We start from the raw sequence: 213571 nt of genomic DNA, 5'->3' as shown, positions 1-213571 counted from the left end.
CGAACCGTAGTGGGGAGCTCAGCTCACTGGTCAGGGCCGGCAAGCAATGATGCTGGCTTGCCTGTCCACGGAGCCACGGGTCGGGTGGTGACATCAGCACGTCCCTACTATGCTGCCAAAATGAGTAGCTTTTTATACATCTCTTTGTATACACCATGCTGCTATGAGGAACTGTTGTGAAGTGAAATGAAACTCCCTTCTTTTTTTTCTGTTCATCGTGAAATAAAGTGGATTCACTCGGTCTGACGTTTTCGATCACATCTTTATAAAACACCTCAGCTTCACACTACAAACCCTACTGGGGGGGGGGGGGGGGGGGGGGGGGGGGGTTTGAGAGAAGATTCCAGATTCATTCACTAGACTGGCCCTCAGTAGAACTCAACAGAGTCGTATAGGTTCATCTCTGATCCATGCAGCTTCCTTCTACCAAGTTGTGTGGTTATTGATACATAACCTCCATAGCAGAGGTAATAAAACCTCCACCCATTTATCAAGGAAATGTCACCAACATTAATAATTATTAGAAACACAACAGGAAAATTAAACGTAGAAGTTTCGAGAATATATAAAAAAGTTGACGGGTACTTTTCTATTGATCGACTTATCAATTCATTTATTAAAAGCAAATTTCCCCCTGCTACTTAGTCTATAGGGTTTTCATATTGTATTTTATTTACATTGTCTATATTGGTTTATTTTCGTCGTGCACTGATTGCTGGTTGTACATCAAATTGCCCTCGAAGGATTTAAGATATTCTTTTATGGACAACTTAAGTTAATCACAAGCTGCACAAACCAAGCTAGAGCAGCAGAGGAACCCAGCAGCCAGCAGGGGGCAGCCGCAGGACATCACAGCAGACTGATTCTTGTAAGGCGTCCGTAGACAAGGTTGAAAAGTACTGGGTTATTCTCTAACAATAGATTTTCAAAGTATCTTAAATCATCCTGTATCTAAAAGCCAAACATATCATAGTAACTTTTAAGTAAGGCTGTCAAATATATGTAGTAAAGTACAAAATATTTTGGCTGTGTGGCCTAGTTGGGAGAGCGTTCGTCCTTCGACCATCAGAACCCGGGTTCGAATCCCACTCTTTCCCATCTTCAAGCTGGCAATACACTAAACTTTAAATTGGCCGGATTTCTCCTATAAATTTGAAAATATCTTGCACTATGTAAATTTAAATTAATTAAATATAAAAATAGGAAAAAAAAATTATTTCAAATTTAAATAAAAACAAAATGCGCGCAATTCCTGCGCAGCATGTGCGCAGTAGGCTTTTGCGCAGCATGTGCGCATTGGGCTTCTGCGCACATGCTGCCCAGTAGGCTTCTGCGCAGGATGTGCGCGTTTTTTTCCAGTTTTTTTTTATTAATTAAATTAAACTAAATTAAATTAAATTTTATATAATTTATATTTAACTTTTCAACATCATCTTGATTTCTCCGCGCTGGTTTAGGGGTAAATGATGCTGGTCTTCACAGGTGACTAACCTACGCAAGCCTGTAGTAGTGATGGAAAGTTCGGATCTTTTTACTGTGTCGGTTCTTTGAATCTCGTTCAGTAAAATGAACGAATCTCTTTTTGAGTCATTCGTTCGTTTCAAGGGGGGGGGGGGGGGGGAAACGTGCGCGGGCGGCGCACGGGAAAATCGCCCGGCACCTCCATACCGCTGCACGTCCACCCGGACATGAACGGGAATCTACCTGCTGATCCGCACGCTGCCAGCACATCCAGCTGGCCCGCCGCATCCGCGGACACAGAGCTTAATCTGCTGCTGATCCACTGACTATAACAACGCCGCATTCAAATAAAAATGTGGGAAAGAATATTGTACAGTATCTAATATTGTGTTGGTCATATTTAAATCATTCATTATTTTTTGGGGGGGGAAAGAGAGGATAAAATAAAAGAATCGCATATTAAATCTTAATCGTTCAGCCCTATTCAGCCCTATTTGTTATTTTCACTTTACATTTACACTTACAGTCAGGGGTGGACTGGGACAAAAATTCAGCCCTGGCATTGTCTGTCCAGACCAGCCCACTACATTATCAGCGGACACCACATAGAAGTCCACAAATCTCACGGCATCTTCTTTCATGCATACTACTGTTACCACCTAGCTCAAAGATGGCAACAAGAAGGGAGGCCACACACAAACCTCTCAAGCCAAAAGTACATTTATTTAACTCCAAATCAAGATAGCTCTAACTACGTAGTGGGATGTGTAAAATATGTTACGCGTCAGTGGTGTTAACAGTGTTTGGATGTGTGAAAATAAGGTGTGATGTATGTTGTAAGGTGCAGAAGCAAAGAAAAACAAAGGCTGAGGGCCCCATGCCCCTGGAAGCAGCCTTTAGATCTGCAGCTGAAGCCCAGCCCAAAAGGGCAGGCCCAGGGTGACGCCCCTGCCAGCTCTACCTGTGTCTGGAAAACAACTCCTCAGGCTCTCACATGTCGAGTGGTCAACCTGAGAAGGACATGGATACATTATAATGTCTCTAATCATCACAAATTAAGTATGATTTCATAAAACATAAAAAATGATAAACTCACCAGACTATAGGAGACTCAACAGACAAACTTTGGTACAGTGAAGGCAGAGAGTGGAGGCAGACAGAGAGCAAGTCCTCGAACATGGACAGAGGGTGAACAACTCCTCAGGCTCTCACATGTCAAGTGGTCGACCTGAGAAGGACATGGATACATTATAATGTCTGAAAAATAAAGAAAATGTTTTCTTCTGTCCTGCACCTAGAGTTGAGAACTTTTTGCATGTGTGTTTCTTTTAAAACCTTTTGAAAATTATTATAATTATGAAGTATGACTTATCATTTAGTGTACATGATCACACCATTAAGGATCAACACATAAGCAAACTTCTGAAAAGAATTAGCTTGATTCTGCATCTCTATTTACAGCTCATAAAGTTTACTGTTGCTTTGGCAACAGTAAACGACGTTAGCAGCTCTTAGCTAGCTTAGCTAAATCATCTGAACAATAATAACCCATAATATCACAATTCGGCATATTAAAACAAAATCAAAAACGTTTCCTAATTTGTTTTGGACATGTCTAAAAAATGTAGCCTAGCCAGCCCCAGGCCAACGTTACTTACCATGTCTGCCTCCACTCGCTCATCATTGTCGAGTCCTCCTCGCTCGTCTCCCGGCGCACCTGCTGCTGCTGGGCTGATGAACCCGGCAGCAAACAGGTCCGTCAGTTTGGCACATGTAGCAGCCTCCTCCTCTAGAGACTTCAGCTTTTTTTCCCGATGCTTCTCAGCGCCACCCGGGCGTTTTTAACTCTTATTATCCATTTTAAGTTTCTGTCTCAGCAGCAGCCCGTCCCGCGACTCCCCCGGCCAATGCCATGAGGTCCCGCCCCACCCTGGTTTGTGTTGTGATTGACAGCACTGTCCGGGCTCTCTGAGCCTGTCAACCCATGATTGATTGACAATGACAAACAATAGACCAATAATATGTGTCGATGCTGGCAACACACTGCTAGCCCTCTGTAGCCAATTGGCCGGCCCAATTGGAGGGAATTTAGAGAGGAAGAAGAGAAAAAAAAAAAAAACATAGCGGACCAGACCGGCCCACATTGGGTCAACGGCCCACCGGGACGATGCCCGGTATGCCAGATGGCCAGTCCACCCCTGCTAACTGTTTCCTCTTCTGAGCCTATGGAGGTCACGTAGAAAATTATCCAAAGACTCGTACCCGGCAGATGAACGAATCGTTCACCTCCCGACCGTGTCTTCAGATCAGTGTTTCGTTCTTCTGCCAACAGAGTCTTCGGATCAGTGATTCGTTCATCTGCCGGATACGAGTCTTTGGATCCTTTTTCACGTGACCTGCATCAGCCTATGCAACAGTCCCGATGCGCGGCCACGAGAAAATGAACGAATCTCTCTTTGAGAGGACTCGTTACTCCCGAGTCCTTGTAAGGATTCGTTCAAAACGAACGAATCGTTCACGACCGACACATCACTAGCCTGTAGCCACCACCCCCCCACAGGAGATTATGTGCTTGTGTGTGGCCGCGGCGCTTCCAGCAGGAAAAGAGGCGGACCACTTTCCACAGCGCTTCTACCTCCGGTGCGTCCCGGGGTTAGAGGATGATGGTGTGACGTTAATGTATTTTTTTACATTGCATGTGTCACGTCATGATAAATCAGTCTCCTATGTCGCCTGTACCAGGAGCCGCCCCTGTCTCTGGTTATCTTGGCTCGCTGTCTGGCCGGTAACCAGCCGTCCGGACCGCTCCGTGAAGGAGGAGGAGGAGATGTGTCTCTACTTGGAATGCGGCCACTTTATTTCTCGGATCTACAGCAGGAGCAACACTCGCATCACCTCTAGGTGCTCCGTCACTTCTCGTTATAAACACACTTTTAGCGTCTTTTCCCACAACACCCAGGTGCACTACGTCACACACTACAAACTTTCCTTAAAGGGGCAGGCCATACCTGCAACACAACAGCTCTCGGTCTCATATACAGATGGCAAGAGAAAGCAGAGAGGGATTTTTACACACTGTCTGATAAAGATTCCGACAGTAAAGGCAAGGGTTAGTGATGGATAAGGTTTTCTTTAACAAGTTAAGTCTTTCATTCTCACTTTCCACCTTAAAACTATGAAATGAACTGAACTATGAACTAGTTCAGAATTTAAATGGTGAACTATGAACGTGACCTATTCATGTTTACGTGTATGAACTGAACTTTGAACTAGTTCATGAGAGGTGTGAACTTGCACAACACTGACTGTAGCTGCCGGGGTCAGACAAACTTGACTTAACTTGATTGTTGTCTGCCAATAACATTCAGGAGCCATTCGCTTAAAGCAGGGGAGTTGGGTTTATGAGGGCAACAGTAATAAATGTGATTTCATTCTGTGGTTATGCTTGTACTTGTGCAAGCTGTTTTTTTCTAAACCAATTTTGTGCTTTCCACACAATAGTCTAGTTTCTTACCTCTGTCCTACCGCTGGCATGACATTGTCTGGAGTGGATCCGGGTGCCAGGTGGCTGAATGTCCAACGATGAGGATTAAGATTAATCCCTTCCATGGATACATGTGTCATGCGTGTGTCTGTGTCATATAGGCAATTTAAAAGTTCCCTTTGTGCTAGAAAAAAAGTGAGAGAGAGGAATAATAACATAAAATAAGTTTCCTATCTTTATTTACAGCATATTAGATGTACAAAACCATAGAAAATATACAAACACGTATCATCTAAGACAGGTGAATAGCTCAGTTCTATTTTACAGGATGTCTCGTCTCTTTCCACGGTCTCTGACCTCAAATCACATCACTCGCAGATCTCTGACCTTCTGCAAAGTGAGCGGTTGTCTTTGGTTGCTAGTTCATAATAAAAAATGTACTGACACATACTGGTGAGGCAGCTGATGTCTCATGAATGCATAAAAGCCACTGTTATTTTAATTTTTGGGGGAAAGCCCTAAAAAAGCCACCAGCAGTTGCAGCAATGCTATACTGTCCAAATGCATGTAGTTGCTACATTACATTAGCGTTTCACCTAAAACTTTTTACATCATATACAAAAGATTCATCAGGATAATTGCTTTTGTGGTGCCACTACTTGTTTAGTGGCGCTAATTTCTCCATGAAAACATTGTGCTATATTTGTTTCTGTCATTTTGCAGGATTTCTGTCAACAACTCATCTCTACCTGTGAAAGTAGCCTAAATTCAAACTATAGATACACTGGCTGACATTCATCTGTTTAGCTACCTTTTTTTCTTTAATTCACAATGTTGTCAACAAGAGTCTCAAAATGATGGCATGTAGAATATCAAGCAATATTCAGATACAGCCTTGCAGTTGGTGAATCCTGAGATGTGACTTTAAAATCTAAAAGAAGTTATTTACCATTTTTTTTTACTTGCTTCCAAATTTCCAAACAGAGGAAAGAGAACCTGGTTTCCGTTCTGAGGATGCTCATGAAGATCTATTCTCCCTCTAAAAGCTCCCATTAGGAATTAACTTGCTTGTCATGTCTTCTTCTCTCTTGGGATAACTGTTTATCAAATGTATTGCCAGCTCATCCCACAAGGTGAAAACAGATAACTACATAATACTCTTTGTGGGGCAAGTTGGAAAAAAAGCTGATACAGTGGCCGGTATTTAATCTATAATCCAGACACATGGTGAGAACCCTTCCTAGGGGCGAAGGAATCTCAGGACTTTGGAGCGCAGGAAGCGGATGAAGGATTTAGGGAACATCTCTCGTGATTCTTGAGCTGTGTAGTTGAAGAAGTTCTGTGGGTGAGCGAGCACGTCGAACAGCGCCTTCATGAGCTTCTTGTCCTGAGGAGAAGATGTCGTTCATTAATGACATGTAATATATGAAGAGAAACTGCCATTGCAGCAGCAGCAGTCTGTATGTCTACATGTCACCAACAGAGGGGGCTGCATCTTCACTGGATCCAAATACAGGGTTTACAGATACACACATCTGGAGGAGACACCCATGTAAATAACTTTATTTTATCTTGTTATGTTCACCAAAGAAATACACTGGAGCCCAAATTTAACCAGCTCAGTCTTCTCCTGACCTGTGAAGCTTATTCACGCCATTGTCTCCTCACGTCTGCACCACTGCTATGAACCATTTACATGTAACAGTCAATTCTCAGTGTCACGACTGCAGCTGGTGCAGAAAACTGCCGCATGTAATCTTTCTTAGTTTTGTTCTGTCTCGTTTTTTTCTGTGTTGTTTTATTCTCCAGTATTGTGTAAAGCACTTTGTGACCTTGTTTAGATAAGAGCTATAGAATTAAAGTTTTATTATCATCACCAATTGACCTCAATAATAAATATCTAAATATTTGTATACTTGATCTCATGTCCAGCAGATTTGATAATATATAAATTATCATTAAAAGTTACAAAATTCCTTTCCTTCTGAGAACAATTTTAGACGCAACACAAAACATGATGCTCTTTTATAAAAAGGGGCCAACTCTGTTTACCTTGAGTATTTCCTGGTGATTCTCTGAAGCATATAATCTTCCATCTCTCACGATGTCTTCGATCAACTCCTGGTAGTCCTCTGAAACAGATAAAGTCCATAAACAGCTCTTTAGTGTGACACATCTTAACAGACTTTAGTGAGAGACAGAGGCTGGAAACTAATTCATATTTCTGTTTACCATCGTATGTCACATATGGGACCTGGAAGCCTTTCCCGCTGTTTCCCTCGTTGGACCTGAACTGTATCCAAAGCCTCTTGGAGCGGGAGGTGAAGGCGATGGGGCGTTCATACGTCTGACAGGTCTCATAGGTCGTCACAGAGTTGGACACAGCTGTGAGGTGAAGATGTCAGCACAAAGGACAGCATCTGTGATCAGCGCACTGTGGTACGTCTGCTTTAAACCCAACAGAGGGTTGAATTTCATGAAGAGTTCAAACTCACAGCTCTTTCTCATCACTAAGTAGTCTCCGCACTCATCCTCGATCGGCAGGAAGATTTCTGGGACGACAATAAGGATCCTGCGCTTGGGCGGTGGGTTGATGGTCCAAGTGCATTCGATGTTGGCCGGATAGTTCCCGGGGTAGTTGGGCGACTCGAGGTAGCCGGAAAAATCCCCCAGCTCTCCCCCGCATTGTCGGTCTGTAAAAACAACACAGTTACAGCAATTTACCCCAAAATGCTGCTGTATTTTCTCCCAGTTCGTGCTTCAGAGGAGCTACTGTACACACTTATACATACTTTTGCATTGCATGAAGTTGGTCGAGCCATCAAAGTCGGTGGTGGTGTTTCCAGGGCAGGCCATACAGTAGTTCTGACCGAACTCCGCCTGATACGTGCCCGTCGGACAGCGGATACAGCGGTGTGTGCTGGAGTTGTAGTAATGACCTGGAGAGCACTGGACTGCAGGAGACAAACACAGTGGCAGGAGGCTGTTAGTTTATATATAGCTTCTAATATTCACTGCTTGTGTCTTTGCATCTGTGCTTTTAATCATTTTAGCTTATTTTTTTACAAATGCCATTATAGAGTTATGATAATACATAAATCTATGGAAAAAAATACCTTTTCCATTGTTCTTGACAGAGTGACACCTACAAAGTGTGGTCGTTTTAAATGAACTCGATAACGTACAGACAATAAGTCAGCAGCAGAGGGCAGCAGAGTTTCTGTCAACACCCAAAACAGATCCATAAACCCAGCAACCGTATGACACTGATGTGATGTCAAGTAAAAGAAGAGTTTTTAAAAACAACTTTACGAAATAAACCTGACAGGTCTTCATAAACGTTCACAGCTAAAAACCGACCATCTTATCCCTCCCCTTATGTTAAGCCATGACACTAGAACTAGACTGGCACTCAGTAGAGCACATACCTCAGCCAAGGCCCCCGACCCAACAGGCCCCCCTACCAGACAGGCCCCCTAAATGAGCCTGATTCTTTTTCATCGAGAATCACGACTCTCTGGGAAATGGGGAAAATCTCTCAATATTAAATAAAGTGAAAAATAAATTCCAGAATCCGACCCCCTGATCCACAACCTTCCACCATGCTTGAATGGAAATCTGTTCAGTTGTTTTAGTGTCATCTCGCTTAAACGAAAACTAACCTTGAAAACCTTAAAAACAAAATTAGAACTGGCCTTGACATGTTCCATTCACAAGTGGACGGCTCAGGGTACGTCAGTTTACACATGGGGTTAAGAGTGTGTCTCCACTTGTATTTTGAGTAAACACTCGTGATCTGATTTCCCTTGATGTGCAAATAAACATGTACTGTCTATCATCTCTGTTTGCAAAGACCAAATGAGTAATTGTGTTTAGTCAGTCTGACTATGATGAGAGTGAGGGGGAGCGTCGACACTAATAAATCAATATATGGGAAACACTGACAAGAGAAACAGTATTTTCAGTTCATTGAAGCAGGTCAGGGGACGTCAGTTGAGTAGGCGTTTCCTCAATGTGGCCCTGATCGCATTTAAGTTCACACAGCAAAGCAACGTGGATACATACATTCTGGAACATCTCTGAATGTGGTCTTAAAGCTGTCCACTTATGAGACGGATGTTAATAGCAGGTCTGAATGAAATTTTTTTTACCCTTTATCAACACAAATGACTTTCCCACCTTTGGTCTCACACTCCTGAAAGGTGAGCGCACCGCTGCGCTTGGTAGCCAGATTCCCTCCACAGGGGAAGCAGGTGGTGCGGCCCACCTCCTGCTGGTACGTCCCCAGTGGACAGGGCAGGCAGGGGATGAAGCCGTCATGAGAGTACTGGCCTGGGGAACACTGACCTGAACGCACATAGACATTGGATCAATACACAGAAGACACACGCACACAACTTTCGGGAACTACGACAGATGTATGAGTTTGATTTCAAAACCTTCAGAATGCGCTACATAAACTCCCCCGATCCGTTAGGTTCAGAGCCAGTGACAAAGCTAAAGCAAAGGTTAATGGAACGATGCAATCTCCCAGTGCACCTCACACACTGTGTCTTCAGGGGGACTAATACAAACTGGGTGCCAGTGGGAGTCTGCTGATAGCTCTTCTTGTTTAGTCTGTCAGAGGAGATGGGATCGGGGGTTTAGCCTTGTAGCGATAACAGCACGGGAGGAGACCAAAACATGGTGGCTCCTCGGGCTTTGTATTCAGCAGACTTTGTGTTTTGAATTCAAATCCATCTTTCAAATCTGAGCCGGAGCGTCTTTGTCTTTACACAGAGCAGAACATCTGCCAGAGGAAGATCTGTATCACGGCACCATCGCTTCCTGTGTGGCTAACAATCACAAAGCACTGATTTACATGTTGTGCCTTTATGGCTTCTACAGTTTTATTTGTTCAAGATGTTACAACATGTTTCGCTTTGGCTCATGCATTTGTGTCATTGCCAAGTTCTTTGTTTTTCTTAAGGGTAATGCAATTTACTCTATTGTCATTAAAAACAAGAGGAAACACCATGGGCCAAAATTAAAGATATATATTTTTGGAAATATCAAATATAGCTTTTACTTTGTCCTTTAAGGGAATAGCTTGATGTTTGCTCTGCGAGTTATAAATAAATGTACTTTGTCACGTCTCACCACTGGTTTTGAAAACTGAATTTCTAATACGAGAGCTTACAGCTGTGCCTTGAGTCAACTATCAGTGAGAGCACTTCTGGGTACAATAGGCTTCAAGTATTATATTAAATAGATAAACAAGTTTTTCTATACATAAAAAAATCCTGTTAGTTACTGCTTCCGTCTGCTGAATACTGACTCACCTCCACACTCAGACATGTTTCGAGCTCCGACCACCTTCGACACTTCTCTTCCCTCGGGTCCGGGACAGACCTCGCAGGACGTCTGTCCCTCCTCACCCTGGTACGTTCCCGCATGACACAGCACACACCGTCCCTGGTCTGCGGCGTAATAAGTACCCACACTGCACCTCACTGACAGACAACACAGGAAAGACGGATTAAAGGCGATTACTTCAATCACTCAGTTGTAGCACAAGCACACAGACACAAAGCAAATTGAGCTTCGGTTTGCCATGTTTGTGGTTGTTCGTCATTTCCCGTCGTTGATGGTTGGGTCTTAGTGCTGTGGTGAGCCATGTGTCTAAATACTTAAACGCATCTTTATTCTCTCTGAAAGAATACTGTCATCGCTGAGCTAATTATTTAAGAGCGGTGAAATCAAAGATTCTTCTCAGAAACCCAAAACAAACACTTAAAGAGTCTCACAACAGAGTGGCGTGTGTGAACTTGTGCTTTACATCACTTTAGGAGGGATCAGTGTCAGCCGGCGTTCGACTCCTCACATCATAAGAGAGCGGGGGGAGATGGACGGCGTGAAAAACTGATGGGAATCAACAAATACAGCAGTGTGGCCCCTGGCTACACAAAACCAAACAGCCCTAACCACACTGCACGTCTACACTGCAAATTCAGCGGCTCAAATGCACGACAAGACCATTAAAGTAAAGTAACACAGACTTCATCAGCCGCCTCTTAAGTGTAACCAAACAGAACTGTGTACATACTTAGACTGGATAAACACAATGAAGAGCAGCCACTTCATTATTCACCGCCCATAACACATTAAAGATATTTACTGATCTGATCAGTTGACAGTTTGGAGGGATCTGTTCGCCCCTATGAATATTACACGTATTAGATGTGGTTAAACTGAGGTGCAGGAAACTGAGCACAGTGCTTTGGGAAGGAAGCAGTTCGGCTTAGTGGAGCTTTACATGCTCTCCATAGGTGGAAGAGAGAAATATTAATAAATACTCAGGAATATGAGTATAATCATAAATTAGGATTTGTAACCAGGACGACAACAACTTCTTTTTTAGGTTTAACCTCTTTCCGGTTTGCCGCAGATACAATTTGCCTATATGCAGGACAAATGGATACAGAAATTCATGTTATCCAACTGCCGTATGCCTTTTAAAGAATGTTAAGAGACCTTGTTGTTTTAACCATATTAACCACATTCTGATTTATAAGGTTTTTTCTTGGCCTCCTTCCATCTTATCTACATCCTTAAAAAAAGTATGTTTTTTTTTAATGTTTTCTGATCCTGTAACCCCGAACTCTGACTCATTCTTTGTACTCATTGTAAATTGTTACATGTCTGCCACCCTGTTCTCTTGGCACTCAATACAAATTTTTCCATATATTTAAATTAATTTTTTTATTTTTAAATACTAAAACCATACAATTCTAAAACACGCACATGAAAGCTAGAATAAATCAGAGGTATTTTCATTTAAGTAGAATAAATATCAACATTTTCAGATTCTCTGTACGGCTGTTCCAGTGACTCCGAGTTCAGGCTGAAAGCAGCATCACCAAATGTTTTGGTTCTGCCTCTGAAACAACTTAAAGAGAAGAACCAGAGGATCTGAGGGGCTTGTCTGACCAGGAGTTTGGTGTAAGTCCATGTGGTGCCTTATAAACTAATACAATCATTTAAAAACCAATGCAAAAATGTACAGGTTACCAATGTAGAATACAGCCTAATGAAACCAGACAAAATGACTGAGACAAAAGAGCAGCAGCACTTTCCAAAGCTGCCTTTGTGTCCCTACATCTGACACATCCCTATACGCCATGCCGGTGCATCGGAGAGGAACTTTTAATACCATAAGCACCGTACGCACCCTCACCTCAGACACAGAAACAAATCAAAGAGAGGATTTCCTTTTTATCTCACCAAAGTGCCAAGGCTTGATTACAGGGACTAAATCACAGTTTTGCTTTGGTTCCACCCATTCAGAGTAATGTCTGTAATTAATTTGAGAATTACTGCGTCTGTCTACGAGGGCCTTAAGAACTTGACTTGAAAACAGAAGCTGATCTCACACAACAATAAATCAATGAAGTCCCGGGTCTTTAGCAACAAAATGCGTTGTTGCCTTAAATTTAAGCTGCCTGTAAGCAGAGAATCCACCATCTCAACACACACATGCTTTATGTCGATCCAGATTAGCAAATAGTTCGATTTCCCCCTTAAGCACGAAAATGTAATTCTCTCAAGAGCGGTCCATTTTTCGGAGCCCATTGTTTACTCTAAAAAGACCACGAGGAGCCATCACTGCATTGTCCCCTAACAGCTTTTATTTGACAGAGGGAAGCAGTGAGAGAAGAGAGAGAGTGAGAGTGAAAGGGAAAAAAACCTTGAAGCCTTTCAAATGCAAAGGACGCTTCTATAGAGTCCTCGAATTGATGGCCCCAAAGAGGTTTAAAAGACCTTTCACCTCTATTCAAGGGCCCAGTCTTTGCCTACTTGATGACATAGGAAAACACTACGGTATCACAGTGGTTAGAAGCTGAACCCAATAAAAGGGGTCAGGTTTCTGAATCCCCCCATTCGGGCTTGGCCCAATCGCTGCTCGCGCCCATCAAGCGGAGGCCCAAACAGCTGATGCTAATTGATTCCCATGGTGTGGCTGAAGTCAATTCTCTTCAGCAGTTTAGTTGCCGGGGGTCATGCAAAGTGGCCCCAGCTGGGGGGCAGGGGGGACGCAGCACTCAAACTGCCAGCTTGAATCAACAGGACTTCCTAAACATCTTCAATGTTAAAACAAACACACAAACAAGTCGACTATTGCGCCCAAATGGACGTGAGCGCGCGGACGGGCGACATCCACGTCATCTCTGGATCCCGATCTCGACTGCTGCTCTCGTTTTCCTTTTCAAAATAATCTCTAATAACAAATAACTGAGCAACGAAATATTTATAGAATCAGTCGGCTTTATCGTATTTTTTATGATAAATATAAAATATATCTAAACCAAGGCAATGTCCTGGAGTACAAACTGATGCAAACAGGAGCCTGAATGCATCACAACACTGATTCAAAAGGAGAAAAACACCTAAACAGAAAAGCATATTTTCCAAATGCACAGGGAGGCTGTGTTGTCGTCCCTCGCAGGCAGTGAGAACAAACCCCAAAAGGTTTTTTTCAATGGAACGGGCACTGAAAAGGACTAAACTGCGCTCCGAGCTAAGCCAGAGCTGGAGCTGGGGGAGGAGGGGGAAAATATAGCTCCTTTAAAGAGCTGGAGGTTAAGAAGAATGCCTTTCAGCCCCCCCGCCTCCTCTCCCAAATTACATGTCTACACCCCTGCCACGGCCAATAGACTGCTTAATGTTGACCTGAAAGCGTAGCGGGGAGTTAAGGAATCAAGACACTTAAGACCTGTGTTACTGAGAGAAATAGTGCACACAGGGGCAGTTCAGGTTAAAATCACATCAGTGCAGCCAATCAGCGGCAGAGACTTTGATGTTGATGTCGAGCCCCCCCCCCCCCCCCCCCAAAAAAGAAAAGGAAAAAAAGAACCGCGGTTACGAGGAGAAGTGCTGTAAATATAAAGCTGATGATGTGTAAAGCTGATGATTTTCTTTCAACAACCTCAGATGTCTGCAGGACAGCCTCAGGCGTGTTTTGGTTTCCAATTAACCCGCAGAGAACAATAACACGTCCATCAACGGTACAAAAATTTGACTTGAAACGTGTGTGTGGAGTTTATGAAAGATCTGCGCCTACATCAGGTTCTCGAACACTGACAGTAGACGGGCATGTGTCGAACACAGCGCACGTCGACTGAGTAAATATTTAGACATCACGGTGGAAGAAAGGCACCGGTTTCCTCTCGCTGATATTGAGAGGCTGTGCGGCAGGCAGAGAACTTACTGTGAGGCCCCAAACCAGGGGCACACGCTGCCCACAGCCAGAAAAAACACATGCCAGCCCTCGGCGCTCTAATGCCGACAGTGTGTGGTCGTATTTAATGAACATTTTCTCCACCACGACTTGTATATAAAACCCAAACCCGAGAGGCAGCAACCACCGGGGAGGAGGGGGCTGCCCGCGGCCCCCACGTTACGCTCTTATCCGAGGGAGATGCTGGAAGATCTCACGGCGCAGAGGACCAACAACAGTCCCTCTGTTCTTCCACACGAGCTCGCTCTGCCCTCCAACCCGCTCTTTACGGCATGTCTGCAAACCAAATATGGCACTCATCTGGCCAACACCTGCTCCGAATCCAATCATTAAACCAGCCAGTCTAAATATATCCCGCTGGCATGGGCCATTTCAATTACTTAAAGTCGTGACTGGGAGTCGAGTGTGTGCGTCGGGCCGACCCACAGGCGTCGCTGCCTTTTTAGGTGCAACACGAGTGGTTGGTTCTATGCTTTGCAGAGATGAACAGAACGCCGGCTGAATGCGGCATGTCCCGAACTCCATCTCGTCCTTCACTGACTGACAAAGGGAACTGAAGGTAAACCGGAAAAAAAAAAACTCACCACATTTCCTGCCCATCAGCCCCTGTCCGCCCACACAGTGTCCCGTCAGTTCCACTGGCTGCTCGGGGTTCTTGGCGAGCTCATAGTCGGAGCCGGCGAAGTGGAGATGGAACTGCTCCCGGTTGATGGACTTCCTCAGGGTCCTGATGGTCTTCCTGAGCCTCTTCTCCGAGCGCCGGCGCACGCAGCTCAGGTCGCAGCTCTCTGCTGAGAGAGGAACGTGATACCACAACTGTTGCCAGCACAAAATGTCATCTCACACACACACCTTGAGTATACTTTGAGTCCATACCTGGATTACCACATGCTTGCCCAGGCATTCACTAATTAAAAACACTCAGGGAAGGGACACTCTAGGCTAACATTCATATAGAAATCAAGAGAACAAAACAAAACCCCCTTTGACCCTACGCCCCACATCCAGAGCCCACCACCACCAAGTCAAAACAGGAGATACTTTAACAGTTTGGTTTGATTAGTAACGAACAGACTGCGGCGAGAGACAGAGGTGGAGAACGAGGAGCAGAGGTCACAGAGCAGGCAAGAAGTGCAGCGCGACCAACCAACCTGTTACCTCCTCTAGGTTCACGTCCAGCTCAAACTCAGCTGTGATCGAGGAGCCGTCCTCCTCGCCGGCTCTCCTGCCGTGGCGGCTGCGCGTCCTCTGCCCGGACGAGGAGCAGCGCAGGCTCACGTAGCTGAACTGGACGTTTTCGGTGAAGGGGAACCTGCTATCTGTGGACCCAGGGAACGACCACCCCCCCGCAACCACGCCACAGCCAGCAGAGACACAAATACAACACATACACACACACACACACACACAAATGCACAACTGTTAAAGAAATTTCCAATACGAAAAACTTTTGAATTACAATATGAATTTAAAAACAGGCCTTCCAAATAATGACCTCGTCCAAGGAGGTTATGTTTTCACCTCTGTCCATTTAACTATACTTTTTGACTGTTTGTTTACTTCTTGACGGATTATTACGATACTTGGTGGAAAGTTGTGTTATGGGTCAGGAAGGAACCCATTAGATGTAAGTACCAATCTGGATAAGTGGGCAGACCCAGGAAGTTTTTCTCTCTTCCAATAAGAACTCCCTTTGATTGATAGCTGGGTCCGAGCTAGCTGAATGTCATGCTACGGCTAATTACATCCTGCCCTGTCACTGCCATTCAAAGTGCGGCGCTGAGCCACATCACTTTAGCCACAAATTTCTTTCCCATCTGCCTTTGGGTTGTTTTGGTTTACAGCCTTTCAGATCTGCTGTATCTTCCGAAAGATTTTGGCTTTAGATACTGACAGTTCTCGGTAAACCCAAAATGTTTTTCTAACCAACACCACGAAGAGGCTGAAACTTTATAGCGTGTCTATCTGCATCCTGTCTCGTGTGCGGATGTTTTGGGCTTGTTGTGTGGCAACCTCTGTACCTGAATGTGCAGCGTTTAAGCTCTCCTTCAGTTTCTCCTGACTTCGTTTCAAGTTGCACTTCCCGGTGCCCGACTTAAAGGTGGCTGTGGTCTTAATGCGAGGAACACCGGCCATTTCTGGACCTGGAACAGAAACAAATCTTGTTATTATGATCTACTTTTATATCACCCGACGGCAAGGAAAGCCTGAGTTGTTTCCTGAGTTAAGGTTTTGTGTGGCAGAGCGGAAAGATCGATGTAAATCTGGGATGTTTTGTACTTGCCCAAGCAATGCAAGCCACTGTTGTTCTTTTGTGCGTCAGCCAAGCAGGGCAAAGGCATTCCACAGGTCACCGTGTAGGAATCCTCCGTCCCTAAAAGTCAGGGCCACAAAAGACGAGTGAGAGAGCAAACAGGAAGCATGTAGGAACACGAAACCCATCTCTCTGCCGACTGATGCCGCCGACCGTTCACAGGGGTAGACCAGCTTAACTTACTCATTACCATTAGCATGATTTAACTTCACTTTGCTAGAGCCTATCTGCACCAGGAGATGCCCAACCTGTTCTGTGCTGTTTGAGTCTTATTGGGAGGGGAAATTTGATGACGCACTTGACTGAGGAGAGTCCCGTCCTATCAACTGAAGTCATTCATCTTATTATTCACCATGGAAGCTGTATAGGAGCCTCAGTGTTTGATAGACTGTGTTCGACCTCCATTGACATCGATTCATCCCTGTTCGAAGCTAACATGAGAACCAAAGACACAACCAAAAATACCCCAAGTTTTATTTAGATAGACTTTAAGGAAGTGGAGAACTACTTCTAGCAGTCGGCACTTTCAGCAGGCAATTCACATTAAGCCTGTTATTGCTATCTATGAGATGTTTTGTCCCAATTACATTTTCAAATCAGTATCCTCAACTGGGAGTGTTATGGAAACCAAACATGTTAGACATTGAGAATAAATCAAAGTTCTAATGTTGATGTTTATGTATTTAAAAAAAAATCTTAACGTATCTGTTTGAAGCATTGCATTAATGAAAATGATTATTTAAATGTTGACGAACTGCAGAAAAGTTTTACTTGATGACACAAAACTGAGAGTGATTCCTGTGCTGTGTGTGTTCAGTAATTCTGCAAATCATATGAAGTTCATGAGAAGAATGCATTCAAAAAGAAAATGGATCTCAAGGTGAAATGATTTAGTTTTGTTTTAACTGCAGTTTGTACAAACCTTGAAACCTCAGCATGAAACTCTCTCCTGTGCAGAGCTCATTTCATGGATATCAAGTTAGAAATCACACAAATCATGATGGCCTGGCTAAGTGTGTTGATCTGATTCATCCAACTCACCGCTTGTGATGTGAACTTGGGACTGGCAGGTCAGGAAGCAGCGGTCCCCCCCCGCCTGCTTACTGCAGTTCAAGGTGGGTTTAGAGGGCGGCTTGGCCGGTGGTGAACCCTCAGCCTCTAGATGGAAACCACAACAAAACTCGAGGGTAAAAAAGAAAAACTTTCATTGCAACAAACGAGGACGAGACACGGTCCAGCGTCCTGACAGCTCCGAGAGCATCGATGCACTTTGGACGTTTTACTCAAAACACAAGAAAAATAAAGTGACGGAGAATTAAAGAGGAAAAAAAGAGAGCAGAATTCAAAGTATCTCCTGTTTTTGTCCCCCATGTTTTAGTGCAGAATGTTGGATGTGGCACAGATTTGCATCACGTTTGCTCCACAGACAGAACAGCAGCACTCAGCAGATGCACCAGCTTACCAATGCAGTCCTTTCTGTTCCAGTGCAGCTTATAGCCAGGATGGCAAAAGCATTCAAATCCACCCATGGTGTTCACACAACCCTGCTCGCAGCCGCCATTGTTCACGCTGCATTCATTTATATCTGAGAGGAAAAAGAAGAAAAATCATTACTATGATTACAGGCTCCATTTCACAGCAACACATCAATGAGCGAGCACTCACATTTGTATGCTTTTTACCACTTGTGTGTTACGCTCAAGTTGTTATGTATACCTCCCTCCACCTAACAGGGTCTCACCTCCGCAGTGGGCCAGTCCATACATGGTGAAGCCTTTGTTGCACAGACACTGAAAACCACCGGGGGAGTTCACACACGTGTGATCACATGTCCGCTCAAAAAAACACTCATCTATATCTGTAATCAGAATCAGACAGATGACATAATAGCAGGGCAGCCAGTTGCAATCTTCACGAGGAGGGATTTCCCACCCACAGACACACATAAGCATTTGATCCTGCATTTTCCCACTGAGGGAAAATGTGACGTGTACAGGGTGTTTCACAAATGAAACGCCGCTGGAGGTAGTAACTCATTGAGACACCTTTATGTATTTACACATGCATCAGATAAGCCTCATTAAAGACATCAATTCGGATCTGAAGGTAAATGAAGCAGTAGCCACATTACCAAACTAGAATGGCACTCTGAGAGCATTCACCTCCACCAAGGCCCAACAGTCCCATCGTGAAACCGCATTTAAATTCACTAGGTCTGGATTTTTACTTGGATTGGACCAAATTGCACACACACTCATAAATATCAGTCTCCTAAACATGCCAGATTATTTCTGTAGGATCCATACATTAAAAAATGTCAAAAAATAATTTTAAAAGAGGAAAGTAAATTCCTGGCTCCCCCTCTGAACATGTCACATTTAAATATAATGGGTTCTTCTTTGGCTCATGCCCCACCCCTCCACAAAATGTGGAATTTGGAAATCTATCGAGTACTTTTGCTTAATCCTGCTAACTAACAAACAAAGGCAGACAAAAACATATTTTCCAAGGCTGAGATAAAAAAATATATTTGATGTTTTAAAGGTTAAGTTGCCATTTTTTAACCTTGAAGTAAAACCCGCCCACATATTCTGATAAGTTACAAAACAAAGAAAAAGTTGCCAAATCAATTTAGAAAGAAAATTTAAAAGAGATCAAGACTTAAAAATATAAAACTATCATTATATGATGATGAAATTATGAGCAATGGATGTCACAAGCACCTTAAGTCATGATGTCCCTTTCTATTCCATCTGTTTTATGCAAATACATTTACTCCCAACTGATCTTTATTGGCTTGTGCAGACTTTGAGGTAAACAGACAGGAGAGGGATTTGATTTTCTACCTTGACAGGAGCGCTCGTCTGTGAGCAGCTTGAAGCCTTTCCTGCAGTTGCACTCGAAGCTGCCGATGGTGTTCCTGCAGAAGTGATCGCAGCCGCCGTTGTGAATTTCACACTCGTCAATATCTGCGGGAAACAAAGCGATTTCTTGACACCAACACTGGAACAACATTTCCAAATGCACAAAGCTGAAGGGCGGAAGCGACAAGATACGCATGCTCTCTTATTTATTTATTTTTTTTTTTTTTTGGAGGGGGGACTGCCAGTCTGACCTTTGCATGTTTTTCCATCCGGCTGCAGGGTGAAGCCCACGGGGCAGCTGCAGCGCACGCCTGTGGTTGTGTCTTTACAGGTGCAGTCACACCCCCCATTGTTCACGCCGCAGGTTTCTGAAAGTGCAACACAAAGCATGATTGTATGTGAATGACTTTGGTTGTGCGTTATTTCCCAACGTCAAATGTTAGATCCTAAACAAAACAGAACCTCGATCTACTGAACATTATATTCTTAAAATCACCCGAGAATCCATCACAACAAATATACAGTTTCTTCTCATGCTTTTTAATACTGTTAAATGCTGTTTAACGTATTTAGAAATGATGGTGGAAACAGACGAATGAGGCTCTGATGCCTGGTTTGTATAGGAAACAGTAGAGAAAACACACACATATAGGTTAGGCACACATCACAGCTAACATGCATTATCTATAACACAGGGCAAGACTCCCAGAGCTGATGCCAAAGACATCTTGTTTTTCATGTGTGGACTCCCCCAGAATCACACCACTGATAAATACTAACGATACAAGACGAGATTCACACGCTGCCCTTCCCCAAATGGAAGGAAAATGTGAAATGTACCACACTGTCACAAATGCATGTTATTCAGGGTGGAAGCACAGTCATTTCACAGTTTGCTCCAAACGGCTGAGGAATGCCTGGGCTTTACTAGACATTGCTCCTCTCCCCTGTTCGACACCCCTCGGTGGTTCCTGGCAGCTCAACGCGCCGTCACATAAAGCAGAAAGTCAGGCCTCTGAATGGAGGAGGGTGCAATCGTTACCCATCAGCAGTCTTCGCTTGACCCGCTTGTCCACCTCAGTGATGGATGTGGCGTTGTTGTCCGAGGGCTCGGTGGTGGCCTCATCCCGTTCTGAGACACAGAAACACAACCTTTATTACTAAGATTGATAAACTATAAATCACTACATAAAAAAAATGAAAACTGGAATTGCACTCAGTGGAGCACATCCCTCCGACAAAGCTCAGTTGTCCGCTTAAATTCAATCAAATCACATCAAGTGATATGTTTTCTGATGCGTTTGTTTGTTTATCTGTTAGCCGGTTAGTAAGTAGGTTAACACAAAAACTACTGGACAGATAATCACAAAACTAGGTGGTAGAATGTCGTATGAGTCCAGTAAGCACCCATTTCATTTAGGAGCAGATTCTGATCAAGGGGCAGATCCAGGAATATTTGTCACTTAAAAAAAATTGGCGAAATGGGACTTTAGAAATATTTTCATCGATTTCTCAGAGAATACAATTTAGTAAAAATCAGGGATGTTTAGGGGACTGTTGGGCCAGGGTGGAGATATGCGCTCTCTTATATAATGTTTCACTGGGAAAGTGTTGAGGAAAGTGAAAAGAAATTCCTGAAACTGCCCCCTGATCCGGATCCACACCAAAATCTAGTTTGTTCTTCCTTATGCTCCACACTTCCACAAAGTTTAATGGAAATGGGTTTGGTACTTTTTACATAATCCAGCCGACAAACAAACAAACGAGCACAGACGAGGAAACAACACAAACACTGTGACTCCTCTGTTGACTTCCTGTTTGTGTCAGCCACCTCTCAGGAAGCAGATGCATGTTTACACTCGAGATATTCAGCTTGTAGTGGCATGGCGCGTGTCAGACAACACAACACATCAGTTGAGAGAATCTGGAGACAACGTTGCACTGATATGCCCGGACCTCACACACACTGCTGCTGCAGGGAGAGATATTACCCAATATCTGACAGTGGATCCTTGTCCCTGATAACCGCTGTGTGGGAACAGGCACAGTGCGTAACAAGGAGAGCTGACAGAGGGAGATAGTTCCAGTTACTGTGATTTCAGTCGCTCATCAAGATAGTCTCTGACTGACTGAAGAAACAAAGTGCGAGCTCCCTAAGCTCAGGTCGAGTTCAACCATATTTACTATGGAAATACATTTATCACAAACAAGAAGCCAGAACATGAATCAAACCGTTCACATCCGCTTTCTGTTTCTGTTTGATCCACTCTTTCCCCCTTTCACTGAGGAACATGGTGGGTAAGAAAATTCCGCTAAGTGGACTTTAAGTTAGGAATGTCTATCTTCACAACCGTCCAGAGTACAATATGTTTCTGTTATATCACAATAATATATCAAATTCAAACAGGGGCGTGGTCAGGGGGCACTGGTCCTAGCTGAATTTCTGATTGGCCCCTGAAGACACTTACCAACATAAATATGTTAATTTATTAAGAGTTTTGATTTCCCAAGCTTTTTTGAAGTACACAATGTGCTTTAATATATATTCAAGGACGTGTGGCTTTGAGCGAAGAGTCAACAAGGAATGAAATGTGCATCTTACTGAATCAGGAATAGTACATATCCATGCACGCCCCCTTTATGGCCCCTGATTTAGAAAAATCCAAGAGTCGCCACTGATGTGCAATATTCTAGATATTTTATGCTCTCTTAAAAAAAATTTTCCCAAAAATTCAGTCTGATCTATTTATTACGTTTGGAAACTTTAGGCTAACTTTAGGATTTTCCAAGAGGGATGTGCGACTTTAAACAACGTTAAGTTGCAAAGCAAGGATCTGAAAATGACTGAGCTCCTCGCAGGTCAGTTGGATTAAAGACAATATGGAGACACCTACCAGAGAGATTAAGATGTGATGGTTTCAAAAGGAGTGTATTAAAAATGGAAAGTGTGTTTGAACGAGCGACGCACAGCACGCTTACCTACACACGACCTCTTGTCGGGCTGCAGGGTGTACCTGATGTGGCACCTGCAGATGGGGCCGTTCTCCGTGTCCTCGCAGGTGTGCTGGCAGCCTCCGTTGCCGTGGTTACAAGTCACTGCGGGGTCAACAACATGCAAGCGTGAGCCAAAATGATCAGCGTGCCATTTGAAGCCCACTGTGCATGTGTGTGTGTGTGTGTGTGTGTGTGTGTGTGTGTCTGTGGGTGGGTGTGCAGTGTGAAGTTAGCCTCATGCCACCGAGCACGTACAGATGCAGCCCTTCTGGTTCCTGGCCAGCTCGAACCCTGGGCGGCACTCACAGGCCACGCCTCCTTTGGGCGTCTCTTTGCAGATGTGGGCACAGCCGTGCTCCTTGTTCATACAGTTGAGGCCCTCTGTGAAGAGAGCGAGGGAGAGGGCACACAATGAAACTCTCCTACAGTGACTGACCGGCTCCACACAAAGGCACACATAGTGAGAGATTAGTGCGCCGTCCTCAAAGACACTGATTGTTCTCAGGCTTTACACAATTCAAAAAACACCAACCCGGGGTTATTTATCATTATCATCACATCTAGAGAGAAAATTTTGATTCTGCAAGCCGAGAAAAAGCTGTTTGAAAATGAATCACACTCAATGAGCAGGAAAGTGAGATTATGAAAACGCCATTTATCCAGATGAGTCACAGCTGAGTGGATAGGTCCACAGGGTTTAAAAGGGCTGTCAAGACTCGATGGAGTGGAAAGTGCCTGCATTTAAGTTGACTTCAATCGAGGAGACAAAACAAAGGCCCTGCAGACAAATCTGCGACACAGACCACATAGACCCGAGTGCCGCAGTTATTAACTTATTTTGTTCTCCAGGGACTCGGAGATCCTTTTTCCCACAGCATGTTGCTGCTGCGGATAAAAGCCCAGTGACGGGAGCCAGCTTGAACCTGTCACCCCTCATTGTGCTGTCAGACTGAAGATTTGTAAGTGAGCATTAGAGAAATTGCTGGATAGTTCTCCGTCCCCCTTTCCCCCCCCCCATTGCTGAAAACAATTAGCACATACAAACATCCACAAACAATCCTTAAACCCTCTTTTAGAAAGGAGTTAGACACTGATTTCATTAATTTCTTTGCGAGTGCCAGAGAATATCTTGAAGTTGCATTTGCCCGGCTCACAGATGCTCACATAACAAGCGTGCATGTTAGTTCACTCACCCACAGAGCGGTGGATGCATGTGTGCTGGTTGTCGCTGAGGAAGAAGCCGTCCTTGCAGCGACACTCGTAGCTGCCCATGGTGTTGACACAAGTGTGCTGGCAGCCACCGTTGTTGAACTTGCACTCGTCCACATCTGCAGCACAGAGGATTGATCGCATTGATTCAACGGTGTTTGTACAAATCGTGTCCACAAACACTGCAAATGCAATCAAGGCTTTTTTCCCCCCCAACGTAAAGATTTTGGAGCATAAATATTTGTGAGTGTTTCAAATTGCTGGACGAGGCAAAACCCAAACTGTTTGGGTTAAAGCTGTGGAAGAAGGAGTCCAGGGGTTTGTGTGAGAAAACTTCCCGACCAGCAGCCTACACAGACATGAGCTCCTCAGGCCATCGCAGAGCTTATTTACTCAGTGGTCTTTGGCCGCTCTTACCTAGGCAGTTGTGTCCGTCATGTGCCAAATTGAATCCGTCGTGGCAAGTGCAACGATAATTTCCTGGGATGTTGTTGCACTCGTGTACACAGCCACCATTGTACTCCAGGTCGCACTCATCGGTGTCTGCAGAGTCACAACACACACATGAATGTTGATCAAAAGTCCAAAAGGTTTGTCTTTGGACTAACGGTAATCGCGTCAATCAGAGAATGTGTTTGACGTAAAAATTAAGAAGATTAAACTTCACAGATATCACAAAATGGAAAAAGCCTGATGACTGTGGAGACCAGATAAGATTGTTTATCAAAGAAGGGGACACGTTACCTTCGCAGTGTTTTCCATCTCCTCTGAATCCTGCTTTGCACGTGCACTTGTACGAGCCTGGAGTGGTCTGACAAATAGCATCAATGTGACAGCCATCACTTCCCTCTGCACATGGATCTGCTGGAATCCACACGAGTCTTAATTATCTCCACAAACACATTCAAACAGTGCCATCATTCAGCTGCTGGGACTTTAATCATGTGGGCACTTTAAAGTCGGGCACGTTTGTGACAGCAGACGAAAATCTGATTTAAACGAAAAACAAAACAACAATAAAACGACCTACTATTACAAATAATAGTAGTAGTAGTAGTCTACAGCAGGGAATTTAAAACGTCCTGGGTGAACTCGCCTGGAAGTTAATTAGTTACACAGAAAACAAAACCTGTCTAAAAAACGTATTTGTGTAAGGAGGACGTTAAATCCCATAGCGACACTTTACGCAGCAACACGCCGAGAAACTAAAAAGTTGAGAAACACAAGAAGAGCGCGCTGCTGAAAGCGTGCGTAAAGTAGCACGACTGCAAAAACACAACACACACACGCACTCACTACAGTCCCACCTCGAGTCTCTGTTAGCGCAGCGCTTTGGCGACTGTTTAACAAGAGCAAAAACAAACAAAAGTCCCTCGCAGCCCGAGCAGGTCCCATGGTGATATGATCCAAGTGGAGACGTCTGCTCAAGGGGACGCGGACGCACTGAAGCCGTGAGCGAGCGTCCGCCTCATTTTCATTCTAGCCTGTCAATCTGCTCACAAGGGGCTTTTGAAAAGAGAAAGGAGAGTGTGTGTGTGAGTGTGTGTGGGTGTGGGTGTGTGTGTGTGTGTTTAAAAGAGAGCGAGAATGAGAGCGTGCGCGCGCGTACACGTACAAGTAGAAAAAAAGGAGACAGCTGCGTCAAGTCAATTAAATCGCCGGTGCTGAACCGGAAGCGCCGCGATGATGTGTTAAACGTTATGCAATCGAAGCGCTGGACAGGGCTTTTATTTTGAAATCAGAAACCGGAAATTATATAATTGCGCCAACGTGATCGAGTGTGTCTTAAAACTTTGAACAACTGTGACAAACACATACACACAAAATATAAACACGGTACATACACACAAAATATATACACTGTACATACACATGGATCAGTATTTGTCCAATTCTTGTCTCCAATCTGAAAAGAGCAGCTACGGTATTTGTCTTCCATTTGAAATGGAAAAGGTTTCTTATCGGGATGAATTTTTTCCATTTTGTTTTGCACAAAGTTTCTTTTGTATTGTTGAATAATGTTTTCGAAAAAGTTCCCGTTTATTTCCCAAAACTTACATACTCAATATATACTCACACAACAGATACACACAATATGTAAACACAGTACATACACACAATATGTACTCAATACATACTCACAAAACATACACACAATAGATACACACAATATATAAACACAGTACGTACACACAATACAAAATCACAATAGGCACAGATCATACATACTCACAGTGCAAACTCAATATATACACATAATACGTACTTACAAAACATTCACACAATACAGACTAACAATACATGCACACAGTATATGCACACACACGTTACATACTTACAATGCATACAAACAACACATACTCACAATACATACACACAACAGTCGTGATCTTAGTCCATGTATCTAACTTAGCTACGAGCTACTTCGAGAATGGCACCAAACGTGGTTGCTAGACAACGCAAGTTTATCACAATGGCTCTAACGCTGCGTTTAATTACCCTCTGTAAATCGTAAATGTGACAATTCTAGCGGGAAATACGTTTACGTTAGCCTCAGAGCAAAGTGGGATAAATACAGACATGTCAATAAACTGTTAGTGAAAGTATTTACAATAAGATCACACACAAGTCAATCACATTCTGTTAGTGTGGTTTTATTTGGCATCGAACAGATAACAAGTGGCTAATTCAAACTGTTACGAGGTAGATATGAGAAAATAAAATAACTGTGACCCTGTAGACACAAAGACAGTCACAACAGTTTTTTATGAATAATTCAGGCCTTCAAAACGAGTCACCTTATCTTAAAACACTGGATTTTCAATTTTGTTTTAACCTACCAGTTATCAATGTGGTGTATATGCTGCAGCAATGTAGCAGAGTTCTTAACATGGTCATACATGTGGTTAAAAACAATTAAAAAGTGATGTGTGAAACTGAAATAACCAAAACAAACTCTACATTTGAAGGGTCTCAGGTGAATGTGCTCACTGAAAAACACGTCTGCTGTGCAGCTCTTGCCCGCCCCCTGTTGGTGAACATAAGCACAAACATCTTTTTTCTTTTTGAGTTGATTTTCCTTTTATTACAATACAGTTCTAGTTTGTGGTACAGTATACAAAAAAAGCATATAAAAAACATTTACATTGCATGTTCCAAAGAAGTGCACAAAATAAAAACAGACTTTCTAGGTTCTACAACAGTTGTCTCATAAGTTTCAGTAAAAAGAAAAAAATGTTTCGTAATAAATTAATATAAATTACATGAAAGTCAGGTAATTCATTTAAGGCACATCTTACATCCCAAAGATGTACCTCGCACAAACAATATGGCAACTCCGTAAGGACAAAATACAAGCTTATTTTCCAGCTTAAAAGGAAGCAGCATCTCTCCTTTTAATACGAATATTATAACAAGTTCAGCATTTATTTAACTACCCTGCCGCAGAAAAGTTTATATATTAAGCAACAGAGCATCGCCTGTCGATTCATGAAGTTTGGAATTGGTTACAATAATGCAAATAAAAAGAATATGATAGAAAAATCAACCGTTTTCAATGCACTATTAATTTGAGAGACAGTAAGCATACCATGGCTAAAACTGTGCAATATGAGAAACATTAAAATAGAAAATAAACAGACAATTATGAATCATGGTTAGGAAAATGTAAAGTTATTGCTGAAATACTTGATGCTTTTTACAAGTCAATTTGGTTGAATAAGGATCCATCACTTTACACTTATACAGCAAAAGTGACAGAAATCCCAGAGAAATTCTCACAATCATAATGTCTGCATAGTTTGAACTTTTTCTGAGTAAATCACAGCGCTGATAATCTCACATTTTCTTTGACAGCATTCGCGTTACAAAATGTTAAGAAGCCATAAAACACAATGTGATTCCTGTAAGTTCTGACCCTTGCATGCCGTTAGTGAACAAATATACAGAATATTAGAGGGAACATTGCAGCCCACTGATGCTGCAATTGAGAGTTTTCACACATTTTTCTGCAAAGCATAGGCTACAGCTTTGCAGGCCTTTAGTGAAATGTGCCTGAGATAACGAGACATGAAAATGTGATTAAAAGCTTCGCTAAATTAGCGTAAAAATAGGTTTCCAGCGCTGTTCAGACCCTCAAAATCTGTTTCTTTACAGAAGTAGTGGTTTGAAAAAGGGCTTAGATTTACCAAGAGCCAAAACACTGTATTTACAAAATCCATTTAAAAAATCATTTGCTTTACAAAATGCATTGTCATTTCATTGTAGGCTGTACAAAAGAAATAAATACACTGCTTTAGTCATTCCAGGAAGGCCGTGGAATGTACTGCATGCATGATCTAACCACATCACTCTGAGTCAATGTGAACCCACTGCTGAACAGATTACAAGGTGTTTCAAACTCATGGCATGCCTAAGATGTGAAAACGTCAGAAATTATTTGTTCTCATCTATACACATTAAATCCCTATTCAGAGGACAGTTGTACTAATGATCCCTGGTGTCACCAACAGCCCTCTGTGTACTAGAAATCCTACAGACTCACACACATTGAGCAAAACATAAAGGACAAAACATCGCAGCAACATGTTGAAGAGCCACTCCAACACACGCAAAACAGCTGGTATTAGAAAGAGCTGGTGTCTCCCACATGCACACTTACAATTTGACAAATTATGAAAACGGAACAGTCTTGATATGTATATAAAAAAAAGTGACCAGATATTTGATCACACAATCATAAAACAAAAAACAATACAGAATCATAAACGGAGCCTCAACAAAAGGTGTTGCATCATTCTATAAATAACACTAATGCCCATGAGAAGATTTTTTTTTTAATTTTTTGCTTTTTATATAAAAAAAGAAATTTAACTATACAAAAGTTTAAAAAAATACCCATATTAGAAAGGAATATTACGTACAAAAGAAATATCTAACAAACTGATCTAACAGGGGGAGTGGGGATTAGAGGTCTGCCACTGGAGACAATTCCAGGTGGATGCCGTGGACAACCCTATTGGAGGATTTTCAACAAAGGCAATCACCAAGTTTCATTCATGCTTCTGGGAGCTGTGGAGGAAGTGGGTCTGGAAGGTGTGGGGACACTGGTGTGGAGACCAGAGTCTTCTGTTTTGTGGAACTGCAGCAGGGCTTAAAGAGTCGGGGATCAATGATGACCTCTCCAAACCGCCCCTTGTAGACAATCCCACAGCACACTTTTTGCCTAATAGGGGGTACAAATAAAAGAAAACAATTTGAGTAATCAATCTTAAAAATCTAAATAAACATCAAATCTGTAACATTTTCCCTGATAATTCAAGCTATAGTTTACCTCTTCCAGTAGGTTCTGTCCAGGAAAGAGAAGGTGGAGGGAGTTGGGCGTCTTTGTTTGGACTCGATGTCTGAACCATCATCTGACAGGTTGCTGTAACTCGGGGACTGGGCAGGAGACGCACTGGAGGTGGTGCTGTGGGCATCAGAGTCTGCTTGGAAACAGAAGACAAACGCTTAAACATAGTCGGAAGATGGCTTTGACAAACTGATGAGACAAAAAAATTTAGTTTAAAAAAAAGTTTAAATAACAGCAGCAAATAAATACAAATACAACAATCAATATATTGTCTGTCATTTCAGAATTCACATCTTTCTTAATTTGTCATCAAATATTATGAATGTATTTTAGAATTTTTTTATTTGATAGAACCAACTATTGAAAAATTAACTTGTTCAAACTATCCAACGGCTAAAAACACAAAAAGTCTTGTTTTGTGTCATAGTAGAAAATAATCACGTCACACACACCGGAGATCAGTGTTATTTTTTCTATTAAAAAATAAACCAGTCTATTATTAAAATTCATGCAAATTACTTTTCTAAAAACTGAAATTTACTCAAACCCTGATATTATGCAGTTAGAGAGAATGTGCCCTAACTCAAAGAACTACCAGATGCACCTCTAGACACTGGGAAGAAAACAGACACTGTGACCTACATATTTTAAATCAACAATCACTTGTATCACTAGTTTTAAGTCAGTGAATAAAACACATTTCTAAACATATGTGGGGATATTAGTAAATATTTTAAAACAACTTACTTTGTCTCTTTAACTTGTGGAGCTTCTTTAGCTTGCTTTTCTTCTTCCCATCACTGTTCTTGATCTTCTTGGGTTTGGTCATCTTAAAGCCTGGCCCAGCTCTGGCATCCACCACCTGAGTCAGGTCAGGCAAAAACATCCAAGTCAACTTACAATTCAAGATCAGGGAGGGGAAAAAACCCTGACTCAGCACAGTGAGAAGAGGTCACTTACATGGTTCCAGTTCTTCTTAGAACCATGAGGCAGCTTCTTCCAGCGCTTCACCAGTAACACACAGGCATTGCAGATGTCCCCGATACGATCCTCTGAAAGCCTGGACAAGTAAATAAAACCAAACAGCTTCAGTTTGGATTCCGAAATATAAACCAAAAAAACATCATAATCACACAAACGCACGTTATGACTGAATGAGTGTCTTTACCCAAAGCAGAGCCTGAACGTCTCTTCATATCGGCTGCTGTCTGTGAAGCGGGAACTGGAGGACTTGGTCTTGCAGATGCAACAGCCGTCGTTACTCCGGTAGATCTTCGATTTGTGGAAGCCAAACATATTCTTTTTGTGGGCCTGTGTTCAGGCAAAAACCTGCAAACGAAAAAGCAAAGCTCGGTAACCGTGCCTGTGTTGGTTATAAACACCGTGTGTCGGTCTGCAGGCAGCTGGCATGTCTACTACCGAGAAGGGGGCGGTCCCTACACGAGCGCGGCCACACACACACACACACTATCACAAGTCATTTATAACGCTTAAAAACTTCAAAATGTTTTATGTAAAGCACGATTTAGCTGAGAGCAACGCATGAACAACGATCAACAACCGAACACAACGAAATTGAAGAACAAATAACGTCCAAGAATGTCAGGAATTTAAAGCCAGGCCATAGGAACATCAAAGGAATAAATAACCCACATAACATTAAAATGATAAAACTCGGTTTATGCTCGTGTTGTTCAGTCGCGTCGTCGAAGAAACAGATTCACGGGAAGCTAGGTAACAGTTAAAGTCCCAAACTTCCACAAGCTCCGTCCTGTCAACGTGCGGTGATTCACAGGCACGTTACACCCACAAAACAACGTAACGTTTTACTATCGTTCACTGTCGTCGATGTTACGGCGCTGAACGTGGATCAGTGCATTAGAAACTTTACTGATGAGTGAAGCTCAGCGGTCGTTTATGCAGCCGCCGTTATGTGTCGCGTTGGTCGTGGATGTGTCTGCGGTGGAAACTCCAAACAAAAAGCGGCGGCGGTGCTCTCAGAAGTAAAACAAAAAGCTACCGGGCTGCTCGCCGAAATACGAGTAAAACACGCGTCCACACAACGCACCGCTGTCGACTCGACACCGCGCGTGCGTGTTGTCGGTCAAACGCGAAAAGTCGCGTCGAACCCGTCGTGTCCTTTCAAGTCAAACTTTAACCCGCAAGAGCGCCAAACGCGGCTCATTGTTGTTAGCCGTTAGCATGCTAGCTAGCCGATGATGCTACCTCCGCCACGCCACGCTCTCGCTCACTTCCACGTTATCCCATTGTCGGTTATTCTACGCACGCTCGGCTCGCAGCACGCGGTAACGCACACGGCATGCTACTGCTAAAACGCAAACTCACGCATCTGTCCCGCACGGAGCAAACCGGCGGAATCTCACCGTTGTAATTTCCTTACGAGAGATATAAAAGCGCACTTACCGGACAGAAACTTTGAATCTTCGCTGTGTCCTCGACCCGCACTGCGCATGCTCTTACTACCGCTGCATACAGCTGGGCATTAGCATGTCGTTAGCATAAAGAGCCGTAATGAAAGGGCTACGCGCACTCGGACCATATAAGGAGTGCAGCCGCTCAGTTTGAACCTGGGGCCAACCAATTGCCGTCGTCCTCGCGAGCCCCTCGGCGGCAGTGGACGCCGGGAGGTGTAGTTGAACGAGCGTGAGAGCTCCGGCTATTCCCGGTGTTCCACCTCTTCCTGTTAAACTCAAAGTCCCACAAACCACCGGGCCGGACGCTTTCAAGAAAAAACAGCGCTCTGAAATGGCGCGAAAGAGTTTGTTTACATGTTCTCAGCTGAGAAAGCGCAACAGAACAGTTTGAATGGTCACAAAGAAACAATCTGCGGACTAGATCACTTGAATGCTGTGACGCGTTTCACAGTGATTATAGTTATGAGCTGGATAGATAGATAAACAGAGAACTGTACATACTCACTAAGTAAAAGATGCACAGTAAAGTAGTACCTATAATAGAACAAAGAACAAGCCTATAAACTGCAGACTGAATGCAAGAGATGACAAACTATATGAATAAGAGACAAGGGTGCATAGTTGCAGTAGACAATGTAATGAGGTAGATGGAAATATGACAAAATAAATAAAATATGAATACAAGATGTTCAAATTCAGTTATTGCAGGGCAAAGCAGAGAGTTTAGGTGTGGAGAGAAATAGGGCTCAGGGTTGAAATGAGGAATTCGTTGATATTTTTCGAAGTAATAAATACAAAGTGGAGACGAGTTATTACATTTGTGATGTAGCTAACAATTATCATATTTTTTTTTTTCTATAATTGGCCAAGAAACTCTTTAGACTAAAACCGGGAGTGCAAATAACAATTGTGAATCCTTATCTACAAATTATAAGTGGAGAAAAGTGGACAACCAGCTTAGTATGCATGTATTATCTTTATGTATTATCTTTATCATTATTTAATTGTAAGAAAATCTCTATATCACTATTACTGAAAGAAATTGAGTCTAAACATCAAAGGTTTTCAGTTTACTATTACTTAATATTAATAAAATACTCACATTTAAGAATCTGAGAATATTGAACTTTTAAAGCGATCTGAATATTTTCCGCTGAGGATTCACATTCACCAGATGATGAGCTGTAATATAATAAAAACAAGTCTTTATAACGCATTACAGATGCTTTATTCTTAATATATTTTTACACTGTACACTGTTGCTCACTTAGTAAACACTACATTACACAGCTATGTCAATAAATGTACAACCGTATTGGAAAAACAAAAATATATATCTCCCAAGATGCTCATGTGTGGGTTGTACACAGACGAGTACAACACAGTCGTTCCAGACATTGTTGGCACAGAAAAGAAGTCCTTCACATATCAAATCTCTTTTTCTGCACAGTAAAGTTCGATGGATATAACGGAGGCGGGCCCGGTTCTACCTCAACACACCAGAACATGGAGTTTGACGGGGTTGACTTTTCTCTTCTGGATATTGCATAGCAAGAAACCATGATATAACAAAATCTGAAGGGAAGCAGGAGATCCGCCTGCAGAGGCCATCACGCTGTGTGCAGGGAAGAGGGAAGATGTAGTGTAAGGGCTGGGGCGGGGGGGGGGGGACTGGAGGTACTTATACAGAGGCTGTGACTGTGATCAACTTTGCACAGAAAGCTGGGCAAAGCATCACTTGGGGGATGTGTGTCTGAAACACAAGCCAAAGACTTGGGCTATTTTCCTTTATCCAACTGAATATCAATGTCCATCACTGGAAACAGGCTTAAATCACAAAGTCTCAACATGCAAGAAGGAACATTTTCTCTGAAGGTAATTCATGTAAAAGATTTGCATACTCGTACATTTCTCACGGAAAGGCTCAAATGTAATGGGCTTGTTTTTCTTATGTAGGTGAATCATGGTCCACTCTACAAACCTCCCGGTCACGCATACTTATAAAGCATACTTCTACATCATTTGCTTTAAGCTCTGCATTTTGACGTTGGAATCTGAGTTGACGACAGAGCAAGCAACTTGACTGGTTTAACAAAATAATACTGTTTTTCTCTGAAAATATATTAACAGTTTTGATCCTCGCTTTCCCTTAAATATAGCCATTGTCAGCAGTTCACGATAACAATGAAAATATTTAGCTTTCAATGAAACGTTATAGCACAAGTCGATAATGGAGAAATCATGATTCATAATAGAAAACATATTTTTAACATCTAATGGCAACATCGTCGAGGATAAAAATAACAAGGTATCTTGAAAGGCTCATTGCACTTGATATATGGCAAATGTAACAGTAGCTTTAATATAAGCCAGAAAACGTCCTTTGTTCAAGTCAGGTTCTGCATATAAAAGGTTCTGTTATTCTTTTTCCGTGGTCCCCAGTGATCTTCCTCCTCCGGTGCATCTAGTGGGATGGTTGGTTTGGTTTAGATACCAACTCCTTTGACGAGCGAAGCCTCCAGAGTGATGTTGAACTCCTGCAGCGTCTGCAGGACTCGGATCAGAGAGTTCACCAACGAGCGATCCTTAATCAGTGCCATGTCCTCGTACATCTGAGCAGTGATGGGACAGTCTGCGAGCAGAGCGATCCAGTGATGCAGCAGATGGTCCCTACGAGAAGCAGGAAACACCATCATGGAGTCAAACGAGCAGCTCGAAAGAATGTATGTAACTCTCGCTTTTTACCCTCTTACATAAACCCAAAACCATGGCAGTGGAAATACTAGTTTTAGAGACATTATAATTTGAATAAAAATCTCTATCGATAAGTTGCCATTTCCTCTCTGCAATACTATTGTGAAAATGAGGAGACAATTCAAAAAAGCTGAAGCTGTGAAACAAAAAAGACGAGATAATTATTCACTCAATACAAAGACATAAACCTTTCTACAGACAAACTAAAGGAAAATCATTAAAACATCTGATAAAAGAAGAATCCTCTGAGGAAAGATCCTTTTCACTTGACTCTTGTCATCAGGCTGAGGGGTCGGACACAGCAGCCCCACTGTTTCAGTTATTATCCGGGTACATTCTAGCAGGGAGATTTGTGGCATCACCACAAGATCACTACAAATGTCACACAATCTACTTTGAACACTGGACTTCCTCAATTAATTTTGACAGTGTTCACCATATGTAAACATGTTGAGGATGGGGCGAGCGAGTGTGGCCGGCCTACCTTGCACCCAGACACACAAGCATCTGGAACTTCCCGTCCTTGCCGATGTTTCTGGATGTGTTGCTGATGGCGCGCATGAAGCGGCAGAAGTGACGAACTCTGGTTTGCCAGTTTTCGTCTGGAGTCACCTCGCGCTGCTCCGCACCTTCAAAGTACACTTGTGCCTTTTCTGTAAAAATAGAATATAATTGATTTTAATTATAATTTGTGAATTTTTAGGACTTCATTGTTGATGAGGGGGACAGGAAAGTGGGTTGCGAGACATGGAACGACTGGTATGTTAATGGTACGACTGGCTGGGAAACTTAATCACGGAGAAATTATATTAAGTCTTTACCCAAGAAGTCCCAGATGAAGACATTCTTAAAGAGTCGAGGTGATTTGAAACCGTGTTGGAAAACCTGCTCCAGAGCCCAGACGAGGCCGTACTCCCCGCAGAGGAGGAGGGTCAGACTGCCTCTCTGTGACGCGCAAAAAACAACAAGAAGAGAATTCATATCATTAGAGAAAGTACAGATGCTGAAGATGATAACAGAGCACTTTTCAATTAAAGTTCTTAAGGTCTTTAGGTCAAACTATTTCATTTAAACACCAAACAAACTGCTACACATGCAGGAAGAAAAGGGTGAAGGTGCACTGGAGATGGAAAAACATATGGTTAAGGCACGAGGGCGTATGAAATAACAGATATATTATTCATAATAACATTAACACACTATAAACACACAGAAACAACAGAATAAATCTTAGGGACATTTGTTATTTTCAGCGGCTATTGTTCTGTGCAGAGGTGGAGCGAGAGTGAGGGGGGGTTTCCCTGAAATAATCCCTTGTGCTGAAAATACACAGTGACTGATATTTGAAACCGGTTATTCCCAGGCACTAAAACACTTCAATAGGAATCTCCTCCTCCTGAATTCCAATTATTACTCCAACTGCTTTGATAAATAATAATTAACATGGATGGGGCTACTGGAACTGGAAACAGGCATCATACTCTATAGTGTCCATGCCTAAAAACCAGTAAGAAGTCTCCTTTAATATGTTTAACAATGTGAATGATACCAGGTAGGGCACAGCTACAGAGGGGCTTGTGGACCACCAGAGCAGAAAGCTGCTGTTCTTAATACATGATGAATAATAGAGGTACAGGCTGAGGCTTGTCTGGACTGTCGTCGCTCACCTCCTTCTCCGGCTTGTGGAAGTGCTTCACGATCCCATTGATGGCCTCTCCCACTCCCTCCTGGATCTGACCTGTGTTTAACTCTGGTTGAGAAGAAAGAGGCAAAGAAAAAAGGCTGTAGGACAATACAAGCAGACTCACAGAGAAATAAATACCATCCGGGTTCGAAGCCCTTGGGAATTGTATTTACACACATTACATTTTTTAGTAGTGAAGGTATCTAGAACAACACTTCAGGTCGCAAACCCATACTCTGTTCTGAGCCCGATCTGTTTCCAGTAATTATCTCAAAGTCAAATCCAGATCCGTTCAAATATGACCCCTGTCGTGACCATGACTAAATAAACACGCTACGTACACAGTAACTCGCGTGGGGTCACGGCACCCTTGTCCGCCCGTCTTGGAAAATCATCTGTGAATTATTACAGCACCAATTTTCCTGCAGATGTGTTTCCTCAGGGACGACGTGCCTACCATTAAGTTACCAACAACAAATTTTGGCACATTTTACAAGCATCAAAGCCACTGACATGTACTCCGACCATTCCAGTCTTTATGTGGTCGATTTTTATGTTCTAGCCTTCCTTGTCAGTTCAAAATATTTTTTACCCATGCCTGTGTTTATATAACTATATTTGTTACCCGTGCAGGACTCTACTCTACTTCAAATTGAGGCTAAAACAAGGAATATTTTTATTTCTGAGTCGGCACAGAAGACGTATGCAGTGCAGCGTGTGACTTACTTGGTTTGCTGTTCGGTGAGATGGTCACAAACCTCCTCATCATCCCCGGGGACTGCTGCATTGGGGGGGTGCGGCACATCCTCTCATCGTTCTCTGAGCTGGGGGTCATCAGCTCTCCCACCAGGATCCTCTCCAGACTGCCGTCATCCACGCCTTTCCCCAACCAACGGCCACACGGGAACCTGAGCGACAAACACCAGTTTAACAACCAGTTCAACTTTTGAGAACCGCCTCGTCAAAAAAACATCAGGTGCAGTTTCCTCAGTAGGCGTGCTTACTTGTAGGTGTGCCCCGTGATTTCATTGCGGATCACAACGCATTCCACGAGCCACTTTGCGTAGAGTCCCGAGTTATCGTGGCCCATCTGGACTGTGGTGAGCTTGCCCAGGTTTTGGCACTGAGAGAGAGAGAGAGAGAGGGAGAGAAGCATGTTGGTGTCAAATGCCAAAAGATGTAAGTAAAAACATGAGACAACATCTCATATTGTTCAAGGTGAATTCCAGTTCTATTAAAACTTGGTCTTAACCTCCACCAAGGGAGTTTGTTGATTGGTTGGTTTTATTGTTTATTTCTCAGCAGGATTAATCAAAAACCTTGAGCCCATTCAATTTTGGACATAGGGATGGATCCAGTAATTTTCTATTTCATTTTAGGGTGCTTTTTAACTTTATTACAAACTTCTCTGTGAATAATGCATGGACTCTAATGAATATTGTCAAATAGAAATTTGAATCTAGCAGATGATAAATGTGGTTTCAAAGGGGAGGTAGGAATATTTAGTCGCTGTACAAGAATAAATATGGCTACAAACCTGTAATTGCTTCCAATGTGTAGCTGAGACCATGTGGATTCAATGGAGGAGTTTAGTTCAGTAGTTTGAGAACTATGTCCAAATGAATATGACAGATGTGTTGGGGAATTTAAGGGGAGGGTTTGGTCTTGAAGGAGACACTTGAGAGCCAATTAAGTCCAGTTTCTAAGATCAACTTTGACATACAAGGGTTGACTGATAAATGTGTGCCTTGAGTTGAGAAGGAGATGAGTTCTACAGGTTTCGAACCAGTCAAAGTGCTTTTGTAAAAAGTTATAAGTTAACACATTTTGTGCTAATTCACCCAAGGAGGGAAAACAAGGACAAGGTGGAAACACAGCTGCTGATTTCGATCAACACCAACCTCAAAAGTAATCTCCTGAGTATTTCTGGGGACCTGCAGGACTCCGGTCTCTGCCAGCTCACCGGAGACGCACACCCAGGGGTTAGCGGTGAACATGGAGCCGCTCAGCTTCTTACTGGGAACCACCACCACATGGTATGGGATCACTGGGACACAGGGAGGAGAGAAATATCACATTAAATACAAAAACACATACAATAAGAGCCCAAACACTACACACAGGTTGTTTTCTGGGCGTGTTGTCAGCACTCACTGATGGTTGTGAAGACGTTGGTGAAACAGAAGTAGTCCACGGCATTAAAGGACAGCAGGTGGTAGAGAAACTGCTCCTTCTCATCATCACAGCGGAGGAAGGCGTAGCGCTTGTACAGTTTTCTAAAAAAGAAGAAAAGGTTTGTTGAAGATAGACGTTAATGCTTTTGCCCACAACGTTATCTGATCTGTACCATTTTCCATATTTCAAATCTTTGACGGCATATTCATTTTGTGGCAAATGAATAACAAAGTGTGTTTGCTTTGATGTAAAGTAGAACAATCGGCAACGTGAGGTCACAAAGGCAGACAGAAATCCTTCTGACCTAGTTCACCGCTCAGATATCAATTATGAAGAGGGGAGAGGTGTGAATTATTGATGCGACGGTGGACTGCAGTGTGATGCTTTGCAATTTCAAGAGAGTTAATGTATAATAAATGGGTCAATCACACGTCACCTTCATTTCATACGTGACACACATTCCTCCACAAACACAAAAAGAGGGCCAGGATGAGAAAAAGTAGGAAATGTGATCTTCAATATGTCCTCGTGAGACTCACTGTTGTTTTTAACTACTACAGGAATATGTCAGTGTGAGTGATAGCGGAGTCGAGGTTCAGCAGTGTGGTGTTTTGCTCACTTTGTAAGTTCGTGGTCTGACAGCAGCTGCTTCAGGTGCCTGGAGAGCAGCTTCTTCTCCATCGAGAGGCGAACCCACGCCCTGGCCTTGCCCACATCCGTTTTGATCTCACTGAGTTTCTGAATGTGTCTGAAAAAAAGTAAACAACAGCTCGAGAGGTCAGCAGAGGTTTGGAGCTCGTACACAACCACTAAAGCTTTGTTTCTATTTTCGTTAGGTGAAAGGTTCTTCAAAGACACAATACAAAATATGCTTTGATTATCGTTGTGTCACTTGAATGTTTGGCCTTCGTGATGCAGAGTGATGTTCATGCCGAGTTAAACACTTTCTCATTGCTCATCTTAAATATTGGTTTAACATGTATACCAACAAAATGTTGTTTGGGTAAATCATAACTTAGATTTGAGAACAACTTCACAATGAGTAATTTAAGCTTGAGTGGGAAAAAATAACAAATCGTCACAAATGATTATTTCAGCCATCCAGTATCTATGCTGTGTATCCTGTAAGGGTGGCTGGGGGAAGATAGAGCCGGCCGTGCATCACAAGGCCAACAACAATGCACGCTCACATTAACACCCACAGTCAATTCCGATTCTAGCATTTGACTTAACCCCACTCTCCATTTTTATAGTCATATTCATATTGTACTCTTTTATACTATATATATACATGCCCAAATACTTGTATCAGTCTATATATGCATATACAGTACATTTATATATTACTTCCCTGTCTCCTTATACATATGCACAAATCTTAATCATCCTCTGCCACTGCACTTTACAAGTGTGATTATATATCTTTAATATTCTGTAATGAAAGGTGCATTGTATGTACATATTTTCTGTATTTTCATTTAGTACTTTTTTTATGTTATTCTATTCTATACTTTCACATGTTCTCATGTTCTAAGTAATTACCCCTGCTGTGGGATCAATAAAGTTTAGTAAAGTTGAACAAATTTATAATATATTTAGTTTCCATAGTTGAAAGATGAAGATTAATACTTAAAATACCATATTTTATTTTAGGGAAAAACAGGGATAAAATTGTTTTTCAAGACATCTTGAATCATACCTCTTTGTAAGAGTTACTGTATTCATATTAGTATTTAATGAATCTTCATCATTTTACCGCGTCTGTCTCTCTCCTGCAATATTCAGCCCGAGTCTCTGGTACATGTATGTCTCTGTCGGCCTCTCAGACTCTGAGTGTGCACGTCGGTCCCATGCCATCGCTCCGAGCCACTATCATGCCTCCGATGTCCAGACACATTCCCTTCCACTCCACCTGTGTCATCGGCTCGTCTGCTAAGAGCTCTTCATGCCTCCTCCTCCTCCACCTTCCAACCCCCTCTCTGTCTCCACCCTCTACACTCAAACCACGTAACCTAGTTTCCTCTGCTTGTTATCTCCATGACAACAGAGGAAAACATCTACACTATTACCATAATCTCTTATGTAGAAAACTCTGTGTGACACAGATATGAGACCCTAACCTTTAATAAGCTAAAACCCCCAATTTTTTCCCCTACTACATATTTTCTGCCTGAATATAATTAATTATTCAAACTCATTACGTGAGGGAAGTGGTTGCTTCTGTTTACGATCATGGAGTCAGACGTGCACACAAGTGTGGAGGAGGGTCTGTCTGCCAGCGGAGCAGAGCCGTGTGTTTGTGCCCTACGTTGACCCCCTCCTCTTTTCTCAGTCAGTCTGGCGGGGGTCTGGTAATTAGGCTGGAAGTAACGCGCTGTTACACAGATTCGCTCTGAGCCATCTTCACGCACCACAAGCCTCGATTTCTCTGCTCTGGTTGGGTATGGTGGATAACACGGTGACAGAAAAGGCAGGTGAGCCACAACAGCTCTCAGGGCCTTGGAACGGAGTAGTTTTAGAGTTTTATAAACATTGTGCAACAGAGTAAAACGAAATATGGGGAATTGGGGCACCAAATTGGCCTTGGGTTCTGGGGCAGTGGTTGTGTGGTTGTGCAGTCCCTTGTTTATATCAGGCTGAGGATTTCTGTTTTCATCTACGGTCACATAGCTCAACATCTGCGATCGAATATATACAAAAAATAATAAAGGGAGTCAGAGCTGCCAAATACATGTGTGAAGTTGTATGAGTATGTTAATGTCTCTGTGCATGTATATATCTATATATATATGTATATAAATGTACAAATAAATCTTATTTTGTCCTTTATTCTAAGTATCTCACACAATCACTTATTTAGTTGAATAACTAACATGAGACTTATAGTGTTGAGTTTAACTGTGGTCTCTACTATTGTATGAAATTACCTATTAGTGTAATGAGGTTGTTTTGATTATTTGCTACTAAAATAGGGTTGAAAGAACCATGTTAATTAGGGGCTGCATTACTTTAAAAACTTCCCAGGTGGGATTTAAATAGTTAATGTTTAGCTGTAATTCATAAGATTTTGATATTTATTTCATGATTAAAGTGATTCATCAACTTAATTTACAGAAAACCAGAGAATAATATAAAGGGAAAAATAGGAAGTTAAGTTGTTTGACAGTGCAGATACACTTAAAAACAACTATTGGTGTATTCACTTAAACTGAGAGACATCCTCCATTCATTTTCTATAATGAGATGCACATTAGTTCACATCTGCTCCTCAGTGATCCTCACCTCATGTCCTGGATCAGAGAGACTTTCAGAGGTGGCATGGCGGATCCACCACCATCGGATTTGCGTCTCTCCGTGTCATGAATGAAACCTGGTTTGGGGAAAAAAGGGACGTAAAGCATTTCCTATGTGTAATGCAATGAGAGTGAGTGATTCATTTGGTTCATGAAGTGAAGTGATTTCTCTACCTGGAGGTCCCAAACCACCGGGAGTGGCATTGTTCTTCTCTTTGCTCTCCTGGTAGTGCAGGAGGTGGGACCACAGGGCTGACTTACCCTGAAAGAGAGAGAAAACATATTGTAGCATCATCACTTGTTCTGAGGGAACTTTACATCCACTAGCTGTGAGCACTGATCAGGTGCATGGCCACCCAAGAGATGCCTTTGTCCTGACCTGTTTGACCTGCAGCCCGTGGCTCCAGATTCTCTCCAGCAGGTCACAGAGGCTCGCGATCAGAGTGTTCTCCTCAACGCCGGTGATGCTGACCTCTCCGTGACCCAGCTCCACGGCCTCCCGACCCATCTTCTCCACCAGCATACGCTTGGTCTGCAGATTAATAAACATTATTAATGCTTTATTGTATTTCATGCTCAGTTTTCTAGCCTCCACCTAGTTACAATAAGATTTTTAATAAAAACACAAAGCCTTTATTTGTTTTTTGCTCTTTATTATTAGTGAACACTTAAAAGTAAGTGTTTACTAATAAACATAGGTAAACATATGAAACCTGTGCTGGTTTAGGTCTGTGTGTCTTGGTTGAAACAGTAAAGAAAGTGTGGACAGTGGTTAAAGAAGCTCCTGTCCACACAGGACTTCAACAAAACCTGGCATTTAGTTTAAACAAAAAAAAGGAAGAGCTCCCTGGAATGCTACTCAACAAACGTAAGGAAAACACAGGCTGATGACGTTGCTCTTACCATAATAAGGCACATTTTACAATTTCAGATAGTAGCAAGGCCCAAATCATATTGATTCTCTGTGAACTTGATACAGTGCTTTACACAATCTCACTGCTAAAATCTTAACAGATCAGAAGAGTGGTTCACTGTAATCAACTAAAACAATGTGATACGGCATCAACCACATCGCAGAAATAGTCAAACCTTGTTCCTGCACTCCTTCAGCAACCCTTCCACGAACTTCCAGTTGGTCTGAGCGATGACGGAAGGCGACAGGTTGGACAGTTTGGGCTGTCGGATGGTCGTGCCCAGGTTTCTGGCTTCCTGGATGTACTTCTGATAGAAGACAGATCGCAGTCAGCAATCAGGTCACAAAGAAACATATATGAAGGACTAAACAGACTATTTCATTTCTTACAGTATAAACCAGATCTATGCTTTAATAATTATGCCAGACTTAAGTTTGCCGAACCAATACAATCAAAATCAATGAGGGATGAAACTCATGAAAACGAAAATAAAAGTATTAAAATGTTGTTAATCAAAAAAGGGACATGGATAATCAGATTAAAGCTGAGATGCTGGTGGTGAAGGAAGCACAGGGAGGTAAAGGCCAAATGGGTGAACAGCACATGTGGTCCGACGACTACCAACACATACCAAGTCCACTGTCACTGACTTTAGACAGGGTCTGAAGGACTGTGAGAGCCAGTAGTAGTCAAGAAACAGCAGGAGCTGCAGCTCCGGAAACATGCACTCTACATGCTGAGAGTGTGTGAGCGGGAGTGCAAAGAGACAAAAACAAAAACAGACAGTGACCAAAAGTGTGATGGGGAGAGAGGATGGATTCAAGTTAAGGTAATTAGAGAACAGGTCATGCAAAATGAACAAAGAAAACGAAGCACGGCCAATCAATGTGTTTAATTAAGAGCTGAGACGAGAAAACACTGTGGGGACCTCTCACCTCTCTCTGGTCGTTGTCTAAATAAAGGTGCTCAGCGTGCTGCTTCTGTCGATCCCTCCGCCTCCACTGGGCTGGAGCACTCCTCTTGGTCCACCTGTGACACAAAACATGACTCGAATCACCTTTACCCACAATAATCTGAAAACAGCCGACAAAATCTAATCGAGGAAAGGCCTTGAAGGTTTATTTGAAATGAGAATTTTTTTTGCAGATTTTGATGTGATATTAGGGTGAGATAATCACTTGTTGCAAACGGGCCCAGTGGAGAGCACTGTAGACTGCAGCCGCGGGAAGAAGCCTTGCTCGTAGCGTCCCTGACCGATCTTCATGTCCAGCAGGTGGGGGTGGAGGGCAGTGTGATCGATCTTTGTCACTCTCAACTCGATGGCTTTCTCTGTGGATGAGAGATGAGAGAGAGACGAAAGTCGGCGGTGAGACTACAGAATGAAGAAACAGCTGGAACTACTCATCATGTAATACTGGTAAGAGAAACAAGTTTAAGGATGATTATCAGGGAGTCAAATTCTGTTGTTGTTCTACCCTTTAAATCTTCAATTAACTATCTCAAATTTCGTATTCAGTAACCTTTATTTAGGCAACAACCATTAATACAACTTTAAAGAGGTAAAAATGTTTACTGTCTCAAGTTAAACTATGGTGAAGCTGATCATGTTCACACTAAAACCTGCAGCTTTACTAGTGCAAACCAATCATGTAGTTTCCAGGTATTTCTCCAAAGTCAGACAACTGAGGTATACTGATAAAGGTGAGGACAGTACTTTCCAGGTCTCCTTACCTGACTCTTCAATGTTTGTGCATTTCTGGTACATCGATGTGCGCAGCGTGGGCGTGCGGACGTTCAGCATGCGGACCTTATCCACGCGGGAGTCAAACACCCTCAGCGTGTGCTCCTTGTCCTCGTCATCATGGCAGAGGATCTTACTGTCGATGAAGGAGGCAAACATCTGCGTCTCCAAGAAACGTGACAGGAAGGGCAGGTAGGGCTCCGGCTGGTCAGACAGGAAGGAGGCCTGTGCGTGGAAAGGTTGGAAATGAATGTTAGTGAATGGTAGGAAAAAAAGCGAATAACCTCAAGTGTGATAATAACACGCTTTCTCTTCCACTGTACCTTGTCAAAGTTCTGCATCTGGTCTCGGTTGGTGAACCAAGACTCTTTGTCCTGGTTGGGCTGGATGACAAACACCTCGTAGTCGGCAAACATCTGGGTGAACCGGTTGGCGAAGACCTCTCGCAGGTGGACGTTGAACTGGTGCATCTTTAGCTCCTCCTCGTCACACTGAACCCGCACGTCCTTATTGCTGCTGGCGTCTTCTTTCACCTCCAGCTTATGTGCACACGCAGAGGAGAAACATAGGTTAGATAAAAGGGGGAAAAGCATGTGAGCAGGAAGTGAGATGTAGAAAAGAAGCAGGACATTGTTTGGTTGTCATGTTGTCGAAAGGCTCATTTATTCTGCCTTTACGAACGAAAAGAGACGTGTCTGTATTATGTAATGATGTAACCATCAGTGCATCCGTACTTCAACGAGTCCTTTATGTTGGCATGTTTTTTCAAAAAATTCACTAGAGGGCAGCACAGAATCCAGAGTGTTTTACAACAACAAACATGGCGACGGATCTGGAGGATGTGATTTAGATTCTCTTGAGAAAGAGGCAAAGCAGCCACTGCTGAATTTTCTTCTTCTTGTCTCATGGACATCTTGCTTGAACTTCTGGCTACACTGCCTGCCCCCCCCCCCCCCCCGATTTTGTTACATCTCCATTTTGTCTGTTTCGTCAGTATCCATAAGCTTTCAGAAGACAGGCTCAACTAAAGGCTCTGTCCCCTTCCGCATGGGCATCTAACATCTAAAATGATCCTTTAACGGTCTGTTATCGCAGGCTGCGGATGAAGCAGCAGGGTTATGGGAAAAGAAGACGAGGAGATCTGTTCTGATTCCTGGCTCAAAGCAAAATCAAGCTCTTTTTAAAGCATTTCAGTTCATCAGCTGGACAAAGTCGGCCGCTGTACATGTGTACACATAAATGAAAAAAATGTCACAACCCAATGACACAGGGCAAGAGTCTATTAAATCCACGACTTGTTCCCTTAAAGCAAATTTTGCAGTGAGTTGAGATAAGATTAATTAAAAGTGAGGACTGACCTCATGTCTGGAAAACTACACAGACAATTAGCTCATCTGTTCATGACTATGTTCTAATTGATGCTGGCACGAGTGCACAGGCTTATTAGACTGCAACCACACAGACTTCCTGTCATTATCAGCCAATTCAATCATCTATCAGTCTTCAGAGCGAGTAATTCATCATACTGCTGAATACTGTGTGTAAGCTACTCTAATGGAAATGAGATTGCACAGCTCTCAGTGTTTATAAAGTGTTTCTGTCGTCAAGGCTCTGAGATATCGACAGGCAGCATTTCAAAGGGAACTGGAGCTGATGCTTTGAAATAATGACGTTTCTTTGATGCATAATAAAACACCGTCAATGCTCAAAACATTCACATAAAACCTGGCACACTGTACAGCAAGTACCCCCAACAGTCTCTTTAAATCCAAAAGCTGCACCACATTCACACACTCAGTGATAAGTCCCCTTGATGTGCAAGATTTTTTCATCAACATCTATGAATTATTCCTTGGGGAAAAGAACATCTAATGATCTGCACCAAAATATGTCAGACATTAAAATACTGAATAAAAACAACTTCACACGTTACTTTTCAATTTCAAGGCACTTAAAAAACATTAAATATAAAAACAACTATCATTTTCTGTCTTTACAGACAAAACGTGTCCTGCCCATTGTGAGAGAATGGCGCCCCCTTTTGTTTGCTGTGCTTTACTGCATCAGTGATAGTAGTTGGGCGGCAATGCAATAAAACTTTGCGTTCTTTTTAGTTCACACAGTATTAATATTAATCAGCGAGATTCATTTTCAAATCTTTGGCCCTCTACATCCTTTAAGGACTGTCAAAACCTAATTCCACATATATATCAATTCATTTGAGAAGAGATTGTATTTACAGCGGAATATTAACATGCCAACATAAAGACAATCATTTTTAATTAAAAACATTTCACCGCCTTAATCTAGCCTCCCAGATTAAAAAATAAGCTGGCTAAAATGGAAACTTCATTTAAAATGATCTGTCTTGGTGAAATAGAGAAGCTTTTACATTACGTAACATATTACATCACTGTCATATGGGACTTTTAGTGTGAAGGTAACATCTGGACCAATATATAAACACATGATTGTTAGTGCAACCGATTTTTTTTAAGGTTTCTCACCTTCTCCAGGCTGAGACCCGTTCTCTTGACCAGGGCCTGCAGTCTGGCGATAGTTTCGTTCTCTCTCAGCAGGTACGAGTTCAGGGGTGAGGCCAGGTTGCCGTTGCGCTTGTCTGAGACCATGTCAACAGATCTGAGGCCCCGGTATTTCACCTGGCTGTCACTGGATTGAATGTTTCCCTCTGGAGATACGCCAAAGGACATGAGCTTCTCTGAGATCTCCTGGATGAACTCCAGCTTGTTGGGAAACTGGGGCAACTCCTCGGGAAGTTCGATGAAGTGATTATCGATGTCCACGAAACACAAGTTAGCCTGGAAGAAGACAAAACAGGTATAACAGTGGTATCATCACTGTAACTAGTCCCTCATGTCCTAATAACAGTATAACAAATTAAACAAATCCTATTTTAAATCAATTTCGATCCAACAACTGAATTCATGATTTACTGGACATGTCTGACAACTCATTCTACTTAATACACATCTGCAGAACGGCAAACTAAGGAACATGCTCCTAATGAGCCAACTAATGATTGATGAATCAAACTTGCAGGTCGGCTGGACAGTAACTGATCTTCATATACACCGGACATTTGTAACTAAGTAGATGTTACAATGAGGTTTTAAAATGAAGCTAATAATGCCGAAGCATGGAAATCCTATAACAGTGAATTAAGCAGCAAACTACAGCCATTCAAAATTCAGCGAAGGAACAAACTAAGAGCTGTGTTAAAACGTATTTTAAGAAGACACCATGGTGTGTGTACCTCCTGTGGCAGCTCTAGCTTGGTGCGGTCGTCCTGCCCGTTGGAGTGGAGGCCCATGAGGTACGGCACAGGCGCGTCCAGGAAGTGGAGGAGGGAGGCGGGCAGAATGGGAACGTACACATGCTGCCACTGGAAGGGGAACATTAAGGCTGTGATGCTCTCTGCCACCGTCATCAGCCTCTGGTAATCTGTTTCAAACAGAAAGAGAAAGAAAACGGACAAGGGATGATCAAGAAAAAGTCGTAACCATGTGAAATGTAGGTCAGAGCAGGATTTAGTGTAGTACCGTGCAAATTTGAGGGTTCATCTCCTGACTTGATTATTGTCATGGGTCTGAGTGACTGCTTTTTTACCCTAATTAGTGGTTTCAAAGGCACTAAATTCCAGGTCAACTGAGTGATAAGAGATATTTTCAACGTTTATTGGACAAAACTAGGGCACTTTTAGTAGAAATTTCAAGGATATAAGCCACACTGAAGCCTGGAGGGTAAAACTCTGCTGCTGTATTACTCAACGCTGCCAGTCTTCATAACATCTGAACATAGAAGTATAAAAGTGCATTTTTAGGACAAATTCAAACATAATATGATTGCACAACTCTTTTCCCATGTGTCATTCCCCCAAGAAAGTTCTGGGCTAAAATATATTTTTCGGATAAAGTTTTACTCCTCCAGTAACGGCACTCTATCCAGTCTTTATATATTTTGACGGTGGGAGCTGACTGCACTGAGAAATCTCACACAAACACGTGGGAGAACAAGCAAACTCCAGGAAGCAAGCCCCCAGATTCAAATCATGAACCTTTTTGCTGTGCTAAGTATACAGCACCACACCACTGTCCTACCCCGCATTTAGTTGGTAGTTTGAGGACACTGTACTGGTTTTACACATCCACATTTTCTAAATTGTTGTGTGTCGGCCAACAGTTTAGTCTCTGTGAGAGCCAACTCTCTCATGGGAGGAGGAGGTCCTGTGGTGGCCTGCATCCTTTGGAGGTTCCAGACTCAGCTGTGTGAACACAGTAACAGTCAGCTGGTCTTGTGGTGAACATTAAATTCCTTTTCCGTGACTCCTTCACTTACAGAGTTTCACACTTAGGTCAACTGCACTACATGCAAATATGTGTCCGGTCCTCCTCATCTGCATTCCTGCTCTATCCTGTTCACACCTAGTGTATGTTCAGCAGAAGCAGCAGCTTGGCCTCTCCTGTTATGGTGCCAAAATAAATACCATTCCTTCATTTGGTCATGTGCTGGCCCATGAGAAGAGACTCTCACCCAAACCGGCCTGGGCCCCCTCTCAGCAGGCTTCCTCTCCCAGGATGAGGACAAGAATACTAACATCACCCGTGGGCTCTTAAACTGGGTCACCAAAACAATAAACCACTTTATCTCAGGTCTGCTGCTTTATTTCCACAGGCACTTGCCATGGACATTTTAGAAATTTCCACACTGCAAACAGGGCTGCTGCCTGAACCTCAAGTGATGCAGGTGCTGTTCAGTTTACAAGTCAAGTGCAACTGTATGCAGGACAGCAGGTTAAAAATACACTGAAAACACAGAAGTGAAACTGCGATTGATCTTAGATGTGAGCACTATTCTGATCAAGCAACGTGTTGGACAAAATCCTGCGGTTGTTTAAGCAGCTTCAGTCTCAATAAATGCGAACGGCACGTCCTGATTTTGACTATTTATAATTTTCCTTTGGTACGAAGGAAAAGGCAAAATAAAAGCACACAAATGGACATTAATGATCTGTGGTTGAGAGGCCAGTGGAGAAAGACTATAGCAGGTTTGGAAGTCATGGAGGTGCATCAGAGGCTGACAAACAGAGAAAGGCGATGCTATTTCCTAATTTACAGAAAGGGAATAAGTAAGATAAAGTGTTTATTTTATAGATTGCTATCGAAGAGCTTGATTCTGTATCCTCAGGCCAGAGAAAAACAGACTTTGCTGAGGCCCAGCTTCGATTTTGTGTTTTTAAATTTAGTTACGGTTGAAGTCTAAATCTCTGCGGTTGAAATGTATGTTTTTTTGTATTTGCAACATCCTCAAGTCAGATCACTTGATCACACCCCGCTCTCCCTATCCTCTGATCAATCCTGTGACAAATTCACAAGACAGAAAAGGGCCACGAAATAATAAAACAACACATAACAGCTAAATTGTAGGATGTCACATTTGTTGACACATGAGTGACACATGACGGGCTTCCTGTTTGCGAGGGAAGAAAGAAGCAACAGAAAAGCATTTCAGAATATTATTTATGGCTTCACGGAGGAGGTGGTGGCCAAGGTCTTTTTCTACTTCTTCTTCTTGTGAAATCAGTTTTGAATTACTGTGCTATTTAAGGCACATAACACACAGTTGCCTCCTTATTCGCAGAGCATCCCTCTCCTCAGAGTGTTTAAGTGTCCTTTCATTAACAACCCCTCATTTCTTCTCAGTGGAGGATTGCCAAGGCTCAACTCCACACAACATCCTTCACACGTTCTGCAGTGATGAGCCTCTTGGGGGGGAGGGCATGATGTCACCTCCAACCAATAATAATCACCCAGCATCCCAGCTATCCTCCCTGTCTCTGGGTTGCCTAGCAACACCATGGCTTTCCCCCTAAAGAGCTGCTCCCCCTTGTCCCCTGGCGATTTGTAAACCATTTGCCTTGTATCGCCGCTGTAAGGGATCCAAACACACACACTAACACACACTAACACACACAAACAGCAAAGAATCATGTGACTTCATTTGAATATTTACTGCTGATGAAGTACTAACAAAGATCAAGCTCTCAAAACTTTTTTTAAATCAAAACCTTTCATTAAATTGAGTGATGATTATCAGACTTGCTGTGTGTTTGGTTTAAAGGAACAATCACACTCAAGACGATTCAGAGCTGAAAAGAACTTCCTGCTCACAGAAAAACCTCTTACATGTGAGTTCTGTAATGGCTGAGAGGACTAACATTTACTCAAGCTCATCCTCACACAACTTCACGCTAATAGAGACATACAACAGGTTATGTAATCTCCTGGATAGTAGTTCTGCCAAGCATATAAAACATTTTTCGTAGCCTCGGGTTGTTGTGGTTGTTGTTTTTGTTCCTATACAAACACCATCCGGATGTTTTAAAGCTGAACATTTCTGAAGTTGGCAACAGAGCACCTTTATGGAGAGACAGTCTGGTGAAACAGACCATTAACATGATGATATTGGTTTTGTTTTGCCACTTTAAAGGGGCTCCAATGTAATAAATAAGTAAAAAATAATCAGCAGGTGTGGTTTAACAGCTTCAGAGATCCCAGCCCCTTGACATTTTATTATTCTTATGCTCTTGTATCTGACTGTTCTGTGTGCTACTGGATGCCTTAATTTCCCTTAAGATCAATACAGTATCTCTCTATCCATCTATCTATCTACTTTTCTGACTATGACTCTGCCCATTAACAACTATTAACACTTAATTTGACTGATTTCTGAAATGGTTGAAAAAAACATCATATGCCATAGTTGTAACTGAGCAGAACTTTGGCCTTATGAAAACCTATCAAAGACAATCCCAATGTTTTCCACTGTGTTTCTATAAAGTCAAACAATAGTAACATATTTAATCATGATATTTATGGCATAATAAAACTAAATATCTTAACTGTAACTGCTTTTTTGTGTAAATACTAACCTATGCCTTTCTTCCATCCATCGAAAATGTAAAACCGGAGAGGGAGCCTTAAGCTTCATCTGGTAGTAATGAACGTGTCCCCTGACAATATCTACTCTAATGTCATGACACTGATACGTCTCTTAACAGAGTCTCCGCTACCGGGATCACATGACCTCATTATGTTCAATAAACAGCTGTTATGCAAATGATTTTCCTCCTCTCTTCCAGCCATTTAGATACTAGGTTTTATGAAGTGTGTCTCTACTACTAGTAACATCTTCCTCTTTTGTTTCCTAAAATGGTTGTAATGTGAGACAGATGCCTGGATATTTGTCATCAATGCCTCCTAATGCGACTAGATGTTAAAGGTTAAGTGCAAACATCGACCAGCTACTTACGCTGTGAGTAAAGCAGAATCTGCATCTCGAGCAGGGCACAGGTGAACAGCTGAAGAACGTTCTCCACCCCCAGCAGAGTGAACATCTCACACATGGGAAAGTCAAAGAGTGGCAGCTCAGATGTGCTCGGCCTCTGACACACCAGAGGCCCGTAGACGCCTGAGAACTTGAGGGATCGCCCGGAGGGAGGCATCGGCACTTCGTAGAGGATGTTGTAGATGTAGCTCTCCAGCGGGAGGGGTGGGGGCTGAGGGGAGGACACAGCCTGGTGAAGCTGCTGCAGCACCTTCCTGCTGGCCTGTGGGAAGGCCATGGGTGCTATCAGGCAGATGCACTTTGACACGTACAGCGTGTCACGGCTGATGTCATATGAGTTGAAGCGCTGCAGGCGGGAGATGGCGGGTGCAGCGTGGAGCAGGTGACGATGGTGGGTCGGTTGGTGCCGCTGCTCCTCGAGTCCCTGTGGTGAGGTGGGTGTGTGCAGGATGTCGTACTGCTCTGCATTGTGCATGTGGTAAAGAGTCTGCATGGCACTGCAGATCTGCTTACTGGTCACCTCCTCGAAGAAGGTGAGGGCGAAGCCGTAGGTCCGCGAGCCGTCCTCTCTGGTGATGATAAAGGAGTGGAACTGAGGCTCCCGGGAATCGACCTGCGTCCTGAACGCCAAACCCTTTGGCATGCAGAGCTGTGAGCCGACAGACAGAGTGCAGAGTGAGAGGGATAAAAGACTACATCAGAACACAAATCACTGTTGAAAAGAGAAGATTTTTTACAGACTACATCAGCACATTATTGCTGTCGTATTGAAGATGCCAGATTCTTAGAGTTTGATGACAACCAACTTCCTGTCTGCACAGTAAGCACAGAGATGGAGTTTAAAGGTGATTAGCCTAGCTTATCATTAAGACTGCAGACAGGGGGAAACAGCTGGCCCTGCCAAAAGTTCAAAGTTATACTTACCAACATTACTTACTAAAAAGTATTTTGTTTGTTTATTGACAGTTTGAGATGTTAAAGAATGCTACTATTGCTATTGCTATTATTACTAATGCCCCTACTACTGTATAAGTTGTCTGGAATTCGTACAAAGTTCAAAAAAGATTTACAGCACAACTATTATTGCCTTATTCATACTACATAATTTTAAGCCCAAAATGTTTCTTATTTAGCATGTTGGTATTATATGTAAGCAGGGGAAAACATTTCAATGTCTTCAAGTTATAGATTTAGCCATGCTATCATTCTTTAAGAATGAAGTTGGTGTGTTAAAACTGTAAAGAGATCGTACCATGCCAACCGCATCCTGGTCGAATGGATTCCACTCGACATTTTCTGGAAAATGGGCAAGAACTTTGGATTTGAAGGTTCTCCGCAACGGACTCTGCTCAAAATTCTCACCTGAAAGTCAAACAGAGAGAAAGATAGAGGGGGAGAAAGGGAGATAGAGAGCAAAAGCACAAATAAGACAAGCACCCAGCGCACATGTCCAGGTGTAAAAATAAAAACATTTTGATCAGAAGCAGGTGCCAGGCACAATTCCAGGAAAAAGAGCGAGTCAGCATATTTGTCTTGGGAGGAAGATTGTATTGCATCATTTAAAGCTGTCATCTGCATTCTGTTCTAGCGAGAGATCGAGTTAATATGATGATGCAAATGGCATCTGTCCAAACAGATCATCAGAGAAAGTGAATCAACCAAACTTTATAGCTCCTAATGCTTCCTGACAGCTTTAATGGCAATACAAAATAGCACAGAAAATAATCAATCATAAAAAAGACAAACTGAGTTGATTTGAGCCCAGAGTAAAGCAGGAGTGATGCACACACCAAGGCAGCACTGAAAAGTCATTCAGAGTGGAGGGGGAGAGTAAACATTGACCAAGCAATGCCAGCACAGGCAGCGCTGGATTTGTGTGTGTGAGAGAGAAACAGAAGCAGTGATTGTCAAACATCAGCTCGTTCAGCTACTGCTGGAGGAAGTGAGAGATGGAGGGAGGGAGGGAGGGAGGGAGGGAGGGAGGGGAAACCAGGAGGACAGAAATCAGAGTGCGCAAAACAGAGAGGGCAAGTCCCCACAACCTTTGCAGAAAGTAACTGTGGAAACTCAAAACTTGAAGGAACAAAAGAGGGAGAAAACACAAATTGTGCCAGGTTAAAGGCTGAAGGGTTAAAGCTGATTTCAGGCTAAGAGGGGTAGGAGTGTGTGTGGTGGGAGGGTTACCTTCTTCTGCATTTGCCAATTTTCCTCTGGCCCCATCTCTGAATTTAGTAGCCTCTATATACTGGCATAAAGCTACACAACAAATAAAACAAAAATATAATTAAAAGTCTGGTTCTGAATTGGTAGAGCATCACTTCTCAGTTTGTGCAGACACATCCTGACAGCTGTGTCCTCAGAACAAGCTGCCCGCAGATGTGGCTTCTCTGTCAGGTGGGTATGCAAATTCAAGCCAGCAGGTGGCATTATGATAAAAGATAAACTTGTTTTGTGTCTGGTTTCTTCTCCTTCTTCTTCTGGAGATCACGCATATTCATATAATAGACTGTATATAAAGATGGACGACATGTCGCGTCCCAAAAGTGAAGCCAAAGCATCTTGATCGCCCCCCGTGCGGCTGACTGAGACTGGCTTGCAATTGGTCCAGTGCTTGTCACTTCAATACCATCCAGCACAAGATGGCAATGTGCGTATCCAGGATATTTTGGATAAATTTTGGGCTAGTCTGAGGCAGTGTCATCCATCTTCATACGCAGTCTGTGATCCATATTGTTCTGATATGGATTATCTTCGAGGCTTTGAGCTAATTGCTAATGTTAGCATGCTAATAATGCCCACACCGACGATGCTAAAATCCTCCCAATTAACATCTTTAACATAGCCTAAGAATTTCAATTATCAAACCACAGGTTCGCAGACTCATAATTTTGTATCTTATATACCATGAATATCACACTACTGTAACTAGTACTACACAAAATGTATATTCATCCGCACCTTTAAATAGTGACAGATGAATAGTTATTTTTAAACATTTGCTAAACCTCACAGTGCCTAATTGTTTAAGAAATTATTGGGTGCTTTTATTCTTGAAAACATATATTTGAGGCATTCATTATTCAAATTACAAAGTAGACGTGATAGCTGATTGCTATAGACGATCTCCAACTGAAAAAAAAAGAAATTCTTGTATATAAAGTGTGGCAGATTGATCGAATGCGTGTATCCATTAGTAGACTGTGATGGGTTAAACTCTGCAGTGAATGGCCTCTACTGTGGACTGACTATCCCTGGAGCTGGATTATCTAACATTTTACATCAAAGAAAGCCTTTATATGGAGCCTTGCAATGCATTTTGCTGTCCTCTTGATGCAGGACATTTGTCAAGCACTGATAAAACAGTCCTGCTGGCAGAAACATACAACCAGGCAGCATGTCAAAGCCAAATGTTTGCTGACACACATCGACTCTTTTCTATTTCCACCATGTCAGCTTCAAACTCAAGCTGCTCTCAGGCTAATGCAGCCTTGTGAGATGTGAAACCAGGACTTTCCTCACATAACCTTTTACAGGCCGTGTGGTCAGGGATGAGAAAAATCCATTTCATCGCTCTTATGAAACCTCTCAGTGGTCACACACACACACACACACACACACACACACACACACACACACACACACACACACACACACACACACACACACACACACACACACACACACACACACACACACACACACACACACACACACACACACACACACACACACACACACACACACACACACACACACACCTCTCCACCCCAAAGATTACAATCGTCCCCTCTGTTGCTTTTGTTTCAACAAGACAATTATGTTAAATCAAGGATTTTTTTTTACTGTGAATTCTAATTGTAACATTGCACGCTCTGTAAAACCCCAATGAGTCAATGCTAAATTCTGTATAGTAGAAATAGGTCAATGATATCATGTGGTCAAATGGACTGTGTATATATATTGTGACGATGACAAATTACTATTAATGATTGATAAATCTAAATAATTTGTAGATCATGTCTCTTATGTTATTGTTTGCAAAAGTCAATGCATTACTTCACTCTATGACATCACTTTCTGATTTCCTAGTGCATGATTTCCTACCATATCATCGTAAATTACTTTTGTGAGATATATAAGGTTTAGCTTGTGTCTATAGTCCTATAGGATAGAGATATATCTTGAAAATTCACACAAACATACACAGGGACAATAATGTTGCTGTCTTCAGTCAGGTAAGAGCCCAACAATGTCCGAACACAAAATCTATTAGCGATTCAGATATCAGGTTTATTGCCCCTGATCAAACAGTGAGAACGATGTCGAGAGTGCAGTCGACACATCCAGACAGGAGGTGCTGAGTGCAGCGGCCGACTATTTCACATTAGGTAAAGTGAAAAAGATCCTAGCGAGGGAGCAAATGTCTTGAGGATTAGGTGGTTTAATCTGTCGCCTACTTTCATATGCAAACTGCCCACAGTTTGCATATGAAAGTAGGCCAGGAATGCGACTCACGTTGATGTTGTTATGATTAGAATGAATTTTATTAGAAGGCGTTTTATTTTGCTGACATTGTGCTTTCTCCTTGTTCTTCACAGCTGGCTCAAGTGAAAAATGTTTCATCCAACAGAGATGATTGCTTCGGCAAACGTCTTGCATGCTAATTAGGAGCTAACCGTTGAGCGTGGGGAGTCGACTCAGTACCAGCAACCTCTCAAGTGTAAAAATGTTATTGATTTTTCATTTTCTTTATCAAACAGCACTGTGATGCCATCAGAGCGTGGACCGGTAGCAGTGGGAGTAGAGCGTCATCTCTGGCTACATGCTGGTTTTTCTAAGCCAGGGACCAGTGGCCACTCAGCAGCCCCCCTGTGCTAACACCCTCACACCTCCTGTAGCACGGCCCACTCTGTTCAGACAGAAACGGATGCACCACCCTAGAAGGAGAGCTGTAGTCCACTCGACAGCCTGCAGCGGAAAGAGGCGAAGACTCCGCTAACGCTTCAAAAAAGCTCAGCAGCAAAGACATCAACACTTGTTCACCCAGAGGACCCAGCGCTGACAGGACATGATCGCTCACTTACAGCTTTAACTCACAGTCTTCATGGTTTATACTCACAGTGGACACAATGTGGAGTTTTCTCAATGGAGGACAGCATTTCTCAAATAGTTTCTCAGATTTTAGATTTTTTCAGTTGTAAGTGTTGAAAAAGGATTTTAAGCTACCGCTACATTTCAGATCTTCAGTTATGAGTGAATCAACAGAAAACGTATCTGACTATTTAGATAATGAATTAATCTTATGATACATTTTTCTCAGGAAAATCAAAAATTGCTGTTCTGGCTTCTCATATGTGACAAACCACTATTTTACATGATAAAAAACTGAATATTGGGCTTTGAACCTCTGGTCAGACCAAATAAACTATTTCATTTGAGATTAACAATGAACGACAGTGATGTTGGTGTGCCAGTTTTCATTAGTCTAAAGTAGAGCTGCCACTAGCATCACTGTCATCCATCATTTGCATCTGTGGTTAACACCATTCACAGGCGGGCTGCCAAAATTTCAGCATCATGTTTCTTTGAAAGCTTTCGGCAAAACAGGGGTTTGTTATCTATTGAAGAGGGAATTCAAACATCACACTGAACCAGTGGGAAACCAAAATACTGATATACAGAGGCTCAGCATGCTTCTTGTTCTTGCTCTTCTCACAGCTACTATAACATCTGTACAAATACTTAGGCAGCAATTCTCAGTTCAGTGCTTAGGAAACAGTCCCTCTCAACCCCCAACCTGTTAATGTTACATCATATAGTCTTTAAACATCAACATCAACATTATAAAGTTGGGTGATTGACCTCAACCATCAGATAATTTTATATTTAAGTCTTTCACTACTTTACCCATTGCCATTTGTTTCTGCCTCCGTAAAAAGCCTGAATTTGAGAAACACTGAGATGAGAATTGCAAATATCAAACACACGTTACATGACAGCCTGAAGGTTCAGCTCACCAAACATCTGTCAGCAGCCACAGGGTTGGTCTTCAGAGAAACTTAACCAACAAAGACAACCCACAGTCTTTTAGACAAGAATGTGCAGGTTTAATTACTGTGACGTGGTGGGAAAGAATGTGAACCGTCATGTTTCAGGAGAAAATCTAAAAGGTACCATCATAAAAGTCTTATTCATACAAGGATCCGCACTGATGAGCAAGAGAAAGAGACATTTCTCCAAAGGGAATTAACCGTTTTCAGAGCTTACTCGATCATTGACAGTGTCCTGTGTAAGCGTGTGTTATGTCAACCAGTTTTAACAATATCAACGTAATTTCAAACAAATCGTGGTTTGTCTATATTTTACCATGGCAAATAAAATGGCAATAGTGTCATACAACAATGTCCTACAACAATGTCATAGATGCTGAATTCCTTAAAAAATTACCTGAAAACCCAAAATTAACCAATAAAAAAATGAACTCTGTGTTGTTAGTTTGCTCAACAGTGTAAAATCTTAACTCTTCTATTGGCTCTTTGTTGTCAAAATGCACCATGGGGGGTGTAGTAAACGTCATCCATAAGCTTGTGTATTTTTAATAAAAGAATCACATTGTAGAGATGATTCAACCGGGAGAATCTCATGTAATTTACAGCCACAGATGAGCTCCAATTGTGAGCCGCATAACATCGTCTGTTGGGAATCTAGATGGGGCTTTTAATTCTGGAAGCAGAAATAGCCGGTGATGAATTGAAAAACAAATGAAAGGGCAGTATTTTCTATCATTTCTATCGTTTCCAAGATACATTTTCAAGCAAGATAAAAAGCACTGACAGGGGAGGCTTTACATGTCCATAAATACACAACTCTGGAGTGGAATTATGAAAAAGCATATTATGCATTTAAAGCTAGCTTCCACGTTGAGCCATTGATCCTCATTTGTTTGCAGAGTAGGATAGGGGAGGGAAGCGAGGCTGCCTGGAAGTTTCAAAAGGATATTTTGCATTTGAATAAGCGGAGCCTGTGTACGAGTGTACTTATGTCCCTCAGCTCCCTGTGTTTCCAGTGTGGCCTGTGAGGCTGCAGGGTCATACATATGCAAATCAGGTCCTCACTGCGCTTCAAGGAAGTCCTGTCTTTGTGTGTCACTGTACACCAATCACCGCTCCATCATGTTCAACATGCTTCTGTTGAATCCCAAGAGGGTTTAATGTGGATCGTTTCATTCATTGTTTTTGGAAGCAAAATGTAAGGCCGGGCAGCTTTTATTATTTTAACCAAATCAATGAGTGTATACAATCTGATTTCATTGGTTCACTGATTTCAATGATTCCTCTGTAAGCTACTATATATTGAATACTGCTTTTCCATTAATCTGTCCTTCAGATATAACTGACACTCTTTTTTTTAGTTCGGATTGATTAAAGGATGGATTATTATGTTGGGGTTTATCAAACAATCGTGCCACAATTTCCCTAAAGTTTTGTTTTGCACAAACAAAAAGCCCGGCAGTCCATCGTCCGATATGAAAAAGAAAAGCAGCACATTCCAACAACTGTGAATTGATAACATTGGTGAGTTTTATGACCATAAAAAGTGTTAAATGATACACTTTCTAACTGCAGACTTATCAATAAAGGTTTTAGCTCTAATAAAAAAGCCATTCAATATCATTCCACTGAGCCTGAGGTGTCCTCTTCAGATTTTCTTTTAAACCTCAGGATATTCATTTCACTATTTTACAAAGGAAACAGCACATCCTCAATTCTGAGGCAACAGAGAAGGTTTTTTGCACAGATGTCCTGAAAACTCACACTAAATACCTTTTTTTACTTCTCACATATATGTACTGTTTCGTTTCATCGAGACACATCTTCATTTCCCAGTTCCTACCTTTCTTTTCTAAAGAATGTGGCTGCATTCTCACATGAATGACACCATTAATATTATTTTAGTTTGAAACATCAACAGTATTTTTGATTTCATGTTGAAAAGGTGAAGACAAAAAAGCTATCACAAATTGTACCTCAACATAGAGTGTTGAAGATCAAGGTATGTTATCTAGATTACCTTAAAGCAGCTGTTTGGCTGACGTGCATATAACCTGTATAAGTGGAATTTCCGCAGCATTTCCTCTCTTCAACTCAGAACTGAAACAGCAGATAAGGGCAAGCACCTAAAGCCTCTACAGTAAACAGCCGCGTCTTGCAAGTAAGTAGGACACCGTCAGCCATGGTCGACCACAGAGTCCCTGTTAGTGCGTATCTGCAACAATGGGGTTGGTTCCAGTTGTATCTAGACAGTAAAACGGCCTGAAGGAGATCTTATAACTGACCTTACCATAGATTTAAAATAACAGAGTAAAACTGCAACTTAAAGACTTAAAGATGTTATTTGTGAACAGTTTAATAAGTAAATTCATATAAAAAGGTGAGAGGGAATGCCAATGAATGGGGAATTACTCAATCATGTATTTTAAGAACTTGTCTTGTCTATATTGCTGCCACTGAGCAATATAGACAAGATACACACTGACGTGTATCTTGTCTATACTGACGAGGGATAATTATACACTTATGTTCTTTTTCTGTTCCCACTGATGCACGGCCGACATTTTCAAATGAATTCACCTGAGCATTTTCAAAAAGCTACATCTCCAGTAGAGGAAAACATGATCAGCGAAGATGGAGAACTACAACATAGAGGAAAACAAAATATGCCAATCCAGATGCACCCACGTCAGTGTGGTCAGCCACTATTAGTCTGGTCAAGCAGATGCGCCTGTGCTCTGCTCATGGTGGAGCTCAACTCCAAATAGAGCCAAGCGTGTTCTTAAACTTCTATTCGTTTCAAGTAAATATGAACCCATCTCGTAAACGGGAAGGTGAATTAAAAAGGAAGTAAAAAAAAAAAGGGAAGTGCATGGGTTGAGTCTTTTTGCTTGAAGGAGGAAAAAAACTTTCATTAAACCACAACAGAAACACTGCAAACCTCTCGCTACCTGCTGAGTAACAGTTAACCACACAGAAACAGTTTCGTCTTATTAATCACTGTGCTGTAAAAAAAAAAAGTATTCACAAGAATTTAAAAAATTGAATCAGACAAATTGGATTATTGTCAGGGACCATTAGAGTGTATGAGCAGTAAGAGCTTATATACCTTAACACAGTTACTAAGAACAGGCTTTAAGCTACTTCACGTTAGTAGATTTACCCATGACTGTTAGCAGCAGTCTGACCTTGAGTATCAGTACTTTCTTATACTACAGTACTGCAATACTGTACTTTCCTATCTCTTCCTATTACATTTGAGTGTAAATGCAGTGTCATAATTTCAGTTGACCCTTCACTATGTCGTTGTAGAACTGATTGAAACTCAGGGTTTCCCCAGGATATTCTCTTAGAAGAAGTGATGCTGTGGAAAACCCTGACATTATCTGTGAGGGAGATGATACCAGATAATCACAAACAGTCCACAAGCTCCAGATACACAGAGATAACAGACTGCCATTTGGCAATATGGATTAATTCATCTGTGAGAAGATCTTTTGGGATGCGATGCAATTATCATGTTTTCTCTACCTCATACATAAGAAATAACAAAATGTTATTAGACAAACAGAAAATAAAATCAAACAGAATCCTATTAAAACTGCACCATTTCTAGCAACACTCAAAAATGTTAAAAACAAATAATAATACTACAAACAGTTTAAAATTTCCTCACAGGATATATACATTGTACAAGTCCATTATTACCAAATATTTGTATACAGTTTGGTGATTACGGGGGGGGAGACTGACGGTTTGATTGTTATTGATGTCCAGATTGTTTAAGAAACTACTCAATTTAAACCCCACATCACTACTTCAACGGTTATTGGATGATTTATTCTTTTGTGGTTTGTTTATTGACACACTTTTCATATGTAGCTCAACTGCTGTCCTCTGAGTAATCGTTTCACGGTAGTGCGAGCTTCACTGAAAGAGTTAAATGAAAATATGCCATCTGGTCACTTTCTATTTAACCTATAATTAGCACCATTAGTAATTAGTACCATTAGGAACCGGTTCCTGTAACTAGTACAACGGTACCTGCGATTTGCACCAAGCTATGTGGCTCATTCCAGGGAATCAAATATGATTTTCGGCCTGAAAAAATAAACTGTGACCTGTGTTGTTAGAACAAAACCAGCAGTGTTGCCATGCTGTAATCTCCCTGTCTATCCGTGGACCGTTTCCTCGTGCAGATATTCACATCCTCTCAATTCACATGCAGATAAATCATGAAAGACAGAGTCACAGAAACAGGGGTGGGGGGGGGGCTAGGTGTGTCACGACCCACTGTGCTGTGTTTACAATGATGTCTAAGCTTAGTGTATTGAAATAGATGGTGAGGGGAGGATGTGCCCTCTGTGGAGGTGAGTAAAAGACGATGCTCTCATGCACAGTGTGGTGGATGCTGTCGGGGGTCGCTGATGGAGGTGGGGGGGGCCTGGTCCACTAACATCCTGGTGCACCTGGCAGCTTGATGCTTGATACAACCCGCTGACAGCCACGGTGACAACACCTCTCACGTGTAATTACACTGCAGCGACGTCACAGTTTAGATTAAAAAAAAATACCAATCAACACCACAAAGTGTTGATCTCGTAAAACGGAGCAGAGCTGACGTCGATTCGATCTGATGTTTGAACGTGGGGGAGAGGAAAAACAGGAGGGAGATGATATTTTGAAGTTAAAAACAAGAGAGATCATAATCCTGTCTGCTCTGATCGGTCCAAACAAACAGGCTGAGAGGAGAGGAGCGAGGCCCGCTGTTGTGTTTTCATCTCTGTAACCTGCATCCTGTGGTTACACACATGGTAAAGAACAAACAGCCACTTTGAGATGCTGTGAAAACACAAACAACCACGTTAGCAGGACGACACGAGCCGCTTCGTTCTTTATTCGCCTCCAGCACCAGCCCGACGTTGCCCCCCCACCCCCCCGTCCTCCCCGTACAGCTAGCGCTCTTACCGGACAGTTCGTCGGGTTCCAGTCCGCTCTCGGTGTCGAGTCCGCAGATCACGAAATAATCTGCGAACCGGCAGGAACCGGAGCTGAAGCCGGTGGTCATTCTGAGACTGGCCCGGTGGTTCCCTTCTCCCCTCGACAGGGAGCATATTAGAGGGGCTGGGAGAGGAGGGTTCTCGCTGCCATCATGGATGCTACAGCTGCGATACTGCGAAAAAAATCACAACCGAGGCTACAGCTAGCCAGGATGCTACAGACCACATCCGGCCGGGCTCCTTCACAATAAAACGCTGCAGCGAAAACACGAGCGCATACAATTAGGTAACAAACCGTAATAACACTGAGCTGCAGTATAATTATGTTTCTGAGCAACACATACAACACAGTTTTTATGTTTTCTCTACATACGTATAGATTATGTCAATAGAATTGTAGTTTGAAGCCTGTGTTCCTTTTTGAAGGTTACAGTAAATCTGTCCAGATTAACAAATTAAAAGCCTCTTGTGGCTGACTTCGGTGGAATTGCAGCAATGTTTATAGATGTGCATTATTCTAGTTGACTATTCGGATTTTTACAGTGCTAATGATAATTTGTCTTTATCCCACATAGCCATTTAATGCCACATACATTGCTGTGCATTTAGAACAAAACGTGCCTGTTAGGACTTTATAGCGAAATTATATGTATTTTCTATATAAGTAACCTTTTATCATGTTTTATTGTCACAGTGTGGTGTCTTGGTTTGACTTTAAAAAAACTTTTAATTTAATCATTCTTTAGTGTGACAACCATTTGCCTATCTTGCAACTTTATCTTGGAACACCCACTGTTTTTCTTAATGACTGGCTGTTTGTTTGATGTCACTCACACTGGGACCAGTGAGAGGCCATTCTGACCACATCATGTGATGGATAAAAACAAAACAAGTAAAGTCCCCTTAACCTTTGCTCATTACTAAATGTCTAAAGGCTGATTTATCCACAAACTACCATTTAATCTGAAATGTTTAAGAATAAAAAATAAGGACTGTACAAATTCAGCAATATATAAGACACTCTTCCTGTTATTACTCCACAAACTATATTTCAAAATACTCCATTTGGAGTTTACATGTACTTTTTCTGACTGGGACAAATTATCTTATTTTGAAAGAACTCTCCCTAGTTTCTAGTTACACTAAGTATTTTTAGTTCGACATATCTATAGAAATCAGAAGAGCCTTGCAGTCGAACAGCATTGTGGTCCATCAACAGCAGCACAGCTGTAATCCTCTGGCAACAATCCACAGTGTAACATGAGGCTTTGTTTGTGCATGAACCTTACACTGATTATTTATACTCCGCAGCCAAAGTGCAGCTTCACTCACGAAGTCATCGTTTCACTTTACCAGGCTGCTTTGCTTTGAGACTGAGAGTTATTTTAAGTTACTTACTTCTCGGTAGGCATCAATAATTCACCCTCTGTTTACATCATCTTTTACACAGATCAAAAGGTAAAAGTCTATATTCTATCAAGAGTCCTGTGAAAAAGTGTAAAAAGTTTAGATCGTAACAGTGAAAAGCACATTATTATGATTTCATCTTTATATGTTTTATATAAAGCCCTTTTTGTCCACATTAATCATCAGAGTGTTGAGTTCATATTAATCTTTTAACCAACACGTGCTTTTAATATGGGATTTATATTTTTTCTATTTGATTGATTCTCGTATTTTCCTCTGTCTATTCTGTGCTTAAGTGTTTTTTCTTTTGTGTATATATATATATAAAAATAAAATATAAAGGCTTTAAATATAATTTGCTGGCCATCTTGACCAGGGCTCCTTGGCAGAGGAGATGTATCTTAACAGGACCCTTTGGGTTACATTAAAGAATAAACAAAGACAGGGTTTAAACGTCATTATTCAAAGACCAGTTTCACAGAATTAGGCCCTTATTAAGACAATGCCCTCACCTGTCAGAAAAGATAAATAAGTCACTTTGATATCTACACACTAATTTCGTTTTACTAATCCCAACATAATAGTATATCAATTCATTAAAAAATGTATTTTTAATTTAAAAAAAAAATGGTATTTGAAATGACTATTAATTTCCCCGATAAACATAATTAAAAACCAGTCACACTTGAATATTATATGTTGTTGAATGTCATGTCCTTAAGAATCATTGGAATCAAAATTATTTGCTTGTAGTAGAGTAAGAAACTTAGTGAATGAGCAGTGGGTCAGAATAAGAAAATTGAGAAAATCATAGGATCAAATTAAACAGATAAAATTGGAAATTTTGTTGGCACTGCTGCCACCTGCTGCTCATACTTAGTAACATCAGCAATTCTTCGTCCGTAGTAATAAGACAGGTTTATAATTAATAAGATAATGAACCTATATAAACAGTATCATCAGACGTTTAATAAGATCCTCAGTAAATAATCACGAATTTTAATAAGCATTGTTATTCCAATGTCAGACGTTTTTTCCCTTTTTTATGCATCAATGACATGAATTCCAAAGTTTGACAAGCTATTCATCATATAGAATTTAATTTGGTAGTAAGTACATTTTCTTGATATTTCACTGCTCCAGCATGATTGGTTTCAGACTCTAAACTCTCAGGAATCAAATCAAATTTTCAAAGAATTTTAATGATTTCATAAATATATATATTTAAAAAAAAGATTAGATGGGACGTTAATATGCATCTGTAAACACTTCATACTGCAACAAATCCCTGCTGAGTACAAAATAATACTAATTGTATTAATATTTGAAATGTTAACAGAGGGTTACAGAAGGAGAACCTCACAACATATTTAACAGGGTAAGTGGATAAATAAAAGCAATAACTGAGTATTTGTCCAGAAAAGGCTTCAATATTAAAGAGAACAGGAGGAAAAAAAAAAAAAATCGAACTACCATTTTTCATTTGATGGCAGATTGAATATCATGGAGTTATACGAAGATTATCTAGCTTGATTAAAATAATAATAAAAAATTTAGGGCCAGTTTATAGCATTGAGTCATTGACTTCATCACCTTATTAAAATGTGGAGTTTCCAAGATAACAATCTTCAGATAAGCAAGAGCAGGTCCTGCGTAATCCAATTAAGGATGAAACTGTATGACAACAGTTAATGTTAAGATAATAGTAGCCTCCCATAATACAACTGAAGTTTTACAAGGTTAATAGTCTTACAGTAGTACGCTGCAGTTCTGCTGATTATTTAAGACATTCAAATAAAAACATGAAATCTCGAAAATGCACCAAACCAACTGTGACAAAAAAATGATTTAAGAAATTAAATAAAAAGATTCACCCTCATGTACAATCACTGCATCAACTGTCCAGAAACTTTTTTAAGCAACAGCAATAAGTTACCAGGGTACACACGCAAAAGAAAAATCTAAATGAAAAAGAAAAGAAAAAACAGTAATCTTTCATAGCACAGGATGAAATGAGCCGTTCAAAACAATGTGAGGACATGAATCAGGCATCGTAATACCTTTCTGCTGGTGAAGAATGGAAGCAGTAAAGCAAGGTAAGTATGTTGGCGGTCTATTTGAGGGCACTGGTGCATGATCCTTGACACAGACATCTCCAGTTCTACACTGGCACAGTAAGAGATGTGGGGCGGGGACAAATAAACACAATCTGTGTAAAACATTATGATCGCCCTCACAAATCCTGCGAGCCCATCTAAACCGCGATCTTTGAAATTACAGACCTACATGAATTGGCTTTTCACCAACTTTGCGGATTGCTACTATCCATCCATTATCTTAACTGTTTGGAGCAAATCTGGACTGACACTGGACAGGTCGCCAGCGTCATAGGGCCAACATGTATACAGTGACAAACAACCAGTCAGACTCATTAAGAGTCTCCAATAACCTCAACCTGTATGTCTTTGGGCTGAGGGAGGAAGCCTGACGACCTGGAGAAAACCCACGCAGACACGGAGAGAACACGCAAACTCCATAAAGACAGGCAACAGTGCTGCCCACTGCATCACTGTGCATGTGTTGGTATAATCCAAACCAACTTCCTCATTAAAAACACCCATTTGAATCGGGCGAAGCTTAGAGTTTGGCAATCTGCATCGTGGATGTTCTGTGAGGAGACACAACCACAGTGTAGTCCCAGTAGCTACTAATATGAACAGGAAAAGGTTAAATGTGTGAGGGAGTTGTGAGGCAGTGGAAGCCAGGCACCTTTCAAGGAAGAACATGGGAACTCACCTACATGTCCACAAAAGTAGCATTTACTGAGATCGGTCATTCCTCACCGCAGTTACATCCTTTCCTCACGCTGCGTACATTTGCCGAGTCAAGGACCAGTATCAAAACGGACTTAAAAAACAAAAAAACACTTTCAACAGTAGTGTGACAGTTATTGCTGTGGTGGCGCACATCATTACGTTGACATAAGACACACAAGTCAGAATAAATATTAAAAGGGGGAAGTGGACTTTCAAAGGTGCTACAAAAGGACAAAGTAACCGATATGCTACACTCAGACGGAAGCTGTTAGCAAAAGCCTGAGCAAGGTGATGATGACATTGCTTTCAGTAGTTTCCCCATGAAAAGAAGGTCCTATGAAACAACTGGTGAGTATCAGAATAATGTGTTTTACTTCAACAAACTACAAGTAGCACCTTTAATTGTCTGGCATGAATCATGATAATAAGCAGTGATTATAAAAACAAAAAATGCAATGTGCCATAATCAACAAAATAATTCACAGAAAAAACAAACAAAAAAACTTGTGCAAGCAGCGGCCAGTTTTTTTTATACTTTACTCAACATCAGGAACGACCCACCACTGCATGCATTCTGAAGTCAATGAGTGCTCGTGCCAGTGGGCAGAGATTCTCCCACTAGCACCACACCAGTCCCAGCAGCTACTTGGGCGAGAGCTGCATGTTCCTGAGCTGAGTGAAGAGGGTGTTGGGATCAGCCAGCAGATGAGGGTCTGAGGTGTTTACAGTGGTCTACTCTAGTTTTTGCTGCAGCTTCTTCTGGAAGCAGACGGGCAAGATGGAGAGCACGGCGAGGACTCCGAGCACGGCCAGAGAATTCCAGGACACGGCCTCGCCAGCGGTGGTCAGTTTGTAGAGTGTTGTACCCGCGTTGATCGCTACAAAAGATGGCGGCGCCACTCCTGTGAATCAATCAGGTGGAGCACAGGTGAGTCGCTGGCAACACATGATACCAAATTAAAAACAACAGGAGGGAGAGAGTCTTACCGAGAAAGGTACCGATGAAGAAAACCCCCAAAGGCACATTGATGACAGGTGAGGTGATGTTGATGAACCAGTTGGGAAGAAATGGTGTTATCCTCAGGAAGATGATGTAATTGATTAGATGATCCCGATGCTTGTCGACCTATGGGTCAACACCAGGAGCAGAAGGTTTTTTTTAAGGTTCAAAATATTCTAATACAATTATATCTGATCATAAGCTGAATATTTTGGGTATTTTGGTTTGATGGTTGAATTACACAAGAAATGAGACACTTGGCTCCTTCACTTTCTAAAAAACCAAACAATTCCTTAATCATGAAAATAATGAGAAGATTAACTGGTATTGACAATAATCAATAATTGAAGGGCAAAATTTTTTCTTTAAAGTAATTAAAGAAACAGTTATGGCATTTACAACACCAGAAATTATTTTAGGTAAAACTTTAGCCTTGAAAGTTGCTCACTAACTGAAAATAACAACTTGAAAATGAGCCAAAACTGGTGTGTTTACATGAATAAAACTAAATTATCATTAAAATCAAACATCTGAAGGAGCAAACTGTTTATACTTAAATTCCTCCAGTTTACCCTACATCTTGTGTTACAGCTCTTACCTGCTGGGACCACTTCTGTGCTCTCTCTGTGAGATATTTATAGACCACTGGTCTGCCCACCAGATATGACAGCATATAGCAGAAGGAAGCACCGAGGCCAGAGCACTGCAAACAGATAAAACACATGATCAGTAGGTGAAGCTCACAATAAGGAAGAGAGGATCACAATCTCAAGCTATGAGCCTTGGGAGAAGTGAAACCAAGCCTTTCCTAACTCTTAGGAAATGTGTGTATTTACATCCCCCTTTGCAAAGACAACTGTTGTTTTCAATCACACATTTCAAACTGTTCTTACTCACCAAGCAGACTAAGAAAAGAGCCAAAGGAAACGGGTAAAGATACCCGGACAGGATGCTGAGGAAGATAGATCCAGGGATTGCAAATGTCTGGAGGCTGACCAAAGCGTCAAGGTAAACGGCTTAACAAAAACATACAGTCACCACAAGTGGAGGAGTGTTACCAGATAAATCTACAGCAATAATGAATATATAAAGCATAATCCTCAAAGCACTCTAGCCTGCTGATCGTTATCTGAAATCTGATCCTGCCATGTTTAGCAGTTCATTCTAGTTTCTACAGTTTTTCTTAAAGCAAAGGTCAACGAAACTGATACCTGATCTTTTGTTTATAATTTGAGTAGCTTAACGTTTGACTGCCCATCCCAGGCAATGCTCACATACAGATACCAGTACACAAGATAAGATATAATTATGAGCCAGTATCATAAGCTCAATTTCAACCGTACACTGCTGGCACTGTGAGGAATGACTCAGATAATTTTCAACTGATGGTGAGTTGATTCAGATGAATCAGATGCGGCAGGACCAGTTTTGTAAGTCCAGACATGGTGATACTTTTGAGGAATGCCTGGTGGAAGACTCCAGACAGAAATAAACAACAGCAAGGAGCCGTCACTAGTGTTTGTCATGGTCACATCCCAAGACTGAGAGCCAATTACGTTCATTCATGGTGCACTTTAAAATGCTTCTGAAACGGGCTTATTTTACAGAGTAAGTCCGAGTTGTATATATTTTCTTCAAGGATACAAAATATATGTTGCAAAGTAGGCCACCAACACTTGGCTATAGTAGGTGTCCTTGTATTTGGACAACACGGTTCCCAAAGCTTTGGCATCATCCATGTCTTTAGGGATCTTGATTTTCTCCATTTCATCACTGAAAAAAAGAAAACAACAATATCGTCAGCCATATAGATTTTACACAAATATTCTTTGCTTTCATCACAATACAAACATTTTTGACGACACTTATGAGCAGAGTTTGGAAATAGCTTGCAGCTTTGTTTTTCTCTGCTGCTTGGCTAATTCAGAAAGAAGGAACGTTGAGAGGCTGAGCTGCACATGATTCGTTTTAATCTCATGTGTCAATCTAAACAGTCAGTGTCCCTTTCAAGGATCATGTTTCTAAAAGTCCTTTTGTCTCCGTTTCTCAAGACTTGATCTTATCCTGTTCTGTTTTGTATAAATACATAATTCAGATTTTGTCAAACTGCTATATGTCTCATTTAGTCCAACTGCTTTTCAAATGTTCCCGGTCAGTCAAATTCCAGAAAAGAGATTTACATTTTGTATTTGATTATAAATATTTAGATCTACAGAAATGGATTGTTCAAAATGCCACAGTTAAGTCATTTCTCAGCTGTTTTCGCCGCCAAGAAGCTGACACTGTAGAGAGAGACAAGACAAAACGGTGACCAAAAGCGTGAGGCTGCAATTCAGTGACCAAGTTTAACGATTTGCAGAAAGGTCTGTCACGCTCTAACACTGCACCAGCCTCTTGGTGTTTGGTGACCGGTTAACTTTTAAGATGTATCTCAATGATCTTCTTTTACTCAACAAAAGAGTTTTGTGACTCAGAGTGGGGGAACTCAACTAACATCAAGGCTCAAAACTTGAGGTCATCGGAATCTTACATGACTTCTTTTCATTTATATTATCCTGAAATAATCATTTCCTTTACTGTGATTTATGTGCATCTGGTTTAGTTAGGATCATTAGATTTTTTTACATGGTAAATCACTTTGTAATTGTTTAAGCATAACTAACCCATAATAAACATCACCAACAGTGCTCGTATAAAACAGCCCCTTATACAGGAAATCTGTTATATTTTTCTAGACAAACATTATCAACTCTCGCATTTAAAAAAAGTTGAATAATTCAAAAAGCAACTTACTCCTGAAGCTCTGGGAAGTTTCTGTAGACCAGGTACATGACTGAGGCAGCGCAGGTGAAGATAGAGACCAGAATGAGTAGAGACATGCGTGTTGAGCCCCCCACACTATGTTGAGCTTCTGTGGGGAAGAAGAAAAATAGTTTATACCTGAATCAGACTAACTAGCTACCAGAGGGGCCTAGTGTAATTTTCTTATGAAGTTTGCATCATTAGTTCAAACCCCACAGGGAACTGAGTCTCCCCCATGAGACAGACTCTTGCTGGTGCTGAGGCCGTCTGCTGTGTAATGATTTATGGAAGGGGACAACTGTAATATCTGTAATAATTTAAGAAGTCAGTAAGAGATGTTATTTCATACTGTAGGTAAAAATTTACTTTTTGCTTGTCACCTTAAGCTCACTAGTGAAATGATACAGAAATGAATAGAGACGCCTGAGGTTAATTCCAAATAACATATTAACAGTACCTACTTACCTAAACAAAAAATTAACAGAATTACCTTCTTGAAAAAATGCTATCTCTTATTAGTGTAGAATGTATTCAATTTATTTTTAGCTATTTAAGATTAATAATTGTTTTATTACAGAAAGCACTCTCAATAGTGGATTACAGGCTAGCAACCTATTAAATTAAACAAACTATAAATTATTATGTAAACATAACAGACTATTATTATGTTTGAAGGTAATTTACACCAACAAAACTCCCACAAAAACACTTAATGGGTCCTATAGCCTTGATAGAATCAAAAACAACATTTGCTTCAAAAAGCATTGTCACTAAACTCCGAGGGGTTCTTCCTGCTCTTCCTGTCATGGTCGTGGATATGTTATGTCAGGTATTGCTGCAGGGTTTTGTTGAACAAGCAGCTCTTTGTACTGCCGACCCTTTAGAAAAGGATTTGCAACCTAAACCAAACTGTCATGCATGTACAGGCAACTTTCTTTGGCTTTACAGTACAAACAACAGTACTACAACGGTCACAACTGATGTCCATTATTACGGTGAAAATACAGGTTAACAGGGTGATTGTTATATGGCCAGAAACAAATTGTAAATCTAAATATGTTACTATTGAAGTCACAGTTTTATTTGATAAGAAGATCATGGACTTTGTGGACAAATTCCCCTGAAAGTTTTGTGTACAATGGGAAATAATGGAGGTTTAGATTTGTGCTTCTGATTAATGAAATTACCCTGAATCTCATTCATAACATTTTTTTTTTTTTGTAGTTTTATCTAGATGTGTGTTTAGGTGTTTTACTTTTAAGTAGTTGAACAAAGTGATCTTATTTCCCATGTGACCCTTGTTTACCCTTTATCCCTTTCGGCCGGCGCGTCATTAGCAACAGTGACATGATAATAAGTACATCGACATCAGTCACAACATGTTTGAGGTACTTGTCGGTACTTGAATATATCCATGAAAGAACACTTTAAATGTAGTAGAATAAGGTTATAGACAGATTTTCTGTAATGGAGTATTTTAGCAGAGTTTAATTTCTTCTTCTTCTTCTTTCAGTAGATAATCTCTTTAAGCCTGAAACCCTATGATCTTTGTCAGACATCCAGCTACAAAAAACATTCGAATTATTTACCCCTTTGTTCTCATGCTGACTCGGGCTAATTGAATCCTACCCACAGCTCATCTAGAGCTCACCAACTCGGTTTAAAGTGTATTTGTATAGCTGCTTCATCAACCCATAGCGTGTGTGTGTGTTATTAGCTTTGCGGATACAAGCTAGCATCTCAGCCATTGAAGGTTCTACAGCTCGTTGCTAGCTCCGGCTTCACAACAACCACTCGGCTAAATGAAGACATGGTGCAAGGCTGCGTTTCGAAATCCAAGTGCTCGCTTTGCTTTCCTCCGCTTTGTTCCCCCTTTAAACCGAGAGGGAGCTAGCAGCGGTTAGCCGCCGCAGTCTGAACCCACCTTTCAGCGCTTGGGAGTCGCTGTCGTTGGGCTTCACCTCCTCCTGGGACGAGGACGAACCTTCCGCCTCTCGTCTCTCCCTTCGCTTTTTCGCCATTATTTCGGAGTTAACGTCGAGTTCGGTTGAGGCACCAGTGAACAAGTGTGTAGCGGCAGCAGGAGCCGGCGGGTGGAGTGACTGGTGACCGACACCGGTGCAGTGACAGCCCGCTGACAGACACGTTACACAGGCTGACCTTTTACCTTCACACCCAGCAGCACCATCCACCGCAGCCCACCACAGCGCCCTCTATAGTCCTCCTCATCCTCACATGCCAGACCCCCCCACTAGTGTAGGACCATAGTGTAGGGCAGTCATTGCTACTAATGGCCTTTAAAGAACTCCTACAGTGGCCGAGAGAGCTCAACACAAGCAAATAAAAAAAAACATCCTTATTTTTATTTGCATGTCTTTGCGTAATTTGCAGTGCGTTGATCTCTGTCGGCCACTGTACCTTTCTGTAGCAGAAGTATCTGTGGGTTTGAAGAAGTTTGAGCTGCTTCCATCGCTCACTGGGTCTTTATTTTATCAGCCAGTATCACAGCTTGAATGAAACTCTTCTTTTCAATTATTTTGTCACCTACAAAACAATGAACATATAGCAGACTGCAGCTAAATCTCTTCAATTAATGATACAGTTCAGTAGTCACACAAATTGCAGCCTTTGAACTGATCAAACGGGAACATCAGCACCTGGACGTTAAGCTTCATGAAGGATGATTCATCGCAGATCTGTTGTATTATATAGACTGCATTAGTTATACCAGGAAGAGTGTATTTCTTTAAAAAAAATAGCCCAATTTAAAGTTTTAGTATCTTGTTGTTTCTCAAGTATGCAAAGCCGAAATCACAGTTTCCTGCTGGCACTTTGTTTCCTCTTGACTTTTTTTGTGCATAATGCTATTTTTGTTGTATAAATAGTGTTTGTTTTATTAATATCTGACTCTGAACATCTGTTCTTCTGCTATTGTGGTTTTTGTTTGAACTATTTTGTTATCTCAGGTAGTGTGTACCATGACATTCCTCTTATGGAATCAATAAAGACTGTGTTGTGTCAAATAAAAAATACTCTTCTTTTCCCCTGCATAGAATGGAACCCAGTGCATAAGATAAGATTTTATTTTATGAAATTAAATAAACATGAATTAGCTCCACAACAGTGAAATGTGCCATGTTTCAGCAACTAAGAGGAGAGTCAAAATAGAGACATCAGTAAAATAAATAAATAAGTAAACATGTACTAAGTACATCAGCGAAGATCCAGTGAAGCACCTCATTCAATTTAGGAGCATCTCTCACTGTTTCATCCCAGAATATATTCTCTATGAGCAGAATATATAACATAAGACATTAGACAATACAAAGGCAGAGATGAAATGACCATTGCAAAGTGAAATGAGTCACATGAGTGAGTTTGTAGTGCAGTCCCAGAATTTGGTGCAGGAAGGAATGCCTGCAATACCTCTCCCTCAGACACTTGGGGTGAATAAGTCTGTCACCGAAGGAGCTTCCCAGTGCTATGATGGTGTCCTGCTGGGGGTGGGACTGTTTTTCATCACAAACGACTGCTTATAGTCATCATCTCTACCTCCTCCGGGTCAAGGTGGTATCCGAAGACTGAGCTGGTGCTCCAAAGTCGGTCCATTCTCTTCCTCATGAGTCCTTCAGGACTCCACAGCAAATCTGTCCAAGCCTAGTGTTGTGCATTTGATCTCATCATTCTGAGGAACATACACTTTACTTCAGTGGTTATAATGACACCATGGCTTTGGTATGTGAGGCTTTGAATTGAATAAATGAATGATGTTTGTGAATTTTGAAACTAACAATTTAGTAGCACTTAAATGGCACTTACGTATAGCACTTTGTAGTTTTGCTTTATTTTTGAAGAAATTGTACTTTCTTAATTGTTGTTGTTCTGGGTTTTTACCTTCGGGATTGAATGCACTTATTGTAAGTCGCTTTGAAAGCGTCAGGTAAATGAAAAATTAAAATGTAATGTAAAAATGTGATGCCAATACATCAATTATGAACTCATTATTATTGTGTCTGTCTTTATGATACAATGGCGGGGTCAAAAGGGAAAGTGGAAACAAATTGGGCAGAGGGTTGTGATGTGATTGTGCTTGTGTTACTAGTAGGGACAACATTTAACACGTAAAATATAGACAACATTTTATTCTTTTTTATTTATAATTACATATTTATCACAGTGCTGGGTTTCAGACGATTTCTTTTTTGCAAACAAACGTGCAATAAAGTCCAAAGTCCACAACATGTGAGGGAGGGGGGGGGGGGGGGTTACATTGCGTTTCGCTGCCCCTTATATTTCGAATCGCACGCCGAACCCGCGAACCATTTCCTGACTCGGTCACATGGTACGGCCGGCTCGCGAGGCTTTGGACGTCAGCACAAACGTCATCAACACAAGCCTCGAAGCCTCGACACGGGAGGACACATCGCTGGTAACCGGAGAGCCGTGCGTCCATGTGCGCAGTGACTGGGAATTGAGAGTCCTCTGAAATATTAAAATCCGAGCCGTAAAACAGAGCGTTCGCCATGGATCCCGAGCATTTGGTCGAGGCCCTTCGGGGGACGATGGACCCCATCCTGCGGGAGGCCGCGGAGAGGCAGCTGAACGAGGTAAAAGTTGAGACGAGCCTGTAATGGTGAAGGCAGTTGTGGCGCGGTCTCGGCTCGGGCCTGGGCCGTTCACAACATCAAGATGGTGCGATCACGCAGACGGCGCTCCGCTGCCCGTGACCGAGCCGGAGCGAAATTCCGCCACTCGACCCACATAACACCCCCATGTCTCCCAGCCTCACCCCCAACACAACCGCGGGGACGATATCACGAATCCGGCCGCGATAAGAAATAGCGTCGATTCCAGGAACCGACGTCAGTATTCGCCTGAGCCAGCTGTGTAGCTAATGCTAAACAAGCTAACCCTTCTTGTCATGCTCAGGAGGCAATTGTTAGCTCGTCACACGCAGCCTCGGCCGGGTTACGATTAATATCAGAGCTGACACGACACCGTCATTATGTGACCGGTGTCCCGAGAGGTAAAATAAACTGAGTGACCGCGGGGCATGTAGCACTGAGCGTGTCAAATGGAGGCTAGTGATGTGTAGCTTTGTGGCTAACACCAGCTAACGGAGCTACTTGTTGGATGTGCTGCTACATAGCTGCTGCTCACGTGTCACTGTGACAAGCCCCGAAGTGATGCATTTATTTTAAAATACTGAGTAAATTGGCACCAACAACCTTTTCAAAGCTATTATTTGCCTCAGTCCCACCTGATATATGTTTGGTGAGTGAAGTTACTTCGTGAAAAACGTCACAAAATGGAGTTTTAAGTTAGCCGACCTCCATGTGAGCACGTTAGCAATGTTGTGTGCTTACAAAGTTGTTGTCTCTCCTGAACTGCCAGTTCTGCTATACTTAAATAAATTAATCAAATCCATCAGTTAAACCGTTTATAAATAATTGAAATGACCAAGAATAAACTGTTAAAATCACTCTAAAGTAAGTCGTTTAAATGTGCCTGTTTACTGCGTTCGAGGGTAGAGTCACAAATCCCAGATCAAATTCATATTTAGTGTTAATGTTTTACCTTTTTAAAGGTACACTTATTCCGTCTTCTTGGTACTAAGGCAGCCAGATGTTGCGCAACCTGTCACTGGGCAATAAGGCCAAGAATTATATTGATATGAAAATTCACACCAGTCGATATCAATAATTATCAAAAATAAATGTGTCCTCAATTTAAAGGCTGATTCTCAGTGGTTTTAATCTCTTATTTATGAGGGAGAGAATGACAAACTCAATCAATAGCAAAGCATCTTCTTCTAAGGTAGATCAGTTATGTGTTAGACATCCTTGCTGTGCTTTTACATGCATAAGCAATTTATCAATATATATATAAATAACATTTGTTATTACCAGCCCTGACTTTCCAAAGCTGTTCTGTATTATGTTATCCAAGACGGAATCAATGATGTGAGGATCTGTGGGGGGCACATTGCTCTCCTTAACAGGGTCATCATCACTTAGTATGTTCTATTCTATGTTCAACATATACGAACATTCGGCTTAGTAAATCATGACTACCTGTCTAGGTTATGGTGATTTAAGTGAATGCAGGGCTGAGACTTTTAATGGTTATATTTTTTTATGCCTGGATTGTGTTACGTAAGACACATTGTGTTACACAGTCCGATCATAATGCCATGGCCAACAATTTTTACAAAGTAAGGTCTATCTTATTTTTTATATTCAACTTATGTCAGTCATGGTAGATGTTCAGCTCCACCCAAAAACGATTCCTCCGTGGCAGTCTACGGTGTTTTTATTTCCTTTTTCGGAAACTTTTCTTAGTTAACTTCATACATGTGAATGTTTTCTAGCTGGCTCTGAGTAGCAAAAATTCAGTTCTACAAATTTCTCTGCTTCCACTTCATTAGATGCTATCATGGGTCTGAAGATTGCAGGGATTTAAGTGTCCACTTTGGATAACCCTAACAATTGTTTGAATTGTTTGTTGAAATTTGAGAAGTTGCAGTTTCCACAATGTTATTTTATTTGGTTTTAGCTACCAGTCAGTTACTTTCAGTTTGCTTCAGAACCTCTACATTGGTCAGAGGATAAGGCGGGGCTCACGATCGCTGGGTGTCCGGCCCCTCAGCAAGCTTCCAGATTATCAGCCAATCAGAAGAACTTGGGCCCTTAAGGAGGCGTCAGGAGGCCTGGGCTAATATTCACCATTACAGTTAAGAGGCTTGACCGAGGGACTGCATCACAGGAAGTTCACAATAAATAAGAACCTTTTTTCTAACTGTGAATCATGCAGACCTACTCTAGTTTAAAACATAGGGTTGGAATTGAGCATATTGCCACTAACAATGCATCGTTAGTGGTGGCTCTTTTTACGTGAAAAAGGGCCAAATGAATGGAAAATAAGAGTCAACAAAATGCTTAAATCATTATATGCACCTAAAAAATGTGCTTCATTTGTGCTGCAGCCTGGCTCAAAGCACAAACGAATGACATACGGTGATATCCCTACAAAACAAACTGCTCAGTACATCTCATGTCACTTTCCACCTTTGCAATTTCAAAGGCAAACACAAAATGCAATTTTCCTCTCAGGAAAAGAAAATGGTTTTATCTGTAAATCCTTAATCTTATTTAGGTCAGAAAATGTATTGTAATGCCACAGTATTGGCTAAAATGACTTGCAGTATTGTGGATCACAGCTGGGTAATCTGATCATTGTTTTTTATGATAATTGACCATTTTAAACAACTCAATGTGTTTGTTTTTCTCTGATAACTCAAAGTTTTCGAATTGTAATGATAGATTTTGTCTAAAGGAGACTATAGTCCATGTTTTTTTTTTTTACTTGATGTAAAAATGCCAACAATTCCCAAAATATTTCTGAATTTAAAAAAGTTAAAAAAGCACGGTCTGCTTTTTTTGTCAACATTTCTCAATACTGTTTGTAACCGGATTTACTTAAGCTGTTTTTAATTCTGATTTATAGGGTCACACCCAGGTGAACTTTGTGTCCACTCTGCTGCGGGTCACCATGTCTGATCAACTGGATTTGCCTGTCAGGCAAGCAGGTGAGTCTCTACTCCTGTCAACAGTTTTCACCTTCAGCCAAGGGTGATATGAAATATAACTAGATGAAACACATTCATTGTGTTGTAATGTCAGGTTCTCTTTTATAAGAAACACTTGACATAAAGATTCAGTTCTTCTTTCTGCTGGAATGGGACCAGCCAGTCTTCTCAATGAACTGATTTGTCTAATCAGATTTGGGTGAAGGAGGTCTTTAAAAGCTGAGGTGGAGGATGCAAACATGTGCAGGATGTGCCCTAATACATACAGGTTATACCAAAAAGGCAGAAAGTAAAAATATTCTCCCAAACTACCTAAAAGGCGAAGGCACTCATAACAATTTTAACACATTTATTATTGGGATAAAGGTAAACATCTTTTTTTTCCCTCCACCTAGTCTGCTCAGAGTAATATAGTATGTTAGGTCATGTTATTCAGTCCAAGTCCCCCCCATTCTATTGCTACTTGCTGCTTTTTTTTGTGCATCTGACTCCAATTTTGTCAAACTGCATTAGATCAGAAATGGACTTGATATTTGCCATGACCCCAAGCAAAACAGGTCACTTATATAATGGTTTCAGAAAAGATTATTTAGTGATGATGACATGATTCACACTTCTGTTTTTGTGAGGCTGAAGTGTAGGGGACATATGAAGTTGGTTAAATATAGCCTCTGTTGCTTTAAACAAAAATGCCTCTCTGTGGAATTTGTGTCGATAGCAGAAAAAAAAAAAACTAATGGTCTGAATTACAAACTTGAACAAAGTTGTTCCAAAAATGTGCACTGAGAGTATCTGAATCATTGCGTCCGCCTCCTAGTACTAATAGTACTAGGAGCCCCATATTACTAATAACTGTACGAGTAAATTAAGCAGTTCTAGAGCTGGGTGCTTTGGTGCAATAAATCACTTTTCCAGCTGTAGGAAGAATGTCTGACGGTGTTCAGAGTAGAATTGAGGAGCAACTCCTGAGGACGGCCCAGACGCTGTCAGAATATGGTCACAAGTGAAGTATGCACATTGTCTACATTTACTGTATTAGTCATTATCTTGGGCCGGGCTAATTTAGCTTCTATCTCTTAGTGTGTCGCCGTGATGATAGAATATAAATGTGTCCTTAAACTCAGCAAACAAAACACAAAGAATTCTGCAAAGAGCAGTGCTACCAGAACTGTTCATTCTATGTTTTTGTCATTAAATCCTAATACTGACACTAAAGTATGTAGTTTACCATGTTTAGGCCAATTCTATATCATGCATATTATGTTTTCAATAATTTGTCATAAGAGATATATTTTCAACAAATTTCCCTGAATTTAAAGGACAGATTCTCAGGGGATTTCCATTGTTGGGACGTCAGTGTAGTTTGGTGTAATAGGCAGAGGTAGGTGGTTTAATGCTCTGTCAGCATTGATAGGCTAGATTAAAATCGCCTCGCCAGCGGTGTGGACATTTGTGTCAGCAGTCTGACGTCTGCTTCCCAGCCCTCACTCTTCCACTCCCTCCGATGCCTCACTCTGCGAAGCCACACAACTCAGAGTGGGGCCCCACATTGTGCAATGGAACCCAGTTGACACTCTGGGGCCACATTCAAATCTACTGAACTACAAATGGAAAATGTGTTCCTCCGGTTTAGGCTTCACACGGCTCTGAAATCACACACTACTGTGTCGTAATGCAGTCATAATGATGTATATGCAGTCAATTTGATGGTAACAATTTGGTTGTGCACCAACAGAGTTTAGAGAGCTTAATGGGGAGCGCATGGTTTTAAGCTAAGTACAGGAGGAAGGGAGTATTTTTGATCTATCGCACTTAAAACTAATGATAAATGCATAAATTTAATATTTTTCAGATGTTTTAAATATCATGGTCACCGAATGCTTTGCCCAAGTTGACCACAACAAGTTTGGTTTGTGCTCTGAACGTGCCATTAAAAGGCTGACTCATGTGGGACTTTTTATCTTTTTCTATCTAGGTGTGATTTACCTTAAGAACATGATAACCCAGCACTGGAGTGACGGAGAAGTTTCAGCCACAGAGCCACCTGTCAATAACATCCCTGACGAAGACAGGCAGTTCATTCGAGACAGCATCGTAGAGGCCATCATCCACTCCCCAGAGCGCATCAGGTAAACGCTCACCTTGTAGACTGGGTTGAGTGAGAGGAGGTCAGGAGATTTTATTGTCCATCCATGTTCCCTCCTGAGCCCCTGTTCATCCTTCCCTTTTGAACTCGTCAGGGTCCAGTTGACAACATGTATCCACCACATGATCAAGCACGACTACCCCGGCAAGTGGACGGCCATCGTGGACAAGATCGGCTTCTACCTGCAGTCAGACAACAGTGCAGGGTGGCTGGGCATCTTGCTCTGCCTTTACCAGCTTGTCAAAAACTACGAGTACGACATTTCTCAGTCTTAATTTCACATTACATCGTTGGTACATGACATTTGGTTAATGTTGTTCTCTTGTGGCCAATTTGTGAAACAGATATAAGAAACCAGAGGAGCGTCAGCCTCTCGTAGCCGCCATGCACATCTTCATGCCCATGCTGAAAGATCGTTTTATCCAGCTGCTCCCAGACCACTCCAGTGACTCTGTCCTCATACAGAAGCAGATCTTCAAAATCCTCTATGCCCTCTTCCAGGTAACATCACAACACCGAACACCTTCCTCTCAGCTCGGGACCACAAACTGCTCTTTAAGTTTTCATAAGGTCATAGTGAGGTCGAGACCTTGCCATGACCTTACGACAAAGTTGAGCACAGCCCCATCTGAAAAAGTCTAACTACAGTTGAAAAACACCTGCTTTGTTCATTGAAATCTCTTCATTCATAATATCCACCTTTAGGCATAATCTAATTACATTATGATTTGGGATTTTATATAACACTAACTCTTGGTTTGTCTCCCCAGTACAATCTTCCCCTGGAACTCATCAACAGACAAAACCTGACGGAATGGATGGAGATCCTGAAAGCAGTAGTTGATAGAGACGTTCCTCCGGTAAGGAGACAATTTTAATTCATTCTACCTAATATTATCCGTCACTCCTGACATTGTTCGGTTTCGGAGATGCACACATTAAATTCTTCCGCAAGCGGACTGTGCTGACGTGGTCCTTGGTCTGTACAGGAAACAATGCAGGTAGATGAAGATGAGCGGCCTGAGCTGCCATGGTGGAAGTGTAAGAAGTGGGCCCTTCACATCTTGGCTCGCCTATTCGAGAGGTAATCGTCTAACGATTCGTAGCTTTTTTTAAATAATTCCTGCTAATGTTTCAACAATAACAACTGTATCCTGCATTCAGGTATGGAAGCCCAGGCAACACAACCAAAGAGTACGGAGAGTTTGCTGAACTTTTCCTCAAGGAATATGCAGTTCCTGCACAACAGGTGAGGACTTCAGAAGATGTCATGTTGGAATGAACTGTTTATTTTGAATGCACATAGTGAATTTCTTTACGCGTTTGTCTAGGTGCTGCTGAAAGTCTTATACCAGTATAAGGAAAAGCAATATGTGGCTCCCAGAGTACTCCAACAGACACTCAACTATATCAACCAGGGCATAGCACACGCTCTGACCTGGAAAAACCTCAAACCACACATCCAGGTAATACAGCATGTTCAATCCAGGAAGTGTTTTACAATTCTGCAAATGAAAAGTCTTGCATGTTTGCTGTGCAGAAAAAAATTGTTCAAGTGATTGGTGCTTTACCATAATACTTCTACAATGAATATTCATACAGTTTCAACCAAAAATTGATAGGTTCAAGAACGTTGGACAAAAGAACACATTAAAAACAAATAGTGTACACACCACTTCCTGTTTGTGACCTCTTAATTTTGTTTTTCAGGGCATCATCCAGGATGTGGTTTTCCCACTCATGTGTTACACAGATAGTGATGAGGAACTGTGGCAGGAGGATCCATACGAGTACATCCGCATGAAATTTGGTAAGCAGAGAAAGTCAGTGCCTGTAAACCAAAAGTAATTTGGTTCATCAGTGAGAACTAACAATTACTCTCAATCTCTGCTGTCCCCTTTAGATGTGTTCGAGGACTTCATTTCCCCAACGACAGCAGCCCAGACACTCCTGTTCACTGCCTGCAACAAGAGGAAAGAGGTGAGCTGAAATAAGTTGGTAAGAGACATTTCCCTCAACTAATGAAGGCTGAATATTGATCACATTTTTTGCTTGTCTCTGTTTAGGTTCTGCAAAAGACAATGGGCTACTGCTACCAGATCCTCACTGATCCCGCCTCTGACCCCAGGAAAAAGGATGGTGCCCTCCATATGATAGGCTCCTTGGCTGAAATCCTGCTGAAGGTAACCAGCTCTTAAAAGACACATTTACACTGTTTAACAGTTTCTCTATGCTACACATTCTTGCTGAGCGAAGCAGATGTTGAGCATTTGTAACGTATTGCAGCAAACAGGACTTTCATCGCACAGTGCCCTTTATTGTGTCAACCCTTGTGAGCGTTCATTTGTAAATAATGGTCAAAGTGCCTAAAGAGATGATTGTGAAGAAGTCGTTTTAGCTGTGGACAATTGGAGATGATGAAAACGAGTTTGCCTACTTAGGTGTGGTTTGACACACGTTTAATTATCTATTAACCAAAAATTCAATACTGATGCTTTGAAGTGTTCAAAATGATGTGCCCGCTTTTGATTTGAAAAGCATCTTTCTAGAAATGATCAAAAATGCAATAGATGGACTTTCGGTAAAAGATGAAAATGCAAAACATATGGGGTAAATGATGTAGAGTGTGTTTGACTGTCTCGTGTAATTTGACAGTTTTATTTCTTTCACACAGAAAAAAATATATAAAGACCAGATGGAGTTCATGCTCCAGAATCATGTCTTCCCCCTGTTTCGCAATGAACTGGGCTACATGCGAGCCAGAGTAAGTACAATTTCCCAACAGCCAGAATAAAGTGGCTTTATAATAACACAAACTTGTAATATTAGTTTAGTTTATGATCTTTAATTTGTCCTGCCACATTTTTCTCAACCCGTCTGTTTTCACAGGCCTGCTGGGTGCTCCATTACTTCTGTGAGGTGAAGTTCAAAAGTGACCAGAACCTGCAGACGGCTCTGGAGTTGACCCGTCTCTGTCTAATCAATGACAACGAGATGCCGGTCAAGGTGGAGGCAGCTATTGCGCTGCAGGTCCTCATCAGCAACCAGGAGAAAGGTGAGAAAGCACGGTCATACAGCTCATAGTTTTTTACCTGCACTACATACAATGATTTTCCTTTTTATAAAGTGTAATCCAGTAGTTTAGATAATAAATGTCCGACTAAACCATGCATGGTTTTCTTCAGCCAAAGAATACATCGTCCCCTTCATCCGGCCAGTGATGCAGGCACTCCTGCACATTGTCAGGGAGACGGAGAACGATGATCTCACCAATGTCATACAGAAGATGATCTGTGAATACAGTGAGGAGGTCACTCCAATTGCAGTGGAGATGACACAGCACTTGGTGAGTACAATCATTATACAGCCACCAAGCACTTTATTAGGAATTAGAATCAGAAATGTGATGCCAGTGACTTTGACTGTGGCAGTTGGTACCGGATGGACTGGTTAGATTATCTCTGAAAGGGCCGATCTTGGAGTTTCACACACTGGAGTCTCCAGGTTTTATTCAGAGTATTGCCATTTATTAAAAAAAAGAAGAAAAAAAAGTGAGGTCTGAGTAGAAAGGACAGACTTGTTGGAGCTGACACAAGATACGGTTACTTGTGTAACCCCACTTTACAATTGGGATGAGCAGAAACACATCTCAGAATGAACCACAAGTTAAACCCTGAAATTGATGACGACAGCAGACTATGAGATTAAGTTTCACTCCTCTCAGCCAAGAACAGAAATCTGAGGCTTCTGTTGGCACAGACTCACAAACCGTGAACAGTTGAAGACATGAGAACGTAACCTGGACTGATATCTGGATTTCTGCAGCATGAATCCAAGGACACAACCTGGGTTGTACCAAACAATCATGGTTTGAATGCTACAGTCTGAGCATTGCTTCTGACAATGTGTATCCATGTATGGCCACAATTTACCATCTTCTAATGGAGACTAACTGCATAATAATGCACCATGTCACTAAGCATAAGTTGTCTGAAACAGGATAGAATGAGAGATAGGCTGCATGTTTGTGCAGCTGACAAAGGGAGGCCTCAATGCGGAGTGGCCAACATGGCTGTTTTGAACGAGAACTGCAATCCTACTTACTTACAAGACTGAGTACAGTCAGCAGAAATGAGTCACTCTATGACTAATCCAAACAATCACACAAATGGCTACAGTTTAGGTTCCAGGATGTCATGCTTAATGGTGAAATATCGTGATATTACAATCCAGAGACGCAATCGTAATATTCTCTGTTCACTCTTCGACAGGCAATGACGTTCAACCAGGTGATTCAGACGGGGCCTGATGAGGAAGGAGGAGATGACAAGGCAGTGACCGCTATGGGCATCCTCAACACCATTGACACATTGCTAAGTGTGGTGGAAGACCATAAAGAGGTTAGCATCGCATTTGCTAAGCATGCTGCCCCCACACACACACACACTCCCTCTCACTCTTCTGGCTGAAAGCTCATCTCAGGGCCACTTCCTCTGCAGAAGCAGCTCTGGTCTGTTGTAGTGTTCTTGCAACACACTCGAGCCACCCACTTACTGCCGGGAACACTCTCTGTTCTCTCCATGTCCAATGACTCAATGATGCTGAAGCAGGCACTAGAAAGAGAAAGAGCACCCTGCCACCATGTTTGCTGAAACATGGGACTGCTGCTACTTGAAGCCAAGAATTCGATTTGCTTTACACTGAGGATTTTCCACTGTATACAGGTTTCATTCATCTTTGTTACTCACATTATTACAAAGAACTGGAATTACTCCAATCTGTTTTTATCGGGTGAAATCACAGGACTGATGCATGAAAGAACATTCAACTCAAAATAATTACTTTTTTAAGGTTGTTCCACACCTCAACACTGATTAACATTGATTTTAGAACCAGAATGGATGATGAATGGAATCAGTCAATAAAAGATTCTATCCTGAAATGAAAAATCTTTTTCATTTAGTTATATAAAGTAGGAATATTTTAAGTATTCTGTTGAAATATCATTTTAACACTGGGATAAAATTCTTTTTTCTGAAACATTTAAGATTTTTCTTGTACTTTGTTTTTAATAAGTGCTCCACAAACCAGACTGTCACAATCTAAGCAATGTGTGCCCAAATGTTTCATTTACTACATGTGTCAATCAAGTGCCTGGTATTGGAAGATACATAATATTTGTATTATTCACAACATGCTGTTGCTCACAGATGAAACTTTGTACAACTTTATCTCATAATGATTGAAATCCTCATTTCTTTTGAATCCCTGTGTTCTTTCAGATCACCCAGCAACTAGAGGGCATCTGCTTGCAGGTGATTGGCACTGTGCTGCAGCAACATGTACTGGGTAAGCAGGACTGGTTCCACTGGTTTTTCCACATTCTACCTGCATGTAACATTAAAGCTCTCTCTGTCTACCTGTATTAGACGAGACATCAATAATAAACTATATTTACCCAGTGTCTCACTTTTTTTCTCAGAGTTTTATGAGGAGATCCTGTCCTTGGCTCACAGCCTGACCTGCCAGCAGGTGTCGCCACAGATGTGGCAGCTCCTCCCACTGGTGTACGAAGTCTTCCAGCAGGATGGATTTGACTACTTCACAGGTACTGGCCCAGGACACTTCACAGGTACTGGCATTCACACAATCTCCATGTTCTTCTATGAGGGAATAATGACTTTCTGTTTTAGATATGATGCCCCTCCTTCACAACTATGTGACAATTGACACAGACACCCTCCTATCCGACACCAAATACCTGGAGATTATGTACAGCATGTGCAAGAAGGTAAAGTGCAGGACTAGTGAACACGTAGTGTAAGAGATATAACTCTGCCCATCAGAGATCAGTTGTTGTGAGGCTTACCTTTGCTTGTCACTTCACACAGGTCCTGACAGGTGATCCAGGTGAGGATCCAGAGTGCCATGCTGCAAAGCTGTTGGAAGTGATCATCCTGCAGTGCAAAGGGCGTGGCATTGATCAGGTCAGTGTCTAATGAACATAATCCAATTATTAGCTCAGAGTACTGAACTGGAGAGAGAATTACACACGCTCTAAACATGCGTCTGCAGGATGTACAACGACATCCATTTGGCTAGGAGTTTAAAATAATGTCTTTTGTACGTAATTTTAATATAAGTTTGTTGTAATTGGTTTCCTTTTATTAAAGGAATAAGTTGATGTTGCAGGTTGTTCCCTTGTTTGTGACTGCTGCACTGGAGCGTTTGACGCGGGAGGTGAAAACCAGCGAGCTGAGGACCATGTGCCTGCAGGTGGCCATCGCAGCACTTTATTACAGCCCCCCTCTTCTCCTCAACACCCTGGAGAACCTGCGCTTTCCCAACAACACTGAGCCAATCACTAACCACTTCATAACCCAGTGGCTCAAAGATGTCGACTGCTTCCTTGGGTGAGAGAACTGTATTAACCTGTTAAATATTAACCTTCCTTAGTCTCAGGACAAAAGTCTTAGGCCTAATTTGAACAGGAGACAAATTATCTTTCTAAACTATTGTCATCCTCCTCAGCAATTTAGCGGCTGTTATTTTGGGAAGCCCTATTAAATCCTGTTCTTCCACGTTTTCCTCTCACAGCCTCCATGACAGGAAGATGTGCATTCTCGGGCTTTGTGCCCTCATCGACCTCGACCACAGACCTCAGGCTATCAACCAGGTGGCTGGTCAGCTTCTTCCAGCAGCCATCCTACTGTTCAGTGGCCTCAAGAGGGCATATGCCTGTCGAGCAGAGCATGAGAATGACGAGGACGATGATGATGAAAATGGGGAGGAAGAGGACGACAATGGTAAGGCCCAGATCTTTTTATTAAGTGTTTCATATCCCATATCTGCAAGGTGAGTTAAGGTGTTAACATGACTCTGAATGCAGCGGAGCTGGGCAGTGACGAAGATGATATTGACGAGGAGGGTCAGGAGTACCTGGAGATGCTGGCGAAGCAGGCGGGAGAGGACGGAGACGATGAAGACTGGGAGGAGGATGATGCTGAGGAGACGGCACTTGAAGGCTACAATACAGCTGTAGATGATGAAGACAACTTGGTGGACGAGTATCAGATCTTCAAAGCCATACTACAAAGTAAGGCAACCAGGACGTGTTATATGAAAGCTTGTGGGAATCAGTTTGTGTCCATGTTGTACATCAATCACTAATCTGCCTTTTGTGATGCAGATATCCAGAGCCGTGACCCAGCGTGGTACCAGGCACTTACACAAGCCCTTGATGAGGAGCAGGGCAAACAGCTTCAGGACATTGGCACACTCGCAGATCAGAGACGGGCAGCACATGGTGAGAACCAGCTGAGACGCTCACATTTTCAATGAAAACCTGACGTGGTTTTTCTGTCTGACACAATAAAGCAACTTTTTACATCGTACCATTTCTTGTTTTTTGTTATTTATACGGACTCTCCGTTGACAAAATTATCTTTAATGACTTTTTATCCATATACTGGCCTGGAATAAGCACAGCACTACAATATTCATAGCCTGGACCATAGACTGAACACAAAGACGACACGATGGCTCACAAACCTGTAGTTAAAGCATCTAAATCGCTGGCTTCACAGTTTGGTATAAACCCTGAATCCGTTTTCACATATGTGACATGGAATAAACAAACTAAAGTCGAAATACACATTTTTCTCAAAAATGGCTCAGTCGTATGTAGTTCGTATCACCCTGATGTATGTTACACTGTCCATGTCTCTGGTAACTGGTTTTAATAAGTTAGTGTGAAACGTCATGATTGATCAAGCGCATTTGTTGGTGGAACCTCGCTACAGTGGCCCCATCCTGTCTATGGTCTCTACTGAATCAAGTTTGTTAAACATAATACTTTATATTCATTATTAGGAATTTTATTGTAATCATAATTCAATAAGAGCCAATATACTGGATCATTCTGCTTGTTTGACCTGAAAATGTTAGAGAACGCCTCATCACCTGAGCTAAGGGTGAACAAATTAAAAGCATGAACTATATTTTAGGGCTTTAGTATTTTATACAGATTTTCAATTTAACAGGATAAAAACATTCACAATCCAAATCTCCTGTGGTATGCACTGGACAATTATGAAAAGAGAAAAACAAATCTTTGCTAATGAAATCAGTCTTTAACCAATGGCTGTTAAAATGAAAATGTTTAGGAGGTGTTCAAGCACAAGCTGTGTAGTATATGAACAGTGAGAAAGATAACTGTCTGTTTGTGATGTTTAAAGTTCTCTTGCTTATCGTCTACTTTCAGAATCCAAGATGATCGAGAAACACGGCGGGTACAAGTTCACGCCGCCAGTGGTGCCATCTACTTTCAACTTTGGAGGCACTGCTCCAGGAATGAATTGAGTCCTCCGTTCTACTTTTTATTACTCTGTGACTGATTGTAGTGAAGTGAAAAAAAGCTTGTGTTGTTCCCTTAAGTAGTGGTTCCAGAACTGGTTCTTCTCAGTCATTCTTCAATCTGTCAAATGGGGAAATAGCACCAGAAGATGTGGGAAAGCAACCAAAATGCAACCAATGGCTGGGGAAAACAAACCAAGAACTTGAGCACGATGCAAGAGAAGAAGCTCTGAACAACGTTGTCTTCTGGAGCCCAGTGTGGAAGGGATGTCACGACGGCAACTCTTTTTTTGTTTTTTTTCCCACTTAAACAAAATTGGGGGATTAACAGTTTAGAAATTGATAATGGGACTTAATATTTCATTATCACTGTTGTGGCCATACGGCCGTGATAAGATTATACCTCTGGTAGTGGTGATATCTACGTTATTTTCTGCATAAACACTCATGTTTATGTACATACAAGCCAAGGTTATTGATTTTTCAGGTAGCCTTGAAAAACAACCAGAGGCATTTGTAAGGTGTCAGCAGCTGTATTCATATGTAGCATATTGGATACTTCTTAGCACTATGTGATGCCTGATCTCTGTAAATTAATGACTAGCACTTTCATATTGTTCAGGTCTCCTAGCCTTCTGTATCAGACTGCAAATTTTTTTAATTGAAGACTATTTAAAATGAAAACCGCTGTAACTTTGTTACCCAGCAAGCGACTTCTCTAATGTCTGGTTGTCACGCATCTGCTTACACAGTGGATCAGTGGGCAACTCGGAAACATTGATTCAAGGGGGGGGGGGAGGAGAATGCTCTTGGTGTTCGCTTTGCTTACAGGATGTGTTTGTGAGCACTGAAAGTACAGTTGGATACATCATTTGAAGCATGTACAATTGGACTCATCGTGAAGGTCTCAAGCTTTTGGTTGGTGTATGGATGACCCATCTATATATACAACAACATATTAAAAAAAGCTAAGGGAATTCATGACCGTGTGTGTTTCCTTATACATGCACATTTCTGTCCACCAGAGGGCTCTGCTCTCCTGTGAGCACAGAATCACCACACGTGTACTCGTCAGTTCATACAGGCCTGGTTTGAAACACTGCCCCCTACAGAGCCTCCGTAACTAAGACAGTGGCCTGAAACCTGTGGAATCCATTAAGTGAGACATGAATGATGATACTGCATAAAGCAGTTTATAATCCAGTCTTAGTTATGGACTTAGACTCTAGGAAGGCTCCAGGATTAACTGAAAATGTATCTTCATTATTATTTTTTATACTAAAATATACTTTAATTCAAGTGTTTAATCACATTAACACACAAGCGAGGTTTGTAATGTGCATATTAAATATTGAGGAGGACCTTTTCAGCCAAATAAATGTTTCTGTTGTGCCTCAAGTATTTGGCCTTGTATTTACAGGTATGGGTGTGCACACTATTTAGTTAGCGCCTATCAAACACTGCTGGCTGTGCTCACAAAGGAATACACTTGTTTAATAAATGTGTATCCCCTGCCCCTCCCAGCAACTTTTGCTATAGGAAAGAATTCACGGTCACAGATGAAATGTGAAATATTCACAAAATCAAACCCTTGATGGTTAATGACCATCTGAGCTTTACTTTGCAGGCGTCTTCAACGACATCATAACCAGTCTGACAGTGTTAAATACAACAGAGGAAAATGTCTACTCCCTCTCTTTATCCTCTGTCTCCCTGTTTGCTCCTCTCTCCATCTCCTCTCCCCCTAGTTTCTGTCCTTTCAACCTAACTGGTCGAGTTCGATGCCAGAGTCTCCACCACTGTGTAAAGTGCCTAAAGATAATGTGTGTTGTGGTTTGGCACTATCCAAATAAAACTGGATTGAATTGACCCCAATCATTGCAGCTCTGCTACTTTTAACTATTTATATACTGTATCTTACTAAACATATCAAATGGATAAGGTGGAGAATATAAAATACTCTTCAAAGCAAGTGGGTTTATATATGGTTATCAGCAGCGAATGCACTTGGAATATCAATGGTAAAGGTATTTATTCGGCACACTGGTTTATTTTAGACATATCACTTTATAATAAGTGATGAATCAAACTAAGTATCTTGAATGTACCTGATCAGATGGAGCTAATCGAACCAATGTATAAGAATTCTGTTTTATTTTTCTGTTATTGTAAATGGAACATTTGGAGTGTTGGACCAACAATGTGAAACTTAAACCAAGATGGGTATTTTTAAAACTGTTTTCCTGACGCACACTAATCAAATGGATTGATGACAAATTGTAATATCTTATTTTAAATCAGAAAACGTAGAGTATACATTTTGGGGCTAAGATCCCCTCATGTTCATTAACAGCCAGCACGAGTACTTTAGTCTTATAACGTGAAGTATGGTTTATTGGACTTTTAAACATTAGGTGGCGCTGTCAACACACTTCTCCACCCTGTCAGTCGTTTATGAGGGGCGGACATTTGAAAAGCACACTCCACCACAGACACACACTCTCACGCGCACTCAGCCCAGATCCTGTCCCTGCTGAAGATGTGGCTGCGAGAGGAGCTGTTGAAGTCCATATGGCACGCGTTCACTGCGCTGGACGTGGACAGTCGAGGGAAGGTTTCCAAGTCTCAGTTAAAGGTCAGTTTCACTTGTGTTTTTATTTATTCCTCAGACTCTGCTGAGAATAAACTCAAGTTTCGGTGAAACATCAGGAAGTTTTGCGACATCTGTCCCCAGCATTGAGGCTGACGTCACAAGTCCCTCAACCATCACCTTTCACTAAAGGGATAGTTCACCTAAAAACAGAAAATTCACCATCTACTCACCACTCTATAGATGGAGGAGAGTGCTGCAGCCGAATCCAATACTATTGAAGTAAATGGTGATCGATTCTTAAAACTAAACAGAAAATGTGTCCATCCTTTCCTTTAATCATCCTTCTCGGAACAGATTAGTGGGTAGATCACAGACACTGAGGCCAAGAAAATGGTGTACATGAAGCCGGTTCAAGTCAAATCTGAATGTCGAGGCTAACGGACACTTTGCTGACACCAAAGAGCCACATTGTTTTTCCTATGTTGTTTCTTTATTACATCAGTCACCATTTACTTCGAATGGATTGGATTTGGCTGCAACACTGTTTACCCCTGAGAATCCAAAAGTGTTTTGTTGCCTCAAACACCTCACCCACACCTCCTTTGGCATAGTGCTGAATAGAAAGTGAGAGAATTTTCATTTTGGGGCGAACTATCCCTTTAACCACAATTTACTATATTTTACATTTAACAAATAATAGAAAGTAAATATATTATTTATGAAACGTGAAATAATTTGATTTGATTTGAAGCAGGGCCGTGCAGAGACCTTTAGAGGGGCAGGTGCCCAATGTTTTGAATTGGGGACATGGAAAACGATTTGAAAGGTTCAGTGAGTAAGGTTTCAGTGAGGAGATCTATCGGAAGATATTGAATATAAATGAATGCTACTGATGTTCTCACTAGTGTGTTTCATCTAAATTGTAGAAATGTTTTCTTTGCCCTAGAATAGGCCCTATACATTTCAATACTTTATATTTAGATTGGGTCGGGAGTGGTACCTCTGTACGCTACACCTTTTTTAAAGTAGCCCAGACTGGACAAACAAATCCCCTTTTGAGATGATGACCACTGGAGGCTACCACAGGTTCTCTTTCATGTTTGGAAGGTGAGGGGTATTCAGCTGCAACATGCAACTTCACCACTAGAAGTCACTAAATTCTACACGCTGAACCTTTAATTTGAGCTTATGCCTTCTGTCTTTGTGTGTTTAACACTCAAGAAAATGGGTGGTGGTGTTTTTTGACGGCTCGTGTCTGTGTGCTCAGCCTGACAAAGACTCAAGAATCCTGTATTGTCTCCATCCCTCACCCATCCTCTGTCAGAATATGAGACAGAGTGACCAGGAGAACTCTAAAAGTCAATATTTGAGGAGATTGATCTTTGGCTTTTCTATGATGGGCCAATTTAAGAAAACTATCCACCATCTCCATGTGCCACGTTAGAGGAAACTTGCAAGGGGATGTTCTGGTCCTCGCTGACGCGTCTTTAGAAAGTACCTTTAGTCTAAGGAATGAAAGTTCATCTGTAACGCTTGACCAGTAATGCTTGTCGTAGATTGTAGTTTCATAAAGAAGAGAGGCGGTGGACTAGTGGCAGAAACTTGGACTATGGGCAGAAAAGGTCTCTGGTTCGTCTCTGGTTCGACTCCACGGAGAAACAACAAAAAGACGAACCTGGATTGATCTGTCCAAAAATCCAAGAGGATTCTCCCTACCCTGTCTAGTGCCCCTGAGCAAGGCACCTTACTCCCCCAACATCTGCTCCCCGGGCGCCGTACATGGTCGCTCACTGCTCAGTGTGTCCTTCACCAGATGGGTCAAAAGCAGAGGTTAAATTTCCCTACCTGCATGAGTGTGCCTCTGCATGTCTGTGCATGTGTTTGGGACAAATAAATGTATCTTAACATGGCAGCCGAAGGGTTTTGGTGGCAAACTCTGAGAACTGCAAGACAAATCTTGACGGTAACTTTCCATTTCATACAGTATGTGTTCATATAGCAGGAATGTGTAACTGTACATTAATGTGTCCTGTGTAAACCCCCCTTGTTTGAAATATTTGTCATCTAATTCTCATATTGTGATTCTTCAGGTGTTGTCTCACAACCTGTGCACAGTGATGAAGATCCCTCACGACCCCGTGTCCCTCGAAGAACATTTTAAAAACGATGACAAAGGGCTTCTGTCCAACCAAGGCTACATGCCGTACCTCAACAGGTTCATACTGGACAAGGTGGGGATGAAGCTGGAAGAGTGGTTTGTGAAACTGTCAATAAACTCAATGTTGGTGGTTAAAGATTTCCATAAACAAGAATGGGACCAAACACATTATAAAAATGGTTAATGGAGGTTTCAGGAAATCGCTAAAAAGTAAAGACAAAGTACAAGTTTCCATCAAACAAGAGCATGAGCAACTTTGATCAAAGAATAAATCAACAACATTACAAATCTAGAGAAGGTGCAGTGGTAAGCAGTGTTCCCTCGACTGGAAGGTTCCTGGTTCAAAAGGTTCCACCAGTCTACATTATGAAGTGTCCTTGGGCAAGATAGAGAACCTCTAATTGTTGCTGGTGGCTTTGCTGACAGGGCATGTCTCAAAGAAGCTTCTATTAGCATGGCTATGGTGTGTGATAAAAAAGTGCTGTGTGTTGAAGCACTTTGAGTGGTTGACTGGAAAAGCACCGTACAAATACAGACAACCAGTGACCAGTTTTGCTCGATAGGAGAGGAAATGAAAAGTTGTGCCCAAAGTAACAAAGTGTTTTCGGGTTTAACTTGTATAACATTGGTTTTGCGTTATTGACATGTGTAGATAAAATGCACCGAATGCTCTGTTAAATATAGGATCCATATCTCTGATAGAGGTTTTGCTGTGGTAGCTCTTTTTACTGCACATCTAATATTCATATTTATTTATTTGACTCATGTTACCAACTTCTCCTCTGCAAACAACAACTACTGCAATTTTGAACGCTTGTGTCCTTTTGTCGTCTTTGGTATTTAGTCTTTTGTTCTTCGCCCTGTGTGCAATGCCCTTGACATGCTGCTGCAACACAATCATTTCCTAATTTGGATCAATAAAGTACATCTATCTATCTATATCTATCTATTTATACAAGCACATGTATGGGAAGCGTTTTAAAACGGACTCTCATGTCAGCTAGGAAACAGCTTTTCCCTCCTCGTTCTCAGGAGCTGTTTTCTTGCTCTCCTCTCGTTGGCTCTGACTTGAATAAAAATGAAGCGTTTCATTAAATCCGGTTTGTAGCTCACATCCTGCAGACTGGGGGGTTCTGAAAGGACACAAACAACGGCCTCCTGCTTAGCATTTGTAAACACGCACACTGCTGGTGGTCTGTGTGACTCTGACGCCGACTGAATGCTGCAGTTTGCTTTTTGTTCTCAGGTGCGGGAGGATTTTGACGTGCAGGATTTCTACAAGATGTGCTGGACCCTGTGTTTCAAGAAAAACATCTGCACCAAACATCTGCTCATCAAACAGGACGATGCTTTCAAAGTCTGGTGCATTTTCAACTTTCTGTCAGAAGACAACTACCCACTGGTCATCATCATTGAAGAGGTGAGAGATGGTCTTACGATGTCCTATTTTTACCAAGCGAGAAACAGTCTTAACGGAAAGCTCAATATTTAACCACCATTACATCACGTCCATCTCCTCAGATTGAGTACTTTCTGCGTAAGGTGCTGGAGGCCATGGGGAGCGAATGGAGTGAGGAGAAGTTTACAGAATACAAGCTGCAGCTGAGCTCGGAGAACTGCCTGACCGCCTGGGAGCTGATCGAACTGGTGGGGCTGGGATACTTCAGCAAGGGCATGAACCAGCAGACCCTGTCCCTGGGCATCAATGAGGTCTACCAGGAGCTCATACTGGATGTGCTCAAACAGGTCTGACCGGATGAAGATCTCTTTCAATGGGATCGATTCTCTCTGAACATTGTGCTGCGACTGCAACAACTTCCTTTCTCTAAAACACAGAAGCCCAGAGTAGAAAGAAAACGGTGCAAGAAATAAGAACAAAATAAGAACCTTTATTAAAATAAGAACCTTTATTAAACAATGACCTTTTAAGTTTAGAATATTTAACATTTAAATATTTAAAAATAGAAAAAAATAATCTTTTAAGTTTAGAATATTCACCAATTTTTTTTCTTTCTATTTTCTGATTTTCAATACGCAATTTGCAATTATTATACATCTTTAATAAGGTGTCCACCAGTAGAACTAAATGTGATTGTAAGCACTGTAAGAGTATTCATAATACAGAAAGATTCAAAGAGATATGTACTTGTTTACATTTTGTAACCGACTCGACAGATCTTTACTGAACAGTGACATTGTCTTGTGAGACAGAGGACTTCTCCCGGTTTCTAGTGGATCATCTGAGTAGTTTAGTTTTCTGATGGCAGAGAGATTCAGTGAGTCGGGTGTCTGTGTTGAACTCCACTCTGTGATTTGAAGGGATACATGATGAAGAAGGGCCACAGGAGGAAGAACTGGACCGAGCGCTGGTTCGTCCTCCGACCCGACTCCCTGTCCTACTTCATCTGTGAGGATCTTCTGGAGCAGAAAGGAAAAATCCCTTTGGACATAAACTGCTGTGTGGAGGTATTTATTTTTAATGTGTAATATATAATGTATCAACTATATGGACTAAATAAACAATTATGATATGATAATAATAACAATACGTTTTTAAAAAGTCCTCTTTTGTTCCTAAATTAATGTTTCACAAGGTTTTTCACATCTGGTATAAAGTGAAGAATGCAGCCGTAATATTTTTCTCTCCCTCAGTCTCTGGCTGATAAAGATGGGAAGAAATGCCATTTCCTCATCAAGTGCTCTGATGTAAGCTTCGAAATCACCGCTTCAGATAAAAAGAAGAAGCAGGAATGGATCCAAGGTATTGATAAGTCATCTTTGAATGTCGCGGTTATGGATCAAACATGTCAGATCGTTGTGGAGGTTTAATCAATCAGTGGTTCTCCTCTGGCTTCGCGGCAGCCATTCAAACGTGCATCCAGCTGCTGAGGCTGGGGCTGTCGTCTCCTCACCGCGAGGCGCGGCTGAGGCGCAGGGAGCTGCGGCAGAAGCAGCACGCTGAGGAGGAGGACCTGAAGGAGAAGATGAAGCGGCTTCAGGTGGCCAACGAGCACAAACAGAGAGAGCTGGAAGCCATGAGGGAGGTACTGCTCCACGTTTAACTCCTACAACTTAAAAAGTGAAGGTTAAAAAACAAGCAGAGAGGAAACATTATGAGGGAGAATGTGTTCCACCAATCAGTGTCCCCAAAGTCCTATTTTGAACTTCTGTAAATATAATGAATTCTTGGTTGCAATGTAATACAACAACATCACAATCGGAAACTTCACAAATATACAAAGATCATAGCTTAAGGATGAGACACTAACTCTAAAACATTCTTAGCTAGAGTGCCACTCAGTAGAGCTCATACCTCCGCCAAGGCCCAACGGGAATAGGAAATATAAATATAGTTAATATAAATACATTAGCTATAGATTATAGTTAATATTTTTTTTTTTTAAATCCAATTTTAATAGTGATGTAATCAAAAATTAAACAAAGCTTAATATGAAATGTGCGATTTGTCTGGAAACCTTGAACATTTTGGATCTAAATGACTACACTTAAGAGGATACCCAAAATTTCTCTCCATCTTGTCTGGATGTTTAAAATAATCCTCAAGGGGGAAAGATATGAGGACTTATCTAACTCACTAAAGACCCGAGGGAGGGGACAACTCCTACAGCCACACAAACACACACACACACACTCTCTCACACTCTCACACAGATAAACACAGGATGCAGCAGAAAGTTGACAAAGAACAAGGAAGTAAAACTTGCTATGCAAAGACATTTTGTATGATTCAGGGACACCTGCATCTATCAGGAGACCACATGTGTGAACTCAGTCGTTTCAGATCTGCAGCACATTATCGGCCTCCTCTCACTTCTCTTTTCCCTCTGCCAGATGGCGTTTTGGTTTAAAACAAATATATTTCCAAGGCGAATTAATGGTTATGCAAAAAGTCACGTGATGTTGTTAAAAAAACTTTTGCCAAACACTCCCGGATGTTACTGATAAATTACATAAAACAATGTCTTGTTTGTTACCAGCCGGGTTACTCCTCCAGGTCAAGCAGAGAAGCAACAACTCTTTCCTCTTTTGTGCTTCACAGAAAATGGAAGAGACTGCAGCTCAAGCAGCGTTAGAGGAGAACAGGAGGAGGAAGTCTCAGTTAGACGTACAGGACCGCCACAGGCTGGACCTGGAGAGAGAGAAAATGGTATCCACTGCACCTCCCACAACTCTGCAGGGTCTTGGTGATAAACTGCAAGTTACGTGGTCTTGTCAAAGGGCCAGAATAGAAATGATGAACTGAAGTTTTTATCTTGTGACGAAGTGGTCAACATAATCAGCCGTCTGTGGTTCTGTCCTTCCAGGAAACAAGCTAAAAATAGTTGTAATCATAGCTCCCATGATGTTGAGTCATCTTCAAGTGTCAGATGCACTGACTATAAACATCCTCATAATTGAATGACTATACTGATAAATGCCTTTGGGAAATAAAATAACATGAAAGTGGAAGTTAGATTCAGGGTGGAATGTTTAGATTTTCTGACTATTAACAGACGTTTGCTCAGTTCCAAGCCCTGCATGTACAGTTGTGTGTAGGAGATGAGTGATAAGTATGTGTGTGTGTGTGTGTGTGTGTGTGTGTGTGCTGCGTGCTGCTCAGGCTCATCAGCAGATGGAGAGGCAAGTGGCGCAGAAGTCCTTTGAACTGGAGCAGTACCTGCAGCGTGTCCGGGAGCTGGAGGACATGTACCACCGGCTGGAGGAGGCCTTAGAGGACGAGAGGCAGGCCAAGCAGGACGAGGAGGCCATGCGAAAACTGCAGGCCAGGTCTAACACGCACACATGCACACAGATTAACACCCATAGGATGTATAGCTTTTTACATGTTCTCTTTTTGTCAGTCTCCTCCTTGAAGTATCCCTGCTGTGTTCCCTCGCAGGCTGCTGGAGGAGGAGGCCGCCAAGAGAGTCGAGCTGGAGCAGATCCACCGCCAGCAGCAGAGGGTGCTGTCTCAGACCGAGGCTGAGAAGCAGGAGCTGGTGGCCGACCAGCAGGCCAAGGAGCGAGAGCTGCGGACAGCCATGCTGCAGCTGGAGAGTCTGGAGAGGGAGCAGCAGGGAGCACTGGAGCAGTATGAGGTCAGGGCTCACCTGGAAGTTTTGAAAGAATCATTGATATGAATCATATTGTCCCTTCAGATCAGAAAGTCTTTTATTAGACTAAAGGCAGTTTTTATGCATCTGGTAACACAACTAACTCAACTTTTCTACACATATTTGTGTAATTTCCCCCCCAAGTTCATTAATGTTTGAAATGTATTAAAGATTACACTGGAATTATTGGTCGAAACAAATATATGTTACCCCACCTGGTTCTGTTTGTGTTACATTTGTACTAAATGTTTTTATTTCTAGTTCCACTCGAGGCTCACATTTATTGAATGGATACGTTTTAGTGTAGCGCATGTATAATACATATGTTTATTTATATTCCAGCAGATCTATAGATTTGTATATATTTTTTAGTAAATAATCAAAATACATAATAATGAATTTGAAAGAGCTGTTTAAGGCTGAAGACTAAGCACTGATTCAGCTCACATGAAACCAACGCTGTTTCGCTCTCATGTACAGGAGGTGTCGAGGAAGCTTAAGGGAGCATCCAACAAGTCAAAGTCTTGGAAAGACAAGGTGGCCAAACATGAGGGGCTGATGCGTCTCATCCAGCCAGGTAGGCGGGGGGGTCTGTGGTTTGTATTAAATTCACAGATGTACAGTTTTGCCGTTACAGAGCGTAGTAAATAGTCCTAATCTTAACTTTATGAAAGTATTTTTGTAAGTGTTATAATTGTCTTAGTATTTGACAATAATTACCGGTGCTAACGATATCTCCACTGAAGTACTGAAGAGGTAACATGTAGTATTAAAGTCTTGAATTGAACATGGGGAACACTGCAGAAACCCTGTATATACACAAGGGGGCAGCACAGTACTTTGGTCCTGTGCTCACTGGGCTGCAGCTCAGGCCGCTCACAGTTCTCTGGTTCACTTCAGACTCATTAACAGTCTCAGTGCATCGGAGCAGCAGTTCGGTCAGTGCACAAATCCAGACCAACTCAAAAATAAAACAAAAGCAGCAAACATACAGGTTTTTTCTTAGTGATTTTGTTTCCACATTTGTTAGAAGATATTGATCCTCTCTCCTGTAACCTGGTGTTTCAGGTGATAAAGCACCTCAGAGAATCACCAACTGGGGTCCAGCATCGTTCACTGACACAGAGCTGGAGATAAGGAAGAAGTCTTGGCAGGAGAGGAAGAACCAGGGGCCTCAGGCTCAGTGAACACTCCCCACGCTCAGGGACTGAAAGTGACAGTGGAGCCCAAACTTTCCCATTCCAGAGCTTCTATAACGTGAACCTACTGAGCCGCGTGATAACTGCAAAATACATGTTTCACTCATTCTTAAAGATTTTTACTTTTAAATGTACAGTTTGGATTAACTACGTTTCATCATTTGGACTTTTTCTAAATTATGTTCAATCAAAAAAAAAAGCATGACCATAGACGTAATAGTGTGACAAAATTATCTTAAATCAAGTTCCACTTAGTTTTCTCTGGGGATGAAGGGTCATGTGATGACATCTCAACTGTCTATCACCATTCATCCACAGATAGAATAGTGAGTTAAGCTAATTTAGTCATGAATGCTTTAACTCTTGTGTTTTTGCTCGGGTCATATTCTTCTTTGGTCATTTTAGTCTGTTCTTGTGTTATTTTTATTTTTCCATATTGTGTGTGCCCGCTCAGAGCAGTGTGGACAAGAGTGAGTTTCTGTCCAAGCTCTACTCCAGTCCACAGTGGTTTATCCCAAACATGTATCATGGCTTCATCAGGTCAGTGTCTGAGGCTGTTTCCAGTTTCCTTATACACAATACTGTTATCCAAAATGAAATCAAAATGCCACCACAGATACCATGAATACAACACATTACAATAGTCCATTTCTTCATTCTGTGACCACAGATACAAAGTGTTCATTTCACAACATAAAAAAAAATGCAAATTGATATATATTTTTTTAAAATACAAGTAATTTAATTCTGTAATCTTTTAAACTATCTGTCCAGACTGCTTCAAAACACAGTGTATTTAAACTGTCATCACTTAACAGTACAAATAAAGCTGACTAATCTTAAAGTTTGTCTACAGGTGAACACATCCATCCAAGAGCAACACTTCCAATAGCTTTTACTGTAAAGAAATACATGTTGTAGATTCTGCAGAACCCTATTGGAGTGAAGTGGAGCAGCTCCTCTCCATCTCAACTCTCCTCCTCCTCTCTTTGAACAAACTTACTGACCTTTGATTCCTCCAGCTGTTCTCTCAGACACCGCTCTGATGAAGGGGAAGAACATCGGGCTGACAACATGTGATGATGTGCTGGATAAGAGCTGTGTGATGTGTTTTTAAAAAGATGCTTTTGTAAAGATGAGTCAGTAGCATTTGTTGAAGCCTTAACTAAGATGACAACAAAAATAAAACATCATCTCTTTTTTACGACAGTAAACGTCTCAGAAGGTCCCATCATTTCATAGAGTGTGTGTGTGCCAGTGAGGACACCTGTTGTGACACGTTCGCCTCCTGGTCATGATGCAGCGTGTCCACCAGGTGGCGCCATAGGAGCGGGATCCTCAGTTTGTTGATCACTGTGCTGGAACTACATGCTCACGGGGGGGGGCTTTCAGCAGCGAAAACCGCACCACCCTGCAAACACCGTCTATATTATCCATGGACTATCTATTTAGGAGCCTCAGTTTGTTTTTCAGCGTGTACCCAGGAGTGTGAGGGATTCATAAGAAGAGCCACGTTGTACAGATGTTGCAGGATCCTCTGGATTTTTACTCCTAACGAATATTGTTCTGACCCAAGTGATGTCAGTGGCACTCAACCTCAGGACTCTTTGTTCCTCAGGACATATATCTTAAAAAATAGGTCATTGGTACATTTGATTTAGTTTATTCTTCAACTAGAACGGTTCTCAGTAGAGAACAAGGCCCAGCAGTTCCCTTTAGATCCTATCGACTTGCACCAGATTTCACACACTCATAGATATCGGTTCCCTCGTTATGCCTGTGCATGAGTTATTTAATCAAGATACTTGAATTATTTTCTGGGAAAATTGTGAAAATGTTGAAAAATGCCCTATCACAGAAAGTTTCCTGGAACCGCCTCCTGATCCGGATCTACACCAGCACATCATGAGTTCTTCCCTGACCCATATCCGACCTTCCACCAATTTGTCTTGAATAAATTAGGTTGTTTTTGTGCAATCTGGCTTTTCAAACCAACGAACAACCGGATAGAGGTGAAAACATAACCTCCTTGGTGGAGGTCAAAAGGATCAATCATTTCTAAAGCGGCTGGACGTTGTTGTTTATAGAAGTTTTCTTGGAGATTATATTGTCAGCCATTCACGAAAAGTTCTTTGGTTGTTTAAAAACTTTGAAAATACGTGTTTTTTTTTAAACATCTACCTTTTTGGTTGATAACTTACAATAAACCTCTGATGCTGTTGCCTTGACTTTTCGCCGCCTTCTTGGAAAAACTGTTTGTCACAGAAGTGCATCATGGGATATTTTGCGTGGGGAAGGGTCAGAATCAGAATCAGAATTATTTGATTTGCCCAGTATATTTGCACACACAGGAAATTGCCTTGGTTCGGTTGGTGCACTGTACATAAAACAACAATATAAAACAACTATATAAAACAACAACCTATGAGTCTCCTTGGCTCAGGACAGGAAGGACACATTTGGAGGAGCCCTCGGAGCGGGACAGTGAAGTCTGTGATGCAGTCAGTCTTCAAATGCAGCCTCAGAAGGATGCGACCCCCGAACTTGTCAGTTGAATCAATTTATCAAATTCGACCTTTCATTGTTTTGGTAACAACAACAAACCAACAGACTATCAGGCTTGTACTTTGAGCAGTTGATCATTGATTTCATGTTTTGCAGAAAGCTTTGCAGTCTCCTATAGTGATTCACAGATTCAATCTGGCAGATGTGTATCAGCAGATCAGGTTTCAGCCCTAACGTGTCCGATCCGTATTGAATACACTCTCTTTGTTACATTTATTCAGAGACTGTGATTCAGCTTTTAGAGCCACAGCCCTCATTGACCTCATTTTACCTCAGAACCCTTCGACATGCTCCTCTCACTGGAGAGCAGCTCTTCAATCTGGAACAGGAGAGCACCAGATTCACATCAGTGTTTGGAATCGTCCGTAGTTACCTGTTTGTATGACAGGTCTGTGTGTGTTGTAGAATATGACTTCATCGTTTTAAGATATCACAAAAACAAGATTCATCTCACTTGATGCACGTGACACGCAGCATCCAGGCGTCAGTTTCGCTGCACACACAAAATCGGTTTGTGCAACAAAGGACGACTGTTCTCATGCACACGTCCTGTCATCCCCCCCCTCACGTCTCAGTGAGAGAAGACAAAGACAAGGTTACAGGAACAACTGGCTGGAACCATCGGCTGCGGGTACTTGTTTGTCTCGTGTCTGCCCGCACAGCGAGAGTCTTCAGTTTCCGATGAGAAGACTCTCAACCCACCTTCATTCGTCCCTGGAGTCAAAGAGACGGTTCAAGTTGAGTTCAGGGTTGTCAGAGCAGGAGATGAGATAAGAACCTGCATTCATACCCCGAGTCAACAGTCCGCACCATGCAGATCTCTTTATACCAGTGGGTTTCTGATAAGATCACACGTTGAGACTTAATGTCCAAATCTTTAATCCAATACTAGAACTCGGAATGTGCTTTATCCCCAGAACAGATCAAGTAATCCACATAGATTCTCCTTTTATGGACGTCTCTGTTTGTGTGAGCAGCCGTTCTTTAATCGCTGCCCCGAGACAACATTAAATGCATTAAGTAGAATAAAGAAATGTTCAAAAAGTTTCAAACAAATTATTCCAGTGCAGGATTTGTCTTGAATAGCACCTCTGGAGTATATGATAAATAGTTCTGCAGTTCACGTTTCCCCTATAAGAGGTATTTATATCCAGGAACGCGATGCCTTTTTGTGGTAAACTATTCTCAGAATTGGGAGTTTCCAATCTCCGTAGCTAAAGCCCTCGACATTCCATAAATAAGGATATCTCTAGCTGTCTCCCCCTCACACCATGTGTCCGAAAAAATACGCTAACCCCCATGACCGATTCATCTAATTCCTGTCCAAAATATCCTCATGGAAGCTGAACTGAAGCTGGAACATGTTGTCTGGCAGATGCCTGTTCGCTGGGTTAGACGACTTCCCACAGTGACCTCACAGCTCTGAGCATTTTCACATGTAGGGATGGACTTCTGGGTTGAGCTGCAGATAAACTGGGGGGTCACTGACACTGTGGAGTAAAAACATCAGGAGCTCAGATCAAAAAACCTCTAAGTGGGTCAAGGAGAACAACATTAATGTAAACTTTTGACCCCCCCAATCCCCCCTTCACTTGCCATCCCCTCAAGCTATAAATCAAATGTGTAATTTGTGCTTTCTGTTCGTGGACGAGCGGGCGGTGTCCAGATAAGATCATCTGGAGCTCATGCATTTGAAAAACTCCCGAATGGACCCCCATGCGCTGCAGGACGCTGACATCATCCCGCTTTCTAGGGTGCGACCCGATGATGTGATGTGTGTGGACACAGTGAGATCAGCGCTCGGAGCCGTTGGATTGTGGAGCAGGTGCCCGCTGAGCCTGAAGGGCCCCCAGCGATGGGGGGAACCAACATATTGCAGAGGCACCCAGGAAATGGAAATGGACAATAGGATTTGGAGTTCCAACGAAATAAATCATTATCATCTGTCAGTGGAGTATTATTTAGGGGGGGGGGGGGAGGCCTTCGCTGCAGCTGTGACTGTGCATGGAGAGCTCAGGGGTCCAAGAGCCACAGATACGTGCAATCTTGAATTTATAGGCTGCGTCTGATTTGGCTGTTTTATGTGAGAGCAGCACGCTTCCAGCCGACCAAGACCAATCACACGGAGCTCAGGAGAACTGTTTGGCCGAGTTACACAGGATCACAGGGTTTCTAAAGCCCGGCTGCTCTCAGGTGTAACCGACGCTTTCATCCGCCGCTTGTCTCCGACCTCGAGAGAACAAATCTCATGGTTATGCAACAGCTCTTCTTTTCGTCTCCTAAAACCTGTGGATTGATCATTTTGCGTGAATGTGATGTGGTGTTAGGGGAGCGTAGCTATATGAAATCAATAACTGGGGAGAATTGCCAAACCACCATTCCTATCTCTGGATGAAATGATTCCTTTCCTGCCACTCTAAACATTCCTGCTGAATAACCTCGCCTGCATCCCCGTCTGTGTGTGGGTGGGGGTCCTAATCTCTGTGAAAGAGCGAAAGCAAGGGTCTAAATAATGACAAGCCCGAAGCTCTGCCAAGACGCTGGACTGCTGCAGCTCTGCACCTGCTGCCAGTTCAAGCGAGCTGGGAGAGAACACTGAGGGACAAACAACCAGCGCCTCCCTCCCTCCCAGAGAAGCCCCCACTGCTCGTCCTCTGCTCGTCAAGTTTCCTCTCGGAGACGAACCTCCCTACGACCACGAGGAACCGGCTCAGCAACGCCACCCAGGCGCCACAGAGCCGGAGCTGGGGCTGATATTCATTGCTGGAAAGCGAGACACCTGTCATCATCTTCTCCAGGCCCGTGTGTTGGCTCAGAGCTGCGATGGTGTTTCATTACCTTTTCATTCAGAGAAAATCTTTATTAAAGGTGAAGCCGAACAAAGAGGCCAGAAAAACATGGCGGTTAGAAATGTTGTGTCCTGTGTTCCGACATAACAAGAGTCTGCGACCTTGTGATCCTGAGGAGGGACTCCGGTTTAACTCTCACCTCTGGAAATACTTTGCATTCACACACAAGTATATTGTTCAGCCAGTTAATATTTCTTTAAATCTACCCTTGAATTACAGCAACTTGGACGTGCAAAACAAAAAGCGGCAAATCACAAAACACAAGGGAGAATCCATAAAATGTTGGCACAGGCCTGGTATGGCTCAGGGAAGAACCCATTCGGTTTTGGTGCAGATCTGAATCAGGGGGCAGATCCAGGAACTGTTTTAGATCACTTGCTTTGCTGTTTGTAAGATTTAGGTGAAAGGGATCTATTGGCAGAAACTGAATATGAAATAATCCTAGTGATGTTTTCACTAGTGTGTTTCTTTTAAGTTTGTACAAATTGTTTATTTACCCAAGAATTGGCCCTTTATTAAGTACTTTATGTTTAAAGTATATAAAGGTCCCCTCTACGGAGGCGGCCATGTTTTTTTACAGTAGCCCAGACTGGACAAACTAAACACCACGACTGAAAGCTGCCACAGTTTTTTTTTTCATGTTTGTAAGGGGAGGCTGAGCTGAAGGGTATTCAGCTGCAACTTGCAAGTTCACCACTAGATGTCACTAAACTACACACACTGAACCTTTAACTTTTAGAGACAGTGCGCTTTTTGACATCTTCACCAATTTCCCTAAACAAATCTGTCACATTAATGCACTGATATCTATGAGTGTGTGTCATCTAGCTGCAGCTTGATTCAATTTCAGGGGACTGATGAGTTCTACTGACTGCCATTCAAGTTTGGGAGTTAATCATTTTCTATTGCATCGAAAGTTTTAATTCATAACGTGAAACTTGCTGGAGCTGTGTACTCACACATCTGCCAATCGAATCTGTTGTAACTGACCTCCTCTTTTCTTGAACTACTTACACACAAGAGCTGTTGATTTAAGGGGTCACAAAGTCCTTGTGTGGAGATTACGTATTTATACGCACAGTCAGACAAACAGTCTGTAAACAGAGATGAATTCATCCTGTGGTTATCCTCTCATCAAGTGGGCGCCCAGCTACAAAGACTCAGAAATAACAACACAGAAACTTGGTGACGTAAAAAGCCCAGAGAAGCTTTTTCACATCTCTGTTTATGAGTCTACAAAACGCAAATCATTGAACAGGAATGGTCTCCGAGCTCTGCAAAAAACAACATCATTGCTCGCCTCAAGTTTTCCAAAGAGCAGCTTGACTCTAGACAACACTGCAGGGAAAATGCTTATGGGTGAGTTGTTTTGCAGGGCTACGCGTGGGGTGAAAAGGGCGTTGCAAACCAACAGGGACTCATCATCCTGAGGTAAAGCGGAGAGAGCATCGTGATCTGGGGTCTGTGTTGCTTCCTCTGGTCCTTGACAGCATCGAGGGGAAAATAAATTCAAGTATCACCCGGATAATGTCAGCGTGGACGGCAGGGCAACGTCCGAGAACATCAAAGTAGATCTACAACAGAATGACTTCAAACAAAGACAATGTGTCGGAGCCGAAACCTGAACCAGACAGAGGTGCTGGGGAGCAATTCAGTAAGCAGAAATTAAATGTTTTAGCATTTGCCTCTCTGATTGCCCGCAGGCGTATTCTTCTACAGTGGAAACTGCCCAAACCGCCGGCAGAACAATCATGGCAGACTGACCTAATGTCATTCCTTAAATTAGAAAAATCAAATTTTCACTTCGAGGGTCAACGGAGAAATTTTTTACTATATGGCAACCCCTCATCTCATATTTCGATAATGTAGCTACAACTCCTACGGTGTAGAGGTGAACAACACATTATGTTTTGTTTTTTTTTGTCCAGCTGTGCTCTTACATCAATGTGAATGTACAAATGTAAGGTGGTTGATGAGATATTCTGTTTGAAAAGGGAAGACCAACTGGGGTGGGGGGTGGGACAATGTTTTGTATGTTTTCTACTTGTTGGTTTGTTTGTTTGTATGTTTGTTTATATTGCAAAAAAAAAAAAAAAACATGCATCTATTTGTAAAGGTCATGTAACATGATGTGATGTGTTTCAATAAACAGATTTATAAAAAAAAAAGAGGTGCTGGGGAGCGACCTCAAGAGACTCGTCCACACTTCCTCCTGATTATTGTTCAGGTTAATGATTTATGTATCAGATACAGTATCTTTCTACAATATCAATATCTGCATCTTTATATTCAGTAAAGACACAAAAGGGTTTAATTGTTTATGTGTCATTGTCTAACCTGTGCTTATCTATTGTTGCATTCACATTGAAGGATCAAATAATTCAGAGAGCACAAACCTCCGTCAAGGCCCAACAGACCCTGTCTGAGACCCCATTAATATTCACTAGATCAAGTTTTGTATTTGGATCTGCGCTATTTCACACAATGATTTCGCCAATGAAAATGAAAAAATGCGTTATCTCACAATATTAAAGAAGGGAAACAAAAATCTAGATCCCCGTCCAAACTTAATGTGTTTTTTCGCTGACACCATTTTGCACCAAACTCTTGGTGGAGGTAGCAGTGGCATGATTTGAAAAGTTGTCCATTGTGGTGCAATACACAGGTACATATGAGTTTTGCAGAGAAAGTCTGAAGTAATTATTGATAATAACGGCAGCTTTAAGTTTACCAAGACAACTCTCTGAAACTCTTTCATTGAGAACGTTTATTCATAGCTTAAATTTAAGATATTTATGTGTGTTTCCTCTGTGATTATTGTCTTTCCCTCCAAATGTTGTGCCCTGAAAAGGGGAAATGTGAATAAAGTGACTCGGACACGGTGTTTCTTCTGCGTCAGCTTCATCAAGAATGACACCGTGCCCAGAGCTCCCCTAATCCAGCCTCTGCAGGTATTACTAATCCATCAGCAGATGTCATCTTTCATTCAGGCTCTACTAATCAAGTGCAGATTAACTAATCATTAATTTTAACTATCTATCACACATGTGGATGAATGCTGTTATTCTGTATGCACCTGATGCATTTGTTCAGAATATTCAGTTTAATATTCGAAGTTTTATTCAGTATTATAGTTCATAGTAAATGTTTTGTATACTTTCAGGTGACAGTGAAGAAACTGAATACCTCTTCCATCACCTCTGCGCTACTTGGCGACGACACACAGGAAATGAAACCTTCAGTAAAAACAAGAACGGAGCCGGCGAGTCGCTTCAAGTATGTTCGATTTATTTCCAAAAAAATTAGTGTCACCACAAAACATGGTACGAAGATACAGTAATGAAAAAAGCTTCTGACGTCTTTGAATAGTTTCATTAGAGTGTTTTTTTCTTCTTCTTTTTTAATGAAACTGTATAAGGTCACACAAACAGAGAACAGATGAGAGGAGGATCTCTGAAAACCACAATGTCCTACTAGATATACTGATTTACTTCTTTAAAAGCCCTTAAGACACAGAGCCTGTCTGGACACACTGAACAACACAAACTCCATTTTCAGAACAACGTTTCATCACAAACAGGGAACAGGCCACTCAGGTTTTTTTGCACCAGTAACGACACATTTAAAAAAAAGAAAACCAAAGAGACTGGTTGATCACATTAGAATCACGGTTAGAAAAGTATACTTATGTTCCGTACATACAGTATATAAAATGAAATGTCACACATGTATGTACAGAAATAAACATGTAGCCACCACACTTACAGTTACACTTTTAATAAAAAATAATAATTTACATTACATAAGACAAAATGTGTTATCCGGGAGTCATTACACTTTCGACAAAATAGAGAAAAACGTCACTTATTTAAATAGAAAAATGTCAGGTAACTCTTTTTGAACTCGCTGTGCAAATCCGTTTCCTCTTGTCATGTCATGAGGAAACGTCATATGTTCATTGTAAAGTAATGTCTTTAGCCTCGTCCGCGTCTGTTAGAAAATCTATATTTGATAAGGAGTGCATACTTTAGAGCTAAGTGCAAACAAATTGCCCCTCGATGTTGTGCATTAAAATCGGAGTTTTTGGCGGTTCACTTTCAAGCAGCAATAACCCGTCCTCGTAGTAAAATATCTGATAGAAATTCTCTAAAAGGTTATTTTCTTTATATTTTAAAAGTCTAATATTGAACCCACAGTTTGAATGGCCAGTGATATTGCTTTGATAAGGTTAACAGCTTAAGTAGGATAACATCTCCTTGGTAGTGCAGTCCCCTAAAACGTCAGCTCATCTTCACCTCCTCCCTGTCGGAGGCACAGAGGAGGAAGCTGACGGCACGAACGTGTTGACTCTGACCGAGGCAGAGAGGCGAACCGGCCTGATTGGCAGCTGGGAAACGGGCGGAGAGGTTGGATGGATTATCCTCCGCTACCAGGCACTTTGTTCACTGTGGTCTCCAAATGTAAAGACATGTGAAAGCTGAGTTGAGCGGTCGTCAGGTCTCTGCTCTCCGCCCCCTCCCGCCGCCTCTGGTGCTCGGGACCTCGGTGTTCAGGCGTCAGAGATGCAGTTCTGGATCTTGTCCATCCACAGCTGAGCGCTGGGCGCGTCTGAGGCGCAGAAGTTGTAGACTCGCTTGCTGGTCTTCAGCTAGAGAGGCAGCAGATAAGGAGAGTGAATAAATATGGAGTGAAGGGACAGACAGGTACTTGAATTGGCTCCAACAACAGGGAAAGCTTTGCTGTTCTCCACATGGACAGAAAGGACAAGGTCACAAGTCAGGTTTCACTCGAATGTGGCAGAAAATAGTAATTTCCAATTTGTTTAATGAAAATATGAATTCATGCGAGGCTCCATCTACTGCTATTATGACATAGTAATAATTCTATCTCTCCAGCGATTAACCCTCTACAGCAGGGGTGTCAAATTCATTTTAGTTATGGGGCCACATACTGCCCACTTTGATCTCAAAGGTGAGGTGGGACTCCAGCCGGCGTGCTTTTAAAAAACAAATATATATTTTTTTTATTTAGAGCATGCCTTGCATCCGGCGGGCCGAGCTGGACCCCCTGGCGGGCCGTATCTCGCCCGCGGGCCATATGTTTGACACCCCTGCTCTACAGTGTGGCCATATGGCAAAAATGACTGTATCTCAGGTTTACTGAAAAGCAGAAATAAAGAAGGTCTTTTATTTTGATAGAACATAACCAGGAAATCCTGTTTGCACCTCCTGTTAGTGGACATGGGAAACTAGAGATGTCATGGCTCCCGAAATTGACAATTACATGAAAAAGTGGACAGACAAGTCATTTTCTGCTTCATGTATTAATTTGAGGAAGGTGATTCTCATCGGATCTGTTGTCTTTTTAATGGACTTTTAAATCCCATGTATCCATTGTGCTTTCATGTGTTTATTTGCTGAACCTGTTTCTATCAGCTTGCGTGGCAGCTGCATTTCTCACGACTGGCTTTAGAGTGGATCGGACCAATCAGCGTCCTGCGTGTGTTCGGTGTGATGACAGCCAGAAGCTGCGGAGGAGGTTAACGAGGATGCTGCAGCTTCAGTTTCATCAGAGCTGGGGAGTATTTCTTCACCAAAGGAACATCAATGAGGGGTTTTCTCAATGGGAAAGACCTTCCCTCGTTCTTCTCCAGACTGACTTGTGCAACCGTGATAAATGGTGATAGACAGATGGTTCATCCAATCACATGCCAAGTATTTCCTGAAAGCACCTGGGCCTTACTAACCAGTTTCCAACAAAGCTTTCCCAGATGGCTCAGTGCAACAAACCATCTGCTCCTCTGTTTCTATTGCACTTGGTCTCATTCGGTGTTTGATGCACCAAACCTCCAGCCTCAGCCAAACGTAGAATCTTTTTGGAATGTCGAAACATTTCCCCACTTTTAAAAGCACAAACTGAACATGGCAGGAAGTCAGGTTGTTGGAATGAATCATCTTTATAAGTTTGGGTTTATTTTTGCTGGAAAAGCCAGAGTTCATACCTGCAAATATTGGACTGTATTCAAGAGTACAGCACGGCCACAGTGCATCTGTTCTACATTGACTGTGAAAGGGCTATAACAGTGTTTTCAATATGCAAAAGCTGCAAATCACTGGACCTTCGTGTTTCTGCGTACTCACGTCAAAGAACGCCTTTTCACTGATGTGTTTCGGTGCTCCTATAGTGGGCGTGGAGATCAACACGGACTCCACCTCTGCCAGGTCGATGTGGCCCCTGCAGTTGGTGTCCTCCCCGGTGTCATAGTACCTCATCTGTGGAGACATTGGAAGGTTAAACCTGAGGCACCGTCTCCTGGGTTCGAGGATGAGGCGTCTCTCAGGCGCGATCTCTGCTCACCTGGTGTTTTGTGATGTCCAACACGAACCAGCGAGGTTTCCAGCCCTTCAGCAGCGCCCCGCGTTTATACAGGATCCCCTCGTATGACCTGCAGAAATAACACAGTGAGCCGCAGGCCCGTTTCAACTGGACGTCCTCTGGATGGCAGATTAGGGCTGTTATCAGTCATCTTGAACCGCATTTCTACCACAGTTCTTGTTTTGTTCGTTTGGAGCCCATTCCAGCAGGGAGACAAACTCGTCTTCCATATGTTCTGTTGGTACATTATGTTCCCTCAATGTAAAGAGGCCAAAAGCGGGTGTGCGTGTTTTTCTCGGTGAGAGTGAAGACCAGGGGGGTCCATGCTGGAGGTTTCAACTCTCATATTTCATCTTTCCCTACATTTTTGCACTGATGTCCAGCTCATGCTCCTGTCTCAAGAATTCTGCTGTAAACATCTGGCCATATAGAAACTTATATTATCCATCAGTGATTTATCGCACGTGATAAAATGTCGGTGAACTTTTTCTGGATCGAGAAATGTGATAAGCAGGGACAAGATTTACATAAAGTAGATTTCGATCACCATTTGTCCAGCTCAGGACAACATCCAGATATTTGGGCCAAGAGTTTGTGCTTTGACCTCACAGTAATTGTAGAATTACACACCCAGAGTTTAACAGAGTACAGACAATCCTCACAAACATGACACGCAGCATACCGCAGCCCTGACTCATCTTTACCAAACTGAACCGGCCCTCAGCGGCAGTTTGTGAGTGAATCAAATGTGGACCTCATGTTTGTGTCGGGACTCAGGAAGTTCACGGCCCACCTGTTCTCCTCGCTCTTGGGGGTGAACTGGTTGTAAAGCGTTGCGGCGCGGCGGTTGATGCCGTTGGCCGCGGTGGTGGAGCGGTCCTCGCCCAGCGGGCTGTCCGGCAGGTGCAGCATGGAGCGCCGCTGGAAGATCTGCAGGCTGGACGTGGGAATGAGGCTCGAGATGGACACCGACTGTTTGCAGAGCTGCTGACACGCGAGACAACAAAGTGTGAGGAGGGAGGAATACACGTGAAGAGTTTTACACAGTTGTAATGACTGGATGTGCGATGCTATGTTTTTGTCTGCAAATCCTTTAAACTTTGGTGCGAGTCCCAATCAGGGGGCGGATGCAGGAATCTTGTTTACACTTTCTTCAATACGGTATTTTGAGTTAGGACATTTTTTTTAAATGTTTCCCTAATTTCTCTGAGAATCATTCATGGATCTTTGAGAAAAACATCAGGCATGTTTTGAGGACTGATATTTATGAGTGTGCAGAATTTCGTGCCGATCCAAATAAAAATCTGGATCTAGTGAATTTAATGTTGGTTTCATCAGGGAACGGTTGGGCCTTGGCAGAGGTGTATGCTCTGGTCTTTTTTATGTAACGTCATCTTTCTTTTTTCTAGCACTCACATTGCCTTCTTGTGTGAGGTCTTCCTGAATGCTGATCCTGACTCTCTCCAGAGTCGTCTGCCATTTCTCAGGGGCCTGGTTCAGCTCGGCCTCCAGCTTCTCAATGTCCTGCAGCACACGTGACAGCCAGTGAGGATGATAAATGCGATTCGTGGTCCAACACAAACTTGAGGTCACAGTTTGGGTAGGGGTCTCTTACCGCGAGGAGTTTGGTGATGGCATTGGGCTGAGCGCGGCTCACGCTGCTGTAACACGGCCAAACGATCCTCCTCTTGCTGTTGGAGATGGTGTCTGCCTCCTCCGAGCTCTCCGACCTCACAGCCATCATCCGCCAGTCGTAACAAGGCCCCGTGGACAGTGTCTCGTCCGTGAAGAAGTCCCATTTGTTCAGGCTGGGGATTCCGGTCGACGGCTTCAGGATCACCTGCAACACAACGATTTTACCCAGAATCAGATGTCGTCCTATGGTGTTGATTACGTAAAGTTGTGTGGGAGATGGTAAAATAGAAATAGAAACTTCTCTATGACCAATTAAGAAGTCATGCGATTTCCTCTTATTGAATTACCACACAGCCAAAATATAACAGGAAACATCATCACCATCGAGCATCAGCTCTTTCTTCAAAACAAGACTGAAATCAGTAACAGAACTTCTCTCTCTTCGAGAACTGCACAAAGGGAAACACTCCTAAATTATCATAAATAACAAAATAACCACAATCATACGTTTGAAAAAACTCCAGAAATATGAGATAAATTAAGGATTTCATCAAAGTCGACTTGGGTCAGAGATTTGGATTCTTTACTAAAAATAAAACAATAGGAGAAAGCTACAAGTCAGAGTGTCAACAAAACAAAAACTGTTGCAGAAATTTCATATTTTTTCACTGATCGTTTGGAAAGTTTTTAGTTTGGAAAATGTATCTATTGTGTTGGTTATAGCAGAAGAGGAGGAATTATCCAAATTCCTCAATTGAGTAAAGTATTGCTATAAAGTAATCGAGTACAACCACTGAACAACAATTAAATATTATTTACAAATTATTTATTTTTACAAAGGAAACAATAACCCTCTCGTCTGGTCTAATGCAGGAAACAACTCATTACTTTTTGATAATTCAGTAACAAACTATTGGACTGTGTCTGTCTACAGTCCACACAGTCCAAACAATAACATATATATTCACTTAATTTATTTATCTCTATTTTCAGATCTGATGCAAAGCCTCCTCTCAGGCTGTGAAGTTGAAGTTGCTGTTCCTGTGCACAGAGCTGACATCAGCATCATTACGGTCCAGCGGGACAAACATGCTGTGGGTAGAGGGAGCTCGGCTCCATGAGAGCAGCCGCTGGTCTCAAACCCTCACCTCGCTCTCCGAGGGGCTGTACATGTAGTTGAAGAAGATGGGACTCCTCCTGTGCATCCTGTTGATGCACTCCCAGATACAGATGCCTCTGCGGGCCTGTTTGTCACCTTTGTCGTCAAACAGCAAGCCTGTCAAGAAACACAGAGATGATGATGATGATGATGATGATGATGATGATGAAGAATACGGGACGGTTCTTCTCTCAGATCCTTTCGCTTTATACGAACGCTCCAGTCAGAAAGGTTGTAGGGTTTTTGTGTTCTTTGTGAACCAGACTCCTTTGACAGCATATCAGCACAGAATTTATCTTCAAATAGAGACACAGTAGAGCAGACACGTCTCACGTCTTCGTTTTTTATGATTTGTTTCGTTTACTTTAACTCAGCATCACTATATCAGTTCTCTCTCCAGGTATGTGTAAGAAAACATAAAAAGAAATTCATCTCAATTATTATCTCTGCTTCTTTTCCTTTGAGCGTCCAGGAGAGCTGGAGCTTATCCCAGCTGACACTTCGCCAGTGTATCTCAGGGACAGGGTCACACCCACAGAGAATTAAAATGAATTCTCCCTGGCCCCAATCTGAATGTTCTTGGATTGTTGGGATTTGACCCGGGAAGCCTCTTGCTTGTCATTTCTGTGATGCATTTTTACGAATAGTTTAAAAGTAAAGGGAACACTCGTAAAAGAAAATATCATTCGTTAATGTTAAAATACTAATTCATCGGTTTTATCAAAGTCATATACAGTCAGTTTCAGTGAAGCATTTCCACAGCATAAGAAGAGATCATATTAGAAACGGTTCAAATTGCAAAGGACACTGACCATGCTCCAAGCGCTCATAGTCTGAGTCCAACAGGAAGTTCTTGAAGCGGTTAGAGATGTGATGATAGGCCAAGAACTTCAGATAATACTGATTAAACTCAAACTCCAGAGGATGTTGCTCCAAAATCTGCAAAGACACGAAAAGATGGATGAGAATTAACAGGGAGAGAGAGAGAGAGAGAGAGGGTCAGGGTGAGTGTGGCAGCTGGATCGTGTCCTCGTGTTGGGGCTTCATATCCCTGCACTGCACAAATGACCAACTAGAAACAGGAAAGAACGCCTCGTGTCTGTGTGGGGGCAAAGGTCGACGATATCATCACCGCCAGACACAATCCAGACTGGGCCGCAGCCCCATTGTTCCCATCCAGTGGTGTGAGGTGGCCAACCAGTGAGAAGTGCCGAATATTTGAGGCCACCTGGGTTTACTGGCGAAAACAACAGCTGTTGTGGAGATGATGCTCATCTATTTTCAGCTCTTGTCCGAATCCCCTTTCCCCCTGTTTATATCTCTCCAGACCCCAGGACCTTTGCCAAAGTGTCTTCGCTGCCAAGCCTACGGTTTCAAAAGACAAATGCAGAAACTATGTGTTGATGTAAGTGTATGGGAGTGGGTCCGTACGACCCCTGGAGACACGAAAGAGCCTACAACATCCTCTAAAGTTAGTATTTGAGAGCGGACACGGATCTCTGGACCTCAGCTGTCTGAGCACCCACCCCCCCGCCCCTCAGTGAAATCCTGAGGCACACACGAACATTCCTTGAGACTCTCAATCCCCAAAACTGCAATTTTCCACATGGAGCTCTAAACACGCACTGCACTGTGAAGGGATGCTGAAAAACAAGCGCAGTCAGCTCAGCGCTGATCACGGGGGGTTCACGGGCCATCTGGGCTGCAGCCCCCATCGCACACACTGGGCTGCAACACACTGGTTTACACACACAGTGCTGGGAGGTGCAAAACTGAACCAAATGTATAGTTAATGACAGCTGAATTTCTCACATTCCTCACCCCCTCGCCTCTTTGCTTTTGAGGAATGCGGTGAGCTCACAGAGACGATGTGAGTGACGTTCGGCCGCGGAGGGAAAGCAGAGAGGAGTCACAAGGAAGTGGGGGGGCAGTGACACTCACCTGGTGCACGCAGTCCAGGAACTGCAGGAAGATGGGCGTGAAGCCGCTGCCCTGGCTGCTAGGACTCAGGTTGCTCCGCTGGCTGAACTTGTGGCCGAACGACAGCCACTCCTTCTCCAGCAGCACCTGAAATCCCTCCAGCGTGCGGTAGAAGGGATCGCTCAGCAGCTGCGCCAAAGACAGCACCTGCACGCGGAGAGCGAAAAAAACACATCAGCGCCACCAACAGTAGAAAAAAGGGAGTGAATATTTTTAGAAAGGGATTCAGCAGGTTTCAACCAAGTGAATTTAAGACCTTTTAAAAGCTTTTGAAGACCACAGTGAATGAAATTTAAGACCCATGACCAACCCGACAGATATGACAGTATATCAGAGTCCTAGACTTGCAAATTGAAGATAAGGTGAAAAAGCCAGAAAACCATCAAACACCAAGTTATCTCCAGTGTTGGGATGTAAAAAAGTGCATTTACTTAGTTAAAGAGGAGATAAAGTTTATTCTTAATATTTGATCGTTTTATCACCATAGGACAACAAAATCAGCAACCAGTGTCCAGATTTGTTTTCTTCTTCTGACTGCATAATGTTTAACTGATCATCTGCTATCAATAACATTTATATAACATTGGAGCAAAGTCGCACTTGAAGTCCACAAAACACCATTTGCAAACCACTTGTCTACACATGCAATGTGCTTGGCCTGCTTCCCTGCCCGTGTCTCCTCCAACACAAACTAATGAGCCCTGACGCGTGTGGAATGAGCGGGAAAAACAGTCCGTGGCTTCCCCCGAGGGGCTAGTAAGCAGTCAGGCCCCGAGTGGCAGAGAGAGCCCCCTGTGCCATGGCACTCGAATAAAACCCTCAGATTATAGAGGGATTACAGCAGATTTGAGAGAAGGAGAAAGGCATGAGAGAGCGGAGTGGATATGAGAAAGGGGGTTAGACAGAGGATAAGGAGGAGAAACAGGACGCCGGGTTTAGAGAGAAAGCAGAGACGGTTCTGCATCCTGTCTGCTGGGTGTCTATGGTCCGTGGACAGAGGCAGGAGAGCCGGAGCATATGGAGCCCATTTGCCTGTGTGGACCAATCAGGACGTGGCGTGATGGAGCCGGTGGCCCGTGGAGAGAGAGAGATGCTCCGGGCCGAACACGTGCCTGGCATGAGGGGTCCACAAAGCGGACTCTTAAACAGCAGCCCAGGGCTTCACAAGCCCACCGTCAACACATTCGAAGGTCGAGCACTTTGCAACACAAACATGTGCACGTTAACAGGTCAACATGGAAAATATGAGCTCAGAGAGCGAGTATGTGATGAAATGCTGAGTGCGGCAGCAAACAGATACTGGAAATTGATCAGGATCGACACGGACAGTTCTGTTTACATGCCTCGAAATCAGAGCCGTGAACGTTCGTGATTAAATTCGGCACAAATCAGTGACATATGGCTCCAAGACCACGGACCTTTTCATTATCCATCTCCAGCACCATCGTGTCAACAGTGACAAGAGCGATTAGAAGATGAGCGAGTGAGGCAGGTGAGGCCAGATTTATGATTCACACATGGCTCGTGCGGAGGTGCCGTCTGCGGAAGATCTCTAATAAACTCTGTCGTGAAAATCCAAACATCACATTTAAACCATTATAAGCTACGTGTTCCTGCTTTAAGTCTCAATCTATGAAGGTAGGACGATGAAGCCCTATCAACATGACACAGTCATTCAAACAGCTGTCCACAAGTAAAGCTCTGTTTATCAGGTACTGGCTTGTTAAACTGTTGTGTGACTGCATCTGGATCCTCTTTAAATCTTTATTGGAACAGGATAGTGTTTGTTGGTTTTAACATGAAAAACAGTTAAAAAACAAAAACAAGGAACTGTTGTATGTTGTTCATTATGGAGACAAATGTTTTATGAACAGTCAGTAATTCATCTTTAACAAGTTTTAGACACATTTCAGAGCTTGTAGCCATCGGCAGATCATACATGGTGCATGCATGAGCGGAGCAGTGCACGTTCCATCGACTGCATTTTTCCAAGTTAATTCAAGAGGATGAGGACGGAACTGTGCCAGTAACTCGGATGCATGGCTTCACTTCATTGCTGCTCCCCACTAATGGTGGTACTTTATTGTAATGAATTAATGCGACTCTTTTGATCCACCACTTCCCTGTGGTGTTTTTATCAACTGCTACGATAATAAAGAGGGGAAAGCAATGTTACGAGGACCCCCATCTGGACTTGCATCAGGGGGAGAAGTGGGTTTAAACACCCATACTTGGCGGCACAAACCCGACAGGCTTTTTGTGCCCCACTCCCAACCCGAACCGAGCCCCATGTTCTGCTGATTAAAGGCAGATGCAGCGTAGAAATCAAGTGGATAGACCAGCCAGCATGACCAAACACAACCCGAATATCATTTCAAGATTTCTGTCCGAACCTGGCCCTGCTCGTCAGGTCCTCACAGGTCCCGGTGGGGTCGGGTATCCACACTCTAGACCACAACACTTTTCAATAGCATACCTTTTTTCATTATGCTTGCGTTCAAACCTCTCTGTGGTACTTTTATAATATTTCTATGTTGTTCATGCAGAAAAACTAATTCTGTGGAAAAACAGCATTGATAGAAACACAAACCTCTCACCCAGATAAACCTCTAGATATCGTGCTCAACCTTTTTCTCACATCTGTGTGTTTATCGCTCAAGGTATTTGTGCATTTCTCTCACTTGTGTAGTAATGTCCCAGCCGTCCTCCAGGCTGAGCAGAACGGATGAGCCGCTGTCCAGAAGCTCCACCACAAACAGTGCCAGCTGCAGGATCTTGTGAATCTGCGGGGGGATCAAACATATGTGAACATGCAAACACCCACACAGATTAATCCTCCCTGTGCATACAGTATACCATGTTTGGTCTACTGGTAATTATTTGCAGAGTTGCATACTAAGGGTATCCCACAGCTGATATTTTTCAGCAGCGTATTTTGGATGTAAGGACAAAGGCTGCAGAGGGTCGATCAGATAAGCAGCATGATAAGAGCTCTGCTGTTATCCCATCGTTGTGAATCTGCTTCCCTTGGGAAACTGGCCTCAGAGTGGATTTATCCATTATGTGAAACTGATGCAGAGGATGAGCAGGAAGAGTGGACAGCGGGGTCGTTCTCACACACTTTTTCAAATCCGACTCTGAGTTTCTGTGTTGGGGGTAAAAAGTGTTGTTGATTTGTTGCATGTCTTGTGTGTGTTTTGTCACCTGCAGGATCCATTCAGAGTCCTCCAGGGCTTTGAGGAAGGAGTCCTCGGAGTCGGACGAGGTGGCGCTGGGAGCGCAGGCCCGCAGCAGCTTTTTAAACGCGGCTTTCACCTGCCGCGTGTCCGCGAACTCCACCGGCACCAGCTCACAGTTCAGAGCGGAGTCCACTCTGAGGCCCTGTCGAAACAGAGCCATAGACAGATTAAATATAGATATACAGTTAGAGATGTTTTCAGGATGTCTGTCAGCCTGTCTGTCCATCCCTCTCTTGTAAACCAAGAATTTCTTCAAATTCTGCACAATTTAGCTAATTAAGATTTTGGTGGTCAAACTTCAAAGGCCAAAACTCAATAATCCATAGACTTACTATGACAAAACACCTTATTATAAATTCCTTCACAACATATATTATATGAGTCTGGACAGAGATTTACTGATCATTTTCAACTTGGCAGTGGCAGACAACCACAGGGCTGTAATTCTAGTTCTCTCCCTTACGTCACTTATTTAAAAGCCTCTAAACCTTTCATCACTTACGCTGTGTCATTGCTACACAGAATCAAGTTTAATTTACTTGTTGAGCAAATATAAAAATAACTACATTTGAAAACAATTTTTATAGACACTATTTTATAAAGAGAGAAAGAAGAAGGACACAAAACAAACAGCCAATCTTCCTCATCCGACCGAAACCAGAGTTTTTTTCAAATTGTTTTTCAAATTATAAAAATACCAAAAGGTCCTCGAGCCACAGGGTACAGTGACATGTTTTCCCAATGCAGTCACAATCTTTAACAAGAAATAACAGAAGAGAGCAACACTTAAAGCTTGGCTGGGGAGAGGCCCACAGCATCCTCCTCTTCCATAACACCCAAGACTGAAATCAAAGGACTGGGTTTTAAAGACTTGTTAAGGACTTTTAGACATTAAAAAATAAAATAATTAGTTTTCAGTTTGGGACAAACAAAGGTCATTTTCTGATCAAAGGTTGAATAACAGCTCCCTCGGAACATAATCATTGACATGGTTCACGTTTATATTCGATAAAACATTTCAAAGAACAATTAATGTGTAACAACTGTAAAAAATGGTGAGATGCTCTCTCTTCTTCCAGTAATCAATCACTGACTCGGGTATTACTGATATTTTGTTCCTGTTGACAAGAAACTTCGTAAAGGGAACTTCAAAAATAGATATTGGCCAATAAATACATGTTGAAAAAACAGGCAATGATTATCAACCCGTTATGACAGAAATTAAATGGAAGCTTTCTATTTTACAATTGAACCATAAATGTTATGATAAATAACTACAAATTAAAAGAAAACAGCAAACACATAGAACTTGAATCAAGATAATAAACATATTTTTTTGATTAAAAAGCATTGTTTGTTCTGTAAAAGAAGTTTTCATGAAGTTACATCATTTATTTGAATATTAATACATCAACAACCATTAAGTAGCTCAGGTTTTAATGAGAGTCAGACTGGCTGATAATAAGTCTTTGAAAGACATATCATGGTTTATGTGCGATACAGATGAAAGGCTCCACTGATAAATCAGTCTGAGCTACTTTATGGTTGTTGATGTGTTATTATTATATGATGTAACTTCATGAGTTGACTTTGTCTTGCAGTAGTTGGATTAATGATACAAACCATGATGAGAATTTTTATCCTTTCCTGGAAAATGAGCATTGACATCGTGTTCGCACGAGCTTTTTTTAATAACACTGTTGTCTTGTCTGAAGTAAAGCTTCAAACATACCGAGATGATTTTGTTTTTACACATTTTCAACCTTTCTAAGATACATCTGAAAAATGTTATAAAACAATATCTCTGCCATGAATTTGAGGTTTTGAGTTTCTGTCGACACACGCGCTCAATTACATGTGAATTACTGAGGTCACAGCTACAGGTGGTGTTGTACTGGGCTGCACTGTATTAAGAGGGGATTAGTTTGATGGGATGTTTTGGCTTCGCTTTTCCTACAGGAGGGAGTCGAGTGCACTAATCATCAACTGTGACGGCAATTCAACATCACAACTGAATCAACCCCTCGACGTCCTGGTGACTTCATAGAAGAACAGTTGTTTTGGATTGAAACAGATTGTATCTCACCTTAGGTATCTCACACAACAATCACGGATACAGTTTCCTCTGAGGCGCCACAGAGCAGCTTTTCTTCTCATGCTCACCCTCAGATGGGACTTCTCTCCGAAGATGTAGAGGGCCGCTTGCTGCTTGAGGAGCTGAGCCTGCAGGCTGCTGCTCCCTGCGGGGGGCGCCAGATCCTTCCCTGCTAGTCGGCTGCCCACGTCCGCTACTGTTGCATGCTGGATGATTCTGCTGCTGGAGCGCAGGCTGGCCCACATGCCTGTTAACACACAGATGCAAACAAAAATCACACACACGCACGCACACATGTGGGGTTTGGGCCTGTTCAAATGCCACTGATCTACACATGCTGTCAAACAAACTAAAACTGAGCAATGAAAAACACCTGACATGCGGATACATTTACATGCACGGCAGTAAGACATCGATTATATAAACTCCGCCATTCCCTCGGTTCACTAACAAAGCGGTCGCCTGTGTGGCTCGGTAGCCTTGAGACGTGAGGAGATATGTTAGAAGCAGAAGTGGATGGAATTTCTCGGTAAATCGATGAATCAAGAAGCCATTTCTCTGAAACTCAGCGTGCAGTGCTTTCAAACAGCATGAATCACTATCACCAGCATGGAGGACTTGATTCTTCACAGTAATCACCTTCAGGCCTTGTTGAATCTGTACGGTTGTCAAACTGCTACTAATTTGGGCTTCTGCAAACAGGCCAGTTATATAACAGCCGGCGACCAAATGGACGCAAATTCAACTCTGAGAAAAACCTGAAATTCTTTTAGAGCAACAACTACATGAAACTGGATAATTCTCAAAAGCCCTCAGTAAATATCAGTCCTCTATAAGTGCCAAATTTTATTTTTATCAAGATTCATCCTAATTAACGAAAAGGTTGAAAAACACCCTGGATAATGTCATTTAATGGGTTTTATCTTTTATCTGTGTCCCATCCGCTCACAAAGTTTTGTGAAAATCCGTTGTGTAATCTCGCTTACAAACAAACTAACAAACAACAAATCAACGGACAGGGGTGAAAACATAACTTCCTTGGTTGAATAAACAAAGAAGAGAAATGACAAAATTCTGGTACTGAGGAACGACTGAGGCCAGGTTCGAAAAACCTTTTTGATTGTGATCCATCATTTATTCCCTGAGATATCAATAAGAACTGTTGAAAAGTGCCCAATATCACACTGTTAAAGAAAGTGAAAAAAATATACCTCCTGATCTGGATTGACACCAACATTTAATGGGTTCTTTTCTGTTTTTGCTTAATCCTGCAAACTAACAAACAAACGAATCACAGATGACAACATAACTTCCTTGGTGAAGATAACAACGTGTTTACCTGATAATTAGACTAATATGAGTCCTGTCATCACATCGGACCACACACTCATTTCAAACCAATCCTTTGGGATCACATTTTCAAAATACTCAAGCTGTTTTCACTACACTAAAGACGACGACCAGAGGGGCTACGCTCTGTCTGTGTGTGTGTGTGTGTGTGTGTGTGTGTGTGTGTGTGTGTGTGTGTGTGTGTGTGAGTGTGTATGTGTGTGTGTGTGTGATTCATGACTTGTCTGCCATGACAAACAGCTTAGTTTCCCCCTAAGTCTGGACCTGGCTCTTAACTGACCACAGTGGGCCTCGGCTGTGCCAACACATCAACAATGGAAGAGGCCACATCAGAGCAGCCAATTTGGTTTGTGAAAAACCACAGCTCCCAGTGGAGCGCCCACAGAGTCGGCCATGATTAGTACTGCGTCACTCAAGCTCTTTGTACAGGGTTTGCGGCGTGGTGCAGCGTGGTCGTTATTCGGTTAGGGAGCGCACGTGCAGGTTAGCGAGAGGAAAGAAACAGCGGCTGGCTCGTGGAGAACGTGTTAGAGAGCAGAGCAGTGCTGTGGGAGGAGCGGCAGACCAAAGAGACAGGATGACCGTACCTGGATGGGGGATTCTCTCCTTACTGGCAGGTTTTGGGTTCGAGTGAGTGAATAGTTTATCTCTGTACTCAAGCACTGGGTGGTGTTTTTTGTACAGGTGGTAGAGAGAAAGAGAGGGGGGGGGCATGGAAAAGATCAATGAGGTCAACATCCTCGGGACATCACCACCAAACCACCACTTCAGACAGACATGCAGATGAAGAGTTACGCTGATGAGGGTCAAAGGTCGGACTGGTCCACATAGGATGAGGAGAATGATTTTTACAACATGCATGAATATGTGTGTCCAGGATTATGAGTGATGGTTTGAAGACTATGGGCCAAAGTCAATATGATTCTATTTATTGTTATTTTTCTAATTATTGTAGTGGTGTTGATATGCTTAAGTTTTATTTATTTTTTATTAAGCTGTATTCTGGAACACTCTTTTAACTTAATGCACGGGGAGTCTATTCTCTCAGTTGTAGTGCAGAGGTTATGTCATACTTGTAAGTACCTTGGTATTGCAGGGAAGAAGAATGCATTTTAAGGCATAACAAATAATCTAAATGGGAAATACATTAAATGTAATCTGGGGATCTCTTACAGAAACCTCAGTGACAGCAAACAAACCAATTTTTCAAATTAAATAACACAATGTTAACTGATAAAAATAGATACCAGGACTAAAAACTAGCTCAAATAAAACAATTGTTGAAAATAATTATTAATATAATATAAATTGTTTTCAACTCATCTAATTGGACATTTAAGACTCAAATTACATGTGTAATCTTTAGCAACATAAGCCATAATCACCACCATCACCACCCTCTATCTGCTTCATGCTCTCTCTGTCTAACATCTTCTCGTCCATTCTGAATTACAAATGGCCAGTTTTATTAGTAGTAGTTTATTAGATGAAAGTGCTGCTTTCACTTGAAAATGTCACGTTCATGGTAATCTCAGAAAACTCAGAATAATTCTAAGTCATCCTGACACAGATGTTTCTCCTGAGTCATAAGAATGTAACAGAGATAATCCTGTTCTCTGAGAGCAGCAGTTCTTACTGGATCGTGCTGCAGTCGCTGGTTTGACCTCATTTTTACAAACGTCTCATCCTTTTCGGGGCGTTAAAAAAAACACTGAGTCACTTTCAGAATTGCTTTGACCTTTTACCTTCATCTGAAAAAGTGACTAACACCTTAGACATGCAACAGAACATAAAACACCTTTGACTGGGGGGTAAAAACTGCAGAGTTCACGTTCAAGTTTACACAATCATGATGGTTTTGCAGCTAAACAGCACATTAAGTTTTTATCGGGGAGATTCCATTTACTGTAATGCTCATTTGACCGGAACAGTTCAAAAGATTAGAGTGTCCCAGAATTTCTGCCCTGAAATCTGGATCTGGAAACTTGAGATAAATAGCAAATATTTGACAAAGTGATTATTATACAGCTAAACGCTACAGATCCTCACAGAGAGAAACCACAAAGCGAAACCGTGTTGCATTGAGAGTCTACTTCTTCTCACTCCAGTGCCTAAATTATTGTACTCTCCTGTTGAGCATAAAATTCAAAGTGCTTTTAATTTCAGCCTGATTCCATTTACATCCCAATAACTTCTTTTATTGCTTTTTTGCCTGCACCACTTTTACTTTCTTTCTCTTCACTTGTTGTTTTTCCTTCACCGTGTTTTTAAAATACTTTGGCTAAACTCCTGTTGTTTCTAAACATGATATATCAATAACTCTGGCTTCACTTGACTTAGAGCGATTACAGTCTTTGGTCTGCATTTGAACTTTTCGAGAAATCTTGGCCTATTGACTCCAGCTGCCCTGTAGGCCTCACATAATAAGTGGGATATAAATACAAGACTTGTTTTTATCTTCAGACTCATATTTTATCTCACATTCTACTTACTGGGTTTTGTTTCCATCAAATTTTCTGTTAATTAAGAGTTTTTTATCTAAATTCTTGTCTTATATCTAAATGCATTGTTGTTAAGGACTCTGTTCTGCTTTGTGAAAGGTACCATATGTATAAACATCATTGTTGTTGGTTGTTATAATATTTCATGACTATCTGAGAAATAAATCCTTCTTCAGGAAGTCCGCAACTTAGTTCCAGACTTTTGTCTTCTGAAGTTCTGCATCTGAAAGTGTGTGATTTTACATATTGAAATGTCATCTTTATAAAAACGGTTTTACAACAAGAGAAAAACGAGCAAATATGTGACCAATGTGGAAAAACAAATCAGAGGAGAAGAAAATCTGGAAAACAAGGAGCTCTGGCAAAAAAATCAACAGCCTCCATAATCTATTGTGATTCAAATGTAATGTTTCCCCTCAACTTAGTGGATGATGTTAAAAGACAATGATGACTGTACTGGTGGACTGGGCTGTTTTGTCTGGCAACAGGCGGACTCACAACGTCGTGCCGAGCAGGAAGCAGAACCACAGAAGCAGAAAACACTCACCTCCTCTGGTGAAGCTGTTGGAGAATGGGATGTCTAAATGGACAGGAGCCATCTTTGGTATCCTGGACGTCCTCCTTTCACTGCCTGGAGAGACAAATCATTCATGGGGGTGTCAGAGGAGATGGATGTGCTGGATAGTGACCCCCAGCTGTCCTGTGATTCTTACATAACCTTTTATTGTGTACACTTCCTTCCAATTGTTAACAAATATCAGATACAGTATTTCTCCCAAGCAGTCGCTCTCTCTTTCTGTGACACGCACACGCGCACGCGCACGCACACGCACACACACACACACACACACATATTAAGATAAGTAGGCTTTGCTCTGCTTTGCTGACCAGAACAAACACAAAGGGGATGTGATGGCAGAGAAAATACAGAGCTTGAGCGAACGAAAATAAATCTGCAGAGTGCAAGTCTGCAGATTTTCTCTGTATCAGAGGTGGTGAACTCTCCGCGGCCTCTTGTCCCTTGTAAACAAGCTAAAGTTTTTTTTCCCACGACAGCACCAAGGCCATCGCGCAGCACATTCAGGTCAGGTGGGAGCACGTGGTCAGGTGATGTAGCTTCACCGGGAAGGAGCAAATTGCCCAGAGTCGAGCCTCACAGGCACTGCTTACTGACTCCCTGCAGAGTGTACCGTTATGTAGATAATATATTAAGTTAAGGTTATTCTAATGCTGTATCTAGCCACATGGAAGTTTTTCTATTAACCAGTGTTGTCTTTTTTTTATTGCTCAGATGCATTTGACTCGTAGTTAAATCAACACAAAAAACACAATGTAGGGTTTGGTCAGTTTTTATATCGGGCACGGAAGGGCTCACAAAGAAAATTGTCGCCCAAGCTGTTCTCTGTTCTCAGATCAAAATAGTCTAATGACAGAAATAACACTTTCACTATGAGTAGATTATATTATATATTGATACATAGTACAATGTTATTTTCATTCCCCAAATAAATAAAAGCAGAATTTGAACATTATTAGAGTCTTGGTGTTGTAGCACTGTTACCTGGTGAGAGGCCGATGAGGGAGCGGTTGGACAGCGTGTTGTTCCCGTTCACTTTGAAGTAGATGGGGATGGAGTTGAGGATGGCTTGCAGGTACTTCTCTTGTTCAAGACTACTGGAGGAATCTGAGGACGAGGCAGGAGCTACAGGAAGAACACAAGGCTTTATTTATACAGACAGGTAATAATGACCATCACTTGAAAGAATAAATAAAACTGCAGCTCACAGATCCAGTGTTTTACAGAAAAAAGCATCTAAGGGTTCGAGTTATCCTTTCGCATGTGAAGAGCGCAGCAGGTGTCTGAGTGGAACATGCAGGAGGCAAGAGCATAATGCATGAAAAATTACACTGTGGAAATCACGTTATTGTTCATAGCGTCATGCCTTATCACCAAAAGCTCTCGTTGTCTTTCCAAATTTAGGTCTTCATCTGCTTCCTCTGCGTGTATGGTATCTTTATTTTCTTCCTGAGATATTTGTATTCTTCTGGTTTTTTTCAGTTTTGCATGAGTCACGTGTTCTAAATTGGAAATTTTACTAGGGAGCTCGCAAGAAAACTCGTCTGGATTAACCGACTGACTGACTGACGGAGTATCTGAAGTCACTAAAGTCAGCTTAAGTGTCGCCAGCTGATATATGAGTTCAAATAGATAAAATGAGTGTGGCCAGCTTTAATTCCTTCCGTGATTAACAGCCACAGCTCTCACTAAGTTCATTAAACAAAAACATCCATACCGTTAGAGGAGGGGTTCTGGGACTTGAACAACCCCACCACGCTCTTGCCGTGGAAGCCTCCTGAGCGGAGCAGGATGGCTTTGGTGCGCGGATGTTTCCAGCACACGACGGGCAGACGGTTGTGTCTGTAGCAGCGCGCCACCTTGTGCAGACTGCTGTCCTGTACTCCCTGAGGAACCACCAGCAGCCCCGGGTAACTGACAGAGACAGACAACGGAACAGAAATCTCAGACACAAACAGTTTTCAAGAAATACAAATTGTCCACGCGGCAAAGCGGTTTGTTGATACACGTATGTGGCAAGATATCGAAATGCAGCTGAGCACCTTCAGAGTTTGCAGCCAACTCGGGATTGAGGCTGTGTTAGTCACGCCATGTGTGTTATTGCATAACAGGCTGGATTTGAATCTAGTTGTCAGAATAGATGAGTCAAACATCTGTCTGCCAGGTAGAGGAGCCCCCCCCCCCCCCCCCCTCCCAGCTTCTGGCAGGGCTACAGATCCTGGAAACTAATATTCTCAGTCCCGCTGTGCAGTGACTAGTGAAATCAGCACAGGACAGCAAGTTTCTGGGCTGATGTTCAGTGTAGCCGCACCGCTGCAGCTAAAGTTGAGGAGCTGGCAGCAGGTCTCCAGGCTGTGAGGTGGCGTACCTGCGGCAGAGGGAGTAGAGCCTGTTCACCGCCGTGACCTTGAACTGCTCGCCGGATTTGGAGCGAGACGAGCTGGCGGTGACGTTGCCGAGGCCCAGGCGCTGGTAGTCACGGAAGCAGGACTGCTCCACCAGCTGCTCCATGGTGGACTTGTCCGATGCCCGCAAAGTGCTGCTGGGTGGCGGCTCGCCATCGTCCGATACTGAAACACACACACGAACAGGAAGTTTTATGTTTTCATTTGCTCCCTCAACACCATCGTGAGTGTGTGTCTGTGTGTGTGTGTGTGTGTGTGTGTGTGTGTGTGTGTGTGTGTGTGTGTGTGGTTTCTCTCACTTGAAATGTCATCGTCTTCATGCCAGGTCATCCTGCTGCCTCTGTCATTCTTCTTCAGCGTGCTCTGGCCGCCCCGGCCCATGGTGATCTTTCCAGCCCTCTTTGCTCCGTTGACAATAGTTTTGGACAAAGTTCTTCGAGGAAACAAAGAGTGGACACATACTTTTACTATGTGCAGCTTTGGTAACATAACATTTCAACATTTCCAGAGGAGTAAAACATATATCAGGGGGCAACAAACCTGAAGCCAGTGTTCCTCTCCTTCTGCTTCGGCAGGATCAGCTGAGGTGCGGTTTGTCCTGCAGCGAATGCGAAGGAGCTGAAGACGGACTGTGGGTAGCGGATCCTCTGGAGGTGCTTCCTGAAGATCTCCACCGTCTCTGAGCTCACCTCCTCATCGAAAGCCACTTTTATTAACTAAAAAGAGTCAGACATCAGTTAAACAGATTATTTAACGCTGGTTACATAACATTTCTTATTAATATTGGATTCAAATTCTATACAGCCTGTCAGGAGCATCTCATGTTTGTCACGGCTAACGTTCTTCACCTTTTCACCCCTAAACATTTACTAAAGTGTGCTGATCTGCGTCTTTCACATCTTACATTATTGGTAAAACAGCTCATGCATAGTTTCCACAACAAACACCCCCCCCCCCCCCCCACACACACACATACTGCAGCGAGGTCGGAAACAAGACTGTCCACAACAGATGTCGACATATGCCAAGTGACCTACACTCCAAAAACATGGCCACTTTCATAATTCGAGTTTGTAAAGAGATAGGAATGAACCATAAAAACTTTTACAGCAACATGTCTTAAGACTAAAAACACATGCTTGGCGGAAAGTTGCTCCTCTTTTGATTCTAGGAATCAAGCTCACGCTATGAAACACAAGACATGGGGGGTTATAAAAGAAGTGTCGCACTGGATGTTAATTGTAATTTTAAGCTTTGTCGCTTATTTATCAGCGTGTGCATAGTCACAGAGTTATTGATAACGTTGGTTTGTGTTTGTCAGATTTTTAGCAGCATTACACGAAACCTACAGGATAACAATTAACACCAAACTTGGCGTAGGCATGTGGTATGGGTCAGGGAAAAACCCAATTACATTTTGGTGAGGCTCCGGCCTGGGGTTCGGATCCAATTCAACTTGTGAGATGACATTTTTACCGATTTAGCAGAAAATAATTCATGGATCTAGATTTTATTGGAATGATATTTATGAGTGCCTGTAATTTGAAGAGAATTCAAATAAAATCCTGGATGTGGTTTTTATATTCTGATTTCATAAGAGGACTGTTGGGCCCTATTGGAGACATACGCTCATCTGAGTGTATTAGTTACTATCAGTAATATTATGATGTGTGAATATCTGGCCAACAGAACCACGGATAATACTTCTTGCTACAGTCCCTGAGAATCACATGAACTAAAACCTCTCACGTCTTTAGTGATTGAATAGTGTTTACCTGAAATGTTGCCGAGCGGAGCTGCAGACCTTCCTGCATGTGCTGCTGCAGCTGGTTCTGGATGCTGATCTTCTTCTCTTTGGTCAGGGTGGACACTGGGAAAGCCCTGATGACTGACTGCTCCCCCACTGGACACATACAGGAATAAAGATCACAGCCACATTACTGCATCATCTTACTGACACAACACACTGCAGATTGGAATTTTTTCTGAATTTTATGCTTTTGCAAGAGTGTTGACAGGACGCAGGTGACAGGAAATGAGGACAGAGATAAAGAGAGAGAGACAGTTTGGTTCATGATCGGCTCCACCATCCCTTGACCACTAGGGGCCCCACTTCCTGATGACTTCAGTAGTTGAGAAAGAGTATTACAGTGATAAAGAGTAGGATTCACTCGGGTTAAATGTGCAAAATGCATTGTTTATTTCTTGTTGTGAAAAAATAATGATTGAATTGATTTGACTGGAGAACTTTGCTGTGGTTGTTAATACACAATTATTAGCTGAGAGTTGTTTTTGAAAAATGTATTTGAAAACATATCTGTTGCATAAGCACAAGAAACAAATCAAATGCAGTGTAGTATTTACCCAGTGGATCATGGGGGATTCCTTTGAAAATGATGCGATATGTTGTGAGAAAGAGAGCTCCCTCTGCTGGCAGAATGTGTGGGCCCCCCAGGAGGCCCCCGGTGGCCTCCTCCCTGCCGTCAGGGTCCAGAAGCACACGCAACCCCTCCAACACCATCTCCTCCCCAGGGAACAGAGATGGACGCAGGATCTTGGGCTGATGGAATAAGAAAGAACATTATGTCCATGATACGAGCCTGCACAGGAACACGTCTGAGCTCATATAAGTCATTTGTTGTTGACAGTTAGCTTTTCAAAATGAAGAACACAGCTAAAACATTTGCGTCAGATAATAATTTGTCTTTTTCTTTTAAAGGCCAGGACATCAATTTATCATCATAATGTCAAATCACAACACCACATTCACGCTGGAGAAATATAAGCTTTGCATGCACATCATGAGGAAAAACACAAATTGCAAGAAAACTGAGGATTTAATAGCATTAGAAAACCCTCAAATGAATGAATTCTGTGTAGAGACCAGTTTAGCATTTTTAACCCTCTGAGCAAAAACGCATGATCTGTTTGTAAAAGAAAAGCGGTTCTGTTTGAACTGTCGAATGGAATCATCATTAGTTTTCACTCTGTGTTTGTCAAGTTTGAACATACATGGACCCTGACTGACAGGATATAATGGACCTAATGAGCACGGTTATTTTCCACTGGGACAATGGAAGAAAACTAAAACACTTTAAAGGTTTAACTCAAAACGGCACTTACTCTACTACTTTTATTCTACTCACGCAGTTGGAAGAGTTTTGAAACTGTGTGTAAATAAAGTCAGTATAATGAGTGTAACCTTTAATTATTTTTTCCTTTATCTGACAAACCTACTCTACAGTATAAACTGTCCAGTCTGCACCGTGTTGCTTCAGCTGCTTCTGGCCTCCGCAGCCACAGAGAAACACTCAGTTGTTCCGCTGTCACAAACAAGGACGGACATTAGATCATCCACAGCATTTCCCCATTAAGGCCACAGCCAACGTGGAGGAGTTAAGGTCTGACCCGAGGAGGATAAGAGCTTGATGAATCCGTCCTTGAATGGACACCGAGTCCCTCTACACCTCATTGTTTCTGATTTCTCCGTCAGGACTGCACCTTAACTGCATTCCCTGTTTTTCCATTTCATGTCACCGGTGCTGTTACCACTACTGCGATACTGGCCAGTCATGGCTCCACAGTCAGTGTTGTTTTTTTAGTATGTATTTGGCATGCAGCTCAAAGCTCGCAGCCCAAAATGGAAGCTTTTTTCAACACGTAAACCGTGTAAGACGTTAGCCACAAAGTGCAGCAGACGCTCACCGTGGACTCCAGGCTGCTCCCCAGGCAGTACAGGCATGATGTTTGTCTGTGTGTGTAAGGGTGTGCAAGAGAAATTACTGGGAGCTGGCAGACACGGAGCACAGCAAGGTCCAAAAACACCAACTGGTAAAATGTTAAAGTGCGATGATGACTGGAAAACACGGGATGAGATTTGCAGTCGGAGCACGAGCAGCAAACCAGACACTGAGCGTGTGGACATAACTAAGAGTTTGGATAAGAGGAGAATCCAAACAGTGCAGTTGGATATACAGTTTAAAATTTGAATAAATTCACTGTTAAATACGAATGTATGTATTTTATTCAGCACCTGCTATCAGAGTTTAAACCCCTCATGAAAGTTAACACGGTGTTTTGTTTTTTTTTACATATTTCAGTATATGTCATCAGTATAACTTATTACTTCTTCCATGTTTCAACAAGTTAAATTGAATACTTTTTAAGACCAGAATAAATAAATTGTAAGACCCATGTCAGGTAGCACAGATATGAGGGAATATATTTACCAACATTTAACCCTAATTGAAGATGAGGTGAAGTAGACTTATTGTTAATTTTACTTTTGGCCTTTTTTGTAGTTCAGTTGCTGATATCTGTAACGATGTTTGCTGCCAAGGAATTATCTTAAAACAGTCTAATATTATTGGAGGGTGTTAATTCAGATTATTGAATTTGAAACTTTTTGAGACCCTGTGGACTCCCTTTTATCCACGATATCTTCTTCACTTTTGAAAAACAACTCAGATATTGTGATTTCAGTTAGTCTCTATCTAAATTCTAGTCTTCACATTTCTAATATTTCCGATCAGGTTTATGATTAAAATACCTGAACTCCTGCTATGTGGTTCTTTTTAATAAATAGTGTATGAATAGCTGAAGTCCCAGCAGCTCACCTTCTGAATGGGAGGTAACCTCCTGCTCTCCCTGTGAACTGCCTCTAGAGCCTCCATCTGCATAGCTACAATACCTGTGGGTCAGAAGTTGAAGTCAGTGAACATATGCGCGCACACTCACACACACAAGTGCACACACTGGTGTTGTAACAGAGGAGCACGTGGACTTTCACGTCTTCTTACAACCACCATGTGTATTCAGAGATGTTAAGGCCATTTAACATGTCAGGAGTTAATCAGCTCAGAGGCCTGTGCTGCTGTTAGCCTGAGCTGAGAATACACTCATCCCAGGGTTACTGTGTGTAGAGCCGGGCGGGGGGGGGGGGATTAGGACATCGACAGAGTGTGAATGAACACTGCGGGTGCTGTACCTGGTATCATGCTGTGCAGGCTCTTGATATGGTCCTGGGTGACTCCGCTCTCGGTGCACACCTTGTCGATGAAGCGCGCGATGAACCTGACCACAGAGTTGGCCACGTCGCTGCTCTCCGAGTCCTCGAAGCCACTCTCGGTGTCGAAGCTCTCTGCCACGCTGCCGGCGATGCTGTGAAGCGTACATGAGAACACAGTGAAAACGAGACTAGTGTGGGAGCAGATTTGAGATCTCACACTCTCACTGAAATGGTATGAAGATGCACTGTGATTAAAATAAAACTGTAAAAACCAGAGCAATTTAAAGCCTGGCATGAGACGCTGTGATCTGGCCCGTGAGGCAACTCATATGCATGTCATGTCAGCGATAAATGAAAAATATAAAACAGCAGAGCAAGTTAGTAAACGGACATGTCCTCCAGAGTGGTCCCCTCTGGCTGGATGCCTGTCAGGTTCGTGGTCAGAGTAAAGGAAACATGCACAATGCTGTTATATTTCTGACAAGCCTCATGGTGAGAAGGAGATGCAGAGGGGTTGATGTTTGGGACGACACAGTGAGCCTAGTTTTCAGGGACGTGCTCGCCGTGATGAAAAGGCCAACTCAAGCATCAAGCTGGAAACTTGCAGCTGCTGCAACAACAGGTTGGATGAAGTTCACTCTCTTCAGCAGAGTTCGGGTGCATAATAAGCAGCTTCCACGAGACCACATTCTGACAGTGATGATGTTGCACAGGCAGGTTTTGTGGTGAGCAGCTAAGAAGGAGAGTTGCTGAAGGAACCTCATTGCTGCTGCAGAGTTGATAGAACTGGGCAGAGTTAAACCGTCTGTTTATCTCAAAGAACCATCACAGAGCAGGTTACATAAGACAACACTGAGGGAAACCAAAAGGAGTTTCCACTTTTCCTCTGTGGCCTGCAATGAAACAACAGATATAACAAATACAGACCAACTCGCCATTTTCCTGTGTGGGATTACTGCCGAGGTTGACAAAAGGGAGGATTTGAGAGCAATGCATGGCACTTCCAACGGTGAGGAATTGTTTGAGCAACTTGGTTTGGCTAAGAGTCAAATCATTATCATCAATATCATCTGACATCAGATGCCTCAGAGAAAAAGAAGACGTTCCAGCCCAAACATAAGAGGTAATATTTTGTACCTGTGTCTGTTTGATGGTTATTTTGTTGGTTTAGTTAATAGCGGGGTTATGCAAAAAACGACTGAATCGATTTCTACAAAATTTGGAGTAGAGATGAGGCCTGGATGGAATCCATTACATTTGGGTGCAGTTTCAGCTCAAGGATCAGAACCAGGATTCCTTTCACTTTCTTTCAAATATATAGTGTTTTCCAAGATCTCTGTTGATTTTTCAGGGACTACTGTGATTTGATGTTCCAATATTTAAAACTATATTTAATTTATTTGACTACTTCATTTTTCCATTTACCACCAGACAATCTAGAACTTAAACAAGAACTAGCAATCACGTGTAGGAATGTTTGGCCTCGGCGAAAGTCTGCACTCGACTGTGTGCCATTCTGGTTTAATTATTAATAATTCATTATGGCCCTTGACAATGTTATGGAAATTGAAATGGCCCTTGAGAAAAGAGGTCCCCCACCCCCCTGGGTTTAGTGTTAATAATGATCAATCGCTTGGATTCTATTAGCCAAGAGGAATGTTTCACATGAGGTGACGCAACCTTCCCAGTGGATGTACAAACACAAGTCAGTGATGAAATCCAAATGTCTTCTGTAAGAAACAAACAAGTCTGGGGCATAAACTGAATAAGAAAGGAAATTTCCACACAAACAAATTCTTGGCCGCAGTGTTTCTGACGTTTCATTAGATAGAGAAAAACAAGAATAGAATAGTATCACAGTGTTCTTGAGGCTGTTTGGGAATATTTGAGAGAAAAATAACGGAAAGTTTACAAGGCATGTACTGTACATGATAAAAAAAATTAAAAGGATCACTGGGTTTCTTCTGGCTGATTTGACCCAAGATCTTTTTGTGCCTTTAGAATCTAATATTCTGGGGGATAACCCCGGATTCATTTAATGCTACAGTTACTAAAGAGCACAGGAAATCACTTTTACTGCTATGTTGTTTAGCTTGGGTAAGTACAGTGCTAGTCCTCTTAAAGACGCCCTGAGGGGTTTAAACCTCCCAACAAAAGTACATGAGCCTCACTCTGTTTTGCGCAGTAGCGATGGAAGCCCACAGGATGGACGTGGGCCGGAAACGTTCCATTTGGCTAAATTGGAAGGTATCATGTAGACTGTGAGCTATGCCACATCCACCCACAGAACTATCATCACCTTATTAAGTGAGGAACACATGCTCCCAGGTCATGAAACCTTACCTCCAGGTTTCCTCCATGTAAGACTGATTGTTCTACCTTGAACACCCTGAATACGCCAGGAATAAGTTCTGATACAGTCCATGTTTTGATGTTAGTGGACGGTCGGAACATGTGAGAGATGTTAACAGTGAATCCTAGGGACATGCTCCCTCTGCTGTCGCTCCCCTGACCTGTTAGTGACGATGCTGTTGCTGCCGCTCTCCCAGTCGGCGGCGGGGGGGTTGCGCAGCAGCCTGATCTTGCTGGTGTCCAGAGGCACCAGCAGGTAAACCATGAGGCTGGCGTAGTGGATGGCCTGGCTGAACACGGTGCTCTCCTCGTTCTTCACCAGCTCCTGCTGCCTCTCCTTGCTCAAGCTGGGCCACGAACGCAGCTGCTCTGCCGCCAGGTCCATGGCCGTCTGCTCGTCATCTCTGCCGGCTGCCGGCGCAGCGGTCGCATCCTGGAGAGGTCATGGAGGTTGAGAGAATTGATTTGGCTTGTGTTGTTTTGGTGCTAGCCACGAGAGCCGTGACTTGCACGGTGACAAACAATTGGATAATTATCCTAAATAAATAAATCTAAACAAATATGCTAAAAATTATCTCAAGAGCCACTGCAAGATCCCAGTCCCCAGACTGAAACCACAGCACATCATAAAAACTGTTGTGCATTTACAAAGTAAAAAATGGGTTGCACAACTTACAGTTTAGTTTTGTCCAAAACAAAAATACATTAATTATAATATCATAAAATAGAAAGAATGGCAGCAGACAAAATGCTAGAATTTGATTATAGTATTTACTATATTATTATAATATTGAAATCATTATTAAAAAAAGGATTTAAAATTAGAGGGTTAACCAGACTTTGCATGAATTCTCACACTACATTAAATCTTTTTAGTACAGTATTACCTTTAGCCTGGCAGTGATGCCACCTTTTTCCTCTGCCATGCTCAGATAAAGGGCTCGTATCTGGCTCTGGACCTCACTGTAGAAAGTGGCTTCCCAGAACTGCTGGTTGGTCCAGATGGGATGGTCCTGGATGCAGGTGTAAGCAAACTGGTTTATACCAGCAGCCAATTTCTGGAAGAAAAAACCCAGTTAACACAGTCAGCACTACGCAAAAATCAGACAACATTAAACAGATAAAGAACATCATCCATTCTTACTAGTTGAGGTTTGAGTTGGGCTGAGCTTCCTTTTCAATTTGACCGATTATTCAAAAGTTTGTTTATAAGTGCAAATCATCTCCTGCTCACAAACATTACACGTGTATTTATAAATCTAATCACTATCAAAAGATAATCACTTGAAAAACCCAGATTTAGAGATTGTGAACAATTAAAAATAAAAATAAACACACACACACACACACACACACACACACACACACACACACACACACACACACACACACACACACACACACACACACACACACACACACACACACACACACACACACACACACACACACACACACACACACACACACATACATTTCCTCGTCAACCCCAGTAAGTACAAACCAACATTTGACTGTGTAAACATCAGAGATTACTTACAGTTAAAATGTCAACACCTCTAACCTTGCTACTGTAATAGGAGTGTCTCTTTTATCTAAATACTCTATTTCTTCCCGGGATGATGACAACTGCTCCTGATCACCGTTAAAATAGTTGTGCTTGGGTCTGTTTTGCACACTGGATCCTCCTGAAATGTTCACAGTCCTTGCAAGTTTATTTCTTACTGGTGGTGGTGTTACTGTGTGTTCAGTAAAGGGTCTGAGCTGAAGAGTCACTGTCAACTTTCTGAGAGACGCAGAAAACACGGCAAGCCTCAGTATTTAAAGTGAAATCAATCATGCTCCTTGGGTCGTAACTTTTTAGCAGATAACAACCCCCTAGTGGAGTGACCCACCACTCCTGCTGCCCGCTCTGTTTTGAAACTGTTGTTTTTCATTAGCGTGGACCAAGAATGGAGCAAAGTTTCATAGCACAAATAACATGGTCTGACCCAGGAGCGCAAAGAGCCAATAAATGACAATCATTCATCAACCATCCACGTCCCTGCAGAGGCTAATGGCCATGTGCACGGTTCAAGCCCCTTTATTAGATTAGCTTCTGATTTCTTGAGTTTTCCTTTGAAAGGAGAAAATTGGAAGGTTAACAGGTTATAACAGGCGCAATCATAAGAGCTCTATTCCCATTGTTGGTGATTCTGAAATATTTAGTTTGTGTCCAGCCCATAAATATGATTGTTGCTGAATGACCGAGTGATGAAGTTACACCTTTCACAATAAATTTGCACAAACAGTTTCTTGAATGCCATCATCGGGGCTTTAACAGGCTTTGTAACTTACTTCATTTATTGCAAGATTTCCCACCTTTTCAGAAACTTCTAGAAACTTTTTCAAAAACTGTACCTTGTGTCATATCTCGTGAGTTTTTGGACAAACCCGAGCTAACGTCAGTTGAAGAGACTTCCCACCATTGATAAAGAAAATGTTTACCTCCACCAGGGAGTTTTCCCCCTGTTGGTTTATTTGTAAGCAAGATTACACAAAAAACTACTAGACGATTACCACAAAACTTGGTGGAGGTATGTGGTATGGGTACAACGAAGAAACCTTTCATATTTGGTTCAGGATCTGATGAAATTTGACCTGATACCATTGTAGTTATTTTGAATACAAAGAATACAATGGTCCATGTTAGCTCTGTGAGCTAATAATTTGTAAACACAATATTGTAGTTTTCAATATAATCATACTGTTAGTCTTATATTACAGATCGCCTCTTCACTATAAATCCACCTCCTCCTACCATCTTAATTTGTCTCACTTAGCAAAGGTTTCATCTGAAATGTGCAAGAGGTCTGTTGGAGTATGAGGCAATATGAGGATGACATTGAGTTTGGCTAGATTAACGGTTTTCTCCCTTGAAACAGAAAGGATTACATTAACTATGCTATGTTTAGAGCAAACAGAAATACCCTCTTCATCGAGTATGGGAATAAGGCCAGAAAAACGCAGAATGCAATGACAAGGACAAATCTGCTGAGGCAAGAAATGCTTTGAAGAGAGATTACAATGCGCTGATAGCGGCCCCTCCTCAAGCTATCAGAGAGCAGACTGTGGGATACATGGTCTCTGGACTGGGAGGTCAAACTTAAAGGGGTATTATGGTTTTTTTTCAAACTGGGACCTGTGTTTAAAAATGTGTGTGTGTAAATTAATTATACTGTATCAATCGGTCCAGCAAATCACCTCCAGGTGCAGCCACGGCACGGTGGCGATGGCTACAATGAAATCTTATGGGGCAACTGCATCAGTCCCTGATATGTCCAATAAAAGTTCTTGTTTCCTTGGCAAAGACCTTGAATAACAACTTGAGCCTGTTATTGGCAGAAAAGAGAACTTTTAGTGGGCACGTCGCAGTTGCCCCATAAGATTATACTCGGCCACTTCTGGCGCTTGATGGCTGCCGGCGGAGACAATCTACTAGAACGAATCCAAAAATGTTTTGTAACTACCAGTCATTTAACACCCACATTTATAAGCATAAGGCTCATGTTGAAAAATAGCAGCATTTCCTTTTAAAGGATGGACCAAAGGAAACTTGGTCAGGGGTAAGAGGGTTCAGAAATGTGATACTATTCTGTAATTTTTCTGAATTTGTTTGTTTTCGTGTCTTACAACAGATGTTGTGTGGGTGTGCGCATACAGTTATGTGGGGGGGTCTACGTCTCTGATTTGTCTATGTTGTCTTTACACAGCCTAGCCGTACTTTTTCTGACTTGTCAGATATGTGCAGGTCATTTTGACCGCGGTCATCGCTTCCTAATATGATACTACATGGGAGCTCGCAGAGACATGCACAAGACAGATGGTCGCAGAGGAGGACAGGGAAGGAGAAAAGAAAGCAGAGGAAAGGGAGGAGGAAGGGGGAAGTAGCAAGTGCCGATGGAGGCAAAGGAGGGAGTATGGAACCGTCAGGGCCGTCTGAACATGTGACTAGAGAAGAGGAGGGTGAAAAAAAAAGCAGAGAAAAAAAGAGGAGACAATGGTGTGAACAGGTCAGAGGAATGAGGTAATCAGGATTTGGGACATGATCCTAAAGTTCAGAGTATGATAGACTGTGGCCTCCATACATCAGCCGGAGAGACATCCAGCATCACACATGTCAAGTGTGTCTCGCAGGGAATGATAGATGGTGCGTGCTCTCCCTGAGCGACGTGTCAACCTTGACTGTGGAGGGAAGATGTTCTGTATGTGCTATGTCACCAGCCTTCAGGCAGCAGAATTTTTTACAAGTGCTCTGGGAGAATTCATAGAATCTCTAAATTGCCAAAGCAGTCATAATTTGTGAACATGTGCCTTGTGGGAATGCACGTCTGACCTGCGCACAATCCATCTGCATATTTTTCGCAGTTTTACGAGAGTCGGTGCATCGTGGAGGAAAACTACACGAGTCCTGAAACCACGAGAAATCCTGCGTTCAAACGAATTGTATTTACACTATTCGGTCACGTAAAACAAACACAGAACATCGTGTTGAAAGTCAGACTAATAAACAAACACATCATGGTATCCATAAGCCATGACTGTGTAAAAAACACGATGTGCGGTTAAGATAAATGTTCCAAAGCAAAGTAAACATGGATACGGTAAGTCAAGAGCGGGACATTTCGGAGATACACAGGGTTCACCCAGTACGTCATTTTCCTCACCAGGACTTGATGCCGGGCAGTTTGACAGAGGGAGCTGCCAAATCCCCCCCATGCATAAACTATGGCTGTAAGAATGCTAACATCCAAGTGTTCTTGTTGTGCAATACCCAGATTTGAATTTCTGTTTTCTGTATCCAATCTCTGTCCCGTCCCCCCCACCCAGACAGAGCCACTCACTCGTGTGACACATTCAAAGGTCAGACGAAATATCATGCAGGTTTCAGAGAGCACGATAACAACAGATTCACATGTCAGCGACACCTGCTCATCTCCTGATAAACCCACTCCTCTCTAGATAATAAATGCCAGAGCAACTAAATGTAAAACATCACCTCTAACAAAGGGCCACTGTGCAAAGGTTGTGTCGTGTTTAAAAAGGCCAAATGACTCCATCCGTGCACAGTCCGCTCCAATTTCCTTCCGTCTGAGATATTAACAAATATCTATCAAATATCCGTTCCATAAACACCTAAGTCCGAGGGAAACATCCACAAGGGGTCGAGTTGGGGGGAAACCAAAGAAATGGCAAAGCAAGACATTTTAACATATAATGTGGGTCAACTGCAAAAACCTGCTCAGTGTCAACATATGGCTTCCAACGAATCCCAGTCTGTCTCTATCCAGCACGATCTGGGAGCAGATGGTTGCAGATCAACGGAACTTCCCACATTCCCCGACCCAATAGAATTATGGGCCATGGGGACGGCGACACTGTACACAGGGGTCCAGCCAAAGTCTGGCCACTGATACCCAACAGGGACGTGACCAGCGTCACCAGCAGTCATAAACAAAAACAGATATTTAGATAAATGAGGAATGTGCTTGAAAAGATTTGAAAATGTGCAGTAAATCAAACGAGGCCATTGCCTCTTCTCATCCTGCTCATGGGACTGGATGTGATGAATGTCAACATGCAGTTATTGTAAGTGGGTCAGTGTAAAACATACACTTTTGAGCAGGTCGATGATTTGTTTCACTGCACAAACAACCGGCTCACTTTCCTAAAGATATTTACGAGTAGCAGAGCCTTTCTTTACACAATGACGCAACAGCACTGCACCATCATACTTAACACCATCAAGCCACTTGCACAGCAGGGCTGCAATGCACAGTAAGTAGTTTATGTGAATATAAGTTTAATGAAATATGTTTTACAGAAGGTCTGATATGTGAGATTAGGATTAATTACAGATATAATAAAATTCTTCATTAAAACGTCAAAAAACGACTCGACCTATGTTATATATTTTGTACTTACATTAATCAAAATGTTTTCAACAATGTTCAAACCCAGAGTAAGACCTCAATTTAGTCAAGGTAATGGGACATTTCCTTTTAATTTCATCATATCTGCTTTACCATATATTTAACATATATAAATATATTACAGCTACTGTAATCTGAGTACAAGCTACTTTTTCTTTACAGGTCTTTTCAAAAGTTTCATTTTAAATAAAACAGGCTGAGGACGGAGGGAGAATGATGAGATGGTATATTTTCAAAACTTGAAATGACTGTAAAAGCAACTGGCTGCTATTTAAATGCATATTGTTGTGAAGCTGCAGTGTTGCTCTTTAAAAATCAAGGCCATCGTGTCACCAAACTGCTGAAGCTAATTTTCATATTACTCAAATGTGCAGATAAAGGTTGTCAAACACGTCCAGAGACATGTGATGGATCAGTTGTGAGCGGTCAGGATCACGCACGCCTCTCAATCTTATCCAATAAAAACAGACAGCTGCATGTTTTTCCTCACAGACCTACTACATGATCTTTGCACCAATAAACTGAAGATTACAAATCAGTTCAGCAGGCTCCCTCCTGACCAGTCTTCACTTATCATCGTTGAGCGAGGCAGAGCTCAAGCTCGACACCAGTTCCACTCATCTGAAAGCATCAGAGAAACGTCTGTTGCATTCTCAAAATATTATTTTTTTCTCAGCAACTGCTCGCACCAAACAAGAAATAACTTATAGAGTTCAGAATGAGAAAAGCAAGAAATCACTATCATTGTGTAATAATAACTATGACTTATATAGGTGTTTATTTGTAACCCGGTAAAAGAAGTAAGCGATTCAGTTTCAGTGCTGGTGGCCAACACATACAGTTTACCTAAGAGGGCTGCATCACTCTGTGGCATGTGAACTGGATGAGTCATGCGGTTTTGGAGATCGGGCCAGGTCCAAGTCCTGCCCATCCGGTCATGGCACCGGTACCCGACAAATAGCCCATGGGCACAGTTGTGTCTATCGCCATGGCAATGAGCAAGCGGTGGGGACACAGTGGCGGTAAACACGGCAGCGACCATGGGTTGATCATGTGGTTTGGAAGCAGAGTGCCATGGCTGGACTTCCACATTTAAATGCTTTGGGATCAGCAAAGGTCAAAGGGTTGAGAGAAGTGTCCTCCCTCTCCCTGTCCACTGCCAACAAGCTTCTGATAACTGAGGTTCCTAAAATATCTTAGCAGTACATTGGCTCATGTTCCTTTTTGACACAACGTCAGCTCTAACAGTGTTAATAAGTATACGTTTCATTAGTTTGTGAAAGACTGGGGATCCTGATCAGTAATGAGCAGGACATTGTATAGTCAAATGGTGTAGTTTATACACACACACACACACACACACATACACACACACAAATACACACATATAGGCCCTGTTCAGACCTGGTATTAACATGTGTCCTTAATGATGCTCCGATTGTGCCCGAATTGTGATCAGTTCTCACTATCCTGCTCCACGACTTCCGTGTTCGTGCAGAACGAATAATGTTGTTTTCGGCAAGTCTGAGTATACAGATGTGTCCAATGTCTGTGTGTTTGTGTGTGTGTGTGTGTGAGTCATTGTGTGTCGGCGTCAACAAGAGAGAGGCCGAGCAGAATCAGGTGGGTCTGAATGAAGGAATGATACATTTAGCCAATTAAAGAACCATTATGTGGCGATCAGTGTTGATATTGTTGCGGTGGCAACAAAAAAATTGTAAGTAAAGACACCTTGAAGTCTAAAAATGTGTTTCATTGTGAGTCAGAGAACGTCAGCTGAGCAGGTGGTCCTTCATATGAGAACAACTCCCAATGTGGTCTGAGTGATCAGATCTCAGGACACATCTGGGTGCATTCAGACCTGTATGAAGCTCTGACCACTAGCGATTGGATCCCTCAGGACAGATGTTCAGACCGGGGTCGAATGGGGTCTTACACACACACACACACACACACACACACACACACACACACACACACACACACACACACACACACACACACACACACACACACACACACACACACACACACACACACACACACACACACACACACACACACACACACACACACACACACACACACACACACACACACTATTCTGTTTCCTTACCCTGTAAAAGGCTGTTGACAGGGGCAGCAGGGCAGCGGCCATCGTGAATTCCTCTGAGCTGGAGCAGTCCTGTGGGCCGGACACAGAGAAGAGTGAGCAGGGCAGAACACAGCAGGAGACATGTTACACAGCTCTGTGAACACCTTTTACATGGAGCCCCGACAGGAGCCACGCTGGTGTCCAACAGAGAGGTCCCACACACACAGAGATAGACACACACACACACACACACACACACACACACACAGACACAGACACACACACACACACACACAGTGGAAACCAGACGGGACAACGTTTCTGTCAGATTTGGTAGCTTAAAGGAAAACCATTATTCTGAAATAACGAATGCATGTATCCTGAAATGTGAAACTCTAAGAAGAAACTGCATGACTGACGAGCTGCTGGAGATGGTCATTGCAGAGATGTGATCTGGGGGGAACTTTGGGAGGGGTGAAGGATCTTTAGCAAACATCTCTTCCTGTTATATAAAGCCTGTCTTGTTAAATGTCTTGTTAAATGTCCTTGTGATGCAAAAAAAACACAACCATATCTGCAGAAACCACTCACTCTGCTCAACTATGGGGACTTTCAATAGCCTTATACAATCCCTGCCCTGACACAATTGTCTATTGGTCATTTTTATGTTTTGAATTCCTGGTTCAATCATATGATAAAATTCTCTGGCCAACGCAGGGATATCCAACAGCCGGAAAATCATTTTCTTTTCTAAAAATTGAAATCAGGAAATAGCTGAGGATTGCTCCCCCTCTGGCATCCACGCACCACGCCAACCTGTCTTTGTATTTGGAATTGTTTCAGGTCGAAGAGGCGGCGCTTGATGGTGCCCTCAAGAGAATTGTACTAGGTTGAATGGTACATTAAGAGGCTTAGAGCCGGCCGGGGGACTTAGGGGCCCAAACCAAATTTTCCCTTGGAGATCACAGAGAATAAAAGGAAGGGACCAGGCTGGACTTAAAAGTACTTCATTCGCAGGAAATTGGTACTTAACTCTGGTCAGCTTTTCAGGGATTTCTTTTTTGAACCCTGTAAATGAGACTGGCCAGAGGTAACTTGATTTAAGACTGTAACAACAACAGCACTGATTCTGACGTGGTGCCGCACCTCAGAACCCTCAGTGGAACCTCAGGGACAGAAAATGTCTTTTCCTTTCTTCCTCTTCTTTAAAAAAAAAATATCTCCTTCAAAAATGAAAATCTTGACTTGTGGCTAAGTTGTTCTCCACACTATCAGTGTTTCATTTTGGTGGGAGAGATAGGGAGAGGAATGCAGCACTTTCTGATAGCGGTCTGCTCTGGGGGGGGGGGGGGGGCTCTATTACCGCCATTCCTCTGAAAAAAAAGAAAGAGGAGGGAGAAAATGCAAAACACAAGTCCCACATGAAAGCCTGGCCCCCCCGTCGACCAGGCAACATAGTTTCTGTTTTATTTTTCTTGTCGCTCGTGTTTTTCTTTGCAGTTATTTGGGCTGCGGTGAAATGTTCCAGCCTGGAGCGGCACCAACGCATTGTTTACCAGCCGGACCTAACAATGCAGCAGGTCGCAGGAGTTCACAAACCGCAGACAAAATAGAACAACAAGTGGAAATTTGCACATGCAAGTAGTATTCCAACAATCCAACAAAACACCAAAGTCACGGGTGAAGTACAGTAATGCATGTTGTAGGGTTTCTGGACCGGCAACGTATGACTCAGACGTTTTCTGCTCAGAAAAAGAAAGGCGTGCTTCAGATTAGGAACACGTCAAGTGCTTGTTTCAACACGTCGTATCTCAGGTAAAGTGACATGATCAGGTTTACTTAAACCCCACTTATTATCACCTGCAAACCTCCACCTTAATCTCCTGTAAGCAGCGAGAGAGGCTAAGTGACAGCTCCAAAGCTTGGGAGGTCAACTAACAAAGAAGAACTGATAAGAAACCAGATCTGGAGCAGGTCTGGAATCAGACTGAATGAAAAGTGAAAGAAGTGGACTCAATCATTGGGATTGAGCAGAAACGGATCCACATGGTGCATTTGTGTTCTCTTATTCAGGATTTCTAGAATGGAGGGATGGCGGGTTGTTGCAAAGCCCCCGTGTTTGTTTGCACGGACACCCTGCCGTCTTCCTTTCCTCCCATTATCTACTGTACGTCCCACCATTTCTTCCCCTCATCCTAGAGGCTGCAGGAGCTGCGAGGGTCTATGATGACTAACACAGCCGCTCTGTGTCAGACATGTATGCAGCGAGCAAAAACAAGAAGCTCAAACATGTGACACACAAACTCTGGAGGATGTGAACAAACAAGAGCTTCCTGTGTGTTTCAGGGACGTTAGCGCTTTCCAGGAAAACTGAGCAAAGAGCTGACACGGACGAGTACTTGTGGACATAGAAAAACAAAACTGTTTGAGTTAATTGCGGCTATAGAAAGAGGAATAAGCCACACATTCAACCTCCGGGATTTCAAGATGAGCAACAAACAGATTTTCCAGGGGGGGAAGCATGAAATCTGATTAACTCTGATGTTTACCTGGACACACGGATGCATGTGCATCTTAGTGACGTTATCAGACCATGGGAATGATCCTGAGTGCAGATTCCCAGTGACCATATTACGCAAAGGCACTCCATCAGGAAGATCAAGGCAGACAGGGGCCATGTTCTCACAGCAAAAAACTAATTTATGAAAAAATGAAAAAATGTAACGAAGTCACGTATTCACTGTTAAAGGAGATGTGCACAGTGACTCAACTCCAGCAGGAAGCCCTCAGGCTCCAGCGGGGACATGGGCTCAAGTTGGTAGGGGCTCTCGTCCATCAGCTCAGACAGGACAGTCACATTAAGTGCCATTCACTTTTCCAGCGTTTCCATATCCTGCAGCCGCTGCACATTACTGTTCCGCATCAAGCTCCGGGATCGTGCAGAACGCATTGACTCCATACGGTTGCGGCCACTTCCCATGGACCTCCCGCCCCGTTCCCCCTCTCCTCACAGTGAACTGCCATTCAGAGTGTTTTTGAGCACCATCATGAGGCCCTCGGCCCTGAGAGCAGAGCACAGAGGGCTCATAATCCTATCTGACAGGAAATGGTTGGGATGCCAGGATACATCCACAGCAGGGCTCGTTCCCCCACATGGCTTGCGCAACGTTTACTTCTAAAATTGGGAGCACCCCACACACACACACACACAGGCACACACACACACAGGCACACACACACAACCACACACACACACACACACACACACACACACACACACACACACACACACACACACACACACACACACACACACACACACACACACACACACACACACACACACACACACACACACACACACACACACGGGCAATTAACTCAAACGCCTTAATGATTGCTGTTACTGTGCGTGGCAGAGAAACAGATAAGGATTACAACAGATGTTTAAACAGGAAAAAATGCGTCAGTGTAAACTTTTGGTCCATGTTAACTCATTCCAGAGGATGTCTCGACATTGTTTTGCGAATCATAAAAAATGTGAAGAATGAAAAACAAATGACCAATTACTGACACAGCACAGTACCATCTGACTCAAATGTTGTGACCTTTGACCTATTGCATAGTTTTCGTACCACTTCCTCCGGCTCGCCTGCAAAACCTTCTTTTGACACAAAACCCTTATTGCAACCAGACAACAGAAATGTCATTCAGCCTGAAGTTGACTTTCAACAAACAAGAAAATGTTGCAACTGGCCTCTTATTGATGATGTCATTGCGAATTACTGTGTCACATCAACATGTATTCCAGAAATCCAAATGAGGTATCATGCTGTCATTGTACAAAGAGCAAGCAACATTTTTGAAAGAATAGGTCACTTTGGCTTATTAGGCACTGAAGGATCTCTAACACGCACACACACCCACACACACACACATGCACAACTTCGTCACTCCCTGTGTTAATATCGCTCGCTTCGGGTCTCTTATGTGGCCGGGCGTAGAAAGAAAGGGCAGAGTGCAGAGTATGAAAGTAATTACTGGCCGTGCAATTTACTATTTATATTCCTTTCACAGCTTGTCGGAGACAAATCTCTCACAAGTCAACTGAGACTAAGAACTGAAAGCAAGGGAACAACTAGTTCTGCCTTTCATGTTCAAGCAAGAGAGAAATAAAGACAAACAATACACAATAAAATCTAAAAAGAATAAAGACAAATGAGAGAAAGGCTGACTATGTCGTCCCCCATGCTGCAGTTAAATAAAGTGCACTCCACATCAAGTCTCTTCTCCATCTGTGAAATTACTGCTTCTCCCCCCATGTGTGGCTGATTGGTTTTTCAGCAGCAGGCCAGAGGAGACAAGTCAGTCTTTAAAATTACATCAATATGGTTATAACATATATAGATTTCAGTGAGGCAGACCTCTGTCGCCTTCTCTTATTATGAGCGGATCAAATCAAAAGTGTGGGTTTTGAAAGCTTGTGTTGAAAACAGTAGATAAAGTACAGACTACATCTGTATTTCCAGATGTGCGAGACAATTACCAGTTTTTTCTCAGAATCTGTCCTCGACTAAAGAAGAGCTGTGTCACTCCGACTACACTCATGCATTCCATTTTAATCTCCTCAGTGCATTCTGCAGGGGTTCACTCTACTGATCATCATTTTGTTAACAATCATCTCATGTCCTGCTTTGAAACAACTGGGGAAAAAAACACCCTAATCACGCATTGGTTCCAACAAAAAGCTAACACATCAGGATCTCATTTCAGAGCAAAAAAAGACTGCCTGGCCATCAGATAGCACCACAACAATTGTACATCAAAACAGCACGCAGCTTCACGTCACCTCAGACTGGAATATAACTCAAGTCCTGACTCAAGAGGTCATGCAGAAGAGGGATTGGTGTCTTTTTGGCTTTTCAACCGATTCACATAACTGACAAACTACTGCCATTGTTCATCTCTGCTCCAGGAAATGAAGATTGTGCAGCGTTCGAGGGATGATGCAACAGTTTATCTATTTCACGTCACCCTGCTTACGTAGCGAGGCATAAATTACTTTGATTCATTTACATAGTAAACCAAAAGAAGACATTATATTGGCCAAAGTCATGAAAGCTGCACTTAAGTTCATTTTGACCTGTTGTGTAATTGTGGACACGTCAAATATCACGTCAGACGACCTTGCATGTCCCTGGCCCGGGGAGACTGTGGGATTAATTGCCTTTTTTTTTTCATCAAGAGGAAAAATAAAAAGAATGACTGGAATGCGAAGTCGCTCCATAAAAGTTGCACTCTGTGAGGACTCCTTAAAATATTTTAAATCCATGGAAGGGGGCTGATTCAAGGCCGTAAAACCTGAGGAACTACCAATAAAGATCTGGCTGCTCGGGCTGAGTGAAGCCTCACTGACTCTTTATGAGCTGCGCAAAAACACATGACTTACTCACTCTGACAAGTAGCCGAGGCATGAGGACCAGGAAGAGACAAACACACTGATGAACAAAGAGCAACACTGTCGAGACGCGCTGACACACTGCCAGGCTGATGTAAACAAAGACAAACTTGAGAATAAAGATATAAATACTGTTGACGAGAAAGGGTTCGGCTTGTGCCTCTTAGGTTATGTGCACTACTGCCCCACTTAAACATCGCTATTTGCTCTATTAGAACCAGATACGGCTCATAAAAAATGGCATCTGCTGAGAATTCGGGGTAAAGCACTAAAACATTTGCATATTGATCTAGACACGTACTACTGTACAGTGAATGTTGTCAATAGATATTTTTCGGGTCAAATAAATAAAAAGGGCGAAATGTTCTAAGTTGATTCCTATGATCAGTTTTGGTCACGTGTGTTGATGAAGCCTAAAAGAATAACATCTGCAAACCTTAACTATGGACTATAGTATATATATATATATAATTTTGACAACATGCACAGTTTCTGATGTATGATGCAATTTCAATTTTGCTTATGTGTCTGAGGTTAGAAACTGATTCTAGTGATGATGTAGTTTTCTCCCTAATATTTTCTTTGAAAGTAGTTTTTGATGAAGAGTCCTGAAATCAAGAGTGTGATGAAGTTCCCTCAGTGTTTAATTATTTAATTAATAATTTAATTATTATTACTATTGTTAAAATTATTATTATTCAGGCGACCAAATGTCAGAAATGACTCACGATTGTCTTGAGCCCAAGACTATAACACCGACAGTTTTGTCATATCATGTCACATAATGAAGCCGAGTTGACACAGACAGAAATGACTCAACTAATCTTAAGTTAATGTTCAGTAAGTTATGATTAGTTGACTTATTCTACATCAATATCTGGAAAATATTGTAATATTATAAATCTTTAGCTGCATGGCCTCTCTTCAGTATGGATGCAAGAGGTGTGTCTGTGACTCGTGCTCTGTCTGTTCCTCACCTGGAGGGCGCAGTTAATCATACGAATGATGTAGTCAAACTGTTGGTGGTCCAGTATGGCTCGGTTCTGCTGCACATGAAGACTGAGCTCTTCAGTCAGACACTGGCGAGCTGCTTTGCCTTTCAGTGCGCGCAGTGCAGCCGGCAGCGTCTGTTGAAGAGAACACAGACACGGAGGGCTTTAGTAAAAGGAGAAGATACTTTTAAACAAAATGAATGAGGCAAGCATCAATATGTGATTGATCCCATTTCATAATGATGTCATCATAATGATGCAAAAGTCAGTGCTTACACTATGGGACATTGTTTCTGACTTCACAGTGATTAGAATATGATCAAATTAAAAAAAAAAATCTTTACAAGCTTTAGGTCGAGTCTATACTTGATGCAGAAATATCTTGAAAATAAATGCAATGAAAGTGTATGATTACATTTTGTGAATTCATTGCCACTTCTTCAAGGCATCACTTCCAGTAAACATATGGATCATTTTAGTTTGTCTCTCGCTTACTGGCTGAGATATGCACTTGGTAAATGTGTTTTTTGGATCATGTTTTTGCTATGGATTCTTACATTTGGACACAATGGATTACATAACTCCTATACGAAGCCAAGGGGAAACATAAAGCAACTGGCAACCATCCCACTTTAGACATACTGGACGCATATTGGGGAGAGTGTTCACCTCTGACTTTACATTCCTGGGGCCAATATAAAGGAAAAACTTGAACAGACGTTTTTGTGTAAGACGAATGCTTCTAGAGGAAAAACCCATGTGACAGGAGTTATTGCTCAGCAAAGTTAGCAATATAACGACATGGATTCAGAGAGTGTTTTGGCATCGGCTCTAGCCCTCTCTGTATGTGAGTGCTTGTGTGTCAGCTGGGAGATATTAGGATGATGGAGGTGAGGAGAGAGCGGCTCTCTGCAGCTCTGAAGCTGCCTGCTGGAGTGGTGCAATACATAGAGCAGCTGCCTGCAGTACTTGAGCTCATTTGATTGGCCCCACTGATGAAAGACACTGTGCATTACCTTTTCAGTCTCCAGGGTCTTGTTGTCAAAGATGAAGGAGATGCAGCTCCGCACCACCTCCAGCCTGCGTGCGCTGTTAAACACGGAGCCACTCTTACCCATAATAGACACTGGAACACAGAAAGCACAGGACAGGAGGGGAATCACTGCAGGGTGTGAATAACAGAGTCAAAGGCACAGTTACTATCACCACTACCACCACAGCTACTATCTAGGTAATATTCATAATGATGCAGACGCAGAGGGGCTGATACGTTTTGTAACACGCCAGCAGTTTAAAAGTTGGCCCTACCGACGCCAGGCCCCGCAGGAACAACGCACTTCTTCTCGAGCCGTACAGAAGCAGGTGCGCTGCTGTGTTTAGCCACGCCCTCCTGCAGCATCTTCTCCACCTTTTCATCAGCCAGCCGGGGGAAGGGCACCTGGTGCACGCGGAGGTGGGATCCCTCTGAGGGCCGAGGCACTTTCTGGAATGCCATGTGGGGGTTCGGGTTCTCCTACAGTACATCAAGGGCAAACATGCATTAATATGATACACGGCTGTAAATATAGTGGCTATAAAGCCAGACACGTGTAGAGCGTGCTAAAGCGAGGACATCTGCCCTGTCCAGGAAAAAGCAAAGAGGAGTTGCAGCTCCGTGCATGAAGACTTACGTTTCTGTACAGCTGCTCTGACAGTTCCCTGATGTGCTTCTGCATCTTGTTAGGGCCGACCTCTTCTTCCTTAAAGCTGTCAGTGTCTAAGGCCACCAGCTAGAAAACATACATCCAATAAAGAAAACATCAAACAGTAATATATGCTGTTACATAGGTGCATCATCATCATCATCATCAAGTAGAACACATCCCAAGGTTTTACTGATGAACAGTGTTCTTGCAGGGCGACCAGAGGTGTAACGACTTGAGTCAGAAACTGTGATGCAACTTTTGTTTATTTGTTAGTAAGCAGCATTACCCAAAACCACTATATGGATTTCTCCCATACTTAATGGAAGGATGGGATATGGAACAGGAAAGAAGAAATAACATTTGAGTGCAGTTCCGGATTAGGGGACTAATCCAGGATTTCTTTTTCACTTTCTTTCACAGTGGAAGATAAGGCATTTTTCAATTTTTGTTAATTTCTCAGACTTATTCAACTTAATGTCAAGAATTCATATTTAGAGGGGTTGGTATTGAGTTTTATGCAATATCAGGCAGATCCATATAAAAATCTGGGTGCAGGCTTGTTTCCATCCTGTAACTATCACAAACATGTAGCACTGATGTATCCTTAGCTATAAGGCTTGTTTTAATTTAAGGTGACTGGTGGTGAAAGGTATTCTTGTTCTGTTTAAAGTTAGGATCAGCTCTATTTTTTAAATCACTTCACAATGTATATACTTTATTGTCTTTAAACTAAGTTACTTCGATTAAACTATTTTTTTATAACCTCATATTAGGTGAACTGAACTGTGGCTTGGAGAATCATTACACCTCGGATTATAACCAACAGTGACCTTATTGATTAGTTAATAACCAGGTCACTGGATGAACAGATTGACTTGATGCGATTAGACTTCAATAAAAATAGTTTCTTATCCACGTAGGAATTAGGACAGCGTCTGTGTATGAAGTCCCCCACTTCAGGAGTGAAGGCTAATGGCGCCCGGCTGTAAGCGGAGCGTCGTGGTACCGTACCTCATCAAAGAGATCACAGGCTCTGTAAGGGGGACCTCTCTCCGAGACGAAGCCAGCGAAGGCCATGCCATCCAGAACCTTGGTCAGGAAATCGTTCTCAATGAGGCCTCGCTGGCCCAGGAAGGCAGTCTGGATAATGTCAGAATCAGAGCAGTTACAATCGCACACAGGTGGAAAGCAATGTCAGCCTGTTTATATGGGTAAACTGTAGACTGAGAAACCAGCAGAATGATTACAGACATTTTCAGAATACGATTACAAAAGTTTCCCTGCGGTGGGGACTGACACCTGCAGCTTCTCCTTCTGAAATCACTGATTCTGCAGCGCATGGAAAAAGGGAAATAAATCTTGCCGTTTTGTGCGAATTCATTTACTTTACGCGTAATTATTTGTGCTTGTGGGGAGAGGAGATAAAGCACAGTTCACTCAAGCTGCCTCCAGTCAGCAATTCCAGGCGACTAAGCTGAGCGTTTGTTTATAATGTGATCCATGTGGGGTACTTTGAGGATGATGTGCTGCGGAGTTGCCACGGAAACACCAACAGACACGAACAAACACAATCCCCGGCACAAAACAAAAATGTAAACCTAATGCGTTTCATATGGCTCATCGCCGGGCCACGCTCAAGGTCACAGGACTGTGTCCCAAGCTCGCGTAAACAAAGGCAGAGCCTCACTGAGGAGTCATGGCGCCTCGACAACACGTGTGAAACAACATGCGCACTCACACATGCATGCACACACACACACTCTCTATACATCCCTGACAGGTTTATCTGTCCGGTATTTACAGTACAACTTGTTTGCCGAGGAGGGTTTAATCTGAGGTCACATGCTGGCAAATTAGGTTTCTGTGCAAAATCGGACTTTCAACAGTGGGAATTGTGTTAGGTCGTTATCTTACCTTGTGAAAATGAATAACAGGCTCAGAGTGGATGCGGATGAGCTGCAGGCAAGACCTGTAGCCCTGGAAGAGTTGTGCAAACAGCCTGAGAAACACGGCCCTCACCTCCTTATCCTGGAACACACACATATGTACAGAGGCATGAGTCATCAAACTGCTATGCCACGATTGCATTCTAATGGGTAAATTATGCAACATACATGTTATTTGTCTCGAGGGGTAGTCGTTACAATCAGTCAGTGACTGTAACCTCGTAGCGATAAGATATTTAGTTTGATGATGGTTAAGGTGTCCTCCTCATGTGTGAGATGAGGAGGAGGAGGATGAGGAGGAGGAAGAGGAGGAGGAGAAGGGCATGTTAAAGCGATGAAGACTTACCAACAACTTGAGGTTTGAGGGTGCAGTGCGAGGGGGAGGGTACGCATTGTCTGCTATCTCCAGATCAGGATGCAAAACCTGAGAAAATACATTTATTTCCCGGTAATTTATTTATTTCCACATTGCATAACTGCTAGGGCAACATTAGTCAACTCTTCTTGGAAAATGTATCACATGATTCAGATAAGACAGCAAAGCAAGAACATAAATCAACCAGCAGTTTTGATGATTATTAATTTGCATTAATTTATGTACTGTGGCTGAACAAGGACGTACTTTTTAAGGTTGCTCACTTCTAAAGCAGTCATGTGTGTTATTACATGTGTGCCATGTATGAGTGTGTGTTTGTGTTTACCAGAGAAAGGGAAGTTTGTGTTTGGTGCAGCAGAGGTTCAGGAAGCAGGGACAAGTGGATGCACTCAGGAATCTTTATTGTTCCTCCATCCAGGTCAGCAATAATAACGTCCAACTGGTGAACGGACACAGAACAGCAGCAGGTCAGGTGGTCTGATTGCAGATGGAGGTCGTACAGTGTGGTGCAACATGTTCTCCAAAACCAACTAAATAAACATCCTGTTAAAAGGCAGATTATTCACATCCTCATGTGTACAAAAACTTCAACTTCTTCTCCCCTCGACAGCAGGGAAAACAAAATCCTAATATGCCACGATGCATCGTTATCATTTCTATCAAAATAGACTCTAAATAACAAAATTATTTCTAAATTATTTACATGTGTTTGGAAGCACAACTTATGATCTACGAGTTCTGCACGCAACTTAGAGAGATTGCTGGATGCATGCGACACGTTCCAACTCACCAGATCTTGGATTTCAGTCTGAAACATGGAGTGCACGCCGATGATGAAGGGAGTGGGCGAGCTCAGGACCTCCAGCAGCCGCGATGGAAGAATAGGGATGTACGGGTAACTGAACACATGAGGACATAATGATGAATACACGGAATATGTTCAAGTACTGTATGTTAAGAAGAGAGAGAGAGAGAGAGGTGATAATTCCAGGATGCCTGAGCAACTGAGAGCCTAGAAAACGTACAAGGGAAGTGCTTGACTGTTTTTTATTAGAAAATTGAAATGAATAAAATCACATTGAGAGAAAAGTTAGTAGCTGTGTGTGGTTCTCAGATGATCAGCTCTTTGTGCAGCAGTGGTGGAACAGCTTCAGGGTCTTTACTTAACGCGGCTCAATTGCTGCAGGTCACATTTAAAGTATCAGGATCAGGCACTAGTGTCATTAAACAATAGCAACTAGGGCAGAGCAACATGGATACATTTACTGATAAACCCATGAGTATGTTCTCCTTTCGCAGAATATACAGAATATGTTTGCCAAAATGTTGAGAAACACCATCATTGATCACTGAGTTCCTATTGATACTGTACTACTATCAGTATGGTTTTTCTATTCTTAAAAGATGTCCATTAACTGTAGGATGAATCACTGGAGCACCGTCTCCTTGCCTCTTGTATTACTGTCCTCAGTCAAAACAGTGAACATTAGAGGATTACATTGCCTTACATGACAGTTTGTGAAAAATGAGGTTTAGAATGAAGGAATCTGAGGCACTCAAGAAGGTGGTGAGGTTAAAAAGCCTTTAATGTCTCATGGCTAATGAATCGTGTTAAAAGTATAAAAAAAATTCCAGCCAGGTGAACGGTTTCATGATCTGTGCAGACCTGTCTATACTGATCACGTGACCATTATGTGCTCGCCCTGATCATCACCTTAATGGCTTTTTGGGAAAAATGGAACTGGAACTGGAAAAGAAAATGCTCACTGTGCCAATGAAAGCCACTTATAGAAGAAGGGCATTTTTAGAATGAGTGAGTGGAAAATCCCTTGAAAGTTACAACATGTACAAGGTTAAACAAAGTGTGACCGTAAGGGGTGAACCCATGCAGTGGACGTCCTGTGAGCTGTTTATTGAGCTGAATGAGGTGTTGAGCAAAGTTAATTATCAGTGGGATCATCCACAGGAGGCTGAGCGGCGATCGAGGAGGCAGTGGAAAGTCACATGAGGAGCCGTCGCGCTGCCGGGGGGTCAGACACACGCTCACCTGTACTTGAGGGGAAACATGAGTGCCTCCAGGGCGCGGGACGCCTCGCCGAGCCTCTGGTAACTGGTGGAGTGGAACAAAACCTTGTGTTCTGACAGAACCGCACAACACAGGGATAGAACATTTTGGATTCCTGGAATGAGAAAAAAAAACATGAGGTAATGAAAATGAGGGCGGTAGTTGTTGGAATGCGACTGCCACATTGTTCCAGATCATTTATCACTCGTGGCTATTTGCGGAGGAATTTTCTAACCTTGAACACAGATTAGAACAAAGTAATATTTTAAGATTTATTTTGTAATTTTGGCAGTGCTGCAGAGCAACCCTATCATGATGGTTGTCGTAATACTTCAAACCTGGAGTGCAATTTCCGGGAGTGGTCTCATTTTGAAATCCGAAGAGTTAACTCAATTTGAGCTAAATCTTAATTTTCAAAGACTCTTTTGAAAGACTACTATTTCACTTATCCTTAAATTAAGATTAAATCTGTTTAAATATAAATTCATATTAACTCTTTATTAATGTCAGTTTCAAATGGTTTGATATATAATAAAGGAGCCAAAAGGTTGATTACAACTCCTGCAAGCTGTCCACTATTATCCAAACCCACGTAGGCTGCTGGCGCATGAAGACAAAAATAATAAGTTTCCACAACCAACCGGACAGTTTATATTAAACACTGAATGCAAAGCCTATGGGAAAAATCATACCCGAGAAAACAAAGGAAATTACACACTCTCGCACAGTATAAATAATATTTCAAATACTGATGTGACAATCAGGAAGAATTCTAAGTTTACAGTTCCTGTTATTGTTTCCTTTCGAGCGACTGACAGAACGATTCATCACACGTCGCAGTGATAAGGAAAGAGGAACACGGGCAGACGTATCCGCACCACTGGGGGCGCTGGGTCTGGATGTTTGGCCGCCTCAGTGGAGCGTTTCAGTGATAAACAGGAAACACAAGCCTCAAGCAAATGTGAGAATTGAAGGTGAATGAGCCACCGACCATACCAACTAAATTAATTCAGCTGTTTTGGACAAGGTGGGTCCAAAAGTTGCTTTTTCTATTAAAAGAGACGCTCAAGACTGTGCCTTGGTCATGTGATCACATCACTCAGGATGCACAGTCACACCTCAGGTTCAGGTGTTGACTTATCTCCTGGAAACAGCGACACATTTCCTACCCTTAAATAAAGAGGAACAGGCCCGGGACAAAAGCAGCAAACAACAAACAGGCTGTTGACGGCCGGTTTTATCTCGCCCCGCGGAATGTACTTCCTGTCCAGTGTGACATGTTTAACACACATTCCTCTCTAGTGACTCCGGTGAACTGTGCACCCGCAGGCGATGGGCCGACCTGCCTGTCTGCACAGCTCCTCGCCCGTCCTTATACGGACATGAGGATGACCTAATAGGTGGGAAGGATGCACTTGTTCTCTGCGAGTGGAACTGATCAGCTGACTTGGGATATTTACCTTCTCCTCAGCAGTTGTAAGGGACGAAGAATGATTAACTGAGACATTGTCTGAGTCTGACCGTTACTTTCACCCTGAATGCAACGAGACCCTGACTCGACAGCTATTTACTGGTGCAACAGCGGAAAACCGAAAACTTGTATAATTAGAAGACAGACCGAGGCATTAACTTCATTGATCATATATTAACCTTCTGTTCCAGGAATAGTGAAATATTTTGAAAAGAAATGTACAAAGGAGAGAGCATAACTCCGCCCTCTTTTGACATGTTAAAAAGTGAAAAGGAAATCTGGATATGTCGGTTTATCAAGATTAGCTGCAAAACGTAATGGGTTCCTCCGGGGACCGTGCCCCTCCTCTCCAGAAAATGTCAATAAAATCCGTTCAGTAGCTTTTCCCATTATCGTGCTAACAAACAAAACAAAAGCAAATGGGAACACAACATCCTTTGCAGAGATAAATAGGATGAATGGCTTTCTTGCCAGGAGAAGGATAAGAAGAATGGTACGGTCACAGGCTCAAGCCGGGAAATTAACATTCAGTAGCATGCAGATTAGAGTGTGGATACCTGACTGGAGCCTGAGGGGTCGGCCCGGGTTTGGACAAAGTTTTGTTAAGGTTCGACTTCAGTCACATAGGCCTGGCAATCACCTGTTTTGTTTTACTCTGCACATGCTTGTTATCAAAAGTGAATAATAGTAGTGAATAAACAATAACAATATAGTAGCGTAAAGGTTCAAACATGTTACTTTACGCCAGTGACCAGGCTGTCGTGATACTCTGACCTCAGATGACATGAAACTATAAGTAAAGCAAGTCGGACTTGAGCACAACAGCACTTAACACTCATTGTTCACATACTGCTGTGTACTGATTAATGGAAACCAGCTTACGAAGACTGACGGACCACTGACCACCAATACTGGGTATTAAGTCAAGATTGTTTTTGTTCCGTGTTTCCAGATCGGCCACAAGTGACTGACTTCCACATGACCCTGATCACATGTGTATCGTGTAAGTACCCCCCATGCGCATGTTCCCCAGTGTGTCCAAACAAAAGGAGGATGGTGTTAATAGACGCAGGAAATAAAACACACTCTGTTTTCAAGCACATTCTTCTTATCAAACGTGGTTTTGTAGGGGCCAACTTTCCATTACAAATCGCACTTCAGGTGAATTATATTAAATTTCCCTCTCGTCCCACAGATGTTCGCCTAGAGTTGCAGAAAGTTAAATATGATTTTTCTGGGAAGACCTGAAAAGTGGAAAAAAAAATTAAAATAAATAAAACAATGGCTCAGTTCATGGTTTATACCAAATTGTCTTTTTCAGATGAGCACAGTGAACTCCCCAATCACTGGAACTACCAACTGTACAGTATGAGTCACAGCGACTCAGGCCTGTATCTCTAACACAAGCACCAATTATTTATGTTCTGACTAAACATATTGTGCAAAGAAAACGTGAAACCAGCAAACTGAATCAAATCTTCATCATGTGCACATTCTTGCCCGGACAAAAAATGCCTGGGATGGGACACAGTGAAAACCACATAATCTTGCCTCAGACACATTCAGTTCAGAATTAATCTAAATTCTTATGGGCTTACTGCAAAAGTCGTAAAGTACAGTAGTTTATCACCATGTGATCAGCAGAGCCTCCAATAATCTGATAAGGATCAACAATGAGCGAATGTAAAATATGTCACCGACAATAATCTGCTGCATAAATTCAGCTAAGAAAACTATAGCAGAAATTAAAGACAAATGTTTTTAGAGTGTGAGTGCTCAGATAAGACCAACCAGCAACACAAACTATACAAAATTCCCCAAAGGCCAAAAAGAAGAATTGTGTGGATGTGACATCCGGCAGCAGGAAACTGTTCTTCCTTTAACAAATCATGTGGCAAATAACAAATAAGTGACACATCAACATGCTGTTGTCGGGATTCAGTTCCACAGTCACTAACAAGTTATGTCCTGACTCAAGTCTCATCCTGTCTCATGATGACCAGTCAGTAGCTATCAAAGTGCCTGGACCCACCCAGCTGCTGGAAGAGCAGAGCAACACTCTTGCATGTGACGGGCAGCGTGTCGTTCAGAGGCGTCTGGATGAGCTGCCGGTCTCCTGCTCCCAGGCTGAACAGCTTCTGTAAGGAAAGACAAATGCAGCAAAGATGAGAAAAGTTGGCATGAAAAAAAAGAAAAGAAGAAGGTTTCTGTGGGCACCAGAGCTGCATCAATTAAAAGAGACACATGCTGACAGGGCTGATCATCTAAATGAGTCAGCTTCTCACTGAGCTAAAGATCGTGATTGGTGCAACACACACACGCAACAAGTTCCAGGAACCTAACATTTAAAAACATCCTTTCATTTTAAAATATATTTTTTTAAAACATACTCATAAGGAGTGTATCTGTTCTGCTGAAATGTCCCTTCACTGATTATTCAAGTCAAATTAGTGATGCAATACTGGGAAATGTTTGAAAGCAAGTTTATCACAGTTAACATTAGTGTTGAACAGGTTTAAAATACGATAAAACTATAGAATATACAAATATTTATATGAAACAGAGAATACATTTATTAATAAAAACATTATAAATAATACAGAATTAAATTATTGCACAATAGCAGTAATTATGTAAATCGAGGTCTCAAACTCAACTGGAACTGAAAGCCAGTGAGAGGAAGTGGGTGTTAAGCAATGTTTAAACACGAATGTATAAGCTGCTCCTGAGATTAGGGGTAAGCCAATGCAAAGGCCTGGCTGGTTCCCCTCAGTGCTCAGGAATGATGGTGGAACAGTTCAAATTAATTAGGTGGTGCCAGCCCTTCTAAATATTTGTTTTTATTAATAAAACCGTAAAATGTATGCTGAATTTGAAAAGGAGACAGTGAACAGTGGCCAGTACTGAAGTAATGTGGTCAATTTCTCTTTTTCCAGTGGCTGGTAGAATAGAAAACTAAATAATAGAAAAATATCAAAGTCGTAGGGGTGATGAGGATTCCTTCACACTTTTACTAGTGATTTAACATATTTGTGAGACATGCGCTCTGGCCCCGGGGCTCATGTTAAACAAACTGTCACTTGCTTGACAGTTATTTTTTCAAAGGTGTCAGTCAGTAAACTGTTATCTGGTTCACTGGATTAACATCTTCACATTCTGACACCAAACTGCAGCAGGAAAAGTAATGATGCATGTTAGTGCTGTGACTTTTTGTCCTAACTGCTATTAACACAGCTTAAGAGGTCGTCGCTGTTATTGCTCTCACTTTAGACTGAGGTATTTTGCTTCGAGCAACACGATGGAAAGAATCACAAATATGTATTAGAAAATGTATGCCTGCGGCAACCAGACGCTCCTGATTGGCTGCATAAATCATTTTAGTGGCTGCACCATCGAGGCATCAAGTCCAGCCCCTGGTCGGGTCTGCCTTCTGGGCCGGTAGCAGAAGTGTGACATGTCTTGCAGACTGCTGCACTTTGGCTGTGCCTCAGGTGAGACGTACCTGGGATCCACCAGCAACGGGAACCTGGAATGTGAAGAGGTTGGCAACCAGACCCTCTAATGGGAAGTTCAGGCTATCGATGTGGACGGTGTAGATCAGACCCAAGCAGCCCTGCGAGAGACACCAGTGAAATACTAGTAAGACATGGATACACACAGAGGATAACTACATTAATATTGAAGCTCATTGTTAATCATTGTCTGCTTTTACTCTATCTGGGCCATGAGACAAGAATGGTTAGGCGTCATAGCTCAGTTTATTTAGCTCATTCTAATAGCGGAGCACTTATTGCCTTAGATAGCATGACTCAATGTGATCAACTTTGGAATGAAAAGATCTGACGTACGTAGGCTTTACTGTCTTATACTATCTCGTTCACTTTACTCAAGTATGTAAAAAAAAATATCTGAATATTCCTTCTGGACAAGACAGAAAAATATTTTCAATCAAGATTTAATCACGTCGTGTCTTATTACCCGGAATATTTCGGGATAATCCAGCCTGGTCACGAGAATGAGACTCTTTGGTGCAAACACTTGAGCTGGCTGGATCAGTCCATCCTCTTCTGCCTCCTCATCTTCATCTTCGTCAGCCTCGATACTCTTTGATCCCTGAAATATCAAAAAACAAGCACAAAAAAACACAATTTCAGTTGAAGAGTTCATCACTGAGGCATGGAGAATAGACCTCGAATGAAGATCAGCATGGTTCATGAAACAAAGATTCTCAGTCAACAAAATCATGAAATGTGTAGCCTACATAGGCAACTGGAATTAATGGTGTTTCTTGAAGTAGCCACTGGAACTTAATTTATCTCGTGAAAATACTGAATAATGTGTATTAATACTGACTAATGTTTATTGCAGAGCCTGATTGTTGAATTCATAATTATAGTTACTTATAGTAAAACTGTATGTTTGATGTAAATGATCAAGTCTTAATTGCATATCATGACAGTTTGACAACAGAGTATGACATCGCTTAGAAATATTACTAATAATTGCCTTTTTTTTTTTTTTACGGCCGATGCATTGGTATTAAAAACATTTTTAACTATCTAATATCATATTGGAATACGCCTCCAAAAATCCATACCTAATGCGGCCTTCTATTGTGGATTAAAAAAAATTAAATCCAAATCAATTGAGTACCGGAAAAGTTGGTTGTACAAACAAAAATATCTACTTCCAAATATTCCTAAAAATGCTCTGTTGTGTCAAGAGAGGATAAACACTTTTATGAAAGTTTTAATTAATTAATCTCATTTCCCAAACAGTCCCTTTACAGTTTTTGATCCCAGTCGATTAACTGAATGAACACAACACGTTTAATACAATTACAATGAGGTTAATGAAAGATCTCCCTTGAAAGAGGCAAGAATCCCAATTTAAGTAATTGTAATTGTAGGCAATAATGCAGTTTAAAATCCGATTTTGAACAGACTTTAACAATTACAGAATTCAGATCAAATTAACTCTATTTTGTCACTGTCAAATATTTTATCGACCTCTACCCCAACAATTCTATACGGGCAGCAATCTGGTTCTAATTGAGATCTAAATTTCTATTGAGAATCCCTGTGCTCTATCCGAGCACTGATTCACCGACCTCTTCACGCTCATTCCAAACTAAAGCCCTTATCCCAATCTGGTATATTTCTCCAGGCAGTGAAAACATGCCATAAGTGCTTCAGTGTCTCAGGACTGAGGAGCACGGGATCAAAATATCTCATTCAGATGAAGGTCACATTTCACCATTATTCTTAAGATTTGGTTCAATTATTAGACAAAATACATTCCTGCGCCGCCTGTCTGGACTCCCCTGGAATCCAACCGGGCAGATAAGGATGTGGGTTTAGAGGCTAAAGACTGTCCAAACACCCTCACGTTTCTAGAAGCCTCGTCAGAGCCATGAACTGAATCCAGGGAGTAGTGTTTACTTTGCAGGAACAAGTCTGTATGAGGTCAAATATAGGCTCATCAAATTTCTAACACAAGACTGACAATTAAAGTAAGATGGAGCTGTGGTTGAGAAGTTAATCAAATCTAATGATTTATATATAGGTTGAATACGGTTTATACATATATAACAGTCTGTACTGTGCCTAAAGTGACCATGTCTTGGTCTAGTCACATACTTATCATAACTTTACACATAATATTCTTTTTTATTTTAGAAACACACGTATCAAGTTTATAGAGGGTTATGGTTGTATAAATATAGTAGCCAGAAATAAAACTTTGAAACAGGTTGTATGACTTTAGCGATCGAAGCTCAAGCGCATTACAGTTTGTACGAATCCAAAAAGGGTTGCTGCTCAAGGTGCTTGGTTCAGATGGGTTACACTGGGAGGCTATTCTAAGATCACATTTGGGTGGTAGTACAAGTGAACGCTTCTCTGCAGAGGAAACACTTTCACTCTGCGCAGTCAGACCATCTGTCTGTGCTACGAGCTGCGCACCCAACTATGTGGGTGAAATTACTAACTTGATGTTGTGCCCTTAAAACAATATTAAATACTGCGCCACTGAAATCAGACCAGATTTTTGTGGGTCAAAAGCATAATTACTTTCCACCGCCTCAAGATAGCAATGCACCAACATCTTGACTGATCGCATCACAGTTTAAGATCAGAATGCTTGTGGGTGTTCAGATGGTCTCAATATTGGCTCTGCGAGGGAAAAGTTTAAGGCCTTTGCATTTTTTTTGCAAAGGCTTTTCTTTTGGACAACCCTAATCTTCCATTAAATATTAAAGGCAGGGGAGAGAGGGACTGCTTTGTGAGAGTAAAGTTTAAATCCTCTTGATGACTGGGATTTGAGTGAGGATCGGAAAACAGTCAGTCTTCTACAATTTATAATTCAATGAGTAATTGCAGTAATTACTGTTGTGAAATTAGCAACTTTACAGCCTACTCTGTGCTCCAGAGCTAAAATAAACATTAAATGTGGAGTGTGTGATAAACAGTTTCAGGGTCTCACTAACAGCCTTACTAGTCCCCTAATAACAGTAAACAAAGACACAATTACTAAAACATTAGGCCCCATAATCATGTCTAAATCGGTTGTAAAGGACAAACCCTATGAACTCAACGGAGCAAGTGTGTGGAGACAGAAAACAGACAGGGATGAAAGAATGAAGACGATACACTGGTTTAATATTAAGACATTTTAAAAGCACAGGGACAGAGTCACCAACTAGTGGCAATCAATGACAAGCACAGCTATGGTGAGTGATTCTAATCCCATTTCTGTCACACTAACTCTAAACCAACCATCCTAACCTTAACCACTCATCTTGAGGGCTAACCCTGAACCCTGTCCCTCAAGAGTCATGAGTTTAAAACCCCACTTCAGTCTTCCCCCTAAAATAACCAACCAATCATCATAACCCTAACCACTCTACCTATATGTCCAAAAGTACCTGTCTTGGTTTGGCAACCTAGATTTCAGACGTTGAAAATCTTGCTTAAGAAAAACACATACGACACAAAACAGAACATTTTATGAACTGAAGTAGTCATCCAATTAAAGATTTACAATTTAAACAACCCAGATATGATTTGGTATGAAGGTGATACGGGGATGAAAAGCTAATACCTGACTGGAATCAGGCAGTGCATTATGACCCTAACCCTTTTGACTCACCATTACAACTGCCCAGAGGATGGAAGAGGGAATCGTCAAGATAATTTAATAGCCACTTAACTCTGGCCCAAACCCTTATCCTAGCTCTATCACAACCATAACCCTATCATATCCCTAATTCGCCCCATCATAACTCTAACTATATCTCAACCATAACCCTATCATAACCCTAACTCTATTACAATCATAACCCTAATCCTTGCCCTATCATAACCCTAAACCTATCACAACCCTAACCCTAAGTAGTAGGAGAAGAGTCGAGATGGAGAGAAGACAGCAAGAGATGGTAAATGTGCCACAAATACCACTTAGTGTGTCCGGAACACTTCTGGTCAAAGACATATGATTTCATATCTAGTTCACCAGGTAGGGGGGATGTTAGCTGTAACAGTGGGAGAGTTGTGAGTATCGGTGTTTGCAGCTGCACTGCCGGCCACGGGAAACTGATTAATCTTCTTGGCACGTTAGCGTTGCGCCAGCTTCCTGCCTTATTACATTTGTCCATACAGAGGAACTTAGCCTCTAAGATCTGAGGTTGGCTTACAAAGTGGATTTTTGTTGGATTGATTTATAATAATATTGATTTATATTTATATTGATTATGTTTGTTTAGCTCTAGCTATGAGGATAAAAGGATCGTCTTCGACACAGTAAAAGATGCTCTAGATTGTGTTGTTGCCATGTCAACCTGCCTCCATGTCTTTGGGGGGGGGGGGGGGGGGGGGGGGGCAGCTTTTATGGAGGAACACTGAAGGAAAGCGTGTGCTGGCTTTGATGTTGAGTTTAAGTATGAACAGTCTTTCTGCAGAACCGTTTACACCTAACCACTGGGCTATTTCTGGTTATTTTCTTCCCTTGATGTGGCAATCTTCTAATAAATCCAACCTCCCCTGATGCTTTTGAATCAGTGCGGAAAAATGTGCCCAGTGGTTCCAACAAATGTTTGTGTAATTACGGCCTGATTCACGCAACAAACAAAAACTGTGAAGTAACAAGAAAAGGAAGCGCTACTACTACACTGTTGACAATCAGCATTCCACCAAAGTGACTCTTACAGTTAATGAGAGCTGTCACAGATTGGTATCACAAAATGACTGCATTTTGACTGAACTTAAAATAAAATTACGCTGATCCAACAGGAATGTGATGGCCGACTGCCTTCCACATGTGAGAGGATGTGAAGTCACAGTGGGCAGAGCGACCAGAGTCATTTAAGGCCTCTAACGATGTCAAACACAATGAAACAATTAGCCTGGTATTCTGTGGGCTTTTGGCAGGGGGGGGGGGAGAAATTAACGAGATCACTCATATGTTCAAAAATGATCCTGTCCCAACAAACCTGTTGCAATCAATAATTTATGGGGGCGGTTTGAACATTGGTGCCAAAGCCGCCAATCTGCAATCAAACCCAATCTTCTACGCATGAGTAAATCATATGAAAGGCAGCGGAGAAGAGCACCGGCCCATCTTCTCTTTTATAACAGCATCCCCCGGCCAGCTCTCAATTTATTAGACTGGATCCACGCAGGCTTTTGTTTTCTACCAATGCATCAAATTCTGGAAGACATCTCACACGCGGCAGACATTCCTCAGAGTCACAAAAGTGCCAAAGACTGTAAAAAACAAAACAAAAAAAAAACAATAAGCCGAAAATGGAAAACAGAATGAAAACAATCACGAAGATATCCCCTATGGTCGCTAAGAGTCATGAGAGACACATGAGGATGAAAGTGACCTCATGCTCATCACTGAGTCCTCAGAACTGAGGATTATCACAGGGATGAGCTTAAGTGACCCTTATAAGGAGGATGAGGAGGATGTGATGCACAGACGTCTGATGGAGGGAACAGGTGATTCCACTTATCACCAGGCTGGCATGGTGGCAGAGTGGTTTGCACTGCTGCCTCACACTCCAACAGATTCTGGGATAAGCTACAGCTACTTGTGACCTTCAAATAAAAATTCATTCATTCAAATCAATTCAACTAGAATGGGCCTCAGTAGGGCTAGTACCTCTTCAAGCCCCTTAAAGTCAATCAAGATGCATCAATTTTTAGACACTCAGAGATATCGGTCCCCCCTTTTCCATCAAGAATGAATTATTCCCTGGGAAAAGTGGTGGAAATGTTGAAGATGTCCTGTTTCGCAATGTTAAAAAAAGTTATAAAACTCAAAAAATCCCTAGTTTAAGCCCCTTTGTCTGGATGCACTGCCAAAATCAGGAATTCTTTCTTGGTCCACGTCACATCTCTTCACCAGGTTTCCTAGAAATCTTTCCGGTAGTTTTTGAGTAGTCCTGCAGACAAACAATTAAACCCACTGACAAGAACAAAACCTCCTTGGGGGAAGAAATGAAAAGGGCCTTAAAACAGAGATGTTAAAGGACAGTTCAGTCAGTCATAGCATGTCCCCCCCCCCTCCTTGAGCGTGTGTGTGTGTGCATATGCGTTGCAGTCGTACCTGCAGGTTGACCTCGGCCTCGTAGAAAGTGAGGCAGGAGCAGAAGTGTCGATCTGACTCGATGTCCGTCAGCACAACTGTGAAGAAGGTGGGTGCTTTCCGATCCCTGGACAGCCTCCAACCTCCAGGCTGGCAGAACTGAAAAGATGTTCGAGAAAATATCATTACATGAGCCCAGCACATACGATAATTAACCCACACAGTCTGATATATAAAGTTATAATATATGTTTCAGTGGCTGAAGAAGAGACAGCTAAATCAGCGCGACATCTCTAGACATTTATGCAGAGAGCTGACTTCAAAGACAAACATTTCAATGTGTCTGTTGACATGTTGTAGTTGTAGTTATGTTTTGGACACTCTTGGCTGGCGACCTATTCAAACCTTAAATGGACAGGGCAGCAGCATATTCCAGTAGGTAGTTTAATCCTAATACCCCCACAGAGAGCTGAGACAGGATGTCCTGTTTGAGTCCAGCAGTCACGTCTGCAGAGCGGGAAGTGGCTTGTTCAGCAGACCAACATGCACGTCAACAATTTTAAATATGACGGAAGATGTTAAAATACCAGCCAGTCAAGGAATTAGGCGAATATCAGCTGAAATATTGTTTTAAATGTTTCCGTCAATTGGATTTCATTAGTCACCAATTAAGAAAAGGATATTGAAGTCAAAGTGAAGTGAACCATGTAAACCATCTATTGTTGAAATTCGAACTATCTGGATTACAGATTTGGTCGGAGACTTCTTGGCTTAGCTTTGGACACATATTGTGTTTCTTCATGAGTAAGTCGAGTCCTTCCAAAATATTCCTGGCAAAACTTCTTATTTATTTTTCCAACATCACGTTTATTGGGGATTTGAGGATGCAACACAAATCAACAATTTTCAATGGATCTCCAAACCCAGCAATATTTTTATCAAATTGTGGGCACAGAGGACGAGAGAGGCTGTCCTCATCATAAAAAGCCTCTTTAACAGGTTTTCATGTCTCTAAGCAGCAGTGTGAGTCATCACCAGTCCTGACAAAAAACATCTGCGAGCGCAGAATAAAAACCAGCTTCTCCTGATAAAGTGTTTTGTTCGACATATAAAGTTTATCAGTAAAATGATTCTAGATGGAGATTTTAGTTTCACATATTTTGTCAAGATTGACAAATATGTTGCCTTCACATAAGCAAGACAGTTGTACAAGTCAATAAAATGTACGAGCATGAAGAACCATGATAAACTATCATGTCAAAGCACCAAAAATAAGCAATTTATTATGAAGGAATTGATAAATGATCATTTGAACATGAGAGTGACAGAGGGCCAAAATATGGGATGCAGGCAGGCATTCAGTCATAGAGTGGATTGTTTGTGTCTGGTCTCTCTGTTTTTGCTGGAGGCCCAACTGGCCTGGCTCTGAAAACATTGTTTAGACTGCTCCTCAGGGGTTACACAAGGGATTACTGGACACATGGAGGAAGAGGAGAGGGCCGGCTAAAAGGAGGGGCGCGTGAGGGCAAAAACAGATGGATTGATGGACAGATGGATCCGTGTACAGCCAAAGAAAAATATACTGGCAAGGTAAGGTATCTGTGGCAGGAGAAGAAGAGGAGGAGGAGTAGACACAGAGAGGGAGAGAGAGAGAGAAAGGGGGGCAGTGGAGACGAGGACAGGGGAGGAGAGGAAATGGGGTAGGAAGGATTTGGCTTGTTCGACCTGGAAGATTGGACCAGGACGCCACCATCTTCCAGCAGATACAATAGCTCACAGGAAATCTGTTAAGCCTTCCTTGTGTGTGTGTTTGTGTATTTGTGTGTGTGTGTGTGTGTGTGCGTGTGTGTGTGTGTGTGTGTGTGTGTGTGTGAGAATGTGTGTATTGTGTATGTGAACGTGTGCATGTGTGTGTGTGTGGCCAGACAGAAGCCAAGGACAAGTCAGGATAACTGTGATCCTGTCATAAACTATTCCAACTATGCCATTCATTGTTGTCGAAAAGAATTAAAAACAAATTGGGAAGATCAGAGAAGATCACAGCTGATATAGCAAATGTGTGTGTCCATTGTACTGTATGTATGTGCATGCATGAGACATAACTGTAAAGGCGAGCAGGTTGCAGAGAGCATGTGGAGGCTCGATGATGTGAAGACGACATGAAATCAGTGCTTCACAACATTTTAGAAACAACTTATGGATGTCATCATCTAGTTTAAATGTTAGGGTTAGTGTAATGTAATAACAATGTTACAAATGGGGGCAATTCAAGGAAAAAGAAAAGGCATAAATCTGATCAAATTTTTATATATTTCCTCCCTTCTCGCCTTTTTATGTAACTCAAGCTTAAAAAATATTGTATCTGCATATGACTCATATGATTTTCAGTGTCAACTAAGCATGCATCCTAGACAAATATGTTTACATATAGGGCTTGCTGTTTACTTGTGAATAAACTATTTGAATCAGGTTGAGAGTCTCCATGGTTTCAGAAATCTGTCCTGCATTTCTGGAACTTTTGCAAAAAGCCTAGAAACATCTGCTGGGGCTGCACTGCTTTCCACTAATGTTGTTTATCATTTTAAATGTAACTATCCACAACCGTAAGTAAACAGAGATAATATGTTCATGCTATTGTTTAAAACTGGCATGAAAGAGTTGTCCAGTTCAATTCAAAAACACACACACACACACACACACACACACACACACACACACACACACACACACACACACACACACACACACACACACACACACACACACACACACACACAGTGTAAGCTAATCACTGACTGATGGCATCAAACACGAGCTGTGCAGTACATTCAGCTATAGAAATCCACCACACAGGGACAGGTGCGAGGATCACTGTATAACATTAGCCTTAATAAAGCCTGCACACCAACACACCATGCAAACACGCACGCACACAAAAGGACATCTATTCCAAAATTAGACCCAAGTCAAGTGACAAAGGAACTCTGGGACACACTCGCTGTATTGATGTCAAAGAGGAAACTGCTGCCCTGCGGCTAAATCCTCTGCATCACATGTGCTGCTCCCTGGCCGGACCAGCTCCCTCCACCACCACTTCACAGTTCACCTACTCATTCAGTGACACTGGATCTTCAGTCTGACCTGCTAAGCATCGTCCCAGCAGAGTGCTGCACCAAAGAAAAAACAACATCACACAGGATCAGGACAGGGTTGCATTCTTATTCGGTGACGAGGAATTAATCCCTGGTCACACCAGTGCAGGCTGGATATATAACTGGCAGCAGCAGCCATGACTAAAGATGACTCAGGACAAAGAGATGTAGAGGACAGTATCTGTGTTCAGAGTCAGCGTTATTTTTCTCTGGTCTGACACAGCTCAAAACAAGATAGGTAACAGATTTAAGGAGGTTTTACTATGACCCTAACATTTAAGATCCCTGTACTTGGGAGGAAATACAAACAGCCTTGAGGGGTCATAAAACCTTGAAAGCTTTCCCGTTGCGACAAATGAGCTCAATCCTATAATCCTTCCAGAGAAGGATTTATTTCATAATTTAGAGTTTCAAACCCAAAATGAAATCAGGCAAGTTCTACGTGCAAAGACTAAGCTCTGGCATCATCTAGGATGACCTAAGCTGAATGAGGAAATATCACTAAGAAAAGAAATGACATACAACGTAAACATTATAACAATTGAAACACTTAAAAATAAATTTAAAATAGGTAACACGCTGCCAGATAATCTCAAATCTTGGATCAGGTGTTAAGGAAAGTTAGTGAAGAAGAAATCAACAGATATAATCATAATCATCATCCTTTCAGACATTGCCTGAAGTGACTATCAATACAATGTGGTCAGAAAAACTTCAACAACAGATGTGCGCTACACCGTGTACTTCCATTAGGGTCTTCCTTACTCTTTCCCCTTGCACGTGGAAGAGACACATGCCAGGAAGACAACACAATGACGGAAAGTGAAGTGCAAGGTGTCAGGGGCCAGAGCGGGCCAGGCCGGGGGGGTGAGAAGGTCAGCGGCGTGTTGCCTGCCGAGCGCTCCGCACTTTATCAGGTCTTGCAGGATGAGCGTTGGACAAAACAAGCAGAGACGGCTGCTCCGGCCGAGCGGTTTGGCGCACAAACATGCATGTGTCTCATCTGTCTCCTTCACTCAAGGCTAGCGTGATGATTGCAAGAAACAACGCTGTCAACAAAATGACCGTAATAGCGCCCTTATCCAAACACTACTTAGCGGTCGCAGAGAATTAATTTCTGCGCCAAAGGTTATAACTCCATCCCTAGGAGCTGCGGCAACTGAGGTGGCATCTCCTACCCTCCATTTCCATTCTTCAACTTAGTCCCCCCCCCCTGTCACCAACACTCCTGGTTTCCTTTTACTGATATGTTATGCAATACGGGACGCATATGGTTCATTTTAGGCGTAGGTATTTTTAGACGACCATGATGAACCACAGTAAATAGAAAAATGTCTAGTCAGGCAGGACAGGAAGAGTCATCTAGCGAAGATTAGAAACAGCGCTGTACACAAAATTTCAAGCTTCATAAATGCCATATGTGTAGGAAACCTAACACTAGAAAAAGAGCCTACTACGATGTGTATTTTTAGCCCAAATGTAAAGTCCAACAACCCTGCTGAATTTCCACAACATCCCTCGGGAAGATTTGTTCACTCCGGGTTGAATACTTAGTCTATTTCAAAACACAGCATAAATTCAAAACACAACCCGTTCACCACATGCAACTTGAAAACAGAGATGCATAAATAAAAAAAGCAGCCTTTGGAGAATTGGACATTCCTACGATCAAAATCAATCTGCTGTCAGATCACTTCTACTTGCTCTCCCAAGTTCACGCCTGGAGCTAAACCTGAAGCATCTGTGTGACGCTCAGGCCAGGCGAGGAGGTCCCAAACAATAAATGGATTTTATGATGTGTGGGTTTTTGTCAAGATTAGGATAACAAACACTACATCATCCAAGGATTAATGAATTGAATCATAGTTCAGGGAAAAGTCTGCGGTGAAATATATTCTGGACAAAAAAATTCCCTAAATGGATCCAAGGAAAATCCCTGGATTTTCCCGTCACCGGTTGATACGAGGTTCTAGTAGTAAAATTTATATTAAAACCACTTGAGCAACAAGCAAAATGCAATAAATAACCACAAAGCTGTGATGAAATGTGTCAAAACTGAAGTAAGAACAGCGGTAAGATCAACTGTGTAAAGCGTGTGGCATTTCTGCTTAAACCATCAATGACTTAAAGAAGGAGTTGCCCCGTCATGTCTGGGCAGGCCTGCTTGTGCTACTCAGTTTATCACAGGCTGACGTTGCGTTAGCACACTGTGCTTTTCACTCGTGTTGGTCCTCTTGGCAGCCAGCGTATGAGGAATATAATTTTTGTCCTCCCCCTTCAGTGCAACTTCAAAATTAAACTGAAGTATCAACCTGGTACGTGCTTGTGCTTCTCATAAAAGCGTCTCCCACTGATGTAACTTTGCCCTTTTGCTCCGCATATAGAGCCGTGATGTCTCTGCAGGATCCTGCTACAGTTCAACCTCTGGCCTCCAAACCTAGACTGCCTGCAGCTACGCATTTGACCCTCGAGAACCTCCCCCAAATCTGCATGACTGTGACCAGGCCATGGATCTGAACTACTTAAATGATGTAGTATGAAGCACAGTAAAGGATCAACTACACTCAACATTACAAGTGAACGTGGAAATGGGCAGTGTAGCCAATAGTGAAAGTGACACGACTGTAGGACATTCTTCAATAATCACGGAACATTTTTAGGAGAGACTTTGAGAGTTGGACCACTGCTCTCGACGCGGACACTTTTGCCTCCTCCTCATGAGGTGCATTATCAGAACCTCCTCCACCATCACCATGCTTGTGGTCGACTCTCTACTGGTTGTATTGCTTAACAGCCATGTCAATGTAAAGGATGGATAGCAGTTGCCTAAGGTGGAACCTGAAGTTATGTCCAGACTGAATGCAAACTCCTTAGATCTCTGAATGATCCATGCCGTGCATTCCTGTCTGCAACGGTATCTTTTTCTAACCACTAGGGGCGCCAGAGCTGCCACGCACGACTGTTATTATTCTTTATTCAGTTCGGGTCAACATCAGATTGCTCCCCTCCCTCTAGTTACCTGCATCAGCTGCGAATATGTAAACATGGCTGGTTTTTCCTTCATCTGTAAAAAGTAAACACGAGACATGAAAACACACCTCTGGGCTCATGGAGTGATGAATGAAAGAGCAGGATAAACAGCTTTGTCCTGAGGTTGTATAGCGGTACAATGGCTGTCCTGCGTTTGACTGCTGAGCCCCGGCCTTTGGAGCACTGTAAGATAATGGCTGATAATGACCTGGCTGTGGAACAGGTGCTTCCTCCACCGCCTTGTGGGAGCTCTGGCAAAGTTATTCACTGCGGGCCTCAGTCTCACTTCTGCCCATAATAAGTTCAGTTGAAACCACAACAAGTTTAGTTCCTCTTCTGAGTAAACACTGATGTAGCGTGGAGAGTATATGAGAATATGTTCAGTATGCGACATACGTGATGAGGAACACAGAAGGGGCTGACGAGTTTCTGACTCCATCATAATGAATATGTTAATATGAGACTTCCTGCTCATGAAACCACATGCTACACCCACTGGAGAGGGTGACGTGTCGAAACCAGCGGCTTTATCTCACCAAGTATTTCTCTGAAGCTGAACAGCTGAAATCTGAAAATTACGAAAGTGAAATATTCTTATCCCGGAATTTCTCACAGCTGCGTGGATAGTACACAGGAGGAGACAGCTCTCAGAGTAGAGAAGAAAAAAAAGAAGACTGTGCATAGTATAGTGGGAACACTTGGCACCTGGCCACAGGAGCTCCACATACTGTGCTGTACAAAAACAACAACAAGGGGAGGTGGTCTGTGAAGTATCTTGGACGCGTCCTCACATCCCCTCTCACCAGTCCTCCAAGTGCTCATACTATGTGAATGCAATCCAAGCATTTTTATGAATGACTGCTTAGAGTACATATCACATGTGTAGGTCACGATCGAAGAAACGCAGATGTTCCTTTGCTTCTCCTACAGTGATGTATTAAGTAGCTTGATGTTCAGAGTAGTTTGAGGCATCGAACTTGAAATTTAGAGAAACCTTTCCACCAATCCACAGGCTCTGTACCAATTTATTCCACTGTGGCATACATTTTCTATTAGTTCCAGGTGGTTTATTGGCACCACCAATTCTCCTTCATAGATCAAATTTGTAAAAATCTTAAGTTGTTGGATGAGTTGTTAAGAAACAAGACATGACATCATATCTACAGTATAAATGAATACAGCTACACCAATACCAGGGTCCAGAGGTAGTACCCGCTACTCACCAAATGGGAGTAAAAATGTCATCCCTACAACAGATAAAGCATGCTGACTATGTTAAGCAATTTCAACATTGCAATAGCTCAACAAAAGACACATGATTGTGTTAGTCTTGGTGCCAGGGAACTGTAAGCACTAAGGTCTAAAAGAGACTGAGAGTACTGGCAGCAAATTGCTTGATCTATGGGAAACACTGTCCCATAGATCAATGGCAAGGGAAGGGAAAAATATAATGATGGCAGATTGACCAAAACGGGCACCACAGTGATGTGGTAGTTAGCCCTTACAGCAAGAAGGTTCCTGGTTACAATCCTGGTTTGGCCAGGGTCTTCTCCGGGACTTCTGGTTTACGCAGTCCAAAAAGATGCAGATTGGGGTTATGGTGATTGGAGTCGTCAAATCGATTGAATGTGTGAATGTGTGAATGTGAATATATGTTTGTATGTTGACCCCTGCGATATGCTGGTTACCAGTCCAGGAAGTGCCCCGCCTCTCGCCTAATGTCAGCTGGGATTTACTCTAGATCTCCCCACAACCCTCAAAGAATCAGCTGTAAAGATAATGAATGGATGGATGGACCAAAAACTTTGACTTGAAAGCATTCAAATCATAAAATCTAAAATGCACTCCCTCTGCAGATAACATTGTTTTTCGCTAAAGAAGCACAGCGACATCAGCACTTTGAAAGCACAGCTGGATATGTACAGTGTGTTCATGATTCAACACAAACACACCTTGTTGCAGACTGTGTTTGAGTGTAGCCATACCTGTGGTTTCATAGCGGTAAACGTGAACATGAGGATAAGACTAAAGGCCTCCAGGAGCCCTGCTGCTCCATAAACCCAGAGAGACTAACAGGGTTTGACAACAGACCAACACTACCCTCCTTTCAGTCCCAAACTCTTACTAGTAGAGCTGTCGACGAATAACAGCAATATAATGTATTACTGCACAATGTTATTATGCTGTCAGCAGCTAAGACTGTTCCAAAGAATCTGAAAATGTTTCCCCTGCTGCCCGAGTCAATACCCGAATGTCTTCTTAAGTGAAACTCAGCAGGCTCAGCACACAGCAGTTCGGGCCAGATCACTGCTACGCCAGCACAAGACGGAACCATTACAGCAGGACTTTTTTGATTTGGCAAGTCTTGTTTTAGTGCCTCAACACCGAGGAAAACACCTGAAACTAGACATATTAACATCTGCATACAGCAGGCAGTACTGGGATTTATTTCTAAATTAAGGTAAGTAAACGGGTCTCCAAGGATCTCATAAATTCACCTCCGGCAGAAATAGAGGAACTATATATACATTGTATGGAGGCAATTAGCAGTGTGGATTGCTGCAGCTATAAGAATGTAGGTGTAAGAATGAGCGCTATGTCACCAGGGTTTTGCCCTGGTATCAGCAGCAGTCAGCATTTTCTATACCAGCAACAGTGGAATTCACCAGTAGCCAGAGGGAGGAATGTCAGGAGGCAGCCAGCTTTTTAAACGGGAAGGCGGAAATGTACAGGATGGCTGAGGTATCCCAAAACATAGCTCTTTCAACTGTTCCTCTGGCTCCTGGCACCATTTCACAACTGCACGTATATCTGGGTGAACATAGAGTTGTTTTTGTCTTTTTTTTTCAATTTGTGTGGCCGTACTTAACATGCCTATTTGGAATGGGCTGTATTCTTGGCCTGTGGTAACGCTGGTTGCATCTTTCTGAAACTGTACGTAGTAATTGAGCAAAAGCAAGTAAAGAGAGACTCCAGGAGTAGGTCAACAGAACCTTGATGCCGCGCCGCCGCTTCTGCAAAGAGCTGTTCACCAAGTTCAGTGAAGCTCGCCTTGATATGCAGAACCTCAAACCAGAGAATCAGTTGTTATTGCCATGATTGCGCTGTTGTCATGATCAACCAAGTCCATTAAGTTGATGAGTCCTGGCGCTGCCACAGAACGCTAGTCACCTGTTTATTCAAAGTTTCCAAACCGCACCAAAATTTCGACACTGCATCTCCCTGGGACCTTCACAAAACACATGCAAAGTGCGAACACAATAAGGTGAATGGTTCTCAAGATATGCGAGTCACATACACACAGACAGACAGACAGACAGACAGACAGACAGACAGACAGACAGACAGAGATATTTTTGAATTATTAGAAAGAATGGTAGTTTTCTATTTCTAACTCATTCCCTTTGGTCTATCAGGAGGAGAACAACTAAATTCAAAGTGTCTGTGACTGAATAACAAGGGAAATCACACTTTTTTACTATTACGAAAATAGATATATAAACAAGAAACCATTGAGACGGATTTACTGTATTTCATGTTAAAGTTCTGAGTGTGTGCACTCTCCAGCGTGCCGCGGCTTGATTTCATCCTGTGTATTCCCATTTCCTGGTGAGCTCACAGCACTTTTCAGCCTGGAAAGTCCTGCCTGCTTGACAGCCCCAGCTTTGTTTCCTGATGTGTTTAGCTTCACTGGCACACGGAGCATTGATTACTCATGTGTGGATCTTCCTGACAAACACATGATCCCATTCTCCCCCCCGGCTGTAACAGCATCCTGCCATGTGGAATGCACTGTTTAATTTTTCTCGCATAGTTTTTACAAACAGCGGGAGACCGACGTGCAGCGCGACATGTCAGGTTTATGGTCACTTGAGTGAGTCCATCAAGTGATACATCTCGGATGCATTCTTTCATCTCCTTGTGGTTTGGCCCGGAGCCTGAAAGTGAATAATCGAGGCTGTTGATTGTGAACAATGCAGTTAAGCCTTGTCATGATTTGCTGCCCAGAGAACAAGGCCAGATGAGTGACTCTTCACAGCAATGAGCATATTTCTTTTCTCCAGTGAACTGAACCTGACCTAAGCCAAGGGGCTCAGGTCAAACTGGAGTCAGGTCTTCAACTGGAGCAGACAATTTCTTTTAGTGAAACATTATGTATAAAGACGCCTTTTTTTTTAAATGTTCTTCCAACTTTTCCACCCTGGCAGTCAACTATCCACAAGACACCAACAGTTTACAAATTTTCTGAACAAATCAAGCGCCCTTACTGGAAGCGCGAGGCACGTTCTTCACTACAGCAGGAATTTGGGGAAATGGGAGGAGTTGGAGTAACAACAGAAACGAAACCAGCGTTTACAGTTTGGTCAAGTCAGGACAGTTCCTTCAACTGAGGAAGTTGAGCCCCAAGAGGACATTTCACAATTTTTATGTGTACACATTACTGCTGGGAGAAAAAAAACACAGGGATATAAAGAGGCTTCACGTATGCAGCATCTGTGTCTATGATGTAGTGAGCTTTCATAATGATGCTGAAGTATATTAAAGTCTATGTATTTACTACATGTTTAAAGTCGAATACAGACAGAACAATCTCTTCTGAGGGTTGAGTTACTCAGCCAAGCAGTTTGAGCTCAAGGAAGCTTCTCCCTATGACAAATGACATGTTTAAAGTTGCACGGTTACTTCTCAAAGTCAAAACTTATTCACAGTAGAACAAACACTACTGCACCTCTCTGACTGATCTCTGACCTCTTGCCACTGATAACAGTTTTTCCGATGAAACTGTTCTTTCAGTTTGTGATGATCCAACACCTTATTTTTTCCAATCATCTGTATCTCTGAATTCTCTAGAACATGGCATCAATATATTTTCCATATGATGAAAAAAATCCAAAACAAAACTTTTTCCACAAAAGCTGCCTTGCACATGTACAATGTCCCTACCATATACAATTATGATACTATAGGCATATAAAGGGTGAAAACAAAGCATTATCATTCGAGGGTTAAAGGGTTTAAATCACAGTTGTTGCAAATACCTCACATTTTGGAGCCACCAGCTGAAGATATTTAAACCACCATTATAAGAATGTACTCCTCCCTGATTAAAATATGGATTGCAGAAGAAAATGTCTTAAAGGATTGTTAGGTCAGACAATTTTAAATTGGTCAAAGAGCAGAGATGCAAAGGTGGAGCTGAGGGGGGATGAGAAAGCAGTAACCACCAATTCTTTATAAAACAGAATGATTCTCCTGTTAATTTACAAATACAAACACTGCAAATAAAATCACCTCTTTCACTCAGTAACAATTATGACTACAAGTATAAATCTGAGTTAGCAGAGGGACAGAAAAGCAAATGACCGACATGGTATGCAGTCAGGGAAACAGCTCTGCGTGGTTCGCTGACTGAGTGGAACAGAAAACCCACATCACATCATGTGTGTTGGACTCGACCAATAAAGGACGGCTATTGTTCGGCGCTGCAGCATCTCACCCACAGCCACACCATGTGGGACTACGCAGAGATGCAGCGGTCTGTATATTAGGGTAAAACTCCCACTGTTTTTACTGCTAAATGCCACAAGCCTTTAAAGGTAAGGTAAGGATAGGTCACCTGCAGACTTTGAAAACAAAGGGAGAGATAGTCGAGGAGTATGGAGGACCATACATGACTTAAGTAAAAATAAATAAATAAATAAATGTATAAATAAATACAGAAATAAATAAATAAATAAAAAATTAAATAAATAAATTAATACAGAAAAAAATAAATAAATATGTTAATACCAAAATAAATGTTTTAAATATATTTGCACATTTATTTATTCCCTGATACATTTCCTTTTCATTTGCAGTGTCCTTATGCTAATGAGAAAGGCGGGCCTAACCGCAGTCTCATGCAGGATTGGTCACAGGAGTGTAATGATCCAGCCCTACTACTTCTGCCTCTCAATGCTGGTGTCCAGCAGCTGTTTGCAGCGTTGAGCCAGTTCACACTTAAAATGAATTAATTCAAGTTCAGAGGGTTACCAATGTGACCAATCCTGCATGAGACTGCGGTTAGGCCCGCCTTTCTCATTAGCATAAGGACACTGCAAATGAAAAGGAAATGTATCAGGGAATAAATAAATGTGCAAATATATTTAAAACATTTATTTTGACATTTATTTTGGTATTAACATATTTATTTATTTTTTTCTGTATTAATTTATTTATTTAATTTTTTATTTATTTATTTATTTCTGTATTTATTTATACATTTATTTATTTTTATTAGCATAAGGACACTGCAAATGAAAAGGAAATGTATCAGGGAATAAATAAATGTGCAAATATATTTAAGACATTTATTTTGACATTTCTCTTGGTATTAACATATTTATTTATTTATTTCTGTATTTATTTATTTATTTCCATTTTTATTTATTCATTTATTTCTGTATTTATTTATACATTTATTTATTTATTTATTTTTACTTAAGTCATGTATGGTCCTCCATAGAGGAGGGACAACGTGTGACAAACGGAAGGTCAAGGCTTTTGAATCAACAAATCCCTGCATGATGTTTCAGCTGCTGCTTCGAGAGAGGTCGGCCTCGAACTGCTGACCAAGGTGGTTTTAAAAAGGTCTGCCCCACATAAGCGCATTCATTTATAAGTATTTGGTGTCCAAAAGGCAATAAAATAAAAAATCTAGCTGATTATTGCTATCCAATTCAAAGTAATTATAGCTCTAAGCAACCTTTAACACAGTTGGACTTAAATTGGAACAGTTGCAAAGTGGATATTAAATATCTAGTTGCAGTAAATATTATTTTCTATTCATAAATTTGTATTAAATGATCATGGAAAATTCCTAAAACTAAATATTGTATAAAACATTGCTGTTTCACAACCTTAACATTGGAGAGCAGGAATTAACTTAATTAACAAATATTTGAAAAGATAAATAAAGTCTCAAAATGTTTATATAATTATCGTTCGATCAGCTGATAAATTCATGAAGAGATTCTCATCTTTGAGCTGCAGTAAAGATGGAAGTCCTCGTTCTGTACACTGTGTCTGAGTTTTTAACACAGAGTCGATTGTGCTGCATCACCTCAAACCCGATTTTCTCATTGTTTTGACTGATCTGGGCCTACGTAACCAAAGGAGACATTTTGTTTTCCTGCGGGGAAACTTTACCTCAGAGGAGACAGCAGGAATGAGAGTGTTGACAGAACTCTGTCTGCAGGCTGCATGTAATGGACTGACCCTCACTACCACACTGAACTTTGTGGGGCTTTGAAATGTGTTTGACCTCTCAGGTATTTTTGTCAAGACATCTCTCTACACCCAACACAGACGCACAAGCAACCTAACACACACAAACACACAGGTATACCGACTGAAGGTCAAGGCAGGTAAAAACAAACCATCCTTAAGTAGGAGCCTCTACTGAGCTACATTTTGTCTGGATGTCTGTTCCTGACAGACTGACCGACACTAACCGAGTGATGACGTCACAACCTAGGTCGGCTTAATACCAACCTTAAGTAACAGAGTCACTGTAACGTTAATTCATGTGATTTATTTTGAATGTATATAAAGTCGAAATCAGGGGCTGGGGCAAGGGTTGGGTTGGTGACCATTTTGAAACCGGTCAGTCTTGACTCAACAGACACCCCCGAGAGAGGCGGTGGTCTAGTGGCAGAAACTTGGACTATGGGCAGAGAAGGTCTCTGGTTCGTCTCTGGTTCAACTCCACGGAGAGACAACAAAAGACGAACCTGGATTGATCTGTCCAAAAATCCAAGAGTCTCCCTACCCTGTCTAGTGCCCCTGAGCAAGGCACCTTACTCCCCCAACATCTGATCCTGTACGCGGCTGCTCACTGCTCTGTGTGTCCTGCACCAGATGGGTCAAAAGCAGAGATTAAATTTCCCTACCTGCATGAGTGTGCCTTTGCATGACTGTGCATGTGTCTGGGACGAATAAATGCATCTTATCTTATATGATTTAGACTGTGGGTGACTCCTCTCGTCTATTGGCCATTTTACATTTATTCAACGTGAGTACCATGCATGATGGTACAAACTGTTTGGTCAGCCATCAATCACTTGCACACTACCTTTCACGAAGCATTGGCGGATCCACTGAGTGGAGTCCAAGTCTGAGATATAAAAATTCTCTCTTAACATTCAGACAGCTCTATCAAATGGATAGTGGATTATACAGTGAGTGGAAATGGATTCCGGACGCAGCCATAAACTCTCTGTGCACAGCTCCTCAGACACTCCTTTGTTCCATCCTTCGATACATTATGTTAATTTTGTTGTCATATTGCTATTTATTAATTATGTAATTATTTTTATCACTATGACACTCAAACATTGTTAAAACCAGTTACTGCCTTGAAGGAACACTATATACACAAACTGACCTGACTATCAGGTGCAATAACAGGAGAAGTCAGCGAGTAAGAAAAGCCTTATTGCATGCTGTGTCTTCTTACATCTTTCTCTCCACTGTGACGATGGAACAGATAATCAATCTAATATATAACTGAATTTGTTTTGTGTATCCCCATTATTTCATACAACATGAACCTTCTTTTCATAAACTGGAGACATATTGCTTCCACTGTGATTAAGTGCAAAGCGTGAAGATTTGACTTAGGTGGAGTTGGCAGTCAAAATTGTGACTCTGACATAACTCCTTCCCGACAATCACTTGGATTAGATGGATTTGAAGAGCTTAGTGTCCATGTGGTTGTTGTACAGTGGACACCTTCAGTTAATACAGTCAAACATGGAACATGACATGACAGAAAAATGTGCCTGTTACAAACAGAAACATCTGAGGGGATCAAGTGCATGAGAGAAAAAAAGAATAATCCTGAAAAAGCACAATCTACATTTGCCTAAAGCATGTGGACTCTGAGCAAAGGATGTTATACAGATTCACATAATCCAGCCATTAAACAAATGGTGCTTGTAATTATCAAGTAAACTCAGAATATAAACAGCGAACACCTCAGTAATTCCTCGCATTTGTGTCAAATCCAGCTCAAAACTCTCCGGTGGTAAATATAAATATGGTCAACAAAAATACATGGTCACTCTCCAATAAAAAGAAAAACAAGAGGAACATTTTTCCTTTTTTTTTTTCATAAGAATGACTATGCTTGATATACTCAAACTGTAGAACTGTATAAAAAAAACTTGCAAACTTGAGTCTATGAACTGAACTACTATGTACTATTCGTCTTCATTCAACATTGTGTGCAGTCGGCCTCCTTTCGAGGACTCACGCGTATTCGCTGGAGTTTTCAACTTAAATGCAGCTCATTCACTTGTGGTGATCGGCTGACATCATGTGCTGCAGAACAGTCTTGTGTTCACGTTACATAGCATCACATTGAGCACAGTAAAGGTTGAGCGGACTTCAACTTTTCATGCGGTAACAGAGGAACCAAATCAAAGCATTTTTTAAACTAAACAGCCAATCATGATAAAGCGAAAGAGGAGACGAAGGCAGCTGGTGAATCTGGTTGTGGATTTCCTTCTTTTTAGAACTTAATTGATAGCTCACCATGGCATGCTAGCTATGTTGGTTGTCGGCCATCGTCCAGCATTGATGCAACATGTACGTGACACCATGAACCAGCAGTGCAAAGCTGGTTCAAGGTTACAAAGTTATAAACACCGACTAGTGGGGCATTGCAGTTTCCGTGTTAAGCCAGTGGTGGAAGTAGCCCCAGAGCCAGATGGACATCTGTATAAAAAGGAGAGCTGGCATGGTGGGGCAGACGCCGTTGTGTTTCATATCATGCCTATAAAACACCAGCATGCTGAAATCAAACACTGGGGCGACATCATGCCGACTTCACTCCTGAACAAATCAGCATGGGCTCTTACGTTTCCAGAGGATTGGCTCAGACAGGCTGATGCTGATGACGCCTGCGTGAAGCCGCTGTCCGTTTACAGTATACCATGAGGACTGTGTGTAGATACTGGAGGGCAAGGCTGTGGAAATGTACTAGGTGCACAACTTGCTGACCTCCATCTACAGACCCAGCTCATCCATAACAGATGAGGATTTGAGCTGGTTCCTATCATCATCACTTGCCTGAAAAGATGAGAAACACATTTTTCCACGCACAAGTTGTAAATGCTTTTTCTTGGTGCATTCCTCATCTGTGGTTATTTAGTCTGCTGGGGGCCTGTTGTGACCGCAAAAATGCTTTTCGTGCTCAGCTTCATCCACTGTTTTCTACAGATGTGCTCCTTAGTGTTTGTAAACGACTCATTTTCTTTTTCATGCAGTCGAGAAAATCTGCAAATAATAATGGTTTACATACCAGCCCAAAACAGAGCCAAAATGCAAATTGCTTAGTGGGTCTGTTAAACACTATGGTGTATCTTCATTAAAGCTTCAAAGTTGGAATTTCAGTCATTCGGCTCTTGAGCTTGTCACACACCCCATACTAGGAAAGCAAATTTCTGGAACTGTTTTCCTGTTCTTTCTGACCCCTCTGGTTGTTGTTTCATACATGAATCTTGTTTTTTGTGTTATTCTATACTATACTTTTACTTATGGCTGTAGCTCAAAAGAACATATAGTGTGTACATTTCAGCAAGCATGCTGGGTACTTGCCAAAAAGCCCTCGCATTGAATGCATCCCTGGTTCTGAATGACTTCAATGAAAAACTTCATGCCTTATCCTTCTTTACAAGCTGGGGATCGCAGTATGTCTCAATTTCAGTCTAGGCTGACATATAATGAAGAAGCATTGGAGGGTGCACTTCAGCATGATGGAATACAAAAAACTACACACACACGCACACACACAGAGACACACACAGCCCCAAGAAATGTTATGCAGGTCCTGATGACATCTGGAAACACTAAGATAATAGATTGAGCTAAACTTGTGGCCGAGTTTCTATATTTAAACGCAATGAAATCACGACAGGATACTTTATCATACCAGTGTTAGTCATTAGGGCATCATACCAACAAAGATTCCACTTCTGGATGTGGCAGATTTTCATGCTTTACAGTTTTTAATGGTTTTACGAATGTCTGCCAATTTGTTGACTGTGAGGAGTGACTATGCTTTGCCATTTGACACATCCCTGTTTGAGTCTCAGCAAAACCTCATGAGGAACTCTTGGTGGCCACCAACAGGAAGACGCTTGCATGCCATTCAAACCGCCCACTTACAATAAGTCTATTTGTGCTCACTCCTCCTTAGTTGCCTTATAAATACCACTTCATAAACACGAGTCTCTTTGACACGTGTGCACTGAGCCAGATGTTTTAGCTGCAGCTATAACACTCTTGGTCATTGTTTATCAATCTATACAAACCAAACAAAAGTAAATATTTATTTCCAACCAACGTTTATTGTTAAACTTTTAATCTGCAAATTCCATACAAAAAAGTAGATTATATTTGTCTTTCTGCAAAGGATCCTCTCCCGATGCAAAAAAAAAGACCTCATCTAAACAAGAGATGTGGGGGAATGTGATGTTTAGTATAACCCTCTCTCTTCATCTTGGCTGAGACATTTGACCCATATTATGCAACTTGTAGGCATGTATACCTGCTGTTCTGCTCGCACTTGGGTCCTTAATGATAGACTTTTTCTTCTTGATCTCTGACCCTCATCGATCCACCAGACACAAAATACATTTATTATGTATAGCGGTAATAAATGTTATTATCAAAAGTCGAACAATAGTTCCTTTCAGTGGGCCCTCAGAATTCTAAATTCATAAATATGATGCAGTGTATTGATATTCACTTCACATCATTTTAAATACAATACATCCATTCTGTGCACTAACTAATACATAACCTTTTTTGTAACCTCTTTTATTTTGAAGCATGTATTCGTCCAATATATTTAGGGCCCGAGCACCGAACGGTGGGAGGCCCTATTGAAATTGTAATGATTCTTATTATTATTTTTCAGGCAAAAGAATGGGCTTTTTGAGGGCTTCAACATGCTCAAAAAGTTTCTAAAGTTTGCATTAAATTAGAAAGTGGTGAAAATGTACCTATTCTGGAGTATTTGAAAAAGACAGGGTCAGAGATGATTATATTGAATTTAAATTGAATGGACCAAAACAAACCCTCTGTATTATAGCAAGTAATAAAAGCTATTTAGGTTCTGTACTGAAGAGACCAGAAGAATTGTCATATTACAGAAGTATGTGATGAATGGTACTTTAAAAGGATTAAGATCTCTATTGGAATATAAAGTCATCTTGCTGTTTTCTCTCTTCTCTGCCAATACCTTTCTGCTTGGTCATTAAAACGTTATATAACACATAATACAGATCTAACACAAGAGCAATGTCCTGTGCATCATCTGCTACTGTTACCCCAGAGATCGACCGCTCTGATATTTGTCCATTGCATTCTCCTTATAAGGAGAAAAGACCCCCTGTCGCAGACCCCTTCGACTGGCCCAGTAGAGTGGGAGGGAACATAGTGGGAGGAGAAACTATTCCCTTCATTTTCCTGACGAGGAAGATGGAGACAGAGTGAAACTAGAGAAGCAGATACAAAACAATGTAAAACTTCATAGGGAGGAGGTTTCCAAATAATTGATCTCTGATAGGGTTTAGAAGAAACTCTCGAGTAAACAGTCATTATGAATTCATCTGAAACCGGAAATGCCAACATCTGCAGCTTATCTACGTTTCTTGGAGCGTAATTTGTCATTTTGTGACAAAAACAGTGTTGACAAATATTTACTGTATTTGTACTGTATTGTAGAAACATGTTTAACGCTCATGACAGGCAGAGGGTAAAGGGCACAAGAACAAGGACAATCACTAACTAGACAAACACAGCACAACCTGCGAACTTCACACATTAACTAAGAACAGCTCAAGAGATGCTTGCTCTCCTGTTATGATCTATGAAACTGTGATATTGGTCCACACTCACAGCAAAGGTCTCAGTCCCAATAATGATACAACCATTCAAACACCAGTCCATCAATTATAAAGGGAGTTTCATAACTGATCCCTCCTGGTCACACCATGGACAGGAGAAGGGCTGTGATTTTTTTTTCTCCAATGTTAAATATTTGCACTGTAGTACATGAGGATAGAGAATCAACACACAGAAGGGTCACTATTGTCCAAATAAAGTCAAAGTTACATTTTCTAGATTGGTTAACCTCCTCTTTGTGATCTCCATAGTAATCTTCTTAAAACTGAGATCTTCAGGTAATCTCACTCCGTTCAGTCTGAGTTATGTTGAGTTCACTGGATGCTGTGGTCACTCACCATCTCCACCCCCTGAGGAAAGGCTGTTCCCTCCCAGTCCTTCTTGGGGAATCGCTGAATGATCTTCCCACATCCTTCTCCTGAACCTGCAGATAAAAAGATGAAGATCTGTCAGTGCATTGGAGGAAGAGGACAGCAGCATGGCATCACTCGTATGGAGCTGGGAACCTGGCATAGAGGACAGTGATGGTTAGATTTCCCGATTTTCATACTTCACACTTAATTACACCTAATGTTCAAAGTCAAATTGATTCACTTTAATTTCTGTTCCCTTTGTTCAAGCTTTTTCTTCGCTGAAAACAGTAAGCAAAAGTTATTCATACATTTTTAAGGTTTTGGTTAAAGTGAAGTTGATTTCACTTGGTCTGAGAAAACTATATCGATTATAAAGAGGAATTGTGAAACTTAAAAAAGTTACCTATATTTGTCGATACAGCAAAACAATATGTATGATTCTGTCATCTCAAATAAACCACCAAAGGGATTATAAAAATGTATCTTTATGCCTTAGTGAATTAGATACAGTAATGAATTACTTTATCACGGGGTTGGATGATATAAGCGACTCCAGGAATGTGCACTGTTGTCTTCAAAATACAGAAATTTAACTTACTTAAAAAATTTGCTAAATAAAATGAAATGATGTTTTATGGTTAGTGAACGGCTATATTTAAAAAATTAAACAAAAAAAACTTACAAAAACCTATGAAGATTACATTTTTGGCCACAGTATTGAAAAAAAAAAAATGTTGGTAGGTTCCTGGTAGGGACTGATTCGGTCAAGATGTTTTTCAGGAGGAATGTGGTCTAAAGTGTGAGGTATGGAACTTACACCGCTAACGCAAAGCAGATCACAGGAGCGCCATTAATTTTTTTAGATGTCAGATAATGCTCTGACCAGGAAACACTGGGAAGGAGACAGAGTCCAACCAAGAAACACAGCATATGATATTGTCTAATATTGTATGATCTATATGTTGACAACATAAATGTTGACTATATAAATATAAAACTAAATTAGTTTTTGCCTCCACTGTTACGAGTGAGTAGTCATGTGACTCAACTCTGAATATTAGCATGACTCTAACCTCAGCTAGTTAAGAGAAAATAAATGATGTTGCAAGCACCAGGTCAACGAGACAAAAGTATCAAGCTCCTAAATTGAGGATGCAACAGGCAACAGGCAAAAAAGCCCAATGACAATAAACCAGAAGTTAGGTGGTGACGATATAAAAAGATGGATTTTCTGAGGCCTTTAAGAAAGGTCAGGTATAAAAGATGGCTTTACCATCGGTTTACTGACCAGCGCTCATGGATGCATTAAGAAGCTGCTAGTGGCAGTTCCCAAGGTCATGGACTTCTTTGTCAAATTTAAGAGTACCGATTCATTGCCCTGACCTAAACATATTCAGGTCTCCTGCCAACGATTATCGGAAGTAAGACGTTAATTTAACTTTGACCAAACTTACAGACACCCCAGGTCGAGAAGAACAGGGCTTTAAGTGTGAGTTTGCTGAGTTCAACAGGCTTCAGAGAAATCTTTGCACATTGATGGTTTTGAGAGTAGAGTGCTGACCTGAACTTCCTCATCTGCTTTGATACAATGTTCAATCCTGCCGGATACCAAGGAACTCAGGGTGAGCCTCCATTTTTGTGACGAGGATAACAGATGGATTAGTGTTGACAAGGAGAGAAAGTTGATAAGAAATGCAAGTTGTGCCAAGGGGTTGGATGGATTGCAACTTGCACTAGCAGAAGATAACTTGTGTCCTATGAAGATATACGAAAAGGGCAAGATATTGGACCAACAACGTCGAATTTAAAAATATGATGGGCTTGTAATGAATAAAGACATACATTAAAGCGAGGCAGTTAGTTTGATTTCATTGTTTAAGCCTACTGGCAAGGTTCAATTAAAAAAGTTTGCAGAGAGATTCAAGAGTTCAGTCATGCTGACTACTTTTAATAAAATACAATTGTTGGATTATAATTTTTGTTGGTTTTAATGTACGCTAATATGTAGCTATTTGAAATATATGTCCGGTAGTTGTTCTATATTGACATAATTCAGGAATATTCAAGGCCATATTAGCTGTAAAAATCTGCAAAATTTGGTTACAGTATGTAGTTAGTGCTGTAGAGCTGGATACTGATCTATAGCAGGTGTAGTGAACTTCACACAGACACGCAAAATTGACCATCGAAAGCGTAACCAATAAGACAACCCCTTGCAGATTTCCCACAGGTCTTGCAAAACTCTGAAGCCTAAATTGGATGTAATAATTCATGTCAACGCATGTGCAAACTCAACACAATATGTATTATGGGAGTTGATATATGACACTATACACTATTATTAACTATCTAGAAACCTAACAAATGGAAATATTTATCTAATTAAAGAAGAATTCGACTCATTTAACACGCCAAAAACAGCATTTTAAAGTCTGTTTCACAATATCCACTTTGTCACACTGTGTTGTCTGACCCAATGACTTCATCTCAACGTTATTTTAATCACTTAGTCACTCTTTGACAGTTAGGACACACTTTCTATTCATCGGCCTACGCAAAATGGTCTTCTATCAAGAGAGCGAGAGACAGAAATTGAATACATGTGGCCCATTTTCTTGGAATTGGTTTAACTACTATGGATAAACACACAAATAAAAATATTTATTTTTTGTAATGAATTAAAGGATAGACCAGGAGCCCAGTAATCCTTCAACAAAGTTTATGTGTTTTGTCGTATGTTAGCCGTGTTGTAACAATATGCCTTCCAGCTGCATATGAGAGAGTATGTTTTTGGGAAGTACAAGGACGTGGTCGTAGCCCAGCTGTTTATAGTGGGTAAGTTCCGTTTGTCAGTTTCGATTAAACTGCTGCATACAGCACTGTAATCTGCAGGAACATGTGTTATTTTATTGCCACAGAAGAGGAATAAACCTCTCATTTTTGTACAGCATCATCTCTTGCCAATGCTAGTGAGGACTTGCTAACATTACCGGCTGCTCTGTTACCATTCATGGGGGGGTAGTAACGTTTAAAATTCGGATCACTTCCCAACATTTTTTGCATTATAGCCACCTGACAACTGTCATTGTATTCTAAATGTAAAAAAAAAAAAAGTTGTGGTGTGAGATCAGTTATGCCACCGAATGCATTTCAAGAAGCCGTGACTCATGTCAGATACCATGCACAACTGCTTCAGCAAACAGCAGAATGAAACGCTACACCTCATGATAATGACAGGAGCTCCTCAGTGGCCGTCCGCTGAGTGCCTCAAGCCTGCTGTCAACAACTAGACCTCAGAGAGCGACTCAGGAGTGAGGTTCTCGAGGAAATGTGTGGTACATTAAACATAAAGGAGCTGGTGTTATACGTTTCCCCTTTGTTCACCTGAGGCGGGTGTCCAGACGCTGCATGGAGACTGATGCTTGCAGAACAACACGTCTGTCTGACCGTTACGTGTCTTCGGGTTTTTACAGCTCGTCTAATTGAAATCACATGCGCAGAGTACTCCGGGTTCTAATTTTCAGCTACAGATGAAAATAAATGACAGAATTCCTCGCATTCCATGAGGCTACACTCTTGTATTAAAACGAGCCGTGCTTTCAGAAACTACCCCCCTGAAAGCTATAAAGAACCCCGTCACAGCCGGTAATAGAACCCAGGCCTGAAAAAGGAACATGCTAATTTGAACATCCACTAGCAAGGCGCAAGGGGATGAAATACAAAAAGTTGATTTATTAATTTTTGGCAGAAGCTGTTGAAACAACAGGAACAAAACCTGTCCAAGGCCGTGGCACGCGTGTGCATGTTTAAGAGTATGGCTCATTTCCAGCTCAATACAGAACAGCCTGTGTGTGGTACTGTTAGGACTTTAAAACAGCATTGTAAAAACTTTCTAATGCAACACTATATCTACATATCATAGATGTATTACTGTATTGGTTATAGGGGTGTAGTTATTCGACTAACCATCCTTTAATAAGTGACGCAAGAGATTTGCATATTCTAGAACAAACAGGCCTTTTCTCTAAGCACAGGTTTGATCTTATCTTTATTTGTGCATAACCAAAACCTATTGTGAGCTGTTATGAGACTCAACAAAGGGTTCTTAATACTGAAATAAGAAAACACAATTTACGAACTAATACCAACTTTATTACTGGGGTTTGGACCAAGTTCCAAGCCATAAAACAGCTCATAAAACACAACCAATTGGAAATATCATCGGATATAAACTGTTCCAACTGCATTAGTAGTTCTTAACACTTTTTTATCAGATTTCAAAGTAGCTCAATGATTTGCTTAATATGAGATTATGACACACACACTCACATATGCTAACCCTGACCAGATGCCTAACCATAACCCCTATCCTAAATGAAATAGTAACCAGAAACCTAGAACCAATTCTTCTACCCTAAAAAAGCGAGACCTCATTTTAGCCATATTCAGTGCAAAGTCCCCAGTAGGATAGAAAAACAAGCTCACAGACACACTTATATTTGACTTCAACACTTAGACAGATTAAATGAGGCTAATAAATTATCACTGAGTTGCGTGTTGGAAAGATGTTTGTCTTTCTTGATTAGAGCAGATGTTTCTCCTCTTGGGGAAGAGAAATCTCCATCTTCCTGATTTATCTTCCTGCTGTTACTGTTGATTGAATCAGCCAAATGCTTATTTCACCTTCTATGGAAAGGCCACCAGTGGCCTCTGCCAGTTTACGCAAGATTCACGTCAGCCTGTAGCCTGATTTTGGCCTACTCGTGCACACAGGTGGACCATTTTTGGCTAAAATTCACAGGTAGCACTTATTCACTTCCTACATACATATATCGAGACCTGAGATTAAAGGGAAAATACACCCAAAAAACACTTTACACAAAGCCATTTCAAGGGATGAAGATATTGACGCTCACTGAATCCCGACTGACTCAATGGGATCACGTAGGTTTTGTTGGACATAATACATCACAATGAATTTGGGCTAAATGTAGAGCTTTCAGCTGTGCATCAGAACATGTGGCTACAACCCAGAAAACCACCATCACCACAGTCAGGTAGCCTTATTCTTTATAGTATTTGTCCCTCAATCCGCTGATCATGCTGAGTACGAAAGGTTTCAAACACCATAATTATAACTGAGCTATAGAGTATGACAGAATTCAGCTGTGTAATATCCATATCAGAGACGATTTTTCAATTTTGATGATTAAAAGGTTAGAGCAGGAAAAACTAATTTGCTATCAAAGGCGACCATCAGCAGGAAACTAAACCACTTTGAATCTTTTATGTGGATGATGTGCAGAGGCATAGGCTGTGGTTTTGTTTGCATGGCAGAAAGTTATCAGAGATGAGCAAATTGATGTTTTGATAAATATCCTCACTTCCAAAAACTGCAGGAAATATATGGTAGACATAGATAGAGAGTCCTTAGGTAATGTAATGGTCTAAATGTTGGTAGATGTTTGCAAATGTTGGTTACAAAATAACTCAAAATACAGTATACATGGTATTCAGTTTCTTCAGTATCCCCTCTGCTGATAGCCATAAAATATGCAACATTGTTTTCCATAGAAATCAATAGGTTAGACATTCCTCAGACCAATGATTCACATTTAAACCAATGCTAGAAAACATTTGGAAAACCCTGTTGTTTAAAGTGTTACTATACCATATTTGATTTGTGCCGGTACCTTCAGAATGAGAGGGTTTTAAGAAGAGCTGAGTTGATGTGCGACAACAGGGCAGTGTGTATGTGCAGTGCTTTATTTCAAGGTTACAAGGTAACTTTAACATAACTTACAAGCAAGTATGCAGTTCAAACGCAGCAATTAAAATTTATCAATTTGTATTTAGCGTTGGGAAATGAGCCGAGCTAAATATAGCAATAAACACTAACTGCTAAGAGAGTAGTTATACGATGGCTTATTGCTAGCATCTTAATATATTAATATATATTTTTAATATACAATTTTGCAAATAACATTTCTCTGTGTCGGCCCACCATATAAAAAAAAACCATCCAACACCTTGGTGGCTCGCCCAGGCAGGCAGTTAGTTTAATGGGGTATCTCTCCTTTCACACTCAGTTCCAAGCTGGCGGGCTTAGTGCTTATCCTGGATCTCTTTCCTTTCAGTAACTACTAGAGTGCAACCTGAGCGTATGTACACACTTTATGGCTGACAAAAAAAACATGACGACCGCTAATGGTGTACACTTTTCTGTGGTTGCGGCAACGTGCTGGCACTTCTTTCACACAGTGGGAGAGCCTCGCTTCCCACAACCCACTAAGTTAGATTGTTAGTGAGGCAAAGAGAGCAGGGGAGGAAAGAGAGGGAGGAAGATGAGACTCAAAAAAGAACAAAACGTAGGAAGTCATGATGGGACCCATGTTAGTCTATTATCCCAAGATTCGGGCAAACCTCTTGATTTATAGGAAACACTGACTTATGCAGCTCTATGGTCCGTTGGAAAATGTTTTGGCCAGTAATTATTTTATTTGAAGAAGTGGTTGACCTGGTTTAGAGAAAGGGATTACCACATTTTTTATAGAGATTTGTTTTTTTCCCAAACTGTATTCCAACATCCTATTTCATCCGTCAAATTTGAATTGACTCTTTAAATCTCAAGCACTGCCTTATGCTCTTTTACGGCCACTCTGTTCCTCCAAGGAACGACGTCTGGCATTGCCATGCCTGCACACAAGGTAACGAGAGTCCAGACTGTTCTCATCTCTTTTTCCTGATTTTCAAAATGTTATGAGAGACCGTGAGTCCCTTATTATCCTCAAGAACCTCGTTAAGACTTATCTCTTCCAAGACTTCTAACACCCTAACTAGCAGTTTGTGGTGCACTTCATTTGTCCTATTGAACAAATTTAGCACTTATCAAGCCATTTTCAGACATAAACTGCAGAAAATGTCAAAAATATTGGGTACATACATAAAATATATCCCCTTCCAACTATGAAGAACCCAAAAGCAGAAATGTTAACAACAACGGGAAAATGTTCAGAACATTTAGGCAAAGGGTGACGTCTAAGTATTCAAGGGGCGGAACATAACGTATAACTTCCACCAAATCATGTAATTTGTTTATGGCACATTTACACCAGCACATGACTTGATTGTCAAAAGCTCTCCAATCTCATTGTCTTTCCAAGTTGAAAACTTTGTCTGCGTCACCTCAGCATTTGGCATATACATTATTTGAATTTTTTTTTCAGTTTTGCATCAGTTACTTGATAGAAACACAGCCAATCACTTTTCTGGACATTTTCCTGCTGTCTTCTCACATGGGCTCAGATGGAAAAAATTTTGACACTTTATTCGGGGGCTGGCAGGAAACGTTCTGCAGAAGGTCACATTATCCGACTCGGATATTTGGAAAAAACTAATTGTACAATAGGTTTATGTATTTGAAATGTCATGCCTACAACATTTCCTGACATGAACTTTATCATCATTTGCATGACCACAGGAAACACCAAGCTCTAACTGTATCACACCTTATCAACATACTGACTTAAGAGTAACAGACGCCAGTGGACTTTCCCCCACATACCAGCTTTAAATTCTACAACAGAAAGGAAGGAACTCCTCCATTGTGGTGAGGAGGCCTCTCAACAAAAGTTTAAATCCAACCGAAAAGCTACCAGATGAGGCGTTGACAAGAAGACAATCAATGGAGGCAGATAATCTAAGATGTAAAATAGAAGCTAAACAATTCCACAGAGAAACTAAATGTATCCGTTGACCGCAACCAGCCTGTTGGTGATGAAATAATAGGACTGATATTTGAGAGATGTATGAGAGTTTCATTTTTCTGAAAACCATAACAAAATGTAAAAAAGTCAAAGTGAATGTTTTCAACAGAAAACCTCTGGATATTTTAAATAATTGATTGGTCAGGAAGTTTCTTACTGCTGCTGTTACTGTCTGATAATTATTTATAATGCTAACCACTGTTACTTATGATGCATATGAAGACATAGCTAAGTGAACACAGAATATTCAACCACAGAACACAAGGTAAATCAATTGCGCTCTTCTTGAATACTTACTAAAATGGTAGATATTACAAGTGTGGTTTCCCAAGATCAAGATGATCTCAATCAGCAACCAAGTGTTAAGATAACAAATATAAAGATAAAGATATGGCCTTAAAAATTTGGATTTCTAATCCAGTTATTAATATAATACTATCCTGTGTTTCCATTTCATAGCATGCTCTAAATGCAAAGCTTTTATGAATTTCTATGAAGATATTTTATGAATGTTTAACAATGACTTTGTTTTAATCTAGTGTGTGACTTAATTTTATTTGATTTCAGTTCTTTTCATCTTATGTTTTCCTTTCTGTTCAGCACTTAAGTCCTTGTTTTTGCAGAAGATACTGGATGCACCTAAGCCTGAATTGCAAACTGCTCATTGTGACATACATTATTACTTGCAACAACTTTGAAAATGTTACAAACAAACTATACCAAAGAATATTCAATAAGCACTGAGCAGACAATCATGTGTTTATGTTACTACTGATAAAACAAACTACACGTGACTTCACTTGAATAAGGATTTGGAAAAACAGGCACAACACATGGCAGCACTTCAAGATCTGGCATTTTTGGAGTCAACATCAACAGCTGTCGGAAGAGATGCACTCTAACGCCAGTGTAGCCACACAATGTTTACTTCATGACTTTATTGAGTCAAATCTAGAACTTAATATGTTCACATCTGGCAAGAAATGTTCTAATAACAGAGTTTAGTGAGAAAACCATCGAGATGAAGACAATTATTTATTATACCTCCTCACCATGCTTTCAAACAACACAAATATGCTCGACTTTTGTTTTATTGCTGTGGGTATCAATAATATTTCGGAAATTATAGTTTTATTGCCCAGCCCTTTAAAAGGCATTTATGAAATAAAGTATTGGCTGATAAAGAAACAACTCCACATTTGAAGATTGCATTGCATCTTCACAGATACACATCTTATCTCCCACTGCAATATCACCAAGTCAAAAGATGTCAACAGATGGAAGTATTTTTCTCTTGGTCATTTGGAAGTAATTTTAGTTTTTTTTCAGAATTGTGCAATGTCATATAAGCTATTCCTCAGGTCCGGATCAGAAAGTCCAGACCAAAGTGTCGCACAATGATGGAGATCGGGCACTGTGTCTGTGAAACACATTTCAATAACAGTTTGATTCAATAAAGACGGATGATATCTGTCCAATAAAGTGTTTTAGAAAAAGCAGCTGGAAAAATTCTTCTTTTTCACTTGGCAAATTATAATTTATGGTGAACAGCACATCAAACCGTTCCCTTGCCAATAAAGAGAAGTTGTTCCACTGCAAACGTAAAATACAGAATGAAAAGCAGGTTCACCACAGTGTGCTTCCATCTGAACCAGGAATTTCACATTCCAACATTATTCATGAAAATATTTCCAAGGTTTGTGGCTCCTGACATTGTTCCCCAGGGAAACAGACTCTGGTCAGATTTCTGATGATGGAAGCTGCCTTTTATCACTTTCACCACTGCACTTTATTTTCACATATGTGACGCACTAAAATGACAAACAGCGTACCTGTGATAGGGTTTTAAGGCCAACAATAAGCCAGAGTGCTGCCCCACTCCCAATTTCTGTTTGTATTAAATCACTTGCTCCAGCAAGCACAATGGCCATCAGTTATGTGACTTCCAATAAATATTTTCTAAATAGGTCACCTGTCTCGCAATGAAAATATTCTTGCTGGAGACACGGAGCCTGGATTTATTTTCCTTCCAAAAGGGCAAAGAGTACAATAAAGGCAAAGTGTCCAACTGGATCATTGCAGATGTAGGGTCGTAATCCAGACAGAGTCACATAAGGATCTTTACGACCTAGCACTTTATACTGGTTTTGCTAACTGTAGGGACTCGCTTCATAATTCAGAGTTTCACTTTCAAGATAACTGAACTGTCTCTGCCTGTGTTCTATCCTTCACATCATCCCGTCTCACCCAGACAGAAGCTCCATCACCACTAATGATGAATAATAAGGCTGGAGCTACACACCAGGTTTGATCTACTCTAAAAACAAAGCCTTCTTCATACTGCACAGGTTCATGAAAACAATGCTCATCAATGCTTAATAATCAAAACTAGAGGGTTTTGTTTTAAGCTATAGATTCAGCCAATTCAGAGATTGGTTTAGTTTAGTTTAGTTTTGTTTTGTGTAGTAGAGAGTAATTCTGACTCACTACAAAATTGGATCTGAGCCTATACCTCAACAGATTGCATACTTAGCATTATTTACAACTGATCCATCCATAGTAATCTAACAATGAGAAGTGGGTCAGGCCAGTTCAGTGCAGGAGGCTGGATGATGACCCACGTAGGAAGGGACCCCTGGTTCGAATTAACAAGCGAGGTGGTTGGGCAAAATCTGTTGTCTAGACGATGTGCTGCACGCAAGCAAAGTGGTTTCTATTTAAGCCTCACGGGGTAGCTGCTCTCCTCTGAATAGTCGAGAGGAATAAAAAACAGTCATTGCTCTGTTTTCCTCTGTATTCCTAATCAAAAACGTTATTTTTATTTATATTTTTTCCCCTTCCGGGAAAAATCTGTCCCATTCGCAAACAAGGACATCTCCGCAGGGCTGTAACCCAAACCAACATACGATGTGCTTCATTACACTATTCAAAGCATAATGAAAGCAGACAAATACATTTCAATAAGGATCGGAGGGGGGGGGGGATCATTCCTTTCCTCCGAGAGGCTTATGAGGATGAAACATAAGCCTGTCAAAGTGTCGCGATCAACCATAATGTGAGATGGCCTTATTTGGTATAGCTTGCTCTCGCCACAGACACCATCATCATCAGCATCCTCATCCCACCCCACTGTCTAAGTGCCCCTGAGCAAGGCACCTTACTCCCCTAACACCTGCTCCCTGGGGCGCTGTGCATGGCTGCCCACTGCTCTGTATGTCCTCCTGTGTACACCAGATGGGTCATAGCAGAAAACAAATTTCCCCCCTTGCATTTCGTGTGTGTGTGCATGTGTGTGGGACAATAAATGTATCTTAATCTTAATCTGTATCATCACCATCATCAGTGGCCAGTGGAGAAAGAACTCAAGTCGTGGTCCCTGTGTCCACTTGTGGCTCGAATGTGAATTGATTCAGACTCTCTTCGTGCGACTGCCAGGAACATTTTATCCTTGGAGCACGAAAAAATTCATTCGTCAGTTGGCTGCCGGGATGCACAGAGCTGATGAAAGTCTCTGTTTACCTATTGTGCGTGGCGAGCTATGGCGACTAAGAGGATTCAGCTGCTCTGGCCCCTCTTTGACACACATGGTGCTGGACGGACGCCACTGAGATGAGGCAAGCCACTTCAGTTTTGTTCCCTTATGGCAGATTAGCCGAATATTATTTTGCAGTCCCCGGGCTGCCTGTTGGGGCTGGATGCCCACAAGAAGATGAGTGACAATAAAACGGTACAATGTGGAAAATTTGAAATGAGAGCATTCTGTGTCCGTGCGAGTGCCAGAGGGTTTTCATCCAGTTATATCAAGTGTTTAGAAATGCTTGCAAAGGCTGTTCCCTGTTATGGATGGGAAGAATGCAAGGCTGGACCTGAGGCTCCACATGCAAGGGGAGCTTCCTGTCCCAGTGCAGGGGAGCAGAGAAGAGGAGTGCACAGACCAGGCTGGGAAGAAGGACTGCCTCTCATGCAGCTGTATAACGTTACGCCCATCATTTAAAAAAAAAAAGTGGAGCTCTCTTCCGGCAAAAACAAATAAAAGACAACAAATCAGTGACAAGTGCGGCTGAGGTGCGTAAACAGTGGAAGACCACCAATTCCAACAATACGCAACAAAAACACCAAGCATGGAATGTAAACACCGCCTATAGACACACCACTGCCAACATCCATTGTGTCAGCAAAACATATATATGATCAGGGAGCTCGATCGTGTGTGATCCCGTGTGAGCTTCATTCAGAAAGTGAGCGTGATTGCCCGCCAGTGAAAGCAGCCTGCGCTCCTGACAGGAGCGCGATCAACAGGGACAGGATGTGACACATTTCTTTTTGAATCCATGAAAAGTTTCGCCAGATCAAAGTCCAAATATCAAAGCGCGTCGGGCGTAAAGATCCGGTGGCGGCTCCTCGCGGGGCGTTAACACGTAAACCCGCCGGATCCCATCCAGCATCGGACCAGTGAGAGAGGAAATGAAGGGAGAACATGTTCCCCACTCTCGCCTGGTAGCTGTGTAGCTAACGTGAAGCTAAAGGCAAAGCTATATGTAGCATCAACATCACACACACACATACACACACTGTCGGCCTCGCAGCTCAATCTGTGCGCCGCGCCGCCGCCCACACTTACCGGCTTTCTCGTGATCGTATCCCACGACAATGAAATAGTCAGCCAATCTAGCCATGTCTGCTGCGTTTCCCGAGATATACCAACACAATTCAGCATTTTCCCTTCTTCCAAGGCACAGCCATGTTTGACAGAAGGAGTGTCACTGCGCCTGCGTGCAGGAGCGGGATACATCCATGGGCGTGGGCCCCTCCAGTTTACAAACACAGCACTGTGTCCACACACTGGCTCTTTTTTGGCCCCCGAGCACGAGGCCCCCTCCTCTTTGATAGAACAGAGACAGCCAAACATACCGCAGAATAATACAGTGCATTATTATAACTGGGGTGATTATAGAGGGAACACAGCAGGACACATGTTATCATAACAGTGATTATTACCTTGTTGTTGCAATTAAAAAAGGTAAATAATACCAGTTTGGGATTTGACCTAAGGATTTCGAAGGGCTCCTGTATTGGTCCTCACACCCTGATTTAGAAACAACTGCTCCCAAAGTAAAAGCCAACAGCTGCTGAATAGCATTCACTGGATTAGGTTGAATAAATAAATCTTAAATGGTGGTTAAACTTTTGCATCACTGTGGTAATAATATGATCTTACTCTTAAACTTACTATACTTACGACAATTTACAAGCACTATATTAGGAATGGCAAACTAATGCTAGGGTACTTCATCCCTTTGCTCCGCAGAGCAGCCTGTTTTTGTGGCATTGATTCCACAAGATGTTGGAAATGTTCTTTTGCGGTTCCGCTCCACGTTGTCATGATCAAATGAAATTATTTCTACAGATTCTTTTTAACTGCACATTTAAGTTGCCAATCTCCTGTTCTGCTGCTTCTCAAGTGTTGTGTTGTATTCATATCTGATGACCGAGGGGGCCTCTAAAGTTCACCGAATTCACAGTCATGGTCAAGAAACCAGTTTGTGACTTTTGCTTTGTCACATGGTTCATTAACGTGCTGGAAGTAGCCATTAAAAGACAATGAATTGGAAAAATGGAAACCCATTCAAATCATTGATATAATGGGGTACAAAGTGAGCACAGCAAACATTCCTCACACCAGTAGGAGCAGCAGCAGCAGCCTGCACAGATGTCGAATTCTGACTCCAACATCAGCAGCCTCTGTAGAAATCTAGAGTCATAAGACAAGGCCACGTTTTCTAGGCTTTAACTCTAGAGGGTCGGTGAGTGTGTGTCCACAGTAGCCTCACATTTCTGTTCTTGGCTGCCAGGCGTCAGGAACCTGATCTGATGCTGTTGTCATCCACCTCGAGGTTCAACATGTTGTTGAGGCGTGTTTGTCAAAGGTTATCTGAGTTTTTACACTATTCTGGTCTTTTTCCTTTCAGTTTTAGAAATGCTCAAAGCAGCTCGTCTGGCACCAACACTCACACCACGGTCAAAGTCACCATGGGATCACATGTTTTCCATATGTTTGATGTGAATAATAACTGAAGCTCCTCACGTGCATCAGCATGGTGTTATGCATTGCACTGCTCCCACAGTTTATACATGATTGGTTAATTGTATAAATAGGCGGGTGTTTTTAATATAAACCTCGGTGGGTGCAGATGTATCGGAGAGATTTTGTTCCAGGGCACACTTCACTGGAGCTAATATCCGTTCATGTGTGGGCTTAACAGCTTTTAATTGAAAGGAAGCCACTGGTCACGTGTGCAGCCAGTGTGTTTGTTATATTAGAAAACATAACTTCAACCCGAAGAGCTGAGGGCCTCAATACTGCCTAATATGATAAATCTGTCTGATTTAAACTGATGGGGTGGGGGGGGGGGGGGTTCTCCATGTGTCAAATTTTGTACCCAATCTCAGTTAATTCTTCATGTTTTGTGGTGAGCAGAGCAAGAGGAAAGCATTCTCGGTGCTGTTAGAGGCATTTATGTTTTTCTTTCTTAGCTTCTACGTTGGGCTGAATGTTGTTGGGCATCGACAAATAAATGTGAGGCACAGGGCAAACTCATTTGGTTTGAGCACAACATTGAATATTTATGAGAAGAGGGGAATCTGCCACAGGGAATCGCACATGTGCACCAGAACTTAAGCTAATGTGTGTCAGGGGGACGCACAAATCAGCCCCTCTGTCAACAATAGCGATCGGAAAACAACAGGCGATCTCGCTACAGCTTTTCTCTCTGCTCACCCCGCTTTCTAATGTCTCATGTATTAGTTGTTGTTTTAGTTCTGTTTTCTTTCTCCATCTTACTTGTTGATCTTTTCCTGAGATGGTCAAGTGGTTAAACCAAGTCCAAATACAGATGGTGTGTGCACGCAGTGTTCATTGTCACACAGCAATTAGGGAAAAAAGTCGTGGGACATCGAGAGAATACACATTTCAGGCTGACAGACCTCTTGAGGTTCAGCAAAGCTTTATAACAGATATGAATCATCCGTCCAATTTGTACCGCTGATGTTCACACCCTCCTTTTCCTGGCACACACAACGATAGTGGGTCAGGTTTCCAGTCACCCGCTATACCTGCTCCAGTGTTGAGGTAGAAGGTGGTACCAAAACTGCCAGTCATCCGGTGATCGTCACTTCACGGAGGACAAGCAAAATATTGCTATATAAGGAGTCCAAAGGAAAGAGCAGAATTGTGTTGTCGTGATTGCACAATCTCTCGTTGTAAACGCTGGAAAGGACATTACTTGTCTGCTGGAGGCAATTATCATTATAAAGTGCTTACAAAACATTCACTGGTTTACAGCACATGTGTTTGACATTTATGTTTTTTTTTCTTCTAAATATGACACTGTTTGGGGAAGGAGGACGGAAGAGCTATAAATAAACTAAGGCAGGTTTTGTTTCAGTAACTAAAAACAGCAACAAAAAAACAACAATTATAAGAATCATAAGATGCAGACATGTGAAGTGAGCCGAAAAAGTTGAGGAAAGAGTCCATGGTATTTCCTCTTCAACGAAACTGAAACAAAAATCATAAAGTGAAAGCATTACCGCTAAATACTACTAATTTACGCAATACAGCGTGGAAGTTTTGACTCTGGGATTTCAACACTGATAAAACCATATGGCTTTTCTCTGTGATTTACAGCATTTCAGATACCGAGTGTGAGGGTGTATGTGCTCAGTCTTTCTGGGGTGTAAATTATTTTATCATAGCAATAACAAACTCTGTACTAAATAAAAATTGCTTCCCCGTCCAGCGTGTTTTTTCTGATGTATTTTTCTTTGTGTCTTTACCCCCCCGGGGCTTGTTACCCACATCTGCCTCATGAACCCCACTGACTGAGCTGTTGTTTTGAGCCCTGCAGAATAAACAGTTTTTCAATGCTCTGGTATAGAATATCTTCATAGTGTTGTCATGTAAAACCAGCTCAAGCTAGTTTGGAGTGACTCATCATAGTGACTGTCTCATGAAATCAAATATGTGAGGGGATGACTTTTTTCTCCGGGGCAGACTCGGTGGCTCTCTCATTATCACCTGTAAGGTTCTCCTCTATGAATTCCTAAGTGAAGACATTATACCTATAATCCTTTACAGCAACAAACCAGCAGCCAATATCCTTCACTTTTTAATCCACATTATTGCTCCAGTTAATTTTCTGTCTCCTGATTTATTTTTGGATCATTGTAAAATTCCACTTCTCATTTATCCAAATATAAAAATAAAGTAAGCTGAGCCCCGAGTCAAATATTTGCCTTGCACTAAGAAATACAGTCAGCATATTGTGTTTACAGTCTTGCATACTTACTATATTTAATCAGTTACTCAATGCTCGTTTCTTTCCAGATCTCAAATTCATCATGCGGTGTACTTTTGAAGCTGCCACGGACATTCACTATGTCAGGGAGTGCCCCTGAAGAGCAGACTGGAGAAAACATTCCTTAAATTTGACTCTATACACTGTGAGTGAAAGGAAAGTAAACAGAGAAGAACAATATATAACTTAGCTTAATGTTCAAACATAACAAGATAAATATTTGAGCCTTTTCTCCTGCGATTATATAGATTTCTAATGGCACCTATAGAAGGCAGCCCTGCATGCACATACTGTACTCTTACTGGTACAGGGAATGACGTTTTTTTTATTTATGAAACTAATGGTTGTTGATATTTTGCCATTAAATACATAAAAAAAAAACATAAAAAGCACTTTTACACAAGTACATTTTATGATAATCTTGCATCAGCCACAATGAGCTGTTACTAAGGTAATGTTTCAAAACTGGACAAATGACTTCATTGCACTTTTACTAAAACTTATTCTTTACTTTTAAAAATTTCCGATTTTCCTTCTGAGGGGTTTCACTGAGTTGCGTTGTTGCCCCACACGAGCAGCAGCAGCAGCAGCGGCAATGCAGTGGATAGGGTTGGGTGGGGGGTGGGGGGGGGGATGAGAGTGTTTGTCAGTCACCGAGCCCCTCCCACCTCCTGTATAAAGGCTCCCAGCCTGGTGTGTAGGAACTATTAGCAGAGTGACACAGCTGCCTTACAGAACAGAACCAGAGGCAATTTCAAGAAACCTGTGGAGTACTTGTTCCAGCTGATTCTACAAGGAGAGCTTTCCCCATTCAACTGAACTAGCAGAGGAACTGCAGAGGTACGGGACACTTTCTTTTATCCTATCTGAGATTTGCTCTGCACAAAGCTGATGGCTTCATGCTGGCTTTTATGGGGCCAGGGCACAATTGTAGGGACAAGGACAGGTTATCTGTTTGCTTATATAAGTAGTTCAGCTCCTAATTTGTGTGACTGTAAAGGAATTGTCCTCAAAGTGTAAAGCATCCAACCGAGCCGGTTCACCATGTATTGTTGATTTAGTTTTGTTCTGTTTTGTGCAGTGAGTGAGTTGAACGGCAATTCAGGTTCTGTGGAACTCGTGAGCAGAGCCTATTTTGAACCCCTCATTGGTAGACAGTGTCCTTCGCGCTGTTGGCCAGAGGCCCAAAGCATAGTTGTAGGTTTACTTAACCAAGCAAAAGCTGACCTTAGCTTAACTTTTTAAATAAATGAATGATAAGTGCAAATAACTTGGCTTTTGGACTCTTGTGTAAGCATGTATCTCAGTGTGGCACTTGAGGGACAGCTGTATGAGCGAGTTAGACCTGCACAGGGGGACAGTAGGAAATTCATGCAGTTAAATATTAATTGATTGCAAAGATAATTAACCAAAAAATGTTTTCTCTTGTCTCCATAGGAGCCAAAATGAATTTCATCTTCCAGTCCTTTCTCTATTGCTGCCTTCTGGCGACAGCAGCACACTGTGTGGAACTTGAAGTCAACTCACAGTTGAAAAAAAGGTGAGGCATTCATTCAAATAATGAATATGTTATCATGTGATTCAAGATGTGATACCTGTCCACTGGATTATCGACAGGAGACTGACTGTTATTCCTCCTCTTCCAGGCTAAGCATATGGCTGGAGAGCCGGCTGAGACGGGATCCTGACACTGTATCAGTGGAGAAGACAGCAGAGGCTGAACACTTAGTCAGAACAGAAGATATCAGGGATACCTTGCTGCCACATTCCAGGTGAGACACAAACCAATGCCCTCCTGAAAATCTACAAATAGCCTTTTTGTAATTTGAATGCTTTCTCAATGTTTAAGTAGAGATTGCACATCTCAGGAATGAACAGCAGAGATTAACGTCCTCTTGTCTCTTCCTCTGTCATCCAGCACTGACATCAGTGTCCGAACCAAGAGGTCGAAAAACTCATCAGGCCAGTCAAGAAGACAAGGCTGTGCACTGGGCACCTGCACAGTGCACGACCTGGCCCACCGCCTGCACCAGCTCAATAACAAGTTGAAGATCGGTAGTGCCCCTGTTGACAAGATCAGCCCACAGGGATACGGCCGCAGGCGTCGATCTCTCCCGGCGCAGATATTCTCACAGAGGCAAGAGCAGGACAGACTGAGGCCCCAGTGGAGAATAACTGACTCACAGGTTCACAAGCTTATGGCTCTTCTCAAACGGACATGAGCGGGACCTTGCAAGAGGAGTTGGGAACACAAGCAAGGGAGAAGCAGAGAGCCAGTGTCCTCTCTGCTCTGTTCGAAAATTCTCGAAATGCCTCAGACTCTTGCCAAGTATTCTCCAGCACATTTTTTCCAGGCATGAGGACTGAGTCCGAGCAAAGACTGGCTGCACTGAGTTCCTCTCAGGGCTGAGCCTCGCAGCTCAGCGATGTAGAGCGTGCAAACAGCTGCAGCGAGCTCACAGACACTGGATGGCACAGCGTGGAGCGAACTACAGGTGCTGCTCTCTGCTTGGCAGAGGGGAAGGAAGAGTGCTGATACCTGGCAAAGTGCACACACATCCTCTGGCTTAAAGAGGGAACTCGCTTCTAACATTCTGGGACTTTACACACTTATTCCTCAAAGCCAGGACTTGTATAAGTGCTATCCTCTAAGGATTAATCCAACATGTTCCAAACTGTCAGACTGTCAGTTCTTGCCTGCACTTTTCCATTTGGACTTAGGGTCAAATGATTCATCAGGAAAAGACATCTTCATCACAAACTGGAATAGCTCTGAAGCTATCGGTTTATATCAAGTTTTGGACACTGTATAATGGAAAATGCCTTCGATTCTGTGAGCTATATGTGCCAGTCCGTGATGGATTGAAATATACTTGAAATTGTTATTGTTTGTACAAAAACACGTGCAATCTATATTTGTTTTTATTGCAGGTATATGTATATATGAATTCCTTTATTTAAAATATTATATCGAGGTTACATTAAAGTACTTATGCGGATAGAACTATTTTTGTACAGGAAGAAATATATATGGGCATTGTAGCTATGTGTCATTATTCTTTTGCAAACTGTGGTAATAGGAAATCTTTATAGATATATATATATATATTTGTAAATGTGCTCTATTTTATTTGTGTCAAAGCAATAACGTTGTCCTTCAATAAACTTTTTGCATACAAAATCTAGACCTTGTCCGGACCTTTGGACCTTGTGGCTCTTGTAAACTGAAAGTGACATTCTATTGTCTGGAGAGCGGCGCTGCACAGACACAGAGCACCTGGTCTCTGTTAAGTGATTATAGGGTCTCATTAGAGCCTCCCCTCCTCTCGCTGCATTCCCCTAGTTATGACGCCCCCCCCCTTGTCCCATCAACAACATAAAAAAAAAGGGCAGACAGGGTGCCAGGCAACATTCCTGCTTGGCTAAGCTCATATTTGTTGGCTCACCCCGCACCACAGAGCAGCCCTAAAGCCATCAGAGGAGGCTGAGGCTTTAGCTCCATCTGTGTTCAATGCTCGATGATTGGGACATGAGAAGGCCGATGCAGGGGGTTCCGGTCCAACATTCCTGCGAGTGCATCGCAAGAACCGTTCCAAGCGAAGCTCTGACCTTCACATTCACGCAGACCCCAGAGACTGAGCAGCACTGAGAGGCTGCAGATGTCTTTCACTTGACACATTATCACCCTTTGTTTCACAGAGCTGAGACACACATGTATGTAAACATCACAGATTTCTTTTTTGGCTCTCCTCTTTTGATTCAGACCAGTATCGGAATGCAAAGGGTCCACATGTGCACTTGCCAGTTAAGAAAGGTCATAGCAGGGAGAATGTGGCGTGATCACTTCACGGAGAGATGGACCATGCGGACCCACCGCGGATCGTCCAGATGTTGAGAACGTGGCACCTCATCCTCCGGCTTTGCACATTCTCTGCTATAAAATGTCACAGTGCAGCGTTCACTGTATCACATGTACAGTTTTACTACAAAAGATCAAGTCAGGAATTCACTGAGTGGTATGAAGGCACGCTGAATGGATACTTAGAGAATGAGTTTCATTGCCACTAGCATGACTCCCAGCTTTTCTTGGAAGCAACTAAGAAACTACATATAAATAAATCGTGGGGGAAATGAAAGCGTAGCCCATGACTGAAAAAAATGAAATTGTTTTAAAGGACCTACAGTTCTTGGCAACTCTTTAAAGACGGACTATTAGTCACTAGAAACATGGCTGAGACAGGTTCTGCTTTTCTTTTACTTCTATGGAAAATCAGATCACAGAAAACTTCCTCATTTGATTGTGAACAGGTTACATAGAAACTAAGTGAGGATCTAAACTGGCATCAAATGCCCTCATTCATAGTGAAAACAGCTGAATTCAAATCCAGTGGGAACAGAAATGGTTGAGAACTATGACAATTCCTTAAATTATATATATCACATTAGCTGAGTATATCATACAAAACTGTCAACTTAATCAAAAACAGCAATTTAATTCCAATAAAGTAAAATAAATTATGTGGAACATACTTATATCTCTATATAACTATTGTTGAGGGTTAAGGGTAGAGGATGTCACACCTTGTTAAAGCCCTATGAGACAAATTGTGATTTATGAATATGGGCTTTACAAATACAATTAGATTGATTGCTTGCTTGGTGATAAAAGCAGGATATTTGTCCTCTTTACTTTTGCACCAATGAATATATGCTTACAATATCACTTAATTCAAAGATGTATTTTGGGGAGGTCTATCTTTATTTGCATTTGATTTTATTTATTCCTGAAGCTTACAGCTAAATTAAATCAGCACAATGTACAGTAGCTATGTCAACAACACAACACCTGTCCAACAAATGACTGAATGACACCAGGCAATTCACTAACACTGTGAAGAAACTAACACAAACCGAGTATGCCACCTGGTGGCTGATTAAGTTACTTGTATTTCTAAAGTTTGATTGAGTTTCTCTGCAAAACAGTGACAGTGAAAAAAAGAACATTTACAATGTTTCTTATCACAGTAAGAGTTATCAAAGAATAAACTGATCTAGATCTGGCCCACTGAGTGTACTCTACTCTAACTGTGTGAACATGTCACTCTCTCAGTAAGCCAATCAGTGAGTGACGCCAGTGATGTGATGACATCAAGAAACAAACTGTGTAGGTCAACTGGTAAACAATAATACCCAGTTTGCAGGACTCACTGTATACAAAGCATCAAGTCTATTCACTGTTGGGTTCAGATATATATATTTTTTTAATAACTAACCCAGATATTAATAAGATCCCCTATTTACACTATGTGGCACTGGTCATTGATACTGTGTTGCTGGCACTACAGAGGAGAGGAGAGGTTTTTTTGTTTTTTTCAAACGCCATTTATTATACATTCCCAGGAACAAGTACACTTCTAACATCCACCACCAGTTGTAAAGCGCAAAAAAAACAAGGTTAGCAAATAATACATAAAGTTTCTTTTTCAATATATGGTTATACACCCACACGCAAATACATACATATATACAAATACACATGCACGTACACACCCGGACACCACTCCATACAAACTGTAGTTTCTCAAAATATAGGGTAATATTCAGTTCCCAATCTTTTTTACAGAATATTCCATAGCATGATGAACAAAACAACTGAAAAAAAACTCCCAGGCCTTTAACCCAGTCTTTCAAAAAAATTCAAAAAAAGTGCTTCGAGCCGAAGGCACTGTAAAAAAATAAATGTTCAAGTGTTTCAGCTTGATAAAGAGGGTACACCCCTCCCCCAGCTCCGGATCAAGGTGCACTCTGTAACTGTTTGTAGCTTTCGCCCCGTGCACCACCCTCCACTGGAGGTCTGCTGTCCGTCTTTCCATGGGCATCTTGCACCAGGACTGCCAGCCGCCTTCCGGAGAAGCTTCTGACTCCAACAGCCCAGTACACCTCGACTCTGCCATCCCTTCCAGAGAGGGCAGAAAGCGAACCTCACACCGGTCTGATAAACCGACTTCTTTCCAAAGTCTGAAAGCCGGCAAGGTGAGGAGTTGGGAAAGGCAACAGCTGACCGCCCCTCTCCTGCCACCCCCCCACAGCTGGGGTGATGAATAGGGAGGGGGAAAACTTCAGTCCGTTTCTTCACTGCACTGGCCACACAGAGCATTGCTCCCAGCAAAAGGCTCTCCTGGTTTGTGAGAGGTCGGCACAGGCTTCCTCCAACACCTAGTTGACCAGTCTGGTAGATCTGATGCAGCTGCTCCCTCTCATCTTTATCAGAAGGTCCAGTTTGGTGCAGCCGGCTCATCTGAGGTTGGGTCTTAGGCTGGGTTAGGGTTAGGGCAGACTGCAATATTTCAGAACTCATAAATGGTGTTAAAACAGTGGTTCTGAAAATCCAGGTGTGATGAAAAAAACAGCAGAAAAGTAAACAGGAAAAGAACAGTAGTCACTGAAGGAGAAAACACCACGTGATGACTGATCATTTTAGCATGCTCCTCGTCTTTCTCATGGTTTTTCCCTTCGCATCTTTCCTCAATGTTGTTAAGTGTTTTTTTAAACGGTATCTTTTCCTTTCATCCAACTGTTCAAAGCCCACCTGTCTCTTTAATACAGCCACAGATCGAATTAGTTTGTCAGTGTCCTCAAAATACTCTTCTGCTTTAATAGCCCTGCCGAAGGTTTCATCCAGGAAACTGTTTATCTCCTCCAGCGTATAGAGAGAGGTACTCCTAGCTGGGGTCCCAACAGAAAATACACTCTCTATATCTGACTCATCCTCCATGTCCCCGCATGCAGCCTGACTGCCTGACTGACCCTGTCCCTCACTGGTGTTAGCAATGCGCTCGGTGGCATCTGAGGGACCAGCCTCCTCAACGTGTTCTCCTGCCTGTGACAATTCTGCAGCTGCAGACTGGGAGAATTTTTTTACCTCCTCAGTCACACGTGATTTCTTTGTCAGACCCTGCATCTCAGAAGTCTCACCTCCAGGTTGTGTATCTTCCCCCCCACTCACGGTATCCTCACCACTCAAAACTCTACCGCGGGTGGACTTTGCCACTTCAGCGCGAGGAGCGTCCACCGATGTGGTGGGAACGGACTCCTCCGCCTCGGCGCTATGCGCAGACTTGCGCAAACTTAACGTTCTGAACCCGGATACCGTGATCCGAGTTGCGGGGACCGACAGCGGGTTCACCTGCACGAAGCTGTCCCTAATAAACAGGCCACTCTCAATTAATTGGTGCACCTGGCGTTCCTCTTTCAAAAAAACCACCACCGCTCTGCTCATTCTTGAGGCGAAAAGTAAATTATCGTGTCCTACCGCTTCGCCCACAGCCAGCAGGACCTCCTCCACCCTAATGTCCTCTCCCGGCGGGACTATCCGCACTCCCTGCCGGATTGACGGAGGAGGCGTCTCGGGGGACGCCATTCCTCCAGAAACCCCCGACAATAACCAGCGGTCTCTCGGTTGCTAATCAAAAACAATATTAACGAGAAAAAAAAACCTACTTCTTCATACAAAGAAGCAAAGAGAAAAATACAATGAAATACCCGTAAACAGGCAACAAACAATTCAAAACTCCGCGCCACTCACTCACGCGTCCACCACCACCACTCACTCGCACCGGAACCGGAAAGAGAGGAGAGGAGAGGAAGCAGATGAACGATCAGCCCAACAACACTGCTGTCAATCAAAGTGATACAGGCCCAGGGCGAGGAGTCAGTCTTCCAAAGCCAACTCTAAAAGTACCCTGATGACCCGAGCTGAGAGGATTAGCTTTATAATCTCGAACACTGTCAGGCTAAATCAGGGCCTGTGTTCCCCCTGCTGCTTATTACTACATCAGTAAATCTGGGTCCTAAGACAGAGTGAGGAGTTCACTCATGTTGTGCTGCAAGACGGATCATTCAGCACTGGAAGGGTTATAGACACAGTGCAGTGATCTGGCTGTGAGAGTCTGTCCGTGACTGATGTTGAGGTTTGAGCATTTGTCTCATTGCAACTTATACACAATACAGACATTTACTCCATGCTGTTCAGTGATGCAGTGTGAGCCCAGGTCAATGTATTGTACTTGAGTTCAAGAAAGCAGGGTTTTAAAGCCCCTGGGAAATCAGTGAGAATGAAGATAAGTCCTATCTCACAAACTTAAAAACAGTGAAAAAGTAACTCCCGGATCTGCCACCCACATTTCATTTTGCCCATATTGCATCTTTCCAACTTCCATGCCAATCTGTCCAGTAGTTTTTTTAATAACAATGCTCACAAACAAACGGGGTGAAAACACAACCTCCCTGGCGGTTATTAATAAAAACATTAACAACATGATAAAAGATAAGATACCATAAGATAATCCAATGGGGAAATTGGAGCAGCAAGAAACAACAACAGGCATCAGTAAGTAATATGTTAAACGAAATATATAAGTTTCCAGGTAACAATACTTAAGTGTAAGGAGTAGAAAGAAAAAAAGGGGGAAAAAATGAATAAAGACTAATATATAAAGTATAACAACAAGAAAACCATGTGCAGTGTGTGAAGATAACAGTCTCCAAGAAAGAATTGAGAAAAACTGGGAGAACATTGATTTTCCACATTAACCCAAACACAAAATCAAGCAAACCCATTTGTTCTGCATTAAAAAAGTAGCGTAGCTGTTAAAGCACCACGACAGCAGACCTCTGAGTTTGTTCAGCTGATCTGTACTCGTGCTAAGCTGCAGCAATGAAAGAGTTAAGGATGGAGTGATGTGCACTGCCGGGTGGAGGATGAGATATCATATACTCTAGCCACAACTAATACACAGCATGACTTCGATGTTTCTCTGAGGGAGATTGTCCACAGGTTTTTAAACCCTTCAGAGACAGCAGAGCCTGACAAGGTGAGTGGACTTATTTGTCTTATTACTAGATGATCTAGTTTAATGTATCTCTCAACGTTTTCATTTTTCATTTTAAAAAGTCTTGATTTATAGTTATACTGTATGTGAAACTTCAAACGCTATCTGGTCTGTATACATCTGTATCCAAACCCATCCATCAGTGCAATCACATCTTACTAGAAATGTATTTGCTAGAGATTAGGTAGGCTGCTTTGCACGTATGGTTGAGTGCACTTCCTCTGTGTGTCTTTCTTCTCCAGGCCTGATCCACTGAGAAACATGAGAAGAGGAGATTTGTTTCCTTTTAAGAGTGAGCCTCTCCACTCGGCCTCTCTCCGTCTCTCGCTATCGCTCTCTGTAAAGTGGCAAATGGCTTTCTCATGCGTTGTTCTCCTCCCTCTTAGATATGACTTTGTGAAAGAGCCCAAGTGAGGGCTCGGCCAACATTGACAGTGAGGTGTCTGAGAAAGAGCCCAAACAAGAAAAAGATAAAGACAGCAGAGTGTGGGTCTATGAGCCCAGTACTTTGGAAATAAATAATGTATGATGACACTGTGGATGATGATATATAGTCAACCCCATTTCCATTTGTGCACTCTCACAGACACACACCCACATTAGCACAGTGCAGAGTGAGCACCATTAAGCGACACCCCACATTAGTATGTGATCATTCTTTCTGCAGAGCTGCACTATAACACATTTTTCCAGTCCTCAGATCTGATGCTTCCTAAACCAGACACTTTGATCAATTAAGACAAAGGCTCCTGCATTGATGGACAAAATATGTCATCTTCTGTTTCATTAGAAAGAGAAGATTTCCACAAAACTTAATGACAAAATGTGGTGTAATGGTATGAGCCAGAAAAAAACATCTGTTCAAGATCAGGGGGTAGATTCAGGATTTTAAAAAAAGTGTGCCCCTTTTTTTAATAATTGTGTGATAGAGAGGTTTTCGTTAAGGGGCCTATTGGGGGGAGGGGGAAGGGGAATGGGCTCTACCGACTGCCATTGTAGTTTCTGAAATATTATCCCTTTACATATATTATGGATCAGAAGCATTATCGAAAGGATTAATATCTTACATCTGATCTGAACCGCAGTAGTCTACAGGAAATGAACATTGATGTGTGTTAACGGCCGTTTGTGTTACTAGAGATAAAATAATGAGTGGTTTGTAGACTTTTCTGGATAATTCAAGCGTAGAGAGACGCAGCATGTGCTTTTCACTCACAGCCATTTCATTGTTGTACTTCCAAGGAAGTCGACCACATGTGCATCACAAGCAGATATGAGAAATCACTTGCCAGTCAGTCTCAATATCAGCGCCTGCGGATGGGGATGGATCGGTGGTGTCACTTTGCGAATCAGTTGGCTACATGGGGGTGAGGGGTTTATCAGCTGGTATGCTGACAGATGAGGGTGGCTCTGGGTGTCGAGTAACTGTTTCTTCTGTGAGCAGACGATATATAATGGAGGATGTCAGAGGACGTGGTGCAGTGTAGATATCTGCATTCTGCATCATCTGAGATGGAGCTGCATATACTGACGTGGTCGGGCGGTGGGTGTTCCATTCTGGTCCTGGTGGTGGAGACACTGTTGGTGTTGGAAACTACAACTGTCCATGTGACGGAGCTTCACCATATCTTTGGCTGGTACCTCTGCCTCATAGCTGGAACGGCCCTGTAGGGTCCTTGCGGGGAGAATCCTATGCCCGGTCCCATACCGGTTGAATTAAACGGGGCCACCTGCAGCCTATATTGGGGCATTACTGAGGCCTTGTATAACAGCCCTGGCTATCCTGGT

The 213571-nt window shown here is 42.0% G+C and overlaps 8 protein-coding genes across 17 annotated transcripts; 3 read left to right on the top strand and 5 right to left on the bottom strand.

The window, feature by feature from the left end:
• Positions 1-5157: 5157 nt before the first annotated feature.
• Positions 5158-25209, bottom strand: scube2 (signal peptide, CUB domain, EGF-like 2). Of its 4 annotated transcripts, none has more exons than XM_053422966.1 (23): positions 24911-25209; positions 24348-24467; positions 24021-24146; positions 23588-23722; positions 22650-22775; positions 22380-22496; positions 20443-20532; positions 19652-19768; positions 19383-19505; positions 18278-18394; positions 17999-18121; positions 17578-17694; positions 16507-16596; positions 16244-16366; positions 15374-15541; positions 14807-15013; positions 10267-10437; positions 9125-9292; positions 7738-7899; positions 7441-7638; positions 7178-7330; positions 6998-7077; positions 5158-6332 (listed from the first exon to the last, which is right to left on the bottom strand). In XM_053422966.1, the coding sequence occupies exons 1-23, from the start codon at positions 24996-24998 to the stop codon at positions 6186-6188; spliced, it is 3066 nt and encodes a 1021-aa protein (XP_053278941.1). In that variant the 5' UTR covers positions 24999-25209; the 3' UTR covers positions 5158-6185. The 4 variants fall into 4 exon arrangements, with proteins under 4 accessions (XP_053278941.1, XP_053278959.1, XP_053278950.1 ...); XM_053422984.1 differs by having other exon boundaries at positions 14807-15010; XM_053422975.1 differs by having other exon boundaries at positions 24348-24464.
• Positions 25210-26665: 1456 nt separating this feature from the next.
• sinhcafl (SIN3-HDAC complex associated factor, like) lies at positions 26666-31501 on the bottom strand. 3 transcript variants are annotated; one of them, XM_053444567.1, is made up of 6 exons: positions 31378-31501; positions 30122-30282; positions 29914-30013; positions 29701-29815; positions 28936-29089; positions 26666-28827 (listed from the first exon to the last, which is right to left on the bottom strand). In XM_053444567.1, the coding sequence occupies exons 2-6, from the start codon at positions 30247-30249 to the stop codon at positions 28659-28661; spliced, it is 666 nt and encodes a 221-aa protein (XP_053300542.1). In that variant the 5' UTR covers positions 30250-30282; positions 31378-31501; the 3' UTR covers positions 26666-28658. The 3 variants fall into 3 exon arrangements, with proteins under 3 accessions (XP_053300542.1, XP_053300710.1, XP_053300623.1); XM_053444735.1 differs by having other exon boundaries at positions 28936-29086; XM_053444648.1 differs by lacking the exon at positions 31378-31501 and adding an exon at positions 31338-31359.
• A 1092-nt stretch (positions 31502-32593) lies between these two features.
• Positions 32594-62569, bottom strand: dennd5a (DENN/MADD domain containing 5A). 3 transcript variants are annotated; one of them, XM_053418317.1, is made up of 24 exons: positions 62333-62568; positions 53499-53570; positions 52567-52676; positions 51279-51963; positions 47224-47411; positions 46457-46768; positions 44273-44488; positions 43940-44174; positions 43387-43537; positions 43144-43237; positions 42840-42944; positions 42384-42515; positions 41674-41826; positions 41469-41556; positions 41284-41371; positions 38621-38749; positions 37981-38102; positions 37728-37873; positions 36831-36949; positions 36553-36734; positions 35810-35892; positions 34964-35087; positions 34627-34795; positions 32594-34058 (listed from the first exon to the last, which is right to left on the bottom strand). In XM_053418317.1, the coding sequence occupies exons 1-24, from the start codon at positions 62430-62432 to the stop codon at positions 33875-33877; spliced, it is 3987 nt and encodes a 1328-aa protein (XP_053274292.1). In that variant the 5' UTR covers positions 62433-62568; the 3' UTR covers positions 32594-33874. The 3 variants fall into 3 exon arrangements, with proteins under 3 accessions (XP_053274292.1, XP_053274274.1, XP_053274283.1); XM_053418299.1 differs by lacking the exon at positions 42840-42944; XM_053418308.1 differs by lacking the exons at positions 32594-34058; positions 42840-42944 and adding an exon at positions 34080-34549 and having other exon boundaries at positions 34590-34795; positions 62333-62569.
• A 2285-nt stretch (positions 62570-64854) lies between these two features.
• tmem41b (transmembrane protein 41B) lies at positions 64855-72571 on the bottom strand. Its single transcript, XM_053423661.1, has 7 exons — positions 72314-72571; positions 70381-70498; positions 69232-69360; positions 68485-68578; positions 68186-68290; positions 67575-67713; positions 64855-67489 (listed from the first exon to the last, which is right to left on the bottom strand). Exons 1-7 carry the CDS (start codon positions 72408-72410, stop codon positions 67320-67322), a joined length of 852 nt encoding a protein of 283 aa, XP_053279636.1. The 5' UTR covers positions 72411-72571; the 3' UTR covers positions 64855-67319.
• Positions 72572-74765: 2194 nt separating this feature from the next.
• ipo7 (importin 7) lies at positions 74766-89876 on the top strand. Of its 2 annotated transcripts, none has more exons than XM_053411060.1 (25): positions 74766-74996; positions 77896-77977; positions 79953-80106; positions 80218-80376; positions 80468-80624; positions 80894-80983; positions 81113-81207; positions 81288-81372; positions 81455-81589; positions 81834-81933; positions 82027-82103; positions 82190-82306; positions 82798-82887; positions 83013-83178; positions 83309-83469; positions 84395-84523; positions 85406-85472; positions 85606-85731; positions 85817-85914; positions 86015-86110; positions 86316-86536; positions 86721-86929; positions 87013-87219; positions 87313-87429; positions 88387-89876. In XM_053411060.1, exons 1-25 carry the CDS (start codon positions 74913-74915, stop codon positions 88482-88484), a joined length of 3120 nt encoding a protein of 1039 aa, XP_053267035.1. In that variant the 5' UTR covers positions 74766-74912; the 3' UTR covers positions 88485-89876. The 2 variants fall into 2 exon arrangements, with proteins under 2 accessions (XP_053267035.1, XP_053266955.1); XM_053410980.1 differs by having other exon boundaries at positions 85606-85755.
• Positions 89877-90952: 1076 nt separating this feature from the next.
• Positions 90953-100756, top strand: swap70a (switching B cell complex subunit SWAP70a). Its single transcript, XM_053419595.1, has 12 exons — positions 90953-91113; positions 93162-93302; positions 94476-94649; positions 94751-94975; positions 95549-95695; positions 95882-95990; positions 96092-96273; positions 97290-97397; positions 97851-98017; positions 98130-98328; positions 98824-98920; positions 99412-100756. The coding sequence occupies exons 1-12, from the start codon at positions 91018-91020 to the stop codon at positions 99528-99530; spliced, it is 1764 nt and encodes a 587-aa protein (XP_053275570.1). The 5' UTR covers positions 90953-91017; the 3' UTR covers positions 99531-100756.
• Positions 100757-108223: 7467 nt separating this feature from the next.
• On the bottom strand, positions 108224-199329 carry sbf2 (SET binding factor 2). Of its 2 annotated transcripts, XM_053413914.1 has the most exons (42): positions 199157-199329; positions 186755-186840; positions 167302-167439; positions 161671-161805; positions 161195-161305; positions 159725-159830; positions 156204-156336; positions 154947-155055; positions 154482-154595; positions 154127-154204; positions 153749-153862; positions 152846-152974; positions 151820-151918; positions 151458-151662; positions 151166-151275; positions 150135-150284; positions 143721-143789; positions 136520-136690; positions 135794-136065; positions 133260-133432; positions 132889-132962; positions 130637-130832; positions 130048-130175; positions 128813-128988; positions 128572-128705; positions 128236-128437; positions 127585-127781; positions 126852-126992; positions 125838-125921; positions 123377-123451; positions 121508-121686; positions 119310-119486; positions 118787-118888; positions 116067-116252; positions 114938-115064; positions 114115-114242; positions 112947-113171; positions 112748-112855; positions 112125-112315; positions 111314-111401; positions 111097-111228; positions 108224-109604 (listed from the first exon to the last, which is right to left on the bottom strand). In XM_053413914.1, exons 1-42 carry the CDS (start codon positions 199209-199211, stop codon positions 109506-109508), a joined length of 5706 nt encoding a protein of 1901 aa, XP_053269889.1. In that variant the 5' UTR covers positions 199212-199329; the 3' UTR covers positions 108224-109505. The 2 variants fall into 2 exon arrangements, with proteins under 2 accessions (XP_053269889.1, XP_053269965.1); XM_053413990.1 differs by lacking the exon at positions 123377-123451.
• A 4256-nt stretch (positions 199330-203585) lies between these two features.
• On the top strand, positions 203586-206077 carry adma (adrenomedullin a). Its single transcript, XM_053417329.1, has 4 exons — positions 203586-203732; positions 204330-204432; positions 204539-204664; positions 204811-206077. The coding sequence occupies exons 2-4, from the start codon at positions 204338-204340 to the stop codon at positions 205112-205114; spliced, it is 525 nt and encodes a 174-aa protein (XP_053273304.1). The 5' UTR covers positions 203586-203732; positions 204330-204337; the 3' UTR covers positions 205115-206077.
• The last annotated feature ends 7494 nt before the right edge of the window (positions 206078-213571 follow it).

Source organism: Pleuronectes platessa, chromosome 1 (genome assembly GCF_947347685.1).
Source record: "Pleuronectes platessa chromosome 1, fPlePla1.1, whole genome shotgun sequence".
NCBI lineage: Eukaryota > Metazoa > Chordata > Actinopteri > Pleuronectiformes > Pleuronectidae > Pleuronectes > Pleuronectes platessa.
The sequence above is the reverse complement of the archived record's forward strand: the minus strand, read 5'-3'. Positions and strand labels throughout refer to the sequence as shown.

Excerpts from the sequence above, each read along its gene's own strand:
- sinhcafl (XM_053444567.1), bottom strand. The coding sequence starts at position 30,249 with ATGTTTGGCTTCCACAAATCGAAGATCTACCGGAGTAACGACGGCTGT. Across the intron at positions 29,090-29,700 it reads CCACAAGTTAAAGAGACAAA|CAGACTCTGATGCCCACAGC; the intron begins GTAAGTTGTTTT and ends TCTGTTTCCAAG. Across the intron at positions 28,828-28,935 it reads GACAGAACCTACTGGAAGAG|GCAAAAAGTGTGCTGTGGGA; the intron begins GTAAACTATAGC and ends ACCCCCTATTAG.
- tmem41b (XM_053423661.1), bottom strand. The coding sequence starts at position 72,410 with ATGGCGAAAAAGCGAAGGGAGAGACGAGAGGCGGAAGGTTCGTCCTCG. Across the intron at positions 68,579-69,231 it reads TACTTTGCAACATATATTTT|CCTCCAGACATTTGCAATCC; the intron begins GTATCCTTGAAG and ends CGCTTTGGTCAG. Across the intron at positions 67,490-67,574 it reads CTTCATCGGTACCTTTCTCG|GAGTGGCGCCGCCATCTTTT; the intron begins GTAAGACTCTCT and ends ATTGATTCACAG.
- ipo7 (XM_053410980.1), top strand. The coding sequence starts at position 74,913 with ATGGATCCCGAGCATTTGGTCGAGGCCCTTCGGGGGACGATGGACCCC. Across the intron at positions 86,111-86,315 it reads AAGGGCGTGGCATTGATCAG|GTTGTTCCCTTGTTTGTGAC; the intron begins GTCAGTGTCTAA and ends TTGATGTTGCAG. Across the intron at positions 87,430-88,386 it reads TCAGAGACGGGCAGCACATG|AATCCAAGATGATCGAGAAA; the intron begins GTGAGAACCAGC and ends GTCTACTTTCAG.
- sbf2 (XM_053413914.1), bottom strand. The coding sequence starts at position 199,211 with ATGGCTAGATTGGCTGACTATTTCATTGTCGTGGGATACGATCACGAG. Across the intron at positions 143,790-150,134 it reads TGATTAACTGCGCCCTCCAG|GACTGCTCCAGCTCAGAGGA; the intron begins GTGAGGAACAGA and ends TCCGGCCCACAG. Across the intron at positions 111,229-111,313 it reads TGGACATCACAAAACACCAG|ATGAGGTACTATGACACCGG; the intron begins GTGAGCAGAGAT and ends ATGTCTCCACAG.
- adma (XM_053417329.1), top strand. The coding sequence starts at position 204,338 with ATGAATTTCATCTTCCAGTCCTTTCTCTATTGCTGCCTTCTGGCGACA. Across the intron at positions 204,433-204,538 it reads AACTCACAGTTGAAAAAAAG|GCTAAGCATATGGCTGGAGA; the intron begins GTGAGGCATTCA and ends CTCCTCTTCCAG. Across the intron at positions 204,665-204,810 it reads ACCTTGCTGCCACATTCCAG|CACTGACATCAGTGTCCGAA; the intron begins GTGAGACACAAA and ends TCTGTCATCCAG.
- scube2 (XM_053422966.1), bottom strand. The coding sequence starts at position 24,998 with ATGGGACCTGCTCGGGCTGCGAGGGACTTTTGTTTGTTTTTGCTCTTG. Across the intron at positions 17,695-17,998 it reads GAACAGAAAGGACTGCATTG|AGGCTGAGGGTTCACCACCG; the intron begins GTAAGCTGGTGC and ends GTTTCCATCTAG. Across the intron at positions 6,333-6,997 it reads ATCACCAGGAAATACTCAAG|GACAAGAAGCTCATGAAGGC; the intron begins GTAAACAGAGTT and ends TCTTCTCCTCAG.
- swap70a (XM_053419595.1), top strand. The coding sequence starts at position 91,018 with ATGTGGCTGCGAGAGGAGCTGTTGAAGTCCATATGGCACGCGTTCACT. Across the intron at positions 95,991-96,091 it reads GAAGCAGGAATGGATCCAAG|CCATTCAAACGTGCATCCAG; the intron begins GTATTGATAAGT and ends GCTTCGCGGCAG. Across the intron at positions 96,274-97,289 it reads AGCTGGAAGCCATGAGGGAG|AAAATGGAAGAGACTGCAGC; the intron begins GTACTGCTCCAC and ends TGTGCTTCACAG.
- dennd5a (XM_053418317.1), bottom strand. The coding sequence starts at position 62,432 with ATGACCACCGGCTTCAGCTCCGGTTCCTGCCGGTTCGCAGATTATTTC. Across the intron at positions 53,571-62,332 it reads GGAACCCGACGAACTGTCCG|CTTTATGCCAGTATATAGAG; the intron begins GTAAGAGCGCTA and ends TTTGTTGTGTAG. Across the intron at positions 35,893-36,552 it reads CTCACCGAACAGCAAACCAA|AGTTAAACACAGGTCAGATC; the intron begins GTAAGTCACACG and ends CTTCTCAACCAG.